General features: G+C 38.1%; 25 protein-coding genes across 86 annotated transcripts in view; 17 read left to right on the top strand and 8 right to left on the bottom strand.

The window, feature by feature from the left end:
* Positions 1 to 20,256, bottom strand: part of LOC109036182 (lipase 3) — a 67,096-nt gene extending 46,840 nt beyond the window's left edge. The window contains exon 1 of the mRNA XM_019050160.2: positions 19,924 to 20,256. Coding sequence (XP_018905705.2) covers positions 19,924 to 20,148 — 225 coding nt within the window. The 5' untranslated portion in view covers positions 20,149 to 20,256. The remainder of the gene's footprint in view (positions 1 to 19,923) is intronic.
* A 6,789-nt stretch (positions 20,257 to 27,045) lies between these two features.
* LOC109036252 (protein D3) lies at positions 27,046 to 31,634 on the top strand. 4 transcript variants are annotated; one of them, XM_072298562.1, is made up of 6 exons: positions 27,047 to 27,285; positions 27,915 to 28,108; positions 28,917 to 29,043; positions 29,725 to 29,877; positions 30,146 to 30,224; positions 30,332 to 31,634. In XM_072298562.1, exons 2-6 carry the CDS (start codon positions 27,926 to 27,928, stop codon positions 30,474 to 30,476), a joined length of 687 nt encoding a protein of 228 aa, XP_072154663.1. In that variant the 5' UTR covers positions 27,047 to 27,285; positions 27,915 to 27,925; the 3' UTR covers positions 30,477 to 31,634. The 4 variants fall into 4 exon arrangements, with proteins under 4 accessions (XP_018905852.2, XP_072154663.1, XP_072154662.1 ...); XM_072298561.1 differs by having other exon boundaries at positions 27,048 to 27,285; positions 27,906 to 28,108; XM_019050306.2 differs by having other exon boundaries at positions 27,049 to 27,285; positions 27,987 to 28,108.
* Positions 31,635 to 33,314: 1,680 nt separating this feature from the next.
* LOC109036244 (protein D3) lies at positions 33,315 to 49,853 on the bottom strand. Of its 9 annotated transcripts, none has more exons than XM_072298540.1 (7): positions 45,784 to 45,923; positions 44,125 to 44,256; positions 38,515 to 38,785; positions 37,227 to 37,368; positions 36,074 to 36,211; positions 34,804 to 34,882; positions 33,315 to 33,586 (listed from the first exon to the last, which is right to left on the bottom strand). In XM_072298540.1, exons 2-7 carry the CDS (start codon positions 44,136 to 44,138, stop codon positions 33,385 to 33,387), a joined length of 846 nt encoding a protein of 281 aa, XP_072154641.1. In that variant the 5' UTR covers positions 44,139 to 44,256; positions 45,784 to 45,923; the 3' UTR covers positions 33,315 to 33,384. The 9 variants fall into 9 exon arrangements, 6 of the variants coding, with proteins under 6 accessions (XP_072154641.1, XP_072154640.1, XP_072154642.1 ...); XM_072298539.1 differs by lacking the exon at positions 45,784 to 45,923 and adding an exon at positions 45,466 to 45,541; XR_011899588.1 differs by lacking the exons at positions 33,315 to 33,586; positions 34,804 to 34,882; positions 36,074 to 36,211; positions 38,515 to 38,785 and adding exons at positions 40,241 to 40,490; positions 45,466 to 45,541; positions 47,760 to 47,898; positions 49,468 to 49,853 and having other exon boundaries at positions 37,242 to 37,410; positions 45,784 to 45,921.
* Positions 40,497 to 45,574, top strand: LOC109036249 (OV-16 antigen). Of its 2 annotated transcripts, none has more exons than XM_072298583.1 (5): positions 40,497 to 40,662; positions 41,184 to 41,277; positions 42,292 to 42,486; positions 43,196 to 43,319; positions 45,442 to 45,574. In XM_072298583.1, the coding sequence occupies exons 2-5, from the start codon at positions 41,266 to 41,268 to the stop codon at positions 45,486 to 45,488; spliced, it is 378 nt and encodes a 125-aa protein (XP_072154684.1). In that variant the 5' UTR covers positions 40,497 to 40,662; positions 41,184 to 41,265; the 3' UTR covers positions 45,489 to 45,574. The 2 variants fall into 2 exon arrangements, with proteins under 2 accessions (XP_072154684.1, XP_072154685.1); XM_072298584.1 differs by lacking the exon at positions 40,497 to 40,662 and adding an exon at positions 40,687 to 40,750.
* Positions 49,854 to 51,858: 2,005 nt separating the features above from the next.
* On the bottom strand, positions 51,859 to 149,992 carry LOC140224287 (protein D3-like). 2 transcript variants are annotated; one of them, XM_072298570.1, is made up of 6 exons: positions 149,578 to 149,992; positions 55,473 to 55,675; positions 54,034 to 54,157; positions 53,663 to 53,803; positions 53,168 to 53,249; positions 51,859 to 52,140 (listed from the first exon to the last, which is right to left on the bottom strand). In XM_072298570.1, exons 2-6 carry the CDS (start codon positions 55,662 to 55,664, stop codon positions 52,014 to 52,016), a joined length of 666 nt encoding a protein of 221 aa, XP_072154671.1. In that variant the 5' UTR covers positions 55,665 to 55,675; positions 149,578 to 149,992; the 3' UTR covers positions 51,859 to 52,013. The 2 variants fall into 2 exon arrangements, with proteins under 2 accessions (XP_072154671.1, XP_072154670.1); XM_072298569.1 differs by lacking the exon at positions 149,578 to 149,992 and adding an exon at positions 56,826 to 57,557.
* LOC109036253 (protein D3) lies at positions 58,239 to 61,458 on the bottom strand. 2 transcript variants are annotated; one of them, XM_019050308.2, is made up of 5 exons: positions 60,968 to 61,442; positions 60,430 to 60,550; positions 60,065 to 60,205; positions 59,339 to 59,420; positions 58,239 to 58,958 (listed from the first exon to the last, which is right to left on the bottom strand). In XM_019050308.2, exons 1-5 carry the CDS (start codon positions 61,166 to 61,168, stop codon positions 58,853 to 58,855), a joined length of 651 nt encoding a protein of 216 aa, XP_018905853.2. In that variant the 5' UTR covers positions 61,169 to 61,442; the 3' UTR covers positions 58,239 to 58,852. The 2 variants fall into 2 exon arrangements, with proteins under 2 accessions (XP_018905853.2, XP_072154674.1); XM_072298573.1 differs by lacking the exon at positions 59,339 to 59,420 and having other exon boundaries at positions 60,968 to 61,458.
* Positions 62,687 to 72,858, bottom strand: LOC109036256 (protein D3). 2 transcript variants are annotated; one of them, XM_072298560.1, is made up of 6 exons: positions 72,840 to 72,858; positions 71,122 to 71,422; positions 68,876 to 68,999; positions 65,201 to 65,338; positions 64,547 to 64,631; positions 62,687 to 63,856 (listed from the first exon to the last, which is right to left on the bottom strand). In XM_072298560.1, exons 2-6 carry the CDS (start codon positions 71,347 to 71,349, stop codon positions 63,700 to 63,702), a joined length of 732 nt encoding a protein of 243 aa, XP_072154661.1. In that variant the 5' UTR covers positions 71,350 to 71,422; positions 72,840 to 72,858; the 3' UTR covers positions 62,687 to 63,699. The 2 variants fall into 2 exon arrangements, with proteins under 2 accessions (XP_072154661.1, XP_072154660.1); XM_072298559.1 differs by lacking the exon at positions 72,840 to 72,858 and adding an exon at positions 72,006 to 72,143.
* On the top strand, positions 72,319 to 83,244 carry LOC109036257 (protein D2). 10 transcript variants are annotated; one of them, XR_011899593.1, is made up of 8 exons: positions 72,319 to 72,485; positions 73,831 to 74,034; positions 76,171 to 76,297; positions 77,241 to 77,378; positions 78,579 to 78,654; positions 80,425 to 80,574; positions 81,610 to 81,825; positions 83,009 to 83,244. XR_011899593.1 is itself a non-coding variant. In XM_072298563.1 (7 exons), exons 1-6 carry the CDS (start codon positions 72,465 to 72,467, stop codon positions 80,537 to 80,539), a joined length of 681 nt encoding a protein of 226 aa, XP_072154664.1. In that variant the 5' UTR covers positions 72,319 to 72,464; the 3' UTR covers positions 80,540 to 80,574; positions 83,009 to 83,244. The 10 variants fall into 10 exon arrangements, 1 of the variants encoding a protein (XP_072154664.1); XR_011899594.1 differs by lacking the exon at positions 81,610 to 81,825 and adding an exon at positions 81,508 to 81,585; XR_011899595.1 differs by having other exon boundaries at positions 81,508 to 81,825.
* On the bottom strand, positions 85,451 to 92,084 carry LOC109041440 (protein D2). Of its 2 annotated transcripts, XM_019057799.2 has the most exons (6): positions 91,285 to 92,084; positions 90,444 to 90,564; positions 89,358 to 89,498; positions 88,327 to 88,408; positions 86,441 to 86,559; positions 85,451 to 85,956 (listed from the first exon to the last, which is right to left on the bottom strand). In XM_019057799.2, the coding sequence occupies exons 1-5, from the start codon at positions 91,447 to 91,449 to the stop codon at positions 86,454 to 86,456; spliced, it is 615 nt and encodes a 204-aa protein (XP_018913344.2). In that variant the 5' UTR covers positions 91,450 to 92,084; the 3' UTR covers positions 85,451 to 85,956; positions 86,441 to 86,453. The 2 variants fall into 2 exon arrangements, with proteins under 2 accessions (XP_018913344.2, XP_018913343.2); XM_019057798.2 differs by lacking the exon at positions 86,441 to 86,559.
* Positions 92,223 to 95,928, top strand: LOC109041439 (protein D3). 3 transcript variants are annotated; one of them, XM_072298566.1, is made up of 6 exons: positions 92,223 to 92,381; positions 93,218 to 93,357; positions 94,336 to 94,459; positions 94,804 to 94,941; positions 95,275 to 95,356; positions 95,670 to 95,928. In XM_072298566.1, exons 1-6 carry the CDS (start codon positions 92,318 to 92,320, stop codon positions 95,791 to 95,793), a joined length of 672 nt encoding a protein of 223 aa, XP_072154667.1. In that variant the 5' UTR covers positions 92,223 to 92,317; the 3' UTR covers positions 95,794 to 95,928. The 3 variants fall into 3 exon arrangements, with proteins under 3 accessions (XP_072154667.1, XP_072154669.1, XP_072154668.1); XM_072298568.1 differs by having other exon boundaries at positions 92,235 to 92,381; positions 93,108 to 93,357; XM_072298567.1 differs by having other exon boundaries at positions 92,241 to 92,381; positions 93,031 to 93,357.
* Positions 96,236 to 105,830, bottom strand: LOC109041437 (uncharacterized). Its single transcript, XM_072297607.1, has 5 exons — positions 105,738 to 105,830; positions 104,613 to 104,841; positions 103,847 to 103,912; positions 102,030 to 102,233; positions 96,236 to 97,914 (listed from the first exon to the last, which is right to left on the bottom strand). The coding sequence occupies exons 1-5, from the start codon at positions 105,828 to 105,830 to the stop codon at positions 97,688 to 97,690; spliced, it is 819 nt and encodes a 272-aa protein (XP_072153708.1). The 3' UTR covers positions 96,236 to 97,687.
* On the bottom strand, positions 116,629 to 124,505 carry LOC109036303 (protein D1). Its single transcript, XM_019050449.2, has 5 exons — positions 124,186 to 124,505; positions 122,803 to 122,932; positions 119,371 to 119,502; positions 117,604 to 117,670; positions 116,629 to 116,850 (listed from the first exon to the last, which is right to left on the bottom strand). Exons 1-5 carry the CDS (start codon positions 124,462 to 124,464, stop codon positions 116,667 to 116,669), a joined length of 792 nt encoding a protein of 263 aa, XP_018905994.2. The 5' UTR covers positions 124,465 to 124,505; the 3' UTR covers positions 116,629 to 116,666.
* Positions 124,757 to 130,869, top strand: LOC109036307 (protein D2). Its single transcript, XM_019050462.2, has 6 exons — positions 124,757 to 125,113; positions 125,936 to 126,136; positions 126,903 to 127,029; positions 127,367 to 127,504; positions 129,447 to 129,522; positions 130,681 to 130,869. The coding sequence occupies exons 2-6, from the start codon at positions 125,942 to 125,944 to the stop codon at positions 130,793 to 130,795; spliced, it is 651 nt and encodes a 216-aa protein (XP_018906007.2). The 5' UTR covers positions 124,757 to 125,113; positions 125,936 to 125,941; the 3' UTR covers positions 130,796 to 130,869.
* On the top strand, positions 132,310 to 135,962 carry LOC109036304 (protein D3). Of its 2 annotated transcripts, XM_019050454.2 has the most exons (5): positions 132,324 to 132,562; positions 133,254 to 133,380; positions 133,977 to 134,114; positions 134,455 to 134,533; positions 135,767 to 135,962. In XM_019050454.2, the coding sequence occupies exons 1-5, from the start codon at positions 132,374 to 132,376 to the stop codon at positions 135,912 to 135,914; spliced, it is 681 nt and encodes a 226-aa protein (XP_018905999.2). In that variant the 5' UTR covers positions 132,324 to 132,373; the 3' UTR covers positions 135,915 to 135,962. The 2 variants fall into 2 exon arrangements, with proteins under 2 accessions (XP_018906000.2, XP_018905999.2); XM_019050455.2 differs by lacking the exon at positions 134,455 to 134,533 and having other exon boundaries at positions 132,310 to 132,562.
* Positions 135,948 to 140,088, top strand: LOC109039400 (protein D1-like). Of its 2 annotated transcripts, XM_072298557.1 has the most exons (5): positions 135,948 to 136,145; positions 136,618 to 136,750; positions 138,095 to 138,238; positions 138,664 to 138,745; positions 139,372 to 140,088. In XM_072298557.1, exons 1-5 carry the CDS (start codon positions 135,948 to 135,950, stop codon positions 139,568 to 139,570), a joined length of 756 nt encoding a protein of 251 aa, XP_072154658.1. In that variant the 3' UTR covers positions 139,571 to 140,088. The 2 variants fall into 2 exon arrangements, with proteins under 2 accessions (XP_072154658.1, XP_072154659.1); XM_072298558.1 differs by lacking the exon at positions 138,664 to 138,745.
* Positions 141,708 to 145,995, top strand: LOC109036268 (protein D2-like). Of its 2 annotated transcripts, XM_019050343.2 has the most exons (5): positions 141,728 to 142,225; positions 142,654 to 142,780; positions 143,856 to 143,993; positions 144,674 to 144,749; positions 145,775 to 145,995. In XM_019050343.2, exons 1-5 carry the CDS (start codon positions 142,031 to 142,033, stop codon positions 145,887 to 145,889), a joined length of 651 nt encoding a protein of 216 aa, XP_018905888.2. In that variant the 5' UTR covers positions 141,728 to 142,030; the 3' UTR covers positions 145,890 to 145,995. The 2 variants fall into 2 exon arrangements, with proteins under 2 accessions (XP_018905889.2, XP_018905888.2); XM_019050344.2 differs by lacking the exon at positions 144,674 to 144,749 and having other exon boundaries at positions 141,708 to 142,225.
* Positions 145,473 to 157,942, top strand: LOC109036261 (phosphatidylethanolamine-binding protein 1-like). Of its 8 annotated transcripts, none has more exons than XM_072298537.1 (6): positions 145,473 to 145,617; positions 146,908 to 147,153; positions 147,924 to 148,050; positions 156,148 to 156,285; positions 156,556 to 156,631; positions 157,376 to 157,612. In XM_072298537.1, the coding sequence occupies exons 2-6, from the start codon at positions 146,911 to 146,913 to the stop codon at positions 157,599 to 157,601; spliced, it is 810 nt and encodes a 269-aa protein (XP_072154638.1). In that variant the 5' UTR covers positions 145,473 to 145,617; positions 146,908 to 146,910; the 3' UTR covers positions 157,602 to 157,612. The 8 variants fall into 8 exon arrangements, with proteins under 8 accessions (XP_072154638.1, XP_072154637.1, XP_072154635.1 ...); XM_072298536.1 differs by having other exon boundaries at positions 145,594 to 145,721; XM_072298534.1 differs by lacking the exon at positions 145,473 to 145,617 and adding an exon at positions 145,823 to 145,962.
* LOC140224288 (OV-16 antigen-like) lies at positions 157,520 to 173,626 on the top strand. 7 transcript variants are annotated; one of them, XM_072298574.1, is made up of 9 exons: positions 159,995 to 160,320; positions 163,365 to 163,591; positions 163,996 to 164,149; positions 164,824 to 164,991; positions 165,830 to 165,908; positions 166,433 to 166,570; positions 167,501 to 167,576; positions 168,786 to 168,951; positions 173,455 to 173,626. In XM_072298574.1, the coding sequence occupies exons 2-6, from the start codon at positions 163,391 to 163,393 to the stop codon at positions 166,437 to 166,439; spliced, it is 609 nt and encodes a 202-aa protein (XP_072154675.1). In that variant the 5' UTR covers positions 159,995 to 160,320; positions 163,365 to 163,390; the 3' UTR covers positions 166,440 to 166,570; positions 167,501 to 167,576; positions 168,786 to 168,951; positions 173,455 to 173,626. The 7 variants fall into 7 exon arrangements, with proteins under 7 accessions (XP_072154677.1, XP_072154676.1, XP_072154675.1 ...); XM_072298576.1 differs by lacking the exons at positions 159,995 to 160,320; positions 173,455 to 173,626 and adding an exon at positions 157,520 to 157,660 and having other exon boundaries at positions 168,786 to 169,067; XM_072298575.1 differs by lacking the exons at positions 159,995 to 160,320; positions 173,455 to 173,626 and adding an exon at positions 157,913 to 158,053 and having other exon boundaries at positions 168,786 to 169,067.
* A 1,496-nt stretch (positions 173,627 to 175,122) lies between these two features.
* LOC140224289 (protein D2-like) lies at positions 175,123 to 179,615 on the top strand. 2 transcript variants are annotated; one of them, XM_072298582.1, is made up of 5 exons: positions 175,123 to 175,581; positions 176,240 to 176,366; positions 177,151 to 177,288; positions 178,530 to 178,605; positions 179,078 to 179,615. In XM_072298582.1, the coding sequence occupies exons 2-5, from the start codon at positions 176,360 to 176,362 to the stop codon at positions 179,262 to 179,264; spliced, it is 408 nt and encodes a 135-aa protein (XP_072154683.1). In that variant the 5' UTR covers positions 175,123 to 175,581; positions 176,240 to 176,359; the 3' UTR covers positions 179,265 to 179,615. The 2 variants fall into 2 exon arrangements, with proteins under 2 accessions (XP_072154683.1, XP_072154682.1); XM_072298581.1 differs by lacking the exons at positions 175,123 to 175,581; positions 176,240 to 176,366 and adding an exon at positions 176,475 to 176,874.
* A 298-nt stretch (positions 179,616 to 179,913) lies between these two features.
* Positions 179,914 to 190,505, top strand: LOC109036262 (uncharacterized). The gene is made up of 10 exons (XM_072297606.1): positions 179,914 to 180,260; positions 180,755 to 180,896; positions 183,965 to 184,102; positions 184,753 to 184,828; positions 185,946 to 186,048; positions 186,941 to 187,216; positions 187,950 to 188,076; positions 188,239 to 188,376; positions 189,256 to 189,331; positions 190,183 to 190,505. The coding sequence occupies exons 1-10, from the start codon at positions 180,063 to 180,065 to the stop codon at positions 190,343 to 190,345; spliced, it is 1,437 nt and encodes a 478-aa protein (XP_072153707.1). The 5' UTR covers positions 179,914 to 180,062; the 3' UTR covers positions 190,346 to 190,505.
* Positions 190,506 to 190,537: 32 nt separating this feature from the next.
* On the top strand, positions 190,538 to 211,779 carry LOC109036259 (protein D3). 7 transcript variants are annotated; one of them, XM_072298544.1, is made up of 8 exons: positions 190,538 to 190,656; positions 197,776 to 198,020; positions 198,494 to 198,623; positions 203,566 to 203,727; positions 204,442 to 204,520; positions 205,195 to 206,658; positions 209,553 to 209,628; positions 210,374 to 211,779. In XM_072298544.1, exons 1-6 carry the CDS (start codon positions 190,608 to 190,610, stop codon positions 205,310 to 205,312), a joined length of 783 nt encoding a protein of 260 aa, XP_072154645.1. In that variant the 5' UTR covers positions 190,538 to 190,607; the 3' UTR covers positions 205,313 to 206,658; positions 209,553 to 209,628; positions 210,374 to 211,779. The 7 variants fall into 7 exon arrangements, with proteins under 7 accessions (XP_072154645.1, XP_072154648.1, XP_072154643.1 ...); XM_072298542.1 differs by lacking the exon at positions 190,538 to 190,656 and adding an exon at positions 190,696 to 192,109; XM_072298543.1 differs by lacking the exon at positions 190,538 to 190,656 and adding an exon at positions 190,697 to 192,072.
* Positions 211,780 to 211,850: 71 nt separating this feature from the next.
* LOC109036260 (protein D2) lies at positions 211,851 to 217,082 on the top strand. 8 transcript variants are annotated; one of them, XM_072298554.1, is made up of 6 exons: positions 211,851 to 211,988; positions 213,592 to 213,818; positions 214,223 to 214,376; positions 215,038 to 215,205; positions 216,033 to 216,111; positions 216,658 to 217,082. In XM_072298554.1, exons 2-6 carry the CDS (start codon positions 213,618 to 213,620, stop codon positions 216,884 to 216,886), a joined length of 831 nt encoding a protein of 276 aa, XP_072154655.1. In that variant the 5' UTR covers positions 211,851 to 211,988; positions 213,592 to 213,617; the 3' UTR covers positions 216,887 to 217,082. The 8 variants fall into 8 exon arrangements, with proteins under 8 accessions (XP_072154655.1, XP_072154654.1, XP_072154652.1 ...); XM_072298553.1 differs by having other exon boundaries at positions 211,858 to 211,994; XM_072298551.1 differs by having other exon boundaries at positions 211,929 to 212,184.
* Positions 217,083 to 219,410: 2,328 nt separating this feature from the next.
* On the top strand, positions 219,411 to 230,097 carry LOC109036270 (protein D2). Of its 2 annotated transcripts, none has more exons than XM_072298565.1 (6): positions 219,411 to 219,762; positions 220,687 to 220,810; positions 221,191 to 221,328; positions 221,998 to 222,073; positions 223,026 to 223,191; positions 229,922 to 230,097. In XM_072298565.1, the coding sequence occupies exons 1-5, from the start codon at positions 219,547 to 219,549 to the stop codon at positions 223,144 to 223,146; spliced, it is 675 nt and encodes a 224-aa protein (XP_072154666.1). In that variant the 5' UTR covers positions 219,411 to 219,546; the 3' UTR covers positions 223,147 to 223,191; positions 229,922 to 230,097. The 2 variants fall into 2 exon arrangements, with proteins under 2 accessions (XP_072154666.1, XP_072154665.1); XM_072298564.1 differs by lacking the exon at positions 229,922 to 230,097 and adding an exon at positions 228,104 to 228,546 and having other exon boundaries at positions 219,412 to 219,762.
* Positions 230,098 to 231,632: 1,535 nt separating this feature from the next.
* On the top strand, positions 231,633 to 236,630 carry LOC109036191 (uncharacterized). 2 transcript variants are annotated; one of them, XM_072298556.1, is made up of 6 exons: positions 231,633 to 232,054; positions 232,711 to 232,837; positions 233,619 to 233,732; positions 234,420 to 234,495; positions 235,019 to 235,269; positions 236,506 to 236,630. In XM_072298556.1, exons 1-5 carry the CDS (start codon positions 231,767 to 231,769, stop codon positions 235,215 to 235,217), a joined length of 804 nt encoding a protein of 267 aa, XP_072154657.1. In that variant the 5' UTR covers positions 231,633 to 231,766; the 3' UTR covers positions 235,218 to 235,269; positions 236,506 to 236,630. The 2 variants fall into 2 exon arrangements, with proteins under 2 accessions (XP_072154657.1, XP_018905715.2); XM_019050170.2 differs by having other exon boundaries at positions 231,642 to 232,054; positions 233,619 to 233,756; positions 236,506 to 236,622.
* On the top strand, positions 235,512 to 240,959 carry LOC109036267 (protein D2). Of its 3 annotated transcripts, none has more exons than XM_019050341.2 (5): positions 235,512 to 236,205; positions 236,700 to 236,841; positions 237,806 to 237,853; positions 238,507 to 238,582; positions 239,697 to 239,906. In XM_019050341.2, the coding sequence occupies exons 1-5, from the start codon at positions 236,008 to 236,010 to the stop codon at positions 239,800 to 239,802; spliced, it is 570 nt and encodes a 189-aa protein (XP_018905886.1). In that variant the 5' UTR covers positions 235,512 to 236,007; the 3' UTR covers positions 239,803 to 239,906. The 3 variants fall into 3 exon arrangements, with proteins under 3 accessions (XP_018905886.1, XP_072154672.1, XP_018905885.2); XM_072298571.1 differs by lacking the exon at positions 239,697 to 239,906 and adding an exon at positions 240,811 to 240,959 and having other exon boundaries at positions 235,514 to 236,205; positions 237,716 to 237,853; XM_019050340.2 differs by having other exon boundaries at positions 235,519 to 236,205; positions 237,716 to 237,853.
* The last annotated feature ends 8,731 nt before the right edge of the window (positions 240,960 to 249,690 follow it).

Here is a 249,690-nt window from a genome sequence, read left to right as displayed (position 1 = left end):
GATAAAATTTCATTATCACACACCAGTATTGAAAACCCTCTTCGTAAATTGTGTTGAGCGGTTTGTACCATCAAAGAATAATGTATCATGCCTGGAATTATTTTTGGCACTGTGGTGGCAATTTTGTAGATGATCATCATCAATTGTGGTTTTTTTTGGTATGATTATCAGACTCATTATTGTAAACATGCTACATAATTAACGAGTATTCCAACTTATTGCGATCACTTAAGGTTTTTCCAGTGCAGCATGATTGATGCGTTTCTTTTGAATTTAACTCATTTACGAATAATTTCCAATTTCTTGGTTCAGTGTAAAATATGGAAACGGAATATACGGCAACGGAGCTGAGCTATACCCGAGACACAGGTCCCTCTTTCAGCTTGCTTACAATTCGGCAGCCACAAATCACGTCCTCTCCTCTCAGCAATTGCCCTTTGTTTCATATCCTAGTACCCTTGAGCCATTTTAAGCCGTTATCTAATGTAATTTGAATTGATAAACTGAAGAATGATGCTGTCCTCGGCTAACTTCTCTTTTGAGGTCCTTCTTTTCAATTTATCATTTTCAAATATCGTCGGCCCCCTGCAATTTTTTTAATTTCTTGCTCTCCTCATACCAAATGTTAAGTTCGTTCAGACTGTAGTGGCGGCTAGAGGTACCTTAGCAATGTGAACGTATTGTGTATTTCAAGAAAGAATACTATTTATTTGTTGAACGAAAATCAATATTATTTTTTTATGGTATTGACTATATTTTCCTCTAAAGTTACGGTTTCAACGCTGACTCCCTCTCAAACCCCACAAAACAGAAATAATTAAATTCCTATTCTTTTTTTAATCATGTCTTTTCAACTATCAAGTTCATAAATTACGTAACGCTCGAAATCGAAGAGAGCCATGTGTTTTTACTTTAAAGGATAGAGACCTACGTCAGATGAGCGTCATAAGGGGGAGAGGGGCCTAAAAATGCCGGTAAATTGCGTTATAAAATTTATGAACACTCACTGAAATGGAAAGTCGCTCCTGCAACGCGCTCGAGCATTCTGCTACACCCAAACCCCACATGTGCGTATCTTCCCGAAGGTTACCGGGCAACTGACAACGTATCCCTTCATCATCGCCCTGCCGCCGTCCTTTCATGAGATGTCCCCCAGCATACTGCCGTAGTGAGGAAAAACGCCGTATGAACCATCAGGCGTTGCCAAATTTCCTTTGTATAAACATGAATTTCCTAGTAAACTTATGAATATACCCCTCCAGATTATTCAGACAATTTTGTTCACAATTTCTTCTTACATTCCTAAAAAATTCAAGGAGAAATATTCATACCATCACTCAGAAATAAACATTTTATCGAAGGAAATTTGGCAGCTCGAATGTTTTTTGCGGCGTTCTTCCTTAGCATGGTGGAATACGAGAGTAAACTAAAGAAAATTCGGACATGAACGAAAAAGATATATTTCAATCGCTTGCGTGGTTCTAATAATGAAGCCGAGATCACCCACTCATTCATTTTCCTCATGACATACTTAGGAATAGTTGCATTGATGCACCAATGACTCTTCCGTCGATGCAGTTAGGAGTTATTCACGTCGCGCAGTCGGGCACGTGGTGAGGCTCAATGGGAAATCGTGAAGGAGGGAAAGGGGCATTCTTCGGGGGGGGGGGGGGGGGGGGGTCGAGCCGTAGGCATCGGCCTGGTGCTGGTGATGCACCGTCACTCAAAGTCATCAGCGATGAACTTGGATTAGGTCCGAGGTCCGAGGCGCACTGTGTGAATTTCCGATTTCGCGCTCCGCTGATTCGATATTCGAAACGCATCCGCCAAGGGCGCCGCTCCCCGTTCCGGCTAGGTCGCGAGCCTCTATTGCTATTCACGGTCTTTCGGGTGCCGCCCGACCATCGGGATCCGATTTTCCATGATAAGTCCGAGAAAAAATGAGTCCGAAGCATAGAGTGCATAGAGTCGAAATGTGAGTGGGAGAGCTGAGACGACTTTTAAGCATTTTCCAGGTCCCGAATTCCAAGACTCCTGTGTCACGCCGGGTCACTTTTTCGATACATAATCGATTGTTTGCGATGTACGGGGACCCGACCATCCAATGTAAACAAAGAGGACAGGAATTGCGCCACGTATTCTACATCATCATTTTGGATTGAAAAAACTCCATCGAAAAAATTGGATCGGAAAAGTTACCGAAGCTCGGGCACACCAGGCTCGGAACTCGTCGTCTAGGACATCGTCCAAAGAGACTGTAGATTGATGTGCGCGGAAGTAGTTGCTGTAATAGAGAATTTACATTGTACATTTACATTGGAGCTATACATGTATCTTCAATCTGAGGTGTACAGAGCACACCAGAGTCAAATAAAACTTTAAGCTCTGCTCTATTTTGGCAGAGGAATGAATTTTACCGTCCGGATTCTTTTCCCTGGGATAATAAGCAATGTTTATCATGAAAAAACTTGACATTTATTTTACAATCTGATTTTAAAAAAGTTCATTCTCCGGAGAAAACTATTATTTAGAAAGTACGACATTTTCTCTCGTGAGAGGTCATATTTAATAACTGTCCTTGAATATTTTTTTTAAAAAAAAATCCTTGGCCAATAAAATTGTACATAATGCTTTCATCATGTTTCAATAAATTTTTAAAGACTGTCTATTCTTTTGTAAAAGCAAGGGTATTTATCTCAAATGTACTCTTCCAATTATATATAATTTAAATTGAATGGGTTCAGGATTGAAAATATGAAACGTAAAAGAGATGGACTCCTCATTATTCAATTTGAAGGATAAAATGTCCGTAATTTTACCGAATATTCCTGAATAAAATGTATTCGTAAAATTTAATTCCTTACTCTTGAGCACGCGCATTTTACAAGATTAAAGTTGCCCTTAACATAATTTGTGGTTATAGAGCCAGGGTTAAAAAAGTTCCTTCTGCAAAACGTAAAGAAGGCATCTTCATCGTCAATTTCTTGTTGGTATTCGTCAGGGCACCCCGACTGACATCAACCTCACTGTATCAGGATCAAACCGCGCAGCATTGCCGTTCCTGCTGAATATCCACCGATTTCCCAGCATTCTCAATTATGAATAACATAGCACACGATTTTTTCGTGGAAAACTGGCAACGCAGGGAGTGATGGACAGAAGGCGACATTGAGAGAGAGGACGGGCTACGGGCGCGAACGAGAAAGAAGAGACAGGAGACGGGTCAGTGGGGCATCCGAGTTCCAGACGCTGTTGCCTCGAGGTTAAGAATTATCATTTTCAAAACGGAGAATTCTCCATAATACTCCATAAACTCGTGCCATTAAATGCCAACGCGGTGGCGGTGGAAGCAGTCATTAATTGCATCAAGGTTCGAACAACAATGACTGACAAGACTCTCTCACCGAAACGGAAAATTGGACGATGCTCCCCAGGACTCCCACCCACGCTATGCGCGCAGAGAAACCATTGCATAGTGAAGGGGGCACTGCTGCTGTCGTGCTAAGGAAGAACGCCGTATGAGACACCAGGCGTTGCCAAATTCCCCTCGACAAATCACATATTTTTTGGAAAATTCTTGAATATTTCTCCTCCGATTTTCCGGAGGATTTTGCTCGTAATTTGATCTAAAAAGTCTGGAAATTGTAAGGAAAGACATTCATAACTTTCCTCTAAAATAAGTATTTTCTGAAATGAAATTTGGCAACATTCGGATGCTTATACGGCGTTTCATCCTATGGCCTGGCAGACTGGACAGTACGGATTCCTCGGGCTGTGGCAAACCAACGGATTCTAAATTGGAGGTGTCGATCGCATTCTGAGTTTACAATCTGAGTTGACATTCGGAGTTTACATTCTGAGTCTTGCCCTGAGTTTACATTCTGAATTCTCTACCACGTGTTCATTGAGTGTGACTTTTTTGTTGCTTCAGCGCTTAAAATGTTTTATTATTATAGAAGGAGGATGGTGCGAAGGGAAAGGAAATTAGGAGAGTGAGAAGAAAAAAAGGAAGACAGATGATGAGGCAAAGATGGAGATGAAAAAAATGAAGAAGAAAAGCCGAGTTCGGATGAGATAGAAAAGAGGAAGAAGGGAGTGAGAGGAGCATTCATGACAGTTTTGCAATGATTCTTCATAATTAACTGTGGGTTCTTTTTAAAAGTTTAGTCTGTTAAAGAAAGTTTTTCGGAAGTAAGGAAGTTTCAAAAAATCCAATATGCTTCCATCAGCGCTTCAAGCATCTTTTAAAAATGTCATTTTAAATTTTGTAGTCTTTTGCTTCACAAACTTTGATACCTAGTCCCATTAATTAATTATGAAGACATTCATGGGAGTTGCAAGTTTTCCAGTTTTAGCCGCCATAAAAACTATCAAGTATCAAGAGAACGTATTCTTGATCAAACAACCCTCAAGGACTTTTAGCCCTCTCACTGCAAACTAAATTTGTATATATCCCTTCAAAATCACGTATAGATATGAGCTTTTACGAAAATTTTATGGAAAGTCAAAAATTTGATTGCTTAGAAATAAGACGATCATTACAAAGATGATTCTTACTAATTTTTAGAGAAGCTATTTTAGAACTGATGTCTTTGACCACAAAATTATGCTATAGTTTATACTTATCTAACTTTACTAACTTTACTTTACTAACATCATCAAAAAAATTTTTGAGGTAACAGGTAAGTTAAATCAAAAATGGTTCTCATGGTATGTTTCATTTGCGCCCTTCGTGAACGTAAAATATCTCAATTTTCGTGTCAACAGAACCCAGCACATGCAAGTGACAGCGACCGAAAACTCGATTTTAGACGAGAGGTGTTCTTAAACACACACGTCGTTTCTGGTCCCGCCCACCACTCAGAAATAACGCGCTACCTCAGACAGAAGACCAACAACTTTTATGTTTGATTTTCTCAACGCATTCACTGTTCAAATTAATTTTTTTAAAGTGGACGACTATGCGTCATCCTATCGAATGCTCTGAAGGTAATAAAACTGAACTTAGCAAATGATCTGATCACCTCATCTGGTTAGAATGTTTTATCAACTTATCCGCAAGAGGTAGAAAACTGGAAAAAAAGAAAAGACGATGCCTAACATCTAGCTCACTTGACGATATTGTAGCATTTTGCAATTACCGTAAAATGTATTAAAAAAATGTTTCTTAGTACCCTATTATAATTATACTAACTTTTACAATATTTGTTTTACATCTGAGGCAGATATAATTGATTCATATCATCCTTTTGAAATGGAACTGTCGTGTGAAACATTTTAAGACGCGGCGAATTATGAAGATTTTGATCTATCAACTCAGGACAGTAAAACTACAATTCAAAATTAAAGAAACGGAGGAGTATTAGATTCTAAAACCACTGTGTTTTGAAATCACATCTTTTTAATTGATAAAACTGGGTCAATTGGGCTGATTATTTTCCGTCATTCGCGGCTAAATTTCCATTCTTTAGCTTCACCAAAAATATTTGATACGTTGGGCAATGACTGGAAGCTGGCTGCTAGTGGCGCGTAATGCTTAAAATATGTTTCCCAATGCATCCGAGCTTTGCGAGATGATCACAGCCTAAAATCCAGTTAATGTGCAGGCGATGAATTTTCGTGTTGGTTGGCCTCTCAGAGAGCCAAAGGTCACGGTTGACTGATTTCAGTGTCAAAATATCGAGAACGCGACAAAGTATCTCTTCGCCGGCGGTCAATAAAACTGCCGACCTAAGGAAGAACGCCGTATAAGCCTTCAGACGTCGCCACATTTGCCTCAATAAAACATGATATTCAGGAGAATTTGTGAATATTTTTCTTCGAATTTTTTCAGAGAATTTCATTCACAATCGGGCCTAAAATACCAGAAGATTCCAAAAGAAAACATTCATAACAATCCTTAAAAATACAAATTTTATCAGAGAAAATTAGGCAACTTTCGAATCTCCATACGGCGTTTTTCCTTAGCACGGCAGAGTGTAGACTCAATGTTTTTTCGGCGAGGGTGATAGGCCGGCGATCCCATCAAGAAAAACGTAATTTCCTTTCCACCCGGGTCGGCACTGATTATTTTGAGCGGCTAATAGATAAACTGACCCACTTGGAATGCCGTCCCCGGGAAATTAACGGCATTTTAAGCTGGATTTTTTTTTCTTGCCACGGAAACATTCTCGCCGGACCAATAGCATTGACTGAAATGATTCGAGCATCAAAAACGCATCAAGTCACAAATATCCGATGGTCGAAGAGGTGATTCGAGGCTGATTGTGAGTATTTTCTTATGTATGCAATCTGAACTATTTCATTTTTTATCAAACTTTTTGTTAAGGAGGCAAATGAATCTTGATCACTTTTTGAAGGTTGCCTTTTAGTATTCATAAATTATGGTTTTAAGTTAAAAAGGATTTTAAATGACATGAATAGGAAACACTGGAAAAAAACACATTGCATCTAGAGTCCAGACTCTTAAAAACATCGACAAGATAAAATATCGTTGATTCAATCAGAATCTAGCTTAAATGAAGAACCAAGCCTCTTAATTTAAGCGGATTTCGTTTAGATTCAAGCAAAAATCCGATTGAATCAAGAGTATTTTTTCTTGTCAATGTTTTCAAGAGTCTGGACTCTAGATCCAATATGTTTTTTTTCCTGTGAAGTAGACTGCTAGCAAAAATTACTCTAATTAAGTATGGCTAGCTTCAGAAGATCTCTGATAACATTAAGTTTTAAGGCAAGAATAGAAGCTCAAGTTGATTGTGAATCATAAAAACTAATGAATCAATCGAAAGGGTCTAAAATTTATTCCTTGCTTCACAATTTGCGTAAGGAATATGCGCATTATTGAGCTCCCCGCAACACCCGCTCCATAAGTATACTATTGCACAGACTTCACAAGGAAAAGTGCGGTCCTATCAGTTTCATAAATTCACGCGGAACTGAAAATGGAAGCCGTCACATGTCGCACTAGGTACTCGATTAAAAAAAATCAACATATTAAAGTCTATTCATCCAATAACTGCATTTTCCCCTACTTTTTTAATTCTATTCAGCCATTAGAAGTAATTTTCTTGGTTTTTGTATTTTGATTTCTTTTTTTTCTGGTCTGTGTCACACCCAACGTATGTTCGGGGTTTTAAAAAATCGAATCTTTCCCTCGTGCCGTGATTTTGCAAAATTTCATTATTGTTTTTTTTTTAAAAACTGATTCCCGTAGCTTTAAATTTTGAAAACAAATTGGTGCTCTATTTTTGTATGCAGACTACAAAATATATTAGTTTCCCCTAAAATCTGAGATCCAAAATTAATTCTTGCCATAGAGGATTAAAAAATTTATCTCCAAACCCATTCTGGGTTGAGGTAGGCTTTTAAGGGGAAAATTGGAATTATACGGAGACTTACGAGGAATTATACGGGGAAATTTTCTTCATAACAACATTCTCGCACTAAAAAAATAAGTTCGGTAAATCCGAATTAGTTAGGATCATATGGAACCAGGTTTTGTTCGGTACACACAACCGAATTATTCGGTCCGTTCAACCGAATTGTTCGACCAGTTTGTGCGACCGAACAAAAATAAATTCATACAGTTCGGTTCAGCGGACCTAAGAGTTCGGCTGAGCAGACCGAATAATTCGGTCGTGTGTACCGAAAAAAACCTGGTTCCATATGATCCACGCTATTTCGGATTTACCGAACTTTCTTTTTCAGTGCGCTTTGAAAGGTACAGCCAGGTACTATTTTAGATTTTTACCATATTTCATCTTATTCATCCAACTGCACTGAAGAAGGGCGAGTTTTCAGCCGAAATTTTTTGGTTTTATTCGTAAAATTTTAGCCTCCCTACCAGCTTTTTGAATTGTTTTTTATGGTACGGGGAAAACTAGACCCTCAATGCAAGGGACAAGGTTCAGGTACCATAGGAGAGCCTCTTTAATAACCGCGTTAAGCGAGACCTGACCTGTTCTTACGGCACAAATATAACTCATGGAGCGATGGCTAACTAACTCCTGTGCACATTAGTGTTACACTGTTACACTGTTACATTAGTGTCCCCTAGAATCTGAGATCCTAAATTAATTCTTGCCATAGAGGATTCAGAAATGTATCTCCAAACTCATTTTGGGTTGAGGTTATATTCTAGGGGGAAAACTAAGACCCTAATACAAGGGACAAGGCTCAGGTACCACAAGAGAGCCTCTCTAATAACCTCGTTGAGCGAGGCCTGACCTGTTCTTACGGCACAAATATAACTCATCGAGCGGTGGCTAGCTAACTCCTGTGCTATCCCCATATGTGACAGCACGGGTGGGGGCAATCGGAGATAGCGGGTCCACGAGCAAACGCATCGAGCGTTACCCTGACACTGAGCATCCACGCCGCCCTTGACCGAGAAAATGGGAGTTATGCAGCTCGGCGTGAGAGTGTTACGCGTGTTGCATACCTCAAGGTGGGGCTCGTACAGTACAGGCGCGGTGATGTAATGCGGCGAACCGGTGCACGCTAACTCATCAGCCACTTGCAGCGTGGACCGCACGCACGGCAAAACAAGCCATAATACTTTAAAAGACAACGCGTGGTTTGGCCCGTGCGAGGAGCAACAATGCCGTGCTAAAGAAAAACGCCGTGCGGACCCTCTGGCGTTGCCGAATTTCCTTTGTAAAATAAAATTCTAAAATGCTTTAACTTAAGAATCAATAGTCAACTTGAAAATTCTTCACACGTGCAAAATCTCCATTGGGAGAGTTGAAATATTTTTCTCCCATTTTCAGGTCAATTTTGCTCGGAATCAGCTCTAGAATTTTTTCGAGGAGTGTAAGCCGACGGAAAACGAATCCATAGTAGCGTATTTTGAGCCCCTATTTCAACACGCGTCGCCAAAGGCAATCAGATGGCAAGCCATCTTAGCTCAACCCTGGTAGCACAGCTCGGATCGGTAAGGTTTTAGAAACATTCCACTTGTGTCGAAACTGATTCATCTCGATGAAACATATTAGAAACATTTCAGAAATGTTTCAAGGACGCAAATACTTTGAACATTTCATTGAAACATATCCAAAACATTTTGAAAATGTTTTCAAATTGGATACATTTAACACAACAGAAATGTTTTGAAAACCAATCCAAAACATTTTACAAAAGAAAAATTTGGAGGGGAAATGAAATGTTTTAAAAACATTTTGAAGACAAAGTTGCGAGTCATGTAAAATATTTCATCAGAGACAACATGTTTTGAACACAGTTTAAAAATATTTTCATTTCATCTTACAGAAACGTGAAAACAATGTTTTTAAAATGTGTTCAAAATGTTTTCAAATTGTTCTACTATCACTTTTTAAAAACGTTTTCAACACATCTCCAACATGTTCTCAGATACTTCTAATTTCGAAGTGTTTGGTGAAATGTTTTGGAAATATTCTGAAAATGTTTCAAATTAATCTACAGATTGTTTCAAGCAACTTTTCAAAGTACTGTCAGATACTTTTCCTGCACGGCTCAACGACACCTTCCTGGAACCTATCTGACACATTTTAGATATGTTTTCAATTATTAATAAATATTACTGATTGGTGTGGTATATCTCCAACTCATTTTCAAAACGTTTTAATTCTCTTTCCGATCAGCATCCTCAATTCATTTCAAAACGTTTTGAATATAAATCGAACCAGTGTCGCTGAAGTTTTAGAAAAATGTTTTCAACACATCTCCAACACGTTCTCAGAAACTTCCAATTTCGAAGTGTTCGGTGAAATGTTTTCGAAATATTTTGAAAATGTTTCGAATGCAATCTACAGCTTGTTTCAAGCAACTTCTCAAAGTGCTGTCAGATACTTTTCCTGCACGACTCAACAACACCTCCCAGCAACCTATCTGACACATTTTGGATTTGTTTTCAATTAAAAATAAATATAATGTCTTTGAAACCTTTTTGAATATTTTGTTCGAATTTATACGTCACTTAAAAATGTTTTTGACACGTTTTAGAAATGTTTCATTGAATAACATAGAAACATTTCTAGGACCTTTCTAAAACTTTTCCTACCTAGTTCAAACTGAATCCACCAGAGGGCGTTGAAGTTTAATTTTTCAATTTTACCAAATTTCAGCTTAATTTTTCGTCTCAAGCTATACTTTTTGGACATTTAATTATGTGGAGGTTATTAACACGGTTAATTCCTTGTATGAATCGAGTTCATCTCCATAAAAGCTCATAAGTTATGGATTATCTAGAATATTGAAACCGTACATCGTGCTTTGCGTATACTTTTCTAAAGTGAAGGTGTTCTAATCCCTCTGATAGGTTGATAATGATGAAGTGTAACGATTCAGCCCTCATGCATGGTTGGTATCAAGGGATGCCTGCTGTGATGGTTCTAATTCCACAGCGACATTAGTTAGAACAAATGTCTGAAAATTTTTGATACTTATAGCCTCGGTGCCGATACCTCTCTGAGATGTGTTGAAAAGGTATGAGAAACATCCATCGGACGTATCTGTGAAACGAAAGAGCCTTGCACAAAAAGGGCTAAAAATTCGCCCGTTTTCGGGCCCTCGAAATTGGGGTCGGTGTGAGGTATTTTTTCATCTATAGGGTGACCCTTTACACATAATAAAATTTCAGATTGAGTATACGCACCGTTTTTGAAATATGGGGGGGCAAAGTCCCCGATTTTTACTCATATTTGCAGGTATTTTATAGTCGAACTTCGGCTGCTACAAGGTACCGGATGTAGATATTGAAGCGCGGTTTGCGGTGATTTGTCAAGCTATTTCTGGATTATTTTTTCACATCTTTTACAAACCCGCAAATGGTTTTTCGGGGGGGGGGGGGGGGAGCTTTATTCATACTATCATGACCGTTCGTATACGTCTTACTGGCATTAATTGCTTCGTTCTCGACTCCTCTCCACGCCGTAATCATGATGGTATTTTCTGTTAGGAATCTTTCTTCTTCTTTATATTTGACCAATTCTAATGTTGTCTCCCCCTTTCTCCCTTTTTAACCTCCCCCCCCCCCAATTCTAAACACTCCCTCTCAAGTGTATATTCCTGTGCGGCAGATATGAAGGTGTTATTTGTGGGGAATTATTTTTCTGTCTTTATGGTTCATAAACTTTGACCCCACCTATTTCCTCCTTCCCCCCTTTACCCCTGTTTCACCCCCCCCCCAATTTCCACCGTACCTTACTCGAAGTTGTCTGCTCCCTCCGCAGCAGAAATGAGGATGTTTCCAGCGAAGAATTTTTTACTTTTTTAAACTCAATACAAGGGAGACACCCCCCACCCTTTTTTCTCTTTCCCATCCCCCCTCACTAGTTCATATTTCCTACCTTATTCCCTCTTTCCACTGCCCCCCCCCTCTTTTCTCTTTTTTACATGCTTGAATACTTTTTTTTGTGAGAGTATAATAGTTATCGGATAGTGTAATAGTTACCGGAAACATCCTCATTTCTGCTGCAGAGGGAGCAGACAACTTCGAGTAAGGTACGGTGGAAATGGGGGGGGGGGTGAAACAGGGGTAAAGGGGGGAAGGAGGAAATAGGTGGGGTCAAAGTTTATCAACCATAAAGACAGAAAATAATTCCCCACAAATAACACCTTCATATCTGCCGCACAGGAATATACACTTGAGAGGGAGTGTTTAGAATTGGGGGGGGGGGGGGGTTTAAAAAGGGAAAAAGGGGGAGACAACATTAGAATTGGTCAAATATAAAGAAGAAGAAAGATTCCTAACAGAAAATACCATCATGATTACGGCGTGGAGAGGAGTCGAGAACGAAGCAATTAATGCCAGTAAGACGTATACGAACGGTCATGATAGTATGAATAAAGCTCCCCCCCCCCCCCCCCCCCGAAAAACCATTTGCGGGTTTGTAAAAGATGTGAAAAAATAATCCAGAAATAGCTTGACAAATCACCGCAAACCGCGCTTCAATATCTACATCCGGTACCTTGTAGCAGCCGAAGTTCGACTATAAAATACCTGCAAATATGAGTAAAAATCGGGGACTTTGCCCCCCCATATCTCAAAAACGGTGCGTATACTCAATCTGAAATTTTATTATGTGTAAAGGGTCACCCTATAGATGAAAAAAAACCTCACACCGACCCCAATTTCGAGGGCCCAAAAACGGGCGAATTTGTGCATGGCTCTTTAGGGGTGACATAGAGTTGTTTTAGAATAACCTTCTCAAAACCGTCGGGACACATGATATGTTTTCAAGATGTTTCAACAAACCACTGAAAGGTTTTGAAAACATTTTTGAAACGTTTCGACGATACAAAGGAATGTCATGCCTCTCACCGAAATGTTTCAAGAATGTGTCAGATATATCTCTGCGACGAATTTGTGGTGCCGATAGGTACCTCACTGAGATGTGTTGTAAAGGTATGAGAAACATCTATCGGACGTATCTGTGAAACAAAAATTTTAGGGGTGACATAGAGTTGTTTTAGAAACCTTTTCAAAACCGTCTGGACACATAATATGTTTTCAAGATGTTTCATTGAAATGTTTTAAAGAAATTTTTTTGGATCAATGACACATTTTAAAAACATCTTCAATCTGACCTGTGCTACCAGGGAATGGTCAATGATGAGCTTGGCTAGTTTTTCTACCCTGGCGTTTAAGTCTCCTAATATGCGAAACACTAGATGTCGTTGTAGAGAACCTTTATTAAAGCATGTACCGGATTTCATTCCATAATGAGATCTATTTGTACATACTTCCTTTCAGAAAGAGATCTTCAAATTCTCACTCAATTTTAGATTTGAAATCCAATCTATGCCAGGGAGAATACGGAACAAGAACAGAACGCTTCTCTGGCGCGGCGCACATTGGTTCCAGAGTCCGATCTAGGCGGCATTAATTAGAATATCACCCTTACCAGCGTGCAACATATGCATATATGTGTTTTTTGGGTCGCTGATCACGAATTTAATATCGATTTGACCCTATCGTTAACCATAATATGGTAAATATGCGTAAAATAACAAATTCGCACTCAACACGGGATTAATAATTTGACAACGTGGCTCTGTGCTTGAACTATGATAATCTTGACAAATTTAATGATTAATCATCAAGAGCGATCTACTATTTTACTAATATTTAGACCCTGGTGGTTATTATTGTTGAAGAGGGGGGGGGGAGGGTGTTGTTACATTGAATAACTTCACGAAGCATTCAGTCAGCACGATCTGTTTTTGGAATCTACTTCTGGTTGCAGTTTCAGAAGTGGCAGTGTGAAAATTCAATAAAAGGGTGTCACCCCTATCAAACCATTTCGACCAGTGAGCAGGAAAAAATTCACTAAACTGCAATGCCTGTTGATCTTTTAATTCCAGAGCAACCTTAAATTTAAAATGTTGTAATATATTTTTTTCGCTTCAAATGGCAAAAGATATTTGTTTCTGTACCATGCCTAGGATTACTTAGTACTAACTAGAAATGGCCACTTGAGACCCGGCAAAGTACCTAGTTGTTTTGGGCCGTTTTAGTAGGTAGTAGTAGATCATTTTTAACACGAAAAATTTTGATCTCCTCAGAGTTTTGCAGGCCCTTGGAAATGATATTTTTGGGTAATTCTTTGGAAAACCGATTAAATATACTTCCCTTTGGATGAATATCATAAGAGAAATAGTTTTTTGACATTGCCTGAGAGGTCGAACGATATCACCCACCCGTCACGCGCGCCACATCCAGTACTCATGAGGGCTGAGCAGGCGACTTTAAAAGGCTGTATTTCACAAATAGGCAAAAACCGGCAAAAGATATTTGTCTCTACATCATGACTAGGATTAGTACTAACTAGAAATGGCCGCTTGAGACCCGGCAAAGGCCGGCAAAGTAGTTGTTTTTGGCCGTTTTAGTAGTATTAGATCATTTTTAACACGAAAAAATTTTGATCTCCTCAGAGTTTTGCACGCCCATGGAAGTGATATTTTTGTGTAATTCTTTGGAAAACCGATTGAATAAACTTCCCTTTGAATGAATATCATGGAAAGAAGTAGTTTTTTGAAATTGCCTGAGAGGTCGAACGATATCACCCACCCGTAACGTCCCACATACAGTGCTCATGAGGTCTGAGCGGGCGACCTTTAAAAGGCTGTATTTCACAAATAGGCAAAAACTGGCAAAAGATATTTATATCTACATCATGCCTAGGATTAGTACTAACTAGGAATGGCCGCTAGAGACCCGGCAAAGGCCGGCAAAGTAGTTGTTTTCAGTCATTTATATGGAAAATTACGCGAAATTAACGTAAAATAGCGCTATGTCTAATGGGTTATCTAGAGCCATAGACTTAATCTAAAGTTATGATTTAAACATCGTAAACCTTCAAATTCACTTGAATATTAGGATTCTACCTTCAAAACTTGTTTCTTTGCCCAAAATGGCGACAAACCTCTGTTAGGAACATCACTCGAATGAGATAAATGAGGAAATGGATACAGCCGCAGAGAGAACGGCCTGCGCGCTCACCTTTAGGAGCTTATCATTTCCTTATCACTCATCCAATCATCATGATATTTGGCCGAAATACCCTCCAGAGTATGTAGTGTCGACCAGTTGTGCTATTTTTCAATTTTTCCAAAAGTCATTTTTTCGAATTAATGCCGCCTAGATCGGGCTCTGGAACCAATGTGCGGCGCACAGTGGATCGTGTCAATTAGAGACGTCGGACATGAATTTGTTTACCAAAACTGCAAATTTTAATATTTATTTCATCACATTATAAACTTCAGGGGATGCTTCTAGCAGGAAATTTCATGAGGAAACCAATGGAACCACTTCTAAAACCTCGAAGTTTTGTATAAACGGAGTTATAAGCGTTCAAAGTTTCCGACCTCTCCTATTGACTCGGTCCTCTGTGCGGCGTCCGAAAATATCCCTCCTCCCCGGGTCAACCTTTAATGGAGTGGTGCAACAACCGCGATCTATGGTCCGTTATCAGTGCACTGGGGATCTAGAATTTAAAAAAAATTAATTGTACAGGGTTTATAAAAACGTCCCGCGCCACCAGCATCAGGCATTAACCTCGTAACTTTTGAACAAATTGAGATAAAGACTCAAAATTTTGTAAGTGCTCCTGAGGCAGAGGAAATGCCTTTTGGCAACAACCAAAATGTTAAATGAACCACTCTGAAAGGGGGCTAGAACTTTTGGTTCACGGGGTGGTGCGGTACTTTTGGATCACCCTGTTTATCCCTAGAATGCACAACTGCACGGATTATGGATCGGGGTAGAGGATCGCACGGTTGAGCGTTTTTTTCCCGAGGATTTTTTGAAGTTGACTAGTGGGCGTTCTTTTATTTCGGGCGGAATTTTAGTTATGCGAATCGTGATTTACGATTAAGAGACATATATTAGAATGCTTAGATTCGTACATTGTTTACTGGACCATTATGAACGGGCAGCAGATTGCCTAACCCATCCACTTATGCTGGGAGACTTAAACGCTGAAATAGAAAGATCAACCAGATTGAATTCGTGCCTTGTCTACCGGTCTGTTGTTAATACCCGCAGCTGAAAACTGGTGTACACACTTTCAATTGCGTGCAGCCAATTCTTTTACTTTTTTAAAAAAAAAAAAAAAAAAAAATAATTTCATTTTGTACTGAGAGGAATTGTATAAAATAAATTTTGATCCAGAGGACCACCAATTGTTATTTCTTACAGCACCGAGGTTTTTGGTGTATACCCAAAGATGAATGTTTGTGTCTGCTTCTCACGTATATTAAAATGCATTATAAAATCCTAAAAATGTTTTAATGATAAGATCAAAAGCCGGGCGGAAGAGAGTAGGTCTTTTAAAAATACGGAACGGCACCTACGCAATAGTGAGGATCTTTGAGCTCTTGCTCAACTTCCAACCTCCTAATTCTCAGACGTTTATCATTTATAAGTGACCGTGATATCCGAGATTGCACGATATTTCACTGTAAATGTTTTTTTGTGCTGAGAAATAATGGATATCACGTATATTTTGACAACCAATGCCAGCTTGCCGTGCTCTCGACGCTCGACCGGCCAGACGCATCAGTCTAAACTTTTTTGTCCCTCGACTGACAAAAGGGCGTAAATGCACTTTGAGATGAGCCTTGAAGAGCATTGATTTACATGGATGACAGGGTTCATTGCCAATTGTAGTTACATCCTTATGTCAGAAGAGCGGGCATGAATGATCGAGTATCGATATTTCCCCATTTGAAGCTATGGTAAAGAATCGATTATTAAGGTGTTCGTTGCGAACGCCCTCTTTATCGATCCTTTTATACAGGTTTAAATGACAGATCAATCGATTCATTGCAAAGCACGCCACGCCACTGGTTACGATTTGTTGGATGAGGGCTCTTGTGGGTTCTACCTACCAGACGCCGCTCTGAATAAACTTTCAAAAATTGTCTCAGTGTCTCAGGAGATCGCTTGAATTGCATGGTAAATAAAGGCCACGTCCTCATGATTGTTTGGATAGTTTCGAGTAGAAATGTACCCTTTCCAAAAGAATACCTCTGTGTACCTTCATATTATATTTACTCGTTGGAATTATGGCCCTTTTATATATGTTGAAGCTTTACTCCATGGGACCGGTTTTATGCGGCTGCAGTGATTTATCACCATACTGCGAGAATTAAAGATTATGACGTTTTAGAAAATTAAAGAAAAAAAAATAACGCAAATTCCTCTTTAACCTAACGGCACACCTTTGTCAAGAGTGCATTTCACCTTGTGATTTTAGATGGAAATAGGTTATGCATGCATGCCGTTGAAAACTTACATATCGACGGTGAAACTACCAAACCACGTATCTCGTTTTGCGGTGTTTAAAAATCTACGCTCACATTTTATTTTTTTGAAATAGACCAAATCAATATCATTCCTTGAAATTTTCACGGAATTTTCTCCGCACAAAGAGGAAAAATCACAGAAATTTTCAAGACTGGATGTTAAGTAGTTTTTCATTTAAAAAATAAAGTATGACAGGAAGTCTGCGACGTCGCAAACCGAGATACGTGGTTTGGTAGTTTCACCGTCGATATAACCATTCTTGGTGCATTTACTAGTCGGATACGGGTAACTAAAAAATCGCAGTGATTTGCACGCAAAAGACGAAAGAAATAATTTTGAGAGCCCCATAAGTTTGACAGCGGTGTGAATATTCAAATTCAGTCTGTTTCACAACTTTCTGAGTTATAAAAATTTACCAGTTGGCAGCATTTTTTATGAGGTCATTACTTTCTAGGATCCGCAGTATTCTGAATGCCTGAGCAGATTCAACCCTGACCACGGAGAACTTTGACGCTTAATTGAAAATTCGGGTTTTCATACCCAGTCATCCTTCAAAGATATTCAAATTTTCGTCCGTATTAAGCTATATTGCCAAGTAGTGTAAAAATATGCCAATAATTCTTTTTGAAAACTCGTTGTCACGAACCTCGTTAGTAAATCACGAACATGAAGCGAGACTTATGATGAGCTGCATTGACTGCTCTCAGAATAATCTTTACCATTAACACAGTTCTTTAAAGGAAGGAGGAAAAAGATTATAAAACGAGACGACGGTATTTGCCGCGTTGAGCTCACAGGAATTTTTGAAGGCGATGAGGATATATTTTGTGAAGTCTAAGAACCTTCTTCGGCATGAATTAATTTTGGGTCTCGGATTGTGGGGGACACAAATCTATGACAGTGAGTTGGAATTTCTTGGCGAACGTGCGTTAAAAATCAGCTTAAAGCTTAAAATCTCCATACAGAGCGAAAAAGCTCTTATGAGCACAATTTTCCCTTAAAGAGGGAAAACACACTTTTTTTGGTGCAACATTAGTAACGACCAAATGTTGCACCAAACAGCGTATCTCTCGGAGGGAAAATTGTGCTCATGTGAGCTTTTTCCCTCTGTATTGAGATTTTCGGCTTCATGCTGATTTTTAACGCATCCTGGCTAAAAAATTCTAACTCACTGTCTTGCGAAAATGAAACAAAAATTGAAAATTAAAAAAAAAAAAATTATGACGAAGAGAAAAACTAAGTATTTACAATTTAGCAGGTGGTCGTGCCTGATATGATGTCAACGTCATTACGTGTCAAATTAGTCCACGGATTCATCGGAAGAAGACTCATGGATCAATCTTTGTCTTTTAAAACGAGTTAAGCATTTACGACAGAATCATCATAATGCCCACCATCTCGACAATTTTTGTTTCTGGGAACAGTAATAACTTTTTAAAAATGTTCTAATTAGTTATATGTAAAATTTCCTATCATAGAGTGAAAATACACACCTTCACGGACGTTACAAATGAGTGGAACTTAACAAGTTTGCTACTGAGCTAGCTGTATTGGAAGAACTAACTAGAGTACGGTGGGTGGTGTGAGGTTACAAAATCCCCTTAATATATTCAGGCGCTAAATGGTCATGAATTTATGAATGACGCGTAGGGCAGTCTTTTGGACGTAGAAACAGAGGTTCTTTGTGAATATACTGAGGCAAGTGGACGTACTTTAAATGAAAAATAAAGGTGTGATCTTCAGAAAATGATGTCTTATCAGTGAGGTTTCAAGTTAAAGCAATATTGTCACGAGATGTGATTGAATTAGGCAAATGATCCTTAGAATGGAAACTCAAACCGTCCAGAATAGGGAAGAAAGGGACGTAGGGTCATAGATATAGACTTTCAGTTCCTAATGATATACACTTTTTATCCTAAGAAGACTTCGAAACTGTATTCAATTCACGATTTTTCGCTCTTTAATTATGAGACACTCTCAAAGGGTCAATTTTTGGTATTTCTATAATAGTAGCATTGCGTGAAAGAAACAAATTGTTTTTGGCTATATCCCTCTACGTCACTTAATTGAAGCGAAGCAAAACATGTTGTTTTATCCTGAGAGTGAAAGATTTGGAATTCTAAGTTCCAAATTTTTAGTCCAAAAATTTAGGATTCGTTTTATTCATAGTCCTAATAATGGAAAATATTGATGGCCAAAGTTCAAAACCAAGTATCTGCGTTTGCAACATTGCAGACTTCCTCAAATACTTTATGTTTTCTTTAAAAGACTAATCAACGTAATTTCTTGAGAATTTCCTTGATTTTCCATCTCTTTCAGAATAATATTCCGTATAAATTCCAAGCTGTTGGCTTCTTTCTCTTTGAAACAATGAAACAGGATCGGATATTTTGTAACAACGCAATGGAGATACGTGGTTCTGCAATTTTGCCATCGATTGCTTACCCTCCCTCAAAAATCGGGGTTAATATTCATGAAATAAAAAGTTAACATAAAATGTAGAGGTTATACCAGAGAAAAACATGATTCTCTCGTATTGGGTCAGTTCATTAAAAGTGTCTTCGATCTTTTTTCGTTTTACCTCTGGGTTCAATAGGTCTGCCGTGCTTGGGAAAAACGCCGTATAAGCATTCAAATGTTGCCAAATTTCCTCTCAGAAAATATTTATTTTTAAAGAAAGTTATGAATGTTTTTCCTTGCAATTCTCAAACTTTTTAGATCAAGTTACGAGCAAAATCCTCGAAAAATCTGAGGAGAAATATTCACAAATTTTCCTGAAAAGTCGTGACTTCGTCAAAGGAAATTTTGGCAACGCCTGGTGGCTCATACGGCGTTCTTCCTTAGCACGGCAGAATAGTCCTATACGGCCTTGTCTCCACGGGATGTTCCATGGGATTTGTCCCAGGGAAAAGTCTCACTTGTCATGTTGGGAAAAATATTGATTTAGTCAATACTCTCACAGTACCAACTAAGAGTCCGTGTGGAGTTCCAGGAACGACTTAAAAAGAAGAAAAAGAAATTCTGTTGTGTTGTTTAACGGAAAAAAAGCCCAGAAGTTTCATGCGATTCGAACGTGGGAAAAATCCCGTGAAACATCCCGTGGAGACAAGGCGTAAGAATCTGAGCACACTCACAGTGGTTTGTTTGTAGGGCTCGATCTCGTTGGTTTCCTGGCGTCGGTAGCGGTCCCAGCGACTGCGGAATGTCCTCTGGACGTTGAGTATCCCTTTGAGGAGGATGTTGTTTATGCTCGTGAACGGCACCAGTCGGTTATCCCTTTGGGCACTTGAAACTTGGACGCAAGACGCGACACCTAGCGCGACGCACGCCGCCGCCGCCACTGACGCGAACCCGCGCATCTCCACGGATCTGACTGATGCAACCGCACCGACTTTTCGCGCCAAAATAACCGCATCCAGCCGGCCACCGCACCGCTCCGTCGTCCCCACCTTATCCAGTCAGACGCTGCGTCGCGCGTCGGCCGCCACCGTCGCTTCGTCCTGCGATTGTTTTTAGACGGTTTAGTCCCATTCATCATGTCGCACTTGGTGACGTGAAACAGCGAGGTTCTTTGCAGTAGCGCTGTTTTCCTTATAATCGCTCTGAACTTACGGACCTTCGCACATTTTGTAAAATAGAGGGCGCTTTCTGAGGCCCACTTCGTGGACCCTATGATGAATGGGCTCCACCAATTTACCAATTACCAATGGAGATGTTCCATGTGTGAGGAATTTGTGATTTGACTATTGATACGTATGTAAAAGTTCGCGAGAAACACGATGGTGCCACTGGTTTTCTCTGAAATCAACTCCCAAGCTCTAAAAAAGCTCTCAAGTTGAGGCCAAAATGGAGGGGATATCCCACGCTATCCTGAGAGTCCACCTCTACATCAAGACAAACTCTCCATGCAAAAATAGCGAGAAAGTACATTTGCAGGGTTGCCGTGTTTTCAGTTTTAGAGTCCCCAAATAAAGTGGCAGCCCTGTCAATGTATTTGCTCCCTATCTTTGCATGGAGAGTTTGTCTTGATGTAGAGGTGGACTCTCAGGATCGATAGCGTGGGATATCTCCTCCATTTTGGCCTTAACTTAGCCTAGCTATGGCGAATACTAGAGAACTATTATCTCTGAGCCAATCTGATGAGGGCAAGTCATCAATCTAGCAGACTATACTGTAATTCCTAACAGAATCAAATCATGCATTATTCATTCTCTACACCAAGATCAGTATGCAAAAGCAATAAAATTCGAGGAGACCTTAAAAAAAGTCTGTAAAAGTTTCAGGTGGTCCCGCAATGGGCAGGCATTTGGTTTGTGAATCGCATTTACTTCTCAGCCTTAGCAAAGCAAGGTTACCGCGCCACTTCGCTTTCAAGATACGCATTCCGGCTGCGTTAGTGCGTTAGTCACCACATTTACTTCATAGTAAAATTCATGAGTTTCCATGAAATCCTGGGGCCTAAATTAAAAACGTGTATTTTGACAAAAAGTGTTCTATTATTCTGTTCACCGCCATCCGTGTGGAAGATACCGGCGTCCTCAGGCTTGCGTGGTGGTGCTGCGTTTAAGTATTCGCCTCGTGAACTTTTGCGAATCTGATTAACAATGCATCAAGTGTATTTGGTCCGTCGATGTAGAATCTTTGCGTGTAGACATTCCTCTCTTCCCATACATACGCTAATTAAGGCATCGACCTCAGTTTCATTGTCAAATCTGTGCTTTTTAAGTCATTTTTACACTTCGAAAGGTTATGGGAGTGTTAGAAGTCTCAGTTTGACCCTCGTTGTGCTAAAAGAGGATGAGTCACGGAAGAGTTCGCGTGTTTCAGTCCGGGACTGTTGTATCAGCGTCTCTAAAAAAATGAAGCAGAAGAATTGTTCATTATTGCATATGAAGGTTCTTGAACGTGTGCAATAATTTCATTGAATTTTTTTTCTCATTTTATTTCAACCATAATGCTGTGAGTAAAGTTTTTTCTTCGTAAAATAAATAGAGAAGATAGTAAAAGAAGGAATTGAGGATTAAATAGAGGTGAAACAAGAGAGAAAGACAAATAATGCAATATAGTATAAAACATGACATTGAAGACAATTTTCTCAGGAATGAGTTTTCTAAGCAAAAAGCTTCGATAGGTTTCAAAAATGTTCCCTACGAAATAAATGACGCTCACAAGCAACTTGCTACAGAAAACTTTTTCTAAAAAAAGACTGCACAAGAATATAATGGAACCAGGTGGTAAAATAGTGCTAGGTCTACGCTGGTTTATGGGGAAAGCAAGGCCAAAAAAATTCAAAAATGTCAATTAGAGTTAAAAATTTGAGCAAAAAAAATAGTACACACAAGATCGAGGGGGAGAGTATTCAGCTCAGACAGATGCATTGGAGTACTGAGTTGGAGTCACGCCAAGAGATTTGTAAAGTTTTACGTCTTTTCAGACCTCGTCAATATATCACACTCGCCAGTGAGCCCAGCTCAGCTCCTGAAAAATCCAAGACGGCTTCGCAATTTCATAAAATGTTTGACTTTAATCGTAATTTTCGTATTTTTTGGCCTCGCCTCCCCTGAAAAATTGTGTGGACCCAGCACTATTTTACTACCTTGTTACATACATTCGGGCCATATTTTTAGCGCGCATTTTTGCAAGAATAATCTATCAACATCGATATTTTTTTTAAAAAAAGAACTCATTTTCAAGTTGAGCACGTTTCTAGTTTCATGTTGGGTCCGTCAGCTATCCGCGGATAGTCGCCGAAGATGAGGGCAGGGTTCTCGAAACACTTACAACGTAAAAATCATTGTGCAAGTTAGTTTTTTAAAATTTTTAAAAATATTGAGCTTTCTAACCAGCTCGCCTTCAAAAATTGAGCAGGCAATTTGAGCGGCTTAGGAGCAGTAATAGTTGCTTGCTGTAGTTTAGCCGTGTGCAAAACGTTCATTCCGTTTCTGTACCATTTTTTCATCATTTAGAGTGCACAGTTTCTTATATGCTTTGCCCGTCTCATACCGGAATCAACTTTTCTCTCCAAAGGAAGCAGACACACGAGGAAAGTTGACAAATTTCCGGATGAATACCTCTCATGCAATTATAAAATTCCAGAGACAGCTTTGGATTACTCGCTCGACGCGATAACAATGTGAAATGACGGCCAGCGCACGCTGAGAACCCTGCGGCGAAGTATGGGCATCCACATGTGGCATTTCTTGCGATTCTGCTCCAGAGCTCCTTCAAGATAACATGGAATATTTTAAATAAATATAGGCGAAATTGGCAACGTTTTCACGGACACCTGTAGCAGGGCCTTGACTCGACCGATTAAAGTAGGTGGCCCGTTGCCTTAATAATGCTGAACCGTTGACGCCCGTATTCAGTGAGATGAAAAACTGCCAAACTTCCGGTAACTGCATCCGGGCGGAAACCGGATGATCCGAAATAATAACATTCGGAATCGGAAGACAGCATCTCAAGTGCGGTTCACTCATGAGGAAGTCTGCGTACTTCGTTTACGCCGAATTGTTGCTGGATTCTACCGATTATCACGTGCTCTTTTCTAAATTGAAGTAAGTACACCCGCACTCATTTCAGTAGTAGTTCTATTCTACCGTCCGTAGCTCTGCATATCGTTGCCCAAGGAACAATACCGACTATCTGCAAACTAACAATTTTGCAGGATGAAGAGAAAACTTTGCCGTTTATGCAGATAATTAACATTTGTGCAGTTTAAATTCCTATATACATAGGGTGTCCCAAAAGCACCGAGACTGGTTCTGTAACTTCGAACGTAAGATAGATACAGACATGATCTTGATTTCATTTTAAAGATCAACTCAATGCCTATCGATTAAAACCAAGATCAACTCAATCGAATAAAATTGACCGAGTTATGGCAATTTGAAATCAGTGAGGAAAGTTTACCCCTACGGTTTTTTAGGAAGATTCTTCGCTTACCAGGATTCAAAAAGTTAATATTCGTATCCGCTTTCCTCCGAATCTTCCATAACTTCCTTTTGCTTTTCAAAGCATCGTCTATCAAACCGTATGCACTTTTTCATGCACTCTTGCCACATATCCAACATTGTTTTCCTGAATTCTTCCTCTGGGATGGCGTTGAAAAAGTTCTGAGCTGCATTCTGGATTTCGGTCTTCGATTCGAATCTCCGTCCGCGAAGCTCCCACGGTGCGTTTTAAACAATTTTAATGCGGTCAATATACCACCCGCGATTTTTTTGCGGAAATGTCAACTAGAAGGCCTACTGATTGAGGAACAACAAACCGCGAAAAAAAATAGAATCAACCTGACGTTTCATGAACTACCCTGAGTCAGACTAATTCAGGCTGATATCAATCTGACTCAGGGTAGTTTATGAAACATACCCTAACGTCAGGTTGATTCTATTTTACTAGGGATGTCACGTAAACATTTCAAAAATTCACCCTCCTGCCTTTCAAAGCTGGCCGCCATCTTTGCATTTGGAGCAGTCCCTTTGACTTGAGGGCTTTTATGACTTCATAAATGAAATCTACGACCAAAATTACATAAGAAATGATACCTCACTTGCCTTATCACGCGAACTTTTTAAAAATCCACCCTCTTGACTTTCAAAATTGGCTGCCATCTTGGATTTGGGGTGCCCCCTTTTGATCAAGGGACTTTTTTTACTTCATATTTGAAATCTACGACCAAAATTACATAGGAATTGACAACTCACATGACACTGTATGCGTATTTTTAAAAAAATCGAACTCCCAGAGGCCTTATTATGGCCGCCATTTTGAAATTTAGGCAATTTGGGGAGGGGGTGTTCCGGGAGCGAACCGTGGTAAACTTTTGGTATGTTGTTCAATAGGACCTACTGAAGAAGTTTACGTAGGAAAAGTTTGTTAAGCAATTTGTTCCGGGTTAACCCTCTTTTTTTCGGATTTCTCCTTGACTAACCCTCCAAAAACCCAAAAGTCGTGGATTTAAGGATATGAATTTTGGGCAATATGCACGAATAGCTATCTACTGGCACTTGATTGACTCAAAATGTATAGGATATGCATTAACGAACTACAAAAACAGCCTAACTTGACTTTTTCAGCGCCTTGACCCGAAATTCCCGCCAAAAAAGCGAAAAATCGCATTTTCTCAAAAACGGCCCCATCACAGATTTCGCGGTTTGTTGTTCCTCAATCAGTAGGCCTTCTAGTTGACATTTCCGCAAAAAAATCGCGGGTGGTATATTGACCGCATTAAAATTGTTTAAAACGCACCGTGTCCTTTTTAAGCGCAGGAAACATCCAAAAATCACATGGAGCCAAGTCAGGGCTATAAGCGGGATGAGGGATTGTCTCAACTCCATTATTACTCATAAATTCACGTGTTAAGCTCGATGTGTGAGGCCGCGCATTGTCTTGATGGAGTATCCACGAAGCTTTCAAGTCCGGCCGTTTCCGGGAGATGTGCATTCTCAACTCCGTTAGCACTTTGCAATAATACGCACTGTCAACTGTTGTGTTTGGTGGTACAAAATGTTGATAAATGACACCTCGAAAATAAAAAAAACACAATAAGCATCACTTTATCGGCCGACTTTTCGATTTACGGCGATGAAGAATCTTCATTATAAACCGTATATAGGGGTAAACTTTCCTCACTGATTTCAAATTTCCATAACTCGGTCAATTTTTATTCGATTGAGCTGATCTTGGTCTTAATCGATAGGTATTGAGTTGATCTTTAAAATGAGATCAAGATCATGTCTGTATCTATCTTACTTTTGAAGTTACAGAACCAGTCTCGGTACTTTTGGGACACCCTATGTAAATTAAATGTTAAAATTTGAGTTAAAATTTCGTTACTGTAATAATGCTTCATCGTAACTAACTGCGTGCTTTGAAATGTGCCATAGTTCTTATCATAGGGCTCTTTTGTACATATCTAACAAAAATAAATAAATAAATAAAAGTATTTGTAGAATACTCTTCTGTTCTGTGGTATAAGGACCTCAATTTTGAAGTCTCCAAGACCAAAGCTTCTTTCCCCATGGATATTCAAATCATAGCTTTAATTAAAATATTTGAAAACAACACTCATCTGCATGAAATCATCATGCAACAATTTGTATTACTATTATTTTAAATTTCAATCGCAATTTTCTGCTCCTTAATGAGCCTGAATCGATACTAGTCTCTAGGCCTCGAGAGACGATTTATCTTTAGTAGGGTGATCTTTACTTAAATTCGAAAAAAAATGTTAGAAAAGCCCTAGCAGGTCAATAACTCCTGGCAATACGTCATCTGAGTTGCGTGTATGAAATTGGGTATAGAGGAAATCGAGTCGAGCTTATGCGGCTGAGGCAATGTGCGTTTATCAGCACGAGAAAGGATCGGGGTGAGGGGGGGGGGGGGGAGAACAATGACGGAAAAAGATAATGCGGGAGGAAGTGAAGAGTGCTAAACTATGACGTAGCGCCGGGGTTCCTCTTAATTGAATGGGACATTCCTCGCGTAAAATAATAACAGCTCATTACGATGAGGTCAGATTCTCACTCTCGGCAGGCAAGGGTAATTTTCATGCTAGCGGCCGCGACCACTGCCACCATTTTGGGCTGTTATTTTCATGATTTATTCGCGGGACTGTTTCAGAAAATCCATTCTTTTTCCACGCGAGAGTGGCAGCGCTGGACACTATCATCGGCAAATGTCATTCATAAGTTCGTGCCACGGCCCATGCTCTCCGACGGTCATGCTAAGGAAGAACGCCGTATGGTCATTCGAGAGTTGCCATTTGCCCAGATGAAACATGTATTTTTTTGAAAAGTTTTGCATATTTTCCTTAAAATACTCAGATATTCAAGAAATATTTGCGTACAAAATCGTCTAAAAATTTTAAAGAAAAATATCTACATTTTTTATAGTAAATCGGTTTCTTTCAAAGGAGATATGGCAACGTCTGAAGGCTCATACGGCGTTCTTCCTTAGCGCGGCAGCATAGCTTACTACCTATACCATGCGTTATACCGCGGAATGGTGGTTATAATTGACATGTTTCGGGACAGAAATGTACCGTAATGAAGATTCTACGATTTGCAGTTTGCAGTCATAAAAACTAATTTGAAGAAAAAGCTATTTTCAACACTGCCATACTGACGTGTCAACAATGTCGTTACATGCTCTTAGTTTTTTAACAGATTGATGACAAGAAACAAATTTCTTATCACTCTCACGGTCGTAATAGTCCGCGCCATTTTTTAGTTTTACTCAGACGTCTGAGCTCAGTTGTCGTTTTTGTTTTACTACTTTTATTTGAGAAACTGATAGCAATGGAGGTCTAAATATGGTGTTACTTCATTTTCAAGTGGAAAATTGAGGAGATATTGACCAAAATCTTATTGTATCATGTTGAGACTGTGTGTGTGTGTACATCTCTTCATATTTTTGCGTGGAGTGTATTTCATGTACTAATTGTTGAGCGGATGAAAGTTGGAGCTTATTCAAGCGGCAAGTTTGGTTTTCCGGTAATGTGAAAATGAAAGGTTTTCATTATTCGTAAAATAAATAATTTTTCAAATGTAGGAAAGATGGTCGCGATCAGATGGCCTTTGCGACAATGATCTAGTCTTCCTCCTGAAAATTAGAAGGGAATTAAAAAAAAAAAAAAAAAAAAAAAAAAAAAAAAAAAAAACAAAAAAAAAAAAAAAAAAAACCGAACGAAGAGCCAAAAAAAGTCATAGAAACAAATAAGCAAAGCAACAAAAACAACTGGAAAACGAAAGCTGCTTACGTTAATTTTACGAATTATAACTTTTTTCTTACTTATCACACATTCAACTTTCTGTTAGGCTTTTATTGGCATACATTTTCTGAATTTTGAACTCTTCCAATTAGAATGCGATGGCTGAGATTCATTCTGAAAGATTCGATCAAGTGTTTCTCATGAGAAAATTAAGCTAGAGTGCATTATTTGATATTCATTTTTGCTCGCATCAATTGATTTTACTTTGACCAACAAATTTTAATCGCAAATCCTCTTACCAATAATAAAAAAATTATACCATAATCAAATCATTCAGCGCATCCTTAGAGTATGGAGATTTAAAAGCTCGTGCCGCTTTAACTCTATTTAAACCCCTCCTAGAGTCTGCAGCTGCCTTCGAGATGCATTTGTTGAGGCATGTTTTACCATATCTGATGAACGTGTCCCTCGTTTGGGTTGTAGAACTTTTGATGCAGCCTGTCGCTGCTGAGCTACCGTGCAATCGATCACAAATCGAGGAAAGGTTGAAAAAGGCCGATATCATTCCTCACTTTTTCGACAGAGCACCGAAACATGTATTGGAGGTAATAAGCGTATATGTTCGTGAACTGTAAAAAAAAATTTTTCCAGAGGATAATACAATTTACACTCATTTTTGGTTCTGACCGAAACCAGCGATCTTGTATTTCTCCTTTCCTTCGAAATTCGTCATTTCCCCCACGAAAGAACGTAACTCCATTTTAAGGTTGCTATATTTGCCCACGCAAAACGCAGGAGCTGGGGTTTTTCTACCTGGAAATTTCACTGATTTCATCTGGTCTCAAGCAAAAATTAGAAAACATTTTGACAAAAAATGAGCGGGTATGCATTATAGCAAAAAAATTGAACTTTTTGAGTAGAATTTGCAACCTTGGAACGGACTTACGTTCCTTCGTTCGGGAGCTGATGAATTGAGATTGTGACGGACCATTACTCAGCAGATTTAAGCCTCTCATCTTAATTCTTGTACATTGTACGTGTATCAAATCGGTAAAATAATTTTATTTAAAGTATTGAAATTCGAACTGGCAGGTCAGTTTTTCGTGTTTTTTTACCAGTTGCCACAATTAAGAACAGTAAGTTTTGATCCTCAGTGCTTCATTGTGTGATTTTAATGCAATATTAAGTGCAATATTTTAAAGCAACAAAAATTAAATTCATAAAATTATCAAACTCCTCCAACTTTTGGCGGAATATGGGTTTGGAGGCATTGCAATCGAGACGTCTTCTATCCATGTTAATAGACTACTCAATTCACTGTCAAGCAAAAACGTGATGTCTGTTTTTATTTTCGCTCGACATATAACGGTCTAACGGCGAGGGACCACAATTTTTTTCTAAATTATTTTCCAGATCGAATACAACGACAAGGTAGCTGTTGAGTTTGGAAATATTCTTGATTCTTCCAAGGTGAAACGAATGCCTGTTTTGATGAGATGGCCATCGAATTTCACAACTTTTTATACATTAATTATGACAGGTATACATTTCAATTATCTGGATGTAATTTTATGGTGTTGGGAATACGTCCATACAGATTGAAATGAAGTACTTGAATGTTTTTAATTTTTGGTAATATGATACGCTTTAAAAGGAGGAAGCTAATCCAAAACTTTTACTTTATAAGTATCTTTCACAAATCGATACAATTATTTTTTTTCTTTGCGGATCTTCAGATAATTGTCTTTCTAGACAGTGAGGGTATAGTAGTTATTTTTGGTCACTGCCAACTAGGGTGTATCATCGCACACAGCTCAGGCAAGCATAGTGAGTTATCTCGCATGTTACGCAACGTTGCCCCGAGATAGATTTTATGTCTATCCTTTTCCCACTCATTTCTTCTGTCTCATTTTTGTTATTCTTCATGTCAAGCATTCCAGGCCTTATGACATTAATTGATACGAATATCTAATATTTTTACATATTAAAACAAAAATTTAGTGATAAATTTTGAACTTATGTTGAAAGTACAAGTTGATTTAAGTTTTTATCAGTTTTGATTTGGTGATGTTCATGAGGTTTGGTTGAAAGATAATACATTGAAATGCATACACGATGTAATCTTTTTGCTCTCACTATAGCAAAGGCCAATATACATGTTAAAATAAAACGGGAATCATATTATTTCAACGATAGAGTCAATTTTTATTTGTTTTTATAGATCTTGATTCTGATGTGAGCCGACGGCCAAGTAAATACAAGGAGTGGCAGCACTGGGTTGTCGGGAATATTCCTGGACACTTTCATCAGATGGGAGAGACATTGACACCCTATATGGGGGCAATGGCTCCCCATTGGCTAGAGTTTAAGAAAGGTACACGCGACTTTAAGTTTCATAGTACACACAGTATTTATCATGAAATCAGACGTATATCGAAAAAAGGAGGCAACCACGCAACAGTGATTGAACTGCAAGTGGAAAAAAGATTTCCATAATTTCTACATTCTTAGTAATTTAAGAGATATATCACTATACGATAAAAAGCTTTCTCTTTTTTAATATTTTCCCCCATTTTCTCTCTGCTTGGTTCTTAATATACAAATGTCTAGATTTTCCATTTATTATAAATCTTTGATTTTAGGTCATCACAGATTCGTATTCTCTGTTTATATGCAAAAGAAGGGGAAAATATACTTTACTGCACCTCGTCTTCCTGCACTGTAAGTATTAAACAATTTCACTCTTGCGTAGATTAATGTACCCTTAATTACACATCATTTCAATTACTTGCCTATCTTAAAAAATGATGTTCTCAATATAATTTTAGGTTCGAAACACGACGAACAAATTTCTCGACTCGCCATTTTGCGGAGGAGTACGAGTTGGGACAACCAGTGGCGATCAATTATTTCTTAGTTCAACCTAGAGAGCCAACTGCACGGCCGAGAAGGTGGAAACAACAATTATTATAGAATGCTTGCTGCAATTTAAAAAAAAATCCAAGGGATTATTTCATTCTATGATTTAATGATTTACATCTGAACAGTCATTCATTCGTTCAGCCGTAAGGATTTAACCAAAAAATATGTTCACAATGTGTCAAAATAAGATTGACGAAACCCCAGTAACACCAATCCATAAAAATTAAGTATTCATTTTTGATTTTTTGACACAGAGCGTCAGTTCATTGAGATTGAGGTATATCGCGACTCTGTAACTTCAATTCCACATAACTTTTTAGACATATGTGTGCCTATAGTGTGTGTAGAGCGCTAATTACTTGGCGTCAGTGTTTCATTACTGGAAAAATTATGGGTACATAAAAATAGCGCTTTGCTTCATTGGTAAATTATAATTTTTATTTTTATATTTTACTTGCAAAATTTTACTTGCAATGGACCACTAGACAAGGTAAGAATTTAAGCAATTTGATACATGTTTCTTAACCAGAATTTCACGTAAAACACGATTCACACAACGAAAATTACTGAAACCAACTCCTAAGGAAGATATTAACGTTTTTATTTCACATTGGTTACGAGGAATTTGAACTGCCCGCTCACAAGAAACTCAAAGCTCTACGCGAGTCAAATCACGCACTACAATGGTTTCAGCAAGCTTCTCAATCGAGCAATGTTCATTTCCCACCACGTGTTCTTCAAACTATTAGCACTTTGCTATAGCTGAGCCAAAGCGTAAAGATCGAGATTGCCAGATTTTTATATCGCAGAGACTGTCATGATAATGTTTAGCGCGCGATGTGAATCACGTAGAGCATTGAGTTTTCATGAGCGGGTGGTTTGAATTCACGCATCAAGAAACATTAAATATCTTCGTAAGGAATTGATTTCGGTAATTTTTGTTGTGCGCATTATGTTCTACGTGAAATTTTAATTACAGAACATGTATCAGAATGCTGAAATTCGTACCTTGTCTAGTGGTCCATTGTGTCAATTGGACCATTACTTAACTATCCAAAGACAAGGTCCTCTGTGGTAGGCCCCGGGAGTATTGGCGAATGTGCGAAAATGTAGTTTAGTTTTTTATTTTTAAATGTTTTTTTTTATTTTTTATTTTTAAATGTTAGAATGACCTTAAAAGACTTAAAATTTGAGTGATTCTTTTCCGTAGTTTATTTCATTGTTTTTAATGTTTTATTTACAAAGAAGACTACAAATTAGAAAATATTTCTACAGTGAAATGTACAGTATAAAACAGAGCAACCAACAGATTTTGATCTGCAATGTCATAACGAAGATCTCGACTTATGAACAGTGGCACTGAAAAACAAATTATGAAGATTTGAAGTGTTGCATGCATATTGGTAGTTTATGTATGTAGTGTACCAACCTTAGAGTGAATAAACCGTTAAAAAAGATCCTCTATGATGTTATTGAATCCCCGGATTTTGACCTTGCAACTTACTGGAGTGGTTAGAGGTGATACATGTTATGAACTTACACTATCTCCTCCTAATTTTTGAAGTACTCAAATATTACGTGACGCACTCATGAGAGGGTTGTTATTTCGTCTTTAAAATCAAAGAATTTTCGGAAGAGTCTGTCATTCGAACACGATTTCCGACTCTGATTTCGCCTTCAATTCACGAGGATGCAATACGCTTGACAAAACAAAAAACAAAGCGACGTACACTCTATTTAAACTCAAGTATTGTCAATCAAATTGGTATCAATTGAACCGTGTAAATCGAGTCTTGTTCTATTTTCTCGATCGAATTAGTATTGATCAATCATGTCTTGAATTGTTGATCTATTTTTGTCGATCAAATCGATACTCTTTTGGATAACCAGCTGAAATGCCTCAGTTTTTCCAGAAGAAAATTCAACTGCAAAAATCGTAAAAAAACACTCTGAGAGAATTGATGTCTGGTCATTGCTACTTAGCTTTCAGCTGAATTTTGAAATGCATTAAGGATAGAGAAATCGCGTTCTATTTCTCTCTTTTACTTTATTTTGTCTATCTCTCAACCATCTCAACCGGTAAAACAACCGGTTGAGATGGCGTGCATCACGATTATTCAGGACCTTGCACGAATAGCAAACTATAACTGGAAACCGCATTGTGAGAAAAACACATTTAAAGTTGTTTATACGATGTATTACGCCGACTGTGTTTTGCAGGTACCCTGTTTTTGTGTTTTTGGGTGACCCAATCCTTCTGTTGAAGGATGCTAGGTTGATATTGCTATATTTTTTCGGTTTTCACAGAAATATACTTAATTTAAAAAATCAGTTTCGATACTCGCGAACCATGAACCACGTTACTGAGTTGATGAACGCATGAAAGGCCATTACGTGTTTATGCTGTTATTTCACCCATTGCTCCAATGAGGCCTGACTTAACTTGGAAAAAACGGTTTTTGACCTCCAGCCGCTACCTAACTTTGCTCTACCTATACCACGGTATAGTCCAGATTACGGAAAATCCAAAAAGCCAATGGGGGCAATAACGACCTATACGCCTGTAGGCCGTTATTAGTGCGGGGACCTCAATTGACTATCCCTTGTAGTAAATATTCAAAGTAAATAGACACCGTGTCGACAGTGCATTATATATGTTATTATTTTTCGGCGACGGGTCAGTTACAGCCTTTTTCTCCACGATTTTTTAACTTTGTCTAATATTAATTGAAAAGTCTTTAATAAGCGAATTGAAAAAATTTAAAAATATCCATTTTGTAAGTATAAATAAGTATGTCCTGTGTCCTGATTAAGATCGGTATTTTTCTATCCTTTCAAAAAAAGTGTACAGGAAAATACAAAATATAGGTACAATAACTAACGCTTACATTAAAATATAAAACTAACCAAACAGTTTATTGCTCGAGACATATTAGAAGGTATAGGACACGTTTTTACGTCACCAGTTCAGAAGATCAATTTCAGTGTACTCCTCTGTGGTCATAGGAATTACTGGGGGTTGTACTGGCGTTTCGCCCTCCTCTAATCCCTGCTCCTCCGGCCATGTTACCAAGAAATAATTTACGGCATGCGGTCGGCCTAGACTATACTTCTTGGCAAATTCTTTTGATGAAAATTTCGCTCTTCTCGGATCATTTGCCCTGTTGAGAGAAAATGCTATGAATACATGTGCTTCTACTCAATTCCAGGGACAAAATTATTTCATTTTAATGCCTACAAATGTGAAATAGCGAAAGATCTCGTCTCCATTTCTTAAAATACAAAATTTAATGTAGAGCTAATTTTGCCATTTGAATGGTTTTAACTGACCAAACGGGCAATCAAAGACGCGCTCGCACGGGCATGTACCGTATATAGCGCCTTCAACATCGTAGAAATACTTCTAACGCTACACCTTCACGCATACAACCGATGCGCAAATTGCCTACACTGCGCCTATGGGAGTGAACTCGTGGAATATTCTGCACGCCTAGGCTGGGCAAAGTTTTGCGGAAAAAAAAACTTTCAACTAAATTATTTCACTTTAATGGCTACAAATGTAAAATACTCAAAGATCTGGTGTGACAAGGTGTCAAAATATATATGTAAAAGCCGCTTTTTTAGCGCTCTCTGGCGCTCTGCGACACCTAGCCGCCAAAGTCCCCTATCCTCCGGTAGCCCCTCGGGAATTATCAATATACAAAATTAAATGTAGAGCCAATTTTGAATGGTTTCAATTTTTTCAATCATTCAACTTTTTCTAACTGGCAATTTTTTTTGATATCTTATTCAAGTAGATGATAATTTTACTTCTATGACAGTGATATGAAATATATGTGTCACCCGATGATGTTCAGACGATGTGTCCACTGTTTACCGTTATTAAGATAACTACGTGACCGATATATATTCAAAAACACAGTATGAAAGGTAAATTGGTAAAGAGGGAGAAAGAGAAGCAGGGGAGAGAGGGGGGGGGTTGAGGTAAAGGAGAGGGTGATATCGGTATCAATCATTCCCGCCGTCATACAAAAATATCCAAAATTATTAAGAACTATGAAACAGTCAACTAATTTTTTTGTTTATCTATTTAAGGTGCAAAACCACACTTAGGCGTGCGTAAAAGATATCTCTCATATTTGTGCTCGAAATTGTCTGAAAGAAACTCCTGAAATACATTGTCTCAGCTTCATTTTCCATACACCGCTGGTTTGATGCTAATCTTGTAAGAGTCGAATAGCCTCTTTTTGCATGGCTCTTTTTCCACAGAATATTTTGTGGTCATGAGAGATTTATACTTATTTTTTGTCTAGTATTTAATCGCACTAGAAAGTTTCAAAGGTTGTAGCATAGAGAAAATAAACGAAAAATATTTTACCTAGCGGTCAGATAGGTATCTTCAAAGTGGATCTTTCCTTTTTCTTGCAGAAACAGTTGGAATACAAATCTATGAGTACCTGAAAAATGTAAAGGCGTATCGGTGATTGTTATCTTTGAGATCATCTAACTGAATTTACGAAATCTTTCATATCAATCATAGGCATTACGAGTCAAAAAATAACAGATGTGGTTCCGTTCTACCTTTGGGAAACAAGTTGAGATATATTTGTGGTTTCAAAAGTATTGGTCTGCTTTTACGCATATTCATCGTTTAATGTGAGTCTCCAGCTGTACCTCTGAAAAAATCCACCACGTTGCGCTGCTAAAATTGGTCTCCGAAATCATAGTGATTATTTAACTATCACGATAAATACACTAAATTCTAAGACTCATGAGCTCTGGCAGGATATGTCTGGAATTTTTAAAAACAAACACGAACTTTGAAAGTTTAATAATAAAAACTAAAACTTGATCCCAGCTTCTCTTATGGGATGGCTGTAAGTGCGAGAGGGGGAGTTCACGGTGGGAGAGAGATAGCTGTAACTACTGAAAGAGATCGCTCGTGATTGGTCGCATCGTGGTCATTTTGCTTAACCCTACTTTTTTCTGGGATCGAGTTATGGAGCTTCAGAAATTACTTTTATATCATCTTATTTAGTGTCAAAAGGAAGATAAATGTCATAGAACATGTGACTCTTTGATATTAACAGATTTTTCTTTGATTTTCATACAAGCTCAAGGACTCACGTCAAGCTGTACGTACTCTAATGACGTGACCCTTAAAATCAAAACACAGCGCTGGCGCCCTCTGCGCGGACAAATTTCTCACTACGCGCTGCTGAAGATTCACCTTAATGTGCGTCCTCACAGTGTAGTCACATACGAGAAAGAATAATTCTCAGATTTTCTAATTTAAAGGTCAAGAAAGGTTTTAAAACTGCATTTGCCTGTTTATTTTTCATCATTCGATTACTACTGCATGCAAGCTGTTCATCCACACCCTTAATTTTATAATCTCCATTTAAACGAATATATCACTTCTACTAAATTCAAATTTCGGGTTTCATCATAGATGACATTGCCATCACGACTAGTTTTTCCGTCATCCATGAAACATTTGTTAAAAAGCTTACTTTTGTGCGTTCGATAATAACTCTTATCTAAACATATTTGTAACTAAAATCTTCTTATCCAGATGCTCAATAGAATTTTTAAAAAATTAGATCCATGATTCCGAATTCAAAGTAAAATGCATATATGTTTTGTACCGTTTCCGTGCATTGGAGTTGGTCCTATATACTCTGCTATCGTTTGTCCTGAATGCAACCTATTGTCAGGGATGTTCCCAACGATCCAATGCAACCATTCTCTGTCCACCGGGTTACTTCGCGATGGCGCATCAAGATCTGTATGATAATTGTACATAAGTAGTCGAATGAAATTCATAAAACGTATTTTAAGATTATACTTCAAAGAAAAGTGTATTCGCTTCAAATCAGTTTTTTATAACGTGAACTTATTAACCGACATAGCAGTTAGTTTTACATCTTGACATAGCTAAAGTAACTGCTGTAGCGGTCAATTCAGCGTTTTGTGAGCTGTCACACACTTTTATACATCCAGAATGTTAAATCAGCATCCTTTTTTTTCGGTGTTAAATCTTATCATTTATCTACACTGAAAAAAAAATCTCGGTGTATTTACTAAGAAAAGGGTAAAATTACCAAGAATTCAGGGCTCCATTCGATCCCAGTTTTTTCTTGGTAAAATTACCATTTATGGAATTGGTAATTTTACCGAGAAATCTCGGTAAAATTATTGACTTTCTCGGTAATTTTACTGGACCCCGGTAAAAACGCCAATATTTTTTATCGACTGTGGTAGAATTATCGAGATAAAATGGCAAAGTTACTGGGAATTGATTACCAATAAAAGTGGTATTCTTACCTGAGAACAACAGTAAAAATACCGGTTTTTAGGTAAGCCTACCAGTCTTGTCTTGGTAAAATTACCAATAATTGGTAAGAAAAGTGAGATGGTAAAGGTACCAACGGACCTTGGTAAAAACGCCGAGAATTTTTTTCAGTGTATGCGGGACGAATACACAAACTAAAACTGAAAACGTAAGGACTAAGCTGAACGTCATACTTATATTTAAGCGCCCTCGGTGGTAAAGGGGAAAATATATCTAGGAACCTCGGTGCCGCTCCTTAAATTTGAGAGCGAGCAAGAAGCATTACATTGTTGCGCTCTCCGAAACATCGCGGCGCTGGTTGTTACAGTTTTGCGCCATTCTACCAAGTGGCACGCGCCGATCATCGAGGAAATGTAGAGCAACACATGAAAGAATTGCGAAGCGTAAGTGACGTATTATACGCACATGTGCTTAAAGTATAGTATAATGGTTAATTCAGTACATACCGACAAAAATTATCGTGTAGAATGTGGCCTCATCTGGATTCTCGCATTTCCACGCTACTGTCTCTGGAGCGGCATGAGCTGTAGCCGCTTTCAAGGTATTACCATAACAAACGGCGCCATAACCATCTTCTTCATAAATCACCTAACATGAAGGAAACACAAACGCAGAAAGCTGCCACGATTTCTTTGAGAGAATTAAGAGAATTAACTAAATTAAACGAAAAGACATTGAAGATGAAACAGCAAACACCTTTAACTTGTTTGATAAGTTTCAAAATCTCTTTTCCCATTCCATCATATTCAAGCAGGGTGAACCAACACTATTGTTGGTCATTTTCTCAGAATATTTCTCCCACGAAATAGAAAAATCAGGGAATTTCTCAAGAAATGACGTTAAATATTTTTCCATTCAGAAAATACATTACAGCAGATGGACATGGACAATGGCGGGGCAAATCAAGATTCGCATATTTTTGAAATTTAAACATAGACATGTAAAAAAAATTGAATAAACAAAAGATTTTTAAATAAATATCGCTAGCTTTTAAAGATGGTCTGACTGATTGATAATGCAACGTGAGTCTCGGTCTTGTTATGAAAACGAGTCAACGACAACTTTTTTGGCTTTTTTTTCGGTTGAAAATGAGGGTTGTTTCACACTATTACTAGATGCCCAAGCTGCGCCAAATTGAACCGAACCTTACGAAAAACACGTGGCCTGTGGGTTATGTGCCGATATGGTACCAATGTATACGAGCTTTAGAAAAATGTCTACAAATACACGAGAAAAGAATCAAATTGGGAGAATAGTAAAAAATTAAGAGTCAGAGAATTCTTTATGGAAACTAAACTTAGAAGTCCCCGAGCCGGGTCAAATTGACCCTACTATCTCTTCTGAAGAGTTACATATGGCAGATAAAGGGGAGAGAGTTAGAAAACGCCAGTATGTTATTACCAAAAACGGTGAAATTTTAGGAAAATTATTATTTATCTTCAAAAACATTAATAACGTAGATAGTACTTCAAAAATTATCCAAATTAATGTATGTAAATGCGGGTCAATTTGACTTAACTTAGGACTCAGCGTATAAAAAAGTTTTAGGACATCTAAGAGTTAAGTCAAGACGTTTTCGTTAGACGTTCGTTAGACGAAGTCTTTTTGAATGTGCTCTTTTGTATTGTCTCTCCGGATTCAGTCGTTAATTTACTCACTTACTTCAAGCACATAAAAAGTACCCTTTATAGGCTTTACTATCAGCTTAAACAAAAGAATAGAGACATTACAAACCTTTAAAACACGCTGCGGACATTTGTCCAAGGTTGATAGATCTGGAATTATCTTATCCCTGTGAAGCTCATAAGCAATTGGCCCCGGTGTGGTAGTTGATGTGTGTATCGAATTTGTTGATGTGCTTACGTGCGCTGAGTGATCTTTAAAAGTTGTTTGTCTAGTTGTAGTGGCACCTTGTGCAAAATTTGAATAAAAATTACATCTCAATACAAATATCCCTGCGAGAATGAACTTCATGCTCCACGCATCTCCTGATAAGATTGAACACCTGTCAACATACATTGAGCATTCTTTTTGATTGATGACATGTTTTTGACAGAAGTGATTGACCGAGGACAAAAATTGCATTGTTCGATGCCGCGATCATTTTAACGCGAGTTCGAATAATCGCGCCGAACACGGTGCGGTCGGCGTCAATCTTATATCAGCGCCTGCAAGACTGCAGGAATACTTCATGCATTGCGCCAAACAGTGCGGTCGGCGTCAAGCGCATGTTAGCGCCTACAAGACCGCGTGAATACTTCTCGCATTGCACCAAACGTAATGCGAGAGTTTGTTGCGATAACTATGCGACTACGGGTATAGGCACACTGCTGCTAGCTGGATTGAAGGTCCATTACACTGTAAAGATGAACCGACAATTGAGACGAAACTCGACCGCACTCCTTTCCCTGACCTACGCGACGCTAAAATCGCCGCAAAACTAGGTCCACGCGTCATTTCTTTTGACTGTATCCCTGCCCGATTTTTACCCCAATTAAAGGGTAAATCTTTATCTTGATTGCAACGATTCAGAAAGTCGGACGATGTAAAAACAATGCAGCGATTCTGAAACTTGAATCACATTAAATTAATTTTGGTTTAATAAAAAGAAAATAGAACGAACGAAATTATCGCGTCGAAATTTGTTATGACTTAATTTTAAATCATTCCGGAAATTTGATCTCCGCTGAGGAAGGGATCGGTCGTTTTCGCACGGTTTACATGTTTTAAACGTTTTGCAGCTTTCATCTCAATTTTTTGTATCAATTTTTACATCACGTCGGGCTGCGTAGTCTATATAAATAAGAAGAGTGAGAATTGGCATAATGACATAAATGAATTACTAACCTTTGAGAGCTGTAAGCCAAATGGAAATATGTGTACTGTGTTGATAGTAAAATCAGGAAATTTTTTAGAATCTCAGGATTTTATTGTAGTTAACGAGATAGAATTTACAAAATTACGTACCAGACGTTTCTTATTTTCAACTGACACATATCTGAGACAAGTGATAGACACTGGACAAGAGTGAAAGATCACTCAGCGTACATAAGCACATCAACACGTACGATACAAATAAGATATTCGTAAGATCGTTCAAATAAGGCATTTAGAGCTTATTTCGAGGAAATACGTTGGTTATTTTTCGAACAAAAAATGTTTTTAAAAGTTACAGTGAAGATATACACGCACTCTTTCAGTTTTTCGAAAATTTAGCGCTTGGTTAAAATTATATATCGTAATGAACGGAAATAAAGGAGATGTTTTACAACTTCAATAAATAGTGATACTGATCGTTTTCAAAAATTCCGAATCTTGAGAATTTGATAACTAAGTATTTAATCTCCAATTTTGCATGCAATTTCAAAAATTTTAAAATAAATTTTGGCAGAGGAAATAAAACAGATTTTGCACTTCGCAAAGAAATAAGAATCAGATGTAAAAAAAGGCGAGACTATACCTGAAAATAATTTGGGTGCCTTTAGTTTGATTAAACGGGATCCATTCTGGGAATTGGTGAGATTAAAAACGAGCTGTCACTAATTCTTCACATCGTCGTCCTCATCTACTAAATCAGACCGATTACTTATGTTTGAAACGTGTCTCTCTTCTTCCTTATCTCCATTTTCTATCATCAACTCTCGTTCAGAGCATTGGAACCAAACCCGTTTACAGTCACGCCTCTTACTTCATCATTCTACCATAACATTCTATAGGATAAACACGCATCAATTTTTATTCAACGAATGCCATAATTATAATCATGCATTTTGGTTGATTTACCCCTTCCCCTCAAAACAAGTCATCTGACCATGCTTAATAGAATAGAAAAACATAAACAAGCGGTTCCTGCACGTAAAAAAAGTATCGGTTGCCTGTAAAGTAAGCCTGAAAAAAGTATTTTTGCCTTCCTCTACTGCGTACTCTTTTCTCGACGAATGTTTGCGTTCGAATAGTCATTCTGATAACGGTAATCACAAAGACAAAGTCAACTTCCCAACGATGTAACATTCACATAATCACTCATAGAATTAAATTACCGTGAGTCTGAAACGAATGAAAAAATACGGATTGTGGGGTGTTGCAAGTTTTGCCTCAGTCACTGAAAGAGAATTGAATATCGTGTGTGACTAAGTGTCTTTTGAATGTGATGGCCTGACAATAATGAGAATGCTCAGTTTTTTCATTTGAGAGAAGTGATTGCTTTTCCCATTTTTCATTTAGATTTGGATAATGGAATCGAATAGCTAATATAATGCTAATGTAATAGCTTGGATAATGAATAGCTAGTGCGGATTTGACGCTGAGGCTTACTCGACTTTCAATTAATTATTCTGAAAGGGTGTTTCAAATGTGTTCCCTATTGGCTTTTAAAGTAAAATTACTGTCTAAACTTCTTATAGGAGCTGTTTTGATAAGGGCTAATATTGGCCAATTCTGAGATTCCCGAGATTTTTCAATGTTTTGTAGCGGGAGACGACGAATATGATTACTTTGGTAAGTTATTCCTTTTTTTTTAAAAAAAAAAAAAAAAAAAAAAAAAAAAAAAAAAACACAAAATTAAACATGGTCCGTTTTCTGAACCGTTGTGATTAAGATACATATTTTCCCTTACATTTCGGTAAGAACGTCAAGAAAACGCGAGTCGAGAATGATATGACGCGTGGTTCCAGTTCAGCAGGGCTATTATCACCGCACCTTGCCAGACAGCACAGAGTGCAGAGTGCATGGTCGTGTTATTTTCGTAGTGTGACGCGCCTTCAATTCCAGTTAGCGGCAATATGGGCATCACCTGTGGTCGAATAGTTATCTCACAAACGCCTACCCTAGATGCCTACACTAAATAGCCAATATGAATGGCTACACGCAATAAAAAAGCTATTTATCTCCGATTGAAACGTTGCATACCTACACCCTTATTTTATTATTTAGTTTATTCATTTTTTTAAAAAAATAAAACAAAAAAACAAAAAGAAACAAACTAAACAGCAACATTTCTCATTAAAATTTTCTACAAATTTTCTTTATTTGTTTTAAAAATTTACAGAAAATTTACAAAAATTCTACGCAAAAGCAACTGGGGAAACCTGCGAATTAGAGAGCAGAGCAAGCAAAATTTTTCCCGACCCGAGGGGAAATATATGTGCGAGTGAATGCACTTCAAGTGATATTTTTGAAAAAGAATTTCACTTCGAAGAAATTTTTTTATAAAATTGCACGCTTTTTACCTCTGCACCGATGTATTTTTTCCTACGACGCGTTTTTCTCGCAGAAAAAGCAGTTCTTGATCAAAGGAACAGTTATTCAATTGTAAAAATTGACAACTCAAGATTTTTGTCGTCAGCGCGAGTTTTAAAATGGTCCAATTGGTTTGAAACTTTACGGGATTTTTTTTTCAATGTATTGACGCCCATTGGAAACCGAGGATCTAAATTTTTCCAACCTTCCTTTTTAGTATAAAAATAAGCCACACCCTTTTGAAATACTTTTAAATTGACTTTTTTTTTTCAGAGGGAAACATTCAACGACATGTTTACGATGCACGTTCCCTTAGTATATGGTCTCATGACAACAATGCAACCGATGTTCTTTTCGATGGCTACAGACAAAGGGCTCCATTGCGATACTGGGAATTTTGAAAGACTGTTGAAAATGCATGAAATAATCCCCGATTTGCTCAAAGTTGCCCCAGATCAATGTTTACATGTAAGTTCTTATATGCTGAATTTCGTAAAGCTAATTTTTTTTTTAAAAGAAAAAAAAAATTAGCAAAAAAATGCATTTTACATGATTTTAAGGAGATGAGGGAAGTAAAATTGAGATAATCGTAAATTTCAATTTACTTTGATGCATTGAAACGTTTCGTGTCCGTTTTGATATTAACCCAATGGCCCAAGCTTTATTTTACGATCGTCCAAAAGACAGAAAGGAGAAAGTAGAGAGTAGAAAGTAGAAAGCGAAATTAGGAATTATGGATAGGACCCAGTGAAATTTTTTATACATACTTTAGTGACAACCTTCAATAATAGATGTGAATAAAATGAAATGTTCATTACTGTTCCTGTCAAACATGAATGTGTTTATTTTTAGTCTACTTATTTTGTCTTAGCTCTGTGAGGACATTGATACAAGGTCAGAAGGAGATATTCTATAAAAAATATATCTAGCACTTGGAGCAATTTTTTAAGTTAACACGAGCGCGTAAAGTTGATGTTTTGATCATAGTTTTTCTTTCCTTTTTTCTTCCATCACATACGTGCGCATTTTTTGGACCTATAATGAATGAGAAATGGCACATGTTACTTGATGAGGCCAAATTAAATTGGAATTGTATAGTTTCTGTAACTTTATAGGGAACCAAAATCTTTGAAATTAAACTTTTCATGATATAATTTTTCCCTGCTTCGATGCATAGGTAGAAATCAATGGTAAAGTTTTGAATCCTGGCGATGCTTTAGATTTTATTGACACTTTAGAAAAACCGAATAAGATAGAATGGAAACATGAAAATGGAACTTTTTACTCATTAATCATGACAGGTAATGATCAAAGTTACATTTAATTTTTATAAAATTCTCTTCTAATTTTTTTTTTTTTTTTTTTTTTTTTTTTTTTTTTTTTTAAAATTTAATTTTCTTTCATAGGAAAAGATGTAGTTGAGTTAGATTTAAAAACATGGTGATCAATGTATTGATACTTTGTCAACATTTCATTCAGGGTGGTTTCAAATGCAACATATCCGAAAAGGATGCGCAGTGTACAGAGAGTACACGAGTACATAGACGAAAAGTGTCCTTAACTAGAGTGATATATTTTTCGTTCTCGAGACGCTCAAGTTAAGTTTTTAAGAGGGAGGTTATCCTGTTTTAATTGTTTTCATATAATTCATATAGAACATATATAGCGTTAGCGTTAGCGTTAGCGTTAGATTTACATTCATACATACAGCATCAGTAAGAGTGGATTAAAAAATAAAACGTTTCACAAAGTCAATTCACATTTGAAGTTTTTACGTTACGAAATATTGATATTATACGAAAATGACTTTAAAGATTAAAACAACCACTTGAAATACACTCAAATAATGTAAAGTGACCATGATACATATGTGTTTAAAATGGCAAGAAAATAAAATCGCTATATGTTATTGTATTCATACTTCAAGTTTCACTAAATTTTATTTTAATAACTTTGTTTTTTTTTTCCTTTTTAACTTCATCCCCATTTTACCGTTCGTCTCTCCGTTGTCTTAAATAAAGTTTTGGAACATTACTTCTTCCTTCTTCGGTTGTAAGGACTATAAGGACTTCACTGTTTTGTTAAAGTTACAAAATGAATTCTTACTTAAACTCGTTCATCTAGGATTCAGTCTCTTCATCCGGAGAACCACAGTCTATTTGAAGATAGTTGGCCGCCACTATGCTTAGATTGTGTTTGGCCGAGAACACTTGCGTTGAAAAATAACTCCTTAAAACTCTGAAAAAATAAATAACTAAATAAGTAAATCAGGTTATTGAATGCAGAGGATATTACATGCAAGCCTTTGATGAGAACCCATTTCGTGTCATAATACAATTGCATTGATTTAATAAGTGAAATTATAAGTGTTGATAAGTATTGTACATTAATATTCAGATGCCCAACCCGGGTCAAATTTACCTGAAGCTTGCCAAAAACACTCCCCCAGATTGTATGGGGGCTTTACGAGCTTTAGATTGTAGGTAAAAAAATACACCATAAAAAAATAATGAAACATCAAATTGAAAAAGAAGAATAAAATCGAGTCAGAGAAATGATCTGACAACCACCCCTAGAAATCCCAGGCCGAGTCAAATTGACACTAAAACAAGTATGGGCATCATATTGAAAAAAGGAAAAAATCGAGAATCAAAACAGCGAAAGGTATTAGAGACGTATTTGGGTCTCGTTTTTTAAATTTTCTCCCATAAATCAGATCGACACCTCATTATCAGCACAGAGGAATGAATTGCGAGTTCGCGCCTCGGGCCATTGCGCCTTCAATTTTCCAGATGCAACACGAACATCCATCAAGCACTAATAGTCGTATACGACGACGAAATATATTTCTGCGCCGTCATCAACGCACGTCATTTACCTTGTGTGTTCCCATATTATGTTTAAAAAATTATGGAAGACAATCTCTCAAAAATTAGCTAAAATATACAATCTCAAAGAATGAGTTGACCCTCTTTGATTCATTTCTACTGTATCTGTTATACGAATGAATACATTCGCTGCTTTTTGAGAGGTCAAAGAACTTGTCAATTTTGTTCAAAGAGGATGTTAATTACAATGTACCAAATATTCTCCACTTGAGATCAACTATACCGAACTAATTGAAAAATGCAAAACGACATTCCTCGAGAGCAGTCTCGGATTCATTATTTAGTTTGAGACCAAAGTTTTAAAATTATCCTTGAAACTTCCTCGACTTGAAATCTCTTCTCAAGAGCAGTTTTTTGTGTCCATTTAACTGCCGAAACTTTAAGAAGATCTCAAATCAGAGAGGTTTCAAGTAGCGTCTTATTTCGAGCAAAGACTTCTGTGGCTTGAGGTTGATTCTGATTGGAGCCAGGGAATAATTTACTATCACCTATTCTAAGATTATTCTGACCATGATTTAAATATTGATTTTTACAGTTATCAAGAAAATCAGAGACTCACCTTTTCCGTCTTGTGTGCGCTGAGAAAGATAACTTTTTCGGTTGCTTGAAAACTAAAAATACCATCCGATGAAGACCTGAAATTTTAAAAGTTTGGAAGTATAAACAAAACTACACTCTTTCTACGACGAAAGTCAAATCGTTAAAGTTTTGTTTAGCCAATCTTGAGAGTTTTTACGTCATCATTTTTACGAAATATACTTTTTTCATTGGTACCAATATTTCCATTTTTATTAGGTATTTTGATGTGAAATTCTTATTTTAACCTGGCCGGCTAATTATCTATTTGTTTATCAATATACGATTCCGACGGGCTTACCTGTGTTACGAACAAACCCTGGGGCTCTGTACTCGGTAAGAGTTAGCCCTTCCTGCCACTCATTTTTCCGTATATTTCCTACAATCCAGTGCTGCCATTCTCTCAGATTCGGTGATGCCCTTGATGGAGCGTCAGGACCTAGAACAATGTCAAAGGTATTCTACAATCTGTCGCCTCTCTGACGTGAACGCATATCACATGTTCCAACCTGAGCCCTGTTCTCCGTACAACTCTATGCTTTTTGGGGCTCATGTGGAAATAGAGGATTGCCTTCTTTTCATAGAGAGGCAACAAATGGGTCTGATATGCTGGTTACAGAATCGGGCTTTAATTCTTGATTCTGGTAGGTTCGCTAAAAATAATAAGATCTGTCTGAACAGCAACTTTCTACGTTCAATATTAGGTAATCGAGATATTTCGTTTTGAAAAATTTGATTTAAGACGTCACTCACCACGGAAGTGACACCCTTGGTTTCTTCCACCTTACTTTCATCAATTGGTGAGACACCCATTTGCACTATGGTTACCCAACGTGAAACTCTGATGAAAGCAGTACGGAAGAAACCAAGAGTGTCACTGCCGCGGTGGATGACTTTATTAACCGAATTTTGCGATATCTCGGTGAATGTTGAACTTAGAAAGTTGCTGTTTCGACAGGTCTTAATACTAATCTACAAGGATCAAGCATTAAAACACGACTCTGTGACCAGCGCTACTGACCCATTCTGTGACGCAACAATAAAACAAACCCATGTGCCAATGCTGAAACTTGTTTGATTTGAACTCCGGAACGTTCTGGATTCTTATAAAAATTCATCTTCACCAAAAGATGTTGAAAAAATTCTTGACCCCCAATAAAAATGAAGCACTATCATAAATATTCAAATGATTTACGAAGGTACGAAGATATCTTCACTTATCGTCACGATAGCGTTGCTGTATTGTTAGACATGTTCTAGTGTTCAACAGACCTTGTAGAGCAGATATGTATGATCCTGGCAAGTATTGAGGTAAAGGTACACTGGAAGAAATAAAGTCGCTTGGATCTAGAGTCCAGACCCTTAATAATATTGACAAATAAAAATACTCTCGATTCAATCCGATTTTTCCTTGAATCGAAGAGCCGAGCCTCTTGATATAGGCAGATTTCCTTTTGATTCCAGTAAAAAGTCCGCTTGAATCAATATTATTTTTTCTTGCCAATGTTATTAAGAATCTGGGCTCTAGATCCAAGCGATTTTTTTTTCCAGTGTACCGCAAAGGGTCGTACACAATTCGGCAACACTTTCGGAATGATCACTAATCGTGAGGAGCTTTATGTGCCTGTACAGATCATTCAGATCATTTAAATGGTGTTTTGTTTCCACTCCGGCGATTTAAAGAGCTGCATTTTAGTCATTGTTACCCTTTTTTTCTCATATTTTGAGTCTAAATCATCTTTATTTAAAACTATACACCCTCTCACTGTGACTGCTCTGAGAATAATTCAAATTGAAAATTAGAAGCCTGCCATTGCACTCGCACTATTTTCTCCGAAGAGCTACGTTAGTGTTTAGCAATGCCATTATACAAGTGGTCAATTACCCAGCTTTTAATTCAGGACTGAGTTAAAATCAGAAATGTGCCTAAATGAAATCAGTTGGAGACCTAATACAAAATAAATTCACTCTCAGGCGTGTCCTAGAGGGTATTGATGGCAATCAGGTTTCTACACTCTACACACTTATATGGGGTGTTTGGGTTAATGGACATATAAAGTAATTTGCACCCTTTGTAATTCGATGTGTGACTGTGACCGCACTACGGTGCTTCCATTCCCCGTTTATGTAGCTTTACGGCTTGTCAATCCGTTTCTTCATGTGCGGACATTTATGGTATAGATCACAGGATCCCAACGAAGTAACTGAATGTGGAAATTTCCTCCACTAATTAGCTTATGGGGTCATGAATATTAAAAAAAAAAAAAACATACTTACTTGTCAAAATTAAGCTATAATAAGTATTATTCTCATAAGGCCAGTTGATCGACGCGGGAGGGGATTGTAGTTTATTCGCTTTTATGATTGTTCCGAAATTGACGTAATTCTTTAAGACAAACCATTTCAAGTAAGTAACCTATTATAAAAGAAAAGGAGAATTAACTCGGAATAATATGAACAAAATGAATTCAATTGTATCCTTCTCGCATTAAAATCGAGTTTCAAATACATTTTTCTACCTCCTGATTGCACCTGATTTATCAACAATACATTATGGTAAATTACAGCAAATCAAAAATCAACCGCGGCTCCTCCTTTACCCTTCGATAAAAATTTTTATGGAGCAGTCCGAGACAATTTTAACAATAGAAAAACAAGGGGGAAAACGGGAAACAAGGCTAAAATTCACAATTAAAAGAAACCGCAACGTTTCGGCTCAAAACTGATAGTCATTTTCAGTCGGAACTACAATAAAAATTTTAAAAAAAACGATGAAAACCTAAGCCCTACATGATGGTGGCCGGGATCTGAGGAAAACGATAACCAATGTGATTATCCTTTTTCTCAGATCCCGTCTCGTTTCCGATCCCGATCTCGTTTTTTTTAAAATTTTTATTGTATTTCCGACTGAAAATGACTCAGTCTTGAATAAAAAAATCTCGGTTTCTTTTAATTGTGTATTTTAGCCTTGTTTCCCGTTTCCCCTTGTTTCCCGTTTCCCCTTGTTTTTCTACAGTTTTCATTGAGTTTAGGACACTATTTGTTGCGAATGGAGTTGCTCTTTGCAACGCCCAGTCAGCAAGATTGCCCAATCCGGTGGCCGAATTTGTTCGCCCCGTCCGCGGATTGGCCGCCCATGTTGCTCAGTCCACGAACTAGCCAATGTTATCGTCAAGTCTGTGAACTGGACAGCCAGTCCCCGGACTGATCGGTCAAATATTTGACACAATCAGTGTTCTCACCGCCGAATGTAACTTAAATGAATGACGAATTGAAAACTTCGAGGTGAAATTTAAAATAAATAAATAAAATTTAATCGCAAAAGCTGTAAATTGCTTTGAATTTTGTATGATTTTTAGTTCCACTAAAAATCTCGCGGAATATTCATGAGGAATCGGTCAGTGGGGTACATTTGCGTCAGGCTTGCTTTTTTAAAATTAACGACCTCGATCGGTGTATTATGGATTCAACTAAAAAGAGCGAACTAAAACTAACACCGAGGAGGTTTCATGTATCTACCTACCGACTTAGGAGGAAAGTAAGAAAATGTTCCATTCATCGCTAAATTTATTTCAAAACAAGGCCATCTCTTTATTTCCATTCTGTAAATCTTGAAACTGTTTCTTCGCAAAATTAAGGCAATGAAGGAAAATTAAGGAATTAATGCATGCTCTTTAAAACTTAGGTAAAAATTTATCTTAATGCAAAAGTAGCGTCGGATGAGCAATCATCTTATGTGAAATTAAATTCTTCCCATGCCATGAAGTAAAATTGGACTGCATTTTGCAATTTGGAACTATAAATTCTAGCCCGGTTTAAAAACAACGTACGTGCCATTAGCTTCCCTATGCACAAATGTCTTTTTTCAGATGAGCCAGAATTTGTAGTTCCAAATTGCAAAATGCAGTCCAATTTGAACTATTCACCGCTCGATTGTGGCGTAAACCCTGCACGCTGAAATTAAAAACGAGAAATAATCATTCACCTGCACCACATTTTGAGGGGGCTGCACTATGACGTCGGGAATTATTTCTGATTTCACTAATTCCTCCCGTATTTGCTCTGGAGTCAGTTCCACAACAGCGAGAATTGATTTAAATATGAGGAATAAAGTCACCAGAAGAGGATACATTTGATGTATAGTAATTGTAGGCCAATTGATCCGCCGTCGTACACTCATCTTTTGAGTATTTATGTTTTATCCTTCATCACATAATATCACATAATAAGAATACATTTTCAACCGAAACTACACAAACGTCGCATCGTTTCATTACTATTATTTGGAAACAAATCAACACTTTACACGTTCAAATGTGACACCTTTTTGAAACCGTTGTGTCGAATTATTGTGTCCGATTATGTGAAGATGCGCTTGCATGATAAAGCGGGTCATAATAAAAAAGTATGACTATCAATTCCTCCATCTAAACCAGGTTAGAAACGTACGCTCCCGCACACACACATCTATAAATCTACTGTATGTTTAGCTAAAATTCTCGGTTAGAGAGATTTACTATGATAAAAATCGCTGTCAGGTCATGAAAAAGAAAAAAAAACTCTGAAAATAGTCTTTTCTTCGTCAGTGATTTTACAAATAAAACCTCAAAACGGCTCTCGTCACGAAAGGAGTGAAGGAGAATTTTGAAGCATGTGAGTTTTATTTTTCTTCAGGTAAAAAAAATACGAGCGAATGAATGCTTTTGGGAAAAAAACAGAGTCGGGATAAAATCAAAATCAACAATAAAGTCAAAGATCAAAATTTTAAAATGAATGATTTCAAAAAATCTCAAATATATTTCGCTTTTTTGGAGAATCAAACATGCGTTGGTCTCTCATCGTTGGCAAAGGTATCTTACAAAAAGCATGTCCTTCTTTTCCTAATGTTTATCCTTATAGTCATATTCGAACAATACACACGCGTCTATTTGCAATAATGATAATGACAGTGAAAAAAATCCAGCTTTACTATGAAAAAATGAAAAAACAAGTAACACTCAGTTCCTTTCCTCTTGAAAAATTGACTTCGCTAGATGTATTTCGTTCTCCTTTAGTCCAACCATGAAGTTTGCTGCTACTGGGCCAGAGAGATTATATCTTTCCATAAATACATAAGGGTTGAAGGCGCGTCAAACTGCGAAGATCTCTTCACCGCCCGGCCGACCATCGCTGCCGGGACGAACGCTAAAATCGCTGCGACACTTAGAAGATGCGTCATTATTTATGACTCCCTTCTAATTTTCACTATAAAAAACCGAAATAACTATCGTAATAGCTACGATGTAGAATCAAAAGGACTGTGGTTTTTTTCCGGTAAAAACAAAAAAAAACGGAAAATAGGACTAAATATAATGTGGCGACAAAATTTCCCGTGGTTTCAATGAAAATCGTTCGAAAAATGCTTGAAAATTTGTCAGCAAATCTCTGCGTATCTTTTCAAAAATATTGATTGAAATTGAAGCATTAACTGTGGTTTGAAACGTTGCAATCCAGGTAAATAAGCTCCTATTCGCGTGGAACCATCGATGTTCGAGTTCGTTTACGGCAGGCGTGACATACAACTATTTGACCACGGGTGTAAGCATGTTGCAGCTCCGCCGGATTGAAGGCGCGTCAAACTGCGAAGATCTCCTCACCGCCCTGCCGACCCTCGCTGCCGGGACGAACGCTAAAATCGCTGCGACACTTAGACGACGCGTTATTATTTATGACTCCCTTCTAATTTTCACTGTAAAAAACCAAAATAACTATCGTAATAGCTATGATATAGAATCAAGGACCGTGGTTTTTTTCCGGTAAAAACAAAAAAAGGAAAATAGGACTAAAAATAATATGGCGACGTTATTACCTCGTATTCCCATTTTTAATGGCAGCAATAAGTAGATAAGCGTAATAGAGGGGGTTGCTTTCCTTGAACATCGAAAATAGCCGTGTTTCCTTTCCGTTCGTGGACATGCAGAGGCGAGAGACATTCTCAGTTCCTCTTTTTAAATGTACTCGTTAGCAGTATACTCGATGAAAAGAAAAATGGCGGAATAACACATATGTAACGCATGCAATAAAGCTATTTCGTATCATCGAGATTTGGATCCATGTGGATTGCCTTACATTTTTACAAAGTATCTTGACAGTATGTTTAAGGGAAACAGAAACAATAGAACAATATGTTTCTAACCCTCCAGAACTTGGCAATAGTTTAATGAAGGAAAACGTTAATGCTCTTTGTCTGATTATTTATTTTCTTTTGGTCGGGGATACTATCGAGCGCCTTTGCTTGCCCCTTTATGGAGCGTAGGTTTTAGGAGTGCCAGATATTGGCTTTTTGGTCTCAAGCAAATTAATGAATTGCAAATAAAATTAATTTGGTGATAACTGATCTGTTTAAACGGTTTATTAATACTTGATTGAAAATTATGAATTGAGGTACAAAGTAAAAGAGAAAAAAACCTATTTAAATTTTGATAACATATTTCGAAAACTTTCAGTGGCATTGAACGATGCATGTCTGACCTCAGCTGAAGTGAATTCAACTTAATCTTCGAAAATTTTATCCGTCCCTTCGACATGGAAGAAGTTTGCGGCGGTAGGCGGTCCAAAATTATGTGTTTTTGCGAATTCACCAATACAGAACAGTGTTGGTAGATTTGGTAGTGGCATTCTGAAATAAACATCGATCGCACAAGCACGATTAATAGGGCATCGTTTTGCAATTGAGAACTAAAATTTCTGGCTCATCCGTAAGAAAAAAGTATGTGCATATGGAAACTAATGGCGCAAATGCTTATTCTAAACCGAATCAATGATTGTAGTTCCAAATTGCAAAATGTGGTCCAATATTGCCGTGCTAAGGAAGAACGCCGTATGAACATTCGAGAGTTGCCACATTTCCCCGAATAAACCATGTATTTTTGAGTTTTGTTATGCATATTCTTCCTTGAAATTTTCAGACACTTTAGATCAAACTACAAACATAATTATCTGAGAAATCGACAGAAAAATATCCAAAAATTGTCCTGAAAATGAGTGATTTGCCAGAGGAAATTTGGCAATGCCTGAAGGCTCATACGGCGTTCTTCCTCAGCACGGCAGAATAGGTAATGGGTATAGTAGAAATGCCAAACTTTTACATATTAAAATGGAGGTCGGAATGAAAACTTTCGACTGAGTAAAAAATTGTCAAAAGATAAAATACTGGGAAAAAATCGAAAAAATTTATGGTGGAACATTTTGGACTTAAAAGTCCAGACGACGCTCTGAGCTCAGCTGCTCCCCATTAGATTTGCCTTTAAGCGGGAAAAATCCCTTTGAATGAGTAGACGTAGAGTCCTTGAGTCATAGTAAAAACGGGAAACGGTCCATCGGTTGTTACAGAAACAAGAATAATTTTTTGCATCAGAATAATTTTGATTATATTTTCATTGAATATCGCATTTCCTTCAATGTAAATATTAGTTTCATTAGTGTTGCCTATGCTCTCGTGACTATGCTGAGATCCTGGTTGTCAAAGAAAAAAAAAATCCACACAATGTTATCGGTTCATGTGTGCCATTGCATCATCTCATAACTTCATTCAGCAAAACCTAATAGTAATAAAAGAGAGAGACGGGGATAGGGGAAGGGTAAATGATGGAGGGGAGGATGGGAATAGGAGAAAGGCCAGAGAGAGTAACAAATATTATCCATACCTGGTTTTAATATTTGCGTTTGGTACAGGAATGGACTCATTATTCGGTTGCTTGTACACTAAGAAAAGGAGCCTATACAGACCTATAGACAAAGTTTAAGCGATCAAAATTCAAGCTCTTTCAAATGCGGAAAACATGTTAAAATAAAAGTAAGTCAGAGGACAGAATATTGAAAATATTGCTTCAGGTGCATTTTACTACGGATTTAAGATGAAACATTATTCATCAAGAGAATTATGCGCTCCTTCACTCAGTTGCTTCGAAATTTCAGTTTTACCATCATGAGTTACACATTCATGGAGGAGTTTCTATCGTTGCATGGAAGATTAAATGTAAATTCATTAATGTAATGTGATTATATGTGTTTGTACTAAACGATAAAAACGTGGCACTTTCCACGAACCGAATAAAAAAATCAAATTCGAATAAGAAACTCGCCATCAAACAAAAAGGCGACATCAAAAACTAACAACAAATATGATTGAAAAGATTTACCTTCGAGACGGTATAGATCTTCATCAATAGAATTATATTCTGTATGAACATCACCATCATTTACTCGGTTCTCCGGAATATTCACTACAAGCCAGTGATTCCATCCGCGAGTCAATAGGTCCATCGCACCGAGGTCTGGACCTACCAAAGCAAGACAATAATATTTTTAAAATCTAAGAATTGAACCCACACAACCGAAAATTATCATCTTTGATTCTAAGGTTATAGAATCAATTGGTATTCTCGTGTAAGAATAAATTCGAGACGAAATTCAATGTCTCAGATTTGACGTTTTGATTTTTGACGTCAACATTCATAACGCAATTTAATGGATCCATATTAAAGGAATTGATTTTGATGCTCACGCATACCAAATAACAAGAGTGTGTATAAAGCATTTTTCAAAGCTGGCCATGTGATGTTCGTTGGTTTGTTTTGCACCTTTGAGAGAGGGAAGATCGTTCCAAAATTCACTGGAGTGTGTCCATACCAGACCTGGAAAAGGATACCATTCCTCAATACAATTTTATAAAGGCAAATTTGAAATTCTGGACATAAGAATGTAAGGCACGAAAAGTTGCTCTTTCAGTCGAGCCACATTTGGTCGAGTAAAAAATTCCAAGGTATCAATGTTCTATTTTCATGTCTAGTCCATTTGATTTCACCCTACACGGAAAAAACGGGTTTAGGATCGGGTACTGCAGCGCAGGGCCCGGCCCCAAACCCGGGTAGGTGAAATTGCTTCACCTAAACCTCCCTCGGAGGGCCAGGCCCAAGCTGAAGGTAGGGTCCAGCCCTACCTGCATTTCGACGCCGAGCGTAAAAAATCCATGCCCTAGCATGGATTCGGTCCGGCATCGCAGAGATGGTAGACCAGCGCGGAACCACTAGGCTACGAGGCCTAGATGACTTAGGCGGCGAATTTACGCCTCTTGAGTGCAATTCCCCCTCTCGGCATATCAATGACACCTGATCATACGGGCATCAGTCCTCAACTGGCGTTCAGCGAGAAATGACGTTATTCGCTACTCCTGCGCATGCGCAGTAACTAAAACCTCAAAACCCAGTCGATGGCAGCGTTCGCAACTAGCTCATGGAGGTCTCGTGCCTGTAATCTGTAGGGACGTGAGCTACCTCTCACTGCCCTACCTCTAGTTAGGGCCCCATCCTAAACTTGTTTTTTCCGTGTAAAAATTATAATTATCGTGCTCTATAATATAAAATCATATTAGTAATGCATAACGCATAACGCCTGAGGTTCGAAGCGCTTTGGAGGTCGGACTGCGAAAGCGCTCAAGAGGCGCAGCCTCCTAGTTTATTGTATTTTCTTAATTGATGTTCGAGGTGATAATTATAAACTTCTCAAAAAGTTTGAGCGTAATTTTTAGCAACCTTCCTTCAGATGGTACGTACCTCAAAACATGAAAGTAAAAGAGAGAGTATTATTTTCAAAGTTTAGTTAGTGCATAGTCATTTACCGTTAAAAATCCAGATAAAAGGAAATCATCCCAAGAAAAGACATATTTATTTTTTCAAATTCCCATAAGCCTACGATTGAAACACAATAGCTCATGTCATTCCACTAAATCTATAGCTTGAAATTTATACGAAATATTCTGCCAGTAGAGAAGAAAGACCGAGCAGGTTTTTAAGAAATTAAACTGACCAGTTTTCCAAAGAGAAAATAAAGCATAACAGGAAGTCTGCGACATCACAAACAGAGATACATGGTTTTGCTCTTTAACCATCGATATACAGTTCAATTACTTTTAGGTACAACAAATTCATATATTTGAATCAATGAATTTACCTCTATCGCCTCCTTTGGGGCAACTGGTATAACGTCGGGAACGATGAAGTTGCCACGGAGTAGGTCTGGCACGGTGTTGTTAAATTTTAACTCCGAATCATCCTCTACTCGTGTGGAAGCTTCAATTCGGAGCAATATGGCAAACGGACAAATCAACTGGACTAACGCCCCGTGGAATTTCGAGCAGTCCATTTGAATTCACCCTAAAAATCATAATTATCTTGCTCTATAACATAACTCATATATGAGTACCTAAAGCATAACACCTGCGGTTCGAATCGCCCCGGAGGGTTGGACTGCGAAGCAGTCACGGGGTGTAGGTTGTCACAAAATTTTCTGAATTGTTGCTCAAGGAGCTAATTATTAACTTCTCGAAAGTTTGGAGTTTATTTTTATTAGCTGTTGAATTTTTATTAGCATTTCTTCAGATGGTGTATCTCAAAACTTGAAAGTAGAGGAGAGAATATTATTTACAAAAAGAAAAGAAAAGAAAAACAATAAGTAAAATCCAACATGCATATGTTGGAAAAGCGTACCGAATAACTGAAATGTTGGACACATACCTATACTATTTTCACGTCTTCGCTATTTGTATCAATTGGTACTTTTCGCTAAATTTGGGAGAAAATATTGATTCATGAAAGTTGAATGTAAATTAATTTTAAAGATTCCGTCTAATTATCTTGATTTTAAGCTGACATGCGGCATTTACGCACGACCGCGATTTCTGCTGACTGCCGTGCATTGAAATCGCGTTAAGTTAATCTCTTTGGATTTCGAACTGTAGCTTCTCTCCTACACGGCCGATTTTTACAAATGAGGTCTCTTTTTATTTGTATGTTAACGGAGAGTAAGAAAACACTCGTTAAATAGACGGAAAACAATTTTTGTGAAAATTTGGTGGATCCTGGCGCCACGGTGAATGGTTAATCGGTCCTGAAAGATAAAGGTTCAACAGCGGCAAGGCAAACATTGCGTGTGCTCATGGCAGCTGGATAAGAAACAATGTAAAAGTGGATATTGTTCCGTTTGAGAAAATAGAAAAGCTGGATTTTCAATTAAATCAAAAGAACCTGAGCGCTAACTCGTGAGCTGTGGACGTGTGATAAGAGCCTTGGGGACAGGGCTCATGAGTTAAAGAGTCCCGCCACCGATCTCCTCGTCCCGCCCGGTCTCGATCGTTGCTGCTGACGTCACTGGCGCTTTTAAAGTCCCATTCATTCTAAAGGCCCGACCACTAACGAGCACATCCCATCTTTCCTCTTGCGCATAGTTCCATCTAACATAAATACGTGCAAGTATACTGCTCTCGTGTATATTGTAAAAGAGGAACTGAATGTAGCCCCAAAATACCTTTAAATCGACTATATTTTCAAGTAGTTCAACAGAAGTTCTCCTTCCTTGGCTTAAATTATTTCGTAGCACTGTTCTATAAGAATCTCATAAGATTTTGCTTAAGGCAGATGAAAAAACTTAAGCCCGTTCGAATGACTTTCTACGTTCACAATACACTATCACGTCGAGATGCGTGGTTGAACTTGCGGTGTTGGACCGTGAATTCTCTTCATGTGCTGCTTAAATTTATTGAAATCTCTGCAGATGAAAACTAATGAGGTTGATGATGAGGTTGATATGTACGAGTCAATGACGCGCCTTATCAACTTATTGTGTCGGAGTACACTGCTTGTCCTTCCAGTTTTTTTATTCTTTTGTGCGTCACCGTTTGCCATTCGCTGTGCGCGCCGGGGATATTTGCAACAACTTTCGTTTTTATCGTAGGTACCTCCAGATTATATTAAGTCTGTAGATATCCGTTTTATGTCCTTTAAATTTCATTTCTGGAAAGCTTTCGTTAGATCACTTTCTAAAATTTCACCTGTGAAATACTTATTGTCTGTACTCAGTAATGTAGTTGGACGTGTTTATGGTAAAAGGAACTATATGCATAGGGTTTGTGTGCAACATAGTTCTTTTTAGCATAAATACGTCCAGTTGATTCGCCCTTTAGTTTGTTAGTCCGTCTCTGCTTGAATCCATCTTTGGCTTTCTTTTCCGCTCCTTCCTTAAATGGTAATTTTGGTCCAAATTCAAAGTCCGTGTTTAACTGAATCACTTAAACATACAATTCAACATTGCCGAACTATTTCAAAAGTGAAAGGCCTTGGGGGGGGGGGGGGGGGGAGGCCAAAAACGAAGCGTACGCTGTGCGAAGGCAAGGTGGTATGCGGCGTGCAAGACTCTCCCGATATGACGTCTATGTTTTGCCGCATTTTGTATACCGCATATTCGAGTCCACCTCTACTTCGAAACAAATTTTCCATGCAAAGATAGGTAGCAAGTACATTGATAGGGCTGCCGCTTTATTTGGGGACTCCAAAACTGAAAACACGGCAACCCTGCTAATGTATTTGTTCCCTATCTTTGCATGGAGAGTTTGTCTTGATGTAGAGGTGGACTCTCAGGATAGCGTGGGATATCCCCTCCATTTTGGCCTCAACTTGAGAGCTTTTATTGAGCTTGGGAGTTAATTTCAGAGAAAACCAGTGGCACCATCGTGTTTCTCGCAAACTTTTACATTGGAATCAACAGTCAAATCGCAAATTCCTCACACATGCAACATCTCCATTACCTGCCCATGTTTTTCGTGCTTTTGTCGCAGCCATTCTCACAATATTCGCATTTTCAGAGCATTGTGCATTTTAACATCACCTTATTACAATTCATGTTACGACTTCTCGATGGTGAGGGTGCAAAAATGCGTATATGTATGAATATAGAATATATAATAATATATGATACATAATAATGTAAACTATATAAGGATATGTAACACGGTGGAGAAATGGTGCTGGATCCACACCATTTCGCGAGGTAAACAAAGCCAATAAGTTCAAAAAATTATAATTAGACTTAATTTAATATACTGCGTAATAAATAAAACGTAGATATTCTCTCTCCTCCTCTTCCTGTTTGTAAATAATATTCTTTCCTCTACTTTCAAGTTTGAGTTGAAGCTTCTACACGAGTAGAGAATGGTTTGGAATTAAATTTTAACAACACCGTGTCAGACCTACTCCATGGCAACTTCATCGTTCCTGACGTTGTACCAGTTGCACCAAAGGAGGTGATTAAGGTAAATTCATTAATTCAAATATATGACTTTGTTCTATCTAAAAGTAATTGAACGGTACATCGACAGTTAAAGTGCGACACCATGTATCTGGGCACAACTGGGCACACAGGCTAAATTTGTTTCTTTATAGATGTAGAAAACTTCCAGAAAGTTTCAATATTGTATCTGGAAATGCACGATTGCTGTGCCAATCTGTCCCACTATTAAAGCAAGCAATTTTGTGTCCGCGGCCACATGTTCTAGGAATTCACGGGACTGAGATATAACAGAAATTTACAGCTTCCGGATGGTTAAGTTCATGAATTTCCGCCCAAACTTTTGGCGAAAAGTATTTCCGTTTGTACATAGTATTTCTGTAAAAGGGAAAACGGAAAAGTTTGTTAAACAACTCTACTTCAATTACAATATGGGAAAAACGAAAAAAGCAGCGATATTCCTTAAAAAAGAATGCAAGTGGCTCAGAAAAAGTATTGAGGTTTGATTTGTCAGTTGGATCATTTCAGCGCGGAATGACGCGGAAGTAAGGATGAATAGAAAAAATGCCTTGTCTGCAGCGATCAGCTCCGTCTTTGAATTTTATAACTGTTCAAATTGCTGGGGTCGAGCCACCCGAATGTACAGATTCAGAGAAGGGGAAAAAGTTGATTGATTTTTGTAATCCTCCGACCGCATGCTAAATTTTAAATGATAATTATTTCTTAGTGAAAATGGGAGGAGAATAACAGAATCTTACCGTTTTTCTATGACGGATCCAAAATAAAATGCTTCACGATTGTTTCGATGCTTGTACAAAAGATACACCAAACGATGAGTTCCTGTTCAAAAATAGAACGGTGCGAATTTGAACTAAGCTTAGTGTACTTAGGAGGGGATGGTACATTAATTTTTTGGGAAAATCGTCTATCCTGTTAGGAATGAGTTTCTTGCATACCATAAGCACAGCGAAGTAAAAAAACTTTTTGTACGCAAAATCACACACAAATCATGTCGAGAACATTGGTAACTCTTAAAGAAAATATATCCCCTTTCACACAATTTGTACACCGCGTGCACATTTCAGAAAATCAGGTCATTTTAGATAGAGTTGTAAGAAGATTAATTGAGATAGACAAATGATAAATTCAATTAACTCTTTCCTTCTCACTCATCATAGAGGAGAAAAAAACTATCTATCCTCTTCACGTATGATTTCAGTCGTTTTAGATCACTTCTTTCTCTATTTACATGCTTTAGTTTTATCAGGATCATACGTATCCTTGTCGTTCTCATAACTTTAGTAGTTCTTGATAAAAATAAAGATATTTGCTATCTCGTAAACTCACATTCCAAAACCTTCTTTACTTTAAAAATTGGCACTAAGTCTATACCGAAAAAAATTAATTTAAAAAAAGAAAAGAAAACTTTACATTGATTTCTTTTTAATTATCAATTTTTTGAAACTTTGCCAATTGATACTAACCATCTTCATACATAGGTCTCTCTATTCCAACATAAGTTGCACGTGTTTCACCACTCGCTGTATCGTTATTCGGTATATTCCCAACAAGCCAATGAAGCCAGTACCTTTCATCAGGATTGTCTCTGGTGGGTACGTCTGGTCCTGTTGAAATGAAATGTATATTATTCATAATAATGTTAATACGTCCTCGAAAAATATCTTAAGTCATACCATAATCATAACAAAAATAAAACGCTTTTGCTAAGGACTCATGAAAAGAGTGATGTCACTTTTGCATCCAAGTGTACACTTGGGTGCAAAAACGATTTTTATAATTTTCTACAATAGAGAAAAACCCCTAAATGAGGGAACTTGAAACATATTACCTACGATCATCAACGTGTACAATGTGCCATTGGGTGCAGCCCACCTGATGTCCGGCTGCAAGTTGAAGGCTCTTGTGGTTAAATTATTCCCATAATCAACAACCCAGTTTCCATGACGAACCTGCCGGCAACAGTTGTATACAATTTTATTATAACATTTTAAAACATCTAGTTATAATAAAATGAAATCCCCGGCAGAAGGGTTATTCTGCATTTTCTCAAAAAAATTCAGTGGCTTTAACTAGGTTGCCGGCTCTGCATTATTATTTTCATTTATTATTCAGTTGGAAGAAATCAGTCAACATCGGAATATTCTAACAGTGTTTGTCCCTTGCATTGCATAGTCACGAGCAAACGGAGTGAATCTTCATGGCTGAATACAACTATTCATGCTCTGTGGATGTCCGTGCTGCATTCTCTGATGTTAAAGGCGCTATCTTTGTTTGCACTCATGGTAGTGCAATCATAGTGCATTCATTCATGCTTTGTGTACAAGTACACTGACCTTTGAAATAAAGCTTAAAAAAACAAAAAATACCTCTAATGACCCAGAAGGAGCCTCATGAATTATGTCCCCTATAATGCCAGCTCCTTTCAATCTCTCAAGAATATCGCCTGTCATCTGTGGAGGAACACCATCTGTAAGTATGAACGCCACTCCACATACAAGAAAATGTACTGCGCCACTAAGACTCTTCAAAATTTTTGGAAACGAATTACTTATGAACAAATACATCATAGAGTTGAAAAAGATGAATTATTGGCTTTGTATCAACATTACGTATAATCTCATAGATGTTATCACCATCACTTGCCTCCTGCCTCCTTATTTGATTCATACAGTGTGCCCTAAAAGTCCACACCCCCCACCCCCCTCTAGAAAAGTTTCCACATTAAGCTTCTGAAATGAATCGGGGGTGTTTGTAGGTCACTTTACACAGAAATACACGCATTAAGGGGCTGAAAATCCTTAACATTTTCAGAAACCGGTCACCTATAAACAAATCCATCGTAGAGTTAAGACAACAGAATTTATCTCGGTGCATCAAAATTATGTAACGTGGCGATGCTATCATCGCCAGTTGCCCCTGTTTGAATTATAGATAGACTTATGACTGAGCAGTTAACACTGAAATGGAGAGATGCGTCATTCACAGTGCTCCTTCGAAAAGAGTTCTTCATTACCTTATTTGGATCGCATTTTGCAAAAAGGAACCAGGAGCATTCCACTGTTGCTAAGATTGTGCAACTTTTTTAACTTGCAAATAGAAACTGATCAAACAAGTTTCATCTTTACTCCCAATAAATTATGAATTCAATTCAAAAATTACTTTTGTAAATTGAATTTTTTGCATGATTTCAGTAATTATTGGTGAAGAAAAAAAAAGAGAGAGTTAATCAATCGCTTGTTTATTTGGGTAGTTACTTCTTACACCTCTGCCTGTGCTAACGTGGCCGGCGGAAACTAAGATAAACTGCCCGGTAACGCGGAGAACTTGAAAAAGCGGGTAACAAACTGAGCAGATTGCGCGCTAAGGTGAGGATTTCGGATTTTTGTGATGTGCCTAACGTGATTTTTGAGCAAATTTCCCCTTAATAAATGTATTCTGTTGGCTACATATTTTCATGCAACAGACCCATTCACGCCAAGGTACAATTGTCACTATCTATCTCCAATAAGAAGAAAAATCTTGAGATCAGCGTTGAATCCTAAGTAGTAGGCTAAGTTGTAGTAGTAGATCCTAGGCGCTGAATTAATTGCGCGTGGTCCCGAGGCTCCCCGCGCGATTCACCGGGATCGTGGATTTTATTTGACCTGAAAATCCCACTTAGTAGGTAATTCAGCGGCGTGCTGCCAGCGCAAAACGTGCGCTGGCTCCTTCAAACCTAACAGAGATACTTCACGCATTGCGCAATGCGTGAAGTATCCTTGTTAGGTTTGTAGGCGCCTCTACGCGTGTCCCGCTGGTTGGCAGAGTGTCACGGCCTTTCAAGCAACTATTTTGCGACAGAGATGTTGCACAGTATCATACGAAATTGAAGGCATTCCAACGCATCATGTCTGACAGGCATCCTTGAAGAGTACGAGCTTTCCTCGCAAAATAAATCAAGATGAGGCACATATAGTGAGCCATTAAAACATTATAAAAAACAAGTTTGCAGGTTTAAATGTTGTTTCCATTTCAAGAAAAAATTGGATACGAACAGTAAGTTAGAGAAAAAACATTAATGAGGAGGAGAATTAGTGCGCAGTTAATGATCGTCAACGTGGCAAATATCATTTATTGCAAAAGAGGTTCAAATTTTAGAAAATTCAAGAAAAGCAATACACAAGTAAGAGCTTGTAAAATTGTAACGGTCAAAGTTAACAAGTGCACCATTCTTAATTTGCTACTCCCGATGTATTCCATCATCCCTTCATAAAAATATTTCTGGAGTCCGGAACTATGGGTGCACTAAAACGACTGAGGCCGGTTAAAATAATAATTGCTAATTTGATGAGCTTTACTTAATTGCAACCCTTGCTAAACTTGAGCTGAAGTTTGTTACATCACAAATAAGTAATACAATACCTAACACATGTATAGGTACTGACCATAATTTGTAAAAATGAACTGACTGTTCAAATTCCTCGATGCCGTATCTATTAATACGGCTGATGCCTTATTTACAGGAGAAAATGACGATAATGACAAATGAAAATTAAGTGCTAGCGGTACTTGAGTAGTTCACACATCTGCTTAAAGTAATTGTCTTTCTTTGAGATTGTACTCTCTATCAATTTACTATACGAAGCTCCTGAAAAAATATTTCACTTTTGCTCCGTCTTTAAAGCATACACTTGAATGACTAAATGAATATATGTCTGAATGATAATTACAGAGTAAATTAAAATTTGGCAACATATTTCATGGTTTTTTATTTGCTATTCTTGAAACGTTTCACTCATCCAGAGAAATTCCGCAAAAGTGCAGCTGTCTGATTGGTTTGGACTTATCTCACGTGTGCGTTTGTTCATGTACTCATACCGATCTGAATACCTCAGACTCTGGGTTTAAACAGCTCATAAGTTAATGTTTAAGTTAATTTTCTCAGATAATGTTTTCATTTAAAAAGAAAGAATGCGACTTTACACAGCATGGCATGCGAAAATCTAATATTAAAAACTCCTTTTCTCAGTGAGGCGATTGAGACGTAAATATGACTTAACTGCAGGTTTTTGAAGGAAGGTTAGGATAAGTCTGGATCTTGCCAGGCGACACATTTCAATTATGGTTCCAAATCCATGGGCGTCCTAAACCATGTTTCAAATGTAGGTATGGGCTCATTATGGTTGATCCAGTAGTAGTTTGCAGCCACAGGTTCCAGTCCATACTTTTTTGCAAAGTTGCGGGTAGAAAATTTCTTCCTTTGTTCTCTGTATGGGCTGTTCATAGAAAAAGAAAAACGATCATCAATTTTTATGTGAGAAAAATGCCACCATCTTCTTCAGTTTTTCACTGATTTCGAACCTATAAGTAAACGGAACACGATCATTTTCATATGAAGCGTCTAGCTCAAAGAGCGGCAATCTCCATTGCCCTGTTTAAAAATTGTGCGATCATAATCATTTTAAAAGTGAAAGATCGGGAAAACCCACATGTTTATGTTTCCTCGTGAATTTTCTGTTATTAAGTGAGAAAATTTTAAAATTAAATTAATTAATTAATTTTAATTTTAATTTTTTTTTTTTTTTTTTTTTGGAACTAGACGCCCCATATTCACTGTATGGCTGCAGCAATTTTTGCCGGACCAAAATTGATTGAATAACGGCAATCCGTGTTTCACTTATATTTAATTTTCATGATTTGAACGATGATAGTAAACAATATTTTATGAGGAACTACCTTTCTTGACTTATGACCCTATTTACATCACGTTCATTGAAGATAATTGGGCATATTTATGCGAAAAATACCTATGTTTCTCGTAAACCCATGCGCATAATTTTTTTTAGCGTAGGCACCTCAAATTAAAGTTGTAATGTCTATGAACTTGAAGAAGTATATTTTATAGAGATTTCGCAAAGAGTCACAAAAGCTTTTTCTTTGTAATCATTACGTTATGCATTACTCACCTTTCATCTAATCTAGGTTGCTCTTCGAACGACATTTTATCAGGCTGAGGTTGTTTAAAAACAACGAAGAGAAATCGGTGAGCATCTGGAATTAGGAGGGAATAATTAATGAAAAAACAAAGAACTATCAGTGAAAGCGTAAGTGGACAAAAGCGCTGTTTTGTTGTGTATTCCCTCTGAGAATGATCAAATGGACGGAAAAGTTAATCTCGATGCTGCCTACACGAAAATGACCCTTGAATATTTGACAAAATGAAAAATTATTTTATATTATTAATAGCTCGTAAGTTTACCCCTCTCTATGCACTGAGACACTGAAAACCCCAATTATTACGTACTCCCCTGAATAAAAGGAAAAGAATAACCCAACAAAAATTTAATTTAAGGGTATACTCCTTTTTGAGGATACGTTTTATTTGGCCTTTAATCGGGTCGAGAACCGGCTGAAAACTAAAATGGAAGATGTTAAGGGTGATTTTACGATAACAGAAATAGGTAAAATGTGCAACACCTTAAAAATAAAAGTGCACCAATTTTAAACAAAATTCATGAATTCATTTCAAAGGTATTAAGAAGGAAGTCCGCGGGGATGGGGGGAAGGGAGGCCTGAGCCTCACAAATCGTAAGAATACTAATTGCAATTGAAGCAGTTACCTGAAACGTAATTCGGTGCAGCTCCAACGTATTCGACGATTCTATCACCAGCCATGAATTTAGTTTCCTGGACATTTGTCACTAACCAGTGAAGGTATTCTCGATCGGTATGATTCTTTCTCGACGGACAGTCAGGCCCTTGAGAACAAAAAATACGGGAAAAATCAACGAAACAAAAAAAATTAAAAAGAGGGCGCAGTATTGACTAAAAAAACTGTCATCTATTAACGTGTGCGAGAATGTTTTTGAGCTCGCCCACTCGGGAGAGCTCTTTGCGATCGATTTCTTTTAGCATTGGTAGTGTCCGTGGCGACAAATGGATGGTTCTCGTTGCCGTCGGAGGAACGGCCAAAATCCCATTGATTTCAAGGTCTAAAAGTTGAATTTTCGCGGGTTACAGTTTTCCTCCGTCGAACATTTCCGTTCCCTCATTCAACTGAGGATTAATTGTTCCTCGTTTGCTACACTAGAGAGCAGCACTTTCCAGTGGCCGAGTATATCATAGCATGTTGCTATGGTTTTATAGCAAATTACCTAATTGTATGTTATCATCCTCTTATCTTTTCAATGCAGTTTTTGTGTGCAGTTGTACTTGCAATTGTTATTATTTCTTAAAATAAAAAACATGGTGACCTCGACGTGATTTAATAATTTGTTCAATTAATTTTAAGTTACTAAGACTAAGATTGAGATTTGCGCATAATTAATGGATAATCCTTAAGATTGCCGTTATTGGTACCATAGAAGGTTAATTAACCTCAAAATAATTGCATGCTTGAGAGCTCGGTTGAGACTCGCATTGGGATCCTTTCAGAGTTTGTTTAAACCTCATATTAAGAATGCTTTAGGATTCGTTTGAGCCCCCTCGCATTAAGAATGCTTGGGAGTTCGTTTGAGCCTCGCATTAAGAATGCTTGAGAGTTCGTTTGAGCCTCGCATTGAGTTTCTTTAGAGTTCGTTTTAACCTTAAAATACAGATGCATGAAGTGCTCTTTCAAGCTCCGTGCTATTTATAGTGCGCGAGGTGCTCCATTGAGCCACCGCATACATACAAAGGCGTGATGTGCTCCATTGAGCCACTCGCATACAAAGACTTGAAGTGGTCTTTCGAGCTCCACGCTAAAATTCAAGTGAGTTCCTTTTCCGCTCTTAGTGTATACCATAAGTATTGTGTAAGAATTATGGCAGAAACGTTCCTCCGAACCGTGCTCAATTATAGTTTCTTTGAACTCTGTGCCGATAAAAATTCAGAATTTCAGACTGCCAGCTTAACAAAGTATAACCTTAATTCAAGTTGGCGACTTGATTTAAAAAAAAAAAAAATTAAAATTAAATCATATGGTTTCATTACATTGTTGACAAGTTAAGAAAAAGCTTATCAACGATGAAAGCCAGAAACAAAAATGCGATGGCAAAAATAGCCATTGCAACATTTGCCGCAAAATCACATTCATAAAAGATAATTCCATTTCTCTCTCTTTATTTCTCTTTATTTATTGAAATGTGAAAAATTTGACTTATGAAATTACGTCATAACATTTTGCATCGGCATGTAACCTCTGATAATTGGGTAAAGATTCATTTAATACGTATACAATTTTAGAAAAAAGCATTAATAGTTGTTAATAGTTTCCCAAAGGCGAGCTCTCCAACACTTTTGCATTATGCATGTGGATACTGCTGAATATAATTGCTTGAGTCTAGTTGATAATAAAACATGTCAGAAATTAAATTTAAGTTGAAACACCTAAAAAACCTCAAAATCTTGAAAAATTTCCGTCGGTATTTCAGAACAAAATCAGCATAAATTGCTTCCGGAGCTCAGAGTTCAATTGAGCAAGGACGCATATTCGAGTATGTATCTCGAGGCATTTCTGATCATCATGACGTCAAGACGTCATCGGTTTATCGGATGCCGGTATATACTATGCGGATGATATCGCATGGGTCGATCTTAGGGCATCGATTCGCGATTCGCACCAGTGTACCAGTGTACATCTGGTACCTAGGTATATCGATCATTACTGGTTCCTCAACCATAATGATCTATGTGCGTTGCATTATTTCATACTCCTAAACTATAATATTTTGATGCAAATCGGCCAGTCAACAAGGGCCTACCTTTTCAACTGAAATATGAAGACAACTAAAATTGGACCGCGTTTAGCAGAAAGGAACCAGCCACATCAGCTATCGCCTAATTCAACTGAGCGATTTAATTTCTTACGAGAGAACGTTTGTGCGGGTTTCTTTGAAAAATTTACGGAATATTCTTCATACTATGCGGAAAATTTACTGAAATTTGCACAAAAATCCGCACAACCGTTCTCAATCAGTATCAGACCTGCTTGGATCAAGCTGGTTGGATCGAGCTGGTTGGATCGAGCTGGTTATGTGGCGAGGTGAGGTAAGCCCTTTATTCTACAAAAACTTCTTTAATTTTTCGTCAGTGATGAACGACTGAAGCGTTGGCAGAGAAGCTCTTTTCTTGTCGCGCACTTCAAATTTCCGCGGATTTGGGGGGAGCGGTGTGCACCTCGGCGCGTTCAAACGGCTCGCGTTCGGCCGCACATGGTCCGATTTTGTTGCGGTTTGTTTTGTTGAACTCAGTATATCCTAAGAGATGAATGGATTCAAAACCCGACGGGTGCACCCAAAAGAAAGCGTATATCCATGTCTGATTGCAACTTTCATGCACCATCTTTTTATGTTTTATTTTTAATAAATGTTTTTTAAAAAAAACTTCTCCCGGCTCTACTGAAAATATTCAGCGAATTTACTGAAATGATCTCAAATAAAAGAATCGAAAATTTCACGCGATATTTTTGTTCGTTTTATTTTCTTTTAATGTTACAAAAAAATCAAAAAAAAATCATCTGAATGTCTGAATAGTTACAATGAGGATACATGTTTTCCCTTTAATTATGGTAAAAACTGGAGCAGAAAGTCAAGAATAATGACACGCAGTCCCACAGCATTCCTACAGTCTTGTAGGCGGCAATATACGTTTCACGCCAACCGACCGACTACACCGCGTTCGGCGCAATGCGAGAAGTATTCATGCAGTCTTGCAGGCGCTAATATGGGCTCCACACCGACTATACTGTTCGGCGCAATGCGTGAAGTATTCCTAACATCATGCAGGCACTAATATAAGTTCAACGCCGGGCGCACTGCGTTTGGCGCGATTATTTGAACTCGCGTTAGAATAATCACGGCATCGAATAATATAGAGCTTAATAAGCCCGTGATACGTTTCGACGCCGCGCCGCGCCCTATGAGTATTACTCCAACATTGCCTCGTTTCTCCCGATTATTTATTTTTTCCGAGAAAAGTTAGGAGAGTTTTTTATACTCACGACCATTATTCAAATATTTTCACTTTCTTTATCATCAGAAGGTATGATATCGATGATTTGTCAACAAACAAACCTAAACTAGCGTTAGCATTAAAATGCGTTTATTTTCCAACCGTTTCCTGTTTTGCCGAACTTCTATATTAAAGTAACTTCAATGTAAATACGCGTATTCCTGAAACAGATGTTAAGGTTTCATTCGCGCAATCCTTGTGCCTTTTTCGCGCAATCCTCATATATTTTCCTAGCCCTTTGGCGCAATCCTGGATTACCGCTAATATCTATTACGGCTCTGCTCAGAATGAAAAAATCAACTTACCTGTCAAGATAATCGTATAAAATGCACCCTTTTCAAATGGCCAATCTAAAACAGTGGGCATGTTTATCACTTCAGAGCAACCAACGAGGTTCCCAAGGTTTATCCATCTTGTATAATAGCTCACCTAAGAACAAAAATATTATAGACATATGCTGTGTAAATAACGTGCGCATATTGACTAAAATGATGGGAAAACACTTTATAACCTCTCAAATTAATATTTAAAACACTACCCCAGGGTCAAAAGGTACCAAACTCAATTTGAGCCATTTCGAGATATCAGGAGAAAACTGCGTGTCGCGTCGTGTCGCGTCGGCTGCATTGATTGCAGGGTAGATCGAAGTTTTTGAAATCCCGTACCTCATAACTGGCGTAAGATAGGGCTACCAAATTTTCCACACACACGAAGCCGTAGTTATTTTCAATATGCCACTGGCTCGATTTTTTTAGTAATGTGAGTTAGGTACCTTTTGGATCTGGGGTACTGATTCAAGTTCTCAGTTGATAGATGTCGTTCATTAATTAAACCCGCAGGGGGTCTGCTGGAAATTTCAGGGAATTCACTTCACGTCAACGGATAAAATCCTATGAAAAACACTAATAATCTTAAGCAAACATTCATGCGATGTTTGGCAATTAGAGATGTAACCTGGCTCTTTAAAGCTTATATGTATACAGGGTTTCTGGAAGTTAATGTACTTAACTTTCAGGGTCGATTATTTTTCGGCTCAAAATATGACTTTTTTCCAGTACACATATGGCTGAAAACGCTTCATAAGTGAGCTATGATATGCTCCTTTGCTATGCGCTATGCTATCTTACAGTCCTTGCAGTAAAAATTGTCTACCCAGCAATGAGCTTAAAAAATCTGAAACTTGTTCAAAGCTACCTAAACCCTTGATTGTTTGCGCTCTCTCACGTGCCGTAATGCGTTTTTCCAAATACCATTCACCAAAAAAGTTATCGCAATTTTAAAATGCGGGAACTCTCGTAACGTCATTTTCCGAAGACGTTCGTCCTTGAGAACACGAAAAAAGATCAGTAAGTTAAAAACACCCCCCCCCCCCCCCACACACACAGTCCTAGCTACTTAGGAAAAAAATGACGAGGAGTTACATCAATTTGAAAGGAAAAAAATGGCAACTTTGGAAGCGCACAGCTCACTTACGAAGCGTTCTCTGGTATATGTGTAAAGGGGAAAAAAGTCATATTATAAACCGAAAAACCGATTCTCATTATTAAGTACGTTAACCTCCGGACACCCTGTACAAGGCAATACTATGGTACAAATAAAAACATAATCATTATGATCCAATTATTTTCAGAGGTACGAAAATATGATCATCTCAGTAATATTGCCGTTCTTGTTTCTTCACCTAGAATTCATGCGTCAGAATAAGCAATTTTCTAGTTAAAAAACAGCATCGGGTCGTATCACAATACGGCAACTCTGCCTCGACTAAAATCTTTTCATACCTCTGAAGATCCTTCAATCACCATGATGATATTTTATTTCGACTGGGGTTCTAATATCAATACTAGCCGCTCTGGACGCGCTTTGCACGTCCGTCACGGCTAGCCAAGGGGCCTTGCCCCATGGAACCCCGGTCATACGCGAATATTCGGCTTCAAAACTGCCAATAAAATTTATGAAGTGCCGTCATAGAGGCGGAGATTCTCAGACACCGCAAACGAGATATGTGATTGCGGACTTACGCCGCGCCGTCGATATGCGCAATGCGTGAAGTATTCTTTAGACCTTGTAGGCGCTAATATGCGCCTCTCGCCGACCGCACCGTTTTGCGCAATGCGAGAAGTTTTCCTGCGGGCTTGTAGGCGCTAACATGCGCCTCTCGCCAACCGCATTGTTCGGCGCAAAGCGCGAAGTATTCTTGATATCTTATAGACGCTAATATGCGTTTCTGACCCTGCTGTGTTTGGCGCAATTATTCAAACTTACTTTAAAATATTTACTTTAAAATTTTCCCAGGAAGGCAGCCTCTCGTCCCTCGCAGACTCTATTGTTGCCAGATAAGTTGCTTTTCCGGCACTCTTCCCAGTTCAAACCCATGTAAAATATTCACATTTATCGTACAATCTGGCAACCCCACGAGTGAAATAGAAAAAGGTGGAATCGACTGAAAGTCTGAATCCTTCGAAGTTTATATTAATGATGGTGCATGAAGTGGTTTAGGGCTTGGTTCAAAAAATATTCTCAATAAATACCTTGAGAGTAATTTACTCACAAAAAGTTCCTCTTTGGGTATGGCGTCCAACACATCAGGAACAAGTTTGTCCCGCTCAAGCATAAGCGTTCTGTTGAAGAGAAAAGTTGTCGTTTCCACTGAAGAACTGGGATCTTGATGACTTTTAGTGGTAGCAGCTCCTAATACGTTTGTGACAAATGTTTTTAGGAGAGTTGCGAAGAGAAACACTTTTTGACCCGCAAGAAACCCGCCTTGAAGGGTGATCATTGTATGATGTGGGATCCGATTTGACGTCCGCCGTGAGACTTTATGCTCTTGGCAGGAGAGTCAACTTGGAGAACTAGAAATAAATACGAGACAAGTAAATTAACTATGAAAATGTCGTCCTCAAAATTAGATTACCTATGTATTTGGAGAAGAAGAATCAATACGATGGTTGAAGCGAAAAATGCATATCTCTGATTGCGGCGTTGCAAATCTCCGCTTATGTTTTATCGCTTTAAAAGGAAACCAACCAACATTTTTTTTTTTTTTAAGTTACACTGGAATTTTTTTCTTTTGTTCTAAGGTATTTGTAGGTCATTTCGAACAAATGTTTGGGTTACGTTTCTGACAAAAAATTGAGTGGTTAAAAGTACAATGAATCGCATTCTTTCAGTTATCAAAAAATTAAAACCGTGATTAAAAATATTTTGCGCAATGAAGGGGAATTAAGAAACTTTTTTAAGACTTTTAAAAATGGTGTTTGCAATCAATTTTAAAAATTTTGAATCTTGGGAAATGTAAATTAACTATTTTCATACTCTAATTTTGCACGCAATGTTCAGAATTTTGATATAGATTTTGGTGGAGGAAAAAAAAAAGATTTTGATGCACTATGAAACGATATAGGAATCAGATATTTATATAGGCTAATAATATACCTGAAAATATTTCGGGAACCTTCAGCTTGACTCAACAGGATCCATTTTAGAAGTGGGAGAGATTAAAAACGAGCTATCACTTATTCTTCATACCGTTTTTATTAACTATTAAATTAGGCCTACTATTTATTTTGTAAACGTTGTCTGCCCTCCTCTTTGCCACTATTTACTATCATTAACGAAATCTCTCGTTCAGAACATTTAAGGCCATACCTATTCAGTCACGCCACCTCTTTCATCGCACCACTCTAAATATCCCATAGAATGCGCATAAGTATTTTTTATAACACGTTTACTATCAGCTGAGTCAGTATTTCATTGAAATTTCTATTTGTAGTCACCAGAACTTGTGATAAAAATATGCCAATTGCAGGGATAGTTTCATAGTATGTAACTTTAAATGTTCTTAGAGCCGAAAGTTTTGAAAATAACTATAATTAATGTCCCAAAGAGGCTGAGATGCAGTGTTTAAAATTGAAAGTAAGTCATAGTATAGATCCAACATGACCCATTTTGAAACTTAAGAATAACACCAAACAAGAGAATTCATCATCGTTATCATCTTAATTTTCCTTTTGAAACTCGTTTCCTTTTTGGTCCAATGTATAATCATTATCGAGATCTCCCAGTCGGATCATTTGTCCTCTCTTTTTCTGACCCAATCAATTTATGTCCATGTGTCAGTTCGTCACTCCATCACCTCACTAAATACGTCATGGTATTAAAAAGTCTTTTTTTAATCGTTCTCCCAAAAATGCCTTATTAGGATACAGACTAAACATAATGTGAGTGATTTCGAGATCTTAAGATTATTCGTAAGCTTTATACTTTAACCTTTGAAAATTGCGGACACCGCGGTAACACATGAAGCAGACTCAGGATTTACAGGCGCTCCAAAAGCTCAGGGCCGTTTCTCAGCGCAACAATTTTGACCCGCATGGTCAGCGTTGTCAAACTGTGACAATATACAATGTGCACGCCTTGAGAGATAGTTATCAAAAAGACTCCAATGACTTATAGTTGAAACTATCTTTTGAACCACGCTACCGTTTCGTGGCAAAAAATGTGTGCGACTGCTTTGTGTTATAGTGAGTACAGTAAATCCTTGAATCACTGATGACTGCATGCACCAAAACAAATGTTGCACTCCGACTTAAATAGTATTTTTGCATGCCAAGAGGACTTCAAATTGAGCTTGAACAAATACTTTCAAAATACAAAAGCTGTCCACAAAGTTCTGCGCACTTTCTCTGTGACAAGCATATAACAGAACAAACTTTTAGTGAGGCTGTACTCAAAAGAAGCACGGGCACCGGGGCACAACAAAAATTTGGTCTCGCGTTTTGAGGTAAAAATGAATTTCCTTTACGTTACAGAATGCTGCCAGGATAGTTTTTTTTTCGAAGAAAAAAGATATTTGGAGGATAGCAAGCCACAAAGAGGAGAGAGGATAGTAAGGAATTTGAACTTCCAATAACACAACAGTCTCGTGATTAAGAGAATTATTGCTATTACTGTGAGAAAAAATTACCAGGGATCGATCATATGTGGAAGAGAGATAGGTCCTTAAAGAGTGTTAAAAAATGAAAGTTTGATAGTTCACTACCTTCAGATGGTAATCGGTGGCACATTTTTGCGACTATTTTTGCACTAATCCAAGGCCATGCATTACGAACATGATATCCATCCAGATTATTGTTCTTAATTCCCACGATGTATTGATATATTTTCATTTTTTTGTTTTGATAGATTTTTATGGAGGGGGGGGGGGTCGAAGGAATAATTTCTTTTTCATCATATATGATTTTACTCACTCTGTTCAAAGGGAGAGATGAAACAGCAATATGGGTGTCTATGTTTAGTGCTGTCTGTATCATTAGTTAAATTGAGAAAGGCTCCATTAAAAACGACAACATGGCACCCTGGTGCAGATTTTCTTCTTAAAGATCCGAAAGATATCGAAAATGATCTCAAACAATGGAAAATTATCCCTGATCTCTTGGACGAAGCTCCATTGCTGCCGATACAGGTACAGATATAAGATTAAAATTAAAACAAAAAACCTTGCCTTTACACGCATGTTATTGTTGTTTATCAGTAGTGAATACAAAGAGCCGTATGCAAAAACGACATTTTTCGCCCCCCCACTAAAACTTAGTCAAACTTCGTCTATCAGTTACTAATACTGGAACGCTTCTTTCCCCAAATTTTCAGACCCCCAAAAAATTTTGGGGGGGCGCTAGGGGGGGTGGAATCAAAACCTGTGAACCTCGATATCTTTCGAACGAAAAAAGATATTGAGGCCCGGTTTGGACGAAAAATCGTCTAAAATTGCATACTTTAAGATTCTAAAGGTCAAAATCCCAAAATTACATTTTTAAGTTAACTTATGTGCTTTTTTTCAGTTTTTGAGGAAAAACAATTTCTTTTAAACAGATTAAACTAAAATTTCACATTTTTTGATTTGAACCAAAACCAGTTTTTTAAATTGCTCGTCTTTTTCCGAATCCAACGAGTGGTCGTATAAGCTGGGGAACCGAACGGTTCCGGAGTTATGATCGATTGAAGTTTCCGCTCAACGCGCGCCGACCGATTTTCGCGCGCAAAAAAGTCGGATTTGACCGTTATTCAATCAGATTGAATGTTCAAACTGAGCAAAATGCATTATTAGGGACTCTTGAGGGTCGCTGAGTTCAGAAATTACAGATACTTCCAAAAAATTCACGTTTTTAAAATTACAGCTCCGTACAGGACCACTGAGCGGCCGGTCGGCGCTCAGTGGGCCTCTAAAATAGCGCTACGGAGCTGTAATTTTAAAAACGTGAATTTTTTGGAAGTATCTGTAATTTCTGAACTCAGCGACCCTCAAGAGTCCCTAATAATGCATTTTGCTCAGTTTGAACATTCAATCTGATTGAATAACGGTCAAATCCGACTTTTTTGCGCGCGAAAATCGGTCGGCGCGCGTTGAGCGGAAACTTCAATCGATCATAACTCCGGAACCGTTCGGTTCCCCAGCTTATACGACCACTCGTTGGATTCGGAAAAAGACGAGCAATTTAAAAAACTGGTTTTGGTTCAAATCAAAAAATGTGAAATTTTAGTTTAATCTGTTTAAAAGAAATTGTTTTTCCTCAAAAACTGAAAAAAAGCACATAAGTTAACTTAAAAATGTAATTTTGGGATTTTGACCTTTAGAATCTTAAAGTATGCAATTTTAGACGATTTTTCGTCCAAACCGGGCCTCAATATCTTTTTTCGTTCGAAAGATATCGAGGTTCACAGGTTTTGATTCCACCCCCCCTAGCGCCCCCCCAAAATTTTTTGGGGGTCTGAAAATTTGGGGAAAGAAGCGCTCCAGTATTAGTAACTGATAGACGAAGTTTGACTAAGTTTTAGTGGGGGGGCGAAAAATGTCGTTTTTGCATACGGCTCTTTCGGACCTCGAGTCCGAGCATTGGGTCATCAGCACCAAATACCCGGACATTAACTTGAAAAAACACTGATTTAGACAAAAAGATATCACCATGCGTGTTAATATCTGATAAAGTTGAATTATAAAAATAATTAAAAGTTGATAAGTAACTATTTCTCGAAAAATGCGCTGCACCTCAATTATTCATAGTGACAGCTTGACTTATGGTTTTCATTATTTTATTATTATTAGTCTTTGTTACTTTTTTCTTTTTTCGCTGCATATGATGGTATCGACATTTCTCTGGAAACGATACGTAGTTATAGATTTGCCACTCTTAACTCCTTTTTTCCGGCGGGTCTCTATTTAGTCAAAAATTCCAGTCGAATTACGAGTTAACTCGCCTCTCTGCTTACTTCTTACTTATCAATATTAAATCACTCATTGTTTTAAGATTGCCAGGAATTAATAATGATTTGATGATAACGTACAATGAATAACCGAGTAAGGAAGGTTATAATTATCTTCAAATCTCTAATTCAAGTCAGAAAATACACGTCTCTGATCGGTCAAAGTTTTCAACGGGGCGGAGAACCAGAAACGCACCTCACAAAATCTCGACTTCTAATGCACGGAGTGATTCGACTGAGTTTGAATCTCTGGAAATATTTATTTTACCAGTACATGCCAATTTTGCGGTTAAATTTTCATTCTTGTAAATAACGATTGAATTTATTTGAATACTTCTAGGTGGAGTGGTATGGTGGTCCTAAAGTATTTTTCGGAAGCGAAATTAACTTAACCATTACTAAAACTGAACCATTTTGGGTTGGATGGGATCCGAAAATCGCGGAGTTGTACACAATGATACTCACAGGTAATTACTAAATCGCACAGTTAAACAACTGATAAATAGTAGAGAACAAGCAGGGAACTTCAACAATGAGCGTTGGAAGAGCGCGCCAGCGCCGTAAAAATATATCTAAATTATGACATTCAGACTTATGCTTTCGTTCTAAATTTTCTAACGAAGCATAAGCGCCTTAAACAATACCATCGTAAATCCAGTTGATACCGTAGTTTTATATCCGGTCACAAATTTTTAGATGATCTGTTGAAATGATAGAAATCAGGGAACAGTAAAGGCGCGTTTAGACGACATGTCAATCTTACGGTTTACGGATTATAGTCACAACATAAATGCAATCCGCGCTAGGTGTGTGCGGAATCTCGAGGATTCAATAATTACATGTTTGGAATGCAGCTCGTCGAGTGTCTTGCCGAGCTGTCTGAACGCGCCTTAAAAGTCCCACATGAAACTATCGAAACCATTAGAACCGAATTCTTTTGGATTAACCTGAATGTTGCTCATTGTGTGACTAATGAAGTACGAAAATTAGAATTGAGGTCTCGCATTAGAACCCTAGTGATGATGGATTTTCAAGTACTCTAAAAAATCTGTCATTAAACATTACCATGTATTTCCAGCCTGTCCTTTGAACTGATATGGAGTAAGGTAGGAAAATGGCGGACCCGCAGTGAAAAACAAATATTTTTTACTCTATTTATTACGATTTACTTTCCTCTTGTCGCGTTTTAAAACAATCTAATGATATTTTGAAATTTAAAAACAAAGAAGAAGGAAAGTATAGACGAGTGCACTAAATTATTATCCCCGGGCATGATAGAATATTGTCCTGTGCTATATTTTCTTTTATTTTAAAGTATGAGGAACAATTATTACTCAATAAACAAATCATGGCATGAGTTAGAGAGCCTCAAAGAATTGGGAAATAATTAAAGTGATAATCGTGTTCCAGGTATCGATGAAAAATCCAAGGAGCATACAATGCACGGAGAAAAACAACACTGGATCATAGGCAATATTGAGGAGTGCGATTATGCAGAGGGGGAATATTTGACCGAATACATGGGCCCAAAACCACTTGAAGGAAAAGGTTCGTCTGAAAAAATTACAGCTCATTAAAATAATTTTGTTCAATTCAAATCAAACAAAGTTGAAGAGTAGCAGGCAACGTTCCAGATTATTTAATTCAGTTGATACTGATAGAAAGTATCATCTCTATCCCTTAGATGCCCAAGTTATTTTTCTTGTATGCAAAGTCCCAAGTTGGATCAATTCACCGAAAAAAATTATATCCTGTTTTAGCATCTCGAAAGTCAAAAATGTGTCTATTGATCCCAAGATGCATACCTTTACTGCCCCCGCAGTTGACTTTACATCCTGTGAATGCAAATTCAATTGCGTGGGCAATCAAGGCAGCATCTCAGGATCACCAGACACATTTTTGACATGCTAGGTGCTAAAACAGCAAACCATTTTTTTCAGTGAATTGACCCGGCTTCGGACTTCTTGGGGTAGTCGTCAAAAACAAAAACAAAAATCCCCGACACGACAAAACTCGAGCCAAAATATCAATTTTTACACGTACGCCCATTCTTTTCTGCTTTTTTTATCTCGTCTTTTTACAAAATGACCATCAATTCGGGCATATCGGCGTATACTTTGATAAAACTTGACCTTTACTTCTTCTTCTTCTTCTTCTGTTGCTTTACTGGCTTATAACCTTAACTTCTCCCAATTTACAAAAATAAGAGACGACTCAATGCGCGTTAATGACAGTGCAGAGATACAACTATTCATCCTTGATGGATGTCCGTGTTGCATCAGCGAAATTGAAGGCGCGATAGCACGAGGCGCGACCTCGCAATGCTTCTCTCTATATGCTGATAGTTTAGCATTTCTAATTCCATCTCATCCTTGGACGCTCTTTGCGGCTCTTCCCAGGGTTTCCTTTTCTATCTTTTCATCTGAGTCTGACAATGAGTGACACCTCACTAACTACGGATGCCCGAAAGGAAGGGCTATGGTTTGATAAGGTGGTTATGAGTGCCGTGAAGCACCAGGAAGTGCTATAAAGTGACATGTTTTTGGGTGATTGAAGAATATGTGAAGATAATTAGAGTCAAGATATTATTTTAGAAATATTGCGGTAGTAACAGTAGATACAATATAATGGCTCCAGTCGAACCATTGGCTATACGTCACCTGAGGGTAGATTTTATTAGAAAAAAAACTCAATTTGATACACTAATATGAAACTTATTTTGTTTAACTTAATTCCACTTCCTTCCAGGATATTTTAGATATGTATTCCTAGTATATTGGCAACCTCATAAAATAGAGTTTAACGAACCAAAAATAACGTCCACGTGAGTAGACCTATTTTGTCTTTTACCTTATTCTTATCCAAAACGTTGTCACAAATAGCAACCCCTACTAAGAACGAAAAGCTCTATGGGTCCACCAGTCCAAGCTAATGGACTTCACTTGTGTTAGTTGACTGACCATTTCCACGATAATTTTCCTCTTTCCGTCTAAGATTAGCAATCAAAACTAGATGTACGAGGGGGACCCCAAAAAACCGGAATTTTCCTGTAACTTGGCAACGGTGGAAAATACCCGAGTTTTACCGCTAAAGGTGTATCTAGGAGTTATGAAGAGTCATACTAGGACAAATTTCAAGGTCTTGTCGGAGCACATTGTTTTGTTTTAGCGAGCCCTCGCTCGAAGGATGTTTGCTGAGCTCGTCGTTTTTTAAGATAGGTGATTTTCACAGGCATTACGCGGCTAATTCTGTTAATTTTTAGAGTGAATCTATCAGGGAACATGATTTATTACTTATGATGTAAGTGAACACATGTTTTCCTTTGTTTTAATGTGTGATTTATTGTTCGGACGTCGGCTGGACGCCAAGCGGCTGTCACTGGCTAGAATGCTAAATGGGGGATTGATTTGGCAACAAAGTATTTTAGGCCCAAATTTTTCACAGCAATGTTTTGAATATTTCTATATTACATTCAAGTGATATCTGCTAGTCGATCAAATGATCTTTAACCATCCTCATTCACTAAAATGCGATTTTTTTCATACTTTCATCGGTTATAGCTGATAGCGATTGCGGTTTGAAGCCGGACAGGGGTTTCGGGCGATACAGCACCATTTTTAAACCGAAAAACTGAACTTAGACTGAAGCTTTCGATGAAGCTTGTCCTTCAGAAGCAGCACTTCAAAAAGTTAACAGAGGAAGCCGTGTATTCATCCAGTAATAGAGAAAAAATTGAGCGCTAAGTGTTGTTGTCACTGAAATTGACCCATCTTCAAAAACGACGAACTCGCCATCAAACAACTCGTCAGGCCAAGCCTCGACAAAGTGAAAAAAAAATGTGCTACAATGTTTAAATCTGGCCTAGTGACTCTTCATAGCTCCTAGTTATACCGGAAACACACGCTGAATCTGGCAGCTGTATATGGAAGTCAACAGTCATGGCTCAACGGCTGAAATTTCGCAAACTCAAGTAATTTTCATCCGGATGTGTATCGAATCTATTCGAATAGTTCAGACAAATCCGACATTATCCGATGGTCGCTGAGAATCGTTGCTGAATTTTACACGCGCAAAATTCAGGCACCGGGCCGATGACTTCCACATAGTTAAACATTCAAGCCACATTCGGTGTGTGATTGCGGCATTACACCTCCTAGTGGCGGAACCTGAATATTTGCCGTCATTGCAAAGTTACAACAAAATTATGCCCCCTCCCTCGACCATCGCATATTCATTATTAGATACAAATAATGTAATTTGAAAATGATTGAAAATTAAAAGATCACTTATCAATGAGAGGCGTGAGATGTGCACGCTCGCTCGTTGAAACACAAATTCTTGATCATGTATTTCTAGGGGTAGGATTTTGAGTGCAAACAAAATATTTCGCTCTAATTGTTTTCGCTATTTTTACAAGAGTTCCACATTTGATTTTACTCGTTCACGTAAAATAAAACTTACTAATACCGACATACTTATATAACTGGGATATCTATTTGAAATCTATGCGGCTGGAACATTTAATTAATGAGCTTATTTTTTAACCATAATTCTATCTTCTTCATCTACACTTACTTCATCTACACTTCTACAGGCAAAACAATCATCTGCGGACAAATTTTTCCAGTAAAGCATTTGCGGAGAAGTATAATTTAGGGAAACCAATAGCAGTGAACTTTTTCCGAACAAGACATGACGTAGGCAGCTAGTCAATCGTAGAATATCATCTTTTGTAAATAAATAGGTAACATTTTCAATAAATTTAAACTTTAAATATAATTATGCATTCTGTGAATGTCTGTGTGTGTGTGTTAATTTTTTTTTATTTCTTACTTTTTTTTTACCGGATAACTAATTTTCATTCATTTTCATTGAACATGTATTGCGGGGGAGACTGTGAAAGGAAGAGAGAAATTAGAGGGTACAAAGCAATTTCAGAGAATAATTTATGCTGTAAACATATGATCACCCTCTACACAAATACGCAAAAAGTATGCTTTTCATGACTTCCAAATACGGCTGGCGGGATGCAGCCGGCCGACTCTCTCCCCCCTCCCCCCTCCCCACCCACACCACCGGCAGCTTTTTTGGGGGAGGGATACGTTTCTTTTCCCCCCTTGAATACTACTTTAAAGGAATCATTTGAAAACGATGAAACTTCTTGACCAAGGGAAATAAATATGAAAAACAACAACCATTAATTTGCATTGAAAAAAGAAAGTAATAAAAGTGAGATATGAATTTATCGAACGTGATTCCACCTGAAAATAATATACAAAACCACACGAAATGAAAATTTAATATTTTTTCGTAAAAAGAAGTGCAAGGGACAGCGCAACGGGCATGTGCTGTGCATGTCGGACAATTAATTGGACATGTCGGACATGGGTCATGATAAAGGACTTGGAGTAACGATTCGTCTAAGTATGAATGTGATGACGTTCCTTGGAGACTAAATAACAATATCACCATATCACAGAGATAATTGAGAGGCGATGTCCATTACAGACATGTATAGGGTGATTCAAAAGTCCCATACCACCTCTATAACCCCTAGGGTTTCGCGCCTTTTTAGAGCTGTCCCTTCAACGTTTTTGGAGTTCACAGGATCCGTTTCCTTTAACGTAGGAGCACTCACAAAATTTCAAGTCCTTATCTATGTGTTCAAAAGTTACAGGGTTGATGCCTGGTGCTGGTGATGCGGAACTGTTAGATCTCCCTGTATAAAAACGGAGAGTGCAATGAACTCGAAAATGTAAGGAAAGTTGAATGATTTAAGAGTGACAGAATAATAAGAGGAACTGAAATACAGAGATAGAGAGTAAAACGCCATGATAAAAAAAAAAAAAAATTTCATCGGGATTGTCGACATCGATCGTCAGCTTCCAAAACTACAAGCATTCCGAGAAAAGTGGATCTCAGATAGAGGTGGTAAAGAAGATGAAGAACCTTACGGAGATTTTGCTGTTGACGGTCCCGATGAAAGGTATTGAAGGTATGGTCTTTTTAAACTCAGCTTAACGAACGCAGGGTCCTTTGAAGAGGGAAGGAGGTATTTAAGAGTTTCAACATTTTCCTTTTATCCTAGATAGTAAAGTTTCAGAACTATTCGGTGACAAAACCAAATTATTCACCGATAGATCACCGTTCCTTGAATTTTTGATCAATGGAGGTGAGCAAATTTGAAAAAAATGATTACCTACCCTTTTAGAGGGCATCTAGGATTTGGAAGTGGTGGAAAAAAATCCGTTTAATCCGTTAAATCCGTTACTTTCACAGCTGTTTGTATGGAATATTCAATTTTCTTTTTTGGACACACTTGAAGGAAATCTCATTGGAAGAGTCTAACAAGGCTTGATAACTGCCTTCGATAATATACGAAGCGTGTATACACTTCGAGAGACGTGTTTCTCTAAGATTTTTCCGGATGTCCCTTAAAAGTTGACTTTTGAAAAAGTTTTTATTAACTATGGGTGAATCGTCTAACTACAACCAAACTAGGGTTAAAATGTGTCCTAAAGCCTCTTTGATAACATATCAAAAGCTCGTTTTAGTTAGACGATACGCATTGCGCTCGGTGTCAAAAAAGCCTTGGAGTGATAGAAAAACACAAATTTTCGCTAAAATACGCCTGCAGATCTATGTTTAGGCAACCGTTTAACACGTATCCAGTGGCCTATGGACTAAAGCATGATTATTTCCTTAAACTGCATTGAGTCAACTTGGAAAACTCGCATAAATTTCCAGATTCTAAAGGGGGCCAAAAAAGACTCTTATCTATACCCCTCCTTTCTCGACCCTAGCCACTAACTAAGCTATTTATTCTTCTTGCACCAATTAATTGAATAAAATTAATTCTCTCACCTGCATTCCATTTTGAGGGGGTCGCAGTATGACATCTGGTATTATTCCTGATTTTACTCATTCTTCTCGTTTTTCCGGAGTTAGTACTACAATGGCAAGTAATGGTTTTAATCCAATGAACAACGTCAATAAGAGGAGATATATTTTACTACGGAATGTAAGAAAACAGCCAATTTGTAGTACATTCATGTTTTACTAAGTTCACATTTTCACTGCACCAATAGAAATACATTTTAAAGCTGAAATTACAGATATCGTATGGCTGCAGCACAAATATTCATTAAAAATTCAACAATTCAAACATTTGTTTTCAGAGATACTCTTTTTAAACAGACTACAATTAATGGATTCTATCAATGAAGATGTGCTCAAGTGATAAATCAGAGCTGCAATCAACAATAAGAAGAAGGAAAGGATATAAATAAGAAGAAGGACCGGAAAGAGTAACAATGTCCTGGGGCCAAGTCAAACTGCATTAGTGCCACTAATTTGGTAAAAAAAAATTGTTTAAAAATTACGTGTTACAAAATAAAGTCCTTTGACACGGCTATACAGTTTTGAAATTGAAATTATTCCTAGCTATTGGTAAATCGAACCTCCTTGGTGGATTTCTTTTTCCCATAGGCCGATCAAGTAGTTATACCGGCTACTGTTGCAGTAAGAATATGCCTCTGAACAGAAGTGTGAGGATTATAGAAACCTCTTCTAAAGAAATCCAACCTAAAATCAAACAGTTGAGTAATTCATTAATTTGGGGGCTTAGAAGACAAGCTGCACGAGTGGAGTTTTTGAAAAAAATGATATTGAAATGATTGCGATTTCAACTAATCTTAAAATATGTTCTGGAAAAAATTCACTGCTAAAAGTCAACTTTTACGCATCAAAAAGTGTCTTAGAACTTTCTTTTTGGCTTAAAACTCCATGCAATTTTTAAAATTGAAACACGTATTTCATGAAATCACAAGAACTACCCTTGTGTATCTTGTCCTCTGAGCTACTTCCAGGAGGAAACGTTCCGAGAGAGTTTAATTTAAGGGAAAATCCCGGAGTATACAATCTGGAGTTCGTGAATGCTCTTTAAAACCAGTTAAGTGTAGTTCCAGTATAATTGTTTCATCGCAAAGAGCGCTGGCTGCTTCTTATCTAAGTGCAAGCCAGAATGCTGAAAAGGGACCCTGCTTCCGCATGTAATTTTCAAATAATATATAAATTAAGATTTTTTTATTTTTAATTATATAGAAATTTGTTGTTGCCTAATGTCAAGAACAAAACAAATTGGTTTCCCTTTCCTAGAAAAAAACATTATTCGGGTGAAACAGTATTGTAGTAAGATGAACGAAATTTTGCGTTACCATGACACCAAAAATTGGATGAAAGGTGTGTTAAATTAGTAAAAAAAGCATCGGCATCGGTAGTTGGCCTAGAGAGTAGACACGGATTAATTATTAGAGCAACTACGTTGAGCAGAGCCTGAAGAATGCCAAGACGTGAGACCATAGTAGATTTCAATATTGTTGATATGACTTAAGACTGCCTCCACGTAAGGTTGGGTGTGTGTTTGTGTGGAAGGAGGGGTTATTTTGCTAAGCCGATACCTCCTCGTTGTATATTCTACGGGTTATTTCATGTAGAAGAGTGATAAAAATCAGAAACATCCGTATGTTAAATGAAAAAATGAAGAGCTCGAGAACACCGATTTGCTGAAAATAATAGGATTTTACTACGGCATTTTAAGATACGTCCCCTTATTTTAACCAGCGTGAGGACATTTTAATGCTGAAATTACTTGCAATATAGTGCCGAATCTACCTGAAAATGTTTAAATTTACCCCCCCCCCCCCAAGCCCCTCGGAACAACCCCCGAGAAATGTCTTGCGGGTTGCGTCTTTGGCGATTTTTCGTCGAAAATCCGAAATTTTGACAGAAAAGTGGCCAGTGGTAAGGATCATCGTAGGCCGCTGAAATTTTTTGTGGGCTCTTTTGTGCACCAACCACATACTTTCCAGGGGTAGCGAATGTCGTGCGCGAAAAAAAGTGTTTTTCGCTACACCCTAGTGGCGCACTCTGTCACTTTGCAACACCCAAACGCCGCATGCATGTGCCTATCTTCCCCAAGATTATCAGGCAATTACATAACAACATTTTGTATTCGTTTGCAGGACGTCCCTGCGTTGCCCTCTCCCAGAGTTTGTATCCACTCCAAAATTGCATGTATGGGCAACCTCTCCACCGAAATTCCTTGGCCATGCCCATACCATACTACCGGTCTAGACATGGCGTCGCGCACGACATTTCTCTGTATTGAAAATAAAAACAAAAATGAAATTCCTCCTTTAAATTATTATTACAGAGCTTTTGCACTGAGAAGAAAACTTCGTGCGTGGGACCCGAAGTTGAGGTCATATGGATTTCGAAAGTTTTCGGATCACATATCCAATAACTTGAGATCCAGCTGCCGAAGTTCGGGTCAGACATCTGGAGTACTTTGATATATACCGAAAGGTTCGTGTCACACATCTGAAGTACTCGGGTACATAACATACCGAAGTGCCGATGTGTCACCCGAACTTCGGCAGCCCGACCTCCAGTTCTCGGATGCGTGATCAGAAAACTTCAGAGATCCATATGAATTAAACTTCGGGTCCCATACACGAAATTTTTTTCTCCGTGTGTATCGAGGAATTTGAAGGGTCTCCAATACTGCAGTGTGTTTTTGATAGGAAATGTACAGATGGGAAATAAAATACAAGAAGAGATACCTTCACACCAGATTAGTGTAGTTTTATTGTAAAAACTGATATCACAAAATTCGTTACTCCTTGGGCGTAAGGGCGTATCTCAATTTCAACAAGAGCCCTTCTTTCCGTATGACTCTATGTGTTCCAGGGCTCACGTAGAAATTGAGATGTGCCCAGTGGTGTGGTTGTGCTTTGTGATATATCGGTTGATCGGTCATTTAAACCTATGAAAAAGTATCGATAAACAGGATGTTTGCAACGAACACCTTAATAATCGATTATTTAACACAACTTCAAATGGGGAAATATCGATATATCACAAAGCAAGCCACGCCACTGGATACGCCCTTACGCCAAAGTAGCGACGCATTGACCGCTAAAATCTTATTACATCTTTGATTGACCGAGGAACTGGAACTCACGGAACCACGACATAGCAGAAATTTACAGCTTCTGGGTGAATGAGCTCGTGCAGTCTAGCGAAGAAAATTGGTGAAAAAAATGACCGTTTGTACATGGTCTTTCTGGAAAGAGAGAAAACAAAAAACTGGAAACTCAATTTTACGTGATGAGATTTATAGAAAACTAATCGAGTTGGGATTCTCAAAGAAAAGAGAGTGATGCTGGTTTGAAAGTGCTCTTCTAAAACGTTTTACTCGAAAATAAGTAGTACCATACTTATTTATGTTTATTGAAAATTAATATATATTTATGAGTGTTTGAGTCGAAAAGTAGTTCAGAATTTAGTTCGCCTATGCCTATTGCCTAGGTATAAAATAAAATGTTTTTATAACATCATTACATCCTACCTTTTTGAGATTTATTTTCGTGGAATTTCTGGAGAAAATCGCATATTAAATAATTATTGCACCAATAGTTTCAAGAAATCATGAGATAATGGGAGAAAGTAGTGTAAATGCTTGATGATAGGCTTATTTTTGACCCCCTTGAATTTGATTTTTCTCTCTTCTTCAATTTCAGCTATTAACAGAAAAGGACTTCACTTACCGTCCTCTCTATATTAATCGACGGTGACTAAAGCAAAATTTACGGCAAGTGGGTTTTTAAAGTTGTGCTCTCTACTCAGAAGATTACATGTGAAGAATGATCGATCGAAAAAATCTTCTCTATAAAAGAAAAGAGAAAAAAATCAATTAAAAAATTACTGATCGAGGGAATTATTTATCTCTTAAGTCAGATATAAAATTAGTCATCAAGAAAAAATACGGGCCCGACTTTTCCCCTCGTGAGTCCATTTTATCCAAAAGCCCTCTGAAGTTTTCAAATCCGTTAAAATAACGAAGATCTTGAGAAGAGGTTATAGGACATTTCGTCAAAGATTTTTTGTCCACGCACCTGTTTTTTCAAGTAATTCACATCCACGTGTTTTTTCGGCTCGGGAGTTTTGGTCCACGAGCCAGTTGAGACCCAAAGTTAATTGGCCCACATGTAAATACAAACGATAATTGCTCACGAAGTTCTTGGATGAAAATGTATAATGTCTGGGAAGAATGAGGGTTTCCTTGTTTTTTTGTTTCGTCTGTTTGGTCCAACGGAGAATAATATATAGTTGGAGAGTTTTGGTAAAAATGGGGGAGCGTCAATTCCATGAGACAAAATTCACTAAACTCTCTTTGGTGTAACAGGACTTAATTATCTTTCAAGAAATTCCCACCTTGTTATACCTGAACCGGATACACCTCTATATTTGCCTCAGCTAAAGGCTGTTAGATTTTTCCTGTGTACGATAAGTATCTTGATTTATTTTGCGAGGGAAGATCTGTACCTTTGAAGGATGCCTGTCATTCTTAATACGTTCAATTTCGTATAATACTGTGCAATACCTCTGTTGTGAAATACTCGCTTCAGGCGTCGCCGTTCGGCGGGCGGGCGGCCAGCGCGAAGCGCGCATTGGCGCTTACAAACCTAAGTGGATACTTCAAGCATTGTGCAATACGTGAAGTATCCACTTAGGTTTGTAGGCGCTAGTGAGCCTCTCGCGCTGGCAGCACGCCGCGCCGCGCCGCTCCGCTCTGTTAGGCTTTAATATTTCTACTCGCGTAGTCAGCGTTTTTTAACTCGTGATTTTGAAATGTTTGCACACTCTGCATTGATTATTCTCATTTAAATTGATGGGGGAAAATATGTATCAATTTATCAAAGGAGAATAGTAATATAATGTGTGTTTTTTAAATATTGGTGGTTCCGTGTCAAACCTAATGATTTCCAAAGCACTTTAATTTTTTCTTTTACATTTTGTGCTTTTATTGTGCTGCAGTGAGGTGTACGCGCAACGAAACGCTCAAAATTTGACGTATTTGACTCTAAAAGATCGATATACAAATGGGTTAAAACTAAATATTGCGCGCTTCTTTTCCCTCTTTTATTCATTTTCGCAGTTTCTGTCGGCACAACTGCGGCTCATTGAGATTCATATCGCTTGGAAAAGGTTTTGCAAATATTTGTCGCGTTTTAAAAATATAATTGTCTTCAAAATGAAGTAATAATTTCGTAAAGAAAAAATTAAAAAAATAAAAAAAGTACCTATACATATATAAGGTATATTGTACATCGAATATTTTAAGGATAGAAATGAAACCAAATATTCACCAATGAGAATTTAAAAAGATGATTCAAAAGGAGAAAGTAATAACATTTCATTTAGAAAATGAGCAACCGCATAACAACACCTCCTCCTCTCTCAATTTCTCATTTCCATATTGTCAATATAATTTTACATACCGCTTAAAATATAACGCTTGGACCAAGTCACCGCTGCTTATTTTACGTGTGGGCGTCAACTACTGGACAAAAAAGGTGCGTGGACAAAAAAACGTTGACAAAATATCCTGAAACCTTAAAAGAAGGAGACCTATAATATGTAAAATTCTCACCGTCCTTTGATAACTGAGGCAAAGAAAAACACTTCTTGATTGTCCTGATGCTTGTATAAAAGGTAAACGATTCGATGCGTTCCTATCACAAAATCCAAACAGAAACAGTTATTGAAAATAAAGTTAAATCACATACATTAGAAATCTGAATAAAATAACAACTTTTAACTTATCAAAATAATTAAACAGTCTGTTAGGTCCCGTATATTTCAATATTCAAGAGGAAATCAATAAGGATATCTCTCACTTTATTCTACAGTCTATTATTGTCATCCACTCATTATTCATCCTACACCATTGAAGCGATGTGGCTAACAGAAACTGCTGAGCTGCCGGGCTAGACGAGACTCAGACCACATGCCACAAATGAAGAAGAAGGGATAAAATGAACAGGAAACACAAAAAGTTTGGCGTGACCGAAAATTACTCTACAAGAACATCGCCGACCCGTCCGATGAATAAACTGGGGTAATCTTTGCGGATTACCCCCAAAAAGGGAAAAATATCAAGTGCAACAAAGACCTACTTGCACATCCAGGTAACGAGCCAAAAACAAACTGAGAGCACTCTCAACCAACCAGAAAGTAGCACCTATGGCGTCACTTTCTGGGTTTGAGAGTGCTCCCACGGGATTGGCTGCCGCCTGAAGGGCGCCGAATTTGAGAACTTTTTAAATTTAGAGGGGACCCAGAGGGGGTCATACTAGACCATGCAAACGCATATGACAAAATGGCAAATAAACGGACATGTCTTAAGCAAAAATGGGGAAAACTTTCCAATTTTTTTTCTTTGGAGAACGAAATGCATCAGAGAATATTTTCTACAACGTTTTTAATCCCAAAAGCACCATGTCAGACGCATGGCCAGCTTTAATAATTAGTATCAAAGCGAGGAGACGCCAATGCCGTCGAAAAAGAAAGAACATCGAAAGGTTTGAGCGTTTCAACAAACTATAACTGAAACTGACCTGTCACTTTCTTGCGAGGCTTTTTTTATTCGAATTAACCGTTGCAGATTCATGCTGTACCTACCAGGTTGATATAAAGGTCTCTCTATTCCAATATAATCTGCGCGTGATTCACCACTCGTTGTGTCGTTATTGTGTATATTCCCCAAAAGCCAGTGAAGCCAATCTCTCTGTTCGGGCTTGTCTCTGTGGGGTACATCTGGTCCTATTACAAATTAAAAGTAATGCCAAATATACACTTACTCGCCGGAGTTAGGTTTTTAAAATACGTATAATACACCATCCGTGTTAAATGATCAGGTACTCATGTCCTAATCAGGTACTTAAGGTTATACCCCACCCCCTCCCCAATGGGTGGGTTGTCTGCTGCAATGTGGCTGTACACTGAAAGGCGATTTTTTCAGATTCTCTCAAAACTAGGAGGGATGGATATGTACAATTGCTGTCCAGGGCAAAAGATCACCTATCAACACGTAAAAGATCACGTATGTCTATGCTTTTTTTGGTTATTTTTGGTTCGACCATGTCGCCAGCTTGAGGGATGAATAGGACTACATTTGGAAATTTGAATCTACAAGCTCTGGGTCAGTTTAGGAAAAAACGCATATAAAATTAGTTTCCCCACGTACATGAGTGTTTTTATGGATAATCCAAATATTGTAGTTCCTAATTACAAAATGAAGTTCAAAATGGATCCCAATAACCGAGAGAGAGGCCTTGCACCGGTGATCTTGCAAATAGACCTCAAAAGGACTTGACATTCCACCGCTTGCTGCCTCCCCCCCCCCCCCCCCCCAATGACCTAAGTCTGAGGTGTTGGTTTGAAAATTGTCTCACATTTTTTCTCCCCCCGAAAAATCTAAGACTTTACTCTTCTGGCCGTATGTGAAACGTAAACATCGAGTCTGAAGCCCAAGGTCTGTTTCCCCCAATTTGAACTAATATAATTTTTAGCTCATCAGAATAGATGACATCGTACTCGTGCACGTTCTCCCTTTCGACACGTTTGTGTAGACTTCACCTAAGAGGCTGACATTTTTAAAATACTCTATTGAGACATGGGAAAATACCCGCGGCGCAAGACTTTGAGAACTTTTGGTTTTTTTGGACAACCCTAAAATTCATGCAGAAAAATTGCAAACGATATTACCTACAACAACCAATGTATACATTGTTCCATTTGGAGCGGGCCACCTGACCTGCGGTTGCATGTCAAAGGCTTGTATGGGTAATTCGTTTCCGAAATCAACGGTCCAATTTCCATGATGAACCTGCCAGTATAAGTTGATAAACACTAATTTAAAGCACTGACAATTTATCGCAGCACCGAGCAACAATTTTCATCGAATAGTTTAATTACTGTTAAAATCACTAATAAAAGTGTAATCAGATCCTCATACTATCGTCCTTGAGTTTTTAAATTAATTCCTTGAGATCATAATAGAAATGATTTAAAGATTATTATTTGATTCAATACTGTTTTTTTATCATGGCATGGACAAAAAAAGTCCCCTCAGAATTGAGCAGGCAGAAAAAATACGCAGACTCATTGGGCTGGATGTGTGATGAAAATAATGACTATAGAAATCTTGTCGGAAAGACCATTTTTTAAAAAAATTCAAATTTTTTGGATAGCGATTAGATGTAGTGCTTCTAGCTACTCTGACAAAGCATAACCCCCCTTTCACCGGTAATCTAAAAAATAAAAGAGAAGAGAGTTTCACCACGCTTCTTTGCGCCAATAGAAAAAGTAACGAATACCTACAACATTCGTAATTTTCGATCAATTATTCCTGGAATCCTGGATAACATTATGTGCATTGCTAAAGGCCGATTATGGGAGAGGGGGGAGTGCGAATGACTCTTTTGGGGGTTTACCTTTCATGGGTGGCTTATATATGGTCATAACTTTTTCTGGGGTCTCCAGATTTCTGGGGGAGCCACCTCATCTGCGCTCATGAATAAAGTACGAGTATAGGAAGAAGAATTACCTCTAATGGCTCATAAGGAGCTCTTTGAATTATGTCATCCACAATGTCAGCTTCTTGTAATCTGTCAAGAATATCACCCGTTGATCTTTGAGGAGCACGGTTTGTAAATGTTAGCGTCACTGTATACAGAGATAAATATATTATGCTGGTAAGACTTCTAAACATTTTCAGAAACGATGCACTTATGAACAAAGGTTAGTAATTTTACATTACGAAATCATCACTAACTTCGCAGGATACCTCATTCTAAACCACGATCTTACGGATAAAGTTGAAATTAAACCAAGGGTTGCAAGTTTTTTAAAACATAATAAAAAACAAGATTTTCAGTTAACACTGGAAATTTTTCTGCATATCCTAAAAGTTTCACTTATACTAAATTTGAACCACAAAAATATAATGTATACATATTGAGCTCCACAGAGCCATCGAAACAGCGCTAAGTGGATTTCAGGTGCGGCGATTTGCTCACTGAAATCGCAAGCGGTGCGCGCGCGTGAGAGTAAATTATTAGTCATGTTCGCACGAATCGATCGCGGTGAAAATGTTTTTTTCCCCATATTCCTTTGACTTTCGACGCCAGTGTTGCTTGTTTTAATTGAAGCAGCCTAACGCTGGCTCGTCATCATTCTTCTTGCGCGATGCGTTCCATTAACGTTGAATTTTTTATAAATAAATTTTGCACTCAAGTGTGTTCGTAGGTAGTTCCACTCTTCCTATAGTCACAATATAATGGTTGGATACTCTCTTCTTAATACTACTCACGGTTTGAAAATGTTAGCGTCACTGTGTACAGAGATAAACATATTATGATTGTGAGATTAAACCTTTCAGAGACGATGCACTTACGCACAAATCCATCGTAGAGTCTAGACAACCGACTTTGTTGATGTGTATCAAATCCAGATAACACATCATAGATGCTATCACCGTTGCTTGCCTCGTGGTTTGTAGATTTGACATGCGACCGAGAATCAAACATTGTGATGGTAACGTGCTTAATTCATAGTGATTCGTAGGAGAAGAATTCTTCATGACTTCATTTAATATGAAACATTTTAAATGCAATTTTCTGCGTCCCTGTTGTGACCTGGCAGGCAAGTGCAAGTCAAAATTCCACATCCTATTCTTATTATGATTATAGTGTTAGTAATGTTACACTCTGAAATCATCACCAACTTTGTAGGATACTAAATTTTAAACTACGATCCCACGAATAAAATTTAAATTAAACAAAGTGACGCAAGTTTTTTAAAAAAATAATAAAAGTTAAGATTTTGAGTCAGTACAGGAAATTTTGCTTCATGTCCTGAAAGTTTAAGTCCGATCACCTACACTAAATTTGAACTACAAAAATAGAATATGAACGTAGCTCCACAGAGCAATTGAAACTGAATGAAGTGTTCGCTGTCATACGGCATCAACTATGATATAAAATTATTTAATTGGTACGATTTTTGTTTAACTTATAGTCTATTTAGTATCTATTTGTTTAACTAAATTCTGAGTATTTTAGGCGAAAGTAAGGTTGAGATTCGAGAATAAGTTTTTCTCCTATTTCGGAGGGACAATAGGTAAAATTAAAGACATAATATACACGTAAAGTCCCATGAATACGTTGCAAATCTCCTCGGTATTAACCTTATATCTAATAGTAATGACTAAATGGCTAATTGTCGTCCTTTGGATACGATTAGTGATATTAACATTGAATCCATAATTTTAACGATGAGAAAAATTTTGCAGAGAAACAGTTCTAAACCCAAATATACTTATATAATGATGAAAACATGGAAAGTAACTTATGACGACTGTGTTTATAGCACTCGTCCTAAGTTAATTGAATGGTTGCCATTTTGATTCTAAATATTCGAGCGGATAGTAAGAATGCCTCTTTACGAAAGCTCCTTGATTTTTGGAATTTGGACACTAGTTAGTTGCGTCTCCGTACCCACAACAACGGAACAGGATGCTCTCTTAGTTAGCACACCTCTCCCAAACCTCCAGGATTCACTCCGGAAGCACCTAATTATTCCAGATCTGCTCAGGATTGGCCCAGATTATGTACTTAACGTGAGCATCTTTGTAAAATTGATTCGATACATTTCAGATTTGTATTTATTGGACAAGACTTAGTCAACTTGTGAGATAAATTGATAAATCAATAAGCCGAATCGAAAAGCTACGTATTTTGACGATGTACTGTCAAAACATCCTGGGAGGAGGCGAAGGGGACGCCCAGTGAAAGAGTGGCGACAGGGGGTTTTAGAAGAAATGAGGGTTTGCGAACTCCCTGAAGGGCTTTGGGAGGATAGGGGATTTTGGCGGCTAGGAGTCGCAGAGCGCCAGAGAGCGCTTTAAAAGCGGCTTTATACATATAGTCAAAATCTGACAAAATTTGGAAAATACGGTGACCAAACATGTTGTTTTTATATTCATTTTTAAGTAGCATGTTGATCTCATTTGATTAGTCAGAAATTACATTCGAACTATTTTAAAGCAGAAGAGAAGTATGAAGTTATCGCCTTTTGATTGAAGTATTGGACATTTTACTGTATTTTTCTTTACGATTACTATATGGACCGCGTTAAACAGAAAGGAACCAAGCCACATCATCTATTGCCAAATTTCACAGGGAAATTGCATTTTTTACGAGAGAACGTCTATGCAGATTCCTTTGAAAATGTTAAGGAATTTGCTTTGTATTATTGAGAAAATTCACTGAAAGCACACAAACCCGCACAACCGTTTTCATGTAAAAAATTAAATTGTCCGATAAAATTTGGCAATAGCTGCTATGGCTTGGTTCCTTTCTGTTTAACGCGGTCCATATATGGGTAATATTCAAGTTAATTACACGAGTATGTTTGCATTGTAACGTGAATTTACTAATTTACAGCCTACCTTAATTCCTGACCACATGCTCTACTCTATATTGACAAATATGTACTTGGATCCTTTTATGGGCTAAAGTTCATAATCGGCCAGAAAATTTACATCATGTGCAAATGTTTCATAATACCTCGTTACTCTGTTTTGAATGATTTCCAGATGATGTATGGGAATAAATCAGTCACGGTAGGTAATGAGTTTACTCCGGAGGATTTGGGATTAGAACCCACTTCAATACACTATACATGTCGAGAGGACGCTTTCCACACATTAATTGTTGTAGGTGAGTATGTGTCTACTCCTTGCACGCGTTAAATTAAATACACAATACAAGCCGAGGCGTTCCAGTGTTTAATTATGTATTTTTAGCCATATAATTCCCGTTTTTCTCCCCTTGTTTTTTCATGTCATCTGAACTTTAAACACGCTGTTTTTGTTTATCTCCGCGCTACAAAGACAAAATCTCTCGTAAGGTTCCTATTAAGCATCATCGTAACATATTCAAATAAGTTTAGTCGTCATATTATGAAAAACATTGTTTTAATCGAAGGTAGATAAGCAGCTTGCAAACTTGGTTGCAACTCAAAGCCTCAAAGCCAATAGTGATATGCTACGGTTTTTTTTTAGGACTTGATGTTCCGACGCAGAAAAATCATACAGAACGTGAATGGGTACACTGGATACAGGTTAATATACCTGCTTATAATATTTCTTCTGGAGAGACGGTGGTACCTTATCAAGGACCTGGATCGTCTTATGGATACGGTAGGTTTATGTTTTGAGATATAAAAATGGATTTTCTTCAAAATTCTCCCATGGAAAATTGTACTGAATGAGACTGAAGAAAAAACTGATGGAAAAACGTTTCCCGATTTGATAGCATGAAAGAGACACATTCAACGTTTCCAATGAAGTATACTGAGAGTTTGATTTGTTCGTTTAGATGAATTTCTATTGCCCCCCCCCCCCCCCTAAAGAAGTTGTTCCATTTACAAAGAGCTACATAACTAGGGTCAGACAAATAACTACAACACTGGACACACTGGACTATTTGCCAACAATATTTGCTTATTTTAATTCACCTCATTTTCCAAACAGGTCATCATAGAATGGTATTTTTGGTTTATGAGCAGCCTTGGAGACATACAATAAGTTTCTCTGAAAAAGCTTTTGTAAACAGGTGAGGTTAATACTAATTTTTTTTTTTTTTTTTTTTTTTTTTTTTTTTTTATTCAGCTAGTAACGTGAATTTTTTAAAGACACTCGTCATTACCACTAATTTTATTAGATCTGAGGAATACTGACTATTATTAGATTCATGTTTATTAATTAATTATTTTAATTAATTTTATAACACCTTGATGCAATTCTTTCACTCAACATGACTAATATGAGTTTTTGTCAACTATTTACCTCAGATCCTAATTATGTTCTGTTGCCCTTTAATGGGTTCTGAATTGCAGCTTTTTTAACTCAATATTTTCTGTGTTTAGCCCTGTCCGACCGAAATTCAATTCCGAAAAGTTTGCCGAGAAGTATGATATTGGGAATCCTATCGCAGCTAATTTCCTCATCTGCTATACAGATTCGCCTCCGCCAACAAAACTGGCAGCCTGAGTGTTTGGAGAGGACATTGCTTTCAATTTTGTTATTAAATGTGGTGAGATTTTGTGAAATAAACAATCATGGCTATTGCGTAAATTATAGTGTGGATTATTAATAAACAATAAATTAATTTATTTTTCCACGAAATTCTTGTTAAACCATTTTTCCCCTACATAATTACAATTTTTTGCCGTCGTCATGCTGAAAATTGGTTTTTTGTCGGCCTAGGTCTGATCCATTATTGTGACTGAAAAAATTTGCCAGCTCCAGGCCGCCCGAGTTGGTGCTCTTCAACAATTTTTCCAAAAAGTGGCGAATTTGTGCGCAAATATGACAATTTAAACTAATCATATGCCGGATTGACTCGGAAGTTTAAAATAAAGGTGGATTTCTCAAAATGTGAAAAGCTGGAAATTACACCTTCATCTTATGTTGGACACGGAATAAAAATATGTTTATAGTGAAGAAGATAATTTTATTGCCGAAAAAATGCCAAATAATAATAAAAGAAAGGGAAGGAATGTAAATACATTAGCCAAGACAGTTTCTGTCAATTCTAGACAATTCAAACACAACAAATGTGCCTAACGGAAGGAAATTTAATGAAGGAGAACATCAACGTTTTCTTTTAACCAAATAACGAGTAATTATGATGCTATACAGTATATAGTAGTAACCAGATATAACACATAGTCACCAAAGCCCACAGTTATAAAAGATGTCGTGGAATTATAAATGCTTCGAAAAAGAAGTGTCTACAGGAATGGGAGAGTAAATGTTACAAAGAACCTTCAGCACATCGATAATTTAAGTGCGAAATGACGTATATTCATTGCGGTGTTCAAAATTTGTGCTTCTACTTCATTTTTTCGACGAGAAACGAGCAAATCAAACAACTTCAAATTTTGCAGAATATTTTGCAGGAAGGACGTAAAATCTGCAACTTCGCAAACGGAGATACGTGGTTTTGCACTTTGGCCATCGATATCGGAGTGAATGTTCTTTAGTTATTTGTAGCTAAGTAATAATCTTCTGCTTGAATTTTTTATGTTATCAGTCAATGTAATTAAAATCGTAGCTAAAAAACTGTTCTCTGAGTTGGCAAATATGTAATTACTTAGTAAAGAGTAGTGAACTTGGAGCACAAGGCGCATTAAGTGCTGCAGTTTGTGCTATTTCAATAAATACGTGTTTATAGTTTCGAAATTACATGGATTCTTGCGGCGGGAAGAAAGTTCAAATTGACTTTTTGATGCTTAAAAATCGGAATTTGAGAGCGAATTTTTCTCAGAATATGAACTAGGACTAGTTCTACTCGAAATCGTTAATATCGCAATTTTTTCAAAAACCGCACTTATGCACCTTGTCCTTTAAGCCCCTCAATCTGTGGGGATAAGTGGTTAGCAAAGAGTGCTTTCAGGCAGTCTTCAAGATGTTCTCCTCGTTTAGTCTCTGGATCCCTAGATCTTGTTATCTCTTTTTACATGCTGTCAAATGGGTAAGATGCGCCGGTCATAGAATCGTGTTTAGGAGCTTGATTCTTGTAGATTAGCTAAAAAGAATAAGAACTGCTCCTTCCACTTTGCTCTCATTGGTCAGTTTGACGCACATTTGCCAGAGACAACATCAATTGCACTGGTTACTTTGAAAATCGACGGTAAAATTAAACTCGGATGACAGCAGGCTGGAAGAAACTAAGGGTTTCACTACTACGGTAGATGACTTCAAAAACGCGACTTTTCAAAATACAATTTCTCAGGTAATATTGAACGTAGAAAGTTGCCGTTCGTACCGATCCTATTATTTTTAGCCAGGCTACATCAGCATCAAAACACGATTCTGTGACCAGCACAACTTACCCATCATGGTTATCACAGTGTTCCTTAGGAAATGATATTGTTGGTTTTTAATTTGGATTGTGTTTATCCCTTGGGTCGGGCTTGTCAGGGTGTTTTTTTCTTACATGTTCGTGCATTCCTTCCGGTCTTCCGTAACTTTTGGAGCAATAAGGGCAATCAGCTTTTCCTTCGTGGGATTTCAAGTGTTCATTCAGAGTATTTTGTCTGGCATAACTTCTGTCGCATTGAAAATAAGGGCATTGGAATGGTTTTGGTTCTCTCGGTGGTGATGGTGCTTGAAAAAGAGGAGACAGAAAAGTGAAAGTATTTGGAACAGTACTTGGGATAGCGAAGAGAGCAAAAAGTGCAAAAATGAAGTTTTGAGAAAACGGGCTAGGAAGCGTCTAACCGGAAAATTTAATCAAAATGAGCCTCCGTTCTTTGGAAAATTGCCACTAATCATTCAAAAGACTCTTAGAAATTGTTTGGATGATTAAAAATCAACCGATTTTATTTCAATTGCATAAAAAGGGAAATATTCAGTTTCGAGTTAAGCTAGTGTTAGGCAAGACAGCCGCAAGTGCTATCTTATGCATGCTTTCGTGATTGCGTTCTAGATACAAAACAAACAAATTTTCAGGTTAGCCGGCCAGGTTGGCCTAGTGGTTAGCGCGTCTGACTCTAGGTCAATAGGTCCCGGGTTCGAATCCCGGTGGTGGCGACAAATTTTCATGGAACTGACGAGTGGATCTGTAAGCAGAATTCGCTCGGCCTTAATCCGTGAAAGGGTATCCCGGGATAAGCATGTCAAAATGCCCTTGTGAACGGATTTTTATTTTAACCATTTTAAGTCATCAAGGGTGTCCTAAAACTTAGGTTTTGGGGAATTTTAGCCCCCCAACCCCCTCCGCCCCCCCTCAGACCCCCAAAAACCGCTTTTTGGGGCTATTTTTGACTATGCTAACGTCTTTTCCTCATAACTTTCGTAATTTTCGGTAGAATTGAACCAAAATTTGTCAGAATCTACATCAATTAGCTTAGTTTTTGTAGAAAAAAATTCATTATCATCGGATAATATTTTAGCTTCTAAAAAACTTCGTAAAATTTTAAAAAAAAAATCATTTTTTTCCTTTTTTCGCGCTAGGTGACGTATGGAAACGAGGACACAAACAAAAATTGCCTCTAGTCTTACGTTATACATCCAATAAGATACAGAAAAAATTTCGTGTTGATCGGAGTGGTGCGCCATACTTAAAAACGCAATTTTCTAACCTCAAAACGGCCAAAATGCCACCATAGCCTCCTTTGATGACTAGGCGTGGAGAAATATGTAGAGAGAAACATCCGGTTTTATCGTCTCACCTCTTAAGTGATCCACTTAAGTACCTTGAGCCAAAATTTCGAGTTGATCAGAGTGGTGCGCAACACCCAAGCACGCAATTTTCTAACCTCAAAACGGTCTAATTGCCCATTTCGGCACCCATTATCACTCAGTGTCAAAAAATAAGAAGAGGGACATCCGGTTTTATCATCTCACCTCTTAAGAGATCCACTTAAGTACGTCGAGCCAAAATTTCGAGTTGATCAGAGTGGTGCGCAACACCCAAGCACGCAATTTTCTGACCTCAAAACGGCCAAATTGCCCATTTCGGCTGATTTCGGCACCCATTATCACTCCGTGTCAAAAAATAAGAAGAGGGACATCCGATATTATTGTCCTACCTCATAAATTAGACACTTAAGTACATTTAGCTCGAAATTTCGTGTCGATCAGAGTGGTGCGCAACACCCAAGCACGCAATTTTCTGACCTCAAAACGGCCAAATTGCCCATTTCGGCCGATTTCGGCACCCATCATCACTCCGTGTCAAAAAATAAGAAGAGGGACATCCGATATTATTGACCTACCTCATAGATTCGACACTTAAGTACATTTAGCTAAAATTATGTGTCGATCAGAGTGGTGCGCGACACCGGAACACGCCGTTTTCTAACCTGAAACCTCCCAAAATTCCCATTTCGGCATTCATTATCACTGTATGTCAGCGACGAGCCCGCTTGAAAAGTGCATGATGCACATTTCAAAGTTCATTTTAGCACCCTACCGCGTAGCAGACCCGATCACTCAACGAAACCTCTGAACTCCCAGGAATTATATGACAGTAGGGTGCTCGCTCATCCCACACGTAGAAGCGTTCCCTCCTCCAAACTTCAATAATAGGTACCTACGTAGTAGTGCACTGAGTACTGGCAAATTTTAGTAACTAAATTAACAAGAAAACGGCGTGTTCCGGTGTCGCGCACCACTCTGATCGACACATAATTTTAGCTAAATGTACTTAAGTGTCTAATTTATGAGGTAGGACAATAATATCGGATATCCCTCTTCTTATTTTTGACACGGAGTGATGATGGGTGCCGAAATCGGCCGAAATGGGCAATTTGGCCGTTTTGAGGTCAGAAAATTGCGTGCTTAGGTGTTGCGCACCACTCCGATCGACACATAATTTTAGCTAAATGTACTTAAGTGTCTAATTTATGAGGTAGGACAATAATATCGGATATCCCTCTTCTTATTTTTTGACACGGAGTGATAATGGGTGCCGAAATCAGCCGAAATGGGCAATTTGGCCGTTTTGAGGTCAGAAAATTGCGTGCTTGGGTGTTGCGCACCACTCTGATCAACTCGAAATTTTGGCTCGACGTACTTAAGTGGATCTCTTAAGAGGTGAGATGATAAAACCGGATGTCCCTCTTCTTATTTTTTGACACTGAGTGATAATGGGTGCCGAAATGGGCAATTAGACCGTTTTGAGGTTAGAAAATTGCGTGCTTGGGTGTTGCGCACCACTCTGATCAACTCGAAATTTTGGCTCGACGTACTTAAGTGGATCTCTTAAGAGGTGAGATGATAAAACCGGATGTCCCTCTTCTTATTTTTTGACACTGAGTGATAATGGGTGCCGAAATGGGCAATTAGACCGTTTTGAGGTTAGAAAATTGCGTGCTTGGGTGTTGCGCACCACTCTGATCAACTCGAAATTTTGGCTCAAGGTACTTAAGTGGATCACTTAAGAGGTGAGACGATAAAACCGGATGTTTCTCTCTACATATTTCTCCACGCCTAGTCATCAAAGGAGGCTATGGTGGCATTTTGGCCGTTTTGAGGTTAGAAAATTGCGTTTTTAAGTATGGCGCACCACTCCGATCAACACGAAATTTTTTCTGTATCTTATTGGATGTATAACGTAAGACTAGAGGCAATTTTTGTTTGTGTCCTCGTTTCCATACGTCACCTAGCGCGAAAAAAGGAAAAAAATGATTTTTTTTTAAAATTTTACGAAGTCTTTTAGAAGCTAAAATATTATCCGATGATAATGAATTTTTTTCTACAAAAACTAAGCTAATTGATGTAGATTCTGACAAATTTTGGTTCAATTCTACCGAAAATTACGAAAGTTATGAGGAAAAGACGTTAGCATAGTCAAAAATAGCCCCAAAAAGCGGTTTTTGGGGGTCTGAGGGGGGGCGGAGGGGGTTGGGGGGCTAAAATTCCCCAAAACCTAAGTTTTAGGACACCCTTGATGACTTAAAATGGTTAAAATAAAAATCCGTTCACAAGGGCATTTTGACATGCTTATCCCGGGATACCATTTGTAAGCCCGAGCATGGATGTCTACCAAACTCCCTGATGTCTTCGGACAATAAATAGTGCCTATAGATGGCTGTAGATTCCTAAAGGAATAAAGCCACTAAACTCTCAATAAAAAAAAAAAAAAAAAAAAAAAAAAAAAAAAAAATTCCAGGTTAGAAATTGGCATAAGAGGGCGGCACCGTACTTAAAAGTTCTGTTTTCATTGGATCTCTGGAGGAATGATGCAACTCAAGGCTGTTTTGCCTAAAACGACGTCATTTGTTGCGCACTTACGGCTTTCTCATACGTCTCGTTTTGATACGATTAAGATGGATTTTGCTGTTTTAGCTATTTCAGTGATTTCATCTAAAAGAAATTAGACGAATTTTGAAAGTTTATGAAAATAATATGAAAATTGACATTATGTAGCATCGCGTTCATGATATTGGATTCCCTTGCACAGCATCATTTTTGTACTGCCGTGCTAAGGAAAAACGTCGTATGAACCTTCAGGCGTTGCCAAACTCCCTTCGATAAAACACAAATTTCCTGGTAAACTGATGAACAATTTCCTTCCAATTTTTTAGATAATTTTGTTCATAATGCCACCTAAAGTTCCTAAAAATTTCAAGGAAAAATATTCATAACTTTCCTCAAACATACACATTTTATCAAAATAAATTCGGCAACCCTCGAATGTTCATGCGGCGTTCTTCCTCAGCACGGCAGTGTACACGACTGTGCAAGTTTGAAACGCGTATCTGAAGTACACTCACTTTGGACGTGCCCTGCTGATGCTTGGTGGCGCCTCTTGACTGACCTTGAGGAAAATGATTTCTTGCAAGTGGAGCAGATTGTTCTACCTTCATCGACCACCTCGTGATTTCTAACGTGCTTTCGGAGCTTTTCCTTAGTGGCATAAGCCTTCGTGCATCCGGGTCTATCGCACTCGTACCTGCCTCCTTCCACGCCTTCGTCATCTGCCCAATAAAACATAAAATCCATTTTACAGCTCTACTTCAGTTTTAGAAAAAGAAAACGAGCCATCGTAATTTACAGCCGCAAAAATGCAGAATTCGTCCAGGGGCGTTTTACAACGTACTCAGGGCCGGATTAAGGGGTTGGCCACATGGGCTGCGGCCCATGGAGGCAAATTTTGCAATTTTTTTAAATATAGCTATAAAGAAAAATCGGATTCAGACAAAAAAATTACGAACTAGAAAAGGTGACAAATTCTCTCATTTTTTGAGAGTATATCTCTAATTTTGTCGTCCCTCTGTGATACAATAGACAGCACCTTTAATTAGTCGAGTTAAGACTAAGAGAGAAACCGAACATGGAATTTGGCCTGGAACGGCGCGGCGCAGAGAGCAATGATGACGAGAACGTGAGATGAAAAGGAGAAACCCTCGGCGCGGCGGTCGGCATGTAATACATTTTAGCGCCTACAAGACTGCATGAATACTTCACGCATTGCGCCAAACACAGAGCCGTCAGCGCGGCGCGGCGGCGGAAGTCAAAATTATTAAACCACATTTATGTTTGTTCTTTCATAATTTTTTGGTTCATTTCTTATAAATGGAAGGCCTTGTCCATACAGAGATAGGTTTACAAAACTTAACGTTCGCGCGAAGTTCGGTAAATTTTTGCTAGTAGTGTTGACAGGGCTTTCCCAAAAAATGTTTCCAACACGAGTAAACACGTCTTATGCACCCCACCCCCGCTGGCACGTTCACTTGATGGTTTTTATTGATGTTTCAAAACGAATGAACAAATAACAAGGGGGCGGCAAAATACAGGCGGACCATGGGCGGCAAGTAAGTATATCCGGCCCTGAACGTACTTTCATGTCATGACTTTTTCAAGGACCATTCAAATTTCTAGTCGTCGTTCTAAAAAAATCTTTGTAAACAAAGTACCTCTTCACTAATGACCCCTATATTTTAATCTATGATGACAAGACATTTCTTGTATATGCATGTTTCCTGTTACGCTTCACGTCTAGTTCAACAGCGTCTTGCAGCGCTCTCTTCCGTCCGCGCAAAACAACTTTCACATATTGATGGGGTGCTACGGTGAACGCTTTCCGACGTTTTAGTGTTGGAACCGTCGTCTTGTTTTACGTTACAAAGGAATATTGTTCGAAATTTTTAGAACATTTTCAGGGAATATTGAAAAAAGCAAGCAAATCGGACGGAATTTTGTTCATAAATCATGATGAGGCCTCCCATCTAAAAACCTGAATGTGATGAGAGATTTTGCGCATCGACATGTACGTATGTTGGCACTTTGACCGTAGATATCCATTTTAGAATACTTCCATGCTGAGGAAAAACGCCGTATGAGACTTCAGTTTTCAGTCAGAGACTTGTCATATGTTCTTCAATAAGAAACGAATTATCTCAGGAAATTCTGAACATTTATCCTTCAATTTTTTCTTTGAAATTTTTTGCACAGTTTAATCTAAAACATCTGAAATTTTCAAGAAAAAATATGCATATCTCTCTCAAAAATAAATATTTGTTCGGAGAAAATGTGACAACAGCAGAATCCTCATACGGCGTTCTTCCTTAGCACGGCAGCATAAACTTACCTGGATCACGATCAACCGCTTGACTGCTGCTGCGTTTACCTTTGCGCCTACCGCCTGGTTCCTCACCTAACATATTAACAGAATATGAATGCACCGAAAATAAGTATGGAACATCTTCTAAAAGCCTACTTGATTTTTACACAGTGATACTATTTAGTGAAAATAACCAGAATTATAGTAGTACTAGCCGTTCTGGACGCACTTCGCGCTTCACGGCTAGCCAGAGGGCTGCGCCCCCTGGGCCTCCGCACACTCGCGTAGCGAGTGACATTCGGCACAGGTGAACATTTCGTTAGAGGAGTCATTTCATCCAACCCCTACTCACAAGGATACTACGCAATATTCAACATAGCCGACGCCAATCCGCCAAAACACATGTGACGGGACGATGATTCAAACCACCTGATAACAATCGCCATATTTAAATGCAGATGTTTCTCGCATTGATAGATATCCGCCTTGATTGACCTCGTCCTCTCCTCAACTTGTGCGCGGAAGCGTCGGCCATGTTGAGCAGGAATTGAATGGAACGACTTCTCTAACGGAATGTTCGCCTGTGCCCGTAGTATCCTTTTTGAAGCGGCAAGCTTAAAATAACGAAAATTTCCTACGCAGATTGTGAAGTTAGTAGCGGTGCATTTCAGAGTTTGCAGATGCGCTCATCGAGATTTTTGAGATATTATCTATAGGGAACAACTCTTATTTTTGCTCTATCCTCTAGCAAAAGTTTGCAACAAGCCCGTTACTCCTAGAGGTCCAAACTCACCTGGTGGTGGGTGCTGCTCATCTACATGACGCTGCAAAGTCCCTTGTGTCAGAGAAGACTGCGTTACATCCAGCGACGGGGCACTTGGTCTCACCTCGACGAACACTCTCCTGGTCTCGCAAGTGCCTTCGGAGATCTTTTTGATGCTTGAAATTTTTAGTACAACCCTCCTCGTAACACCACCAGCGTCCTTGCATGAAGCGTCCAGACAAATCCACACGATCAACCGCTGAACAATACGCAACTTCCATTATTTCTGATCGGGCTTCGGAGAAAGGGACTCGAAGTGAAAAGTTATTATTTTCGAGGAGAGCGAAAAAACTCGATTCGGGTCGAAATCATAATCAATTTTCCACCGTTGACGAGAATTCATGAATTTCGAGAGTACAGTGTTAACATGTGCATTATAACAAACTAGTTAAGCAGGCAGTTAGGGGATGCCGATGAATTACTCGATGCCTTTAGGAAGGGAGGGGGGCTCTAACAGCCCTAGGTACTGCGCACAATGGATCGAGTCAATTGGAGAGGTCGGACATAATTTGGAAACTCCAAAAGCTTATAACGCTGTTTATACAAAATTTTGAGGTTTTAAAAGTGGCTCCCTTGGTTTTTCCGTAAAATTTTCTTCTTTTAGCACCCCTTGAAATTTAAAATGTGACGAAATAAACATGAAAATACGCAGTTCTAGTCATAAATTCGGGCTCTTTGCACCATGGAGGTAAAATAAGTCCAAGTGTTTCTTACAATCAAAAGTTCTCGTAATTAACGAGTCTTTAGTGTTGATTTATGACCGGTCACTGACTAAATTTTAAAGAATTCCTGAAGAATTCACACATTAGGTTATGTTAGTTAGTTTTGGTTTGAACCAAGAGTCCGATGTTATATCGAATGACGTAGTTATTAAATCAGTTTGTTACGGCCTCAACTTTGAGAACTTTTTTTCAGTTTTGGAGTTTGAATCAGAGGAAATAGTGGCCCCATCGTGTTTCTCGCAGAATTTTACGAAAAAAAAGAGGTTGAATCGCAAATTCCCCACACATGCAAGAGCTTCATTGCAATTAAGCTAATGGTAGGTTGAAAGCAAAATGCGGTCGCTATGAGTTAAGCACTTAAAAACCTACATACCTGATTCCCCTTTTTTCCCTCTGCCTCGACGGGAACTTGAGGAGCCTCCACGTCCTGGAGAGGTGCTTGGGGGTTCTTCTTCTTCTTCTTCATGTAACAATTCAACAGAATATCAATAGTAACGAAATACGGAATTAAGCAACCGTGATAGCGAAGAGAGCAGTGAGTGCAAAAATGAAGTTTTGAAAAAACGGGCTCAGAAGCTTCTGACCGGAAAATTTTACCGAAAGAATCTTCCCTCTTTTGTCAAATTGCCACTAATCATCCAAAAGGCTCCTAGGAATCGTATGGATGTTTAAAAATCGACTGATTTCATTTCCATTGCATAAAAAGGATATTTTCCATTTGCATGCCAGGTTATTGTGAGGCAAGAAAGCCGTATAGTGCTATATCCTACATGCTTTCGTGGTTGCGTTTTGGACACACAACAAACGCATTTTCGGGTTAGGAATTTGCAGAAGAGGGTGGCACATTACTTGAAAGCAATGTTTCCATTGATTCTCTGGAGGAATATTGTCACTTACTGCTGTCTTGCCTAAAATCACGTCATTTGTATGCGCACTTACGGCTTTCTCATAAGTCTCGTTTTGATACGATTGAGAAGAGTTCCGCTGTTTTAGCAATTTCAGTTATTTAATCTAAAAGAGTTTAGACGAATGTAGAAGGTTGAAGTGAATGGTGTATTTCATACTTTCTTAATGCGCTCGCCCTAATTTTTGAGCCATTTTTATAAGAAACAAGTATTCTTTTTTCGGTAGCTGAAGTTTGCTAGTGGTTCATTACAGTTTGGGGAGCTACAGTGAAAAATAACTGGACTTCAAAATCCTTTAGGTACATGCGGCGAAAGCTCGCAAGCTGAAAAAGCCTAGAATGACGAAACTAGCTGACATGAACCAGCTGACTTGAATTTACCTTCTACATGCGGCTGCTCTGCTGCACCATGTGGATGCAGTGTTTCCATGTGTCGTTTTAAACTCGAAGGTTTGGCCAACGTCATTTTGCATATTGGACAATCGAGCAAACCTTGACGTCTCATCTCATGATGTTTTAGATGCAGGTTCAATCCTTTTTTATCTTTGAAAGAAGAGTTACAACCGACCTCAGTACACCACCAACGTCTGGTTGCTTCATCCCAACTATCCAATCCTGCAACCTCCGAGAAAAACAGATTAATTATACCTTCTGCGGGCTGATTATATAAATTGATAGACAGAGGAGACATAGGGAGTATGGAGGTATCCTATTGGATGAAAGAATCGTTCCTATGGACCAAGGAAGAAAATCATGAACTAACTAAGTATCGGGAGTATCGGGTTTCTCGTGAGTCGTCGTTAGTTAATCCATAACCTACCTCCTTTGTCCATTGCAACCACTTGCTTCCACCAATAGGATCCATCCATAACTCTTTTATCTTATTTGTCTATAGCTTTGTCTATCAATACCAATAATTGGCCCGCTGGTCTTAGGAAAACATAAAGTTTAACCCAACTTAGACTTGGAACAATACCTATTTATTATCCATGATTTCCTTGCTACCTACCTACCGAAATGGATTTTGAACATGACTTGTTAGGAGTTACGTTGGTAATGCAAAAAATGGGCATGAAAAAACACTCAAAAACGTGGTCCGAACTGTATGTAACGAGGTGGTAAAGTAGTGTTAGGTCCACACTACTTTTCGGAGAAAACAAGGTCAAAAAGTTAAAAAAATTCAATTAGAGTCAGACTCTAATTGAAATGGATTTTCTAATGCATCTACCTGCGCTGAACACTCTCTCTCTCAGTCTAGTAATGATGTCCATTAGAGCTAACATTTCTGACTCTAATTGAAAGTGTTGAACTTTCTGGCCTCGTTTTCCCCGGAAAATAAAGTAGAGCCGGCACTTTTTTACCACCTTTTTGCAGAAATAAGTCGATGCAGTTCGTATCTCAGGGATTATAAAAACGATGAGTCAATTTTGTAAAAAAGGCCGGTTTTCATCTATTCCGTAGCACGGCAGTACAGGGAACTGAATTTCAACATCACAACACAATTTCAAACTTTTATCGAGCCTCGATGAAATTTCTTTATTTTCAACAAATTTCTTGAAACAAACATAAATAAAAATCATTCAACGCCATCATCATATCAAAACAATCAATTGTATGTAAATTCAATATAAAATTTGCGTTGCTGCAGAATTGCACCTGTGTACGAGAAGCATTTTCACAAGATGCTATGAAGTGGACGGCATTTTGCAATTTGGAACTATAAATTTTGGCTCTCCAGGAAAAACACTTATGTGCGTAGGGAAACTAATGGCACATACGTTGCTTTTAAACCGGGCTAGAATTTATAGTTCTAAATTGCAAAATGCAGTCCAAGTGAAGTACCGATGGCCAAAGCGCGAAACCACGTACCTCTATCGCGTGCTTCAAAATCTTTAATCCTATTTAATTTTTTCGAGGAGAAACAAATCGACTACATAGCTTGAAATGTCCACGAAATATTCTGCTGATAGAGAAGAAAAGCCAAGGCATTTTTCGACAAATTAAGTTGATTGGTTTTACAAATAAAAAATAAAATGTGATAGGAAGCCTGCGATGCCGCAAACGAAGATACGTGGTTTTGCATTTTTGCCATCAATATGCATGATTTCACGACAGGAATTTTTTTGAAATTTTCTGATTATTTCAGTGAATTTGATTGAGATCTCGGTTTTCATCGGCGTTCACAAAAGCTCCCGCGATATTTATTTTATCACTGAAAAAAGTTTGGTTAAAGTGAAATTGTTAGGATGATATAGAACCAGGATTTGTTCAGTACACACGACCGAATTATTCGGTCTGTTCAACAAACTGTTCGGTTGGTTTCAGGACGTTCCGTCAACGATTTTTTGTCTGCGCACCTGTACTGTCTAGTTGTTTACGTTCACTTGTAAAATAAGCAGCAGTGACGTGGTCCAAGTGTTATATTTTAGTCCGAATGTAAAATTATATTGCCAATATCGAAATGAGCAAATTGAGAGGGATTGAGGTGTTGTTACGGTAATTCATTTTTTAAATGAAATGTTACTTTCTTCTTTTGATTTATCCTTTCAAATTGTCATTGGTGAATATTTGGTTTTATTTCTATCCTAAACATTTTCAACACAAAATAAACCTTATATAAACCCTTTATTTCTTTTTTTCTCTTTTTTCCCCTTTTTCAATGAAAATAGTACTTCATTCAAAGAACATTTTTAAAACTTGGCAAATATTTGTAAGACCTTTTCAAAGCGATGGCATCGATATCAATCCCAATGAGCCGTAGGTGTGTTGAAGGAAACTAAACGAAAATGAAATAAGAGAGGAAAATAAACCAAGAAACACGCAATCTTTGGTTTTAGCCCATTTGTACATCGATCTTTTAGAGTCAAGTTTGTCCAATTTTGAGCATTTGGTCGCGCATACACCATGTTGCAGCACAGTAACCGCACAAAATATAAAAGAAAATATTTAAGTGCTTTGGAATCATTAAATTTGACACGGAACCACCTTAATAGTTACAAAACACATTATGTTTTCCTCTATTACATGTTTTTTTTCCATCAAATTAAATGAGATTAATCCATGCACGGTGTGCAAACATTTCAAAATCATGAGCTGAAAAATGCTGACTCCGCGAGTTTAAATATTAGAACCAAACAGAAGCGGCGTGCTACCAGCGCGTAATACGCACAGGCCCCTACAAACCTAAGGGGATACTTCACGCATTGCGCAATGCTTGAAGTATCCACTTAGGTTTGTAGGCGTTGGCCGCCCGCCCGCCGCGCTGTGCCGCAGCGTACCACGGCGCCTCAAGCAACTATTTCACAACAGAAGTGTTGCACAGTATCATACGAAATTGAAGGCGCTCCAACGTATTAAGAATGACAGGCATCCTTTATGATTTTTGCAAAATAAATTAAGATATTACGGTACGAGAAGAGAGTCCAAAAACTCACCAAGTTTTAGTATCCGTATTTAATAACGTTTAGCATAATTTTTGAATTTCATTAGAGAAAAAAATGACTCAATTTAGGCAGAAACATTCTTGAGTATGCCATTAAGAAGATTTTATTTTGAAACAAGAATGAAATAGCTGTATGAAAGCGGGCTTTTGCTTGATGTAAGTGATGTGAATATTTATTAGTGGACCAATTCACTTTGGTTCTCAATTAGTAGGTGGACCAAAACTCCTCTGCCGGAAAAACGCGCGGATATAAACTACTAGAAAAAACAGACGTACGGACAAAAAATTGTTGTTGAAATGTCCTATAACCGTTCGGTTCGTGCAGTTGAACCATTACAAATTCGTTCAGTTCGGTTCAGCGGACCGAACAGTTTGGTTGAGCAGACCGAATAATTCGATCGTGTATACCGAACAAAACCGGGTTCCATATCATCCTAACTAGTTCGGCTGAACCGAACTTTTTTTTCAGTCATAAAAGCTCCCACACATTATTTAGTTTTCACGTCCGTTAACGTACCTGCAGGTGCTGGGTCATCATCCGCAAATATAGGTGACCCGTACGGTATGTCATCCACACATATTGAGTCAGGCCCAGGTGGAGACACAGGTGTTCCATACGGTACGTCAGCCACACCAAAATCTTCATCCCTCGGAAGGTAAGGATCCGCAGGTCTAGGTTCTCGAGGTGTTGGAGGCAGTGAGTAAAGCCCAGGATGTGACACAGGTGTTCCATACGGTACGTCAGCCACACCAAAATTTTCATCCCTCGGAAGGTTAGGATCCGCAGGTCTAGGTTCTTGAGGTGTTGGAGGCAGTGAATAATCGAAAATCGAGCTTCTCCACGTAGAGTATTCAGGGGCTATAGGATACTGAGGATTTGAAGAATATGGAGGATATGCTCCCTGTCCAAATGATAGATATTCGTGTGGGGAAGGATAGTCGAATGAAGGATAATACGGGGATGGAGGATTTTGAAGAGATGGTGGAAGTGATGCATGTTGTGGACTGGTACGACCTGAGCCGCTGGCACCAGTATAACCTGAGCCGCTGGCACCAGCATAGCCTGAGCCACTGGCACGGGCATGTCCTGAGCTGCTGGCACCATCATCACGCCGTGAGCGTTTTCTGTTGAGGAAATCGAGGAGGTCACTTTCGGCGCATTCGAGGAGGGTCCTGGGTCTTGGAGCTAGATTTGCCCAGCAGCGTGGCATCTTAACGGTGCATTCGTAACGGGTATGGCCTGCAAGTCTACGGCACTTGGCCTCGGACCACCCGTGGCAGACGTTCTTCCCGGCCTGATCCAGTATGAGGAAAGCCTGCCGACAGGTCTCGGCCGCCGCCGTTTTGATCACGCCCGGCGCTCTTGAGGTGATACCGCTGCACTCACCGTCCGCGATGTCGTAAGCCTGGATCAGGGGCTGGTAGCTGGGCGGCGGCCCCATCATCTACTCATCGACGAAAGGAAGAAATAGATCACCAAACCACGGAAGAATTGGACATATCAGTGCTAAATGGAACTATGTGCATTGTGCAAGAGGAAAGATGGGATCTGCTCGCTAGTCCTCGGGCCGTAAGAATGGATGGGAATTTAAAAGCGCCTGTGACGTCAGCAGTGAGGACCGGGCTCGACACGCACGACAACGACTAGGTCGTCAGTCTTTAAATCATGAGCCCTGGCCACAAGTCTCTTGTCACATGCCCACGGTTTACATGTTAATACTCAGTTTCCTTTGATTTAATGTCAAATTTTGCTCAATAGGAACAATATCCACTTTTACATTGTTTCTTAGCCAGCTTCCTCGAGCGCACCCATACATCCCCTTGCACACTGTCTGCTTGTTTATGAGTACATTCTTTCACGAGAAATAGTATTTTACAAGTCGATGGTGAATTTTTACAGATCGTAACAATTGTAACAATACATGACTCTGGATAATTTGAATTCATAGATTGGCTGTCTTTATTGGCCCTAAGAGCTCCTTCACCTCACCCCAAAATTACCGACTTGTCCATACTTTCACTATGTATAGGTCAACGAACTGATATAGGTACTCCAATTCGGAGGGTAAATGTAGAATACCTTTACAGGGAGAGTATGCCTAGAGTCCCTTTAAACTGAGAGTCAAGACAACACCCCCTCATAAAAATAATATAATTTTCAGAGGTTACGTTGAAAAGGCTGTTTTTAAATACTCCATGGCATTTTGAAACGGTTTGAAAGGTCAGCAAATATTTTCATAAGCACACACTATCACGAGAAAGTATTCTGCAAGTCGATCAGTCGATCAGTTCAGTCCTTTCAACCAACAGGAAAAATGCGCGCTTTATACAACACTGGGGTGTCGTAGGTTAACCGCCTGTTTTACATTCATGCTAACGTTTCTCTCAATGTTTATAACAATTTTTACTCACCGCCTCTCCATTGTGACAGAGAATCAACGAAATCGACACGATCAATGAGTAGTAGAAGGCCTCCATTCTACTCTGGCAGGAAGTTCAATCCTAGCCCGACGACTACTAGAGCCACTCAGCTTTAAAAACCTTTTATATGCACATACCTTCACACACCTGAGAAAAAAAAGGGGAAAAAAGGCCGAGGCGACTGAAAGCTTCTGCAGGCCTAATGTTATCTCTTTATGCTACAGGCACAGTATTTTATTCCTCAAGAGCACGCACACACGTCATATTTTGCCCGACGGCATTTCTGCCATGCTAAGGAAAAATGCCGAATGAACATGCAGACGCCAAATTTCTCCCGACAAAATAGGTATTGAGTTTGAGAAGTTATGTTTTCTTCATTTTGGAATGTTCAGATCATTTAGATTTTTCGTATAAATTCTCTGCAAAATTGGAATAAAGTATTCACATATTTTCCTGATAATTTTAATTATATCAACGGGGATTTTGCAACGTCTGAAGGTTTTTACGAGGCGAGGCGTGAATGCTCGATTATCGATATTTCCCCATTTGAAACTGTGGTAAAGGATCGATCATTAAGGTGTCCGCTACGCACACGCTATTAATTGATCCTTCACACAGGTTTAAGTGACTGATCAATCGATACATCGCAAAGCACGCCACGCTACTGATTTATATACATATATGAGTAAAGCACGCCACGCTACTGATTTATTTACATATTCGGAGTATTTTAGGGGGTGTGCACCACTCTTACATGCGAGAAAACGCCAGTTTTGCGTTTTATCCTACAGATTCCAGGTCAATTTGAGCTAAAAAAGTATTCTTCGACGGACATTATTTGCAGTGTAAGAGGAATGCGCTCCCCCTAAAATACAAACCGACGCTGTTCAGATTTTCCGCAGCTCTACTTTGGTATTCTGTTTTTTCGATTTTCTGCGGAGAGCCAATATTCCGCACGCACGAAATGTCCGTCGCATGATGTCGTTGCGTCATTCCGTGTGGCACATCAGGGTAAAAACCGCCTTCAATTACACTTTATACTATGCAACACACAGGAGTTGAAATATTTGTATCAAAGAATGGAGCTCAACGTCAGGTGTCAGACCATTTATAGCGTCGCGTCGTCGCTGCGGTGTTTCATCGCGTGTAGTATATCAAGACATAAAACGCCTTCAATTACGCTTGATACTGTGCAACACACAGGAGTTGAAATATTTGTATCAAAGAATCGAGCTCAACGTCAGGTGTCAGACCATTTATAGCGTCGCGTCGTCGCTGCGGTGTTCCATCATCGCGTGTAGTACATCAAGGCATAAAACGCCTTCAATTACGCTTGATACTGTGCAACACACAGGAGTTGAAATATTTGTATCAAAGAATCGAACCCAACGTCAAGTGTAAGCCTCTTAACGATCGCTTTGATGAGAAACCGAAAGCACCAGGTCGTGAAACTTGCACTCATCTGGACGGGCCTACCACGGTTATGAAAATAATACTACTTAATTTATTGAAATATAATTTCTCAACCTTTTCAGATCTAGATTTTGGACCGTGTGAATTTTCTAAAATTTCACATGAACGGTTTCTATTGACATTTTAACTCCTGTTGCCATTCATCCACTGCGTTGTTGGCGCGACGCAACTTAAATCAGTCTCGGATTTCGGTTCCTGCTAAAAATTTTAAGAGATAGGTGACAAAAAAGGAGCTGAAAACAATTTTGGATTGATCCGAGTATTTCTAAGTTTTCAGTAATTTTCGTGGAGTAGCTCTCCCATTAAAACATGAATAATGACAGGAAGTCTGGAACGTCGCAAACTGAGATACGTGGTTTGGAGGTGTCACCGTCGATATTTCATTCAAAATTAAACGCGGGGAACGAATCACACAACGGAAAAACTACGAATGAACTTATGAAAAAAATGCAAGATTTTCCAGTTCACAATGGTTAAATGGCAAAATTACGAATGAAGTTATTTGTGTAATCAACTTGCATTTGATCTGTCTCAAAATACTTGATGTTATGTGACGTTAATTTCTAGGTCAGATCTTGTCTAATGGCTCATTATTTAATCATGCTAAAACCAAAATTAAGACGACGAGTTTAATGAATTCTGGCACCAGAGGAATATTTTCCTTTAACCTTTCGGTTTCTACAATGAATAGGACGTCTGTATAATAGACATATCGACGGTGTATAAGTCCACAACCACGTATCTCGGTTTATTCACGGATTTTCTATCATACTTCATTTTTTAATTGAAAAACTACTCAACGGTAATTCTTAAAAACAGCCGTGATTTTTCTTCTCAGTGTCGAGAAAATTCTGCAAAAACTTCAAGGAAAGATGTCAATTTGTTCTTCTTTAAGAACATAAAATAGATGCGAAGATTCTCAAACACCGCAAACGAGATACGTGGCTGCGAACTTACACCGTCGATATAGTGCGTAGATCCGTGCCAGAGAGGGTGGCCCTCATTACAGTTGGATGAAGTATTCGAGATCTTCCGCACAGATTGTGGCGCTACTCAAAAGCTTTTTTTCTAAGTCCGAAAACGCTTTTCTTATGTTGATCTTCGCCGATTTGCGGGAGGAATATATCCATAGCTCATACGATGTTTTGCCACAAAAATGAAAAACTGCGTATTTATTTTTAATTCATCCCGCACATTTGGGTGGGGGGGGGGGGGTCAACAACAAACACACTTGTAGAATTACCCCACAGATATCTCCCCCACAACGCAGCTTAAACGCACATGCTCATTTACTGCGATAACGTTTAAAAGTATGACAGCTTTCTTTCACAGCTTTTAAGATGAAGAACACCTATTAGGCAATAGGGTAGGTTAATGTAGAATAGGTTCGGTTAGTTTAGGGTAGGTTAGGTAGTTACCTAATACGTAGTTATAGTTTAAATGTTAACTCAATGAATGAGCATGTGCGTCAAAGCTGCGTTGTGGGGGAGATCTGTGTGCTGTGGGGCCTCTCTACAAGCGTTTCAGTTGTAGATCTTCCCCACAGATACGCGGTTTTTCATTTCTGTGGCAAATCATCGTATGAGCTGTTGATTCCTTCCACAATGTGCGGCGAAGATCAACAGCAAAAACCGTTTTCCAAGCTATTTAGAAAACATGCTGATTTCATCTGTATTTGAGCTCTAAGTACGTGACTTTAGCTCAGGAGCAAAAAATATGTGAAAACTTAAAATTTTCTATGATTTTCCTGAACATACTTCTCTCATTGTCCTTGAGAACGAAAAAAAAACCCATTGAAATGGTTGTCGACGTCTGATGTCTTTTAGGCTATCTCTTCAGAGTGCTTTCAATTAAATTATTTTTTTGCTTGTCTACATGACTTGGTGCTATTCATTGTGCAGTCAGTGACGCGGGATTTTTTTTAACGTTTTTTACCCTGTTTCTGAGTCGAGGATGCGGAAAAATTGATAATGGAATGTAATTTATGGTCTGAACCGCGCTGACGGAAAAAGAAGTACAAAAATTCAAGTTTTGTAAAATCCACTTCGCCAAAAAGAAAAATTAATACCGAGAGAAGTAATGTACATTTGCCCTGAAAAATGAAGGTACGCCAGATTCCACTGCGTAAATAATTTTCTGCCAAAATTAATGAAAACAATCTGGCTAATTTTTAATTTCTCGGAAGAAATATGGTGACGCCCGGATGTCAACACAACGTTTTTACAGTCCAGGATTTATGGGGGAAGAGCACCAACCACCTTCATTTTTTGCTGCGATATTACCTTTGACTTTCCCTCCATTGTGATTCACCATTTTTAGTGCCGTACCATTTGAAGAGGTAGAACTTCATCCATAGGTGAATCGACCCTTTTAAATTTTCCTGAAGGATTTTTTTTGTTTTAAGAGATTACGCGACAAAATAAGTGGGCATCTGGATGATTTCTGGAAACACTTGTCTGCATGCATTAACGGCCTAGACATTACCGCGCGTTGATACCAAATCTACGCAAGATGAGAGTCATGAAAAAAGCAGTCATTCCTACTTCATTCCTATCGAGAGTCATAGCGTCGCGTTGTCGCTGCGGTGTTCTATCATCGCGTGTAGTACATCAAGGCATAAAACGCCTTCAATTACGCTTGATACTGTGCAACACACAGGAGTTGAAATATTTGTATCAAAGAATCGAACCCAACTGCAAGTGTAAACCTCTCAGCGATCGCTTTGATGAGAAACCGAAAGCACTAGGTCGTGAGATTGCACTCATCTGGACGGGCCTACCAGAGCTATGAAAATAATACTGCTTAATTTATTGAAATATAATTTCTCAACCTTTTCAGATCCATATGTTGGATCGTGTTAATTTTCTAAAATTTCACACGAACGGTTTCTATTGACATTTTAACTCCTGTCGAGAGTCTGAGTTTTTGGAGAAGACATTTTTTTCAATTTTGTTATTAAATGAGGTGAGATTCTGTGAAATAAACAACCGTGGCTATTGCGTAAATTATAGTGTGGATTATAAATAAACAATAAATTAATTTATTTTTCCACGAAATTCTTGTTAAATGATTTTTCCTTTTACAAAATTACAATTTTTTGCCGTCGTCATGCTGAAAATCGGTTTTTTTGTCGGCCTAGGTCTTACCCATTGTGACTGAAAAAAGTTGCCAGCTGCAGGCTGCCCGAGCTGGTGTTCTTCAACAATCTTTCCAATGCTAAAATTTGTTCGAGTATCATTATAATTCCTGCAACAGTTATATTAGTTGATTAAAATAAAATTACCTCAGATTGATATCACATGTTTAACAATGAAACATTGAGGAGTGTTCTACATCTACAAGACTAGAGAGATAAATATATAGAGAGCGAAGGGGGGGGGGGAGAGATATTGGTGCAAATATTATGAAAAACAGTATGAGGACATGACTTGTCGTGACTCAGCACTATTAGAGATGAACTAGAATCCCAAATGAGCAGCAATTTTCACCTAAAAACCGGGAGAGGCGGTGAGGGTTTGAAACTAGCTGGGTAGAGGAGCTGGGCTTTCATTTCTGTCCACATAGTAGAGTTAAACTAGCAGCATTCTTCCAACGTATTTTTAATCGATAAGTAACCATGTAAATTCAGACCACTCGTTTTCCAATCTTCTGTCCTGCTGACGATCGTAACAGTCAGAATTTTTTTAAGAGAAGGGAAGGTAGTTAAAAAAAAGATAAAAAATTTCTTATTTTGTTCCCTGCAGATCACCCGTTGAATGTTTTGTAAGCTCAAAAAATAATTAAACAAAACTGCGGAGGCTAGCTTTCATCGGTGTGAGACCTCGACTTTGATCCGAGGGCCGAGACTTGGCTTTTTGAATAGCCTTACGAGCCTTATATAGCCTTAATAGCCTTATTTACACCATGAGAAAACGAAGGGAAAACATGAAACGGATTGCGCTTTAGAATAAAGACTTATAAAGAAGTTAGTCCTGACAGAAATGAATGAACTTAACTTACATTTCATCATAGAAAATCAATTCTCCAAGAGGCTGCGTATACAGAAGGAATATAAGTCTGTGTAAACCTGTGATTGAAAAAACCAACATTTGGATGAAAAAAATGTATGTGATTCACATTTCTCATATCAGCGCAATAACTTAAATTCAATGAGAAAATAAAACAGAAACTGTAAAATTGCACTTGATCTAAAAGTGTACTGAGATTTTAAATATGGCGGAGGAAGGGACATCCTTGAGGGAAAAACTGTGTTTAATCCTGAATAAACAGTGGATGTCTGCATTTGACAAAAAAAATTGGCCCCAGCCGGCCATTGAATCCCCCAAATGTACCCAAAAGTCGATCATTGTCATTTTCCATGTTTTTTGTTTTGTTTATTTTGTTCTCCCTCAAATTTGAGTTTCTTTTTCTTTTTTAATTTTGACTTGAATGCAAGCTAGTGTTTGGCTGAATTTTTGTTTGCATTTAAAACTAGGTCAATCAATTGGAAAATCACTATGATACCTCTTCGCGCGCTAGTCAAAAATCAGCATAGACTTACGAACCATGACAAATGTTCATTTGCGGCTCGCAAATCCCTAACATGTATACAGCAATATCGCTCACTGACAGGGTTTGTTGACCGGCTATTCATGAAAAAAAACCCACTTTGTGTATACGTTCTTTTATCTATGAACACTAATTTTAGAGAGATCCAAAGATGCCGAATTTGAACCTGATCGACACTTCTCCTTATGCGGTCATGTTGTAGAAAAAGATACTTTCAAAGCCAATTTTATTAAATGAATTGTTGCTGAAAATATTTATGGATATCAGGTTTTACATCAATTGAATTAGTATCATGATGCCCTACTAATGACATTTTAAATCTAAAAGAATATCACCGGTTATGATTCAGCTTTGCACCTCTTAGTCCCGAAAGTTAAAAATTCATGATAGAATGAGCACTAGATAAGGTACGAATTTCAGCATTCTGATACATGTTTCTAAACCAAAATTTCACGTAAAACACGATGTACACAACGAAAATTACCAAAATTAACTCCTTGTGAAGATATTTAATGATTCTTGATGCGTGAATTCAAACCACCCGCTCATAAAAACTCAATGCTCTACGTGATTCACATCGAGCGCTGAACTTTATCATAACAGTCTCTACGATATACAAATCTGGAAACTTCAATCTTCATGCTTTGGCTCAGCTATATGTAGAAAATTGCTTACAGTTTGAACAATACATGGTGAGACATGAACATTGGTCGACCGAGAAGCTTGCTGAAACCGTTGTAGTGCGCGATTTGACTTACGTAGAGCTTTGAGTTTCTTGTGAGCGGGCAGTTCAAATTCCTCGTAGCCAATGTGGAATAAAAACGTTAATGTCTTCGTTAGGAGTTGGTTTAAGTAATTTTCGTTGTGCGAATCGTGCTCTACGTGAAATTCTGATTAGAAAGCATGTATTAGAATGCTTAAATTCGTACCTTGTCTGGTGGTCCATTCTCCATTATGCTAGAATAAAAGCATAATACCCCTTGCAAGGGTCATACTTTTCTGGCTTCTTATCTATCAGGAGGATATACTCTACGCATTACCGCTACGGTGCGCTACTTGAACTCGATAACATTTATTAAAATAGCACCTAGCATCATCTTCATTTCAGTACTTGACGGATGTACTAGGAAGTAAATGGAAACGTACTCGTGGCGAGTACTATGAAAATATTATTGATCATGGGGTATAAGCTGTATTACTGACGTAACGTCTTCTTACCGGTTCCTTTTTTTGGCCGTGGTGAGATATATTTAGCTACTTCGAGTCCTGTCTTTATTTTGCCATTTCGAATATTTACAACATACCAGTGCAAGTAAGATGTGTTAGGAGCGGTTACGGCAGCATCCGGATCTTGCAAACAGAACGAGACATTTAAAAAAAGGCGGAATTTGAACGGTGGAAAAGAAGTAGGAGAAAGGAAAAAAATCTGAGCTAATCTGCATGCATTATTAGCTCAAACTGTGAAACCTGATTTTTGCCTCTAAAATTTTTCGTGTCAAATTTGAGATCATCTAGTACGTAACAATTAAATTTTATTCACTTGTTTCCACAGATCTGCCCTTGTTTTCTTTTACAACTTCTCAGTGCAATTTATTATTAGCAAATTAAACGCCGCCTCTTCACGTCGAAATTTTCCTCCGATGTAAGTCTCTTTTTCACGAATAAAAATTTATTCGCATTGTCTCTGCTCCTCGTTTTCATTTAATTTTCTATAGACTCTCTACTCGAATATTTTTGTTTGCACTCTGCATGAATCGTTCATCAATTTTACCCTGCCATTCTTCAAACTTGTTATCTCTCCTCTGTTTCTACAGTTTCTTTCAAATCTAATACTGTATCGTCGTTTCTAATCTCGCCAAACGTATTGCGGCCGCCGTTTGGCGCAAAACGCACATTAGCGCCTACAAGACTGCAGGAATACTTCACGCATTGCGCGAAACACAGAGCGACTGCTGGTTAACACGGAACATATGTATATTAGCGCCTACAAGAGTGCAGGAATACCTTCACGCATTGCGTCAAACACAGTGCGACCGCTGGTCGGCAATCTGAATACTCCACGCTTAGTTTAGCTTTAGTTGCTTGTCCGATCTAAACCCAACTAAGGATTATGGATCTCACTACACGCTATCCGGAGTGTGTCCGTCCCTACCGGCGGACCGATTATTGAAACTTCAATGGAGCCTGATAAATGATAAATTTAAAGTGCGCGCCTAGAGGACCAGGTAATAACCATGTTTTTATGGAGCAAAAAATGCCTTTTCACAACAAAAGTAAAAAAATCCGCACTATCATGTTCCTTCATTTCTAAATTGATCGGTGAAACTGAATGGTATTAAAAACAAGCAGTGAACTCCAACACAATGTGTTGATAAGGCGCGTCATTAACTCGCACATATCAACCCCTTTAGTTTTCATTTACAGAGATTTCAAAAAAGGCAAGCAGCACAACAAGAGAATTCACGATCCAACACTGCAAGGTCAACGACGCACCTTCACGAGACCGTGTATTGTGAATCTAGAAAGCTATTCGAACAAATTTAAGTTTTTTGATCTGCCTCAAGCAAAATCTTTTCAGATTCTTGAAGAAAAGTGCTACGGAAAAATTTAAGCGAAGAAAGGAAAAATTCTGTCGAACTCCTAGAAGATAAAGTCGATTTAAAGGTATTTTGGGGCTAAAATACCCAAATCACCGGTATTATAAATCCCGTTATATTATTGAAAAGAAATTGACTCGATATAAATGCAATTGTCTTAAATATGTCTTGATTTTGTTATTTTAAACGTCTTTTCATGCAAAGAAGCTCAACCATGTCCATGCTTTATTCATTCATGAATTGAAAGTAAGCAATCCACATCCCGAAAATCTACCGATTTGCCGTAAAAAATCGCAGAAACTTGATATACCAGGTCGATGTACCCACTCTTTGAATTTACCAATCAATTTAGTGAGTGCACGTATGTGAAAGTCAAAATGCTATAGTCATTTTGGGTGCATTCATTTTTCATGAAACAATTGTAAGTAATTTCAATCCCGAAAAACCATAAATTTTCCGTATAAAATAAAAAAAATCAAAATATGTCGACTCCCTGACGTGAAAATTAAATTCTACGTGTGAAAATACTTATGTATCGATATGCTGAACAAATGCCCGCCTCTCCTCGTAATTTACAAACCGTTCCTATACTCATCTCAAAATTTTTCTCAGAGCTTTGTGTTATTATCAGCTTCCATTTAAACCCCGGTTTGATGGCCGAATCGGCTGCCCAAAAAGCAAGCCATTTTTGAAGGGCTCTATGAGAAATTCGTGATATTATCAGCTCTCAGGAAATCACCCCATGGGTAAAATTGCTGGTATAAATTTTCGAGTGCTTAAAATAATCGTATTCAAGAAACTAAGGCATTAAACTATGGAGTCAATTTCGTTTTAATAATATAACGGGATTTACTTGTCTTCAGGTCAAAACTCATACAAGAAAGCCCCTTGCAAGAGGCTAATTTTTTGTAATTTCACTCAATTTTTTCTCCTTTTTATAATTGAATTGCTTGTCACATTCTGAGGTCAATCATATTAAATTGTAATTTATACATTTCTTTTTTCCCCCTTCATTTTATTTTTTGTTTGGAGAAGTTTTGTTGATTTCTTCGGATTTCGAATACTGTAACTTCTCTTCTATTTGGCCGATTTTTATGAATGAGACCTCTTTTAATTCGTGTTTTAACGGAAAGTAAGGAAAAAATTGCTAAAAACTCGCGAAACAATTTTTTTTTAAAATTGGACGAATCCTAGCGTGACGGTGAAATGGTTAATGAAGCGTAAGTAATTGGGCGAGGGGCTGAGGATCCCGGCCTCGCTTGGCGACCGTCATTAGCTATTGTTCGTCGAGACGCCGACGCAGTGATCAGGAGCGTGGGGAAGAGAGGGGTAAGTGGATTCCTGTATGAGCCACGTTTAGCTAATGGTCTAATGAGTCTCGAGGCTCATCACAGATTGCACTTACACAGATTGCACTATCATGAGTGGCGGTAGCCACCACCGGGCAAGTAACCTATCCTCCAACAATTGGCAACACAGCACAGCCCGGTCGAGGCAACGACACCATAGTTACACGAACTTGGCTTATTTGGGTTTTTCAGAGCACGGGTACCAACTTTTGAAAAGTATAACCGAGGTTACAGATCTGTCAAAGCAACGTTTTGAACAAAACGGAGGAGTTAGATTCTCATTCCGAGAGTGCCGACCTGCTCAGCCATCCTCGAATCAATTCGCTTGATTCTGCTTATATATGCATATTTTAAATCAGCGCGTCGCATTCTTAGGCTTTTTTTAAAAAAACCAAGTAACTTAGACTCTTGGTATTCACTGCACATAAACTAGCGACCCCCAGAATGAGAAACAACTTTAAATCATAATTATTGATGGATAAATAAACTTTTTACACGCTTTGGAAAATCTCAGAAGTTCGCGGTAGTCACTTTTCGGTAAGGAACTAAGGGACTCGGTTATTGTATCGAGCAGGGTTCGAAACGATCGCAAAGGCGGTATACTACGTATACGCGCCAAAATTGTCATTACTGCTTGTGGATACTCGTAAAATTTGAGCATTCGCTCTAATAATATGTTGGAATGAAAATAAAATTTGTATTACCTATCATTAACAGAGTATAAACTGAGTCTTTAGTAGCTGGCCACCTTACGAAACAAGGCTTACGCTCAATTTCTGTAGGTTTCAAAACGTTACCATATTTGGCCACTGATGCTCTATTTTTGTAATTCACCTGTAAGAAAAAAAAGATGAGAACAAACCACTTCTGGAATTTGAGTCAGAAAAAAAGTATCGGGCTCTGAAATGGAAGTTTTTCCTTAAAGCTACACTGGAAAAAAACCACATTGGATCTCGAGTCCAGACTCTTGAAAACATTGACAAGAAAAAATACTCTTGATTCAATCGGATTTTTGCTTGAATCAAAACGAAATCCGCTTAAATTAAGAGGCTTGGTTCTTGATTTAAGCTAGATTCTGATTGAATCAAGAGTGCTTTTTCTTTGTCGATGTTTTTAAGAGTCTGGACTTTAGATCCAATGTGTTTTTAGAATCAAAGCGGTTACTCGCATTCCTGTCTTAGGCGGAGAGATAAAAAACTGGATTATCCTAAGATCGCCGTATAAAAAGGCATTGGAGCGGCATAATCCATTTTCTGGTTGGTCTCAAAAACACGTCCACAAGCGAAGGATTGGAGGGATTTTAACGGATTTTAGAGGTGAATCTCTCGAAAACTTACCCAAATGTAATAGTTGATATAATACTACCAAAACTTTGAAAATCCAAAGATCAGAGCACCAAAATGCCGATTAAATCAATAAAACTTTAAAAAACTGACAAAAATTCAAGACGATACGGACTAAGCACCGGAATCGCCTATTTAAGCACACGTAATTTTGAATGATCTGGACGAGCGGGTGGTCCATTTTCAGCAATGTGAGTACCCGCTTTGATTCTGCCCTACTTGCAGCTATGTATCGACGGCATAAGTCCGCAATCACATACACATACATGTATCTCGGTTGCGGTGTCCAGAAACCTCCGCCTCTATGTTATTTCTTTAAAGGAGAACAAATTGACATCATTCATTGAAGTTTTTGCAGAATTTTCTTCGCACAGAGAAGAACAATCACGGCAGTTTTAAAGAATTACCGTTGAGTAGTTTTCCGTTTAAAAAATAAATTATGACTGGAAGTCTGCGACGTCGCAAACCGATTAATGTGATTGCCGACTGACACCGTCGATATATTTCTTATTGGTAAGTTTTATTGCAGGCGGATGGATCTAATGCAGGATTGCCTCGATATAGCCAAATGGAGTATTGCTTTTAGGTTGGATACCAATTCAGTTGTCACCCTCTCTTTCCCCGAGAGTAATCAACTTCCCCGAGGCTATCAAAATTAGCTCATATCAGCGCCTCATAAGCTATGCCCCTAATAAAGAATAGACAATGAAAAAGGAATAGTAAAAAGAGAATGCATCACATTACCCGTAATACGTCCTTAGGTGCTTTTTCAATTATGTCGGGGACAATTTTGTGCTTTAAGAATGCTCTTTTTATTTGTCCTGGGGTCTGAACATGAAAGAATGCACCTAAAAGCGGCAATTTTGGGGAAACTTTCAGCTGTACATCCTGCGAGTAACTCATCAAAGGTTCAGCATACACTACTGCTGCTTTCCAAATAGAGAGTATCTGCAGTAAACTCACAACAATCACTACCGTTATACATGTAAATGTTTCAAATGTCCGACTTCTCCAAGCATTCATTACCTTATTTCAGAGAAATTTTTGAAAGAATTCAGAACCAACAATAATCTGATACGGTAATAAAAAAACATCTGAAAAATATGCAGACGCAAAAGTTTCAGTGGTGTAATTCAGTTCCAAGAATTTCTAAGTGATCATTACTTATCATTACATTAGTAAGTATCAAATACGTCACATAAAAAATGTCCGTACAGTTTAGCTGGCTTAATGGATGTGATAAAGGTTCATCATTTGAAAAAAAGGAATTAAAAATTACACGTTTTTAAAATTAAGATAAGCCACTGCCTTAAACGGTTGTGTGAAAATATTGTTTCCCACTTTAGAATGAACAACAAAATTGTATTGTCCTCAGTTTATGATTACCTTTGGAAAGTGTTCGTGTCCTAAATTTTACAAATTTATTTTTAAGTGCTTAAACGTTCATTTAATCGTTCACGAGGCGCCTGGCGCACTCTAAACGCTATGTTTCAGAATGGACCTCTCACTTGAATGCTTGAGAATTATTTTCAATGTTTATGGCACAACCAAAATAGGACTATATTATTACTTTGTTAATCTTTAATTTTTTTAACGCCATAAGAAACGTGCCGAATTGAGAGGTATCTAGAAACTTCAGAAATTTCATGGAGTCAAACATGCTAGGTAATCGGTAAGTGTATATCATAAGTCGAGTACCACGTAAAATGTACTAAAACTCCTTCTCTCATTAGTTATACAAATTTTCAAATGGGCAATTTCGCTCGTTTTAAAGTGCAGTAATTTTATTAACACCACTTAGAACTCTAACAACTATGTACAGAAAATCAGTTCATTCTAAGTTTGAAAGTTAATTGCCGGTTCAAGATTTAAGTCCAGGTGATACCTGAACCCTCAGTTTTGAACACGTCATTTTTAGAGAGCAACACGCACTTTCAAAAATGTTTAATTTTATTGACTTAATTTTTACTTTTTTAACGTGTGCAATGCATCCATATACCTACCTAAGCTCTAACATTAACTCAAAAGCATTTTTATTTCAAAATATTGGACCGATGCCATATAATGATAGATGATTTCATGATAGATAGTTAGTTAGTCAATTCCAGCATTTTAGTTTGATAGTTATACATATACGTTTATCATAATTTCATCACCAACTTTATGTCCAAAATTTACAAAATCCAAACTCGCATAAACACGGAGCAACACAACTGCTAATAGTTTCTAAAAAAAGGACATTAATAAAAAAATATTCATTTTTTATATAGATGTATTTTTTGACCAAAAATACACAGTTTAAATTTTCCCCGATGTAGGATTTAAGTCGTGGACCTTTAAAAGATCACAGATCCAGGGCCATGCATTACGAATATATCCAGATTATCCCTGCCACGATGTATTGATATAGTTTCGTTTTTTTTCGGGGGGGGGGGGGGTATTTAAAGAATAATTAGTTTGTGATAATATTTAATTTTACTCACTCTGTTCGAAGGGAAAGATGAAACAGCAATACAGATGTCTATGTTTAATCCTATCTGTATCATTAGTTAAATCGAGAGAGGCTCCATCAACGTCAACATGGTGCCCTGGTATGGATGTTCTTCATAAAGATCCGAAAGATATCGAAAATGATCTCAAGCAATGGAAAATTATCCCTGATCTATTAGACGAAGCTCCCATGCTGCCGATGCAGGTACAGATATAAGATTAAAATTAAAATATGAAACCTTGCCTTTACACGCATGTTAGTGTTGTTTATCAGTAGTGAATACAAATTTCCGGCCTCGAGTTCGTCATCATTACTGATCCCTATGATATTAACATGAATAAATACTGATTAAGACTAAAGGTATCACAATGTACGTTAATGTTCGATAAAGTTGAAGTATAAAAATAATTAAAAGTTGAAAACTATTTACACGAAAAATGCGCTACCGTAACTATATTCATACATACAGCTTGACTCGTGGTTTTCATTATTTTATTATATTTTTTATTTGTTTCTCTTTTTTGCCGCTTGGGGCGTATTAATATTTCATTTAAAATGATCCTTAGATATAGATTAACTCGTGGGTTCAGGTCTCTGCCTTGTCAAAAATTGTCCTCGAAATACGAGTTAACTCGCCTTTCTGCTTACTTCTTACTTATTAATACTAAATCGCTTATTATTGTAAGATTGCTAGGAATCAATAATGATTTGATGGGAACGTACAATGGTTGATCGTTTGAGGAAGGTTAGACTTATCTTCAGATCTCCAATTCAAAGAAAATACACGTCTCTGATTGGTCTAAATTTTTGACGAGTCAAAGGACCAGAAACGCTTTCGTAAAAGCTTGACCTCTAATGCGCTGGTAATTCGAATCTCTAAATATATATATTTTTTACCAGTACATGTTAATTTTGCAGTGAATACTTTATTCTTGTAAATAACGATTGAATTTGTTTGAATTATTTCTAGGTGGAGTGGTATGGTGGTCCTGAAGCACTTTTTGGAAACGAAATTAATTCAACTGTTACAAAAACTGAACCATTTTGGACAGGTTGGAATGCAAATGTCACGGATTTCTACACTATGATACTCACAGGTACTTAATGTATTCCAGAGAATGACAATTGATAGGAAATAGAAAGTAGAGTTTTTTTTACTTCTAATGCCAGCGTGTGACTTCCCACAGAGAAGACAAATCTCGTAAGTTTTCATGAATTGACGTTGGGTAGTTTTTCATTCAAAAAAGAAAGTTTGACAGGAAGTCTCCAACGTCTTAAACCGAGATACGAGGTCTGGTAGTTTCACCGTCGCTTTGCTATATTTCTTTTATCTCCTGCCATTAGGAGCGATAATTCGATAAATCAAATTATTGAATGATTCAAGGAGCCTCAAAGGATTATTTGCAAATAATGAAAGTGATAATCGTGTTCCAGGTCTTGATGAAAAATCCAAGGAAAATACGTTGCACAGAGAAAAACAACACTGGATCATAGGCAATATTAAAGAGTACGATTTTGCAAAGGGAGAATATTTGACCGAATACATGGGCCCAAAACCACTTGAAGGCAAAGGTTTGTCTGAAAATTGTTTTGTTTATATAATATTTCGTTCCATTTATATCAAACAAACTCGAAAAATGGCTAGCAACGTTCAATATTATTACATTTAATTGATACTGATAAAAAGTAGTACCCTCATCCTTTAGATGCCCTAGACGTATTCAACCGACTTGGGATTTCTTAGTAGGCAGTTCTGGGTAGGTAGTTGTCATAAAAAAATATCCTCGACTCGAAACAACGCAAGCCAAAATACCAATTTTTGAACGTGCGTCTATTTTTTCCCCTTTTAATTCAAAATGATTTTTGATTCGGCCACATCATTGCATAATCTGAAAAAAAACTTGACCTTATTTACTCTATAATTTCAAAAATAAGAGACACCTCAACGCTTTTGACGGCGCAAAGATACAACTATTCGTGCTTGATGGATGTCCGTGTTGCATCTGCAAAATTGAAGGCGCGATGGCGCGACGCGTGAACTTGTAATGCTCCGATCTATGCCACCATGGAGATGTCATTAGGTTTCGGGAGAAAAGTTAAAAACGGTCCCTGATCACGTCTCTTCTATCTTCGGCTGTGTAGACACTCGAATTTTTCTTTTCATTCAATTCGTTTGTCTGACTCTCTTTTCAGGATGTATTTATAGACCAATATGTAATGCTCATATCGTCGCCACTCTGACGTAAAGGCTTATCTCAATTTGCCCATGAGCCCTGTTTTACATATAAATCTATGCTTTCTGGGGCTCATGTGGAAAGCGAGATACGCCCTTACGTCAGAGGAGCGACGATTGTGTACCGGCCCCAAGCTCCATCCGACCCGCGGGGCGCTGTCTTCAGCAAGCCTCGAGTTATTTTGACCCGGCTAGGGCATCTAAAGGTTAAATAATAATCAAAAACCGACAGATATTTTCGGACCTAGGATAGAAGATTGTGCCAAGCTATATCAAGAACAACAATATGCTAAGAAGAAGAGCAATTGCTTTGTGAAATGATGTACTTTGAGACCGAAAGACCTCCAACGTAATCAAAATAAAAATTTGGATGTATATCATGCTAAATGGAACGATGTGCACGTGGAAAGAAGGGGTGTGCTCGTTAGCGCACGGGCCATAAGAATGAATAGGAAATATAAAGCGCCAGTGACGTCATCGGCAACGACGGGAGCAACGACGATCGGCAAGGAGGTCTCTAACTCATGAGCCCTGTCCACAACGCTTTTGTCACATGCCCATGGCTCACGAGTTAGCGCGCCGGTCCTTTTGATTTCATTGAAAATCCCGCTTTTCCATTCTCTCAAAAGTAACTGTATCCACTCTTACATTGTTTCTTATGCAGCTTCCCCGAGCACACCCCATCTTACCACTTGTACAAAGTTCCATTTAGCATAAATACGTCCATTTAAAACGCGATTGTCAAGTGCAACAAGAGTATAATGACCTATCATCGCTGAAGGCTGAAAACGTGCCATGCACATAAATGCATCTAAACGGATCCTTGTTGTTACAAACGATACCGGTGACATTGAATCGCCGGCAGTGTCTGGTTACCAGCAACACGATCGTCAATTTTGCCCTGGCGATACCTCAATTATTGATGCGCGTTTCCTAATACGCCAGAATGATTAATTATATTCTACAGCATTTTCGAATATTTTTTTAGTCAACGGGGTAAAAATGATTCCCCAATTAGCCTTTTGGTGCTCCTTCATTTCTTCATGATACTCCATGCTGTACCTTGAAGTTGGTTTAGTTGCGTGACCTAACCATATGGTCATTGGCACATATTCCATATGTATTAAGGTTGGGAAAGGTGCTGTTGGAATAAATTAGGGTCATTGCCCTTTAAAATGTTGTACTCATTTAGTTCTACGAAAAAAACCTTTAGGGTGTTAAATCAATTTGATACTCCAATATGACACTTATTTTGTTTAACTCAATTTAATTTCCTTACAGGATATTTTAGATATGTATTCCTAGCATATTGGCAACCTCATAAAATAGAGTTTAATGAAACAAAAATAACGTCCACGTGAGTAGTCTTTGTCTTTTACCTTGATCCGAGCCTAAAAATTGTCACAAATGGCACCCCCACCGGCCCACAGTGGATTGGGTCAATAGGAGAGTTCGGACAAAATTTGGAAACTTTAAAAGCTTATAACTCGGTTTATACAAAACTCTGATATTTTAAAAGTGGTTCCATTGGCTTCCTCGTAAAATTTTCTTCTAGAAGCACGCCTTTAAAGTTAAAATGCGAAGATCTAAACATCAAAATTTGCAGTTTTAGTCAACAATTTTAAGTCCAAACTCTCTGATTGACTCGATCCACTGTGCGGCGTGCTACTAGTGCGAGACGCGCACTGGCACCTACAAACCTAAGGGGATACTTCACGCATCGCGCAATGCTTGAAGTATCACAGTTAGGTTTGTAGGCGTTAATGCGCGTTGCCTTCTGACCGGTCGGCCGCCCACCCCCTGTTCGCAACAAAAAGGTCTATGAGTTCAAGCCGATGGATGTTATCTGTGTTATTTAGCTACCCTTTTCCATTAAAATTATCAACTTCCTTTCTAAAACCAGAACCCAACAGTAGTTGTGCATCTGGTATTCATTTAAAGATACAAATCATGTTATGTGAAGATGTTCAAAAATTGTGAATCATGAATCAATGCGTGGCATGGATATGCACATCGATGGTGAAACTACCAGACCACATATCTCGATTTGCGACGTTGTAGACTTCCTGTAATACTTCATTCTTTAAATAGAAAACTACTCAACGTCAATTCTTGAAAACTTCTTTGCTTTTTCTTCTCTGTGCGATGAAAACTTTGTGAGGATTACAAGAAATGATATTGATTTATTCTCCTTCAAAAAAATAAAATGGGAGCGGAGATTTTTAAACACCGCAAACGAGATACGTGGTCTGGTAGTTTCACCGTTGACATGCTTGTCAAAACACGAATTCTTGATTATTACTTCCACTTGTAGGATTGAGAGTGCGAAAAAAATATTCCATTCTAATTGTTTTTCCTTGGGTTCCACACATACTTTTGCTTGCTCACGTAAGATATACTTACAGAGAGTGAGTGTCTAATATGATTGTTACTGGAATATCTATTTGAGATCAATATGGTAGGGACGTTTATTTAATGAGTTTATTTTTTAACCATATTTTTTTTCTCTCTGCAGGCAAAATAATCATCTGCGGTCAAATTTTTCTAGTAAAGCATTTGCGGAGAAGTATGATTTAGGGAAACCAACAGCGGTGAACTTCTTTCGAACAAGACATATTGTAGGCAGCTAGTCAATCACAGAATATTATCTTTTGTACATAAATAGATGCAATTTTGAATAAATTTAAACTTTTAATATCCATAAGCTAAGAATTTCTATGTACGTCTTTGATTTTTTTTACCGAAAAAATACTTTTAATTTATTTTCATTGACATCACTGAAAAAAAAAAAAAAAAACACATCGGATCTAGAGTCCAGACTCTTAAAAACATCGCCAAGAAAAAATACTCTTGATTCAATCAGATTTAAACTTAAATCAAGAACCAAGCCTCTTAATTTGAGCGGATTTCCTTTTGATTTAAGTTTAAATCTGATTGAATCAAGAGTCCTTTTTCTTGTCAATGTTTTCAAGAGACTGGGCTCTAGATCCAATGAGTTTTTTTTCCAGTGATGTATTCAGGTAAAGGGATGACAATAAAACGCAAACGCAAATAAAATACTTTGAAAATTAAACATAAGTTGTTACAGGTTAGTATTACCTCACCATATTTTTTAAGTTTTGGAAGTATTTTTTTCATTAACCTTATAATTGGAAGTCTAAATACAAATAACAAAAATGAGCTCCTACATGCAGCTGCAGTTAAGAAAGAAAAGAGGAGGAAATTTTATGGCCCATCCTCTTCGTTTTCATTGAGAGAATTCAACTTTCGAAAGTGATGGCACGAGTTCGAAATCAACCTAACGCCCTTCATTCCTCATGGAAGTCAAAATTTTGAAGTTTATATACAAACTATCAAATTTGATGTCTGATCATGTCTCACTTCAGTCGTAAAATCAAAATTTTTCGTCAAACATCCCTCGCCACCCGTGTGAGCACTCCATATCCAAGATTACTTTGAACATCTAAAACTGGAACTACTATTACCATTTCCACTGCTTGGATGAATTTCGTCCTTTTCATTATAGTCGGAAATCAACACGGCATCCATTGCCAAGGCAGATATGGTTTAATGCATACTACCCCCCTCCCCCCCCATCAGGAAAAAAATCTCAACTTTATGTCGCGGATAACCACATGCCGAAAAAATTGAGGGATCCGCCATTGTAGGGGAATAGGAAGTTTTGATAGTTATAATGAAATGCATATAACCATACAATTTGGAGACGTAAAACGTTCCTAAGAAAACACGAGTTCGCATGCGATAAGCATTGTCGTAAGTACTCACGAATTCACGCAATTCCTAAGCACCAATCATCCCTCTCGCATCAGGAAGATTAAGTTATTTCACTTCAAGAAGCAGTGCATGTCTTTTGATGGTTTGTGCATTTGTGTGGTTTCGGCAAATCGCAGGATTCTACCTATAGAATTTGCAAATGTGAGACACTTCACTCCGGTTTGGAATTTTGGAGCTTTCAACTCCAAGGGCTTCACAAAAGAGCTTTGCTGAACTTTTGTTATTATACTTTCCGTTTGTCAATGCACTATCACATCGTAAACAGGTCAAGGTTTTGAAACTCATTGATTGAGATCAATGTCTCTGCTAAATTAGACTGATATGGAGGTAAACATTCAAGGTTGATCACGTGATGAATGTCGATCGCTTTTAAGGAATTTTTACCACATGTTTTCTGTCACTCTTTTCGGAGAATGAGGTTGAAGTCGCGTGCTTTCTTGACTTCAGACTTTGTGTTTTTTGTGTTTAGTTACTTCATTTTTGTGGTAAAATGTGGAGTCAACGGCACGATCCTGATGACAGAGCTCGAAATGCGTGCGGAACTTGAGAGACAGCATGTTGTTCCCCAACTAATCCCTGAAGGGCCTAGACAATATCTGTGGGTAAGAATTGTACTGGAAACCCATTCGTTTTGAAGCTGAAACGGATGTGAAAAAATAGGTGTGCTCTGAAGTGTGCTTAAAATTCTCTTTTTTGATAAAGAGAGAGGGACAGGAGGGCGCCGGCACCCGCGATGGTACCTTTCTTAACAGAAAATGAACTAACAAATCTCAAAATAAAATGAAAGACAGAAGATTTTGTTGAACTTTCTTAAGTCACACTCCTACAGTGGTAACACAAAAAGTGATACTTAAAAAAAAAAAAACGTGTTAAAATCGTTAAAAAATTGAATTTGAGGATTTAGGGGCGATTGAGGACAAGGTGTACAAATGCAGTTTTTTAAAACAATTGTGGTATTAATTATTTCAACGAACACTAATCTAAAAATTTATTCTGTAATATAACCACACGACTAAAATCCAGTTTTTAAGCACCAAAAAGTACAACTTTTTTCCGCAATACGTGGCTCCAAGTTAGTTTAAAATTTTAGACACGGATTCCTTGAAATTTCAAAATCCACACTTATGCGCCCTATCCGTCCAAGCCCCTCAACTCTAGTTTTCAAGGCAACACAAAGGTTTTCTGGGAGTTTTGGTTTAAAAATGCATATAGTAATTGAAACACTGAAGTTTATCACAGCGGTACATAATTAATATTCAGTACTGATCAGTGAACTTTCTTTGTCAAATTAAGGTTGAATGGTTGGATGGTAAAAAAGCGGAATACGGGAATTTACTGGACCCCCACATCTGCGAAGAAAAACCTCAGCTGATAACATGGAAATTGGAGGAAGGAAAACACCACACCCTCATTTTTGTGGGTAAGAATGTATGTAATTAAACATTGTCGGATCACATTCACCGTCAGTCACGCAATTTCCCTTTCTGCTGAAGTATCTAAACTTATTTTAGTATGAAAGTGGGGGATTAACCCTAAATCCTTCTGCCAACACCAAAGCTCAAAGCTGAATTGAGGGGCTTGGAGAACAAGGCGCATAAATGCACTTCTTGCTATTTTAAGAAATACATGTTAGAAGTTTCCTAATTGCATGGATCCTTGTGGCGGAAATAAAGTTCAAACTGACTTTTTGATGCTTAAAATCTTGAATTAGGGAGCAAAGTTTTCACATAATATGCATTGAGGCTAGTTTTACTGGATATCATTAGTATCCCATTTTTTTCAAAAACTGCAGTTATGTGCCTTGTCCTCCAAGCTCCTCAATTAAACTTGTACCAAAAAGGAATTTTGAAGATTCTAGCTAAGATGCCAAAGGTTGCTAAAAATTCTACCTGGGAAACTTATTGGGTGACGGTGACTTTATTTCCCATGGGAAAAGATCTCCACCGTCCTCTTGCAGGAATATTATACGAAATATTACTGGTGTATTTTTTCCGTATTAATATATTGTTATCTCAGATGCAGATAAGAAGAATGAAGGTGTTCGCGGAGAAAATCCTTATTTGCATTGGCTTTGTGTCAACATAGATGGTCCGGAAATCTTGCAGGGACTTAACGTTGCGAAGTATCATCCTCCAAAACCAGCAAAAGACACAGGTAAAATAATGACCACTCTTTCATCACAAGATATCAATTAATGCCGAAAGGGAGTGAGGAGAGAGTCCAATTTCCGACATTTACTTGCTATTTAGAATTGATTTTAAGATATTACTGTTTTTGTAATAAACCAGATCTCGTTGCTCAGGGGTTTGAGAAAGTCTAAAACTCCCCTTGAAACACCCACAGACCCAAATTATTTTCATAGCTTTTGCCAATCGCTATTTTAACAATATTTGTAGCTGTATCACCTATGAGTAAAATCCTGAGAAATTATTCAAGTACTTTTCGATTTTAAATTTACACGATTTTACTATTTTTGTATTCCATAACTATACAGGAGTGCACAGATTCATCTGGTTTTTATACGAGCAACCTAACGGTCGGCAGTATTTTGAATTTTCTCCCATCAAAGACACGTAAGTTCTTCTTGAATACTTGAAACGACCAAGATTATACTTCGAACGGTAATTTCAGTGTGACCATTTTGTCTGACTCTCCTGCCGTTCATTACTAACAATATCAAATGAAAATTCGGCTTCTCAATTTTAAGTCTGATCGGTTAACTTCAAAGGTATCAATCAAATCAAAATTTAAATATCGAACTGATAATGAAACATTGTTTTACTCGATTTACAACGTTGTGCTTAGAAGCTCAGATTAATTGCCCTAGCCAGTAGTCTCATCGTATTCGAAGACCATCTCGTGCAGCATGGAAAAAAAAACTGTAAACCTGAATATCTGAGATGAGAGAGTCTTCACATCTTTGGATTTGTTTAAAATTAAATTTTAGTGCAATTTAAAAAGGTTTAGGTATCTATTTCAATACACTCTCCAGCATGACGTAAAAAGTTTCGTGCACTCAGTAAACAGCCATGGTCAATCATATCAATAACCTACTCAAATCATGTTTCAAGATGCTACTCGTATGTGTTACCTGTGTTGCTGAAGTCGAAAGGCTTGCTTCAAAAACTGCCCAAGTCTATTGCTACGATTCAATTTTTCTTTTTACATTTAAAGTTTAATTTTTGTATAAAATACTAGCCAACACTTTTGACAGAAACGTTTTAAAATGTCTTATTCTATTTTGAAAAAAAGAAAAAAATTTAGAAATAATTGAGTAAATACCTTTAATTGTTTTTTTATTGAAAAAAATCCATTAGGAATTGCTAAACGTCGCAACTGAGTCGGGCAGTTTCCGAAGAAAGCCATTCGATTAAGAATTAAGCGCAGTGCCAATGTCAGTAGAGCAACGTGGGTTATTGTAGCAGAGTTAGTTTTCAGAGAATGCGTAAAAGTATACGTAAAAGTATACGTATACGTATACGCATAAGTAAAAGTATCTAACAACAATAATGTGACGCATGAAGCTCCGAGTACATCAGTGTTATATATGCAATTTTCCTTCCAAGATTCATCGGGATATCTTAGACATAGAAGGATACTTCAACTAACCTCAAAACAAGTAGAAAGGCTCTTTTTTCATGGCAGATGATGACAGAAAATTTATAAAAAAATACCTAATAATTTGATTTTGTCTAATCTCTGACTTCTGAGAGGGACAATTCAAAATGTTGAAGAATCTAAGAGAAACACTGAAATTGTTACTCTTCTAAACTGATTTATAATGTGCAAATAATAACGTTTTCCAGGCTTGAAGATCCTAGTCCTCATCGAGCAAATTTCTCAGTCATTGACTTTGCACAGCGAAATAATTTGGGACGAGTTTTGGCAGCTAACATGTTCCGTGCCGAATATGTGCCAGATCCAACATATTCACCGGGTGATCTCTTGGGATAAGTGAAGAGTTTTGATTTTCTTAAAATAACAACAATGGTCTTTAATCTTTTTTGGCTGGATTTTGAAACAATTTTCATCACATTAACTTTTGAGTCCTTATTTTACGCATCTCTCGCTAACTCTGAGGAAGAATCTGTCCTCCATAAATCACCTGCGGAAATTAAAGCAGCTTTGGAAAAACATAGAATTATACCTGACTTGCTGGATACTGCACCGCCAAACGCTGTTCAGGTATTTAATAAAGCTCAGATAATACTTTATTGGTCATGGAAGTATCTATTCCGTCGAGATATAAGCTTAGGTATGTATGTATGTATGTATGTATGTATAAGCCGCTTTTATAGGGCTCTCTGACGCTCTGCGACCCCTAGCCACCAAAGTCCCCCACCCTCTCCAAATAGCTTAGGAATAGCTATTCTAAAAAAAATACCAATTAACTCTCTTCACATAGAAAAAATAAAGTATAATACACCCATATTCTCATGATTAGTCGAAAAAACTCACACTTTCCGAAAAATTTAAAAAGTTAAAATAATAGTCGAATGCTACGAAGTTGCGTAAGAAGCCCATGAATTGATCTGGACGCACCTTTAGTTTTATTTAAATTTTTAAGAGAGGGGCTGATTACATCTTTTAAAACTGATTTCCTCCACCATTAAATGAAAACTTTCAATGCAATTGAGCCACATTATTCTCATTTTAGGTGGAATGGAGTGAAGGTTTGTACGCAAATTTTGGAAACGTAATCGATGATTTAGGTGGTATCAGAGATGAACCATTTTGGATTGATTGGCCGGGAGACAACATGGAAGATCGTTATTGTTTATTCATGTTAGGTAAGAAATATGCCAACTTTGTGGTTTTCGATGAACCACTATGGGGCTACGACTCATGAGCGCCACGCGGCCCAACACCCCGAGGGCCCCCCGCCGGATAATTTGAACCGGAGTTATGGTTTTTTGAAAATAGGTCAAAGTTGACTTTTGACCCATCATTACTCGGTCAAAAATTAAGATATCGATCTGCGGCTTGCGCCAAAATTCTTAATTTTTATGTTCTTTCCAAAGATGTAACACAAGATAGGGTTTACCAATTGGACGTATTTCTATCAAACAGAACTATGTGCTGGGGGAAAGATGGGGTGCGATCGTTAGTACTCGGGTCATAAGAATGAATGGGAAATGTAAAGCGCCAGTGACGAAGCCGCCGTCGCGCCTCTCCCACCCGCCGCTCAACTCATGAGCCCTGTCCACAAGGCTCTAGATACATGCCCACGGCTCATGGGTCCGGCATGGGATTTCACGTTCTGTCAAACTGAACTATGTGCACAGTGTATGAGCCGTGGGCATGTATCTAGAGCCCTGTGGACAGGGCTCATGAGTTAAGCGGCGGGTGGGAGAGGCGCGACGGCGGCTTCGTCACTGGCGCTTTATATTTCCCATTTATTCTTATGGCCCGGGTACTAACGAGCGCACCCCATCTTTCTCCCTACACATAGTTCTGTTTGATGGAAATACGTCCAATTGAAAAAAAAAGTTGGGGGCCCCCGCGCCCCCTCCTCCCTAAGGGAGGGATAAAAATGTTGAACCTTCTCGAAGATAGTCCCCTTTGAGATAGAAACATTTCCAAAGTTTCGTTTTTATAGCTCTAACCGTTCAAAAGTTACGGGGGGGGGGATTTTAGGGACACCCTGTAGAGTTCTGTTTAGCAGAAATGAAATATGATCGACGCTCCGCAGCCCGTGACGAGATATACAATAATAAAACAATTTAAAAAGCGGGTAAAAAAGCTAATTTTCAAAAATAAAGACCAACCCGTTTTGGCTGAAAACCCAGCCTTCCTCAATTGGATAAAATAGTGAAAAAGAAAAATTTAAAAATCTGAAAAAGTACCTAACTGTACCTTTCAAGAAGCGAGGATTTTGTTAACCAGATTCATTATAACAAAATTCACGCTTTTTGAAAGGTACAGCCATTCACTTTTTTTAGATTTTTACCATTTTTCTTTTCACAATTTTATCCAACTGAAGGCTGAAATTTCAGCCGAAACTTTTTGGTTTTCATTCGTGAAAATTAGCCTTGTTACCCGCTTTTTAAATTGTTTTATTATTGTTTTGCAGAAATACGTTCAATTAGCATAGGCATTAATTGGTTTTGATTGCAAAATGTTTATTTTCGCAGGCCTAGATGAGCCCTCCCAAAGTAATCACTCGCTTAGGGAGTGGAAGAACTGGATTGTTGTGAATATTGAAGGATACAACACTACCGTCGTCGCCGGTGAGCATTTGGCCGAATACGTGCGTCCGTACCCCATTATTGGCACAGGTAAACTATCGCATATCTCCCTTCGCAAGAAAGTTAGTAAGCTGTTTTTCCTATTTTCTAAAGCCTTTAGAATACACTTTAATAGCTGATAGAACAATATATTCACGTGATGTAATTTATGCGTAAATCAGTTGAACAACATTTTAAAATTAGGAACTACAATTTCTTGCTCATCCGTTAAGACGCGTGTGAGTTGGAAAATTGATGGCACACGTGTGTTATTTATATACTGAGCGAGATATTGTAGTTCCAATTTGTAAAATGTAGTGCAATTGTGATATTTTTCAGTGGGGACCATCCTCTATTGCTCCATAATACTTGTAATTTTTTAATTAAAAAAATCATTAAAATCAAAACTTCTACCATGAGAAAAAGATTCAATTTACCGTTGAGACCGTAAGCGTTCTTCGGTTTTTTTTTTACAGGGTTGCACCGATATGTTTTCCTCGTGTACAAGCAAAAATATAGAAGATATAAACTGTTCAGAGAGTTTCAATTACCTCCAAAGTAAGTTTTTCAATACACTGAATATCACGTTAAATTTGAAGGAAGAAAATTTAATAACAAGTGTTACCGCGGCTCTGACGCGAACTACGAATGGGCTAAATTTTGCAACCACGTACTACTATTGTATTTCTGGCTCATCTGTGAGATCATCGATCTGCACAGGGAATCTAATGGCACATATGTTGTTTTTTAAATGAGCTAGAAACAGTAGTTTCTTACTGCAAAATGTTGTTCAGATGCATTACCGATGCTAGCGTGACTTTCCACTCATACAAATAGCAAATCCGACAGCAAACCCCCCCCCCCCCCCCCTCCAATACAGTACGTGTGCCAAATAAAATTTCTTCTAATTGATATTATTCTCATGACAAATATTTAAACTTTCAGCTGTTTTAAGACTCCGCGATATTGTGGTTTCGTGAAATAATAGAGAATAGATAATATTTAAAAGAAGAAAAAAAACTTCCGAAAGTTTACCGAGGACCTTAATTCCGTAGGCTTTTTTACAAATTTGGACAGATTTTTTCAACGCATGATCTCAGTTATGTATGTTAATATGTAACATCTATGCGGTTTTGTTTGCACGCAATAGTTTTTTCTCTTTGTATGTTTTTTATTTTTTTCAGGCGAATTGATGAAAAAAGGGGGAAGTTTTCCGTCAAAAAGTTTGCTAAAAAATATAACCTGGACGGACCGATCGCTGTAAATTTTTTTATTTGTGAGGGTAAGTTCCGACTGACGACAACAACTACGACGACGCGGCGACCGAGAATTATAGACCCAAACTTGCCTACCTATACGGACACAGGAAATCTTATATGGTGACAGTGGCGATTTGTGAATGATCGATTATTAATATTTTCCCATTTTAAGCTACGGTAAGGAATCGCTTATAAAGGTGTTCGTTGCGAATACCCTGTTTATCGATCCTTTCTTATAAGTTTCAATGGCAGATAAATCGATAAATCGCAAAGCACGCCATGCCACTATATGGTAAAACTAACGCGTGATTAAATACTTGCAGTGATTTAATTGACCAATGTTCAGCCAGTTTGTCCTTCAGAGCAGTGGGAAACAATTGGACAAGAAATGTTGAGCACGTTATGAGTTTTGCTTTTTTTTCCAATCAGCACTGGCGATTACGTTTCTTGTGGCGGATTTATTACATTGAAAGTAAAATAATTGGTTATTGTAATTGATGATTGACTCATTTTATGTTTAACTTTCCCGCGCATTGTTAATAGCAACGCACCTTTAACTTTAAAAAGCGACCTAACTAAGGTGAGTCGGTTTTAAATGTTGTAAGTAACCTCATAAATATATTTTACCTCTTAAAAATGTTATTTTTTCACATTCACTCCAGTGACATCGTTTCCATATTTCTTATGAATCCCTTCACATTTAATAATCTTTTGTATCTAAAAGTTACCTCGTAAGAGATTTAATGTCACTCATTCCAGTATTCCCAGTAGCATACTTTCACATTTTTTAGGAGTTGTCAAATCCTTCGAAATTTAATTACCTTTTGAAATCATATTTTACCTCATTTTAATAACGTAATTTATGTATTGTGGGTTTTCGAATATTTCTAAAATTTAGTAATCTTTTGAAAATATATTTTATCTTGTCAAAATTTTAATTATTTTCCCTATTTTGTTTTGCTATGTTTTTTACTACACGATTTCAATTATCCTCCTATTTATGCTTAATTTTTCTTACATCTAATTTATTTTAATTTAACGTGCAAGGCTATTTACGCAATCAGAACTAACTGCGCTCTTATTCTCCTCCAAAATCCGCAGAACGTATCGCATGATTTTGATTGCGTACGAACATTCAAAAAAATTTAAGGTCCCCACGAAAAGAGGTGTTCTTTTCCAAAGAGAAAATCGATCTCGCCGGAGCCAAAGAGTTCTTAAATCAGGGCCGGATTAAGGGGATGGCCACATAGGCCGCGGCCCATGGCGGCAAATCTAGGGGGCAGCAAATTTTGTAATTTTTTTAAATGAAATGTAGGTATATAAAAAAAAATCGGATTTAGAAAAAAAAATTACAAACGAGAAAAGGCTGCAAAATCTCTCATTTCCTGAGAGTATAGTAATTTCTAATTTTGTCGTCTTTCGGTGATACAAGAGACAGCACCTATAATAAGTCGAGTTAAGAGAGAAACCAAACACACAATTTGGCCTGGAACGGCGCGACTTAAGGAAAAATGATGACGAGGACTTGAGATGAAAAGGAGCAGCCCTCGGCGCGGCAATCGGCATGTAACACATATCAGAGCCTACAGGACTGCACAAATACTTCACGCGTTGCATCAAACACAGTGCGGTTATTGTGGTCAGCGTGAAACGAATAGCGCCTACAAGAATGCATGAATACTTCACGCATTGCGCCAAACACAGTGCGGTCAGCGTGAAACGCATGGCGCCTACAAGACTGCGTGAATTCTTCACGCATTGCGCCAAACACGGTGCGGTCAGCGGGGCGCGGCGAAGGAAGTTAAAATCATTAAACAAAATTTTGTGTTTGTTCTTTCATAATTTTTTCGTTCATTTCTTATGAATGTAAGGCCTTGTCCATTAGGTTCGAAACTTGACTTTCGCGCAAAGTTCCGTGACCTTTTGCTCGTAGTGTTTACAGGGCTTTCCCAAAAAATGTGTTCAACACGAGTAAACGCGTCTTATGCACCCCTCCCCCGCTGGCACGTTCACTTGATGGTTTTTATTGATGTTTCAAAACGAATGAGAAGGGGGCGGCAAAATACAGGCGGCCCATGGGCGGCAAGAACGAAAATCTGGCCCTGTCTAAAATCGTGAGTAAACTTCGAATTTAGCAGCAAAGTCATGCTTAACTGCACACCTAGAACATGTATTGTGTTCTTTATTATTTACTAAATGGCAAGTAAGCCATCAAATCCAAGGCTCTCCTCATTTTGTAGCATTTAAAAATAGTATATTTTTCGTACTTTTTTGTTTTTTGTTTCAAAAGTTGTGAGCATACAGGACATTCTTAATATTTATTTCCAAATGTTTGGTGCTACAAATAGTAGAAACCTTTAAACAGAATTTCATAATTAATTATGACTAGAATTGGTGATTGAATACGGAGATAGAAGCCAGAGTGGGTTTGATGAATAAAAAATCCGATTGAGGAACTATTCTGTTCACAATTACTGTGATGAGCGGCTGATATACCGTTGGCATCGATGCCTTTCTCATAACCGTCACGAATGTTTCGGAGTCAAATATGACGGGTGGTTGATAGGTTGTAAAAACAGCAGTGATGAAGCTGCACATTACATTTGTGTGGTTATTCCTGACAATAAGGTTAGTTAAATTAACAGAGGTGCCATTAACGTCAACTTGGTACCCGGCGTTTGACGTTCTCTTGAGAGATCCGAAAGATATTGAAACGGATCTCAAACGTTGGAGAATTATCCCTGACCTCTTGGATGAGGCTCCAAAGGAGGCGGTTCAGGTAAGTTAGTTTTCTTAATAACGCCTGGTTGAAATATTGCTCTCAGTGTTAAACATAAATTGAATTCAATGGAAAGTAGAAACATTTTAAATTTAACCTTTAAAAAATTCTACGGTCATCTAATTTCTTGTACAAAATACCACTCTTAAGTTTTGTTTACTCAAAACATTGCAATGTATACAAAGTTAACTTGAGGGACCAACATGTTGACTTTGAATGCTGAAGAATTGCTGATCATGTAATATTCTCTCAAGGATTTATTTCAATTCCCCAGAGGTGTGACTCGCGTCATTCTTAAAGTACAGTTTCAAGGTACTCTCTAAAGTTAAGTAACTTCAACTTTACGAGTTTGAAATAACACAAAAATAAATAAAAATAAAAGGAATATCACCCATAACATACTTTGAATTTATTTGAATCATTTTTAGGTGGAGTGGATTGAGGGCCTTGAACCGCTCTTCGGAAATGAAATTAATTCGACTATTACAAAAAGAGAGCCCTTTTGGACGTGTTGGAATTCAAATGAAACGGAGTTCTACACGATGATATTTACAGGTAATTAGACTTTTTCGAGGTATTGCCGATTTAGGTTCACTGGCGTTATTTTTTTTCGATTTATGTTTTTTTAGGGGTGATTGGGTGGTGGATGGACAGGCACAGAGGCAACCGCAACCTTCGGAGATGAAATTATTGACCCGAAAATCACAAAGGAGGAACCTTTCTGGTTAGAGTCTAAAAATCCTAATGATACATTTCTCAGTATGATAATGGTGGGTAAGCAGAATTTGCTCCATGAATACCTATCTCCACCGAGCTATCTGCATTCAACCGCCACCATTACCTAACCCAAAGCTCCTTAACTTCAAAATCGAAAACTTCCATTTTTCAGCGACTTATCGGTCTGGAAGTAGGAACTTTTTTTCTGCTGGTTTAATGGATTCGTGTCTAGCACCTTCAGCCAACTTTAGACAATGTTTAGTGTCCGTAGACATCTTGGGATCTCCATGCTCCAGGATTTTCCAATTTTTAGGAATTAGGGCCGAGGAGAATCTGTTTCAGCAGATCTACTCGTCAATTCCGTGAAAATTAGACGCCACCACCGGAATTCGAACCCGGGACCTACTGACCTAGAGTCAGACGCGCTGACCACTAGGCCAACCTGGCCGGAAAGTAAGTCTTTCTTCATTGTTAAAAAGCTAGTATACGCGTCACATTTAAAATTGTGTAGCTTGTATGGCTTTTGAACGAGGGAAATTAAGAAACATCTGTTCTAAATAATCTACGCATTTCTTCGCAGCACGATGCAAGCATGCACAACTGAAAATAAATTTTTAATACTAAATTAGAACAAGAACCAAAACATTGTATGCTCTTTAAAGGTTTTAGCTCTTCAAATGCCTAAGACAAACTTAATTCAATTTTTATACGACAACACCGAGAAAATTAAGGTAAGTTTTATGATTGCACTACCTGCGTCATTTTTTACACATGTCATTTTCATAGCCGAGCCATTCCTTGTTGTGCATGCAGTCATTGCGGAGAATCTCTTTAATGCATAATCTACCCACGAGAAATTTAAGGTATTTGTTAAGTATATATTAGACAAGTAAAATAGATAATTTCATTTCAGGTATCGATGAAAAATTGAAGGCACAAACATCGTACGGAGAAAAACAATTTTGGATCGTTGGAAACATAAGAGATTATGAATTTCTTGGGGGAGAGTTTTTGACTGAATACATGGGCCCAGATCCACCGGAGGGCAAAGGTTCGTTTGAGAAACTTTTTGTTTAACACTATTTATGTCAAATTCAAATAGATCAACGTGAGCATAAGGTTGACAGACGGTGTGCATTTATCAAAGTACGTAATTTCGTAGATCTTGAACACAAATGAGCACTTCCGGATCATCAGGCTTGTACTTGAGAATGAAGGTAGTTTTAAATTTCATGTGAATACTCGTATTTTACGTTTATGCAACTTATGTAGCTTCAGCAAAATTTTGAAAGTCAATCTTTGAAAATGCATGACTGAAAATCCTGATCCGCGTGTTATGGAGGTAGCCTGGTAGTCCGCTGTGTCTCAAGTTAGAGCGCCTTCATTTCTGCTCGATACTAAACATTCTACCGCGCAGTTGGTTTAGTTGCATGACCTAACCAAACCCATTTCAGTAGCAGTTCAGCGCATTTCAATTATCATTGAAATCAGGAATGCAACACTTTAACTCAAAATGGGCCATAGCTTGAATGGAGGAGAAATGCGGTCTCCAGCGCTCTGATCTCGATAAATTGGGGCAATTGTCAACCAAAAACAGCAGGAAAAAAAACACAAATAAATAAATAAATAAATAAAAATGATCCCTTGAGGATCAGTTCTTCGCAGTCAAACAAAATCCTCGGAAGAAAATACAACCATGAATTTAGTTAAACTTATTCCAATTTTTTCTAGGTTTACTTCGATACGTATTTTTAGTATATAGACAACCTGATAAAATACAATTCAAGGAGAAAAAAATATCAGCTAAGTAAGTAGACATCCGCTCAAGTTTAAATATTTTTTCTATGCATATATGTATAGGTATTTCCTATTTATAGTGATTTTTAAATTTCAAATTTACATAAAAGTGATTTTTTGAAAGTTGTCGTCCCCTCACATTCTTTATTTGACATTTACAGTGGGCAAGAAGTATCAGTTCCGATGGTATATTTTTCATATTTATCTCATGGAATTTTAAAGATGTCACTCTGACAGCGTTTTTAAAAAGGTATCATTCTTGCTACGAATGTACCAAAAACTTGCAGCTGCATTCTAGTAAAATTGGATTTAAAAAAAAAAAAAAAAAATCATTCAAACAATAGTTTTCCCTCAAAGTATGCCTTTATATCTGCGATTTTGATAGTGTTGAAGTTGTTATTCAACAGTGCGTGCATTGTATATGCTTTACATTTTTAGTTGTAGCACAAACCATAGACTGACGAGCTGTAATTTTGATTATGTTGGTGTACCGCTCTGTGAAATTTTAATTTTTATTTACTCTTATACTCAAATTTTACTCAAATTTTGATTATGTTACTTTTTTGTTAAAGAATCGGACAGATTAAACTAAAATCAGTCGAACTGCATCAAACGTTGCTTCAAATCTTCTCTTGTTTTATTTTTTAACAGAAAACTAAACCACTTAACTCTCAGTGAATTTGTCCTAGATTATAAAATACACACGCACAAAATTTTAAGCTTCAGTGTCGCCTAGTTCTTTGTTTGACAACTATATAATCATAGGAAATTAGACAACGTCTGATCTAAAAAGCCTGGTTTCAGTTAAGCCCGTCCAATCAATTGTCTGGTATACGTTTAATGGAGTTTCTTCTCGTTTTATTAAAAGCTCAAATTAGGTACGTGAGATTATGGCAAATGATTATAGGATTACGCAAGCCGTCTCCGTACTCCTATCTACTCTTCTTCAAAGTATCAATAAATTTAACCTCCCATTCATTAGGTGAACTATCAAATCATTACATTGTTGTAACTTTTAAAATTTTCTTTCCTCAGGGAAGACGGTTCTCTTCGGACGAATTTTTCCAGCAAAGCCTTCGCAGATAAGTACAACTTAGGAAAACCATTGTTTGTAAACTTTTTCCGAACAAGACACGCATTTAATAGCTAGAAGATGACATGAGTTGAGGCCCTGTTGATAAATCATCGGAAGCCATACGCAAATTATTATAAATTTATAATCTGTAAATAATTATTAAACTGTAAATATTTTTTAATTCTTGACTTTCACTAAAATGTGTTTTATTCAAATTAAGACCGTATCCGTATTTCCAGCTATAAAAATTTATTAATACTTTAAGTGCAATTCCAACTTATAATGGGCTCGCTGCAGCTGAGATAAGCCATCACAGCCAATCAATATTTTTCCCGCCCTCCATCCGCCCCCTTCCCTCACCTGGAAAGTCCCCAGAATTTCTACGCATAACCGATAAAGAGGTATCTAGCATCAAGGAGAGGACTTTAAGGAGGAGAAAAAGGAAAGGAGGAAAGAAAGAGGAATAAAGTTTATGTCGTGCATGTCAGGTGCGAATTTTGCTCTCCTCTGATCAATTTCCCAAAAGAAGAGGGGTTCAGATCATTGAATACGTTTTAAATGAACGATCTAAATGAAGTGAGAATTTTTAGTTTAAAGACATGTATTTTGCTGGTGTTTCATTTTATGAACCTCCTTAAAATAGATTTCTTTTTGCGTTTTATAGAACGCTCCCCATAGAATTCATTGTTCACTGTAGAACCTTTCAATTTTTAATGGACTCCTACCTACGATATGCCAATACTCGCTCTTGGGTCTTTCAATCATTGAAATATATCAATTTAAATCTCAAATATACGAGAATCTGATACAAATCGATCAATGTTGCTTATCCGCTTTTAAAAACAATGGTTTGTTAATATTTGATAGTGAGTGGCTGAAAATTACTGTGGTTGTGTACATTTCATGGGCATGGTAGGAACCAATGAAAGAACCAATTTACAGATTAAGTTCGAGGAAGTATTTGAAGACAACAGACATGCTTTTATTTGGTGTCTTCTCGATGTTAGGAATTCGACAATCGGACAATCATCCTTCTCAGAGAATAATCGTGAATGTTTTACCGAGTGATGCTGAAACATGGTCTGAATTTCAGGGAATGTTTATGGAATGGGGACTACCGCGGATGAGCGTGGTGTTCTTCGTCGTAGTTTCATTAATCATCGGCGCTATTTGTCGGGCCCTCCATGATCACGCAGACGCCACTGCCACTTCGACGATACACGAAGCAACAACACGAATCAGCGACATATACAAGCCGCGAGGGGAGCTTACTGCTGACCTCCTTCGTCATGAAATTATACCTGACTGTGTTTATGATGTCCCTACCATTGTTTGCACGGTAAGCTAAGAATGGAGCTATTGCATGATCCTGCAGCCTGATTGTTGAAATTTTGTGTTTGTCGGGTGGACATGGATGGAATAGGTTAAATAGCGAAGCGCGATTGGTCGGCTATGTCTTATCGCTGCTTTTTCGTACTTTGTCGATTGGAATGGACGACGTGCTGTCGAAAACTCAAGAGGTGCCTTTAGTTTGTCGTCCATTCCAATCGACAAAGCACGACAAAGCAGCGGTAAGACATAGCCGACCAATCACGCTTCGCCATTTAACCTATTATTCCATCCATGTCGTCCCGACGAATAAAAAATTTCAACACTCAGGCTGCTGGACTTGCTTTGTAAAAAGGTTTGATCCACCTTAATTTTAGGGTGAAACACGTTCCCGAGCTTAAAGAAGCTCTAAAAAAGTTTTATGAGTGAAAGAAAGGAGCTTAAAGTTGTGGTGAAGAGAAAAACGTTTTTCAAAGGCGTTCTCCTCATGACGTCATAAAGAGTGACGTCCCATGGTTTCAACTACCGTGCATTTTATGGCATTTAATGTATTTATGTGCGACCGGAATAAATATGAACAATCGCAGGTGAAAGGATTACGGCGGTTAACGAGCCTTGTGATGTCACGAAATCGATTGGCGCGATATTTTGCGTGCGATATACATGAAATAAATGTTTTCATTCAACATTTTGGTTCGGTTTAGTTTATTCTGATAAGATTTTTGTTAAATTCTGTGTGAACGATATACTCTTCTGTAATTTTGACCAATTTACCTTCAGGTAGAGTGGGTAAATGGAAAATTCGCTAGCCTCGGAAATCTGATTCCGATCGATGTTGTTAACTCTCCGCCACATTGGATAGACTTCAAAGGGAATGAGACAGAATGGTATACCTTGATCATGGCAGGTTGGTATGATCATAATTTTATCGAATCAAATATGAACTTTTTAGGAATGAAACACGGTGTGGGAGATTATGGATGCTAGAACTGCCAGACTTACCATCGTGCATGATATTATGACGAAAAAACTTATACGGAACGGTCATGTGTGAGGAATGGCAAAAGAAAGGTTGCCGAAGAAGTTCCTGGATTGGTTAAACCGTCTGAAAGAGGGCGCAGAAGTAGAGTGAAATGGCGACTTACGCTTACCACACCTGAGGTATCGAAATGTAACCTAACCTAAGTTCAGTGTTGCCGTGTGACCTAACCAAGTTCAGTGTTGCCGTGTGACCTAACCTAACCTAACCTAACTACCTAACCTAACCTAGCCTAACCTAACCTAACCTAACCTAACCAAACCTAACCTAACCTAACCTAAGTCCATTTCAGTCGCGGGTTGCGTACCTCGCCGACACAAGGTGCAGATATGCGGGTTGCATACCTTACGGACGGGAGGCGTCCTATGTTGGTCCCTCACTTCGCCGGTGCTCAGCGATAATTTGTGATATGCAGTCCTCACGACTCCCATGAAATGCGGGTTGCATACCTTACGGACGGGAGGCGTCCTATGTTGGTCGCGCACCTCGCCGACGATCAGCGATAATTTGTGATGTGCATTCCTCACGAACCCATGAAATGCTGGTTGCATACCTTACGGACGGGAGGCGTTCTATGTTGGTCGCGCACCTCGCCGGTGGTCAGGGATAATTTGTGAATTGCATTCCTTACGAATCTCCTGAAATGCGGGTTGCATACCTTACGGGAGTAAGGCGTTAACATGCGGGTTGCATACCTTACGGAAGTAAGGCGCTTGTATACGGGTTGCATACCTTACGCGAGAGTACGGCGTTTACCTAGCTTAACCTCTACACCCCCCTCAAATGGATGACGTCATCCCACCCGCACTTTGATGTTCCCGCGCCGATTCAGGTGATCCTCTGTCAACTCCTCCTCCGGCCGCCGTTCAGGGTGCGACCAAGTTTAAACCGGCGTGGCCCGCTTCGCGATTTATCGATTGATCTGTCATTTAAACCTATGAAAAAAGATCGATTATCAGGGTGCTCGCAGCGAACACCTTAATAATCGATTCTTTACCATAGCTTCAAATGGCGAGATATCGACAATCGATCATTCACGCCACGCCACCGGTTTAAACCTGCATCAAAGGCGCAGAGCCGCGCTCGGATCGAACGCTGTCCGAACGAGTCTGAGCCTGCCGGGACAAGTCTGAACCTGTTCGGGTCTCTTTTCCTTCGAGCGACCGGGAACAAGTTCCGAACCTGCCCGACGTTGCCACCTCGTGACTCCTTCATCTCTGCGACGTTGCCGCTCCGTTCAGCCCCCCGGGTGTAATTTCACGGTTTTCCTAAATAAATAAAAATAAAGAAAATAAGAAATGAATAAAAAATAAATACAAATAAAAAACAAGCAGAAAAATCCAACATGAATATGTTGGAAAAGCGTGCCGAATAACTAAAATGTTGGACACAAACCTACTATTTTCACGTCTTTGTTATTTGCATCAATTGGTACTTTTTGCTAAATTTGGGAGAAAATATTGATTCATGAACGTTGAATGTAAATTGATTTTAAAGATTCCGTCCAATTATCTTGATTTTAAGCTGATATGCGGCATTTCGCACGACCGTGATTTGGGCGAACTGCCGTGCATCGAAATCGCGTTGAGTTAATCTCTTTGGATTTCGAACTGTAACTTCTCTCCTATTCGGCCGATTTTTACAAATGAGGTCTCTTTTTATTTGTACTTTAACGGAAAGTAAGGAAAAACTCGCTAAATAGACGGAAAACAATTTTTGTGAAAATTTGGTGGATCCTGGCGTCACGGTGAATGGTTAATCGGGCGTGGAAGATAATAGGTTCGACGAGGCGACCCTCTCCTCGCCGTCTTTTATTGCCTTGCTCGAAATCTGACACCCAAAGCTATATCGGGAGATAACTGCAGTGGTTTGAGTGGATTTCTGCAGGGGCCACGGTTAGTACATGGTATAAAGAGTCACGAGGCTCATCACAGATTGCACTTGCAGTGCAAGACGCTCATTGGCTAAACAGTTTTGGCGGGAAAGAAGGTTCTAGAGTTGAGTCCTCCGAGCGTAAGAAAGCTTCTATGAGGTTTTTGTCAAATGAAATAATACGGTTTTGACAGGAAAATGTTCTCAAGGGTTCCCAATTAGCAGTTCATTCGGTTTTTTGGTAAGAGACCATCAAGGCTTGACAGTATAATGGTTCGAAGACAAGAAAACGGGTCCGAGGAAAAAAATATTTGGACGGCCCGTTGAATAGCATTGGTTGATCGGTGTGCTGTACCATGGTACATCCGAGTGATTTCAAAAAGCGAGCCCTACTGGCACGCTTGATAGATAAAATGAAAAAAAAGAGAAAATAAACTTTTGTGTCTTAATGGACGAGACGCCGTTAAAATTCATGAATAAAATTTCAAAAACTTAAAGATAGACTCGCCCGTCTTAAGAATCGAACCCGGACCGTTCTGATAAGAACTCGATTAGAAATCCGGGCTTCTACCGACCGAGCAAGTCTATCTTCGGAAACGTAACGGTGAAAATACTCCTACAAATAATTTCCTACCCACCGGTGTTGGAGCTTTAGACACCACCCCTAACCTTATATCGACCCAGTTGAACAGATAAATAAACGTAAAAACAAAGTGTTCCGTTTGCAATTTTTATTTCTAAAACAAAAAAGATTACATGGATTTAGCTAAAAGTAAATAATAAACATTTTAAATTCTTGAAAATTATAAACTTACATTCGTTAACGTATTGAAGTCGTGAAATTATAAACTTACATTCATTAACTTATTAAAGTCTCGAAAATTATAAATTTACATTCATTAACGTATTAAAATGATAGGTACAATTGAAGATGTTATAGGTTACACGAATCCAAATAATAGTCTTTACATCAGATCTGGGAGGGATGAGAGTGACAGAGAGAGCGGTGGAGTGGAACAGCATCGTCCTACAGGAGGCTCGCGGTATAATTGTTCAGCAGCCGGTCAAATTTTACATGAATCGGGAAACCCAAGTTTAAAACCACTGAAACCAGGTTTAAAACCAATGAAACCAGGTTTTAAACCACAAAACACATTTAGGAACCACCATATTTCAGTTTGAAAACCCCAAAAACTGAGTCTAAAACCGATATAACCACATTCCAAACCGGAGAATCTCTGTTCAGAACCAGGAAACTCGAGGTTAAAACCATTAAACACAATTGTCATCTCCGGAACCTTGTTAAAAACCAAACCGGGAAACCCAAGTTTAAAACCACTGAAACCAAGTTTAAAACCACTGAAACCAGTTTAAAACCACTGAAACCAGGTTTAAAACCAATGAAACCAGGTTTTAAACCACAAAACACATTTAGGAACCACCATATTTCAGTTTAAAACCCAAAACTGAGTCTAAAACCGATATAACCACATTCCAAACCGGAGAATCTCTGTTCAGAACCAGGAAACTCGAGGGTAAAACCCTTAAACACAATTGTCATCTCCGGAACCTTGTTAAAAACCAGAATAACCACATTGAAAATAACCAAATTTGAAACCGAAGGAACCCTGTTTCAAACCAGGAAAACCACATTGAAAACCGGGAAACCCAAGTTTAAAACCACTGAAACCAAGTTTAAAACCACTGAAACCAGGTTTAAAACCAATGAAACCAGGTTTTAAACCACAAAACACATTTAGGAACCACCATATTTCAGTTTGAAACCCCAAAAACTGAGTCTAAAACCGATATAACCACATTCCAAACCGGAGAATCTCTGTTCAGAACCAGGAAACTCGAGGTTAAAACCATTAAACACAATTGTCATCTCCGGAACCTTGTTAAAAACCAAACCGGGAAACCCAAGTTTAAAACCACTGAAACCAAGTTTAAAACCAATGAAACCAGGTTTTAAACCACAAAACACATTTAGGAACCACCATATTTCAGTTTAAATCCCCAAAAACTGAGTCTAAAACCGATATAACCACATTCCAAACCGGAGAATCTCTGTTCAGAACCAGGAAACTCGAGGGTAAAACCTTAAACACAATTGTCATCTCCGGAACCTTGTTAAAAACCAGAATAACCACATTGAAAATAACCAAATTTGAAACCGAAGGAACCCTGGTTTAAAACCTGGTTTCATTGGTTTTAAACCTGGTTTCATTGGTTTTAAACCTGGTTTCAGTGGTTTTAAACTTGGTTTCAGTGGTTTTAAACTTGGGTTTCCCGGTTTTCAATGTGGTTTTCCTGGTTTGAAACAGGGTTCCTTCGGTTTCAAATTTGGTTATTTTCAATGTGGTTATTCTGGTTTTTAACAAGGTTCCGGAGATGACAATTGTGTTTAAGGGTTTTACCCTCGAGTTTCCTGGTTCTGAACAGAGATTCTCCGGTTTGGAATGTGGTTATATCGGTTTTAGACTCAGTTTTTGGGTTTTAAACTGAAATATGGTGGTTCCTAAATGTGTTTTGTGGTTTAAAACCTGGTTTCATTGGTTTTAAACCTGGTTTCAGTGGTTTTAAACTGGTTTCAGTGGTTTTAAACTTGGGTTTCCCGGTTTGGTTTTTAACAAGGTTCCGGAGATGACAATTGTGTTTAATGGTTTTAACCTCGAGTTTCCTGGTTCTGAACAGAGATTCTCCGGTTTGGAATGTGGTTATATCGGTTTTAGACTCAGTTTTTGGGGTTTTAAACTGAAATATGGTGGTTCCTAAATGTGTTTTGTGGTTTAAAACCTGGTTTCATTGGTTTTAAACCTGGTTTCAGTGGTTTTAAACTTGGGTTTCCCGATTCATGTAAAATTTGACCGGCTGCTGAACAATTATACCGCGAGCCTCCTGTAGGACGATGCTGTTCCACTCCACCGCTCTCTCTGTCACTCTCATCCCTCCCAGATCTGATGTAAAGACTATTATTTGGATTCGTGTAACCTATAACATCTTCAATTGTACCTATCATTTTAATACGTTAATGAATGTAAATTTATAATTTTCGAGACTTTAATAAGTTAATGAATGTAAGTTTATAATTTCACGACTTCAATACGTTAACGAATGTAAGTTTATAATTTTCAAGAATTTAAAATGTTTATTATTTACTTTTAGCTAAATCCATGTAATCTTTTTTGTTTTAGAAATAAAAATTGCAAACGGAACACTTTGTTTTTACGTTTATTTATCTGTTCAACTGGGTCGATATAAGGTTAGGGGTGGTGTCTAAAGCTCCAACACCGGTGGGTAGGAAATTATTTGTAGGAGTATTTTCACCGTTACGTTTCCGAAGATAGACTTGCTCGGTCGGTAGAAGCCCGGATTTCTAATCGAGTTCTTATCAGAACGGTCCGGGTTCGATTCTTAAGACGGGCGAGTCTATCTTTAAGTTTTTGAAATTTTATTCATGAATTTTAACGGCGTCTCGTCCATTAAGACACAAAAGTTTATTTTCTCTTTTTTTTCATTTTATCTATCAAGCGTGCCAGTAGGGCTCGCTTTTTGAAATCACTCGGATGTACCATGGTACAGCACACCGATCAACCAATGCTATTCAACGGGCCGTCCAAATATTTTTTTCCTCGGACCCGTTTTCTTGTCTTCGAACCATTATACTGTCAAGCCTTGATGGTCTCTTACCAAAAAACCGAATGAACTGCTAATTGGGAACCCTTGAGAACATTTTCCTGTCAAAACCGTATTATTTCATTTGACAAAAACCTCATAGAAGCTTTCTTACGCTCGGAGGACTCAACTCTAGAACCTTCTTTCCCGCCAAAACTGTTTAGCCAATGAGCGTCTTGCACTGCAAGTGCAATCTGTGATGAGCCTCGTGACTCTTTATACCATGTACTAACCGTGGCCCCTGCAGAAATCCACTCAAACCACTGCAGTTATCTCCCGATATAGCTTTGGGTGTCAGGTTTCGAGCAAGGCAATAAAAGACGGCGAGGAGAGGGTCGCCTCGTCGAACCTATTATCTTCCACGCCCGATTAACCATTCACCGTGACGCCAGGATCCACCAAATTTTCACAAAAATTGTTTTCCGTCTATTTAGCGAGTTTTTCCTTACTTTCCGTTAAAGTACAAATAAAAAGAGACCTCATTTGTAAAAATCGGCCGAATAGGAGAGAAGTTACAGTTCGAAATCCAAAGAGATTAACTCAACGCGATTTCGATGCACGGCAGTTCGCCCAAATCACGGTCGTGCGAAATGCCGCATATCAGCTTAAAATCAAGATAATTGGACGGAATCTTTAAAATCAATTTACATTCAACGTTCATGAATCAATATTTTCTCCCAAATTTAGCAAAAAGTACCAATTGATGCAAATAACAAAGACGTGAAAATAGTAGGTTTGTGTCCAACATTTTAGTTATTCGGCACGCTTTTCCAACATATTCATGTTGGATTTTTCTGCTTGTTTTTTATTTGTATTTATTTTTTATTCATTTCTTATTTTCTTTATTTTTATTTATTTAGGAAAACCGTGAAATTACACCCGGGGGGCTGAACGGAGCGGCAACGTCGCAGAGATGAAGGAGTCACGAGGTGGCAACGTCGGGCAGGTTCGGAACTTGTTCCCGGTCGCTCGAAGGAAAAGAGACCCGAACAGGTTCAGACTTGTCCCGGCAGGCTCAGACTCGTTCGGACAGCGTTCGATCCGAGCGCGGCTCTGCGCCTTTGATGCAGGTTTAAACCGGTGGCGTGGCGTGAATGATCGATTGTCGATATCTCGCCATTTGAAGCTATGGTAAAGAATCGATTATTAAGGTGTTCGCTGCGAGCACCCTGATAATCGATCTTTTTTCATAGGTTTAAATGACAGATCAATCGATAAATCGCGAAGCGGGCCACGCCGGTTTAAACTTGGTCGCACCCTGAACGGCGGCCGGAGGAGGAGTTGACAGAGGATCACCTGAATCGGCGCGGGAACATCAAAGTGCGGGTGGGATGACGTCATCCATTTGAGGGGGTGTAGAGGTTAGGCTAGGTAAACGCCGTACTCTCGCCGTAAGGTATGCAACCCGTATACAAGCGCCTTACTTCCGTAAGGTATGCAACCCGCATGTTAACGCCTTACTCCCGTAAGGTATGCAACCCGCATTTCAGGAGATTCGTAAGGAATGCAATTCACAAATTATCCCTGACCACCGGCGAGGTGCGCGACCAACATAGAACGCCTCCCGTCCGTAAGGTATGCAACCCGCATTTCATGGGTTCGTGAGGAATGCACATCACAAATTATCGCTGATCGTCGGCGAGGTGCGCGACCAACATAGGACGCCTCCCGTCCGTAAGGTATGCAACCCGCATTTCATGGGAGTCGTGAGGACTGCATTTCACAAATTATCGCTGAGCACCGGCGAAGTGAGGGACCAACATAGGACGCCTCCCGTCCGTAAGGTATGCAACCCGCATATCTGCACCTTGTGTCGGCGAGGTACGCAACCCGCAACTGAAATGGACTTAGGTTAGGTTAGGTTAGGTTTGGTTAGGTTAGGTTAGGTTAGGCTAGGTTAGGTTAGGTTAGGTTAGGTTAGGTTAGGTCACACGGCAACACTGAACTTGGGTTAGGTCACACGGCAACACTGAACTTAGGTTAGGTTACATTTCGATACCTCAGGTGTGCGTAAGTCGCCATTTCCACTCTACTCGCAGAGGCGCGCTATTCTAAGTGGGTGAAAGGATGAAATTGGTGCAGAAATGTTAAAGTAACTCTATTCCCGAAGAATTATGGTTTGATATCGGGCAATGGCGGTTAGGTGGCCCCGGGAAGTGCTATGAGGCGACATGCATGGGTGTAAATAGGAATCTTCTCAAGTAAGCCAGTCATTGCAGATAAAAATGCATCATTTTCCAGAGTAGATCGACTTGTGATACTTTTAAAAGTAAATAAACTTGATTTTGGCAAAATACATCATAAAGTGTCAACGTGTCAAATGTACTTACTCATACGGTAATTTACATTAGAACTTTGCTTATTTTTAAAACGGAATGCTTTGTTTTTTGTAATTATATATACTTGCTATTATAGGTCTTGATGAGCCGTCTCACATGACACCAACGCTTCGAGAGTATTTACACTGGTTGGTTGTAAACATACCAGGAAATGAAATTAAGGAAGGGCAGGAACTTGCTTCTTACAACGTACCAGCGCCCGCTGAGGATACAGGTAATGGAAACATGGACACACAACCGATATATATCATCAAACCACCCCAAATGCAGTGGCTGTTAATCATACCAAACAACATACGACATCATAATTAAAATTTCATTTTATTTAAGACGCGCCCACCCCGAGTCATATACCTATAATGTATGGCAAAATTGATCAAACTTTTGAATCTAGAACTCCCCTGTAGTCCCAAATCACTGTGCTCTCCTTAGGTTACTTGTAAATTTTTGGCTTACCGTCCCATATTTACCTCTTCATTTCCAGGTATCCATCGGCATGTAATTGTTGTGTACAAGCAACCCAAGAAATTAGCTTTCGATGAAAAACCAATTCGATCTTCGTAAGACTTTTTTAATATATTTTTTTTTGTTTTTACATATACCGGAAAGGCAACCTAGATTATAGGATGGATTTGTGTCCCCTGAAAAGTTTACAAGTTTGACAAAATTGCACAGAATATGAGGGCAGTTTTTGAAAAAATTGAGGTACCAATGAGTTCAAGTAAAACTAGTCTGAATGCATATTCTGTGAGAAATTCGCTCCCAAATTCCAATGTTCGATCATCAAAAAGTCAGTTTGAGCTTTCTTTCCGCCATAAGGCGCCATGTAATTTCGAAACTTCCAACACATATTTATCGAAATGTTAAAAACTGCACTTATGCGCCTTGTTCATCAGGCCCCTCATATAACAAAATAACCTCCACTTCATATTATTAAAAAACGGCTATAGTCTTATTAAAAAAATGTGAAATGAATGACCAGGATGGCCCACTACACAAAAAGAAAGTGAAGGGAGGTTTGTTTGAAACTTGTTTATCAGTGAAGCAAACTCTCCCAGCTGACTTTAGTGTTTTTGGCGTTGTGTTCGTACAATTTACGCGTGGCCTCACCAACAAAATCTGATTCCCTTAATGCACTTTACTCGAATTATTAAGGGCATAAGAATGCTCAGATAAAGAAGACCATGTTTCACTTCATCTTGTGCAGTAAAATTTTGCTTAGAGTTAGCTTCACTCAGTTAGGCATCTGATTTCTCGATGTATATGTACATATTTTTAAGAGGGAATATTTCTTTGTTGGACAGTTTTGCTGATGATCGCGAGCTAACTTTTCAAATTGTCATTTTGCTGAGAAGTATCATTTCAGTGAATTTCAATCACCCGTTGCCATTAACTTTTTCCAAACTGAATGGACACGAAAGACAACGGTATCCTCCTCCCTGTCATCGACGAGTCACCCTACGACATTCACCAGCCCGGCAGCTGATAATTTACAAACCAAAAAGAATCCTCAATGAGAACGCTGCATAAATTACTAAAAATTTCCAACGAATTTGATCAAAACAAAGAAAAGCTACGTGAAACATATGGCAAGTAAAATTCTCAGCAAAACATAGGCGGATCCAGCGGGGGACGTAGAGGGCGCACGCCCCCCCCCCCCCGGTTCACCCGAAAAAACAGGAGGAAGAAAATGAGAAGAAAGAGGAACAGAGGAAAGGAGAAGAAAAGACACTTGCATTTAGCTATTGTTCATAACGAAATTGACTCAAACTGCATATTACGAAAATTTCTGGCGGTAGCCTACAAATCCCCCTTACGCCCCCTCCGTTCGAGATGTCTGGATCCGCCTATACAGCAGCATTTGGATTTTTCATACGTCTGGTCATTTCACCTTACAACTCCCTCTATTCGTCCGTCAAACTAGCTACATGAAAGAGAGGATGAACTCATACTATGATCACTACTCTATTTTCTTTAATTTGGTGAGTTCCTTTTTGTAGAGACAAGAATTAGTGATTTTTTAGTGAATTTCTTTCGCCGCTCGTTTTATTGTTTTGAAATTTTTAATGATCGTGTATTAGAGCTTTTCGACTCGCTATTTAGCTCATCAGTTATCGTCAATTCCCGATTTATCAAGGGCAAACGAATTTCAACACACCATATTTAGGAGCCGTTCATAGAATACGGAACGCTAAATATCATATTTTTCGACCCCTTTCTCTTTTTGTAACTTAGTAATTTAGTACTTTTGTAACCCTCTCATTCTTTGTAACTTGAGTTTCTGTCCCTTGACACGTGAAAACAAAATGGCAAGACGCTCTTTTCGACCTAACCTCGCCCACATCCAGAGCGTAACATTAGGGTGTTCCGTTTTTAGACGACCATCTCAAAATCTTGCTCTTTGGGCTTTTTCCCATTCCTTTTGGTCCCTAAAAGATAATTTTGAAGTTTCAGCACCATAGCTGAAGTCTACACTTTCCCCCAAAGCGATGCAAATTTTGGAGGTAATTACATTGGTTTAAATGGGGAGAAAATAGGCAAATTCTCGGAACTACGTTTTTCGGTTGTAAAATGCGCCGAAATGATTTCAGACCTGACCATCTCTTGGGGAGTCATCCAAAGGCCTATTTTGAACGAGAAAATTCCACTTTTGACCCAAAGAGGGGGAGGGAGGGGGGGTCAGGGCGCAGTTAGTTTTGAGGCGCTGCGCGGAGCAAAATGATCGCATTTGACAGTTTTTGATCAACCTCAGAACAGGTCCTCCGAAGCTGAGGAGGCTAATGTATCTCATAAATTGTAATAAAATAATGTACAAGAGTTGTTTTCATCCCTTCAGAACTATTTTCGACCATTTACACTGTTGCCAAAATTACTCAAGTGCAGAAGATGATATACACTGATTCCCTTTCAGGCTCAAGTAAATTTGGCAACAGTGTAAATGGTCGAAAATAGTTCTGAAGGGATGAAAACAACTCTTGTACATTATTTTATTACAATTTATGAGATACATTAGCCTCCTCAGCTTCGGAGGACCTGTTCTGAGGTTGATCAAAAACTGTCAAATGCGATCATTTTGCTCCGCGCAGCGCCTCAAAACTAACTGCGCCCTGACCCCCCCTCCCTCCCCCCTCTTTGGGTCAAAAGTGGAATTTTCTCGTTCAAAATAGGCCTTTGGATGACTCCCCAAGAGATGGTCAGGTCTGAAATCATTTCGGCGCATTTTACAACCGAAAAACGTAGTTCCGGGAATTTGCCTATTTTCTCCCCATTTAAACCAATGTAATTACTTCCAAAATTTGCATCACTTTGGGGGAAAGTGTAGACTTCAGCTATGGTGCTGAAACTTCAGAATTATCTTTTAGGGACCAAAAAGAATGGGAAAAAGCCCGGGGAGCAAGATTTTGAGATGGTTGTCTGAAAACGGAACACCCTAGCGTTACGTGTTTTATGAACTGCACCCAAACTGCGTTTTTGAAGTATAGACAATCAGATAAGAATACTTGATCAGCGGGAGCTTCAAAATGAAGGAAAATGAATACCCCTATAGAAGGTTGATTTTAGAGAAGAATTTTGACTATATGAACGTGGCTTGTCCCTATGTGGTTTCTCATGCGACAAACAATCGTCAATTTTCATCTTCAAGGCGTAATAAATGAACTGGCGGGTTTAAACACCACTTTAAGGAAGAAAAAATCGCTATGTATATTTTGAACTGAGAAATCATTTGTAAAATAAATTGAATCAGAGCAGCATTAGAGCCATGCATCACAAGTTTTAAAATAAAGGATGTTTTAACTCATTGTGACTTAATTTCTTTATCAGGGCACCAGATCGTCCTAAATTATTAGATAGGAGGTTACGAGGAAGTTGCTCAGTCAAAATCTCAGAAATAACAATATTTTTCAATGTCTATAGCTACAACGAGGACAGATGTTAAGTGAAACAATGATGTTTGGTGTCACAGTTGTAACGAAAAACAACGGTTTTCTTAAATTTCTTTTTTACGGAGTACATGTAAATTTTAAATTTTCCATTTTGAAGAAGTGTGTAAAATAATATATTTGTGCCTCCAAGTTGAGCCAGTATTGCAAGCCTATACTTTTCCACGATTTTAGTAAGACAATAAGCTCACCAGAAATGATAACTGAAGACTATCTAAGTGGCGGGGCGATTTTGTAAGAGACAGCTGCCTCATTTATAAAATTTACACGTACTAAATTATTGGTAAAGAAGCACCTTTCATTTCAAGGTAGGAGAATTTCTGTGACTAAATAATGTATAAGGTTGACTCACGCAGTGTCTATTATCCACATAGAGTCACAGCATTATGATTTAGTATAAATAAGTAAAAAAATTAATGAACGAAGAAACCTGTTTTAAACATTGTTAGTATGTACTTCTAATCTTACTTAATCCGTGTTTCGTATCCTTGAGAAGGTACAGAACGATTTTCAGCACAGAAAGGAGCTCAAGATGCGCATCCTTATTACAACCTGTAATTTTGATTTTTAATTACCTGCATTTGTTTTTAATGCTCCAACAGAAAGAAAAAATGAAGGAAGACGGATCACAATTATTACTCATCGTAAAAAAAAAAAAAAAAAAAAAAAAAAAAAAATTGGCCTCCGGCCAATTTATACGCGGCGCAGCGCCGCGTACCGGCGCTACGCGCCGGCATTTGGGGGGCTTCGCCCCCCCATCCGCTTAGCGGATTGGTGCGGGGACCGCACGGGACTTTCTCGCTCGAGCCGGCGCTTCGCGCCGGCATAGACACTTTTACTGGAATATTTAGAAAAATACTGCCAATTTTACAAAATCATAAAGTTAGATTGGAATTTTGATCACAGGATAATAGTTATGAAATTTTTATTCAAACCACTGAACTTTATTGTAAATGTCTTCGCGATATGTGATGAATTCATATATTCGGACTCGACTTTTGTGATTTTATGAGACATCTTCAATTAAATATGTAATTGATTAACAAAGTCTCCTGTCAAAGATGGCGATCCGTAAAAATCTTAGCTTTTCTACGATTCATTAGGATCCATTAGATTCATTGACATCATACTTCAGATACGATTTTATATTATAATCTCTCCTTAAGCACGGTCAAAAGCCATCAAATATCTACTTGAATGGGTAGAATGACTATTCGATGTTCAAATAGTCTTAAAACTAAACGGTTTTCGCTTAGCATCTCCCAAATTTTAAATTTGGCGGGCGAATCTACCTGCTGGAAGGTCACCACACGCCCGCCAGGAGCGCCATCTCCTTACCGCGTATCCCTGTAATTCAAAGCGAAAACAATAGATAGCGCTGAGAGCGCCATCTCCTTGCTGCTGTCGACAAACGGTTCTAACAATTTATAACCTCCTTTATTAAGTAACAAGAATTAAATCAGTCATATTTGTGCCGTATTATTATATTATATATTGTGCTTAGTACCTCGTAAAAAGGAACCGCGAAAGATGGAATCTGCCGGGATTCTAAATTCATTAACAACAAACATATTAGTTTTTAATAAAGATCTAAGTGTCAGTTCTTGGCGTTAGCTTGATGATTCATAGTACCTTTGTAATGTGAGTATGTACCTAATTAGTTGTCTAATTTTGCTTTGTGTATACCTACGGAGTAATTTTGGAAATAGTATATGATGCATTATATAATGCATTTGAATTCCTAGTTTTCACCTGACTCAAAGCGTTTGCTGCTATTATCTAGAAGCGTTCCGACTCATTTATCAGAGAATTGAGCGTCTCCTATCGGCCCCTCTGCAATTATGAGATTAGTCCAAGAATCCTTTAGGAACTTAAATTAATGACTCAGATGGTGCTTTTGAACCAACTTTCAAAGAATTAAAGGCATTTTTTCAAAATCTACAGTCCATGAGCTCTCCGTGTGACCGAAGTGCTCTCCTCGCTATATGACGCGTAACCCTTCAATTTTTAGTTTAGTCCAAAGACCTCATAGGAACTTACATTATTGAGCCAGGTGGTGCTCTTATGCCAACATTCGAAGAAATGAAAGGCATTTTTTTTCAAATTTACAGTCTTGGAAAATGAGTTGTTTGTGTGATGTCGCGGAGCAAAGTGCCCTACTTTTGGGCCTCGTAATCCCTTGAATTTTGAGTTTAGTCCAAAGATCTTTTAGGAACTTAAATTAATGACCCAGGTGATGTGCTTGATGCCCACTTTTAAAGAATTAAAGGCATTTTTCAAAATTTACGGTCCCTCAAAATGAGCTTTCCGTGTGATTTTGCTGAAAATGGACCTTTAACCCAATTTGACCCTAGCCCCCCCAAATTTTAGCGTACCCCAAAATCGTTGGACGTGCATAAGGAGACCATAAATATGGTGTTCTGTGAGAATTTTGAATGAAATCGAACAGATAGATTCTGAGATATCGCTGTAGACAGATTTGGGGGACGTCGGACGGACGGACACACATTTTTTCAAGTATGGTTATTTTGACTCCTGGGACCTTAAAACGTCTAGAAATGATGAAATTTCAACTTTTTTTTCTTTTTTTTCTTGGAGGATGACAATACCTCCTCTCTACCCTAGGGGAGTGAGAAAGTAAAAAAAAAAAAAAAAACTTTGCACCGTTTTCTATCAAGACATCGTAGTCATAAAATTATTTGCATTGTCAGTTTTTTAGATGAGTAAATTTACAGATATATATTCAGCTTACTGATTAAAAAGATCCTGAATTTTTATCATTCTGACAGGCATAAACGATGAAATTACACGTAAAAAAAAGTATCAAACTTTACTCCTGACTAATTTTGACGCCAGTCATATGAGTAGTTGCAAGTGTAATAGCGCGAAAATCAATCAGGAGTATAGATGAGAATGTGATATTTTTTTTAGTGAAATCGTAACATTTTTTCCGAGTAATGTTTTATACAAGAAATTGAAATAGCCTTCATGCACGCTGGGTTTGTCGATTTCCTTTGACATTTTTGCAAAGGTGAATGCATGGCTAAAATGCGCTCCACCCAGAAGTGTATTCAGCAAATGAGTAGTTTTTATAGGAGGATTGAAAACAAACAAATGGTAGGAAATAAAACATAATAATAGGAACTTTGCAAAACGATAATCCGGATATCGGAACTTGGCTGTTTTGAAAACGCCTTCAAATGCGGCGTGATACCTCACGCATTCCGGAGTGTTCAAATAGTTGTATCATTGCGCCTTAGGAATGTGACGGAAGATTACAATTATTGTACTTACAAATTCATGTCATAATTATTGGCCTAGGATATGACTAATGATTTGGTTTTTCCCTCAGAAACCGAGGAGCATTGAGAGACAAACATGAGGCATGATCAAATACTGCTCACAGTCTCAATAGTTCTGATACATTTGCTTAATCTCATGAGATGTAAAACAACGGTAGATCCAGAAGTTGATTATGGCTATGAGCTGAAACGAACTCCCGAGCAAATAAAAACAGAGTTAGAAAAACACAAAATTATTCCTGACTTATTGGACAAGGCGCCAAATGAAACGATTCATGTGAGTAATTACTAAAATTACGAGTGTAACCGAATTTTTAATTGCATGTTAATGTTCACAAATGCACCAGCCTCCTACATTTCTTTGCGACAAAGGCCCAAGGCTCCATCTTATCCGTTTGGATGCATTGTTATATGATAAATAAATATCATAATTTGGATTGGAATAGTATACAGTTATCAAATATCGACGGTGAAACTGCAAAAATGCGTGTCTCAATTGCGATATTTCAAAATCTACGCACTTATTTTATTTTTTGAAAAGAGACCGATCCAACATCATTGTATGAAGTTTTCACAGAATATTCTTCAAAAAGAGAAGAAAAATCACTGAGAAATTGACTCATTCATTCACACTCGTTCATTTTTATTGATACATTTTATTTTTCAAACTTTAATATCAAGATAGAATGGATGGACCGGGATGGGAAATGGGACCGGAATGGTCTTTGCGCTAAGCTTGGAAATGAAATAACTAGAGTTCATGAGCTAGAGTGCCGACCATTGTGGGTTAACTACAGAACGTTCCTCAAGGAAGTGCATACGCTGATGATGATAGGTAATTGAAAGTGACCTTATTTAATCGATCATAGTTTTTAATTTACGTCATTTTTCAAGTTATATTTTTCATACTAATATGCTCATTTAGCTAATTCCTTCGAAAATATATCTAGAGTAAAGATACAAGAGTTCTGGAGTATACTGAAGTATACATATTGACAACTACACTTCTTTTGCTAAGGAATTGAGATAAAACATCGCAAAAATTCTCCAATATTTCCTTGGTGCTTCAATTTTGTAGATGTTGTTGAATTGAACATCCCGCCAAGTAATAAGGAACATACTTACTACAAACTTTTTAATATCACATAGAACATGTAGGTTTTTAATATAATAATTATAAATTCTATACTTAGTCTATTGAAATTTTCAATGGTTTACTTTGTCAATCACAAAAATAAACAAATAAAAAGTTAAAATTCAATATCATAGTGTAGATATATTATTAGTGTAGGAGTGCATTTTTGAAAATTCAACGCAATTAATGGCCGTGCTGAAGCAATTTTATTGAAATTAACTTTTTTTCATTGGTATAGGTATCTCAACTTACAATTAGTTGAAATAATATCAAGCATGAACCAAAATTTTCTCACGTAAATAAGCTTACATCCAAGTTACATATAATTACTTAGGCACGTGCAAGTGAACTCACTTTTCCGTTCTCACTTGTAGGTCTGGATGAACCGTCATCTCAAAATCGCTCCTCCAGTCTGTTCCTGTACTGGCTCGTCAGCGACATTCCAGCGCATAGTTATGAAAATGAGCAACTACCTGCACTCGATTATGTAAGGGGTGAGACGATTTTCGATTACAGGGAACCGAGGCCTTTGCTAGGAACAGGTAAACAATTTTAATATATTTTTTGTGCTACATTTTTCATGGAAAATTATGCGCACAGAACGTACGACCAAAAATATTTATGATAATGATGGGAAAAAATAAGGCAAAACAGGATACAAATCACCGCGGTCCAGAGTCGAGAAATTGCCTACCTATGCACAGTGAAGGCAAAAAATGGCCGTTCTAAAGTCCCATGCTCTCGCCGCGCGCCGTCCCTAGCGCTACGTGCACGAAATAATACGCAAACTACAGCAAGACAAGATACAAATACACGTGCTCCTGAGTAGAGAAATTGTCTATCGGTGCACGATGAAAGCGAACATGTGAACGGAATGAGGTTGCCACCTCTGCGAAGCAGTGAAGTGACGCAAAATATCCATCGGCGAAAGGTGAGGGGAGGGTGCGTATTATTGTGCTATGCTTAAATTGCGCTCAAAGAATCTAGATATCATCGCACAAAAATGATCATGGTACAAATTGAACGCGAAAAAACGTTACGTCTGTTGGAACAAATTTATCATTTTGTTCCGGTGTAAGTTAATTGACGGAAAAATTTTCGCAAATTGCAAACTTCGGAGTTCCTTTGTATACTCTGTAAATTATGGGGTGAACGTTGAATACATGTAGGTCCATCTTTCGAGCTTTTTGTGAAAAAGAGGGGGAAGGGGTCTCGGGGCAAATGTCACGTAATTAATTTGAGGGTGTCTGGACTATTGTTATCTAACAGTTTATATAGTGAAAAGTGCACGAAGAAGTGCGAAGAGTGCTATTGTAAAGAAAATTAAAAGTATTTCTCCATAAATTTTAAATATTTTTCCCCTTTGTCCTTACGTTTCAGGACTTCATCGATATGTGTTCCTTGTTTATGCACACGGAAATAGGACGATAAATTGTACAATGAAAAAACTGAATCAGAGGTAGGTGGTTCAATTTAAATAAAATTGCTCATTCCTTCGTGTGTATTTTTGTCGCACAAATAGGTAGGTATACACTTAGCTTCAAAGATGTGTTTCTCGCATTCGTTGACCGATTAAATAGACAGAAATTGAATAATTATACGTTTAAATCAGACAACTAGAAATTTCTTCGGTTAGGGAAGATTTTGGCTATCTTAAAAACACTCAATTTTCCCCTTATATCGAAATCAAATGGATGCTGATTTAACATTATTGATGTGTAAAAGCGTAAATTCACTAGACGCTGAATTAACCGCTACAGCAATTACTTCAGCAATGTCATGATGTTAAACTAACTGCTGCGGCGGTCAATTCAGCGTTTTATGGTTTGTCACACACTTTTTTACATCCAGGCTGTTAAATCAGCACCATTTTTTTCGGTGTAGGTGATCCTGCAACAGAATCTGAAATAATTCAGTGAAGCAATGTCGTTGTATTAATTTTAAGGAAACTTTGCTTTCATCTGTTTTGATAACAACAATCAGGACTTGATGAGCCGTCTGCGACAAACCCGTATTTACGCCAATATCAATTCTGGATTATGGGCAATGTTGAGGGATTTCACGTCATTATTGGCGAGGAACTAACTGCCTGGATACCACCAAGACCTGCCAACGGATCTGGTAATGGTTTTCTCTATCATCTATCCACTTTTAGAACATATGGTCATAGCTAAGCACACAACCTATGTACGTTTACGCTCTTATTTAATGTTACAAAATGTTTGCCACGGTTTACTACACATTGAGACGTTAATAAAGAGAAGAGTAAAACGTCTTGAAGAGTCATTTTTGAAAAACTCGAATAGATCTATGGACGGAATTTGAATTCGATCAATTCGATCGACGCATACACAATTGGACCGCGTTTAACAGAAAGGAACCAATCCACATAAGCTATTGCCAATTTTAACTGGGCAATTTAATTTTTTACGAGAAAACGTTTGTGCGGATCCCTTTGAAAATTTCAAGGAATTTGCTTCCTACTAAGGAGAAAATTAACTGCATGAAATATGCACCAAAATCCGCACAACTGTTTTCGTGTAAAAAATCCAATTAGCCGATTAAATTTGGCAATAGCTAATGTGGCTTGGTTCCTTTCTGTTTAACGCGGTCCAATTATTACTCAACATCTACTTTTGACTGAATCGTCTCGTGTAAAAACGTCCAACGTCGAATGCAGCGTTTCAGGTACTGCGCGGAAGTAACTTGCATCGCAATTTCCCTAGTAAAAGTGAATCAGCCCGACGTCAGGCTATGTTTCGTAAACTACCCTGAGTCAGAATGACGTCAGTCTGAATCAATCAGACTCAGGGTAATTTATGAAACGTAGCCTAACGTTAGGCTGACTCACTTTTATTTGGGTTCACGAGCTAAAATTTGTGTAACACCATAAAAATGGTGACTAATTTTATTAAAGGTATCACAAAATAAAACTAATGGCATATAGGAACACTACCTGCGTCAATTAGCATCATAGGAGAAAACCACTATTTAGGATATATTTAAGCAAACTGTATTTGTAATTTCTCTTATGTGCACTTGATCCTGTAGGACCACATCGCTATGTCTTTCTAGTCTACCTCCAACCTCAAAAACTTGATTTCATGGAATATCATTTGACAGAAACGTAAGTTAGCAACCATTTTTCTCCATCTTCCCTTTTTTTCTTACGAAAATTATCAATTGATTTGATACCTTCAATAGATGGCTTTGTTTTATCTTTATCTTGACCATTGCTTTTATGACGCAGCGACATAGCTCAGAAGCCATAAAAGCAGCTTAAACAGCAGTCATATGCTAGCAAGGAAGTTTTCATGGCTACCATGAATGGGGGCTACTTATGCCCCATACAGACATTTCTATAGGGCCCTCTTTGAAAACTTTATCTCCGAGGAAAAGCGTTTTTTGAATGTTGAGAAAAACAAATATTTTAAGTTGGCCTCAGTCGTCTAAGAATATTGTAGGGAGAACCATCAGCTCTTGTATGAGGGTGTGTGTGTGTGTGGGGGGGGGGGGGGGAGTTTGCAAATATTTGTAATCGGTGTCCAAGACCACTCGCGCGCTTCGACCGAACACCGAGCATTCCTTATCCCGTATGTAATACGTACCCGCGGATGGCGTTCTGATCTCAACCCAGAGGCCAGTAAACTTTGTGTTTGTCGGGTAGACATACATAAAATGGAGTGTTATGATTGGTCGGCTCTGTCTTAACGCTGATTTTTCGTGCCTACGTTGAGTAAGTCCGCCCCCCCCCCCTCTCTCTTCAAATAATGATGAGGGGGTAATTTCACGCTGCAGTCCTTAAACGACCATCGCTCTCAGTCCCTAATCAAGCCAGCCCCGCATGGTAGCCATTGTTTGAAACCATCGAACTTGGGTCACCTGGCCGGGAATAGAACCCGGGACCTGGAGCAAGCGCTACAACCACTACATCACAGGAAGCCGACAAAATGCTAGCGGAAACTTCGGAGGTACCTTATTCATCTAGTCGTCAATTCTACTCAACATAGGCACCAATAGATAGTAATAAGATATAGCTGACCGGTCATGCGACTCCATTTCTCCTATGTTCGACCGACAAACACAAAATTTAAATAATCGCCCAGCTGGTTAGTCACTAGCGGTGGGGGGAGGGGGCTGGGGTCTCTGGCCGCCCTTCCTTAGCACATGTGGGCAGTATGATTTGATTTTCTCTTTGCTTTAGAAGCAAGAAAAAAAAATTATTGAAATATTTATTTATTCAGGGCCTTTGTTGGATAACCTCAGAATCTTCTCTCTCTTTTCATCATCTTCATCCCATACAGTAATTCGCTATTCTGTGGTTTTGTTATTCCAGTGATTTTCTTGATCGAAGAGGCAACTTTTCTCATCAAGCCTTCGCTAAAAAGTATAATCTGGGCAAGCCAATCGCAAGTAATTTTTTCATCGCCGAACACGATCCTCCACCACCGTGGTAGTCACGTACTTACTCAGCCATAGTTGCAGCCCTAATAATATTGCAGGTAATTTAAATATCAAAGGTGACACTACATAAACACGTTCCTACATAAATTGCAGTTTTCCAAAATATATTCATTAGGAGGTATGTATGTGTAAGTCGCTTTCACGGCGCGCTAGGGCGCTTTGCGACGCCTACCCTCTACAGGAATATGTCATGGTAGAGATCCTTCGGAAGCTGGCATCTCTCCATCTTTCCACGGATGCCCTCTACCCACAATTTGGTTGGACGCCCTCTCCGTCGCTTATCTGGGGGGACCCACTCCAACACCTTTTTCGGCAACCTGGTATCAGCCGTCCTCTGCACATGTCCATACCATACCAATTGCTTAGTCATGATATCGTGCACAGTTGTCCTCTCAATTCCTTGAAGATTAAGGTCGCGAATGGCCTGATCCAACTTCCCGTCCGAAGTTAGCTTCACCCCCAGGTACTTGCATTGTTCGCAACTTTCTTTATGTTGACCATCCTCTAGGACTATGCTTTGATGAGCACCCGCGACTGACATTTTTTTCGTCTTACGCACACTAGCCTCGAGGCCTCGCATGCGGTACTTCTCAACTAACTTCCGGGTCATATACTCCGCGTCATGTGCACGGAGAAAAAAAACTTCGTACGTGGGACCCGAAGTTGAGGTCATATGGATCTCTGAAGTTTTCGGATCACGTATCTAAAAACTTAAGGTCCAGCTGCCGAAGTTCGGGTTAGACATCTGAAGCACTTCGATATATACCGAAGGGTTCGGGTCACACATCTGAAGTACTCCGGTACATACCGAAGTGCCTCGATGTCTAACCGAACTTCGGCAGCTTGACCTCAAGTTTTCGGATGCGTGATCAGAAAACTTCAGAGATCCATAAATCCATATGACCTCAACTCGGGTCTCATGCACGAAGTTTTTTTACTCCGTGTGATATTGACTTATGATTACCTGGTCGTTAGCAAAGCGCAGCGTGAACAGTGTTCAGGGCCGGACTAAGGAAATGGACACGCGGCCCATGGCGGCAAATCTAGGAGGCGGCAAATTTTGCAATTTTTTTAAATGTAGGTGTAAAAATAATCGGATTTAGAAAAAAATTACAAACAAAATCTCTCATTTCCTGAGAGTATAGTAATTTCTAATTTTGTCGTCTTTCGGTGATACAAGAGATAGCACCTTTAATTAATCGAGTTAAGAGAGAGACCAAAAACGCAATTCAGCCAGGAACGGCGCGACTGAGAGAGAAATGATGACGAGGACTTGAGATAAAAAGGAGAAGCCCTCGCCAAGGCGGTCGGCATGTAACACATATTGGAGCCTACATTCCTACAAGACTGCACGAATACTTCACGCATTGCATCAAACACAGTGCGGTCACTGCGGTCAGCGTGAAACGGATAGCGCCTACAAGAATTCATGAATACTTCACGCATTGCATCAGACACAGTGCGGTCACTGCGGTCAGCGTGAAACGGATAGCGCCTACAATTCTGCGTGAATACTTCACGCATTGCTTCATACACAATGCGTTTAGCAGCGGTCGTCGACGTGAAACTCATAGCGCCTACAAGGCTGTCGGAATACTTCACGCATTGCTCCAAACACGGTGCGGTCTGCGCGGCGCGGCGGCGGAAGTTAAAATCATTAAACCACATTTATGTGCGTTCTTTCATAATTTTTTCGTTCATTTCTTATGAATGTCCACGCAGAAACAGGTTTACGAAACTTAACGTTCGCGCAAAGTTCGGTGCATTTTTGCTTGTTGTGTTGACAGGGCTTTCCCAAAAAATGTTTCCAACACGAGTAAACGCGTTTTATGCACCCCACCCCCGCTGGCGCGTTCACTTGATGGTTTTTATTGATGTTTCAAAACGAATAAGAAGGGGGCGGCAAGTGGGTAAATCCGGCCCTGACAGTGTTTCTTGGTCAGTCAGAAGAACGCCCATTCCAGCACGCTTTCTTTTCCCATCTTCAGAACGTGCCCTAGATACATCTTAAGAGTCGGTGACAGACAACACCCTTGCTTAAGCCCCTTGGTGACACAAAAACCGTCTGAAAGCCTACCTTGACACTTGATTCTGGCAAAAACCCCCCGATAAAACTACTTGACTGCCCCAATAAGTCATTTACTAAAACCAGTTTCTATAGGACTTCCCAAAGTTTCACAAGAGGAACACTATCATAAGGCTTTTGAATATCCAAAAACACTAAATGGAGCTCCCGACCAACAATCCTCTTTTTTTCGGCTACCTCCTCGAACGGGGTCCCGGGTCCAATCCTCTTCGATTTTCGCAATCAACACTTTTCCGTAAATTTTACCTTTCGTTCCTGTCATCGCTAACCCCCTGTAGTTCCCAGTCATCCCTCTTTCCTTGTTTATGAGACGCTGCTGTCCAGGCCTCTTTCCATTCTTCCGGGATCTTATCACCGTCGATGTTCAGTAAGCTATTAAACACGAGCAGATTTTTTTTTTTTTTTTTTTTTTTTTTTTTTTTTTTTAATGATTGGGAAGTTTGAAAAACGTTAATACCTTTGTTGGGGGTTACTTCCTGTAATTCTCGTTGCACAACAACATGATTCGTCATTCTCGTTGTAGAACATGATTTCATGTTCTACGTGAAATTTTGATGAGAAAACATACATAATAATGCTTAAATTATACTTACTTATGCTTGATTATTTATACTTAATTATGCTTTACTTGTCCAGTAGCACATTGAGAAAAAAATTCAGAAGAAATCCGAAAGGAGAAGGAAATGATATGAAGAGGACAGGGGGAAAATGCTGGCTCACAGGAGGTTCCTTTTCTTGTTCTTTTGAGGCGGTAAAGTGACACACTTCTAGCTTGAGATACATCTCAGGCGATCGTATATCTATGGATTCTGATTTCTGGGGAACTACTCAAAGGCAATTTGTAGACAAGCAGTTCTGGAATATTTCTACTTTAATCACCCTATTTCTACAAATACTGATGTCGGACTTAGAACAATATATTACATGTGAACTGAGGCTGAAAGTACGAGAGCTAAGCCGCAGCAGTAGGAGCTGTGGCGACTAAGTGATTAATCCGTCTTTTAATCGGCCTTAATGTTTAATCCTCCAACTTTACAATGCAGTATTATCCTTTTTAATAAAATATTTTTTAAACATTATTGAAGTTTAATTAAAGCATGTTACCGTTTCCCTACTTCACGCTCACTATTTTTTTTACAACTATTATTTTCATGTATATTTAGGCTTTTCCGAAAAGTTCATCTGACTCACTCTTATTTACCATCATTCCAATTTCTACGGAAAGCAAATATTTCGTAAGTGATGTACCTCATCCGATTTTAAAATGTTCTGCAAGGCAAAGATAAAAAAGGTTCGTCGAGTCTCAGCGCAGATCGCCTTCAATTCTGCTTGATACACTACGCTTTACCGCGCGGTTAGTTTAGTTGCGTGACCTAAGTTAATCCACCTCAAGTGGCTCAAGTTCCCGTTTTTGCATCAACGTAGAAGGTGGAGTTGAAATTGTGTTCTTACAGGTCTATTTTGATAGTATAACCACTTTGAGAATAATAAAATATTAAGAAGTCTAGTTTTTGCGTGAACTCTAGTTCACTATTATGAAGACGGAGAGAAAAAAATTCAGAAGAAATCCGAAAGAAGAAGGAAATGATATGAAGAGGACAGGGGGAAAATGCTGACTCACAGGAGGTTCCTTTCCAGGAGGTAATTTGAATTTTAAGAAAATAGATTTGGTATGTTTGCTTTGCAGTTCAGAGATGGAAATTTCAGAATAGATGATCGATATTTCTCGTCATTTTTCTTCCGTAAAATCAATAAATGTGTCAGGGCCAGCTGATTTTAAAATAAAGACAAATTAAATATTAACAAATAACATTATTCAAATAACCATACCTTCAAATGTGCAGAAGGACAACTGTTTTGTCCATCTGTGGATCCACTTTTTTTCTTAAAAAAATGCGGTCTCCATTTCAACTATCATATTACTGACAGCAAGTCTGGATGTGGTCCACTGATTTTTAAAATGTGCCATTTACAATGATTCATTACAAATATAGAATTATTTGGTACAAATATGACCATGGGCCTTTTCAGATAATTCACACCAACTGTCCAATTTAATTTTTTTTTTCATATTATTAACGAGTCAGTGATAAAATGTGTGGCAATCAAGAATAAGATACAATACTATAAAATTACAATAAATGAACATTATTTTTCATGAAGCATTGTATCAAAAAGTATGTAGAATATACTCTTCAATCAATGAAAGATACTCGTAATCATATACTTAAAGGTCTTACAATCACAATAAGAAAAAATGAGTTTGTCTGTAGACTCGCTATCAGCCAGGTGCTGACACACCGGAACCGCCCTCTGACATTACTTTGGTGGATTTATTTAGTTCTATGTGTTTAGCTTTTGATATTGAAGTGATCATATTTTCTATTATTTTCCACTTTTTTTTGGAATCTAACGTTAACTATACAATTTTTCCCTTTGTAATTTTTTGTTTCAGGTGGTTCTCAGTTTTAAAGTTAGGGTGGAGGAGGACTTCTCAACCACTAGGAACATCCTAGCCGGTGTTCCACAGGAATCGGTACTAGGCCCCAAGTCCAGTAAAGAACTGGGTCATGTGAAAAATTATGTTCCCATGATTCCTATAAATAAAGTCTATAAAATTATTTTTACTTACTAGTATTTTTATCCATTCATCGCCATAATTATCGTACCATTTAGATTCCCATCTTTCTACTGACAATATACATATATTGGGATCCTCTTTTCTATATTTTTTACTCTGTCCTCTACCAACAGTTTAGCCGGTGTCCAATTTAATGGGGCCTAAAAACTGAGCAGGTATTTTTGCTGGAAATTTTACAATATAGCGGGCAAAAAGCAGGGTTTGAGTCATCTTTGGGAGTCGGTGGTAATTATTTACAATCAAGTATAAAAATAAATTTTACAACTAAGGAAATAAATCAACGGTCACCGATGATGACTTTCAAATTTGACCGCAAAGTTTCCAACTGAGCTCTTAAACCTTCATCCAAGAACGGCAAATCCTCTGCTAAAAGCCCTTGATTTTGGCAGGATTGCAAGAATGTTTCCGTCCCGGAATGGAACACAGACTGACAGAATGTCATTTCGAGGAGACAAAGCTACTTTTAGGATTACTGGAGGCATGTTGGGCATTGGTCTGGCATTTAATGGTGTCAGAAATTTTCTAGTAGATGTTTGCTACTGAATTCTTAAGCTGTTTCTGGGTTTGCCGGGTGGTTGTTTAAAGACATCTATATTAGTCTGCTTCACAGTTTTTGCTTTGATCGCTTTTGACAAGAGTGGTATATTTGTTCTATCTTGCATAACACTAGAATTAACTGACACAATCTTTTGAGCTGATGCCTGGATTTTAGTTGCAGATGCAGAGGCAGGAAGCTTATACTATGCTAACAATTCATGTTTTTTGAAGATCAGCAGCATGCCTGATTTTAAATCGTGCAATCGTTCGAATGACATTACTTTTTTGCAATCTGTGTGCCACGATAAGCTAAGTTAGATGCTGGTTAAACTGATCTTTTATATTTTTCTTCATAGATTCCAGAGTTTTTACCGGCGGGCCTGGAACTGCAAATCCGTCACTGTCACATGTTACATTCCCTGATGACAAAGTAGAGACTCTGGATACTGTATAACTTTTTCTGGTTGATGGTCGAGTTGAGGCTCTGGAACCTTTCGAGACTTTCTTTGTTCACACCATCAATTGTTCCGTCAATTTTAGGAAGCTAATCACGATGATTCAAGACAGTCAACACTACAGTATTCTGATGGCATGGAAAATCAACGTTTGCCGGCGTACCAAAGAATAATATAAAAAATTACACGAGATTACACTCGATTTTAAACGCGATCACAAGTTGATGGAGGAAATACTGGGTGAATGTTAAAAATTAAAATAAAAGCCTCGTGAAATGATATTTCTGTTGGGAGGTAGGCGACACACACAAACCTTTTTTTTATCATTTTTTCTTATCAACTCGTAAATACAATATATCCGAGGGCATGAGGAAAGAAAACATTCTTTATCAAATCGAGATCCTCACCCAGATTTGATAAGGCAAATTTTGTTTCGTTATGAAATAATGAGTCGATTCTTTGGTGAAGTCAAGATGCTCCGACAAGAATCGATTATTCAACACAGATTACTATGGCGAGGAAATCCTATGCATGGTTCCCAACCTTCCGCAGCTTCTAAAAGTGTTCATGTTCTTATTCAGTTAACCAAATATCGCGTTTGCAACCAACCATAGGCATCTTTGTGCATATAATCAAAGGAAATTGTCTGAATTCTAGAATATGATTTTGACACGGGATTGGACACTGACGTACCATGTTCTCATAGCTCTACTCTCGTTGGTCGCATTCGTCCTTTGTCAGTACGATGATGAAATGTCGGACAAGGATGTGCAGGCATTGATGGAAGCCCAACGACAGAGGGACAGAGAGTTTGTCTCTGCTGAACCGCCAACGACAACAACAAAACCTGGTTTAAATTCACAGGTCGCGGGGAGAACTGACTGTTGACCTTCTCAGACATCATCTCATCGCTGACTTCGTCTTTGATGTTCCGTTTATTGTTTGCACTGTAAGCTTTTGTATGAAAATATAACAAAAACTGGGGATGCGCCACCCTCTTGGCCACTACGTAGCCTAACCCAAAGGGACGCTTCGCGGGCCCCTGTGGGTGAATCTAAATAGAGCGAACTCATCGCATCACGATAGGCACAAAACTCTTAAAAATCAGCCCCGTAGATCTTTAGAACAAACAGTGGCAAAATATGAACTTTTACATTTTTAAATGGGAGAAATCACAGATTCATCATGCAATATAAAGAAACCTGGGTCATATTTGTAAAATTTAAATAAACACGGCTCATTTTATGACTACCACCTGGGGACAGCCGCAAAAAAAAGACAGAATAGAGTTGTTCGGTCGGTCATTTTTCCGGTCATTTTTTGTCGTTGTTTTATCATGCCCTTGTAATGTGAAATAAATTACAAGATAAAGGCAACTTTAGAATTGCCGATACCTTATCACCGATTCCACTCGACATAGTTATGCTCAAAAAACAGGACGACTCTGTAAACCGAACACTCATCTAACTCCGCCCAACGAAGTCTTGGCTGGCAGTCTTAGTCTTGGTAGTCGACAGACATGATTCAATGTACTAGCTCTACTAAAAATTTTACAAATTACTGATTCGTAGTGAGATATTTAGTATCATTAAAATTGTTTTTCTCAGGTACAATGGGTGGAAGGACACTTTGCTGAACTTGGAAATTTGATTCCAGTTGACGTAGCTGACTTCCCCCCGTATTTGATAGATTATAGGGGCAATAAATCGGAATGGTACACATTTATCATGGCAGGTTGGTATCCTATCATTATTTCACCGAATAAAGTAGGTATTCATGTCTCCAGCTGACAGAAGTTGTTATCACATCTATATTCAGAATGTACAGTCTAAAAAGTTTTTGGAAGTTACCACACCTTTTCTCAGTCGCGCGATTAACTGGGATCAATTTGACTAAGACATAGAAAAGACATGACATGACATAGAAAAGTTTAAAAAATCACGCAATGCTCCTTTTTCATGTGTTTTATTTCCACCTGTAAGAGTGCTCCGTAAGTTTGCCACTCGGGTTTTTTTTTTCGTATATTTGTGGTCTGGTCATGAGTTTGAGAATCATTAATCTGAACCAAACCTAATTTCGATGCAAATTAAATTTTGAGCGAGCCAAAAAGTAGAATCAGAACCATTGAGGACCCTCAAAAAATTTCGTGCAGAAAAATGTGTAATTCAAAGGCCAACAAGTTTAAAAAATCTGCGAAAAATGGACCGTTTTGGAGGAGATACGTTTGGGATATACTTGCAAGGTATTGTGAAATAATCCCTTTTTACCCTCATATAAACATATATAAGTACATTTACTTAAGTAAAACAATTTTAAACTGAAGTGCAATATTAGTAATTGTGGACACTTGCTATACATGGATTCTAAAACAAGATATCATTCAATTAAAAGAATCATAGCACTTAGACATACATTGTTCAAAGTTTATTAGTATGATTATAATGAATAAGCAGATAAGTTTTGAGAATAATCATTTGTTTCTTAAAGCTTTTCAATTTTATTTCTGATTTACCTGTAGGTCTCGACGAACCCTCTCGCGAGGAACCATCCCTGCGAGAATATTTGCACTGGCCGATTGTCAACATACCGGGAAATAGAACTCACGATGGGACCGAACTTTATAAGTACAAAGGTCCTAATCCTGCTAACGGCACAGGTGTTAAAAATATGAACCGTTACTTTTAATAATACCACTAAGTAAGCCACGGTTACACTGCAAACTCAGATTTGAGGAGAATAATTGGATTGCATTTTGCAATAAGGAACCACAATTTCTGACTCATTTAAGAATGCCATTAGTTTCCCTATGCAGAAAGGTGCTTTTACACACGGAAAAAACGAGCTTAGGGTTGGGACCTACATGTTAGTGCTGGGCACTAACGAGGGTTAGGTCAAATGGAGCCAGCAAGTCAGAGGAGTGCTGGGCACTAAACAGCTCGAGGCTGGGTCACTAAGGAAGAAGTAGTGTCAAGCCCTAAAGTGACTTTGGAGCGAGCGTAAAATATGAAACGCCTCCGCCTAAGATCGAACTCGGGTTGCGCCGGTGGAAGACCAGCGCGTTACCACCAGGCTATCGTGACACCATCGTCTCATGGGTGAATTTACACCTGTTAAGCGCAACTACGTCTCGCGGCATCTGATTAGCACTACTCATGTTCAGTGCCCACCTGAACTGCCTTCCGGTGTTGAGCTGTACAGCGCTTAGACGCCAGCCCTCAACTACTCCCCACTAAACGGCCAGTAGTGCTCAACACTAGTCTTGTTTTTTCCGTGCAGAAGAGCCAGAGATAGTGGCTCCTTGTTGCAAACTGTAATCCAATTGTCTCTATAAAATGTCTGCCAGTTTAAAGCTATGCTTTTGTTACCTTCATTTTAAAACGTAGAACTGGGCATTCTTGAATTTTTTGGGACATTTTGCAAATTCCAAACAGGAGGAATAATTTATTTTAATGTCAATTTATTGTTGGCAATGAAATTCAATTTTAATATCTGAATGCCAATGAAATGATCCTCCAACATTCTCTCTCTTCTTCAAATCTCCGATAAGTTTGAATATGCAAACTCTCTCTTCAAAAACTCCTGTTGCTACTGGACTTATGTTCTTTTTAAAGTTGACAAAACGTTCATTCTCAGAAATTGGGAGTGTAAAAATCTATTGAGATCAAGCTAGAAGTTAATCCTATTCTGATCACATTTTAATTGACAAAATTCATGGGTTTTTATTTTACCTAGAAACGCTTAGGAGAAGGATTTATCCGTCTCCGAAACTTTCATCGACGTAATCTAAAATTATAGAACAAAACAGTTTTGTCTCTTCATGCATTTTATCTCATTGTTGAAAAAAACGGCAATGGAAATGGGAATGATTAATTCAGATCCTTCTTTATTATTTTCCAGGCGTGCATCGACACGGGATCGTTGTTTATAAGCAACCTAGAAAACTGATATTCGATGAAAAATCTATCAAGTCTCCGTGAGTAATTTTTGAATGAGTTATTTCTCCTTGCCCCCAAATTATGGCGTATAATATGAGCATAAGTATATGAAGAAGCAGGCCCCACATCATATTTCCCACAGGTCTAATTCATTATTTAAATAAACATGAGACACGTATATAGGAGTGCTGTAAAGACCATGGTTACATTTCAAAGGGTGTGTTTGTTAAAAGCGAAATAAACGTCACACTCAACACTTAAAGTTTGTCAGTCCATTAGATACAGCAATCACTCAGAAAATGTAAGCACATAGTGGAAAATACATTGAGGCTGCAGCTGCATGCATTATTTACATTGCCTTAGTGATTGTGCATTCGGAAACTTGAGGTTCAACCGCCAAAGTTCTATCACATAACCTAAAGTGTTTCGGTACCTCGGTATAATTTATCAAAATTGACGAGTAAAATGTGAGAAATTTTTGGGTGTAATATTAATTTTTCTATCCAATAGGTATTTTGACGATCCACGAGCAAATTTTTCGAACTACCTGTTCGCTGAGAAGTATCAATTGGGTGAGCCCGTTGCAGTGAATTTCTTTCAAACCGAATGGATGCCTAAACCCACATTACCCTCCTTTTTGGAGTCTTTGTTTTCGACAAAGAGGAGCCCAACGAAATCTACCAAGAGGACACCGTGACTCTACACTTAGATATAAGATATTCAACTCAAAAGCAATTTAAAAAAATTAAAATTTGAACGTAAATTGAAGTATATAGAATGCATGCTATCTTTTGCGTAACCTATTGTCTTAGCTTTTGAGGAGCTCACCTTAATCGATATAGAACGGTTGCGGCCGCCTTGTCTAAGTGATTCAATGGTCTCAAAGATGGCTTTTTTCCCAAATTTAAAAGAATCAACAAGAATTTAAAATTTTACTTCATCTCAAAGAGCCTCCAAAATAGCCAATGATGAGTGGTTCGTTCTCTGTTTATTGACCTAAGTAAAATCAGAGCAAATATATAATTAATAAATGAAATTTTCGAACGAATACCAGACGCTGCCTTAAAAAGAATGCATATTTGAGGTGACTAACGCTTCGAGGAGAAAATTTTCTGTAACTTTTTCAAAAACTTACAGCACGTTTTGGCCTTGGTCCTTTGAGGCTCATATCTCTTTCAAGTTTTGAGCTTTCAGGGTCAAACTGCTTGCTTCAAAATTTCTAGATCTTCTTCCTCCGTGCATTTTTAAAAAAGTTCAGGGAAATTGCGTAATTCATCTTGACTAATATGTTTGATTAAAAAAAGAGATAGTCACCAGTGTGGGTTTGATGAATCAAAAATCGGATCAAAGAGCTTCTCTGTTTGCAATTATTATTGTGATGAGTATGGCTGATATACCCCTTATCAAAGATGCTTTTCTCTTAGACCGTAAGACCGCACAAATATTTCGGAGTCAAATATGACGGGTGGCTGATAGGTTATGTAAGCCAGCAGTGATGAAGTTTTACAATAGATTTGTGTCGTTATTCCTGACAGTAAGATTAGTTAAATTAACAGAGGTGCCATTTACATCAACACAGAATGTGAAGATGAAGGATGTTCTCCTCAAAGATCCGATAGAACTTGAAGAAGATCTAAAATATTGGAAAATTATCCCTGACCTCCTAAAGGAGGCTCCAAAGCAGCCGATGCAGGTAATAAAATTATTAATATTCTTTCACAGTCGATGAAGCGCTCTCAGTGTTAAACATGAGTTGAATAAACAATATAAAATAGTATTATATTACACAATAACAATCCGCAGAGCTCACTTAAATTTAGCTACATTTATAACTTTTGGAAACATTTTACAACATCCTCATTCCATTTGGACCGCCAGTTGAATAGCATTCGTTGATCGGTGTGCCATATGATACATCCGAGTGATTTCAAAAAGCCAGCCCTTCTGACAGGCTTAAAATATAAAAGACTGAATTTATTTGACATATTTTTAGGTGGAGAGGATTGGGGGCCTTGAACCGCTCTTTGGAAATGAAATTCATTCGACTATTACAAAAAGAGAAACATTTTGAGCGTGTTGAAATACAGATGAAACGGAGCTTCGCACAATGATATTTACAGGTAATTTAGTTTGACGGTTTGCCAATTCAGACTCATTGGCATTTCATTTGGTTTGAGTCCTTTTTAGGCATGGTGGTTAGATGGTGGATGGACAGGCACAGAGGCAATCTTCGGAAATGAAATAAATGACCCGGAAATTACGGCTGAGGAACCATTCTGGTTAGAATGGAAAACTAACAATGACACATTTCACACTATGATGATGGTGGGTAAGTAGAATAATTCGCTCCGCGTATTTCCATCGAGAAATCTGCAACACTCTATAGCCGTAACCCAATCCAAAACTCCTTCATTTCAAAATAGAAAAATTCAATGTTTGATTGACCGATGGGTCTAAAAATAAAACCTAATTTATGGTTAGGCGTAGCGTGTAACCTCCTGGTGTCACACTTAAATTCGTCGAGCTCGGACAGTCTTCGAAAAACATCTATTCTAAAAAATATTTAAATTTTGCAGTGCAATGCAAACATGCACATCTAAAAATAAATTCTAAAGGAATACAGTTATAAAGTAAAACAAGCAGTGAACTCCAACACAATGTGTTGATAAGGCGCGTCATTAACTCGCACATATCAACCCCTTTAGTTTTCATTTACAGAGATTTCAAAAAAGGCAAGCAGCACAACAAGAGAATTCACGATCCAACACTGCAAGGTCAACGACGCACCTTGACGAGACCGTGTATTGTGAATCTAGAAAGCTATTCGAACAAATTTAAGTTTTTTGATCCGCCTCAAGCAAAATCTTATCAGATTCTTGAAGAAAAGTGGTACGGAAAAATTTAAGCGAAGAAAGGAAAAATTCTGTCGAATTCCTAGAAGATAAAGTCGATTTAAAGGTATTTTGGGGCTAAAATACCCAAATCACCGGTATTATAAATCCCGTTATATTATTGAAAAGAAATTGACTCGATATAAATGCAATTGTATTAAATATGTCTTGATTTTGTTATTTTAAACGTCTTTTCATGCAAAGAAGCTCAACCATGTCCATGCTTTATTCATTCATGAATTGAAAGTAAGCAATCCAACATCCCGAAAATCTACCGATTTGCCGTAAAAAATCGCAGAAACTTGATATACCAGGTCGATGTACCCACTCTTTGAATTTACCAATCAATTTAGTGAGTGCACGTAGGTATGTGAAAGTCAAAATGCTATAGTCATTTTGGGTGCATTCATTTTTCATGAAACAATTGTAAGTAATTTCAATCCCGAAAAACCATAAATTTCCCGTATAAAATCGAAAAAATCAAAATATGTCGACTCCCTGACGTGAAAATTGAATTCTACGTGTGAAAATACTTATGTATCGATATGCTGAACAGAATGCCCGCCTCTCCTCGTTATTTACAAACCGTTCCTATTCTCATCTTAAAATTGTTCTCAGAGCTTTGTGTTATTATCAGCTTCCATTTAAACCTCGGTTTGATGGCCGAATCGGCTGCCCAAAAAGCAAGCCATTTTTGAAGGGCTCTATGAGAAATTCGTGATATTATCAGCTCTCAGGAAATCACCTCATGGGTAAAATTGCTGATATAAATCGAGTGCTTAAAATAATCGTATTCAAGAAACTAAGGCATTAAACTATGGAGTCAATTTCGTTTTAATAATATAACGGGATTTACTTGTCTTCAGGTCAAAACTCATACAAGGAAGCCCCTTGCAAGAGGCTAATTTTTTGTAATTTCACTCAATTTTTTCTCCTTTTTATAATTGAATTGCTTGTCACATTCTGAGGTCAATCATATTAAATTGTAATTTATACATTCCCCCCCTCCCCTTCATTTTATTTTTTGTTTGGAGAAGTTTTGTTGATTTCTTCGGATTTCGAATACTGTAACTTCTCTTCTATTTGGCCGATTTTTATGAATGAGACCTCTTTTAATTCGTGTTTTAACGGAGAGTAAGGAAAAAATTGCTAAAAACTCGCGAAACAATTTTTTTTGAAAATTGGACGAATCCTAGCGTGACGGTGAAATGGTTAATGAAGCGTAAGTAATTGGGCGAGGGGCTGAGGATCCCGGCATCGCTTGGCAACCGTCATTAGCTATTGTTCGTCGAGACGCCGACGCAGTGAGCAGGAGCGTGGGAAAGAGAGGGGTAAGTGGATTCCTGTATGAGCCACGTTTAGCTAATGGTCTAATGAGTCTCGAGGCTCATCACAGATTGCACTTACACAGATTGCACTGTGAAAATATACATTTTATCAGCTGACACTGACAATGTTGTCAGATGAACAGCACTATCAGAGCACGGGTACCAACTTTTGAAAAGTATAATCGAGGTTATAGATCTGTCAAAGCAACGTTTTGAACAAAACGGAGGAGTTAAATTCTCATTTCGAGAGTGCCGACCTGCTCAGCCATCCTCGAATCAATTCGCTTGATTCTGCTTATATATGCATATTTTAAATCAGCGCGCCCCATTCTTAGGCTTTTTTTGAAAAAACCAAGTAACGTAGACTCTTGGTATTCACTGCACATAAACTAATGAGCCCCAGAATGAGAAACAACTTTAAATCATAATTATTGATGGATAAATAAACTTTTTACACGCTTTGGAAAATCTCAGAAGTTCGCGGTAGTCACTTTTCGGTAAGGAACTAAGGGACTCGGTTATTGTATCGAGCAGGGTTCGAAACGATCGCAAAGGCGGTATACTACGTATACGCGCCAAAAGTAGGGCAAGAAACACGCGGTTTGATCTTTTGATCGCCAAAGATCAACTTGATGCAATTTTTTTTGAAAGCGTGGTGGGAAAATTGCGGTAAATTTTATGATTGAACAATTTGGGCCATCGTTTTAAACACGATATTTTCTTAACCGAGCCATAGTTTATTGTACAGTCATGCATATGCACTGAATCTCCTTTATACATCTTCTTATATATAGATACGTAAAGTCGGTCCTACAACGCACTCTGGCGTTCTGCTACACCTAAACGCCACATACGCCTATCCTTTCAGAGGTTTTTGGGCAACTGACACCGCAACATCTCTTCATCAACGCCCTGCCGCCATCCCTTTACGTGTCCCCGTCGCCTCTTCCCAGGTGATACCCAATCTAAAACTTGTTTGGGCAACCTCTCCTCCGAAATTCTTTGCATTAATGTCCAGGCAGTTATGCTGGTATGGACAAACATCTAATTTCAAAGGAAAAAATTATGGCATTCGTTAAGTTTAGAGTAAAAAATTAATTCATCTGTTTTTTCTAGCCTTGACCCCGTATTTTGTGTTCATTATGTGTAAAAAAGCAATATAGATAATTGCATTTCAGGTATCGATGAAAAACCTAAGAAATACACAACGTTCAAAGAAAAACAATATTGGATTATTGTGAACATAAAAGGGTTTGATTTTCTTGCAGGAGAGTATTTAACCGAATACATGGGCCCGGATCCACCAGAGAATAAAGGTACGTTTGAGAAACTTTTTTGTCTAACACAATTTGTGTCAATTCAAATGAATCAATGTAAACAATAGGTTGATAGACGGTGTGTTTGATTTTTTGTTTATTTAATATGCACGTCCGGATCATCAACCTGATACTTGAGAATGAATATTGTTTATTTCACGCTAATACTCGTATTTGATACGTATGCAATTAATGCTGCCTCACCAAAATTTTGAAAATCAATTGTTGAATATGCAGGACTGTCGAATATTGATCCGCGTCCCAGACGTTTCACGGAGGTAGTTCACTGTGATTCCAGTAAGTGCGCCTCCATTTCTGCGTGATACTAAATAGTATACCGCGTAGTTGGGTAAGTTGTGGGACCAAACCAATCCCATCTCCAGCATTTTAGTACTATCATTGAAATCAGGAATTCTAGACTTTCATTCAAAATGGTCCATACTCGAACTAATTGTAAGGTGATAAGCGGTCTTCTGTGCTCTCACGATTGCACAATAATAGAGAAATGATCTTCTAAAAATTCGCAGCGAATAAAAAAAAACATAAATAAATAAAATTGATCCTCTAAAAAAGGTTCCTCGTGGTTAGAAGTAACTTTCTGAAGAAAATACAGCCCTCAATTTAGTTGAACCTGTTCCACTTTTTTCTAGGCTTACTTCGATACGTGTTTCTAGTATATCGACAACCTGGTAAACTAAAATTCAAGGAGAAAAAAATATCATCCAGGTAAGTAGACAATATCTCCAGTTTACGTTCTTCTCTCTCATGTTATAATTCGACTCATTTAACTGAATGTTGCGTTGCCTTTCCTCTTACGTTTTTTTAAACAGGAAATCCCTTTATCTCATCCTTTTAACTGTCAGTGGATTTTTCCTAAGTTATGAAGTAGGTGCTTACGCACACAATTTTAAGCTTCAGTTTTGCTTGGTTTTCTGTTTGTGCTCTGTCAAATGAGACATCACAGGAAAATAGGCAACGTCTAAAGTAAAAATGATGATTTCAGTTGAGCCTGTCCAACCAAATTGTCTACACACGTAAAATTGAGTTTCTGTCTCATTTTATCAAGTGCTCGAATTAAGTGCGTGGGATGATGCCAAATGATTAGGAGCATGCGAGCAGCGAGCCGTTTCCTTAATAGCTACTCTTTTTCGAGGAATCAATAATTTAACCTCTTGTACAATTTCGCCTGTATATTTCATATGTATGTATGTATCAAAGACATAAAGACTGAGTGCTCGTATCCAAGTGCACGGGGGGAAAAAAAGCACCGGGCGCTTGTGTGAGTGTGTAAATGAGCGAGGGAATCCATGCGCGGCAAACGGAATTTGATTTGAACTTGTCCTCTTTATTTGTCCACTTTTCTTCTACTAATCTCGTTTTAAATGCCTAAAAAGAACAAATTAATAAAGTTCGGATGGTGACTATTTATAATAAACCTACTTTGGCTTGGTAACATGCTGGAATCTCCGATAAAGTTAGTTTTTCTGTTGCTTGTGGGGGCCACGCAAGCCGCGCCAGTTCAAACAGACCGTTTCAGTCCTAGATTATCCTTGCCCCCGAAGTGAGATTAATAAGCCGCTTAAGTTTTAAAAAAATATGTGGGTAAGTGAATTTGCGCAAAAATCAACCTTTGCAATCAACCTTTGCTTTGTTTATCTTTGGTATGTATCTATGGTTACGCACTATCACTTGTCTCCTTGTTCTTCTCACGTGTATACGCGCTCCTCTGATATAGCTAGTTTTCTCGTTATTCTCTTCCCTTCCCCCCTTTTCCTTACACCTCCTATTTATTCCATTATTAAATCATTACCTCGTTGTAATTTTTAAATTTTTCCTCCCTCAGGAAGGACATCTATCGAACGAATTTTTCCAGCAAAGCCTTTGCAGATAAGTACAATTTAGGAAAACCAATGGCAATAAACTTTTTTCGAGCGAGATTTGAATACTAATAGCTAAACAATCTTATAGATAAATCTTCGAATGTAATTAGCATCTTGTCTTACATTTGTATGTATATTCTGTAAATATTTATTAAACTGTAAATATTTTTTAACACATGACTTCCAGTTATTTATACCCACATTTAAAAAGTGTTTTCTTCAAATTAACATCCTATCTTCATACTTGGTCAAGAAAACTATTTAAAATTCTAAGGAAATTTCCAACTCTCAGGCACCAACTTACTGTTCTGAGCTCAGAGTTTAAAACAAAGAAAAACGCCAAAGCAATGATTTACAACTGGGAATATTCTGTAAACAAGGGTGCGAATAAACCCAAAGGAAAAACGATATTGTGAAAACAAATTTTCTAATAGAAACCCCTCGAAATAATAATAAAGAGAAAAGCCAATTAGGTGTTTCTAACCAAGCAGATAAAATTTGTTTCGCAGAATGCAATATACTCTCTTGGAGCAAATTGAACAAAATCTGACTTCATGGATACTTTAGAAAAAGCCACTCTCCGTTCTACCTTGACTCGTGTCTTGTTGTGCTTAGTCGCCCATTTATGGCGTCACATAGGAATTGAGAAAATTATTAGATTTTCGGCAAAATACTCATAATTGGCAGCAATTGATTTTCTTTCTTTCTTATAAAAAAATGACTATTAATTTGAATAAATTCAGCCTCTTTTACCTGATAACAACTATGTGTGTAAAATTAAGTCTTCTGAATACATTCCGTCCTCCCTGTAACAGTCTTTTTGTCACCACTCAAGAAATACATTCACAATGTGAGGATTATATCACAATATAATTCCATCAACTTCACAGCATTAGTGGAGCTTCACTGATAATTTTAAAACGCTGCTTCAACCGCGATTTTAATCTGCTGTGGTGAGCATTTAAAGTCAATGTTCAGTATTAGCGCATATTTTATTTTATTGGGACATGGTTCTGCAATGTTGATACTTTCATTTGGAGCTCTTCTATCTTTTGCGGAGCCCAGTGTCTTAGCATTTGAGGAGCCCACCACAATGAATATTGAACGGTTCCAGCCGCCAGGTCCCAATGAATCGATGGTTTTGAACATGTCTTTTGCCCAAATTAAGGAGAAATTGCAAAAATTTAGGGTTTTACCGGACCTCATAAACGAGCCCCCAAAATTGTCAATAATGGTGAGTTGTTCATTCTCTAATTGAAAACTTAAGCACGACGATAACATTTCCAAACGAATGCCGGATGCTGCTTTGATAAGGTGAAGGTGCATATATATTTCAGATCGGATTTTCCGAGAAAAAATTTTCCTTAACTTTTTCAAAAACCTAAAGCATGTTTTTATACAACCTGGGACTCTTAGGCTGATTCCTGAGCCGCAGAGCGCCCCAGCGCGCCGTAAAAGCGACTAATACATACAACCTGTTTCAGAAATCTGTTTGGAGTCTCCTCATTTCCTTTGTTCTGACAATTATTTATCTGAACGAGCAGTTCATGAAATCTAAACGGATACTGGAGACAAAACCATATGCCATTCGTGAATGTCAAGCGAACCGATTTTTATAATGATGCTGTTTTATAATATGTGTAGACTAAACAAGACAAAACTAAAAAGGAATGATGTTTTCCGGTCATTTTCGTGTCATTTTTTATCATCTCTTTGCGCGTCATGTCAAATAGATAATAAGATAAAAGCATCCTTAGAATGACCGCTAGCTGATCACCGATTCCACCCGACATAGTTATGCTCAGAAATAGGACGACTCAGAAAACCGATCAATTACCCAATTCCACCCCACCGAAGTCTTTGTAGTCGACAGACATAAAATTACAGTGTGCCAACTCTCGGGAAAATTTTACAAATTACGCACTCGTGGTGAAATATTCAGTATCATTAAAATTGTTTTTTCTCAGGTACAATGGGTAGAAGGTCACTTTGCTGAACTTGGAAATTTGATTCCAGTTGACGTAGCTGATTGCCCTCCGTATTTGATAGATTATAAGAGCAATGAAACGGAATGGTTTACCCTTATCATGACAGGTTGGTATCCTAAATATATCATTATTTCTGATACTATTACTCTTCTACTATATACTCTGATTCTTCATTATTCAACCTGTAATGAATTAGTCAATACAATTTCAGGATAGTTATTTGTTATCTTCAGCTTGATTTTTTCCCGAATTTTTTTCTGCTTTATAGGTCTCGACGAACCCTCTCGCGAAGAACCATCTCTGCGGGAATATTTGCACTGGCTGATTGTCAACATACCGGGAAATAGATTTTATGATGGAACTGAACTTTATAAGTACAAAGGTCCAAATCCTGCTAAAGGCACAGGTGTTAAAAATATGAAACTTTACTTTTAAAATTAGCATGAAGTAACCCACAGCCACACCTCTCATTCATATTTGAGGAAAATAATCGTCTATTTCACCTGTTGTTAGCTAAAAGCAATGCTTTTGTTAGCTTCGTCTCAAAACATAGAACTGGGAATTTTCAAGAGCCATGCACATTTTGTAAATTGCAAACAGGAGGAATGATTTATTTTAATGTCACTTTATTGCTGAGATTCAATTTTAATATCTCACTAAAAGAAGTGCTTGACTCAAGTATGATGATTCTTAAATTTGCCGCCAATAATTTTTTTTATCTTGATTTAAGCTGAATTTTTCTTAATACAAGAAAAATAATGCTTGGGTTCAGCAAAAAAGTAGTTTCTATTGAACAGTAAAATTCTTAATTTAAGGGAAAATACTTCTTCTTTTTTTCAGTGATTAATGCAGATTGAATAATGCTCCGACATTCTCTCTCTTCTTCAAATCTCTGATAAATTTAAATACGCAATCATTTTCTTCAAAAACTCCTATTGCTACTGGATTTACGTTCCTTTTCAATTTTGACAAACATTCATTCTCAGTTGAAATGTAAAAATCAACGAAATCAAGCTAGAAATTAATCCGATTCTGGTCACTTTTTAGTTTACAAAATTCATTGTTTACTTTCCTTATTAAAGCTCAAAGGAAAGAGTACCTCCCAAGCTTTCACCTGAAAATGCTTATGACAAGGATTTCTCCGCTTCCAATACTTTCATCGATATAATCTTAAATTAATTATAAAACACAATAGTTTTGTCTCTACATGCATATTCTTTCGTGGTTGAAAAAACGGCAATAGAATGGGGATGATTCATTCAGATCCTCCGTTATTATTTTACAGGCATGCATCGACACGGAATTGTTGTTTATAAGCAACCCAGAGAGCTGATATTCGATGAAAAATCTATCAAGTCTCCGTGAGTAATTTTAAATGAGTCATTTCTCCTTATCCCATATTGTGGCGTGATATGAGCATAAGTACATGAAAACGTAGTCCACGCATCAAAGTTCTCAAATATCTAATTCATTATCTAAATATCTATGATACACAGTTACATTTTAAGAGTCGATGTTTTATGTGTAAATACACGCAAACCGACGGTAAAGATACTAGACCACGTATCTCACTTGCGGCGTTCAAAACTGTCCGTTCCCATTTGATTTCTTTGAAGGAAAACAAATGAATATCATTTCTTGATTGTCACAGAGTTTTCTTTGTATAGAGGAGAAAAAACACGAAAGTTTTCAAGAATTAATATTGAGTAGTTTTCCACGTAAAAAATAAAGTATGACAGGAAGTCTACAACATCACAAACCGAGATACGGGGTCTAGTAGTTACACCATTTGAATGTGGCAAAGTTCCGTTTGTAACGTTTATATTTCTAGCAGAATAATGTAAAGACTACGATTAAATTTCAAAGGATATGCTTGTCTTATCGTTAAAATCGAAAAAAAATGTATGCTCTGTACTTAAAGCATGTCAGTCCATCAGATACTGCAATTACTCAGAAAATGTAGGCACAGTGAAAAATTCAAATTGAGGCTGCATGAAAAAACTTCATTCGTGAGACCCAACCAGCGGGTCACGTGGAACTCTGAATTTTTTATGATTCTGCATTCGGAAACTTGAGGTCCAACTGCCGATGTTCGAATCACCCATTTAAAGTTTTTCGGTATACCTCGGTGTAATTTTTTCAATATTGACTAATATTGACTTGTAAAAATGAAAAAAATTTTGGGTATAATATTTATTTTTCCATTCAATAGGTATTTTGACGATCCACGAGCAAATTTTTCAAGCTACCAGTTCGCTGAGAAGTATCAATTGGGCGAGCCCGTCGCAGTGAATTTTTTTCAAACCGAATGGACGCCTATACACACATTACCATCCTCCTTTGATCTTGACAAAGAGGAACAAAGCTATATTTAAGTGAGGTGATCACGTAATTTACTTTTTCAATTGTCTAAAATCATACGATTAACATTAGTCATTTTAAGATTGACATGAACTGATAATTTATTCTTTTAAATTAACTTCGCATGTTGCCCTTTTTTATGTGAGCTAATAAAAAGACATTTTTTAGAATTTATATCAAATATTATCATTGTAGAATTGTACGTTTATAAATACACATGAATCCGATAGATGCGTGTTTGATGCAGTGCTTAATTTTTGATGTTGCATTTCGAAAATGCTGCCCTTGGTATGGAAACAATTGAACATCGTCGCAACGGGCCGAGGTAATTTACAAAAAAAAAAAGTAACCTGTAAACATGGCCGGAGGATTAAGAAGTAGAGGAAGGCACATCAACACCACCCCTACCGTAGAGGATCCTACTCATTGATCTTCTGCTGACATAAAAAGTATCATGGTAATATGGCCGGAGGAGCAAGAAAAAGAGGGAAGCGACACGTCAATACCACTCCCCCTGCCCCTTCCCCCGGATTCTTGGTTCTAATGTGACATGGTGCCAAAACCCTCTTTTCAGCTATAGTACATCATATTAAACTTCAAGATCAACTCTAGTATTTTGACATGGTGCCCTCGCATATCGGACAACTTGAGTGAATTCTTCCAAGAACTCAAATTATATTTTTCTGTTGAGTGAGCAACTTTTCGGGGTGTTGATAAGTAATCTCGTCACGAATTTATTGTTTTAAACTATATATTCTATTATTTGCTTCAAAATACAAAGCTGAACATGTCTTTACTTACAGGAGTAAGGAAAAGCGAAGACGATAGATGACTAGGATTTTGAGCCTGTAGCAAGCTTTCGCTTACTTTATTCAGAGAAATAGACGATGCTGCGTTTCTTCGTCCAAGTAAAGGCTTACAAGAGATCACATATAGAATAAATACACATGAGAAGCACGTGCCGACATTTAGTAAATTGTTTACAGAAAAATTCCATCTACAATTCAAGTATTCGAATCTTGGAATCTCCGAACTTAATGTTAAATCACCTTATTATAGCGTCTTTAAGGTCCTATTACAGCATGCTATAATATGCTGGCTCTTCTCTTAATTCATGTTCCCCTTTTAAATGATGAGTTTTTCGTGTTAGATTTGAGACTGCCTGCTACTTTCTATGACAACAGGGGAAATAAGTATGTAAGTATGTCATAAGATAGCATTTTATGCTCCATTATCTTTGAGAACCGAACAACTATTGTCAATGGTCAAGTCCTGCTTAATATACATATGAGCAACAGGACATACTATTATTCTTGCGTATTATTTAGTCTCTGGCTTTGTCAAGGAATAAAAATCATTTACAGGCTACAAAAAACACTCGGAGAAGGCAGCAACAGTAAGATTGTTGGCAGTAAACTTTTCTCTAAACATATCTGAACCTTACCTTACTTCTAAAGAACTAGCGAAATCATTCATATTCCTACCTCTTACGTAGTGTTAAAAGCGAAGTAAAGTATTTTGTTGTGTTTTATCTGATTAAAAGAGATCGAGATAAAATAAAACACCACATCCTTGATCTTATCAATACCCAATTTTTTAGAAAATCAAATGAAGAAGGAATAGTAAACAAACACAGTCACGTTGTGATTAAGACATGAGGTTATGCGTAGTCGATTGTATTGTTCTGCTGTTTTCGGCTCTAGGGCCGAATATTGTCCGAGGAAACAAGTTCAGCTCATCAGTAGGTGTTGCGTTTCTGTGGAAAAGCGCCGTAAAAAGTTGGTTCCAGCTCTGTGATTATTTATTTATTCTATCTACACAATGTGGTAGATACGATATGCTTCTCTCGTTAATAATTTCTGATCTAGCGATTTGCCATCACGAGGCTCCTCCTACGGAACAGCTCTCCTCATCATGAGTACAATACAGTCCACACAATAATCCTCTAGCTGAGAGTATTTCCTGATGAATAAAACAAGTGGGGAAAACTCTAATTCGTTCAACTTTTTTTTTCGACTTTTAATCTTTAACTAGCTGAATGGCAAAGAAGCGAGAAAGCTTTGATACGTTCGTATTAGAGAGACGATCGGTTGTTTTCTACGTAGGCGTGTTTTTAAGGTCCCGAGGAAGATGAGCAACATTGAGTGAAAGATCACCAAAATTTTAACCATCAATTTTGAGATTAGCACACTACCGTTCAAAAGAGAAATTATAGAAAAACGATTATCGTCCTCCGCTCTAATAAAGGTTTAACAGATAAATCTATTCTAAATATGTGAGGCCCCTATCCACCATCTTGTTAATGAGCCGGTATGCCATTTGAGGGCACTGTCACTAATATACTATTATCACACAGGCAGGAAGGCCAGTCGAAATCAAACAAGCAGTTCCAACGCCCAAGCGTTGAAGGGCGCTTCTTTGACAAAGCATATTACTACCAACTTATGTACCCGAAGGCTGACGAAGATGGAATTTGAAGTGGGATTCTTTAGCAACAAAACCCTTCAAAACTACAGATCGACCGCGAAGATCTGAAACTTTCCACAAGCACTTTGTGACGAATGTAAGTTGGTGGTGAATGGAAACATAAAGGATCCACTGTAAATCAGACGACGGGAAAGAGCGGCGGAACCTCTAAAGCTGGTGCGTCAACGCGATCTAGCGGACAGCGGCGTCGCGACGCCGCGAGGTAGGGCGCGCAGGTCGCGGGGGAGCGGGGCCGCGTGAAGAGGAGTTCAGCCAGGGGGAGGGGAAGCGCGGGTCGCGGGGAAGAGAGGGACCGGCCGGCCGGCGGTGACATCGGCCATGGATGAAAATATAGGCAGCGCTAATGTCTCCGCTAACTGGAGTTGGGGGTCCTTATTCATTCTCATGGTCCATGACATAACCTTAAACCTTCCGCTCAATGCCGCAAACAGCTGACGTGTCGATGCTGCGCCAATAAAATGAACCAATCACAAAGTAGCACAGTAATACGTCACTAAAATGAAGAGATCACGTGACTGTTCGTAATATTTTCAAATCGATCTGAAAGTACTGCCTCGGATATAAGTATTTAAAGCATAAGGAGGCCCTAAAATACTTTAACCAGGTAATACGTTCGTGCGAGATTGTTATGCTTAAAAGCAAAACATTTCACGAAAACTTTTACGAATACCAGATGCAGAAAAAAATCAAATTTTCCCGGGTGTACCAGAATGGCGTCATTACCCATAAGGCAAAAGGGCATGTAGTATAGTACATGTTACATCGGGGGAGTCGAACGGTTGGAAAGGGCGCATCTGGTACCCAGAAGCGCCCAAAAGCGCTCCCCATAGGCTGAGCGCTTGAAAGATCGCGGTAGAGCAGTTGACGCGACTTGGAACGTGAGCTTCCATTTGTCAGATATTGTTGTTTTTATCATTAAAGTTTAATAATGTTCAATTTTTTATTGATATTTTTTTCATTTCCACCTATTTATATGCGCCAGCAGTCTGGGGTATCAAAGTTACCCGGTCCTCGGCTTTGGAAGGCGTTATCAACGCTGTCTTACTTTTCTGACGCTGCGTTTAAGTCTCTAGACCTATGTCAATCAATTTTGTGGAATATCCTTCTGGAAGTTTCTGAATCTGAACATGATCATACCGTTTTGACTCTATTATTCTCTCCTCGGTTTTTATCCAAAATACTACCTCGTCTAACGAGGGAGTGTCTCCCCTCCCCCCTGCAGGGACCAGTCTTTTGGACAGGAATAAACGGGTGTTAGACTTTTTGGTGTCGATTAAGATTTACATTTTCGTACTTTCTAGTTTTGATAAAATAATTTCACAATTGTGACAGGAGCCTCGAGTTTGAAAATCAAGACCTCCCCCCCCCTCTAATCCCTCTCCCCCCTCTAAATAATTAAGGCGGGGGGGACTTCGGAATGATGAAATTTGGATTTCCTGGGGTCACTCCATCATTCGGCTCAGCAGTTTTTGATTTTATTCGACCTATGATAATCTAGCGAAAGGCCTGGTAAGTATGGTCTCATACATTGTATGAGAATGACAGCTTGCCACTTGTTATTTGATATGTATCGCAAAATATGGTTGAATACAAGCGCTCCCCATAGGCTGAGCGCTTGAAAGATCACGTAGACAATTGACGCGACTTGGAACGTGAGCTTCCATTTGTCAGATATTGTTGTTTTTATCATCTAAAGTTTAATAATGTTCAATTTTTTATTGATATTTTTTTCATTTCCACCTATTATATGCGCCAGCAGTCTGGGGTATCAAAGTTACCCGGTCCTCGGCTTTGGAAGGCGTTATCAACGCTGTCTTACTTTTCTGACGCTGCGTTTAAGTCTCTAGACCTATGTCAATCAATTTTGTGGAATATCCTTCTGGAAGTTTCTGAATCTGAACATGATCACGCCGTTTTGACTCTATTATTCTCTCCTCGGTTTTTATCCAAAATACTACCTTGTCTAACGAGGGAGTGTCTCCCCCCCCCCCTCCCCCTGCAGGGACCAGTCTTTTGGACAGGAATAAACGCACTCAAAAAAAGCTCCGGCCGTGGAGGCCAGGAGCAGCGGACCTGGAGCACGGACTGGATGGGCTATATGGCACTACCGTTCGCCTACGCGCCTGACGGCCGGAGTGCTACGTGCGGGGACGATGCGGATTGCTACGGACATGAAAACCGTAAGTCGCGGCCTCGAGCGGCATAGGCAGCTTGCGCTCTCCGCGCTACTTACGGGCTGGACGGCCGGAGCTCTGCGCGCCGACGCTGTCCGCGACGTGGTGGATTTTTTCGGAACTACAGCTGAAAATTCACCATTAAAGTACATAGAAAAGAAAAACTTTCCAGCAAAGTTTTAAACATTGAGTGAATTATCTTGTGTCAATTTCTGAACAAGATTTTTTTTCTTTCCTTCTTTTTAAAATAGGTATATATTTCTTTGTTGATAGTTCATAACAATTTAGTTTCAGGAAAGTTATGGATAATTCACTGTCTAAGAAAGAAAAAGAGCATATGAACGTTAGCTTGTTGATCATGTTTCAGATATCAAGAGAGATTTGAACTCATTGGCTGATAGTTCAGCAAGTCAATTTGAGAAAAGAGATGAATCTTAGAGAAGAGATGATGCTTATTGAGAAAGAAAATCAGCATATGAATGTTAGCTTATTCATCGTGTAGAGATATCAAGAGAAATTTTCAAAAACCTAACTTTAATGTTGCGAGCCTTCCTAGAAATAAATAAAGCACTGGGGAAGCACTGGAAGGAACAAATGTAGATAGATCAAAAATTCTTGCTACCTATTTTAAATGTAGAACAGACTGCCCAAGGTATGATAAATTGCTAAAACTCATTGCAGCGAAAAATGTAAATTGAAAAATCATTTTTATCACTTGGCAGCCCGTTCTCAATAAATGTAATTACTTTCACTCAATGAGAATTCAGCATTTGTCAAAAACAAAACCTGGTTCATCCCTCAATAAAAAATACGAATGCAAAGTAGGAAATCACCTAAATGATTAACAAAGGAAAACCACAGGCGTAGTTCTGGGTACTTACAGATTTTTACTCCTTAAGACTAGAAGAGCTTCAGAATCTTGAAAATGAGGTTGAGAATATTTCAAAGTGTAAATTCAGTAGTAAAAGTTGACAAAACTTCAAGATATAACTCTCCGCAATAACTACCGGATACAATTTCCACAAAATATTAGCGAAGAAATATACCACCGAAAATTGTCACACTTGTTAAAATTGTAGATCTTCCCTTCAGCAAACTGAAGCGCGATTCACACAAAATGTTACCACTATTACAGTACACTGAGCTCCCTAGAATTGGGATATGGAATTAGAGAGATTATTCACAGCAACAATGTTTGCACTGGCTCTTATCGGATAATCAACGCAGGCAAGATTGGCTTATAGCTTCCGCTGGCGGACAGCTATTTTGGCAACAGAGAAGGGAGGTGTTGGATGTCGGAGAGTGAAATACTACCTACTCTCAATTGAAAACATTTAAGTATAAGCCAGAGATTAGATTGAAATGGAATAAAAAATCAATCCGATCTTATGAGCAAGCAAAGGTGGCACAATGAAGTTGCAATCGGTAAATAGACATTCTCGTGTCTACATTATCAGTATTTTAGTGTGGCGGTAATTTACTCTGTGGGAAGATGCGTGGCAGGTAATTGATTGCTTTTCTTTGATTTAAGTTCTTTCCCTTAGTAGGGGGAAAATAAGTGAATTGCAAACGAACTTACAGGAGGAGAGGATATGAGCTCAGTGCGTAGGTAAAACTGACAATTTTCACTTAACTCTCGTCGCATTTCCGAAAGTATTTGACAAGCGTTATCACACAGAACTTCAGAATCAATCGTGCACCGCACAGAATCAAGAAAATATATCGAAAACCTCCAAAATTAAACGAAAAACGAACACACGTAATGAGCAATGACCAACAATGACAAGCAATTTACTAGATTCTAACCTCAATAAACAACGCTGAGTGGTGGCTGCGATCGCTCCCGAAAATGTTCAAGGGTGGCGGCAACTTTAAATTCACGCACTGAATAACATTGACGTAAAATATTATAATTTTCTGCGAATATACACGTAGCCGTCTCAATTTTAATCTGATGGTGACGCCATTTTCCGAAAACTGAATCTCACCTCACTGCCAACGGCCGTGGAAGCGGTTATGGTTCCGATCCTGAAACCCGTAACTTACGCTCGGCTCCTAGCCGGTCTTACGGCCACGAAGGCCGCGCGCGCTCCACGGGACATCGGCCGCGGCGTCCGGTACCAGCTGGCTGGCGGCGCGTTAACACCGGGATCACCAGTGTCCAGAGCAACCGGGTCACAGGGCCGTAGTTTTTTTTTTGAGTGCGGGTGTTGGACTTTTTGGTGTCGATTAAGATTTACATTTTCGTACTTTCTAGTTTTGATAAAATAATTTCACAATTGTGACAGGAGCCTCGAGCTTCAAAATCAACCCCCCCCCCCTCTAATTCCTCTCCCCCCTCTAAATAATCAAGGCGGGGGAACTTCAGAATGATGAAATTTGGATTTCCTGGGGTCACTCCATCATTCGGCTCAGCAGTTTTTGATTTTGTTCGACCTATGATAATCGAACGAAAGGCCTGGTAAGGATGGTCTCATACATTGTATGAGAATGACAGCTTGCCACTTGTTATTTGATATGTATCGCAAAATATGGTTGAATACACTCATAACTGCCGAAACTTTCCAAGCTTTCTTTAAAAAAAGTGTGTACCTGTTTCTTTATAGACCACCACACGTTAATGCCTTAAGGTTTTTTTGTTGCTATAACAGTGGTACAAGCTTTTTAAAAAAACATGTTTACGTGAGAGTTTTTTAAATATAAAATCTAAAGTAAACTAATCCTTTCCACTATCAAAATATTGATTCAAATGAACCCATATCTTTTTTTATTTCTCTTTTCAGCGACCATGGACCGCTGTTTTGTGAAAAATATGCATGACTTCTCATCCACTTTTCAAGCTTCATTACTTTGGATAAATTGGTTCAATTTTGTAATGAGTATGAGCACAACAATGGATAGTGATATTCTGAGTCCTTTTGATTCAGACTATGAGATAAAACGGACTCCAAAAGAAATAAAAGATGCCTTAATAAAACACAAGATCATTCCTGACGTTTTAGATAAGGCACCAAATGAAACGATTTATGTGAGTAATTGTGGATATTCAATCGAAAATTTATAAACAAACATCATGCATAATTATAATCACAAATTTGCATCAACTCCTCAAACTGGCTTAACTTCATCTACTTCAATGTCTAACTTTCCAATGTCTAAGTTTCCACGTTTCACTGACAATGGTGCTAAGTTGGTCTAATTCATGTAAATTTGCAACATCAAATTGATACACACCCGCTAGCAATATTAACAGGAATTAAAGCGAGCATTTTGTTCGGTATCCGTATGTTTGTCTCACTCCTAATTAAACTATTTTGATCGAAGGAAAATCTTTAGAATAAAAAGGGCATCACAATATTCAGGTATCTTTATTTAGCAAGGTAATAGCGCTTTAAATAGGAGGAGCTCTAAAGACTGAATGTTTGGATGGTAGTTCCCTTATATGGAATTTCGATGTACTTAATAAAGTAATTGTTTCTTTTGAAAAATTTCATCACCAAGGTAGAATGGATAGACGGCCCATGCGCTGAGTTTGGAAACGAAATTATCGCACTTCATGAAATAGAAAACCAACCACTTTGGGTTAACAACAAGAACTTTCTGAAGCGGCTGAATACAATAATGATGATCGGTAATTAGAGTTCATCTCTTTTTTATATTTATAAATTGGATCTTCGAATTTTTCGGAGACTCTAAATTTCATGTTCCTTGAGCTCCTCGGGGTCGATTACATGGGAAACCGTCTTTTTCTGGAGAATCGACGTCAATTTTGCAACCAAAGAGGAATCCTGAGAAATTTTTGGCGGGGGCGAGGCCCCCTTCCTCAGGGGATTACTTTCTGCCGTTCAGGGGCGTCTATTAGAACTCTCAGGAGTCACTTAAGATGTAAATGTGTTCTGCTCCTCAAATTGGATGCAATCAATTTGCGATTCGGAAAGGAGCCCCGATTTTTAAAATTGGGCCCCCCCGTTTACTCCCCAAGGGGGGCTAGAGGAGCTTCGGGACCATGAAATTTGGATTTCTCGAGGTCGATTACCTGCGAAACCGTCTTTTTCTGGAGAATTTGCGTCAATTTTGAGACCAAAGAGAAATCATGGAGGGGGGTACTGTCTCCCTCTTTAGGGGGTCATTTTTGGGCCTTGGATGGTCCGATTTTGGATTTTTAGGGGTCAATTCCACGTGAAATTTTCCGTGCTTTTCAATTCTGATGCGATCTATCCGCAATTCGGTCGAGAACCGTGACTTTTAGCATCGTGACCCCCCCTTTACCCCCCAAGGGGGGTGGGGGGGTTTCGGGACCACGAAATTCGGATTCCTTGGGGTCACTTCCCTATTCAACCCCGCGGTTTCCGACTTCGTACGACCTATACCAACCGAGAAAAAGGCCTGGTACGGGTGGTCTGAAACACCCTGTATTTTATGATTATCAAAATCACTCACTTGAAAAAGGAGAAAAATGATCGAAAAAATACACGAACACTCAACCTATTTATGAATGCGTTCTATAACAAGAAGAAGAAGAAGAAAAATAAAAATATTACAAACAAAAACAAAACAAGCGGGAAAGCTCTAATACGTGGGTATTAGAGAAGCGCTCAGCGGTGAGCGCAATTTTAATGAGTCCCAGATTTAATTTACTACCTATTAACTGAGTATGTTAAAATTTGCAATAATTAAAACATCTAAAATTGTGCTTCCTCCCCCCCCCCCCCGAAAAAAAATCCAAGATCCATAAGAAAAATAATGATCCATTACTTAAGTACCGAAATATTAATACATAAAAAATCCTCGATTTCTCATAAAAACAGAGAAAACTATTACGGCTCCAAAAAAATAACTTTTCTAGATCATTTGAAGAAAATGTATCAAAGATGAACGTATCACTTAACGAGGCCAAATTAATTGTTTTAATGATGCCCTAATTGGACACGTAAAAAATATTATAGGTAAATAAATGAACGAAATATATATATTAATAGGTAAATGATGAGACAATAAACGAAATCAATCAACTGCAACTGATTGTGAGTACTGAAGGTAACTTTTCGCGAATCGAAGGCACCATGTGTCCGCTAGGTTGCAGCACACTACGCTAAAACCTTCTAATGACTCATGATCAGACACAACCTTTCCTATGTTTATTGTTTATGCTCTATGATACTCTGTCTTCGTGATAACAGGATTTCATACAATACAATAATCCAATACGTAATTACGTAAATAGAGAAAGAGAATTCTTGCAATACCAGAATTATAACCAGGGTAAACGGAATTTACATTCATTTTTTCCTCCTCATATTATGTTGAGCCATAGTGAAAAATCTTTCCCACTTTCCTTCCGCAGTTTTCCTTCTGACAGCAAATTGTTAATCATGTTCTCCTGAAATCCTTGCTTTCATTTAGTAGATTCGGAATTTCTCATAAATTTTAGGAATTTAAATGCGTTTACAGAAATTTCTGGCCAACCAAAGGCAGAAGTTGCCTCTACGCCTTAATTTATGAAGGTAACTTACGTTCTGTGTAATTAATAAACCATGCTGGCCCAAATATCTGAAACCCTCTACTGTGATAACATTCGAATCAGTCACTGTTACAGGGACAGTAATATCTTCAATGTAATCTATAGGGATATTGTAGGTATAGGTATATCGTAACAAGTCAACAGTGAAACTAGCAGACCATGTATCTCGTTTGCGGTGCTTAAAAATCTCCGCTCCCATTTTATTCTTTTGACAGAGAACAAATCATTTTTCCTCCTTGGTTTTCACAGAGTTTTCTTTGCACAGAGAAGAAAAATTGCAGAAGTTTTTATAAATTGATGTTGGTTGGTTTTCCGTGTAAAGAAGAAAGTATGAAAGGAAGTCTACAACGTCGCAAACCGAGATACGGGGTCTGGTAATTCCACCGTCCAACTGTATTTTACAGAAATTACATTGTGAGTATGGAGCTGATCACTAGAATTACTATGCATAGATATGTACCTAGGATAAGGGTGGTTGCAACAGTATTTGTCATGAATGGTCCATGACACCTGCAGAAAAGATCGGTGGTTCCTGAGTGATGATAAGAGGACTCGTAGGTTTCGTTGAAACGCATGATTCTCATATGTATCTGTAGAGGTATAGAGTTTTGGCCTGCTGAGGAGTTGAGTAAATTAGGAGCCATTGCTCATAAGCTGATAAAGTTAGGAGGAAACACGATGAAACTGTAGAACTTTTGATACTTTGAGAATGTAAACAAAGACTCAACCTCAAAAATCTTTCACAATAATATTGTGTACTCAATTTCCAAAAACTCTATGGTTCATGAATTTTTTAATCAAAGGTAAGTAAAAGTTCTCCAACTGGATGAGAGATGGCCGTAGTGATCATTCGACGAAATTCTCTCTGAGCCATTTTACCTATTCATGGAATCAAGTAAATGTAGGTCCCCGTTTATTAGACGATGCGACGCATGAAAAAATGCCAGGCGAAAGCAGTATCTTTTGTTATTGTAAGTCATAAAATCAGGTTGTAGGTAAGAAAACTTCCTCACACATGGAGGTGATGTAACTTTCAACCTCATCTCCTACATAGTCTGGTGGAACACTTATTATCGTCTTACGGTAAGTAATGGAGAAACCTTGTTTTATCGTCTCAAAGCGAGTCCTTAAGGAAGGTTATTTACCTTCTTTACTGAAAAGTAGACAACGGGCCAGTTGAAATTTTGCTCTCATTGAGCGTTCAAATGCCTGTGTTAGGTCTGCGGAGATAACACATAAGGTGTCTTGCAATGAATCTGACGGAACCAAATTCACCAGAGAGTGAATGAGTAAATGAGTCATGAAACCTAGAATTTTTAGTACAAATAAGAGGCTAACACATACCTTTGTTATGGAGCAATATGAGAGGTAGAATGTAGCGGTTTCAGAGTAGAGTGTTATAAGGAAGATTTATGAAACTGTCGGTGCCGCAAAAAATCTTAGACTTTGAAAGTACACAATTTTCTGCTACTTCAGATATCTCAGATTTTTTGACACCTAGTTAAACTCAATAATTAGAAGTTGTGAACTGACAGGGATGTGATGACGACATCGCTTTGAGAATGACAGATATTCTATGATCAAGGATACACTCGAGTGGTCCTTTTCATAATTTGCAGCGATGAGGTGGTGACAATTACGAAGGTACAAATCCCTGCGCTTGAGCTGCGCAAAATGCTCCAGTCGTTTATCTATGCTATTCAGCATAAAAATGCAAACCGTGTTGTAATTGGTGCTTGAGAACAACTGTGGTACACTAGTATAATGAAGCATTTTGCATGTATCGCAAATGGCAGATCTCCTACCTGACATACTTTAATTAACCCAAAAACACTAAAACAGTCTCTGAGGTAGCATGATAATTGGTCAAATAATTTCACAGCATTATACTTCAGAAACTTTCACAAACTTCACGAGGTGGGCAGAACGAGTCTGAAGACAAGACACATACGTTGAATAATTCCAAAATATTATGCTTCAAATTTCAGACAATTTCACAATCTTAAATTTCACAACACAATCTTAAACGAGGCGGATGGATTATGGAATTAATTATGGATGGAGGGAGATGGACGAAATATGAAAACACAAAGGAGTAAGCGAGACGCGAGAAGCAAATACGGGAGAGTAGTGTCATCTGAATCTGAATCGCGGCTATGTACCTACAGAAAATGAACATTGATCTTATTAAGCCAGAAGAGGGCCAAAGACGCCAAAACTCATGAACCAATCAGAGAAGGGCAAAAGGATGGCAATACTCTCCAGTACCTAAGTCAAAGACACATAACCTAGATGTAGGCGAATTCTACTAAGGTCTCCGAATAAGGTTATCACCGGTGGAAAAGTTTTCGGAAATCAGAACGCGAATCTTGAACTTTCGAAAGTAATTATAGGATAACTATAAACCGCATAGCGAAGAGAGTTTTAGGACTGTTATTTATTTCTCACGCTAATTTGCATTTAATCGTATTCACAGAGGCATAATGAGGTAATCAAAAAAAAAAAAAGTAAAAATGGCGTTTCGTGCATCGATGAGTTGGTGCGCCATTTGATCGCTTGAGCCCCCTACTATACTAGAGCTCTAGTGGCAAATCGAAATCAAAAAGCGCCGCCTATCGGCTGAGCGCTTAAAAGACATCTGTCTTCCTTGGTTTTTAGTGTCCCAAACCCTCTACCACATTTATTTTACTGCAGAAAAACCAATCATGTTCAATTTGTAACATTTTGCTTGCCTTTTTTTTCCTTCTCTTTTTTTCTTCCTCCTCCTCTGATTCTCCTTCTCAATTCCTGCCATTCAAATTTCCCGTAACCAGTGGAAAATAAAAACTGTAGTATATTAGTTAGGAGTTGATTTCAGTAATTTTTGAAGCAAAAATTGTGTTCTATGTTAAGTTCTGATTAAGAACCATGTATTAGAATGCTGGAATTCGTACCTTGTCTAGTGGTCCTAAATTTTTACCTAAAAACATTTGTCTCATTCTCGTGTTGGCCTGCATTAAATCCTTTTAATTATATCTGTCATCGTGGCTGGCTTTTTTGTTCTTTTTTATAGGGCCAGATGAGCCATCACCTCAAAATCGTTCCTCCAGTTTCTTTCTGTATTGGCTTGTCACTAATATCCCTCCACATGATTATGATAATGTACCGGCAACAGCCCATGCTATGGGAGAAAAGTTGGTGGAATACAGAGAACCAATGCCCCCGCGAGGAACAGGTACTAGATCTCAACATAAATATCAATGTGGCATTTTCAAAGCAGGAAAATCAGTAAGCAGAATGGGAGAGAGAGGGTGAAAGGGGAAGAGAGGGTGAAAGGGGAAGAGAGGGAGGGGTCAGAAGGAGGGGAGGGGGAGGGGGGCTGAAGAGATAATCCATTCATTTTAAAAGATGCCCTTAACTATTAAACCGTATTTTTTACAGGGTGTCCGGAAGTTAACGTACTTAACTTCTAGGGTCGATTTTTCGGCTCAAAATATATGACTATTTTTTCCTAAACACATATGCCCGAAAACGCTTCTAAAGTGAGCCATGCGCAAGCGCATCCAAAGTTGCCATTTTTTTTGCACCCAATTTTCCAGGAATGCGTCATTTCGACGCAACAGAGCTTCGAAAAAGTTTCAAATTTCCGAAGCTCCTTGCTGAGTAGGCAATTTTTACAGCAGGGGGTTAAGGAATTGCCTACGGAGCAAGGGGCTACAAAACTCTGAAGGATGAATCCGTCGCGACAGCTTCGGGATTTCCGAAGCCTCGAATATTTCCGAAGAAAATATTTAATCATTCTTTAGAGCTTGATTTTATGTCCCCTGCTTGAATTCGAAAACAGCGCAACAAACCCCATTGTGCCAAAATATAGGAACGCAAATGATATTACGATAATTTAGAATTTTGTTGAGAGATAATCAAATTTCTATGTCCTTCTGTTACGCAGGGCTACACCGATACGTGTTTCTTGCTTTTTCACAAGGCAACAGAACTATCAACGTCACTATGCCAAAACTGGAGCATTGGTAATTCACATTATTCTTTATCCGAAGTAGCAATAAAAATATCTAGCTCCAGCTAAAGACGTGTATTTGATACATGTGCCGCGAGTAGCGACGGCTCTTTTTACGGAGTGTTCCCCAAGTACTTGATGCACCATCGACCGATTTGATCGCACGTTCTTACGCGCAATATATTGGGTCCAACCAGAGTTGGTTTTTGATCTAGTATTCTCGAATTCAGTCAATTTAGTGGACCATGAACTGAGGGAAATTCCCAAATGGGCCAGTAGGAATTTACGATATAAATCATCTACAAAAAAAAAACTCTATTTGAAACGACCAGAATTCGTGCCTCTCCGCAAGCTGGGAAGAGTCGGATGAGATAAAAAAGTTTTAGAAAAACAAAAAACTGAATACAATTTCTTCTAAGTTAATCAGTAATTTCCAAAAATATTAATACAAGCAACAGGAGGAAATGACTTCATTACAACCCGCAGACTTTTTTAAAACACCTCGATAAAGGAACACTTAGTTAATTCTATTGTACCTTAGATGCGGTTTGTACGCAATTCGTTGCCTCGACTCTATCAATAAAATTTTCGTCAACCCATTCGAAAAATTATCTTACAATAATTGACAGTAACCACACATTTGAACGGGTTGTAGCATCTTTCACGATTTTTTTCTTTTGCTTTCAGTAATGTTACGCAGCGATTAAATTTCAACCTCAAAAAATTTGTGAAGCGGTATGATCTCGGGGAACCGTTTGCTGTTAATTTCTTCCTTACCCAGTGGCATCGGCCCATTTACTTGTAATCTACCGATGAGCCTACCTCCGAACCAACCACTTTTGTCGTGAGACTGATTCTTTATAAGAAAAAATGACCTTCGACGTCTAAAAACAATTTTTTTTTTTTTTTTATTTATTTTTTGTAATTACACATATTGGATTACAACTTATATTACTAGACCTTACGAGTCTTTACAAATTTTTCTTTAAGCCTAATACAATAAAATAGAAGTAAACACCGCTTTATGGATTACATTAATGAGTAAAATCCAGAATCCTAGAATAACACTTAGTGGGTCCGTACTGCATTCTAAGGAGGTCATGCATGTTACAATGTAATGTTATCAGCCATGGAAGAGTAATAATGCACACTGAATCTGCACTGTAATACGATTATGACGTTAAAATTGAACAAGGATTTTGCATAATTTGTATTCAAGGCTTGAAATGACGAAAAATATTTTTTTAAACAAAAGAGGAAATTTTATTTTTACAGTATGACATTGTACGGGGTGCCTTTTGTTTCCCTCCTTGCAATGGTTCTGCAATAAATAATTAGATTATTCAAGAAAACTTTTCCTTAATTCTTTTACTTCTTACACGAACAGTCCCACCTGATTTTTCTGAAAAATGCTCTAGGATCACTATATTTTGAGCTCACTTTACAAGTATAACTACAGCTTATTCTTTTTCCTATTTATTACACGAAATGGTGTCAAAACAGAGGAAACCCCCAGATCCATAAATGATGTTTTCCCAGCGAATTATGGTGACGAATGGTTGCCATTACATCACAGAAACAAAATAACAGCTTCGCACACAGAATACTCTTTTATTTATTTAAGTGAACTTCATGATTGAAGAAAGGTACAGGACTATATACATCTCGGTCGAAAGTGGAACTGTACATATCAGTGACACGAGGCTGGTGAGAGAGAACACAGATCAATGAACAATCTTGATTTTTTAATGAGGTGACGTAATACACCGTAAAACTACAACCCTGGCCTTGGAAAAATGTTACGGACAAATTTTGGATGTAACATAAAATATGAATAAAATTAAAAGTTTACGGCTTTAACCGAGAAATCCAAGACGTTTCAAGATCGGTACCATGTTTGAACTCAGTGTATCCTTCCATCCACAAAATCACTTTACGTTCCTGTAATTTTCATAAATCCCGACTACATAATAATTTAACTTACTAAGATCCCATGTTTTTCTTAGACCTTTAAAGATTCAGAGAAGTGTAAGTGAATAAAATAAAATAAAAACTGACTGCAAAAGCAAGATTGAAGTTATTATTTCACTGAACTTCGTGACTGATGAGTGGTAAAGGACTACACCCTGGGCTAAGAGGGACTACATAGCGGTGAGTACACGAGGCTGATGAGAGAGAACCAGTGGCGAGGCTTGAATAATCGATTATCGATATTTCCTCCATTTAAGACTATGGTTATGAATCTATTATTAATGTGTTCGTTGCGAGCACCCTGTTTATCGATCCTTTTCCATTGGTTTAAATGGCAGAGCACTCAATGTGTCGCAAAACATGCCACGCCACTGGAGAGAACACAGTAATAATCGGTCTTGATATTCTAATCAGGTGACGTAGTGTACCGTACCACTACAAATTAGTGAACATTTTTTAACATTAAAAATCAAAATCTGTACTCAAAAATGCATACATTCTATGTGAAGTTTGTGCCGTTGCATGGGCAATTGAATTCAGGGAATGGCATCCACACCAAATAAAAAAGAAATTTCAAAATATTGGACTTTTCGTGTGTTTTGTGCTAATTAAAAGGACCGATTTTAAAACACAAAGTAAGCAAGCCACAGCTTTAGGCGCGACATTTCAAGGCAGAGTCGGACTGGCTCGCATTTGAGGGCGTAGACCCTTGGCTGGTTAAAGGGGCGTGATGTGATATTTCCTAATGGGGCATCTCCTTCGTGGAGAAGGGTTCAGAAAGTTTTGGCAAAGCAGCACAAGTTTACGCTATTTTCAGGTTCAAAGTTTATTAATCGTACAGAGTAAAAATTGTAAAAGTGAACGTATTGAAGAGACCGACAGACTTCTGAAATTAAAGAGGACAAAAAAAATTAAAGCCACTAGACGCATCCAAGCACCATTATTTCCATAAGAACTGAAGCTGCGGTTTACACGAGCTTAAGACACGGGTCTAAAAATCCATCCTAAAAAAGAATCAGGCAAGAACCTGAAAAAAGAAGAAAGAACGAGTATCAACACAGCCGACGACAAGAAAGACGTATTCGGGCCTCATTTTTAACTTTTCTCCCGAATCTGAGCGACACTTCATTGGCATCATATTGCAGGGCATTGAAAACTCACGCTTCGCGTCATCGCGCCTTCAATTTTTCAGATGCAGCACGGACGTCCATCAAGTACGAATAGTTGTATCTCTGCGCCGTCGTTAAGGCGCATCCTTTCCCTCGCTTTATTTCCATATTGTGTTTGTTTGCGTTTGTCTTATTCGTAATGGTGCTTCAAGCACTACGTGAATAATACAGCCGAAGGTAGGAGAGATGTGTTCGGGCCTCTTTTTTAACTTTTCTCCCGAATCCGGGCGACATCTAATTCGCAGCATATTGCAGGGCATTGAGAACTCACGCTTCGCGTCATCGCGCCTTCAATTTTTCGGATGCAGCACGGACGTCCATCAAGTACGAATAGTTGTATCTCTGCGCCGTGTTAACGCGCATCCTTTCCCTCGCTTTATTTCCATGTTGTGTTTGTCTAATTTGTAATGTTGCTTTAAACTAGAGCAGAGCATTGCGAGTTCACGACTCACGCCATCGCTTCTTACATTTTTCGTATGCAATATGGACATCCATCTTGCGAGAATAGTTGTATCGCGTTTAAACTTTATATGTCTCTTACTTTTGAATTTCGAAATAAATTAAGGTTAAGTTTGCCCGAGATATGCTATGATATGTCCAAATCAATAGTCATTTTGAAAAGGAAGAAATATGTTTAAAGGTCTCTCAAGGGGTCTACAAAGTGTGCGTATGTCTAAAAATCGAACTGGCTATCGCTTCTACGGGAGTTACACATAGAGAATGAAGGAGGGGGATGATAAAGTATGTATGTCAACAAAAAGGTGACAATTTCACACAAAAGTGTTTACGCTTCAGAAAGTAGTTCTTGGACCTCTGTTCACCACTATGCGTAAAAGCACCTCTCTTCACTCCTAACTCTCTCTTCCTCCGTTCATTTAAGACATTTTCCGCATGTATTCTCGGTCGTAATTTTTTTCTCTCTTCTTATTTTGCTATCTGTCAGAGGGGCGCGTTTTTGTCGCGCCAAGGGGGCGTATCTGCCAATGGCAGATTGGCCTTATGGCCAGTCCGAGCCTGTTTCAAGGGGCTAGATTCTCACTTAAATATCAGAAGAGGAGTGTCAGCTTTAGATTTTAAGAGTTCATATCTCGCCTCGATACGTAGAAAAAGCATGTGCCAACTATTATGATTTGCGGAGGATACATCGACACGTAGCTTTATCAAATATGCGCTTAAAAATATATCAACTTAAGACATCGGACAAACTTAAGAAGCAAGGCCCCAGGAGGTGCTATGAAGCGACATGCATGGGTGTAATTAGGGATCTTCTCAAGTAAACCAATCATTGCAGATAAAAATGCATCATTTTCCATAGTAGATCGACTTGTGATACTTTTAAAAGAAAATCAACTTGATTTTGGCAAAATACATCAGATAGGTTCAACGTGTCAAATGTACTTACTCATAGGGTAATTTACTTAAGAACTTTGCTTATTTTTGAAACGGAATGCTTGTTTTTTGTATCTATATTACATGCTACTATAGGTCTTGATGAGCCGTCTCACATGACACCATCGCTTCGAGAGTATTTACACTGGTTGGTTGTCAACATACCTGGAAATGAAATTAAGAAAGGGCAGGAACTTGCTTCTTACAACGTACCAGCGCCCGCTGAGGATACAGGAAATGGAAATATGGACACACAACCAATTTATATCATCAAACCACCCCAAATGCAGTGGCTTTTAATCATACCAAACAACATACGACATCATAATTAAAATTTTATTTTATTTAAGACGTGCCCAACTGCCCACCCCGAGTCGTATACCTATAATGTATGGCAAAATTGATCAAACTTTTGAATCCAGAACTCTCCTGTAGTCCCAAATCACTATGCTCTCCTTAGGTTACTTGTAAATTGTTGACTTACCGTCTTAATTATATTTACCTCTTCATTTCCAGGTATCCATCGCCATGTAATTGTTGTGTATAAGCAACCCAAGAAATTGGCTTTCGATGAAAAACCGATTCAATCTTCGTAAGACATTTTTTAATATCTTTTTTTTTTGTTTTTACATATGACGGAAAGGCAACCTAGATTATAGAATAGATTTGTGTCCCCTGGAAAGTTTACAAGTTTGACAAAATTGCACAGAATATGAGGGCAGTTTTTGAAAAAATTGAGGTACCAATGAGTTCAAGTAAAACTAGTCTGAATGCATATTCTGTGAAAAATTCGCTCCCAAGTTCCAATGTTCAATCATCAAAAAGTCATGAGCTTACTTTCCGCCATAAGGCGCCATGTAATTTCGAAACTTCCAACACATATTTATCGAAATAGCAAAAACTGCACTTATGCGCCTTGTTCATCAGGCCCCTCATATAACAAAATAACCTCCACTTCATATTACTAAAAAACGGCTATAGTCTTATTAAAAAAAGGTGAAATGAGATGACCAGGATGGCCCACTACACAAAAAGAAAGTGAAGGGAGGATTTGTTTGAAACTTGTTTATCAGTGAAGCAAACTCTCCCAGCTGACTTTAGTGTTTTTGGCGTTGTGTTCGTACAATTTACGCGTGGCCTCACCAACAAAATCTGATGCCCTTAATGCAATTTACTCGAATTATTCAGGGCATAAGAAGGCTTGGATAAAGAAAACCGTGTTTCACTTCATCTTGTGCAGTAAAATTTTGCTTAGAGTTAGCTTCACTCAGTTAGGCATCTGATTTCTCGATGTATATGTACATATTTTTAAGAGGGAATATTTCTTTGTTGGACAGTTTTGCTGATGATCGGCGAGCTAACTTTTCAAATTGTCATTTTGCTGAGAAGTATCATTTCAGTGAATTTCAATCACCCGTTGCCATTAACTTTTTCCAAACTGAATGGACACGAAAGACAACGGTATCCTCCTCCCTGTCATCGACGAGTCACCCCACGACATTCACCAGCCAGGCAGCTGATAATTTACAAACCAAAAAGAATCGTGAATGAGAACGCTGCATAAAGTACTAAAAATTTCCATCGAATTTGATCAAAACAAAGAAAAGCTGCGTGATACATATGGCAAGTAAAATTCTCAGCAGAACGTGGGCGGATCTAGAGGAGGGAGGGGCGTAGGAGGCGAACCCCCCCCCCTCCCTCCCGTTCGCCCGAAAAAAACAGGAGGAAGAAAAAGAAAAGAAAGAGGAACAGAGGAAAGAAGAACAAAACACACTTGCATTCGGCTATTATTCATAACGAAATTGACTCAAACTGCATATTACAAAAAATGTCTTGGGGAAACCGGACCTCCCTTCCGTTCGAGGCGGATGGATCCGCCTATACAGCAGCATTTGAATTTTTCATACGTCTGGTCATTTCACCTTACAACTTTCTCTATTCGTTCGACAAACCAGCTGCATGAAAGAAAGGGTCAACTCATAATATGATCACTACTCTATTTTCTTTAATTTGGTGAGTTCCTTTTTGTAGAGACAAGAATTAGTGGTTGTGTAGTGAATTTCTTTCGCCGCTCGTTTTATTGTTTTGAAATTTTTAATGATCATGTATTAGAGCTTTTCGACGCGCTATTTAGCTCATCAGTCGTCAATTTCCGATTTATCAAGGGCAAAAGAATTTCAACGCACCATATTTAGGAGCCGATCATATAATACGTAACGCTAAATATCAGATTTTTCGACCCCTTCCTCTTTTTGTAAGTTAGTACTTTTGTAACCCCCTCCTTCTTTGTAACTTGAGTCTCTGTCCCTTGACATGTGAAAACAAAATGGCAAGACGCTCTTTTCGACCTAACCTCCCCCACATCCAGAGCGATACGTGTTTTATGAACTGCAGGCAAACTGCGTTTTTGAAGTATAGACAATCAGATAAGAATACTTGATCAGCGGGAGCTTCAAAATGAAGGAAAATAAATACCCCTAAAGCTATATAGAAGGTTGATTTTAGAGAAGAATTTTGACTATATGAAGGTGGCTTGTCCCTATGTGGTTTCTCATGCGACAAACAATCGTCAATTTTCATCTTCAAGGCGTAATAAATGAACTGGCGGGTTTAAACACCACTTTAAGGAAGAAAAAATAGCTATGTATATTTTGAACTGAGAAATCATTTGTAAAATAAATTGAATCAGAGCAGCATTAGAGCCATGCATCACAAGTTTTAAAATAAAGGATGTTTTAACTCATTGTGACTTAATTTCTTTATCAGGGCACTAGATCGTCCTAAATTATTAGATAGGAGGTTACGAGGAAGTTGCTCGGTCAAAATCTCAGAAATAACAATATTTTTCAATGTCTATAGCTACAACGAGGACAGATGTTAAGTGAAACAATGATGTTTGGTGTCACAGTTGTAACGAATAACAACGGTTTTCTTAAATTTCTTTTTTACGGAGTACATGTAAATTTTAAATTTTTCATTTTGAAGAAGTGTGTAAAATAATATATTCGAGCCTCTAAGTTGAGCCAGTATTGCAAGCCTATACTTTTCCAGCATTTTAGTAAGAAGATAAGCTCACCAGAAATGATAACTGAAGACTATCTAAGTAGCGGGTGGATTTTGTATGAGACAGCTGCCTCATTTATAAAATGTACACGTACTAAATTCTTGGTAAAGAAGCAAGGAGAATTTCTGTGACTAAATAATGTATAAGGTTGACTCACGCAGTGTCTATTATCCACATAGAGTCACAGCATTATGATTTAGTATAAATGAGTAAAAAAAGTAATGAATGAAGAAACCTGCTTTAAACATTGTTAGTATGTACTTCTAATCTTACTTAATCCGTGTTTCGTATCTTTGAGGAGGTACAGAACGATTTTCAGCACAGAAAGGAGCTCAAGATGCGCATCCTTATTGCAACCTGTATTATTGATTAATAATTACCTGCATTTGTTTTTAATGCTCCAACAGAAAGAAAAAATAAAGGAAGACGGATCGCAATTATTACTCATCGTAAAAAAAAAAAAAAAAAAAAAAAAAAAAAAAAAAAAAAAAAATTGCACCGTTTTCTATCAAAACATCGTAGTCATAAAATTATTTGCATTGTCAGTTTTTTAGAGGAGTAAATTTACAGATATATGTTCAACTTACTGATTAAAAATATCCTGAATTTTTATCATTCTAACAGGCATAAACGATGAAATTACTTGTAAAAAAAGTATCAAACTTTACTCCTGACTAATTTTGGCGCCAGTCATATGAGTAGTTGCAAGTGTAATAGCGCGAAAATCAACCAGGAGTATAAATGAGAATGTGATATTTTTTCAGTGAAATCATAAAATTTTTTCAGAGTAATGTTTTATACAATACATTGAAATAGCCTTCATGCACGCTGGGCTTGTCGATTTCCTTTGACACTTTTGCAGTGGTGAATGCATGGCTAAAATGCGCTCCAGCCAGAAGTGTATTCAGCAAATGAGTACTTTTTATAGGAGGATTGAAAACAAACAAATGGTAGGAAATAAAACATAATAATAGAAACTTTGCAAAACGATAATCCGGATATCGGAACTTGGCTGTTTTGAAAACGCCTTCAAATGCGGCGTGATACCTCACGTATTCCGGAGAGTTCAAATAGTTGTATCATTGCGCCTTAGAAATGCGACGGAAGATTACAATCGAAATAGCCTTATACACGCTGGCTTTGTCGATTTCCTTTGACATTTTTGCAGTGGTGAATGCATAGCTAAAATGCGCTCCAGCCAGAAGTGTATTCAGCAAATGGGTAGTTTTTATAGGAGGATTGAAAACAAACAAATGGTAGGAAATAAAACATAATAATAGAAACTTTGCAAAACGATAATCCGGATATCGGAACTTGGCTGTTTTGAAAACGCCTTCAAATGCGGCGTGATACCTCACGCATTCCGGAGAGTTCAAATAGTTGTATTATTGCGCCTTAGGAATGCGACGGAAGATTTCAATTATTGTACTTACAAATTCATGTCATAATTATTGGCCTAGGATATGACTAATGATTTGGTTTTTCCCCCAGAAACCGAGGAGCATTGAGACATAAACATGAGGCATGATCAAATACTGCTTACAGTTTCAATAGTTCTGATACATTTGCTTAATCTCATGAGATGTAAAACAACGGTAGATCCAGAAGTTGATTATGGCTATGAGCTGAAACGAACTCCCGAGCAAATAAAAACAGAGTTAGAAAAACACAAAATTATTCCTGACTTATTGGACAAGGCGCCAAATGAAACAATTCATGTGAGTAATTACTAAAATTACGAGTGTAACCGAATTTTTAATTGCATGTTAATGTTCACAAATGCGCCAGCCTCCTACATTTCTTTGCGACAAAGGCCCGAGGCTCCATCTTATCCGTTTGGATGCCTTGTTATATGATAAATAAATATCATAATTTGGATTGGAATAGTATACAATTATCAAATATCGATGGTGAAACTGCAGAAATGCGTGTCTCAGTTGCGATAGTTCAAAATCTACGCACTTATTTTATTTTTTGAAAAGAGACCGATCCAACATCATTGTATGAAGTTTTCACAGAATATTCTTCAAAAAGAGAAGAAAAATCACTGAGAAATTGACTCATTCATTCACACTCGTTCATTTTTATTGATACATTTTATTTTTCAAACTTTAATATCAAGATAGAATGGATGGACCGGGATGGGAAATGGGACCGGAATGGTCTTTGCGCTAAGCTTGGAAATGAAATAACTAGAGTTCATGAGCTAGAGTGCCGACCATTGTGGGTTAACTACAGAACGTTCCTCAAGGAAGTGCATACGCTGATGATGATAGGTAATTAAAACTGACCTTATTTAATCGATCATGGTTTTTAATTTACGTCATTTTTCAAGTTATATTTTTCATACTAATATGCTCATTTAGCTAATTCCTTCGAAAATATATCTAGAGTAAAGATACAAGAGTTCTGGAGTATACTGAAGTATACATATTGACAACTTCACTTCTTTTGCTAAGGAATTGAGATAAAACATCGCAAAAATTCTCCAATATTTCCTTGTTGCTTCAATTTTGTAGATGTTGTTAAATTGAACATCCCGCCAAGTAATAGGGAACATACTTACTACAAACTTTTTAATATCACATAGAACATGCAGGTTTTTAATATAATAATTATAAATTCTATACTTAGTCTATTGAAATTTTGAATGGTTTACTATGTCAATCACAAAAATATACAAATAAAAAGTTAAAATTCAATATACTGTAGTGTAGATATGTTAGTGTAGGAGTGCACTTTTTAAAATTCAACGCAATTAATGGCGGTGCTAGAAGCAATTTATTGAAACTAACTTTTTTTCATTGGTAGGTATCTCGACTTAGTTGAAATAATATCAAGCATGAACCAAAATTTTCTCACGTAAATAAGCTTACATCCAAGTTACATGTAATTACTTAGGCACAAGTGAACTCATTTTTCCGTTCTCACTTGTAGGTCTGGATGAACCGTCAGCTCAAAATCGCTCTTCTAGTTTGTTCCTGTACTGGCTCGTCAGCGACATTCCAGCGCATAGTTATGAAAATGAGCAACTACCTGCGCTCGATTATGTAAGGGGAGAAACGATTTTCGATTACAGGGAACCGAGGCCTTTGCTAGGAACAGGTAAACAATTTTAATATATTTTTTGTGCTACATTTTTCATGGAAAATTACGCGCACAGAACGTACGACCAAAAATATTTATGATAATGATGGGAAAAAATAAGGCAAAACAAGATACAAATCACCGCGGTCCAGAGTCGAGAAATTGCCTACCTATGCACAGTGAAGGCAAAAAATGGCCGTTCTAAAGTCCCATGCTCTCGCCGCGCGCCGTCCCTAACGCTATGTGCACGTAATAATACGCAAACTACAGCAAAACAAGATACAAATACACGTGCTCCTGAGTAGAGAAATTGTCTATCGGTGCACGATGAAGGCGAACATGTGAACGGAATGAGGTTGCCACCTCTGCGAAGCAGTGAAGTGACGCAAAATATCCATCGGCGAAAGGTGAGGGGAGGGTGCGTATTATTGTGCTATGCTTAAATTGCGCTCAAAGAATCTAGATATCATTGCACAAAAATGATCATGGTACAAATTGAACGCGAAAAAACGTTACGTCTGTTGGAATAAATTTATCATTTTGTTCCGGTGTAAGTTAATTGACGGAAAAATTTTCGCAAATTGCAAACTTCGGAGTTCCTTTGTATACTCTGTAAATTATGGGGTGAACGTTGAATACATATAGGTCCATCTTTCGAGCTTTTTGTGAAAAAGAGGGGGAAGGGGTCTCGGGGCAAATGTCACGTAATTAATTTGAGGGTGTCTGGACTATTGTTATCTAACAGTTTATATAGTGAAAAGTGCACGATACGCTATTGTAAAGAAAATTAAAAGTATTTCTCCATAAATTTTAAATATTTTTTCCCCTTTGTCCTTACGTTTCAGGACTTCATCGATATGTGTTCCTTGTTTATGCACACGGAAATAGGACGATAAATTGTACAATGAAAAAACTGAATCAGAGGTAGGTGGTTCAATTTAAATAAAATTGCTCATTCCTTCGTGTGTATTTTTGTCGCACAAATAGGTAGGTTTACACTTAGCTTCAAAGATGTGTTTCTCGCATTCGTTGACCGATTAAATAGACAGAAATTGAATAATGATACGTTTAAATCAGACAACTAGAAATTTCTTCGGTTAGGGAAGATTTTGGCTATCTTAAAAACACTCAATTTTCCCCTTATATCGAAATTAAATGGATGCTGATTTAACATTATTGATGTGTAAAAGCGTAAATTCACTAGACGCTGAATTAACCGCTACAGCAATTACTTCAGCAATGTCATGATGTTAAACTAACTGCCGCGGCGGTCAATTCAGCGTTTTATGGTTTGTCACACACTTTTTTACAACCAGGCTGTTAAATCAGCACCATTTTTTTCGATTTAGGTGCTCCTGCAACAGAATTCTGCTAGGCTAAGCAAACATGTTTACTAATACACGCTCGTGTATAGATGTTTCATGACCTGCATTTCCTGAGTGTAGTTAATGAATATTTTTTTCATTCCAGTGATGTCACAGGACGGCCTCATTTCAACTTGAAAGACTTTGTTAGACAATATGACCTTGGAGAACCGTACGCGGTTAATTTCTTTTTGGCTCAGTGGCAGAAGCCTCTATACACTACTACTACTTCAGACCCGAACGAACCAACAACACTCGTCGTGGAGCATCTTTCGGAGAGATGGGGTGGGGCCATTCGAATGAGGAGTAAAAAAGTTAAGGAAAAAGACTCGTAGATATTCTATTGTAGCACTAATGCTATCTCAGAAAAGTAAAAGTATCCATTAGTTATAAAATAAGTGGATTTCATTGTTTGTCAAAAATTGTTTTTTGTTTTGATTTTTGTTTCGCAAAAAATACGTATTTTTTGCACTGATACCAGGGAATAGTAATACGTAGGTTGTCCAATTATAACCGGCAGTTGGCTTTGTATTTGTGATATACCCATGACTCTTTTAACAGAAAAAATCCAGTTTCTCAATAATTAATATTGAGTTCATGTAGATCACAAGAAGCATAGATGACCCACACGATAGGAATAAAATTACTTAAGCCGCATCTCCAAATTTAGTTGTATGGTCAAATTCAACCGTCTCCATCATGTATGAAAATGAGATGAAATAGAGCTAAGGATGGACAGACTGACTCCAAAATTTTAAAAAAATCAATTCCGTGCTTCAGCCATGGGAACAAAGAAAAGCAGCACCTAATTAACTATCTGCTTTGTCAAGGAGCTACATAAAGACAATTTTAAGTTTGTAGTATTCTTCTAGATTCGTAAAAGCTGTGGAAAATGCAGAGCAATACATTTCATTCTTCAGTTTTGATAATATGTTGATAACAGTCTTGATATCTTCCCGGGCTTCCTTTCCATGTACATCAATGAGGGCTTCTTTATCTCTTGACAACTGGTCTATTACTTTGGTTAATATGATTGGTGTTCTGTCCTTCATCGATGGAAAAGCAAAGCCCCTGATGTTATTTCGCAGAAAGACGCTTATTCTTTTGAGGCGGTAAATTGACACATTTCTGGAGATACATCTCGAGCGAGCGATCGCATATCTATGTATTCTGTATCAACTGAGGAACTACTAAAAGACACTTATTAGACAAGCCGGTCTGTAATAATTCTACTTTAATCACCTTATTTCCACAAACACTGATGTCAGACTGTGAACTGAAGCTGGACGTACGAGAACGAAGCCGCAGTAGGTCTGTGGTGACTAAGCGATTACTCCGTCTTTTAATCGGCCTTAATATTTAATCCTCCAACTTTACAATGCAGTATTATCCTTTTTAATAAAATATGTTTTAAACATTTTTGAAGTATAATTCAATCATGTTGCTTTTTCCCTACTTCTGTTGAGTGATACTTTCTGAACGTTACATACGCATATTGCTACTGAAACATCCATTAAAAAAGCCCAACCTAGGTTCTCATTTTTGTTTCATGTCTCACGCGAAATCAGTCAACATTAGAAACATTTTAGTTACGTCTATTTTTGTTACAACTATTATTTTCATGTATATTTAAGCTTTTCCGAAAGGTTCATCTAACTCACTTTTATTTACTATCATTCCAATTTCTACGAAAAGCAAATATTTCGTAAGAAATAGACCTCATCCAATTTAAAATGTTCTGCAGGGCAAAGATAAAAAAGGTTCGTCGAGTCTCAGCGCAGATCGCCTTCAATTCTGCTTGATACACTACGCTTTACCGCGCGGTTAGTTTAGTTGCGTGACCTAAGTTAATCCACCTCAAGTGGCTCAAGTTCCCGTTTTTGCATCAACGTAGAAGGTGGAGTTGAAATTGTGTTCTTACAGGTCTATTTTGATAGTATAACCACTTTGAGAATAATAAAATATTAAGAAGTCTAGTTTTTGCGTGAACTCTAGTTCACTATTTTGAATCAAAAGTATACTAAAATTACTTTCTTTGAAATCAATTTCTCAGCCTCTGAAGGGTAGGTCGCTGAGATGACTGATCATACTCAGAGGCAATCTTTCTGGCGTATTCCTGCATTCATCATGCTTGGAAGGAACTCATAGCTATTGGTTTCTCTCCATTAAGGATTGTAGACAAAATTTGTCATCGCAAAATTGTCTTACCGATAAAAGAAACATCTTTAGCTCCTTGAGAAAAAAAGGAATAATCAATTCAATGAATGGATCAAGGTCTCATTTTGACCCTTCAAACAAAAAATAGATGAAATATGATTTCTCGAATTTGTTAATGAATCTCTTTTATCTCGATTTTACGCATTTTGGCAGAGAAAATACAATAAATAAGACGTTTCATTCCAATTATATGTATGTGCGAGAATTGGATGCTCTAAAACTAAAGAAAACCCAACTGTGTCAATTTTTTTTTTAGAAATAAGAAAAAAACGCTACGTAATGCGTTGATTTATAACTTGAAAGATGCTGTAAACAAGGGTATCCCATAATTCCAAAGGAAAAAGGATGCTTGTGCAAACGAATTTCTTGGTGGAAACCACTCGAGATAATATTGAAGGTCAAAACCAAGCCAATCAGATGTTTTCAATCAGGCACATAGTTTTGTGACGTCAAACTAGTCGATATTTATCGCAAGCAACAATCGATTCCGCGCTATCGGAGCATCGATAAGTGAGGCAGTCGCCACGTGGACCAATCAGAGTGGCCCTCGATCGGTCGAAGTTGCATGAGCGAGTTCCTGTCATAACCTCAAAAAGTATATTCAAAATATGAGAATTACGTCACAACATCATCACATCAACTTCTCAGCATTAGTGAAGCTTTACTTACCGATACTTTTAAATTGCTTTTTAAACTACTGACTTATTAATCTGCTGCGAACGTTTAAATTCAAATTATCGGTATTTTTATTCATATTGTACTGGGATATGATTCCACAATGTTAATATTATTTTTTGGAGTTATGCTATCTTTTGCGGACCCCATTGTCTTAGCATTTGAGGAGTCTACCACAGTCGATATTCAACGGCTTATGCCGCCTATTCCAAGTGATTCAAAGGTCTTGAAGATGTCCGTTGCAGAAATGAAGAAGAAACTGCAAGAATTCAGAGTTATACCAGATCTCATAGACGAGACTCCAAAATTGCCAATGATGGTGAGTAGTTCATTCTCATTACAATGACCTAAGCAAAAGCAGAGTAAACATGCATTAGGAATGCACATTTTCGAACGAGCACTAGACGTTGCTTTCAAAAAGGTGCATATTTGAGGTGACCGAAGCTTCGGAGAGAGAATTTTCCGTAACTTTTTCAAAAACTTAAACCACGTTTTTCTACAACCTCGGAATTTTTGTTTCTAATTCTTAAGGCTCATATCTCCTTCACGTTTAAGCTTCCAGGGTCAAACATCCGTCGTAATTCACAGATTTTCTTCCTCCTCGCATTTTTAAAAAGTTCAGGAAAATTGTCTTCTGGAAGAATAGGTCTTCATCCACATATTCGGTCACATTAGTTAAAATGTATGGTCTTATTTGCTTGATTCAGGAAAGGGAATTAAAAATCCTTTATTAGACCCAGCTTTTACGTATTTATCTTGAAGAGATTGTGGCCTCATAGGCGGACAAAGCTTTTTGCATTTTATGTTTTATGTTTTGAGGGTTGTTATTAGTTAGCATACATAAAATGAGGGAAAAATTGGCCGTTTGTTGATGAAGTCGTGTGTTTGCCACACTAGTTGACTCGATATTTTTAATCCTTTTTGTTACTAAAAACACATTTGAGGGGCTTGGAGGACAAGCCGCATAAATGCAGTTTTTGAAAAAATTGAGATACTAATAATTTTAAGTAAAACTACTCTTTATGCATATTTTTTTGAAAAATTCACTCTCGAAAACCAATATTTAAGCATCAAAAAATCAGTATGAACTTTCTGCCCGCCATTAGGATTCATAAGTAACTTTCAAACTTCAAACACGTATTTCTCGGAATAACAAAAACTGCACTTGTGCGCTTTGTCCTCCAAGCCCCCCATTTTATTTTTATACGTGTCTCATCTTTATTTTCATAATGCTTTGTGACAGGTCGAATGGGTAGAAGAAGAAGCAGAGTTTGGGAATTATATCGAGAGATACATTATCAAACTGGCTCCTTTTTGGGTCGAGTGGGAATGCGAAAAATACGATTTTCACACTGTGATGATGCTTGGTGAGCTATTAAAACATATTCTCATACGATATTGCTCCTCTAGCATAAGCGTCATATCGGATCAGCTTCTTGTATTTTAATTATTTTACTCATTAAGTGAAGTACAATTGTATTTTGTATAGATTTCAGCATCTTTTTCCCATTCATTGATATTTGAAGACCGATTAAAATAATTGTTGAGAAATTTGCTTGTCCATGCTGATGAAAGTGCAAACAAACAGGTATGTTTAGTTGTTGCACTTTTCTTTGGTACGTGTATATAGTCGTTGAATTGATTATTTTAAAACCAGTTGAGTAACATGAAATAATTCAGTGAAGTATTGTCGTTGTATTAATTTTAAGGTAACTTTGCTTTCATCTGTTTTGATAACAACATTCAGGACTTGATGAGCCGTCTGCGACAAACCCGTATTTACGCCAATATCAATTCTGGATTATGGGCAATGTTGAGGGATTTCACGTCATTATTGGCGAGGAACTAACTGCCTGGATACCACCAAGACCTGCCAACGGATCTGGTAATGGTTTTCTCTATCATGTATCCACTTTTAGAGCATATGCTCATAGAAAAGCACACAACCTATATACGTTTACGCTCTTATTTAATGTTACAAAATGTTTGCCACGGTTTACTACACATTGAGACGTTAATAAAGAGAAGAGTAAAACGTCTTGAAGAGTCATTTTTGAAAAACTCGAATAGATCTTTGGGACGGAATTTGAATTTGATCACCAGCATGCACAATTATTACCTACTCAACATCTACTTTCGACTGAATCGTCTCGTGTAAAAACGTCCAACGTCGAATGCAGCGTTTCAGATACTGCGCGGAAGAAACTTGCATCGCAATTTCCCTAGTAAAAGTGAATCAGCCTGACGTCAGGCTATGTTTCGTAAACTACCCTGAGTCAGACTGATGTCAGCCTGAATCAGTCAGACTCAATGGTAATTTATGAAACGTAGCCTGAGTTAGGCTGACTCACTTTTATTTGGGTTCACGAGCTAAAATTTGTGTAACACCATAAAAATGGTGACTAATTTTATTAAAGGTATCACAAAATATAACTAATGGCATATAGGGACACTACCTGCGTCAATTAGCATCATAGGAGAAAACCACTATTTAGGATATATTTAAGCAAACTGTATTTGTATTTTTTTCTCTTATGTGCACTTGATCCTGTAGGACCACATCGTTATGTCTTTCTAGTCTACCTCCAACCTCAAAAACTTGATTTCATGGAATATCATTTGACAGAAACGTAAGTTAGCAACCATTTTTCTCCATCTTCCCTTTTTTTCTTAAGAAAATTATCAATTGATTTGATACCTTCAATAGATGGCTTTGTTTTTACTTTATCTTGACCATTGCTTTTTACGCAGCAACATGGCTCAGAAGCCATAAAAGCAGCTTAAACAGCAGTCATATGCTAGCATGGAAGCTTTCATGGCTACCACGAAGGGTGGCTACTTATGCCCCATACAAACATTTCTAGGGCTCTCTTTGAAAACTTTATCTCCGATGAAAAGCGTTTTTTGAATGTTGAGAAAAACAAATATTTTAAGTTGGCCTCGGTCGTCTAAGAATATTTTTGATTTTTCGTGCCTACGTTGAGTAAGTCCCCCCCCCCCCCTCTCTTCAAATATTGATGAGGGGATAATTTCACGCTGCAGTCCTTAAACGACCATCGCCCTCAGTCCCTGATCAAGCCAGCCCCGCATGGTAGCCATTGTTTGAGACCCTCGAACTTGGGTCACTTTGCCGCGGGAATAGAACTCGGGACCTGGAGCAAGCGCTACAACCACTACATCACAGGAAGCCGACAAAATGCTAACGGAAACTTCGGAGGTACCTTATTTATCTAGTCGTCAATTCTACTCAACATAGGCACCAATAGATAGCGATAAGACGTAGCTGGCCAATCATGTGACTCCATTTCTCCTATGTCCGACCGACAAACACAATATTTAAATAAGCCCAGCTGGTTAGTCGCTAGCGGTGGGGGAAGGGGGGCTGGGGTCTCTGGCCGCCCTTCCTTAGCACATGTGGGCAGTATAATTTGATTTTCTTTTTGCTTTAGAGGCAAGAAAAAAAAAATTATTGAAATATTCATTCATTCAGAACCTTTGTTGGATAACCTCAGAATCTTCTCTCTCTTTTCATCATCTTTATCCCATACAGTTATTCGCTATTCTGTGGTTTTGTTATTCCAGTGATTTTCTTGATCGAAGAGGCAACTTTTCTCATCAAGCCTTCGCTAAAAAGTATAATCTGGGCAAGCCAATCGCAAGTAATTTTTTCATCGCCGAACACGATCCTCCACCACCGTGGTAGTCACGTACTTACTCAGCCATAGTTGCAGCCCTAATAATATTGCAGGTAATTTAAATATCAAAGGTGACACTACATAAACACGTTCCTACATAAATTGCAGTTTTCCAAAATATATTCATTAGGAGGTATGTATGTGTAAGTCGCTTTCACGGCGCGCTAGGGCGCTTTGCGACGCCTACCCTCCACAGGAATATGTCATGGTAGAGATCCTTCGGAAGCTGGCATCCCTCCATCTTTCCACGGATGCCCTGTACCCACAGTTTGGTCGGACGCCTTCTACGTCGCCTATCTGGGGGGACCCACTCCAACACCTTTTTCGGCAACCTGGTATCAGCCGTCCTCTGCACATGTCCATACCATACCAATTGCTTAGTCATGATATCGTGCACAGTTGTCCTCTCAATTCCTTGAGGATTAAGGTCGCGAATGGCCTGATCCAACTTCCCGTCCGAAGTTAGCTTCACCCCCAGGTACTTGGGTGAATTCAAATAAGGGTCAAATTCCAGGTTCAATTTCCTCCCAAAATTTTTTTGTGAATTTTTGGGCAAACCAACCTTTATTTTGACTCTCATTAGGTGTAGACTTAGGAAATATAGCTCGTTGAGCTTAATAGTTATGCTTAAACCCGAATTTCCACCGTCACGTGTATCACCTCCCAAAATTTGCTCTAATTTTGCCTGACTTCCCAAATTTTCATCTCAGAGGTGACATATAATACTTTTAATTGAAAATTGAACGCAATTGTCATAAAAGCATCGTCGAGCACTAAATTAAAGTATAATTGAAAACATGTAACCCTTTCATATCTTACAGAACCAAAAAAATTCATCCGTCATGAAAGATATCTGGAGCTTATTCTGCTTATCTTTTAGACAGTTCCGTCTGTTTATCCTACTGTTTTCCTTTAACACGAGAAGAAGCTTTTATTTCTTGGAATATTGCAATACAAAATTGATCAAAAACATCGAATTTTAAAACTTCAAGTGGGCGTGTACCCGCTGAAGTGGAGGTAAAGCCAGGAAAAGTTTGAGGAATTGCATTAACATATCAATTACACTGGTCAACGTTTTTTTTTTTTTTTTGATTTTCCGAAGATTTGCCAACGGTTTCGGAGTAGATTTTTGGCGCTGATTCCGAAGATCACCTCCATTTACCTGTATCAGTGCGACTTATCCCGGGAAAGTTCGGAATTTTTCCGGAGAAATCGGAATTTTCCTTAAAAATCTAGCTTTTCCAGCAGAGTCAATCTTCCGGGAGAATCTGTGCACGATGGAAAAAACCTAGGAATTTTTCGATTACGTAGCCTAAGATACATAAGAAACCATGTATTGCACCCCTATTAAAATCTCCTTTCTTTTCCTAATGCCAAGGTTTTCCGGTCCAGTTTCATTAAAATCAATTAATTAGTTACTGAGATAGCATTTTAGGCAACGTCCGCCATCTTGGATTTTCGAATTTTGAAAATTCGACTAAGAATTCGAGTTTCCTATTCAAAAATACCCCCGGGTACCAAGTTTCGCGTAAATCGATTGATTAGGCGCTGAGATAGCATTTTAGGTCATGTCCGCCATCTTGGATTTTCGAATTCCAAAAATTCGACTAAAAATTCAAGTTTCCCATTGAAAAATACCCCCGCGTACCAAATTTCACTTAAATCGGTCGGAAAGAGCGCCTACAGGGCTTAAACAAAGAAGCCTCAGTTGATTAGGCGCTGCGATAGCATTTTAGGCAATGTCCGCCATCTTGGATTTTCGAATTTTCAAAATTCGACTAAAAATTCGAGTTCCCCATTGAAAAATACCCCCGGTTACTGAGTTTCACTTAAATCGGTAGGAAAGAGCGCCTACAGGGCTTAAATAAGCAAGTCTCAGTTGTAACAGTTTTCCACTCTGTCCCACTGAACTGGGACATGGGACAGGATGGAAACATATGGGACAGGATGGAACGGGACAAGATGGAACGGGACAGGATGGAATAAGCTGTTTTTTAAGCTTATCTCTAACAATAAAGACAATTTTGGTGTTTTTTTTTCACGGAATATTTAGTAGCACGTCCTAGAGGATCGGAATAAGAGAAAATTTTCCCTTACGCACACTTTGAAAGTATTTTACGAGCTGATATTAGTGTGTGTGTGTATGCTTGACGCCCTGTTAGTTATCGTGTATAGCATTCTGTTTGGCATCATTAATGGCGTTAATCTTGCACAAAAATTTGCGAATCTCAGAATTTTTGCCATCTACGACGTGTGAACTATTCTATCAAAACAAAAAAAGTCGTTTTTGGAAAAACCTCAACGTTACGGCAATCATTTAGAGCTTATTACATCGTTGCCATGTCTCTCCTGACTGTTGCTGACTGTTGCTCGGGACAATGATTCTAGCGCGTGAAAAATTTATTGATGGAGCAAAAAATAAATTGACATATTTTTTTTCTCAAATTCAAAAGCATTACCTATCATCTCCGATAAAGTTTTCTTAAATAATCACTCTAGTTATGCTGCAACATCGATTTAAAGTCAAGAACCAGGCACGGGGGACACGCAAATTTGGGACAAATGTAGGCAATTTGCACATTCAAAGTTCTCCTAAATTTTTATTTCAGTCCAAATAAAGTGGGAAACAGCATGTAATAGTCAACAATAGTGTGGAAAATGAGAAAAAAATTTGATCTGCCCATGTTTCTTAGATTATGACGATTAAAACAGCTGGGGACACCAGATTAGACGCTTATTTGAACTCACCCACTTGCATTGTTCGCAACTTTCTTTATGTTGACCATCCTCTAGGACTATGCTTTGATGAGCACCCGCGACTGACATTTTTTTCGTCTTACGCACACTAGCCTCGAGGCCTCGCATGCGGTACTTCTCAACTAACTTCCGGGTCATATACTCCGCGTCATCGTGCACGGAGAAAAAAAACTTCGTACGTGGGACCCGAAGTTGAGGTCATATGGATCTCTGAAGTTTTCGGATCACGTATCTAAAAACTTAAGGTCCAGCTGCCGAAGTTCGGGTTAGACATCTGAAGCACTTCGATACATACCGAAGGGTTCGGGTCACACATCTGAAGTACTCCGGTACATACCGAAGTGCCTCGATGTCTAACCGAACTTCGGCAGCTTGACCTCAAGTTTTCGGATGCGTGATCAGAAAACTTCAGAGATCCATAAATCCATATGACCTCAACTCGGGTCCCATGCACGAAGTTTTTTACTCCGTGTGATATTGACTTATGATTACCTGGTCGTTAGCAAAGCGTAGCGTGAACAGTGTTCAGGGCCGTGACACGCGGCCCATGGCGGCAAATCTAGGAGGCGGCAAATTTTGCAATTTTTTTAAATGTAGGTGTAAAAATAATCGGATTTAGAAAAAAATTACAAACAAAATCTCTCATTTCCTGAGAGTATAGTAATTTCTAATTTTGTCGTCTTTCGGTGATACAAGAGATAGCACCTTTAATTAATCGAGTTAAGAGAGAGACCAAACACGCAATTTAGCCAGGAACGGCGCGACTGAGAGAGAAATGATGACGAGGACTTGAGATGAAAAGGAGAAGCCCTCGCCAAGGCGGTCGGCATGTAACACATATTGGAGCCTACATTCCTACAAGACTGCACGAATACTTCACGCATTGCATCAAACACAGTGCGGTCACTGCGGTCAGCGTGAAACAGATAGCGCCTACAAGAATTCATGAATACTTCACGCATTGCATCAAACACAGTGCGGTCACTGCGGTCAGCGTGAAACGGATAGCGCCTACAATTCTGCGTGAATACTTCACGCATTGCTTCATACACAATGCGTTCAGCAGCGGTCGTCGACGTGAAACTCATAGCGCCTACAAGGCTGTCGGAATACCTCACGCATTGCTCCAAACACGGTGCGGTCTGCGCGGCGCGGCGGTGGAAGTTAAAATCATTAAACCACATTTATGTGCGTTCTTTCATAATTGTTTCGTTCATTTCTTATGAATGTCCACGCAGAAACAGGTTTACGAAACTTAACGTTCGCGCAAAGCTCGGTGCATTTTTGCTTGTTGTGTTGACAGGGCTTTCCCAAAAAATGTTTCCAACACGAGTAAACGCGTTTTATGCACCCCACCCCCGCTGGTGCGTTCACTTGATGGTTTTTATTGATGTTTCAAAACGAATAAGAAGGGGGCGGCAAGTGGGTAAATCCGGCCCTGACAGTGTTTCTTGGTCAGTCAGAAGAACGCCCATTCCAGCACGCTTTCTTTTCCCATCTTCAGAACGTGCCCTAGATACATCTTAAGAGTCGGTGACAGACAACACCCTTGCTTAAGCCCCTTGGTGACACAAAAACCGTCTGAAAGCCTACCTTGACACTTGATTCTGGCAAAAGCCCCCCGATAAAACTACTTGACTGCCCCAATAAGTCATTTACTAAAACCAGTTTCTATAGGACTTCCCGAAGTTTCACAAGAGGAACACTATCATAAGGCTTTTGAATATCCAAAAACACTAAATGGAGCTCCCGACCAACAATCCTCTTTTTTTCGGCTACCTCCTCGAACGGGGTCCCGGGTCCAATCCTCTTCGATTTTCGCAATCAACATTTTTCCGTAAATTTTACCTTTCGTTCCTGTCATCGCTAACCCCCTGTAGTTCCCAGTCATCCTTCTTTCCTTGTTTATGAGACGCTGCTGTCCAGGCCTCTTTCCATTCTTCCGGGATCTTATCACCGTCGATGTTCAGTAACCTATTAAACACGAGCAGATTTTTTTTTTTTTTTTTTTTTTTTTTTTTTTTTTTTTTTTTAATGATTGGGAAGTTTGAAAAACGTTAATACCTTTGTTGGGGGTTACTTCCTGTAATTCTCGTTGCACAAATCATGTTCTACGTGAAATTTTGATGAGAAAACATACATAATAATGCTTAAATTATACTTACTTATTCTTGATTACTTATACTTAATTATGCTTTACTTGTCCAGTAGCACATTGAGAAAAAAATTCAGAAGAAATCCGAAAGGAGAAGGAAATGATATGAAGAGGACAGGGGGAAAATGCTGGCTCACAGGAGGTTCCTTTTCTTGTTCTTTTGAGGCGGTAAAGTGACACACTTCTAGCTGGAGATACATCTCAAGCGATCGTATATCTATGGATTCTGATTTCTGGGGAACTACTCAAAGGCAATTTGTAGACAAGCAGTTCTGGAATAATTCTACTTTAATCACCCTATTTCCACAAATACTGATGTCGGACTTAGAACAATATATTACATGTGAACTGAGGCTGAAAGTACGAGAGCAAAGCCGCAGCAGTAGGAGCTGTGGCGACTAAGCGATTAATCCGTCTTTTAATCGGCCTTAATGTTTAATCCTCCAACTTTACAATGCAGTATTATCCTTTTTAATAAAATATTTTTTAAACATTATTGAAGTTTAATTAAAGCATGTTACCGTTTCCCTACTTCACGCTCACTATTTTTTTTACAACTATTATTTTCATGTATATTTAGGCTTTTCCGAAAAGTTCATCTGACTCACTCTTATTTACCATCATTCCAATTTCTACGGAAAGCAAATATTTCGTAAGTGATGTACCTCATCCGATTTTAAAATGTTCTGCAAGGCAAAGATAAACAAGGTTCGTCGAGTCTCAGCGCAGATCGCCTTCAATTCTGCTTGATACACTACGCTTTACCGCGCGGTTAGTTTAGTTGCGTGACCTAAGTTAATCCAGTCAAGTGGCTCAAGTTCCCGTTTTTGCATCAACGTAGAAGGTGGAGTTGAAATTGTGTTCTTACAGGTCTATTTTGATAGTATAACCAGTTTGAGAATAATAAAATATTAAGAAGTCTAGTTTTTGCGTGAACTCTAGTTCACTATTATGAAGACGGAGAGAAAAAAATTCAGAAGAAATCCGAAAGAAGAAGGAAATGATATGAAGAGGACAGGGGAAAATGCTGACTCACAGGAGGTTCCTTTCCAGGAGGTAATTTGAATTTTAAGAAAATAGATTTGGTATGTTTGCTTTGCAGTTCAGAGATGGAAATTTCAGAATAGATGATCGATATTTCTCGTCATTTTTCTTCCGTAAAATCAATAAATGTGTCAGGGCCAGCTGATTTTAAAATAAAGACAAATTAAATATTAACAAATAACATTATTCAAATAACCATACCTTCAAATGTGCAGAAGGACAACTGTTTTGTCCATCTGTGGATCCACTTTTTTTCTTAAAAAAATGCGGTCTCCATTTCAACTATCATATTACTTACAGCAAGTCTACATGTGGTCCACTGATTTTTAAAATGTGCCATTTACAATAATTCATTACAAATATAGAATTATTTGGTACAAATATGACCATGGGCCTTTTCAGATAATTCACACCAACTGTCCAATTTAATTTTTTTTTTTAATATTATTAACGAGTCAGTGATAAAATGTGTGGCAATCAAGAATAAGATACAATACTATAAAATTACAATAAATGAACATTATTTTTCATGAAGCATTGTATCAAAAAGTATGTAGAATATACTCTTCAATCAATGAAAGATACTCGTAATCATATACTTAAAGGTCTTACAATCACAATAAGAAAAAATGAGTTTGTCTGTAGACTCGCTATCAGCCAGGTGCTGACAAACCGGAACCGCCCTCTGACATTACTTCGGTGGATTTATTTAGTTCTATGTGTTTAGCTTTTGATATTGAAGTGATCATATTTTCTATTATTTTCCACTTTTTTTTGGAATCTAACGTTAACTATACAATTTTTCCCTTTGTAATTTTTTGTTTCAGGTGGTTCTCAGTTTTAAAGTTAGGGTGGAGGAGGACTTCTCAACCACTAGGAACATCCTAGCCGGTGTTCCACAGGAATCGGTACTAGGCCCCAAGTCCAGTAAAGAACTGGGTCATGTAAAAAATTATGTTCCCATGATTCCTATAAATAAAGTCTATAAAATTATTTTTACTTACTAGTATTATTATCCATTCATCGCCATAATTATCGTACCATTTAGATTCCCATCTTTCTACTGACAATATTTTACATATATTGGAATCCTCTTTTCTATATTTTCTTACTCTGTCCTCTACCAACAGTTTAGCCGGTGCCCAATTTAATGGGGCCTAAAAACTGAGCAGGTATTTTTGCTGGAAATTTTACAATATAGCGGGCAAAAAGCAGGGTTTGAGTCATCTTTGGGAGTCGGTGGTAATTATTTACAATCAAGTATAAAAATAAATTTTACAACTAAGGAAATAAATCAACGGTCACCGATGATGACTTTCAAATTTGACCGCAAAGTTTCCAACTGAGCTCTTAAACCTTCATCCAAGAACGGCAAATCCTCTGCTAAAAGCCCTTAATTTTGGCAGGATTGAAAGAATGTTTCCGTCCCGGAATGGAACACAGACTGACAGAATGTCATTTCGAGGAGACAAAGCTACTTTTAGGATTACTGGAGGCATGTTGGGCATTGGTCTGGCATTTAATGGTGTCAGAAATTTTCTAGTAGATGTTTGCTACTGAATTCTTAAGCTGTTTCTGGGTTTGCCGGGTGGTTGTTTAAAGACATCTATATCAGTCTGCTTCACAGTTTTTGCTTTGATCGCTTTTGACAAGAGTGGTATATTTGTTCTATCTTGCATAACACTAGAATTAACTGACACAATCTTTTGAGCTGATGCCTGGATTTTAGTTGCAGATGCAGAGGCAGGAAGCTTATACTATGCTAACAATTCATGTTTTTTGAAGATCAGCAGCATGCCTGATTTTAAATCGTGCAATCGTTCGAATGACATTACTTTTTTGCAATCTGTGTGCCACGGTAAGCTAAGTTAGATGCTGGTTAAACTGATCTTTTATATTTTTCTTCATAGATTCCAGAGTTTTTACCGGCGGGCCTGGAACTGCAAATCCGTCACTGTCACATGTTACATTCCCTGATGACAAAGTAGAGACTCTGGATACTGTATAACTTTTTCTGGTTGATGGTCGAGTTGAGGCTCTGGAACCTTTCGAGACTTTCTTTGTTCGCACCATCAATTGTTCCGTCAATTTTAGGAAGCTAATCACGATGATTCAAGACAGTCAACACTACAGTATTCTGATGGCATGGAAAATCAACGTTTGCCGGCGTACCAAAGGATAATATAAAAAAATTACACGAGATTACACTCGATTTTAAACGCGATCACAAGTTGATGGAGGAAATACTGGGTGAATGTTAAAAATTAAAATAAAAGCCTCGTGAAATGATATTTCTGTTGGGAGGTAGGCGACACACACAAACCTTTTTCTTATCATTTTTTCTTATCAAATCGTAAATACAATATATCCGAGGGCATGAGGAAAGAAAACATTCTTTATCAAATCGAGATCCTCACCCAGATTTGATAAGGCAAATTTTGTTTCGTTATGAAATAATGAGTCGATTCTTTGGTGAAGTCAAGATGCTCCGACAAGAATCGATTATTCAACACAGATTACTATGGCGAGGAAATCCTATGCATGGTTCCCAACCTTCCGCAGCTTCTAAAAGTGTTCATGTTCTTATTCAGTTAACCAAATATCGCGTTTGCAACCAACCATAGGCATCTTTATGTGCATATAATCAAAGGAAATTGTCTGAATTCTAGAATATGATTTTGACACGGGATTGGACACTGACGTACCATGTTCTCATAGCTCTACTCTCGTTGGTCGCATTCGTCCTTTGTCAGTACGATGATGAAATGTCGGACAAGGATGTGCAGGCATTGATGGAAGCCCAACGACAGCGGGACAGAGAGTTTGTCTCTGCTCAACCGCCAACGACAACAGCAAAACCTGGTTACATTCACAGGTCGCGGGGAGAACTGACTGTTGACCTTCTCAGACATCATCTCATCGCTGACTTCGTCTTTGATGTTCCGTTTATTGTTTGCACTGTAAGCTTTTGTATGAAGATATAACAAAAACTGGGGATGCGCCACCCTCTTGGCCACTACGCAGCCTAACCCAAAGGGACGCTTCGTGGGCCCCTGTAGGTTAATCTAAATAGAGCGAACTCATCGCATCACGATAGGCACAAAACTCTTAAAAATCGGCCCCGTAGATCTTTTGAACAAACAGTGGCAAAATATGAACTTTTACATTTTTAAATGGGAGAAATCACAGATTCATCGTGCTATATAAAGAAGCTTGGGTTATATTTGTAAAATTTAAATAAAGGCGGCTCAATTTATGACTACCACCTGGCGACAGCCGCAAGAAAAGACCGAATAGAGTTGTTCGGTTAGTCATTTTTCCGCTCATTTTTGTCATTGTTTTATCATGCCCTTGTAATGTGGAATAAATTACAAGATAAAGGCTTTCTTAGAATTGCCGATACCTTATCACCGATCCCACTCGACATAGTTATGCTCAAAAAACATGACGACTCTGTAAACCAAACAATCATCTAACTCTGCCCCAACGAAGTCTTGGCTAGCAGTCTTAGTCTTGGTAGTCGACAAACATGATTCATTGTACTAGCTCTACTAAAAATTTTACAAATTACTGATTCGTAGTGAGATATTTAGTATCATTAAAATTGGTTTTCCAGGTACAATGGGTGGAAGGACACTTTGCTGAACTTGGAAATTTGATTCCAGTTGACGTAGCTGAATTCCCCCCGTATTTGATAGATTATAGGGGCAATAAATCGGAATGGTACACATTTATCATGGCAGGTTGGTATCCTATCATTATTTCACCGAATAAAGTAGGTATTCATGTCTCCAGTTGACGGAAGTTGAAATTACGTCTATATTCAGAATGTACAGTCTAAAGTTTTTATAAGTTACCAGAACTTTTTTCAGTCGCGCGAATAACTGGGATCAATTCGACTACGCCACACATGACATAGAAAAGTTTAAAAAATCACGCAATGCTCCTTTTTCATGTGTTTCATTTCCACGTGTAAGAGAGCTCCGTAAGTTTGCCACACGGGTTTTTTTTCGTATATTTGTGGTCTGGTCATGAGGTTGAGAATCATTAATCTGAACCAAACTTTATTTTGACGCAAATTAGATTTTGGCCAAAAAGTAGAATCAGAGCCGTTAAGGACCCTCAAACAAATTTCGTGCAGAAAAATGTGTAATTCAAGGGCCAACAAGTTTCTAGAATCTGCGAAAAATGGCCAGTTTTGGAGGAGATACATTTGGGATATACTTTTAAGGTCTTGTAAAGTAACCCTTTGCAGCCTCATAAAAGCATATATAAGTATATTTAAGTGGAACATTTTTAAACTGAAGTGCAATATTAGTAATTGTGGACACTTGCTATGCATGGAATCTAAAACGGGATACCGTTCAATTAAAAACATGTAATCGTTGAAAAGAATCATAGCACTTAGACATACATTGTTCAAAGTTTATTAGTATGATTATAATGAATAAGTAGATAAGTTTTGAGAATAATTATTTGTTAATTCCTTAAAGTTTTTCAATTTTATTTCTGATTCACCTGTAGGTCTCGACGAACCCTCTCGCGAGGAACCATCCCTGCGAGAATATTTGCACTGGCTGATTGTCAACATACCGGGAAATAGAACTCATGATGGAACCGAACTCTATAAGTACAAAGGTCCTAATCCTGCTAACGGCACAGGTGTTAAAAAGATGAACCTTTACTTTTAATATTACCACTAATTAAGCTACGGTTACACCTCCAATTCAGATTTGAGGAGAATAATCGTCTCTTTAACCTTTTTGCCAGTTCAAAGCTATGCTTTTGTTAACTTTATCTTTAAACGTAGAACTGGGCATTCTTGAATTTTTTGGGACATATTGTAACTTCCAAATAGGAGGAATAATTTATTTAAATGCCAATTTATTGCTGATAATGAGATTCAATTTTAATATCTGAATGCCGATGAAATAATCCTCCGACATTCTCTCTTTTCTTCAAATCTCTGATGAGTTTGAATGTGCAATCTCTCTCTTCAAAAACTCCTGTTGCTACTGGACTTATGTTCATTTCAAAATTTGACAAAACGTTCATTCTCAGAAATTGGGAGTGTAAAAATCTATTGAGATCAAGCTAGAAGTTAATCCGATTCTGATCACATTTTAATTTACAAAATACATGGTTTTTTACTTTACCTAGAAACGCTTAGGAGAAGGATTTATCCGCCTCCAATACTTTCATCGACGTAATCTAAAATTATAAAACAATATAGTTTTGTCTCTACATGCATATTCTCTCATTGTTAAAAAAAACGGCAATGGAAAAGGGAATGATTAATTCAGATCCTTCTTTATTATTTTCCAGGCGTACATCGACACGGGATAGTTGTTTATAAGCAACCTAGAAAACTGATATTCGATAAAGAATCTATCAAGTCTCCGTGAGTAATTTTGAATAAGTTATTTCTCCTTGTCCCCAAATTATAGCGTAAAATATGATGAGCATAAGTATATGAAGACGCAGCTCCACATCATATTTCCCACAGGTCTAATTCATTATTTAAATAAACATGAGACACGGATATATATTGTAAGAGTGTAAATACGCGCAAGTGTTACAAAGCTCCTATTGTAACGTTTATATTCAAGCAAAACAATGTAAAGACCATGATACATTTCAAAGGGTTCAAAGCGAAATAAACGTCACATACACCTGAAGTTTGTCAGTCCATTAGATGCAGCAATCACTCAGAAAATGTAACCACATAGTGAAAAATACATTTAGGCTGCAGCTGCATGCATTAGCTACATTGTCTTAGTGAGTGTGCATTCGAAAACTTGAGTTCCAACTGCCGAAGTTTTATCACACTACCTAAAGTGTTTCGGTGCCTCGGTATAATTTATCAAAATTGACGAGTAAAATGTGAGAAATCTTGGTGTAATATTTATTTTTCCATCCAATAGGTATTTTGACGATCCACGAGCAAATTTTTCGAACTACCAGTTCGCTGAGAAGTATCAATTGGGTGAGCCCGTTGCAGTGAATTTCTTTCAAACCGAATGGATGCCTAAACCCACATTACTCTCCTCTTTGGAGTCTTTGTTTTCGACAAAGAGAAGCCCAACGAAATCTACCAAGAAGACACCGTTACTCTACACTTAGATAGAAGATATTTAACTCAAAAGCAGTTTAAAGAAATTAAAGTTTGCACGAAGTATGTAGAATACATGCTATCTTTTGCGTAACCTATTGTCTTAGCTTTTGAGGAGCTCACCACAATGGATATCGGACGGTTGCGGCCGCCTTGTCCAAGTGATGCAATGGTCTTAAAGATGGCTTATTCCCAAATTAAAAAGAATCTGCAAGAATTTAAAATTTTACTAGACCTCAAAGAGCCTCCAAAATTGCCAATGATGATGAGTGGTTCGTTCTCTGCTTATTGACGTAAGCAAAATCAGAGCAAATATATAATTAATAAATGAAATTTTCGAACGAATACCAGACGCTGCCTTAAAAAGAATGCATATTTGAGGTGACTGACGCTTCGAGGAGAAAATTTTCTGTAACTTTTTCAAAAACTTACAGCACGTTTTGGCTTTGGTCCTTTGAGGCTCATATCTCTTTCAAGTTTTGAGCTTTCAGGGTCAAACTTGCTTCAACATTTTTAGATCTTCTTCCTCCGTGCATTTTTAAAAAAGTTCAGGGAAATTGTGTAATTCAGCATGACTAAAATGGGTGATTAAAAAAAGAGATAGTCACCAGTGTGGGTTTGATGAATCAAAAATCGGATCAAAGAGCTTCTCTGTTTGCAATTATTATTGTGATGAGTGGCTGATATACCCTTTATCAAAGATGCTTTTCTCTTAGACCGTAAGAATATTAAGAAATTACCGCACAAATATTCCGGAGTCAAATATGACGGGTGGCTGATAGGTTATGTAAGCCAGCAGTGATGAAGTTTTACAATAGATTTGTGTCGTTATTCCTGACAGTAAGATTAGTTAAATTAACAGAGGTGCCATTTACATCAACACAGAATGTGAAGATGAAGGATGTTCTCCTCAAAGATCCGATAGAACTTGAAGAAGATCTAAAATATTGGAAAATTATCCCTGACCTCCTAAAGGAGGCTCCAAAGCAGCCGATGCAGGTAATAATATTATTAATATTCTTACACAGTCGATGAAGCGCTCTCAGTGTTAAACATGAGTTGAATAAACAATATAAGATAGTATTATATTAGACAATAACAATCCGCAGAGCTCACTTAAATTTAGCTACATTTATAACTTTTGGAAACATTTTACAACATCCTCATTCCATTTGGACCGCCAGTTGAATAGCATTCGTTGATCGGTGTGCCATATGATACATCCGAGTGATTTCAAAAAGCCAGCCCTTCTGACAGGCTTAAAATATAAAACACTGAATTTATTTGACATATTTTTAGGTGGAGAGGATTGGGGGCCTTGAACCGCTCTTTGGAAATGAAATTCTTTCGACTATTACAAAAAGAGAAACATTTTTAGCGTGTTGAAATACAGATGAAACGGAGCTTCGCACAATGATATTTACAGGTAATTTAGTTTGACGGTTTGCCAATTCAGACTCATTGGCATTTCATTTGGTTTGAGTCCTTTTTAGGCATGGTGGTTAGATGGTGGATGGACAGGCACAGAGGCAATCTTCGGAAATGAAATAAATGACCCGGAAATTACGGCTGAGGAACCATTCTGGTTAGAATGGAAAACTAACAATGACACATTTCACACTATGATGATGGTGGGTAAGTAGAATAATTTGGTCTGCGTATTTCCATCGAGAAATCTGCATCTTTCTATCGCCATAACTCAATCCAAAACTCCTTCATTTCAAAATAAAAAAATTCAATGTTTGATTGACTGATGGGTCTAAAAATGAAACCTAATTTATGGTTGAAAAGCTTAGCGTGTAACCTCCTGGTGTCACACTTAAAATCGTCGAGCTCGGACAGTCTTCGAAAAACATCTATTCTAAAAAATATTTAAATTTTGCGGCGCGATGCAAATATGCACAACTAAAAATAAATTCTTAAGGAATAGGTACAGTTAAAGTAAAAAAAGTACGGCAAGAAACAGTACACGGTTTGATCTTTCGCGGTTGAAAATTGCGGTAAATTTTATGATTGAACAATCTGGGCCATTGTTTTAAACACGATATTTTCTTAACCAAGCCATTGTTTATTGAACAGTCATGCATATGCACTGAATCTCCTTTCTCCATCTTCTTATATATAGATACGTAAAGTCGGTCCTACAACGCACTCTGGCGTTCTGCTACACCTAAACGCCACATGTGCCTATCCTTTCAGAGGTTTTTGGGCAACTAACGCCGTAACATCTCTTCGTCAACGCCCTGCCGCCATCCCTTTACGTGTCCCCGTCGCCTCTTCCCAGGTGATACCCAATCTAAAACTTGTTTGGGCAACCTCTCTTCCGAAATTCTTTGCATTAATGTCTAGGCAGTTATGCTGGTATGGACAAACATCTAATTTCAAAGGAAAAAATTATGGCATTCGTTAAGTTTAGAGTAAAAAATTAATTCATCTGTTTTTTCTAGCCTTGACCCCGTATTTTGTGTTCATTATGTGTAAAAAAGTAATATAGATAATTGCATTTCAGGTATAGATGAAAAACCTAAGAAATACACAACGTTCAAAGAAAAACAATATTGGATTATTGTGAACATAAAAGGGTTTGATTTTCTTGCAGGAGAGTATTTAACCGAATACATGGGCCCGGATCCACCAGAGAATAAAGGTACGTTTGAGAAACTTTTTTGTCTAACACAATTTGTGTCAATTCAAATGAATCAATGTAAACAATAGGTTGATAGACGGTGTGTTTGATTTTTTGTTGATTTAATATGCACGTCCGGATCATCAACCTGATACTTGAGAATGAATATTGTTTATTTCACGCTAATACTCGTATTTGATACGTATGCAATTAATGCTGCCTCACCAAAATTTTGAAAATCGATTGTTGAATATGCAGGACTGTCGAATATTGATCCGCGTCCAAGACGTTCCACAGAGGTAGTTCACTGTGATTCCAGTAAGTGCGCCTCCATTTCTGCGTGATACTAAATAGTATACCGCGTAGTTGGGTAAGTTGTGGGACCAAACCAAACCCATCTCCAGCATTTTAGTACTATCATTGAAATCAGGAATTCTAGACTTTCATTCAAAATGGTCCATACTCGAACTAATTGTAAGGAGATAAGCGGTCTTCTGTGCTCTCACGATTTCACAATAGTAGAGAAATTATCTACTAAAAATTCGCAGCGAATAAAAAAAAAAACATAAATAAATAAAATTGATCCTCTAAAAAACGGTTCCTCGTGGTTAGAAGTAACTTTCTGAAGAAAATACAGCCCTTCATTTAGTTGAACCTGTTCCACTTTTTTCTAGGCTTACTTCGATACGTGTTTCTAGTATATCGACAGCCTGATAAACTAAAATTCAAGGAGAAAAAAATATCATCCAGGTTAGTAGACAATCTCTTCAGTTTCCGTTCTTCTCTCCCATGTTATATTCGACCCATTTAACTGAATTTAGCGTTGCCTTTTCTCTTACGTTTTTTAAACAGGGAATCCCTTTATCTCATCCTTTTAACTGTCAGTGGATTTTTTCTAAGTTATGAAGTAGGTGATTACGCACACAAGTTCAAGCTTCAGTTTTGCTTGGTTTTCTGTTTGTGCTCTGGCAAATGAGACATCACAGGAAAATAGGCAACGTCTAAAGTAAAAATGATAATATCAGTTGAGCATGTCCAACCAAATTGTCTACACACGTAAAATTGAGTTTCTGTCTCATTTTATCAAGTGCTCGAATTAAGTGCGTGGGATGATGCCAAATGATTAGGAGCATGCGAGCAGCGAGCCGTTTCCTCAATAGCTACTCTTTTTCGAGGAATCAATAATTTAACCTCTTGTACAATTTCGCCTGTATATTTCATATGTATGTATGTATCAAAGACATAAAGACTGAGTGCTCGTATCCAAGTGCACGGGGGGAAAAAAAGCACCGGGCGCTTGTGTGAGTGTGTAAATGAGCGAGGGAATCCATGCGCGGCAAACGGAATTTGATTTGAACTTGTCCTCTTTATTTGTCCACTTTTCTTCTACTAATCTCGTTTTAAATGCCTAAAAAGAACAAATTAATAAAGTTCGGATGGTGACTATTTATAATAAACCTACTTTGGCTTGGTAACATGCTGGAATCTCCGATAAAGTTAGTTTTTCTGTTGCTTGTGGGGCCACGCAAGCCGCGCCAGTTCAAACAGACCGTTTCAGTCCTAGATTATCCTTGCCCCCGAAGTGAGATTAATAAGCCGCTTAAGTTTTAAAAAAATATGTGGGTAAGTGAATTTGCGCAAAAATCAACCTTTGCAATCAACCTTTGCTTTGTTTATCTTTGGTATGTATCTATGGTTACGCACTATCACTTGTCTCCTTGTTCTTCTCACGTGTATACGCGCTCCTCTGATATAGCTAGTTTTCTCGTTATTCTCTTCCCTTCCCCCCTTTTCCTTACACCTCCTATTTATTCCATTATTAAATCATTACCTCGTTGTAATTTTTAAATTTTTCCTCCCTCAGGAAGGACATCTATCGAACGAATTTTTCCAGCAAAGCCTTTGCAGATAAGTACAATTTAGGAAAACCAATGGCAATAAACTTTTTTCGAGCGAGATTTGAATACTAATAGCTAAACAATCTTATAGATAAATCTTCGAATGTAATTAGCATCTTGTCTTACATTTGTATGTATATTCTGTAAATATTTATTAAACTGTAAATATTTTTTAACACATGACTTCCAGTTATTTATACCCACATTTAAAAAGTGTTTTCTTCAAATTAACATCCTATCTTCATACTTGGTCAAGAAAACTATTTAAAATTCTAAGGAAATTTCCAACTCTCAGTCACCAACTTACTGTTCTGAGCTCAGAGTTTAAAACAAAGAAAAACGCCAAAGCAATGATTTACAACTGGGAATATTCTGTAAACAAGGGTGCGAATAAACCCAAAGGAAAAACGATATTGTGAAAACAAATTTTCCAATAGAAACCCCTCGAAATAATAATAAAGAGAAAAGCCAATTAGGTGTTTCTAACCAAGCAGATAAAATTTGTTTCGCAGAATGCAATATACTCTCTTGGAGCAAATTGAACAAAATCTGACTTCATGGATACTTTAGAAAAATCCACTCTCCGTTCTACCTTGACTCATGTCTTGTTGTGCTTAGTCGCCCATTTATGGCGTCACATAGAATTGAGAAAATTATTAGATTTTCGGCAAAATACTCATAATTGGCAGCAATTGATTTTCTTTCTTTCTTATAAAAAAATGACTATTAATTTGAATAAATTCAGCCTCTTTTACCTGATAACAACTATGTGTGTAAAATTAAGTCTTCTGAATACATTCCGTCCTCCCTGTAACAGTCTTTTTGTCACCACTCAAGAAATAGGTACATTCACAATGTGAGGATTATATCACAATATAATTCCATCAACTTCACAGCATTAGTGGAGCTTCACTGATAATTTTAAAACGCTGCTTCAACCCGCGATTTTAATCTGCTGTGGTGAGCATTTAAAGTCAATGTTCAGTATTAGCGCATATTTTATTTTATTGGGACATGGTTCTGCAATGTTGATACTTTCATTTGGAGCTCTTCTATCTTTTGCGGAGCCCAGTGTCTTAGCATTTGAGGAGCACACCACAATGAATATTGAACGGTTCCAGCCGCCAGGTCCCAATGAATCGATGGTTTTGAACATGTCTTTTGCCCAAATTAAGGAGAAATTGCAAAAATTTAGGGTTTTACCGGACCTCATAAACGAGCCCCCAAAATTGTCATAATGGTGATTGTTCATTCTCTAATTGAAACTTAAGCACGACGATAACATTTCCAAACGAATGCCGGATGCTGCTTTGATAAGGTGAAGGTGCATATATATTTCAGATCGGATTTTCCGAGAAAAAATTTTCCTTAACTTTTTCAAAAACCTAAAGCATGTTTTTATACAACCTGGGATTCTTAGGCTGATTCCTGAGCCGCAGAGCGCCCCACGCGCGTAAAAGCGACTAATACATACAACCTGTTTCAGAAATCTGTTTGGAGTCTCCTCATTTCCTTTGTTCTGACAATTATTTATCTGAACGAGCAGTTCATGAAATCTAAACGGATACTGGAGACAAAACCATATGCCATTCGTGAATGTCCAAGCGAACCGATTTTTAATAATGATGCTGTTTTATAATATGTGTAAGACTAAACAAGACAAAACTAAAAAGGATGATGTTTTCCGGTCATTTTCGTGTCATTTTTTATCATCTCTTTGCGCGTCATGTCAAATCTATATAAATAAAATCGTTGGGGGTTTCACTGTAACGCTTATTTCTGGAGTTCTACCGGACCGATTTCGACGATGCTTGACTCTGGTTAAAGCCCTTGACGTCCCGATGTCCGCAAAATTTTCAGACTTCCAAATTTTTCAGCCTCTTTCGCTTAAGACGCTTTTAAAGCCAAATCCACCCCCCTCCGACCTTAAGTTTCCGAGAGTTGCGGTATGTTTCCGTTGTAACGCCTAATTTGAGAGATCTACCGGGGCGATTTTTACGATTTTTGGGTCGACCGCAAGCTCCTAGCTTCTAGATGCTCGCAAAATTGTCAGACTTCCAAATTTTTCAGACTCTTCTTCCTGAGACGCTCTTAAAGCCAAATCCACCCCCCTCCGGCCTTAAGTTCCCGGAATTGGTTATGTTCCTGTTGTAACGCCTATTTTGAGAGATCTACCGGGGCGATTTTTACGATTTTTGGGTCGATTGAAAGCTTCTAGCTCCTAGATGCTCGCAAAACTATGAGAATTTCCAATTTTTCAGCCATATCTGTGTAAACCGCTGAGAGATGCAAATAGATCCCTCTCCATATTACTACTACACAGCCTTCACCCAACGCCGAAGGTCAAACTCGGACTCAGTCTCAGCACTGCTCTGTCTGAATAAAGGAAGCCGCCCCAGATACGTGGTTCCATAAAACTGTCGAAGCGGTGCGATGACATGGGTTTTCCCGTCCTTTTGTCTAACAACCCTCGAGCCCGAGACTGCTCGCTACGGGATCGCAGCTCTATTGTCTCAAATGCCAAACAAAATCTGACCCTCAAAATTTAAAGACAATAAAAATGCAATTTTTTCTATCATTCGGAAATTTTTTTTACAGTGTATATTTTTCGATTCGCGGTGAAATTTTGAGCAGAATGGTGGTCAAACTAATGAAAATACATGATTCTACGGTACACTAAGATCGATACCACAACTGCTGCATTTATAACTTGCTGAACGATATTTCCGTTACTTATCAACATATCACGACGAAATTTAGTTCATTGTAATATACTTTTTTAGCAGAGCGTAAATTTACTGAGAAAGTTGAAATCGAACCCGATGAGAGAAATTTCATCAATTTTTTTGGAGCTCCACTAGGCCGAGCAGGAAGGGAAAAAAAGGATGACGAATTGAGATCTATTGCTGCCGCCTGGTCTCCTGACTGTCCAGGCCCAGCTGTTCTTGAACGCTTTGACGAGATTTTGTCGGCAGACGAGTCAAAACATGATTTTCCGACCAGGGAGCGACATCCAAACCTCGCGCTAATCCTCTCATTGTATTTTTATTGGAGTTATGTCCGAATACTTTGAAGAAAACCGAAAATGGTCTCTTTTTTAAAGCGTAGTGTTTGCAATTCTGCCGTGCTAAGGAAGAACGACATATGAACATTCGGGAGTTGCCAAATTTTCTTTGATAAAATGTTTATTTTTGAGGAAAATTATGAATATTTTCCCCATGAAATATTCAGACGTTTTAGATCAAATTAAAAACAAAAGTATCCAAAATTTTCAAAAATTTTCCTGAAATTTAGCGGTTTTCCAGGGGAAATTTGGCAACGTCTGAAGACTCATACGGTGTTCTTCCTTACCAATGCAGAATTATGTTTGTCCCTCCCGTTACCCCTACATCAGCTACCTTTATCGAAGAGCAAAGGAAAACCGTGGGAAAAAACAGGAAACAAAATGTTTTCAGGACTGAATTGCTTCCTCTGAGTTTGCTCCGAAAATCAGTCTATTCGTGTACGCTGCCAACTTAGCTGCATCCTGCATCTCGAGAGCAACACTGATTAGATTTCGAAATCTCGCGACTTTTTGAGAGGTTGCCCATCGCTCATCTGCTTTCGTCGGATACGTTCTTTTACGGTTATGTTAGTTGATCAATGGGTACTTAACAATATCTGCTCAATTTTTCTTTCTTTTTTCACGGAACAGTTCCGATTTGTGAGTGTCCGATATTGAGTGATACTATTTTGCCTCTGTATTCGCGAGATACGTTCTTTTGCGGCCGCGCCAGTCGATGAATGGATATTTAGCAATTTCTACTCATACTTTCTTTCCTTTCTTTTTTTACGGAATATCCTCGGTTTTTTAGTGTCCAACCCAGTGCGAGGCTATTGTACACCTGTTTTCGCCAGAAACGTTCTACACAATTTCTACTCATATTTTCTGGGTGCAAATGTGCGAGATTGTTGCGTCCTGTGCATGAAGTTTGTCTCTTTTTAGTGCGTATACTAATTAATGAGTCTAATAATTTACACATTCAAACAATTCACTCGAATTTTTTACGCAGAATGTTCCTTGAGTGAGTAGCTAACGACTAGGAGGAGTAACTCCAAATTTACATGTATTTTGCCGGTCAGTGCCGAGTAACCGAAAATCCTTCTTTTATAAGGTAATACGTTTTGTACCCCGTTCGTTCATACTTTTGCGCGAAATTCATTTGAAAATACATCCATTTATATGATGGCCAAATGCATGAGATGCTTTTTTTCATGTAACATTCGAAATTGTCTCTTTTCTTAAGTCCTAAATTTCTCTACTACTGGCGCCACCCGACGTATGATTGTTTAAGTCTGTAGCTTTGGCGTGGTGTTGGCTGGAGTCCTGGAGGACGCCAGTGAGCTACTCCTCCTGGCCAATACCAAGTGCGCAGGGCTTACATTGTCATATTCCGGAGGACTTCGCCTTATTTAACTCACAGTTAATGCCCCCCCCCCCCCCCCCCCGAAGAAAAATCCCTTACAGAAAAACTATCCATAATGCTTCTTGGCAATTTCGCGTAATTTCGTTTTTCTTTTGAAAATTTACAAGGAAGATCATTACGGAACTGAAAACAGGTAAACTAATTTAGGAAGGAATGCCTCTCGTATTCATGTATTCAGAAGAGTTCTTATTGGATTACATTACTTTATCATCTTTTTGCATTTACGGCACGGAATACGGCTCGCTTGCGAGCCGTAAGTCACTCGCGAAGCGAGTGACCGGGGGTCCAGGGGGCGGAGCCCCCGGCTAGACGCGAGGCGAGCGAAGCGAGCCACAGCGGCTAGTAGAAATAAGATAAAAGCATCCTTAGAAGACCGCTAGCTTGATCACCGATTCCCACCCGACATAGTTATGCTCAGAAATAGGACGACTCAGAAAACCGATCAATTACCCAAATCCACCCCCCGAAGTCCTTTGTAGTCGACAGACATAAAATTACCAGTGTGCCAACTCTCGGGAAAATTTTACAAATTACGCACTCGTGGTGAAATATTCAGCATCATTAAATTTTTTTTCTCAGGTACAATGGGTAGAAGGTCACTTTGCTGAACTTGGAAATTTGATTCCAGTTGACGTAGCTGATTGCCCTCCGTATTTGATAGATTATAAGAGCAATAAAACGGAATGGTTTACCCTTATCATGACAGGTTGGTATCCTAAATATATCATTATTTCTGATACTATTACTCTTCTACTGTATACTCTGATTCTTCATTATTCAACCTGTAATGAATTAGTCAATACAATTTCAGGATAGTTATTTGTTATCTTCATCTTGATTTTTTCCCGAATTTTTTTCTGCTTTATAGGTCTCGACGAACCCTCTCGCAAAGAACCATCTCTGCGGGAATATTTGCACTGGCTGATTGTCACATACCGGAAATAGATTTTATGATGGAACTGAACTTTATAAGTACAAAGGTCCAAATCCTGCTAGAGGCACAGGTGTTAAAAATATGAAACTTTAACTTTTGAAATTAGCATGAAGTAACCCACAGCTACACCTTACATTCATATTTGAGGAAAATAATCGTCTATTTCAACTGTTGTCACTTGTCAGCTCAAAGCAATGCTTTTGTTTGCTTCGTCTCAAAACATAGAACTGGGAATTTTTGAGAGTCATGCACATTTTGTAAATTGCAAACAGGAGGAATGATTTACTTTAATGTCACTTTATTGCTGAGATTCAATTTTAATATCTCACTAAAAAAAAGCGCTTGACTCAAGTATGATGATTCTTAAATTTGCCGCCAAGAATTTTTTTTATCTTCATTTAAGTTGAATTTTTCTTGATACAAGAAAAATAATGCTTGGGTTCAGCAAATAATTAGTTTCCATTGAGCAGTAAAATTCTTAATTTAAGGAAAAATACTTCTTAGCGACAAATATACGGTTCTTCTTTTTTTCAGCGATTAATGCAGATTAAATAATGCTCCGACATTCTCTCTCTTCTTCAAATCTCTGATAAATTTGAATATGCAATCATTTTCTTCAAAAACTCCTATTGCTACTGGATTTACGTTCCTTTTCAATTTTGACAAACGTTCATTCTCAGTTGAAATGTAAAAATCAATGAGATCAAGCTAGAAATCAATCCGATTCTGGTCACTTTTTAGTTTTCAAAATTCATTGTTTAATACTTTCCTTGTTAAAACTCGAAGGAAGAGTACCTACCTAGCTTTTACCTGAAAATGCTTACGAGGAGGATTTCTCCACTTCCAATACTTTCATTGATGTAATCTTAAAGTACAAAACACAATAGTTTTGTCTCTATATGCATATCTCTCATTGTTGAAAAAACGGCAATGGAATGGGAATGATTCATTCAGATCCTCCATTATTATTTTACAGGCATGCATCGACACGGAATTGTTGTTTTTAAGCAACCTAGAAAACTGATATTCGATGAAAAATCGATCAAGTCTCCGTGAGTAATTTTGAATGAGTCATTTCTCCTTGTCCTCAAATTGTGGCGTGATATGAGCATAAGTACATGAAACGTATAGTCCAACGCATCAAAGTTCTCAAAGATCTAATTCATTATCTAAATATCTATGATGCACAGTTACATTTTAAAAGTCGATGTTTTATGTGTAAATACACGCAAATCGACGATAAAACTACTAGACCACGTATCTCATTTTTTTGCGGTGTTTAAAACTCTCCGTTCCCATTTGATTTCTTTGAAGGAAAACAAATGAATATAATTTCTTGATTGTCACAGAGTTTTCTTCGCATAGAGAAGAAAAAACACGAAACTTTTCAAGAATTAACGTTGAGTATTTTTCCACTCAAAAAATAAAGTATGACATGAAGTCTACAACATCACAAACCGAGATACGGGGTCTAGTAGTTACACCATTTGAATGTTGCAAAGTTCCTTTCGTAACGTTTATATTTCCAGCAGAATAATGTAAAGACCACGACTACATTTCAAAGGATATGCTTGTCTTATCGTTAAAAGCAATTACTCAGAAAATGTGGGCATAGTGAAAAATTCAAATTGAGGCTGTATAAAAAAAACTTCGTTCGTGAAACTCAACAGACGGGTCACATGGAAGTCTGAATTTTTTATGATTCTGCATTCGAAAACTTAAGGTCCAATTGCCGAAGTTCCGATCACTCACCTGAAGTTTTTTGGTACATCTCGGTGTCATTTTTTCGATATTCACTTGTAAAATGTGAAAACATTTTGGGTATAATATTTATTTGTCCATTCAATAGGTATTTTGACGATCCACGAGCAAATTTTTCAAGCTACCAGTTCGCTGAGAAGTATCAATTGGGCGAGCCCGTTGCAGTGAATTTTTTTCAAACCGAATGGACGCCTATACCCACATTACCGTCCTCCTTTGATCTTGACAAAGAGGAACCAAGCTATATTTAAGTGAGTGATCACGTAATTTACTTTTTCACTAGTCTAAATCAGACCATTAACATTAGTCATTTTAAGATTAACATGAACTTATGTTTCATTCTTTTAAATTAATCTCGCATGTTGCCCTTTTTTATGTGAGCTAATAAAAAGACATTTTTTTAGAATCTATATCAAATATTATCACTGTCAAATTGTACGTTTATAAATACACATGAATCCGATAGATGCGTGTTCGATGCAGTGCTTAATTTATGATGTTGCAATTCGGAAATGCTGCCCTTGGTGGGGAAACAATTATTGAACATCGGGCATCGGGAACATCGCAACGGGCCGAAGATATTTACAATAAAAGCCTGTCAACATAGCCAGAGGATTAAGAATTAGAGGAGGCGACACATCAACACCACCCCCTGTAATTCCTACCATAGAGGATCCTACTCAAATATCTTCTGGTGACATAAAAAAATATCACGGTAATATGGCCGGAGGAGCAAGATAAAGAGAGAAGCGACACGTCAATACCACTCCCCCCCTTCCCCCGGATTATTGGTTCTAATGTGACATGGTGCCAAAACCCTCTTTTCAGCTATAGTACATCAGATTAAACTTCAAGATCAACTCTAGTATTTTGACATGGTGCCCTCGCACTTCGGACAACTTGAGTGAATTCTTCCAAGAACTCGAATTATATTTTTCTGTTGAGTGAGCAACTTTTCGGGATGTTGATAAGTAATCTCGTCACGAATTTATTGTTTTAAACGTATATATTCTATTATTTGCTTCAAAATACAAAGCTGAACATGTCTTTACAGAAGTAAGGAAAAGCGAAGACGATAGATGACTAGGATTTTGAGCCTGTAGCAAGCTTCGCTTACTTTATTCAGAGAAATAGACGATGCTGCGTTTCCTCGTCCAAGTAAAGGCTTACAAGAGATCACATATAGAATAAATACACATGAGAAGCACGTGCCGACAATTAGTAAATTGTTTACAGAAAAATTCCATCTACAATTCAAGTATTCGAATCTTGGAATCTCCGAACTTAATGTTAAATCACTTTAATATAGTCTTTAAGGTCCTATTACAGCATGCTAAAATATGCTGGCTTTTCTCTTAATTCATGTTCCCTTTTAAATGATGAGTTTTTTGTGTTAGATTTGAGACTGCCTGCTACTTTTTATGACAACATGGAAATATGTATGTAAGTATGTCATAAGATAGCATTTTATGCTCCATTATCTTGAGAACCGAACAACTATGTCGATGGTCAGTCCTGCTTAATATACATATGAGCAACAGGACATACTATTATTCTTGCGTAATTATTTAGTCTCTGATTTTGTCAAGAAATAATAATCATTTACAGGCTACAAAAAACACTCGGAGAAGGCAGCAACACCGAGATTTTTGGCAGTAAACCTTTTTCTCAACATATCAGGACCTTACCTTACTTCTAAAGAACCAGCGAAATTATTCATATTCCTACCTCTTACGTAATGTTTAAAGCGAAGTAAAGTCTTTTGTTGAGTTTTATCTGGATATAAGAGATCGAGAAAAATAAAACACCACATTCTTGATCTTATCAATACCCAACATTTTACGAAATCAAATGGAGAAGGAATAGTAAACAAACGCAATCACGTCGTTGATTGAGACATGAGGTTATGCGATTAGTCGATAGTATTGTTCTGTTTTTTTCGGCTCTAGAGCCGAATATTGTCCGAGAAACAAGCATACTTCAAAATGGTGCTTAAATGAGTCACGGCTGCTCGTAAGTCCGCTTGGAGCTTCTAATTGGCCGGCAGTGGAGTTTCAGCTCATCGGTAGGTGTTGCGTTTCTGTGAAAAAGCGCCGGAAAAAGTTGGTTCCAGCACTGTGATTATTTATTTGTTCTATCTACATAATGTGGTAGATACGATATGCTTCTCTCGTTAATAATTTCTGATTTAGCGATTTGCCATCACGAGGCTCCTCCTACGGAACAGCTTTCCTCATCATGAATACAATACAGTCCACACAATAATCCTCTAGCTGAGAGTATTTCCTGATGAATAAAACAAGTGGGGAAAACTCTAATTCGTTCAACCTTTTTTTTTCGACTTTTAATCTTTAACTAGCTGAATGGAAAAGAAGCGAGGAAGCTCCGAATACGTTCGTATTAGAGAGACGATCGGTTGTTTTCTACGTAGGCGTGTTTTTAAGGTCCCGAGGAAGATGAGCAACATTGAGTGAAAGATCACCAAAATTTTAACCATCAATTTTGAGATTAGCACACTACCGTTCAAAAGAGAAATTATAGAAAAACGATTATCGTCCTCCGCTCTAATAAAGGTTTAACAGATAAATCTATTCTAAATATGTGAGGCCCCTATCCACCATCTTGTTAATGAGCCGGTATGCCATTTGAGGGCATTGTCACTAATATACTATTATCACACAGGCAGGAAGGCCAGTCGAAATCAAAAAGCGCTCCCCATAGCTGAGCGCTTGAAAGATCCGTAGAGCATTGACGCGACTTGGAACGTGAGCTTCCATTTGTCAGATATTTTGTTTTTAT

This window comes from Bemisia tabaci, chromosome 3 (assembly GCF_918797505.1).
Source record: "Bemisia tabaci chromosome 3, PGI_BMITA_v3".
Taxonomy (NCBI): Eukaryota; Metazoa; Arthropoda; class Insecta; order Hemiptera; family Aleyrodidae; genus Bemisia; species Bemisia tabaci.
This window is presented reverse-complemented; position numbering and strand designations above follow the sequence as displayed.

Coding starts and splice junctions, on each gene's coding strand:
- LOC109036262 (XM_072297606.1), top strand. CDS start 180,063: ATGAAGTTTTACAATAGATTTGTGTCGTTATTCCTGACAGTAAGATTA. Junction 180,261..180,754: donor CTCCAAAGCAGCCGATGCAG/GTAATAAAATTA, acceptor AGTCCTTTTTAG/GCATGGTGGTTAGATGGTGG. Junction 189,332..190,182: donor GAAAAATCTATCAAGTCTCC/GTGAGTAATTTT, acceptor TCCATTCAATAG/GTATTTTGACGATCCACGAG.
- LOC109036253 (XM_019050308.2), bottom strand. CDS start 61,168: ATGATGTATTTGTTCATAAGTAATTCGTTTCCAAAAATTTTGAAGAGT. Junction 59,421..60,064: donor GAGACCTATGTATGAAGATG/GTTAGTATCAAT, acceptor ATTTTTGAACAG/GAACTCATCGTTTGGTGTAT. Junction 58,959..59,338: donor GGATCCGTCATAGAAAAACG/GTAAGATTCTGT, acceptor TCCCTTTTACAG/AAATACTATGTACAAACGGA.
- LOC109041439 (XM_072298566.1), top strand. CDS start 92,318: ATGACTTCATTTAATATGAAACATTTTAAATGCAATTTTCTGCGTCCC. Junction 94,942..95,274: donor TGGATCGTCTTATGGATACG/GTAGGTTTATGT, acceptor TTTTCCAAACAG/GTCATCATAGAATGGTATTT. Junction 95,357..95,669: donor GAAAAAGCTTTTGTAAACAG/GTGAGGTTAATA, acceptor TTCTGTGTTTAG/CCCTGTCCGACCGAAATTCA.
- LOC109039400 (XM_072298557.1), top strand. CDS start 135,948: ATGGTCTTTAATCTTTTTTGGCTGGATTTTGAAACAATTTTCATCACA. Junction 136,751..138,094: donor TTATTGTTTATTCATGTTAG/GTAAGAAATATG, acceptor TTATTTTCGCAG/GCCTAGATGAGCCCTCCCAA. Junction 138,239..138,663: donor GTACCCCATTATTGGCACAG/GTAAACTATCGC, acceptor TTTTTTTTACAG/GGTTGCACCGATATGTTTTC.
- LOC109036259 (XM_072298542.1), top strand. CDS start 191,986: ATGAGGTTATGCGTAGTCGATTGTATTGTTCTGCTGTTTTCGGCTCTA. Junction 198,021..198,493: donor CACCAAATGAAACGATTTAT/GTGAGTAATTGT, acceptor TTCATCACCAAG/GTAGAATGGATAGACGGCCC. Junction 198,624..203,565: donor GAATACAATAATGATGATCG/GTAATTAGAGTT, acceptor TCTTTTTTATAG/GGCCAGATGAGCCATCACCT.
- LOC109036304 (XM_019050454.2), top strand. CDS start 132,374: ATGAGGTTGAAGTCGCGTGCTTTCTTGACTTCAGACTTTGTGTTTTTT. Junction 133,381..133,976: donor CCACACCCTCATTTTTGTGG/GTAAGAATGTAT, acceptor TTGTTATCTCAG/ATGCAGATAAGAAGAATGAA. Junction 134,115..134,454: donor AAAACCAGCAAAAGACACAG/GTAAAATAATGA, acceptor ATAACTATACAG/GAGTGCACAGATTCATCTGG.
- LOC109041440 (XM_019057799.2), bottom strand. CDS start 91,449: ATGTTTAGAAGTCTTACCAGCATAATATATTTATCTCTGTATACAGTG. Junction 89,499..90,443: donor GTATACATTGGTTGTTGTAG/GTAATATCGTTT, acceptor AATTTGTAATAG/GACCAGATGTACCCCACAGA. Junction 88,409..89,357: donor GAGACCTTTATATCAACCTG/GTAGGTACAGCA, acceptor ATTTTGTGATAG/GAACGCATCGAATCGTTTAC.
- LOC109036260 (XM_072298554.1), top strand. CDS start 213,618: ATGAGGCATGATCAAATACTGCTTACAGTTTCAATAGTTCTGATACAT. Junction 213,819..214,222: donor CGCCAAATGAAACAATTCAT/GTGAGTAATTAC, acceptor TTTAATATCAAG/ATAGAATGGATGGACCGGGA. Junction 216,112..216,657: donor ATGAAAAAACTGAATCAGAG/GTAGGTGGTTCA, acceptor TTTTCATTCCAG/TGATGTCACAGGACGGCCTC.
- LOC109041437 (XM_072297607.1), bottom strand. CDS start 105,830: ATGAAGAAGAAGAAGAAGAACCCCCAAGCACCTCTCCAGGACGTGGAG. Junction 104,842..105,737: donor AGGGAAAAAAGGGGAATCAG/GTATGTAGGTTT, acceptor CGTATTGTTCAG/CGGTTGATCGTGTGGATTTG. Junction 97,915..102,029: donor ATCAGCAGGGCACGTCCAAA/GTGAGTGTACTT, acceptor CTCTTTTTCAAG/CACCATCACCACCGAGAGAA.
- LOC109036267 (XM_019050340.2), top strand. CDS start 236,008: ATGAAGTTTTACAATAGATTTGTGTCGTTATTCCTGACAGTAAGATTA. Junction 237,854..238,506: donor GGATCCACCAGAGAATAAAG/GTACGTTTGAGA, acceptor ACTTTTTTCTAG/GCTTACTTCGATACGTGTTT. Junction 238,583..239,696: donor GAGAAAAAAATATCATCCAG/GTTAGTAGACAA, acceptor TTCCTCCCTCAG/GAAGGACATCTATCGAACGA.
- LOC109036252 (XM_072298562.1), top strand. CDS start 27,926: ATGCATTTGTTGAGGCATGTTTTACCATATCTGATGAACGTGTCCCTC. Junction 29,044..29,724: donor TTATACATTAATTATGACAG/GTATACATTTCA, acceptor TTGTTTTTATAG/ATCTTGATTCTGATGTGAGC. Junction 30,225..30,331: donor GCACCTCGTCTTCCTGCACT/GTAAGTATTAAA, acceptor ATATAATTTTAG/GTTCGAAACACGACGAACAA.
- LOC109036307 (XM_019050462.2), top strand. CDS start 125,942: ATGAAACAGCAATACAGATGTCTATGTTTAATCCTATCTGTATCATTA. Junction 127,505..129,446: donor AAAACCACTTGAAGGCAAAG/GTTTGTCTGAAA, acceptor ATTTCCTTACAG/GATATTTTAGATATGTATTC. Junction 129,523..130,680: donor GAAACAAAAATAACGTCCAC/GTGAGTAGTCTT, acceptor TTCTCTCTGCAG/GCAAAATAATCATCTGCGGT.
- LOC109036268 (XM_019050343.2), top strand. CDS start 142,031: ATGAAGCTGCACATTACATTTGTGTGGTTATTCCTGACAATAAGGTTA. Junction 142,226..142,653: donor CTCCAAAGGAGGCGGTTCAG/GTAAGTTAGTTT, acceptor AATCATTTTTAG/GTGGAGTGGATTGAGGGCCT. Junction 143,994..144,673: donor AGATCCACCGGAGGGCAAAG/GTTCGTTTGAGA, acceptor AATTTTTTCTAG/GTTTACTTCGATACGTATTT.
- LOC109036256 (XM_072298560.1), bottom strand. CDS start 71,349: ATGATCACCCTTCAAGGCGGGTTTCTTGCGGGTCAAAAAGTGTTTCTC. Junction 69,000..71,121: donor TACCCAAAGAGGAACTTTTT/GTGAGTAAATTA, acceptor TTTTGTTCTTAG/GTGAGCTATTATACAAGATG. Junction 65,339..68,875: donor TTATACGATTATCTTGACAG/GTAAGTTGATTT, acceptor TTTGTTCTCAAG/GGCCTGACTGTCCGTCGAGA.
- LOC140224289 (XM_072298581.1), top strand. CDS start 176,832: ATGGACCGTTTTGGAGGAGATACGTTTGGGATATACTTGCAAG. Junction 177,289..178,529: donor TAATCCTGCTAACGGCACAG/GTGTTAAAAATA, acceptor ATTATTTTCCAG/GCGTGCATCGACACGGGATC. Junction 178,606..179,077: donor GAAAAATCTATCAAGTCTCC/GTGAGTAATTTT, acceptor TCTATCCAATAG/GTATTTTGACGATCCACGAG.
- LOC109036261 (XM_072298531.1), top strand. CDS start 146,737: ATGAAAGAACCAATTTACAGATTAAGTTCGAGGAAGTATTTGAAGACA. Junction 147,154..147,923: donor TCCCTACCATTGTTTGCACG/GTAAGCTAAGAA, acceptor ATTTACCTTCAG/GTAGAGTGGGTAAATGGAAA. Junction 156,632..157,375: donor GAAAAACCAATTCGATCTTC/GTAAGACTTTTT, acceptor TTTGTTGGACAG/TTTTGCTGATGATCGCGAGC.
- LOC109036303 (XM_019050449.2), bottom strand. CDS start 124,464: ATGAATGCTTGGAGAAGTCGGACATTTGAAACATTTACATGTATAACG. Junction 119,503..122,802: donor TTATACTCTGTTAATGATAG/GTAATACAAATT, acceptor TCTGTTTGCAAG/ATCCGGATGCTGCCGTAACC. Junction 117,671..119,370: donor ACGGCCAAAAAAAGGAACCG/GTAAGAAGACGT, acceptor TTTCAATCACAG/GTTTACACAGACTTATATTC.
- LOC109036257 (XM_072298563.1), top strand. CDS start 72,465: ATGCAGTGTTTAAAATTGAAA. Junction 74,035..76,170: donor CTCCATTGCTGCCGATACAG/GTACAGATATAA, acceptor GAATACTTCTAG/GTGGAGTGGTATGGTGGTCC. Junction 78,655..80,424: donor GAACCAAAAATAACGTCCAC/GTGAGTAGACCT, acceptor ACACTTCTACAG/GCAAAACAATCATCTGCGGA.
- LOC109036244 (XM_072298538.1), bottom strand. CDS start 39,776: ATGTGTCAGTTGAAAATAAGAAACGTCTG. Junction 36,212..37,226: donor CTACACGATAATTTTTGTCG/GTATGTACTGAA, acceptor ATTATCATACAG/ATCTTGATGCGCCATCGCGA. Junction 34,883..36,073: donor AACTCCAATGCACGGAAACG/GTACAAAACATA, acceptor TACATTTTTCAG/GTACTCATAGATTTGTATTC.
- LOC109036249 (XM_072298583.1), top strand. Junction 42,487..43,195: donor CCCCAGATCAATGTTTACAT/GTAAGTTCTTAT, acceptor TTCGATGCATAG/GTAGAAATCAATGGTAAAGT. Junction 43,320..45,441: donor TTACTCATTAATCATGACAG/GTAATGATCAAA, acceptor TGATTTTTACAG/TTATCAAGAAAATCAGAGAC.
- LOC109036270 (XM_072298565.1), top strand. CDS start 219,547: ATGTTAATATTATTTTTTGGAGTTATGCTATCTTTTGCGGACCCCATT. Junction 219,763..220,686: donor CTCCAAAATTGCCAATGATG/GTGAGTAGTTCA, acceptor GCTTTGTGACAG/GTCGAATGGGTAGAAGAAGA. Junction 220,811..221,190: donor TCACACTGTGATGATGCTTG/GTGAGCTATTAA, acceptor AACAACATTCAG/GACTTGATGAGCCGTCTGCG.
- LOC140224287 (XM_072298570.1), bottom strand. CDS start 55,664: ATGGACTGCTCGAAATTCCACGGGGCGTTAGTCCAGTTGATTTGTCCG. Junction 54,158..55,472: donor CCCCAAAGGAGGCGATAGAG/GTAAATTCATTG, acceptor ATCCTTTTCCAG/GTCTGGTATGGACACACTCC. Junction 53,250..53,662: donor AGATCTATACCGTCTCGAAG/GTAAATCTTTTC, acceptor CTTTGTCTATAG/GTCTGTATAGGCTCCTTTTC.
- LOC109036191 (XM_019050170.2), top strand. CDS start 231,767: ATGATTTTGACACGGGATTGGACACTGACGTACCATGTTCTCATAGCT. Junction 233,757..234,419: donor TAATCCTGCTAACGGCACAG/GTGTTAAAAAGA, acceptor ATTATTTTCCAG/GCGTACATCGACACGGGATA. Junction 234,496..235,018: donor AAAGAATCTATCAAGTCTCC/GTGAGTAATTTT, acceptor TCCATCCAATAG/GTATTTTGACGATCCACGAG.
- LOC140224288 (XM_072298574.1), top strand. CDS start 163,391: ATGAGGCATGATCAAATACTGCTCACAGTCTCAATAGTTCTGATACAT. Junction 163,592..163,995: donor CGCCAAATGAAACGATTCAT/GTGAGTAATTAC, acceptor TTTAATATCAAG/ATAGAATGGATGGACCGGGA. Junction 164,150..164,823: donor GCATACGCTGATGATGATAG/GTAATTGAAAGT, acceptor TCTCACTTGTAG/GTCTGGATGAACCGTCATCT.